At 43.8% G+C, this 288,358-nt stretch overlaps 2 protein-coding genes across 8 annotated transcripts; one reads left to right on the forward strand and one right to left on the reverse strand.

The window, feature by feature from the left end:
- Window positions 1–104,045: 104,045 nt before the first annotated feature.
- LOC147439220 (copper-transporting ATPase RAN1-like) lies at window positions 104,046–240,010 on the forward strand. Of its 5 annotated transcripts, none has more exons than XM_086485087.1 (9): window positions 104,046–104,531; window positions 133,422–134,042; window positions 134,135–134,564; window positions 181,399–181,724; window positions 181,967–182,025; window positions 182,120–182,462; window positions 190,043–190,228; window positions 190,439–190,696; window positions 239,724–240,010. In XM_086485087.1, exons 1-9 carry the CDS (start codon window positions 104,061–104,063, stop codon window positions 239,736–239,738), a joined length of 2,709 nt encoding a protein of 902 aa, XP_086341213.1. In that variant the 5' UTR covers window positions 104,046–104,060; the 3' UTR covers window positions 239,739–240,010. The 5 variants fall into 5 exon arrangements, with proteins under 5 accessions (XP_086341213.1, XP_086341210.1, XP_086341212.1 ...); XM_086485084.1 differs by lacking the exon at window positions 239,724–240,010 and adding an exon at window positions 206,630–207,180 and having other exon boundaries at window positions 182,120–182,408; XM_086485086.1 differs by lacking the exon at window positions 239,724–240,010 and adding an exon at window positions 206,619–206,790.
- Window positions 240,011–243,880: 3,870 nt separating this feature from the next.
- On the reverse strand, window positions 243,881–254,018 carry LOC147439221 (zinc finger (Ran-binding) family protein). 3 transcript variants are annotated; one of them, XM_086485089.1, is made up of 7 exons: window positions 253,741–254,018; window positions 252,097–252,254; window positions 251,887–252,010; window positions 251,596–251,684; window positions 251,342–251,502; window positions 244,420–244,500; window positions 243,881–244,330 (listed from the first exon to the last, which is right to left on the reverse strand). In XM_086485089.1, the coding sequence occupies exons 1-7, from the start codon at window positions 253,916–253,918 to the stop codon at window positions 244,279–244,281; spliced, it is 843 nt and encodes a 280-aa protein (XP_086341215.1). In that variant the 5' UTR covers window positions 253,919–254,018; the 3' UTR covers window positions 243,881–244,278. The 3 variants fall into 3 exon arrangements, with proteins under 3 accessions (XP_086341215.1, XP_086341214.1, XP_086341216.1); XM_086485088.1 differs by having other exon boundaries at window positions 252,097–252,398; window positions 253,741–254,015; XM_086485090.1 differs by having other exon boundaries at window positions 252,097–252,370; window positions 253,741–253,878.
- Between the last annotated feature and the right edge of the window lie 34,340 nt (window positions 254,019–288,358).

The raw sequence follows: 288,358 nt of genomic DNA on the forward strand, positions 1-288,358 counted from the left end.
AAACTTTGACACCCGAGATGTAAACAAATATAGGGGTAGAATCTCAGTTGTAGGAACCAAGAATTGGTTCATAGGACCCTTTCGTATTTATGTATCTCCCTAGAAACACTATGTTTCTCTATATGGTCTTCTACGGTTATAAAAAATTGATTTTGATATAACACATATTATTTTGAGGATATAATATTTGACTTTGAATCTTGGTTTTATCATTCTAACTAACTTGAGTGATGGGGTGTGTGTGTAGATGACTGACATCTTACCTCGAGGGATATGGACGGATGTACTCTTTCATCTTATGGTGGAGGAACATTTCCAAACTGGAGTGGAAGTACCAAGATTTGTCACTACCACGCATAACGTGGAAGAGAAGAAAAGGTTGATGTCTACGGATTTTATTGTAGCAAGTACCTTCCGAGCTTGGTATCATTATGCTGCAGGGAACCCCGAGTTTAGACCACGTGAGTATAAACCCTCGCCTGTGGATACAATCCAAGTTGGGAACGGAGATTGTAGTCACTAATCAAATATTGTACATAAATGCCTATGAACTTACCCTAAGACCGACAAAAGGAAACATGGATGGCCACAAACATACTTCCTTTAGTAATGGCTACAGGATGCTTTGACATTGTTATGTTCAATGTATGGGGCCGGCAATGCGAAAACAACGACCGACATTCTTTTAGCTCGGTACCTTGGAAGTTATTATTTGACTTTTTTGGGAAGTCACTAATCTACAATCCTTGCAAAGTAAAAATTTTATACAATGCCTAAAACAGACCTCAGTGCCTTGCAAATTGTGCAAATATTTATAGCTCAGTGAGATGGGACACACTGGATGTGTTTCCAAAAGAATCTGCTTTCTTCGATGACTAATTCGGGTACAGGAAGGCGATTGTTCACACCGAAATGGGGGTACCTGTGACAAAAAAATCCCTTATTTAAGAATGGTATAACTCACACGCCAACGAAGAGATGTTCTAGCCAAAGATCATAAAGGATTATTGGAATCAACCATCAGACATACTCAAGGAATGGGACAACTATGCTCCATTAGTGGAAGGATGTCACAATGGATATTATCGAGTGCATTATGTTAGAGTCATTAGGATTTATTATAAGCTTTTGAGACACTTATAGACTTTTCAAAAGCCCAAAGTTTTGTGATATAGAAATTGGGTTAATTTATTCATTATTCCTTCTCCTATTTTCCTCTCATCTAATCTCTAAATATCTATTTTATTTGATTTAAGGACTTCAAGCGAAATAGAATATTTTACTAAGTGTGACCTTGGTTGATATGGTGCAGTAAGTTACGATGCCTCCTAGAGGAAAGGCGGTTGTTGCTAACGCAAATGTGCCTTTTGTTCCTCAACACACCATCATTGATAGAGACATCGATGCTATGCTTCGCAAGTCTCAACCTGGAAATTTTAGTGGGGAAGGCAAAGATGTAGGCAAAGTTCTTGAAGATTGGATTGAGCGCATGGATGACTACTTTGATTTGGCTCACTCGTCAATAGTAAACAAAGCTATCATTGTTAAGTTCAAACTAGAGAAAACAGCTAAGCATTGGTGGAGAGACCATTGCACATAAAATAATGTTGATCCTAATGTTGCAACTTGGGATTACCTTAAAACCCAGCTCAAGAAGAACTATCAGAACAAAGTCTATCATTCAGACCGTTTGAATGAGTTTCTTGATTGTACTCAAGGAACCAGAGATATGGAATCATACTATCAACATTTCTTAACCCTTGTCAAGTATGCTCCAACAGGGATGACTCAAGAGGTCAAGGTAGCTTGATTCGTGTCAGGGTTACATAATCCTATGAAGACTAGACTCTAGAGTCTTCATCTTACCAATTTTGTAGATGTCCTTGATGCAGGTAAACCTATTCAAATAGAGTTATCTACTACCAGAAAGAGGAAACCAGAATCTGTTCATGTTTGTGAAATCAAAAAGCCTCGTCCCAGGAGGAGCAAAGATCTGGAAATCCACAGCAAAGAAGAGAGAACTTATTACGTATGAAAGCCAGACAGGATCATTTGTGCTACACTTGTCTTGATCATGGTCATCAATCCAAGAATTGTCCATTTAACAATTCAAGATTCACATAGATTGGTGGACAATTATGAACATAGAAACTTCAATCCGAATCGGAATTCTGGAAATTTTAGACCCGGACCATCGGCAGTTCAGAGGAACTTCAATCATTAAAATTTTAACCAAAACCAAGGGAATTTAGACCAGGCAATCCACCTCACTACAACAAAAAAGGGGGTTATTGACGTATATAGCGACACTTACCGTCGCTATACACGTCGATATATGCGTCCCTATGAATCTATCGCAAAGAGCGTCGATATACGCGTGGAAAGGCTTTATTAGCGACACCTATAGCGACGTGTATATCGTCGCGTATATAGACGGGTATAGCGACGCGTATATCGACGACCATAACAGTAAAAAAAAATTCTTGGGCAGAGGGCAGGTAGCCTAGCCTGTGCCCAATGAAAAGATGGACAAAGGCACCACAGCCAGACTTCCTGCCATCTGCCCAAGAAAGCGAGCAGCACCAAAATCAACCGTGCTCCCGCAGAAATTTCGGCAGAGTTCCCTTCGTTTTTACATAAACTTTTCAAAAAAAAAAAATCATGTATACACCTCCTACATGCTATCCATGTAGGATCTCACATGAGATTTAAGGCCAATGACCATAACGAGCCATAACCATAACTTAAAAGCATAACCATAACCATAACTAGGCGTCACAACCTGCACATAGGACAACTCACAAAATTAGTATTCACATATACTTACTTAATTAAATCAACTCACACATATTAACGTCTCACCTCAAGCGATCAACGAGACTGTAAGGCCGCCCAGTCTACAGGCTCTCCTGAAGCATCAAGATCATTCAATACTTCATAGATACCTTTGCGATATTCATCTGACTCCTCCTGACGTGTCGGGGCTCGATGCATCGCAAGATTCTGCGTTTATACAAAAATCAAAGTAATAAGAATACATGATTCATCGAGTTTTAAAAAACGCCATAATTAAGATTGGATTAGAAACTCACAAACTCATAGCGAAAGGTGTCGAAGCCTCCGCTGCCAAGATGAGATGTCCCCCTGGTCATCTGTCGTATCTGCGCAGCCTCATGCTGCTGTCTGAACCGCGTGGCCGCTGTCCGTTGTCCGCTCATCCTCCCTGATTTGAAGCCACGTCTCGTGTGGGATGCCCGAAGGCTTCGGCGAGCCGATCCTGAAAGCCTTCCGAGCTGCATCTCGTCGATGTTTCACAGTGTCCCGTGCAACACCCTTGATCTAGCTCCTCGGAACAACGTCAAAACCCGGAGCAGGCTGGTACTCTCTCAGGATGGTCTCCACTATGTAATTGACTTTGTCCTTTTCTTGTTGATCCCAAGACGTCAGAAGGATGGTCGAAAACTGTAGCTCCGCGAGCTGGCGAATTCGCTGTCTCATCTCAGTCCCGACTCTATCCATGTCAACATAACCATCTGGCCATACAGTATAGAGCTTGGAGGCACTAGGATCGTGTGCCCCCCAAGGTGTCCGAGGTGTGCCATGTCATAATAATCGATATCTAATTCTCCTAAATGATTTTCTCATATTAAACTGATCATTTAATGTGGGGAAGTGCCAGGAGAGAAAAGGCTAGAATATTGGTTAAGCTAGCAGACCGGCAACGGTAGGGATCCAAAGGAGGGAAAATAGGGATCCAAAGGGGGGGCCATCTGCAAAAGAGCCATGTGCAAAAATGGGCTAAAAAGACCCTAAGGTTCAACCCATTAAGACTTCCAAAATGCTAAGGTTCCAAAATTCAAAGGTTGTGTCCAAAGGGTTAAAGCTTAGGGGGAATTGGATGCTTTGTGTGCTCTCCAAAGTCAACACATATCCCTATATGGGATGGGGCCAGCCCTTCTTCTAGGGTATGAGAGAGAAAGTCACACACACACACACACACACAGGCTCCCTTTACACAAAGGGAATGAGGGACACATGTCAGCTCCCTAGGCCAGATGCCCACAAGGTGTGCCCAGTTTCTATTGGATGACCCTTGAAGTGGACCAATAATAATTAAGCTAGAGTAAATCTAGTTTAATTAATTTAAAAACATTTAATAAAAGAAACCAATGAGAATTAAGTCTCCTAGAAGACTATTGGGCAGTCTCACAAGGGGTCCAATGAGCATTCATGAGCCCAATGGCTTTCCTGATTCCTATTGGCCAGGAGGCAAAGGGGTCCAATGAGAGTTTAGTTTAATTATTTAATTACCTAAAGCTCTCACAAAAGGGGAAAGGGGGACACATGTCAGAAGGCTATCACTTATGCTGCTTAATAGTCATTGGCTTGACTTGGGGAGAGCCAGTGAGGGCTCAACAAGAGCAAATAGCAAGAGGGCTCGCCCAAGAGAGAGAGGGGGTTGATTTTTGCAAGGCATTATCCCACACACACTCACACAATCTCATGTGTGAAGAAAGAGAAGACTATCTCTTCCCAAGCTTTAATGGAGAACTCATCACCTACTCCAAGCTTGTGAGATAGAAGCCTACATCAACACTCTCTTGGCATGTGGATGCAAATCCAACCAAGATCCAAGCTTCAATGCATGCTCATCTCCTCTACCAAGATAATTACTAAGCTAAGCTATGCTCATATGAGTGATTATGTGAGGAGATGTACATCTTTCTCGTAAGATACTCCTTCTTCCTCTCAATCTACTCTCATACCCTGCTAGCTCTCACCATCTTCGAAGGTGTGTGAGGTCTTGGGTCTGAGAACGGAGATAATTAAAGTGGTGTTTGTTAAGTGTTTTGCTTAGTGCATGAAGCGTTCATCTTCATTGCACTAGCTAGTCTTGAAGGAACATAAAGAATTGTATTGTACAATGTCTCTCTTGATGGGAGAAACCATAATACAAAGCCTTTTGGAGGGGGGACCGGCTCCATGCAAATCCGGTCCTCAACTGTTGTCAATAGCTTAATTTCTCTCTCTTTTGAAAGTATTGTTGATGCTATCTAACTAGGTGTTCTGCTTTTTGTTGCTCTCTCCACCCAAGCACTCTTGTAATTCTCATTAGGAATCTATTCTAATGAATTGCCCACTATGTTCATGCTAATTTCCACTACACACAAGTTATTAGGCCATTAAATGTTACATTGGTATCAGAGCACAAGGTTTCTCTTTTCTTGCTCAAGAAGGGAGTTCCTCAAGCTAGCTATAAATGGTTGGTATTATTAACTGCATGTGAGTAAGTAGAATAGGGATTTTTCAGCCTTGCAGTGCGCCTGCCTTCATGCAGTTAACGGGGCATCACCGTCGAGAGCTATGGTCTTAATAGTGGAGTCCTACGGGGCTTGCCTATGGCTTAACCACTATTGAGCTATTAGAATCTTGACAGGAGCCAATGCTGTTTTGGTGTCGAAAGACCCTCTCTTCTATTCCTTGCAATTAATGGTATTCGAGTCGCGGGTACAGTAGCTTGAGTTCTTTTTCTAAAGGGGTAAAGAGGAGTAGCAACTAGGGCTTGAAGTGCCAAAGTAAACCTAAAAAGTTTACACCTAAAAGTTGTTAGAATGGCTGACAATAGTAAAGAGAGTGAAATTAATGTTGATAACTTAGATTTTGCTCATTAGCAAGCTACTAATGATGCTTCAATGCTTGTTAACTATCTTGTTTCTAGGCTTCAACAAGCCATGGGCAATCCATCTCTCCAAAGCGAAGTGCAACGGCAGCTCCGTGCTCACGGGATTCTCCAAGCTCATCACTATGACGAGAGAACACCTAGGAAGCCTCCTTGTGAGACTACCAAAAGAGGTCTCTCTCCGATTCGGGAAGAAGAAGAGAATCCATACGAAGGGCTCAAGAATTTACTTCTTGATGATGCATCTCCTTCCCAAAGGAGAACTCAAGAGCCTCCATCGAAGGAACAAGAAAGAAGCGAGTCTCCCGCCACCTCGGCGGAGATGGCTCCACGAAGACGGCGGGCTAAATGCTCTCCATCACCACCAAAGCGGAGAAGACCATCGTATTCTTCTCCTCACCACAATTCAAACAGGGATGATAAAAAGCAAGAGAAGAAAAAGGCGAGAAAGAGGACACCCTCTTCTCCATCTTCTTCATCCTCTTCCTCTTATGAAAGTGATGGTGAAGACGACAAAGATCAAGACAAGAAAAAGGCGAGAAAGAGGTCACCCTCTTCTCCACCTTCTTCAAATTCTTCACCTTCTGAAGAAAGTGATGGTGCAACCTTTGAACCATAAAAAAGAAGAGGCCATAGGAAATCCTATGCTGCATGGAAGAGGTCGTCCAACCTGAAGAAATTCAAAGAGGAAGGAAAGAGCATCTCTTTCCTTACTTATGATGGCACCTTTGGTGCTACGGACAAAGTCTTGACCTTTATCCAACAATTCGATGCGGCGTTTGGAGATGGGGGCTTCATGGAGTCCTCTAAGCTATGCCATGTAGCTATGCACTTTAAAAAGTCCGCCAGACAATGGTGGTCTAGCCTACGAACCAACGGTGAAGCTCCACAAACATGGAAAGCTTTAAGAGCTTCCATTATGAAGCAGTTTTTGGCCACCGATGCCAAAGACAAAGTACTCACTGAATGGCGAAGCTTAAAGCTCTCTCCCAATGAATCCATCCACAAATATGTAGACAAGTTTTGGTACCTACAACTCAAAGCCACTGTCTTCAAAAAGTTGGATTTTGGAGAGCAAAAGCAACAATTTTGTGCGGGCTTAACCGAAGAAATGGCGGAGTATGTCAACTCCCAAAGGCCACGTACCATATTGGCGGTAATACACCATACTATGGTGGCCTCTCGAATCAATTTCCAAACGGGGGCTAAAAGAAACAATAAGCCCCCGCAAAACAAGGGTTCCAATGAGCCTAAGGAGAAGGACAATGTCCAAAAGTCTCCTAAGGGCAACTCCAACAAAGCTAAAGAGAAGGGAGTTTACAAAGGTAAGAACAAACTCTCTCCTGAAGAGCTTGAGTGTTATCGCAAAGATAACAGGTGTTTCAAGTGTGGTGAACAAGGGCATGCGTACCGCGCTTGTCCCCAAAAGAACAACCGCCAAGATCCTCCTAGAGCTTCCTTGGTTGAAATCCAAGAGGAGGAGACTCACCAAACTCATCACAAAGGATCTCCTCTATGCCATGCTTGGGGAAAGGTAAGAGAACATGAGGCTTTTATTCTCTTTGACCCTGGTTCTACTCACAATTTTATATCTATAGAGTTGGCCACCAAGCTAGGCATACAATCCTACGAGATGGGAGATGTCCTACCCGCAGACAGTGCCTTCAAGGGGCAAGAAGCTTCAGTCACACCCTTAATCGGGAAATTGAGGCTTCATGTCCACGGCTATGTGGACAAAGAGGACTTCTTTATCTCTCCTCTCAAGCATGAGGATGTGATCCTAGGGGCACCATGGTTTGACCGCTTGGCTGCCGATGTTAAATTTCCTGAAAGGAGAATCTCCTTTAAGTTCAGGGAAAAAGACATGTATATAGATGCTAAGGAAATGGGTAACACTATTCCCATTGTACATACACCAGCTTTCAACAAGTCAATAAAGAGCTCTATTTCCGTGTACATGATTTTTGTTAAAGATTCTCAAAATGAACCTAATGCTTTAGCAAAAGAAAATAAAAGCAACCAAAAGGAATTAGAGTTATCCAATTTTCTCAAGGGGTTTCAAGATGTTTTTATTGACGACATCCCTTGTGAGCTACCTCCTAAACGAGGTAATGATGACCATGCAATTGAGCTTCTTCCAGGAAGTTCACCTCCTAACAAACCTCCTTATAGAGTTTTTCAAGCTCAACTAGAGGAGATTATGCAGCAAGTGCATGAGTTAGTTGAGAAGGGCATGGTTAGGCCTAGCTCATCTCCATTTTGCTCACCGGTGCTATTAGTGCAAAAGAAAGACGGCACATATCGTATGTGTGTCGACTATAGAACACTAAATAGGATCACTATCAAAAATAGGTTCCCCAGTCCACGGGTAGAAGACCTATTTGATAAGCTACAAGGATCGACCTACTTCAGTAGGATTGACCTAAAAAGTGGCTATCATCAAATAAGGATAGTTGATCGAGACATTGTAAAGATCGCATTTCGCACCACATTTGGTCTTTACGAATACATTGTCATGCCTTTTGGCTTGACCAATGCACCAGCCACATTCAACCGCTTGATGGAGAAGCTGTTCATGCCTCATCGAACCTTCACTGGAGTGTTCTTTGATGATATTATCATCTACTCTAATTCATTGGAGGAACACAAGCAACACCTCCAGGTAATATTTCAAGTTTTAAGAGAGAATAAACTTTATGTTAATCGAAAGAAAAGTGAATTCTTCTTGCAAGAGATTCAATATTTAGGTCATATTATCTCTCAAAATGGCATCCAAATGGATCCATCCAAGTTAGAGGTAATAAAAGGATGGCCTAAACCAAGGAATCTTCATGAACTAAGAAGCTTTATAGGTATGTGTGCATACTATAGACACTTCATAGAAAAGTCTCACAAATTGCGGGACCGTTACATGACCTAACAAAGAAAAGCGTTAGGTATACATGGTCTGCTAAGGAGAACAATGCTTTCAAAAAGCTTAATGAAAAGCTTATCTCTCAACCTGTGCTTACACTACCGGATCTCTCAAAACCATTTGAGGTACAATGTGATGCTTGTGGTGATTGCCTTGGAGTTGTTTTGCTCCAAGAAGGGCACGCCATAGGCTATGAGAGTCGAAGGCTCGACCTTGTTGAGCAAGCTCTAGGCATATATGAAAAGGAACACCTTGCAGTTCTACATGCCTTAGACTCATGGAAGCACTATTTATTGGGGACTCCTTTCATTCTGCGAACGGATCACCAAAGTCTTAAGTACTTCATGACGTAGACCAAGCTCTCCGACAAACAAATGAGGTGGGCAAATTTCATTTTCATATTGCACACATTGCTGGCAAGCATAATGAAGTAGCGGATGCACTCTCAAGATGGCCGAGAGTGAATGCGGTTTCCATAGCAACTCACAATGATCTATCTTCAATGATAGATGAGTATGCTATTGATCCCGATTTTAGAGATGTGATTTCAGCCCTTGCATTAGGAAAGAAAGAAGAACCATTTACCTTACAAGATGGTTATCTTCTCTATGTCAATAGACTATGCGTTACTAACTCACTACGTGAGAAAGTAATGTATGAATCTCATGCTCCACCTTATGCGGGGCATAGAGGGATTCAGTCTACCTTAAGGGAATTGAAACATATTTCTATTGGCCTACCATGAAAGTGAACATACAAGAGTATGTCTCTAAATGTGTGGTATGCCAAAAGACAAAATTTGATAGAGGGAAGCAACTTGGATTGCTTCAACCCTTGCCAATCCCTAATTCACCATGGGAGAGCATATCCATGGATTTTATCTTTGGATTGCCTAAGTCTATCCATGGGAATACGGGAATATGGACGATAGTAGACAGGTTCAGTAAACAAGCTCATTTTATACCTGTCAAAAAGATTATCAAAGCCCATCAAATGGCAACCCTCTTCATTTCACAAATTTTCAAGTACCATGGCTTGCCAATGTCCATAGTGTCGGATAGAGATCCTAGAATGACCAGTAATTTCTGGAAGGGTCTCTTTGAGAATTTAGGGACAAGGCTAAACTTCTCTTCGGCCTATCATCCACAAACGGATGGCCAAAGTGAAATAGCTAACCTAACCATTCTCGATCTACTAAAAGCCTATGTAACGGAAGTAGATCAAAGATCCCAATGGGAGAAGTACTTACCCTTAGTGGAGTATGCTTACAATAACACTGTACATACTTCCACGGGAAAAGCACCTTTCGAGGTAATTGAGGGAAGATCAAAAAGTCCCTTGCTACTTAAGGTACATGGGAAGATCTTCGTTGCAGATGAGTATAGCCGAGACCTACAAGAATCTTTTCAAAAGATTAAGGATGCTATCTCTATCTCACAACAAAGGCAAAAGGCTGCTGCTGACAAGCACAGAAGAGCCCAAGCCTTTAAAGAAAACGATTGGGTCTGTTAAAGTTTCCCAAGGCTCGATTAAGGCACACGACGGGCAAGAATCCTACGGGCCACCAAAAGTACTATGCTAAACTAGCAAAAAAGGTACTATGGTCCCTTCCAGATTCTTAGGCCAATCAATGAGATGGCCTATCAACTCAAGTTGCCCAATCATTGTCTCATACACAATGCTTTCCATGTGAGCCTATTAAAGCCTTACAAAGGAGAGCCACCTCAAGAACCAACTATTGAAGACCTGCCGGAGATCGAGAACCAAGAGGAGGTGCTGCAGCCCGAGTCCATTCTCCGACATGAAGACAAGGTACTAAGAGGCGGTAAGACTATCCGACGATATCTTATTAAGTTTAAGAATTATCCTTTTGAAGATGATAGATGGATGCAAGGCATACAATTAAAGGATAACCTAAACCTTGTCAATGCTTACAATGCTTCCCAATGAGTAAGCAAATGTACAAAATGTTAAAAATGAACAAATTTTTTGTCTTATAAGACTTTCTTTTTCTTTATTGTGCACAAAAATGAAGTAGTATGCATGCTTAGATCAAGTTTGCGGAGACGACATCTCCCAAACACCAAGTAGAGCTTGTCACTCTATTATGGAAGACTGATAGGACTAATGTGCAGACATGCTTGCGGCAGCCTAAGGCTCTCAAGCGCCAAATGGACTAGTCATCCATTGTGGAATGATGTCGTGGGGTAACATAGGGATCCTCTACCCGCTAAGAAAAGGACTCATAAATATGCTTTATCTTCTCTACACCATAGTCGAGGACGACTATGATTTCAAGAGAGAGGTGATGTCATAATAATCAATATCTAATTCTCCTAAATGATTTTCTCATATTAAACTGATCATTTAATGTGGAGAAGTGCCAGGGGAGAAAAGGCTAGAATATTGGTTAAGCTAGCAGACCGGCCACAGTAGGGATCCAAAGGAGGGAAAATAGGGATCCAAAGGGGGGGCCATCTGCAAAAGAGCCATGTGCAACAATGGGCTAAAAAGACCCTAAGGTTCAGCCCATTAAGACTTCCAAAATGCTAAGGTTCCAAAATTCAAAGGTTGTGTCCAAAGGGTTAAAGCTTAGGTGGAATTGGATGCTTTGTGTGCTCTCCAAAGTCAACACATATCCCTACATGGGAGGGGGCGAGCCCTTCTTCTAGGGGATGAGAGAGAAAGTCACACACACACACAGCCTTCCTTTACACAAAGGGCTGTCAATATCGGGGAGCAACTACCATGTGGAAGAGATGAGGCAAGGTTGCGAAGCGAGGAAGGGCATACTATGAACGCTATGCAGGCAGGAGTAGACTTGCAGAGTACAATCGTAGGAAATTTGGGGTTTTCAATTTTAGTCACATTTGTTTATACATATCATACGCGTGTGAAAGTATGGGTCTGCAAACGTATGTTTCAGCAAACATACGCGTATGATAAAAACTATGTTTCCATTTATATTCTCCTTCACATCCAATATTTATTTACTCTTAATCTAGGACCAAATACAGATTCCCCATATTTCCATTTATAACTTCCTTCTTATCCGATTTCATATCTACTCTTATCAACCCAATTATAGTGAATATAGGTCATGAATGCAAATATTAGAAAACAAAAATGGATATAGTGAAGCAAGTTATTACCTGAGATTGTTCAAGAAGATGCACAGGATGTTTGACATATGAATTTCTTCCAATACGCTTTCTGCACACATCCTTCTTATTGGGTGAAACACGAGTGTTAGACATCCAAAAAGAGAAGATCAACTCTTTCTCATCAGGTGTTATGAAACCACGATCCATGGGCTATCGAGCACACAAAGAGATTGGCAAATTGCCATCACCTACTGCCCTCAACCGATTCTTTGCAGCTATGAAGTTCCTCTTGTGCAAATTTAGCAATTTAGATGCAGCTGAAACATTCACTTTTGAGGTAGATGTACACTTAACATTCATAAGCATTGTGGTGATGAACCTTTTCAAAAAGAGCTCCTGTCCGCTCTTGGGTAATTTGATTGCATCTATTGTGTTGCGTATGGCTTCAACAAAGGTTGTTTGTGCCTTGGGAATTTCAAGGTCTCCAAGAGAAGGATGGTTGACAAACTTGCACAAAATATATGAGCATGATGCAACATCGAGGGTCTTTGTACGCCGATTGAAGAGCATAACAAGGTCATTGCAAAGTCTTTGACGCTTTGCATCATCAGCACCATTTTGATCATTATCTTCCTCACGTCTACCTGCTCAAGCTTGTTCTTAGCACGCTGCTGCCTCTTTCTCCTAGCATGATATTCCTTGACCGCATCAACATCATACCTAGCACACAGCTCACAGTGAGACTGAGAGTAGTCACATATAGTGTGAGATTCTTGCTCCATGCTAGAGAGGGAGAGATTGAGCAAGGTGATAGGCCTACAGAGAGCAAGAGGAGTATATGACAGCAATAGATGTGTGATAGGCCTACAAAGTAAAATAACAATCTGTGCTCCTACATAGAGAGTTAGAGAGAGACACGAAAACGAGAGAGCGGGAAGACAAAGAGCTGGCTGACGTGCATAGTTAAGAGCTACAGAGCCGTCTTCTATATTTGAAAGAGAGATATGGAAATAGTAATGGTGTAAAGAGCTGGTTGACGTGCATAGTTAAGAGGTACAGAGCCGTCTTCTATATTTAACAAAAAGCTGTGGAAATTCTATATTTAATTAAAAATCTGTTTAAAAGAATATATCGAATTGAACTAATATAGATGGTTTTATGTACCGGTTATAAAACCTCTATCGGGACGAGGTTTTTGGTCCACCTATTCATGCATCCACCCTTCTACTCATAGCTAATTCTACTGTAAGGTCTGTATCAGGGTGTTCAGACAAAATGAGGTCCTAGGAGATATGAAAGAATGTGTACTCCCTGAATCAATTAATAAGGTAAAATGGTTACCTTGATACTCTACTGGGGTTTGAATAACTGAAAATTGTTCATTCACTCCCTGATGTTCAATTGCAGCATGAACATGCGCATTTGCCTGATTTCCTTCACCTCTAGCCCCTTAAGCTCTGTTAACTTGAGGTCTTTGATTTCCTCCTCCTCCTGTACAAGGTTGACGGTTGACATTCCCGTTATTGATATTGTTGATAGGCGGTCCATTCCAAACAAAAGGCACTACAACATAACCCAAAGTTATCAACGCTTTATATATCGACGCCCGTGCCTTTCCACGTTCATATCGACGTACTTACCGTCCGTCGATATACGCGTCGATATGGGCGTCGATATGCCCGTGGATATACGCGTCGAAAGCTCATTTATATCGACACGTATATCGATGCAGGTATCGACAGAAGTAATTTGGGGGGGAAAAGCCGAACCCACGTGAAGGGGCCATTTTCACCCTCAACGCGCGCGTTCTCAGATCTTGGCCAAAACCTGTTGCGAGGTATTATGGCACTCTTTCCCCCCTAACCCCCCCCCCCCCCCCCCCCCCCCCCCCCCTCTCTCTCTCTCTCTCTCTCTCTCTCTCTCTCTCTCTCTCTCTCTCTCTCTCTCTCTCTCCCCACATCGTGTGTGTGTGTGTAGGAAAGAGATAGAGAGAGAGAGAGAGCGGTGTGTGTGCGTGTATATGTAGGAAAGAGAGAGAGAGAGAGAGAGAGAGCGGTGTGTGTGTGTGTGTATATGTAGAGAGAGAGAGAGAGAGAGAGAGAGAGAGAGAGAGAGAGAGAGAGAGAGAGAGAGAGAGAGAGAGAGAGAGAGGTGTGTGTGTGTGTAGGAAAGAGAAAGAGAGAGAGAGCGGTGTGTGTGTGTATGTAGGAAAGAGAGAGAGAGAGAGAGAGAGAGAGAGAGAGAGCGGGGTGTGTGTGTGTGTTTGTGTAGGAAAAAGAGAGAGAGAGAGAGAGAGAGAGAGAGAGAGAGAGAGAGAGAGAGAGAGCGGTGTGTGTGTGTGTAGGAAAGAGAGAGAGAGAGAGAGAGAGAGAGAGAGAGAGAGAGAGAGGTGTGTGTGTAGGAAAGAGAAAGAGAGAGAGAGAGAGCGGTGTGTGTGTGTGTAGGAAAGAGAGAGAGAGAGAGAGAGAGAGAGAGAGAGAGAAGTGTGTGTGTGTGTGTGTGTGTGTAGGAAAAAGAGAGAAAGAGAGAAGTGTGTGTGCGTGTAGGAAATTAAAGAGAGAGAAAAATGTGCGTAGGAAATTAAAACTAGAGAGAGAGAGAGAGAGTTATGGTTTGCGTAAAAAATTAAAATTAAAGAAAGAAATGAAATGAAATGTCATGTTAACTCTTCAAAAGGCCAAAGTGACCTATGAGACCAGAAAGTTACAATGTGGTAGACTGATACTAGGTTAGAATAACAAAATGACAAAATAACATATTATGGAATCCTAAACTGCTGGGTGTGGACTAAAACAGCTAGCTGAAACCATCCGTAGTTCATTAGGTAGTCTTAAAGCAATGTCAATAGCGCGTATGGCAAGCCGTAGGTCAATGGGTTTGAATTAACGTCAAACACACAAGCCGTAGGTAAAATCCGGTTGCGTTTTTCTACAAAAAAAAGGAAAACGGACTTCGGAAATGGCTTCTATGCCTTTTGAAACCATCCGTAGACAATTAGGTAGTCTTTAGGCAATGTCAAGAGTGTGTATGGCAAGCCGTAGGTCAAACGGATAGAAGAAACGCCAAATACACAAGCCGTAGGTCAAATCCGGTTGCGTTTTTCTACAGAAAAACGCAAACAGACTTCGAAAATGGCTTCTATGCCTTCTGAAACCATCCGTAGACGATTAGGTAGTCTTTAGGCAATTTCAATAGCGCTTATGGTAAGCCGTAGGTCAATGGGTTTGAATTAACGTCAAATACACAAGCCGTAGGTCAAATCCGGTTGCGTTTTTCTACGGAAAAACGCAAACGGACTTCGAAAATGACTTCTATGCCTTCTGAAACCATCCGTAGACGATTAGGTAGTCTTTAGGCAATTTCAATAGCGTGTATGGCAAGCCGTAGGTCAATGGGTTTGAATTAACGTCAAATACACAAGCCGTAGGTCAAATCCGGTTACATTTTTCTACGGAAAAACGCAAACGAACTTCGAAAATGGCTTCTATGCCTTTTGAAACCATCCGTAGATAATTAGGTAGTCTTTAGGTAATGTCAAGAGCGCGTATGGCAAGCCGTAGGTCAAACGGATCAAAGAAACGCCAAAAAAACAAGCCGTAGGTCAAATCCGGTTGCGTTTTTCTACGGAAAAACGCAAACGGACTTCGGAAATGGCTTCTATGCCTTTTGAAACCATCCGTAGACGATTAGGTAGTCTTTAGGCAATGTCAAGAGCGCATATAGCAAGCCGTAGGTCTAACGGATAGAAGAAACGCCAAAGACACAAGCCATAGGTCAAATCTGTTTGCGTTTTTCTACGAAAAAACGTAAACGGACTTCGAAAATGGCTTCTATGCCTTTTGAAACCATCCGTAGACGATTAGGTAGTCTTTAGGCAATGTCAAGAGTGCGTATGGCAAGTCTTGGGTCAAACGTATAGAAGAAACGCCAAATACACAAGCCGTAGGTCAAATCTGGTTGCGTTTTTCTACGAAAAAACGCAAACGGACTTCGGAAATGGCTTCTATGCCTTCTGAAACCATCCGTAGACGATTAGGTAGTCTTAAGGCAATGTCAAGAGCGCGTATGGAAAGCCGTAGGTCAAACGGATAGAAGAAACGCCAAATACACAATCCGTAGGTCAAATCCGGTTGCGTTTTTCTACGAAAAAACGCAAAACGGACTTCGGAAATGACTTCTATGCCTTCTGAAACCATCCGTAGACGATTAGGTAGTCTTTAGGCAATGTCAAGAGCGCTTATGGCAAGCCGTAGGTCTAACGGATAGAAGAAACGCCAAATACACAAGCCGTAGGTCAAATCCGGTTGCGTTTTTCTACGGAAAAACGCAAACGGACTTCTGAAATGGCTTCTATGTCTTCTGAAACCATCCGTAGACGATTAGTTAGTCTTTAGGAAATTTCAAGAGCGTGTATGGCAAGCCGTAGGTCTAACGGATCAAAGAAACGCCAAATACACAACCCGTAGGTCAAATCCGGTTGCGTTTTTCTACGGAAAAACACAAACGGACTTTAGAAATGGCTTCTACGCTAGTTAGATAGCATCAACAATACTTTCAAAAGAGAGAGAAATTAAGCTATTGACAACAGTTGAGGACCGGATTTTCATGGAGCCGGTCCCCCCTCCAAAAGGCTTTGTATTATGGTTTCTCCCATCAAGAGAGACATTGTACAATACAATTCTTTGTGTTCCTTCAAGACTAGCTAGTGCAATGAAGATGAAAGCTTCATGCACTAAGCAAAACACTTAACAAACACAACTTTAATTATCCCCGTTCTCAGACCCAAGACCTCACACACCTTCGAAGATGGTGAAAGCTAGCAGGGTATGAGAGTAGATTGAGAGGAAGAAGGAGTATCTTACGAGAAAGATGTACATCTTCTCACATAATCACTCATATTAGCATAGCTTAGCTTAGTAATTATCTTGGTAGAGGAGATGAGCATGCATTGAAGCTTGGCTCTTGGTTGGATTTGCATCCACATGCCAAGAGAGTGTTGATGTAGGCTTCTATCTCACAAGCTTGGAGTAGGTGATGAGTTCTCCATTAAAGCTTGGGAAGACATAGTCTTCTCTTTCTTCACACATGAGATTGTGTGAGTGTGTGTGGGATAATGCCTTGCAAAAATCAACCCCCTCTCTCTCTTGGGCGAGCCCTCTTGCTATTTGTTCTTGTTGAGCCCTCATTGGCTCTCCCCAAGTCAAGCCAATGACTATTAAGCAGCATAAGTGATAGCCTTCTGACATGTGTCCCCCTTTCCCCTTTTGTGAGAGCTTTAGGTAATTAAATAATTAAACTAAACTCTCATTGGACCCCTTTGCCTCCTAGCCAATAGGAATCAGGCAAGCCATTGGGCTCCTGAATGCTCATTGGACCCCTTGTGAGACTACCCAATAGTCTTCTAGGAGACTTAATTCTCATTGGTTTCTTTTATTAAATGTTTTTAAATTAATTAAACTAGATTTACTCTAGCTTAATTCTTATTGGTCCACTTCAAGGGTCATCCAATAGAAACTGGGCACACCTTGTGGGCATCTGGCCTAGGGAGCTGACATGTGCACTAGTAGCGAATTCAGTTTGTAGGTTCGTGCTAGGTTCTCTGTACGCAACTGGCTGAACGAATACAGTTTGCAGGTTTGCTCTAGGTTCTCTGTATGCAATGGGTCATGAACATCTGCAGTGTGGAAATGGATGCAACAGATCGGAAGGGCTGAGCGAATGCAGTTTGCATTTACTAATACACAAGTGGCTGAGGTCAAGTATGAAAGTATGGTTGAAGTTTTACCATACTTGAACCATACTTTCATACTTGTATGCGTATGCAGTATGGTTGCCGCATGGAAAAACTATGAATGGAAATATTGAATATGTATTTGGTCCTAGTTAAAAGTAGATAAAGATTGGATATGGGTTTCCATGACCAGTATAAGCATCTTAAACAACTCTTGATATGTTATGTGAAAGATGTACTGGTTAACCTAATCAATTATGTAATAACTAATATCGATTTTAAATGAAAAAACTGGTTTACATAACTAGTAGATTAATTTTAGCTGGTTAACACTTTTTTCCCACTAGTACAGAACTTGGTCAAGTATATATATGTAGTATGTGAAAGATGTACTAGTTAACCTGACCAATTATGCACTTACTAATACCGGTTTGAAATGAAAAGACCGGTTATATAACGAGTAAATTAATTTCAAATGGTTAACACATTTTTACAATAGTTTACAGCTCGGTCAAGTGTATATGCGGTATGTAGTAGACATACTACTTAACATAACCAGTTATATAAAAACTAATAGCGGTTTGATATTACATACCGGTTTACATAACCAGTAAATAGATTTAAAACCGTTTGCATATTTTATGCTAGTAAACATCTTGGTCGAGTGTTCACATGTACTGTTTGTCATACCAGTTAGGTAAAAAACTGGTTTACATAACAAGTGAAAAACTTTTAACACTTATTTCTCACTGGTATACATCCTGGTTAAGTGTTCACATGTATTGGTCGAGTGTTCACATGTACTGTTTGTCATGTCAGATAGGTAAAAAACATATCGGTTTGAAAGGAAAATACTGTTTTATATATCCAGTAAAAAAAATTTAACACTTATTTCTCAATGGTATACATCGTGGTTAAGTGCTCACATGTACTGGTTAGGTAAATAACATACCGGTTTTAAATGAAAAGACTGGTTTACATCAGCAGTAAGAACACTTGAGCTGGTTGACACTTATATACCATTGGTACGTACCAAGGACATGTGTTCATATGTACTGGTTTGCCTAACCAATTAAGTGAAAAAATATACTGGTTTGAAATAAAAATACTGGTTTATAGTAATGTAACAGTTTTCTTCAAAGATAATAAAACCTGCAGTTTTCTTCAATGTTCTTTAACCATATATGTTTTTCATTGTAGGTGGAGCTCTTTCTCAACTTCAAAGAACAATACCCTGAAATTGTAATAAGGCAGCGTGCGTTTGAGTACATGAAGCCATATTTTGTGTGGAAATTGAGAGACCGATATACTTGCTGCTGCATTTCACATGTTCAAATGTCCTTCCTAAAGGATGCCATAAATCACATGCGAAGTTCTATATTTGGTCTGCGTGGAAAAGCTTGCCAATGTCAATGAGACATATGCAAAGACAATGGTGGATGCAAGGCACCAAAAAACCCTATTAAGAGTGTAACAGCCTTATTGGACTCTATATTGTGTCCAAAATCAGATACGTCCACTTTCCATGCCCTTGCCTGCTTGAGTGGTCAATGTAAAAGGTGTGGCCCGGCTAAGTTAGATTTTTGTGCTGCAGATCCTCCATTTATTGCTAAAAAGATTGTGGGTGAAGATTTTTTAGGACCTAGAAGTAGGAACTGCGCGTGACGGTAAGAAGAAGAAAAGGAAAGTCTTGTCGCATAAGGAAATATCATGCCAGGATCTCTCAGCCATGTTCAAAGACCATCTAAGAAATACATAATGCATAATTTTTTGTATAGATGGCAAGCATAACAATATAAGGAATGTATACAAATCTTTCCAGAAGATGTTGTTGTGTCAGTTGTTGACTTTGCGGAAAATTATAGTTTCAAAGAACAAAATGAGATTCAGTCTATGCACTGGTATTCAAGTCAAGTAGCTATTTTTGTGCACATAACATATTTTCGAATTGCAGGTAACAACATCACCGTAGATCAGTATTATTTCTTTTGTCTTAAGCCTTCAATAATTTATGATTTTTAGATTATGCAGGTGACATCCACAAGACAATTCACTTGTTCATTTCAGATGACAAGCAACATGACACACATTTTGTTCAACACTGTTTTCTGAAACATGCAGAATGGCTAAAGCAATTTGGTCTAAACATAAGGCGTCATTGGGTATGGTATGATGGAGCAGCTTCACAATTCAAATCAAGAAGACCATTCTATTTCCTTGCCATGTATACCATGTTCTAACAAACATTATCTGAAGGTGGTTTTAATATAGAGACCTATAATATTGGCATTAAAGTTGTAATAAAATGCTTGTCTAACATCAGTAATATTGTAATACGTGTTTTTTTTTTGTAATTTTATCGTGCCAAGAGCATATTAATCTTCTTCTATCCATTGAATAAAATGCAGATTCAGTGCTTTTACGGGATGGAAAATGTCTTGGATTTTTCTTGGATCCGGCCATGGTAAGGGAGAACACGACGGTGTGGGAGCAGTGATAAAAAGGTCTTTAACTCAATACCAATTGCAGCCAAACTGCCCAAAGATAGACTGTGTTGCAGATGTTGTGGCATTATTGAGACGGACCTTGTCAGATGGTGCTACAGCCACCTATGCATCCCAAACCCGTTATGTAAGCAGAATTTTTTGGGTGATTAAATTTGGGGATGTCGAAAGGGGAAAAAATTGGGATGTGAAGGCTGTTAAAAATACCCGCTCAATGCACTCTATTTCTGCATATTCAGAGCATGATACAATTGCTTTGAGAACACGTTCACTGTCTTGTTTCTGTAGTGCATGTAAACAAGAAACGTGGAGGAGATGTGTGAGCAAGTCACACGCTCCTTTCTGGACCGTTACCTTATTTTGGAGCCTACAGAAGAAGGGGAAGACGATGACGACAAAATAAATGAGGATGCAGCGTATGAAGGACACTATGACACCCTCAGTCAAGCTCTTATTGTTGGTGATAATTTTGTTGTTCCCGCACCAAATGACAATGAAGAAAAAGTGGATTTATATATTGTGAAATGCACTGCAGCTATTGAGGAGTTTCATTCAGACGTTGAAGATGACTGGGGCAATATCATTGGGCGAGGATCCTATGCTATCAAGGGTTTTACTATTGTATGATAAATGAGAAGACCTACGAGCTTTTGGACAAAAAGCCAGAGGTGTTCATATATTCACATCTTGTTCGGGCAATCAAAATCCCCATGATACCCCATCCCAGCAACTCAAAACTATATACAATATCACTTTATGTCAATGAGTCTATCTACAATAGTATGCCTTTTGAGCTGTAGCAATCAGTTTGTTTAAATTTTTTGTGCAAACTTCCTTTTTAAAATAAAAAAATGTCTTTGTTTATCCCTTTGAATCACTACATGTCCTTATGTTTTAAATAAATTGGTTCTATAAAGGCAGCAATTTAATGGTTTTGTACTGGTATCATACAAGTTGGAGATTACAGCATAAGTACAATAATAGTACAAACATGATGGCAGAATCCCTTTCTCTAACTCTGCCTTTAACTGTAAACTGAACTGTGTTTGAAACCAGTCACTTCTCAGTATCATACCGGTATCATACAAGTCCCTAGTTGACTCTTCTCCTTTTTTCACACGACCAGGTCGCCCACCACCAAAAGGACTGGACAGAGCAAAATCAATGTGCTTCTGTGAGTCCACTCTAACCAGGAAAGATGCAACATTGACAACTTGCTTGCCAACCCTCCTCCTGCCTGCTTCTCCTGCTCCTTTGCCATAAGATGCACTCTCTGAAAAACCCTAATCAGCCTCTCTCTCTCTCTCTCTCTCTCTCTCTCTCTCTCTCTCTCTCTCTCTCTCTCTCTCTCTCTCTCTCTCTCTCTCTCTCTCTCTCTCTCTCTTTGTCCCCTCTCCCTCTCTCCTTTTATTTGCAAGATACTTCAAATATAGAATACAACGTATTTCCGTGCAACTTGCTTGTAAATGTATTATACATAAATTCTGTTACATTGATTGAAAAAAAGGTTGAGTAATTCTCCATTTACATCCATCGACAAAAAAATACATCGACAAAAGTCGCCCACTTCACAAACTTTATGAAGCTTTTGTTTTACAAAAAAAATATGTTCCTTTGTTCTGGAAAAATTCAATCCGCCATTTCCAATAAATGTGACGCACATAGGCATCGTCAGGTTGTCTTCACAAATTACAGCCCTCTTTGTATACTCAATTCTGTCCTTAGAGATCAACCAGTGTGCCAGCCAGTTTATGACAGTGGTTGACAGAAAACAGGCGCGCACTTCTTTAGACTTCTTTTCTAGCTTGGGAAAAACAAGAAATGACCCCAATGAATTAAACATTAGCTTATATCCATAATCATCAAAGATAAGTGTGTCAGGTGGTAGGTCAGGAACACTGGTTTATCTGTCGCGCCCATTTTAAAAGGGGCCCTTGTACACTGCGCCTGACTTACCACTCTATTGAATCTTTTGTGGTTGTCTGGGAACACTGTCGCTAGCGTGCGTTTGAGCTTCTCAAACTCGTAGCAGCTCCATATCCACACTTTGAACCATCTGAAACAAAAATTTAGAAACACTTCTGCATCGGGCCTTACCCAAAACTGTGTATCCCCTTCAACAACATGGCGCATTTCCGACCAGTAGGGAAATTCTTCACCATATTTTACATCAAATTTCTTGAGCAGTAAGCCATTAAGTTCCAAAAGAGAACCCTACACTGGACGCTCAACGGAGGTGGTGGCCTTGGCCATATCAGTGGGATTCTTTTACACATTCTATACCATAGAGGAAACACGAGCACTGGAGGAAACAACACCCAATTCCATATTGCACGAATGCCAGCCCTGCCATTCTGCTTGTTAGCCCTGAACCTATCTGCAAGGCGCCATTCTTCAGCTGAAAACATATCTGCAGATGCAAAATTACACAAGACTCAAATTTAAATATGCAATTAGGACATATTTACAGATTGAAATCATACAATAAAAATACACAATGTTCAAAAATTAGGCACAAGATGAAAGAGACGTCGAATGGGAAAGAAAGTTATATTAATTTCAGAAGTGGTTACATAAAAAGAAACATAGGGGGGGGAAACTATAATCTTTTGCAGGCTTTGGGTTTAGGGTTAGAACTTGTGCCAGTATTTTGCATCTCCTTAGTGTCTTCAATGTCCATCTCCTCTTCTGGCTACCCCTGGGTCTCTTCCTCTTCCTTGCTTTTTTGCTCCATTTCAGGCTTCTCATCTGCAGTCTTCTCGATTTTATTTTATTTTTTGCCTTTCTCATATGCTAAGCAAGGGTCTCCTCGGGACTTCCCTCCAGCCTGACATCTACACGACCATCAGCTTTAGAAAGCTGTGCAGCAAAAGATCACTTATTAGAGCCTTAATAAATTAAAAAACTTACTCTTGCCACATTGGCCTCGTTTTCTCGGGGTCTTTGATCTTGTCACCCGCACGCCAGTGTCTAGCAACACATCATCTTCCTCATTCTGGGTTTTCCCTTCAGCACCAGTCGTACTCTGCTCCTTTACCTCAAAGTTTTTTCCTTCTTCTGTTGTTTTCAAAACAGGTTTCTCAGCATTACCAAGGACACTTTCATCAAGCAAAACCTCCACATGTGTCTTGTATGCAGGCGTCATTGCATCATTCCCTGTGTCTTTACCGACAGTAGTTTTGAAGCAGCTTGACTCTGAAAAAACATCATAGAAGACAAAAATCAACCACCTGATTAAAACAATGGTGTGTTTCTTACCCGTTGAAACAATTTTCTCTCTTGTTATTGGGCATGGTTCAAGTGGCTTCTTCTTTAGAAGGGATTGGTCTTCTGCAGAAATAACTCTGGGGCAATCCTTAAGCAGTCACTTTCCTTTCTCAGCCAAGTGAGCATAGCAGAATGCATGGTATGCATGTGAACAAGGCAATAGAACAACATGGCTTGAGCGATTGTGATCATGAATTTTTACACCACAAGCATTGCACACATCAATGCTTGTTCGAAAATAAGACGTAGCTAAATAGAATTTTGAGTAGATTACTTAATGGAGAGAGATAGATTTCACACACAAGAGATTATAGAGTAGAGAGAGAGAGAGAGTACACACGATATACGTGGTTCACCCAATGTGGGCTACGTCCACGGGAAAGCAGCCACTCAATGGCTTTAGCACTTCAAAAGAAGAAGTAGTTTACAAAGGGATTAAACCCTTGATAGAGCTCCCGCCTTGCTTCACTCTCACCACCTCACACTCACCTTGTTGCGTCAACTTCACACTATGAAATGTGTGTAGAAATGGCCTCCTTTTATAGGCCAAAAGGGCTGCCCTCTCTTATGAGAGACAGCCATGTGTAGCCGCCCTTGTGCGAATAAGTCCAAATCGGACCCTCCAATCCGCCCATGTGTGGCTGCCCTTGAGAAGACAAGTCCGCTTTTGAATTCGGCCACCAGCAATTGACTTCCGACCACCGGCCACCGGCCATTGACTTCCGACCACCGGCCATTGGCCATTGACTATCGGACACCGGCCAACCGACCAGTTGTTTTTCGACCACTTTTCGACCGCCGTCCGGTCATAATATTTCGGCGAAAAGGAATATTCCGGTGAAAAAAAGTCTCGGGGGCGGAGTCCGCCCCCAGGGCCTCTAAGGTTGCCCCTGATTCTTGTCCGTGAAAATTCTGGTTTCGGGTGAGCGATTTTCCTTCACGCACGATGGCTTCTCCTCATAATGGGGGCCTTACAAATGTGCGCTTTTACCACAAAAAATTACAAGGGTAAATCAGGCTCCATACTTAACAATCTCCCACTTGGAGACTGATCTCCAAACCAAACCTGGGACTGCTTTCCATTTTGGCTTCTTATCCTTGAATGCCGATTGAAGATGAGCAAAAGCTCAACTTCTCCTTGTTGACCACCTTTGTAAACATGTCTGCAGGATTTTCACTTGTATGCACCTTTCCTAGCTTTAGCTGTCCCTCTTCCAAAAGAGTGCGTATGAAGTGATATCTCACCTCAATGTGCTTTGTCCTTGAATGAAAGGATGAGTTCTTCGCAAGATGGATAGCGCTTTGGCTATCATTGTACAAGACACAATTGTCTTGTTTGAATCCAAGCTCTTCTAAGAATCTATGAAGCCACATAATTTCTTTGCTTGCCTCCGTCATTGCTACATACTCTGCTTCCGTGGTAGAAAGTGAAACCACTTTCTGCAGCTTTGAAGCCCAGCTTACTGTTGTGCCTCCAACCGTGAACACATAGCCAGTAGTGCTCCTTCGAGTATCTTTGTCACCTGCCATATCTGCATCAGCATACCCTTCTAGAAAAATATCAGTTCCTCCAAAATACAAAGCATTTGTTGTTGTCCCTTTTAGATACCTAAGTATCCACTTCACAGCTTGCCAATGCTCTTTACCTGGGTTGTCCATGAACCTACTCAAAACTCCCACTGCATGTGCAATGTCTAGCCTTGTCCAAACCATAGCATACATTAGAGAACCTACCGCTGCAGCATATGGAACTTTAGACATATAGACTATCTTCTCTTGTGTCTTTGGACACATATCCTTCGTTAGTTTAAAATGACCAGCCAAAGGTGTAGAAACTGGTTTTGCATTTTGCATTGCAAACCTTTCTAGTACCTTCTTGATGTAATCTTCTTGAGATAGCTTTATTGTCTTCTTCATCCTGTCCCTTGATATTTTCATACCAAGTATCCTCTTTGCAGCACCTAAATCTTTCATTGAAAAATATTTAGACAGCTCCTCTTTTAGGTCTTTGATGTCCTGCATGTTAGCACTTGCAATCAGCATGTCATCAACATACAACATTAGGATGATGAACTTCCCATCTCCCAAATTCTTCGTATAGACGCAGTGATCTGAGTTGCATCTTGTGAATCCATGATCCAACATCCATCGATCAAACTTCAAGTACCATTGTCTTGATGCTTGCTTTAAACCATACAAGCTCTTCTTTAATCTGCAAACTATTTTCTCCTTACCTTTTACTTCATACCCCTTTGGTTGAAGCATGTAGATTTCCTCCTCTAAGTCACCGTGAGGGAATGACGTATTTACATCCATTCGCTCAAGATTTAGATCATGAGCAGCCACAAGGCTTAAGACAAGCCTAATTGAGTTTATTTTTACAACAGGAGAAAATATTTCATTGAATTCAATACCTTTCTTTTGAGAAAAACCTTTTACCACAAGCCTAGACTTGTACCTTTTCTTCCCACCTTCTTCTTCCTTCAGCTTGTACACACATTTGTTTTGAAGTGCCTGCTTACCTTTAGGCAACTCAACCAACTCCCATGTTTGGTTGCGATGTAGTGAGTCCATCTCCACTTGCATGCTCTTCGTCCATTCTCCTTTGGATTCATGCTGCATAGCTGCTTCGTATAATTCCGGCTCTCCAGAATTTGAGATCAAGAGATGGTTGAAGGAAGGAACAAACCTTTCTGGAGGTCTACTTGCTCTTGTAGATCTTCGGGGAATAGGTTGAGGCTCCTCATTTGGTTGACGTTGTTGCACATTGTCACCGTTTGCAGTCCTTGAGTCTTCACCGTCCTCAAGCTCCATGTACTCATCACCTGTTTCTTTTGTTTGTTTTCTTTCCAAGTAATCTTTGTACATATTTTGTTCGTTAAAAATTACATCCCTACTTCTTAAGATTTTACCATCTTCAAGATTCCATAGGAGATACCCAAAGTCACCTTCTCCATAGCCAATGAAAAAACACTTTTTGGACTTTGCATCTAGCTTTGATCTTAGGCTTCTATCTATGTGCATGAAAGCCTCACACCCAAACACTTTGAGAAATGCATAATTCACCGGTTTACCTGTCCATGCCTCTTCTGGAACTCCCCCATCCAATGCCATTGAGGATGACCGGTTGATTAAGTACACAGACGTACTTACAGCTTCCGCCCAAAGCTCAAGCAGTAGGCCTGCATGTAGCCGCATGCTTCGTGCTCGCTCCATGATTGTCATGTTCATCCTTTCCGAAATACCATTTTGTTGAGGTGTCCTTGGGATTGTCCTTTGCCTCCGAATGCCATTGCTAGCACAAAAGCTTTCAAAAGCTTGGCTGCAATATTCACCTCCATTGTCGGATCTGAGGCATTTAACCTTGGTACCTGTTTCATTCTCCACAAAGGCTTTCCACCTTTGAAATATGGAAAATACATTAGATTTATTCTTCATGACATAAACCCATGTTTTTCTAGTCGCATCGTCTATGAATGTTACATAGTACAATGAGCCACCAAGTGATGGTGTACTTGCAGGACCCCAAACATCAGAATGAACCAACTCAAGTTTTTTATTTTTTCTTTCATTTCCTGATTTTTGAAATTTTACCCTATTTTTTTTACCATAAACACAATCTTCACAGAACTCTAAGTCCACTTCTTTCAAACCTGGTAGAAGCTTCTTTGTTTGAAGGATTTGCATTCCTTTGGCACTCATATGCCCAAGTCGATAGTGCCACACCGCACTGTCAACTTCTGTAGTTGCTGCACAAGCTAAAGGTTGCGTGCTAACAGTACACAAGTAAAGTGTACCGACTTTTTCTCCCTTGGCAACCACCAAAGATCCCTTTGAGATCTTCCACCGTTTGTTTCCGAATGCAATGTTGTGACCGTCATCGTCCAATTGTCCTGTAGAGATCAAATTTTTGCGAAGAGAAGGAACATGCCTAACATCTTTAAGCTTCCATTCATTTCCGTTAGCAGTTTTGACAGAAACTGTACCTTTGCCGACAATCTCACAAGCTTCATCATCTCCCAAGTATACATACCCAAAATTACCTTTGGTGTAGTCTTGGAAATGTTGCTTGTGTGGTGTCGCATGGAATGAAGCCCCGGAATCTACTATCCAGGAATTAGAAACATTGTCTAATGAGAGAATTAGAGCATCTTGCTCTACTTTACCTGCCACATTGGCCTCCGATGTTGGCTTGTTGTCTTGAGACTCTGTCTCCTTCTTCTTCTTGGACCAGCAATCCTTCTTGACGTGGCCCTTCTTGCCGTAGTTCCAACATTCAAGAACTGACTTTGTGCGTGACTTTCTCCGCCTTGAGCGATCACGACCCTTTTGGTTTTTGAACCTCTCCTTAGGCCTTCCTCTTGTTTCCACTGATAGTGCAGCACTTGATGATTCTCCTGTGCTTCTCCTTCGCATTTCCTCGCTTAGGAGAATACCCACAACATCATCAAACTTAAGAGTATTTGTGCCAGAGATAGAATTACTTACAGCCATCACAAGGCTGTCCCAACTATCCAGTAGAGATGATAGTATAAGGAGAGCTCACACTTCGTCATCGAAATTGATTTTCACTGATCGAAGTTGAATTATGTTTGTGTTAAAGTCATTTAGGTGTTCTGCAACTGAACCATTCTCTGCCATCTTTAGATTGAACAAACGCTTCATAAGAAATACCTTATTGGATGCCGATGGTTTCTCGTAGAAGTCGTCAAGTGACTTCATCAAGTCCTCCGTGGTCTTCATCTCCAAAACATTGAAGGCCACCGTTGATGCCAAGCTTAACCGGATTGTTCCCAGTGCCTTTCGATCAAGGACAATCCATGCTCATCTGCCATTGTTGCGGGCTTCTTCGCAAGACCGCCTAGTGGCAAATAGAGGTCCTTCTGGTAGAGATAGTCTTCAATCTGCATCTTCCAATGTTGGTAGTTTTTGCCGTTGAACTTCTCAATCTTGAGCTTCCCTTCCTCCGCCATAACTCCCACTCAATTCAAGGAATCCTTTCCTTGAGATAATTTAGCTACGAGCAAACCTTGCTCTGATACCAGTTGTTCAAAAATAAGACGTAGCTAGAATAGATTTTTGAGTAGATTACTTAATGGAGAGAGATAGATTTCACACACAAGAGATTATAGAGTAGAGAGAGAGAGAGAGTACACACGATATACGTGGTTCACCCAGTGTGGGTACGTCCACGGGAAAGCAGCCACTCAATGGCTTTAGCACTTCAAAAGAAGAAGTAGTTTACAAAGGGATTAAACCCTTGATAGAGCTCCCGCCTTGCTTCACTCTCACCACCTCACACTCACCTTGTTGCATCAACTTCACACTATGAAATGTGTGTAGAAATGGACTCCTTTTATAGGCCAAAAGGGCTGCCCTCTCATATGAGAGACAGCCATGTGTAGCCGCCCTTGTGCGAATAAGTCCAAATCGGACCCTCCAATCCGCCCATGTGTGGCCGCCCTTGAGAAGACAAGTCCACTTTTGAATTCGTCCACTGGCCATTGACTTCCGACCACCGGCCACCGGCCATTGACTTCCGACCACCGGCCATCGGCCATTGACTATCGGACACCGGCCAACCGACCTGTTGTTTTCCGACCACTTTTCGGCCGCCGGCCGGCCATAATATTCCGGTGAAAAGGAATATTCCGGCGGAAATAAACTCTCGGGGGCGGAGTCCGCCCCCGAGGCCTCTAAAGTTGCCCCTGATTCTTGTCCGTGAAAATTTTGGTTTTCGGTGAGTGATTTTCCTTCACGCACGATGGCTTCTCCTCATAATGGGGGCCTTACAAATGTGCGCTTTTACCACAGAAAATTACAAAGGTAAATCGGGCTCCATACTTAACAATGAGAACAACACTATCTCTAAGAGTTGAAACTCGTGCAGGCAAGACTATGGTTTCAGGTAGCATTGGTTGACTAATCATGTCTGTCACAAACGTGACACAGAGACCAAAGGTTTCCTCACGTTCCAAGCATTTGGATAATTCTTCCTGTAGGCAAGAGACCTCTGTTATCAAACAATGTCAAACAGGTATAAAATTGGTATGAATGCTTGAAGATCGGTATAATAATGTTATCATACCGGTATGATTACATCATGCCGGTATGATGTTACCCCACCGGTATGATGTTATTATATTGGATAGTATAACATCATACCGGTAGGATAACATCCGGTAACATCATACCGGTAGGATAACATTATACCGGAAGGATAACATCAAACCGGTTGGATTTTATCATACCGTTAGGGTGTAATCGTACCGGTCGGATCTAACCATACCGGTTGGATGTAACCATACCGGTAAGATGTAATCATACCGGTAGGATGTAATCCTACCGGTATGATAACATCTTACCGGTACTGTCATCTACCCTTACCGAATTGATGTTATTGTCATACTATTATGTTTTCTTATTATTCGGTTTCGTGGTACCACATTCTACCCATCCCGGTATGATAGAGCCATAATACCGGTATGGTAAAACTTATAATACCATTTTCACTATTAGAGTTTCAGTACAATATGGTTATTATAATCATACCTTTACTTTAGTGTTAAACTACTGTTTCGTTTTGTTACTATATCAGTATTATTTTGTTGTTATACCTGTATTATGTTGCTTTCATACCGTTATTGTGATCATTGATAGAACTTATAGTAACATGTTCACCAATAGAATACCAATACCGGTATTGCAATCGTTACTTTGTAGGTATGTTACCATTATTTATAATAATCAATCTACTTTATAGGTATTATTGTGTAATCATTATAGACTATAGTATATTGTACATCCAAACCAGTACTTTGTAGGTATTATACTACAATCAGATCGAGTTAAAAGCATACATGTGCCTGCTGTAGGGTGGATTTTGCCTGGTCAAATTTTTCTTGGAGGTTGTCAAGCAAGCCTGTTGATACATTGGCATCGTCAGGGAAGTGAATTTGGATGGTGTCAAGGGCACCCTCGCAATGGTGCACATCAGCAACAGATTTGACCACAGAATCCTTAGCCTTCTGACACTCGGATGATACATTGTCATGAGATTTTCTAACCTCAACAAGTAGTTCTTGCAAGAAAGTGGATACTTCAACACTAAACACAAACTGAGTAGTCACAAAAATCCCACTTTTGGCTGGTGTACTCCGGATGGGGTATTTACTAACAAGATGGCAGAACCACTTGGGGTTCTTGTGGATACTTGGGAATTCTCTAACTTCCATTGTTCTCTTTTCCTATCTAAGTAACCTTCATTGGTCACATTCTTCACCACCTTAGATGCAAACTCAGCCCACTTTACCGGACCTGTGCATACAAAATAAACATATCCGCATGCAAACTTGACTCCCAACAGATAGTTTTGTGGTTTGGATTGCTACACCTGCTTGTAGAGCTGGTAGAGTGCCTTGTAGTGATCCGGCCTTGCTGTTTTTATTGGCACTTTTTTCTCCTTCACTGGAAGACATGTGAAAACTTTCATCCAGTCGGATATGGGCACATCTGCATCTGTTAACTTCCTAACATCTTTCCCCTCAAGACTTAACCCATATTCCCTGTGAAAATCCTCCTTTGTCGTGTAGAATGCCTTTAATGGCACCTCCACATCCTTGGGGTGAACAAAGCGGCTGATTTTGGGAGGGGGCTGTAACTTCTGTCTCTGAAAAGAATAAATCCATATTCATTACTCAATATATCCACACCTCAATACTCTACTACACATACAGGTCCGTTGTACACAACACAGAGAGAGACAAAGAAAGGTGACATACCTTCATGGGAGAATGTCGGGTCTTTGTGGGTGAGACCTGCCGGGCTGCATTCCTTGGGCTCTTTCTTAGGTTGCTATCCATAGCGAAGGATAAGAAGTGTGCACAGGGGGCTATAGAGTGAGCTGAGAAAGGCGCAGAAGGAGAAAGGCACAGAGATATGGAAAAGTATAGTCATGCAAACATTCGACTGAACGTTCGTCTGATGTGGGCTCCACATGGGTTTTTGAATCCTCCACACGATTCAAACGATTTTGTATCCTTCACACAATTATTTAATTCAAGTAATTCTTGCCCATAATACGAGTTTCATACCCCCTAAATTTTAAGCCTCCAAAAGAAACTTTCAACCGGTTAAAACCGGGCCACCTATTCATGCATCCACCCTGAAAGGTTGAATTTTATTTTGGATGGTCATAATACTTCTGCAAACTTCAGAGTCTTAACCATAGGAATCTACGATGGAATTCTAGGAATGGATTGGCTTAAAGCCATTGATGCTCACATACATAGACGCTTCATTGACTTTCGAAAATGATCAAAACTCTAGAGTTACAGTTGCTGGGAAACGGGGGAAGCTTAATCTTAGACTAGTGAGCTTTACCAAACTTATGAAGAGTCATAGGAAGAATGAAAGGATTTATGCAGTAAAGCTTAACCCTAAGGATAAGAATATAGATTCACCTAAACCCGAATGGATAACAGAATCTGATGATGTATTTCTCGTAGAACTTTCACAGTTACCACCCAAGCGTGATGTTGATCATGCAATAGAGCTTACTCCAAGAGCTCAACCAGTTGCTCGTAGACCTTACAGAATGCCAGTACATGAATCTGCGGAACTCAAGGAACAATTAACTCAACTCCTTGAACAAGGCTTCATTTGACCCAGCATTTCTCCATGGAGTACTCTTGTTCTCTTTAATCGGAAGAAGGATGGTACTCTACGTCTTTGTATTGATTATTGTGGATTGAACCAAGTAACAGTCAAGAATAAGTATGCAATACCAAGGATTGATGAACGACTTGATCGATTACATGGAGCTTCTATCTTCACAGAGATTGATCTTAAGTCAGGGTATTACCAAATCCAAATCAAGGAGGAGGACATACCAAAGACATGATTTAATACTCGTTTGGACATTATGAATTTACAATTATCTCTTTTGGACTTACTAATTCTCCTGCAACTTTTAATCATCTCATGATCGACGTATTTTGAGAGCATCTTGATGATTTTGTTATTGTATTTTTTTACGATATCCTGGTTTACTCAAGAAACAGAGAAGAACATGAACAACATGTGTGACGAGTACTTGAACTTCTCCGCCAAAATCAACTTTACGCCAAACGTAGCAAATGCACCTTCTTCACTGACAAGGTGGAATATTTGGGATTTATTGTATCCAAGGATGGTGTTTCTACTGATCCAAGTAAGATCGAAGCTGTTATAGCTTGGCCTACACCAAAATCAATACGAGAAGTACGCGCCTTTCTTGGTTTGACAGGATGGTATCGTACATTTATTGAAGGATACGCTAAGATTGCATCTCCATTGGCTAATACGCTTAAGAAGGCTAAAGTGTTCCCTTGGAATGAACGTGCTCAAGCTATTTTTGAGAAACTCAAAGAAGCTTTGGTGAATGCTCCAATACTACAGGTTCCAGACTTCTCAAAGACATTGACTATGCTCACTAATGCAAGTGGACAAGCAATCGGTGGCGTTCTGTCTCAAGAAGGAAAACCGGTAGCTTATGAGTCTCATAAGTTACGTATACATGAGTTAAATTATCCTACACATGACTTGGAATTATTGGTCGTTGTGCATGCTCTTAAAGTATGGTGACATTATCTTCTTGGAAGGAGATTTGAACTACATACCGATTATAAAAGCCTGAAGTGGATCTACACCCAACCTGACCTTAATATGTGGAAATGAAGATGGATGGAGTTGTTAAACATGGGAAGGAAAATCTTGTGGCCGATGCTTTAAGCAGGAAGAGTATTGTAGCGGCTGTCACAACATCTACTACTTCTTTAATTAACCTTATTCGAGAAGGTATGACTAATGACCTGTATTACATAAAAATCCAGTACTTGATGAACTTAAATAATCGCACAGAGAAGCAAGAAAGGCAAATCAAAGGCTTTCATGTTGAAGGTGATAACCTTTACTTTGGTAACGATCTTTGTATTCCAAATCAAGGTGGAATCAAACTTCAGATATTATAGGAAGCTCATGATATACCTATAGCACGACATCCATGATATATTAAGACTTATATTGTAAGAAAGAGTTTCTTTTGGCCAGGACTAAAGCGTGATGTGTTGAACTATGTTACAAAATGCTTAACATGTCAACATATTAAAGTTGAATGAATTCGATACCTCGATAAGCTTCAACCTATTGATGCTCCACAAATGAAATGGGAATGCATATCCATGGATTTTATTATAGGACTTACTCCATCTCTGGGATATGACTCTATTTTTGTGGTTGTTGAAATGACCCATTTATTTCCAGTCAAGACAATATTTACGGCTAAGGATATAGCTCAAGTTTTCATGAAAGGTGTTTTCATGTATCACGGTTTACCTCGACGAATGATCTTTTATTGTGATACGAAGTTTACCTCTAATTTTTGGAAAGCCTTATTCTCTACAGGAACCCAGTTAGCTCTTAGTACTGCTTATCATCCTCAAACTGATGGTCAGACAGAAAGAACAAATCAAATCATTGAAGACATGTCGAGAGCTTATTGTATGCATGAGTAGAGTAAATGGATTAGATATTTGTATGCTCATTCCAACGCTCAATTGGAATGTCACCTTCTCAAGCATTGTATGGACAAGAGTGTCTTACTCCACTTAAATGGACAGACCCTCTCGTACGAGTTCAAGCATCCAAAGAAATGTTGGATGAAATGCAACTATAAACTGATCTTATACGACAGGATATTAAGAGTGCTCAAGATAGACAGAAGAGTTATGCTGACCCAAGATGATCTGTCAGACTTTTTGAAGAGGTGATATGGTATTTTTGAGGGTGAAACCCAAACGTAGTTCCTCATCAATGGGTAAGTGTAAGAAGCTACGTGCCAGATATTATGGACCTTTTGTAATCACAGAGCAGATTAATGATCAAGCTTACAAACTCTTGTTACCACCACATATAAAGGTACATGATGTTTTTCATGTCAGCTTACGTAAGAAGTATGTACCTGATCCGCAACATATTCTTGATGATTCTCTATTATCTACATCTACTGACGGAACTTTTGAAGTATATCCCGAAGTGATACTTCAGAGCAGAACGAAGCCTCTGCATAATCGGACCATCATTGAACACCTTGTTAAATGGTCAACGTATCCTCAAGAAGATGCCACTTGCGAACATGATGATGTAATGAGACTAAATTATCCAGATTTCATGTCGAGGTAAGAACACCTCGAATTTTTCAAGTATGGGAGAATGTAAGATCCCCAATTCTTGGGTCTCTTCTAGAAATAAGAAAAATAGCTTTTAATAACTATTTTGTCAAATTTTGACTTAAGATGCTGATTGATTTTTTTTTAAGGTTCTAAAGTAAAAAGCAAGGACGTTTCCATGTTCCAGTAGGTTAGACAGACGTTTGGTTCAATTCTGAAAAAATCCGCTATTTTTGGCTTTTTTATGCTTTTACATGCTTTTTTGTAAAAAACAAGGTCGGATCCTTAATCTACGTGTTCCAAGGAAGATATGGTTCAATTTTTTAAAAATCTTCTTTTTGAGTGCTTTTCACACTATTTTTAGCTTTTCATGATTTTTAGTGTTTTTTAGTGAAAAGCGAATCCGCTTTCTTATTCCAGTGGACGAGGGGAACACATGGTTCAATTTTAGAAAAAATTACTTTTTTTCTTTTTACGCTATTGATAGCCGTTTTTCGGCTCTCCGTAATTGTCATTGTGAGTTACCTCACTCTACCAAAATCACCTAAATACTATGGCTATTCTTACCTTTTCATTGTACATAGGCGTGTGTGAGTTAGGGGACCTTTCCCATATCTTCTTAAAACCCTCAGCTAGTTAGTCACTGGGCTAGTTGAGCCAAAAAAAATATATAAAATCAAAAAAATAAAATATATTATGGCCCATGTGTGTGTAACTATTTCATTGTACATAGTGCCTAAATATAGAAAATTTTTATAATTATTTTGATATTTATTTAAATATTTCTACTTAGGTGTGCATTATTTTCTTATGTATGCTATGTACATTGACTCACCATTACCATAATTTTTCTTACCTATGTATTCTATAAAAAATCATTTCATGCAAGCTTCTCTTGTTTTTGGGCGAGAATCCACTCCAAGAGAAAACTTCAAAAATACGTTTCACCATCAGTAATTTCCTTTCACTAAATTCCTATTTCCTAGAGGTATTTTTTCTTATCTCTTGTAAATAAATATACTTTGATAAAAACAAATGAGGGTACCCTTATTTGATTCCTTATTTTATATATATCTTTTTTCCATTTTATATTTATATATAGCTGACACTATTCTAGATTCCATAAATTGTTTATATATACTAGCCTGTTTTTTTCCATCATATCCATGTACTATATTTATGCATAATCCATAACCATGCACATTTTCAAACCCCTAAGAATCAATTAGGTCGTGCTCTACTGCAAGGAGGGGCTCACCTTTGGAGCCATATGCAAATTCAACAAAAGGGGGGCCACTAAAGACTTTTTTGTGAAGAAAAACATGTATTTTGGTGGGATTTTTTATATCCATCTTCACTCCGAATTTGACGCGGTGGTCAAAAGAGAAAATGTGGACCAAGAGCTGAATAATCACCTCAAAACTTTTGGTGATTTTTGGAGCAACCACCGGTGAGCTAGGATTTTTTGAGTGGAACCCATGCTGCCCACTTTTCTCACAAGTAGCCCATAGTCTTCTCTCACTTCTTTCCACACTTCTACACACACACACACACACACTCATTTCTCTCAATCCCTCACTCAAACTTGCACCTTTCATGGTTTTCCTCACCTTCTTTACCATTAATCTCCCCTCTTACTTCCATAGCTCTCATATGAGCTCCACATGTACATACACCATCTCTACGCCTCTCTCTATTACTTCCAAAGTACAATTCCATCTTACCCCTTCTCTATATACATAAAATTCAGCATGTAAACCATGCTTAACCTCTGCAAATTAAGAGATCTCATCAACCGAATTTCCATTTTCATCGTGATAATCAACCTTGGCGACGGTGGTGTAAAGAAGAGAAGACGAAGAAGATGATCGATAGTCCTTTTGGGAACCAACACAAGTAAGTACTTCTTCAAGCTTCACCATCACAAGGATTTCCTCACTTCATTCAACCATCTTACTTCAACCATCCACCCCATTCTACCCATTGTAAGTATATCATTAACTTTCTAGTGATTACTAACACTAACCATTAACATACTAACACAAAATAGCCATTGACCTAACCGTAAAAGACACCCCATCTCAAGACATGTACATAGTAACTCTCTCTCTCTCTCTCTCTCTCTCTATATATATATATATATATATATATATACTTAAAACTCTACTTTCACTTTATCTACCATCAATAATGCTCTCTTTTGAGCCCACATACATGACTCAAGTAGCCAAAGAAGGCCCGCAATGTTTTGATATTCAGAAAAAATCATAATCCTGATTTATTAGCTTGTAGATTATGCAAGTGAGAGAGCATGAGTTCAAAAATCCCAAAACCACTATTGTATATGCTCCTCCATCATCAATAAATTGAGGTTTGGTGCATCAAAGGCGTGATTCGACGTTCAAATCTTCGTCCTTCCATTTGTGCAATACGGTTTGGTGAATTCAAGGTGACTTGTGTATTTTGAGTTTTTATCCGTTGATCTTGTTTTAGAAAGTGTTTTAGTGTGTTTTCATTGCCAATTTTGTGTCCATTGTAAGAGGGTATTGTGGTGAGAGGTCTCCCACACCCTAAGACAGTGTGTGTGTGTGTGTGTTGGCAACGTTTATCATTCACTAAGCATTGAGTGAGTTTTTGTACAAGCTCTACGATAGCATCATAACGAAGCATCTATAAGGTATTATGCAAGATCCATTCCTCTCTCCCTTCCCTTTTCTCTAGCTCTCTCTGTTCCATTTTGTGTGTGTCTTGGCGTGAGGTTGCTTGTGTGTGTTTTGTGGCGCATCTTCCTGGTTGTACAAAATGTCTCTTGCATCCTAGTTCGCATACCATAACTAGTGGTGCCCCTATCTTGTTTGGGTTTTGCTGTGGGTTTGTTGTTGTGTTTGTGCTTGTGGTTGCCGCAGCCCCAATTGAGCACCACGGGAGCCTTGAGGGGTGTTTAGAGGTCGGCTCTCTTGTTGCCCGCCCCGGACCGTCTCAATTTTGGTGCCCCCACTGAGGACGGCTTGTGTATCTTTTTGTGTAGGTTCAAACTTTAGCATAGTCAAGTAGTTTGCATGAATCACGAGATTTTGTATGATCCTTTCAATCCCATTGCAAGGCAAAAGTTACACATAATTGTTAGTACCTAAGTTGCAATTTCAACGTGTAATTCATAGAATTTTAGGTCCTCTTAGGTTGGCCGAGATAAACGCTTCAGTAAATCCTTTTATTTTGCCTCTCATTAGGTACGACCTTGTCTATATTTTTGTTTTGTTTTAAGCATTAGGTTATGCATAGACAATGAATAATGGCCCAGGAATAGAGGTTCTTCCCTTCCATTTCACTCCACACATTAGAATAAACATTGCAATTAGTAGAAAAATCCATTTTCAACAACGTATGGTGTTCATGTTTGGTGCCCAAAGAGTAGGAGAAATTCTCGCATCACCTAACCCTGTCATCTTGCCTCTTATTGATTATCATAGGTCATTTGATGTGAATATTTTTATTTTGTTATAGAATAGATTGCAATTTAGAAAATACTATTGTGTAATCTTTTAAAGAAAGAAAAAACAAAAATGTGGTTTCACTTTGAAACTGACTCAATGGAGGCCCAACGCCAAATGTCCGGATATACTCTTTTCTTTGGAGAGCCAGGAGAGGATGCAGAATTATTTTTAGCAAATTTCAAGATGTCTTGCCGTATCAAGAGGATAGTAACTGATCAAGAACGTGTAGAAATGTTTGAGGTGGTCCTTAGGAAAGATGCTAGCACTTGGTTTGACTCTTTGCTTGAGGAAGTTAAAGGGAATTACACGGAAGTTGTGAATCATTTCAAGAGATACTTCTTTGATCCACAAAACACTCAAAAGTAATGGCAAGACATTGTTTCTCAAAAACAAAAGGACTTAGATGACTACTTCATGTATGAACAAGAGTTTCTACGTCTTTGGACTGTATGGGTGAGAAATGTTGCTAACCCTGGTGATGGTGCAGAGTTCCTAAAGAGGGAGAGGTTCATAGCCGGTCTATTTTCCACACTCAAGATAAAAGTTGAGGTGGGCGCACCAGCTACCTTTGACGCAGCTGAAACTAGGACTGTTGAGAAGTATGGAAACTCAAGTGTCTAAGGGGATAGTTTCCAATAGAGGGTCCTAGACCTAAGGGAAAATTGCAAGCATCAACATCTAGAGAGATTCTTGAGGTAACAGCGGAGGTAATTGAAAAGTTAAATGAATCCTTAAGTAACTTGTCAATTCACCTTGCACAAACTGTAGGTCCCAAGGGACAAGCAAAGAAGTCAGAAGAGAGAGATCCACCACGGCCTAGGAGAGTCTTGCAATGTTGGAATTGCGGAGAGTCTGGACATGGGATGTATAATTGTCATTGGCCCCGTGGGGAGCCAGGGAGACCTAACTTGAACTACCCAGTGATGAATGCAAGTGAAGGAACTAGTCAACAACCACGGCTTCTACAAAGGCCAAATGGAGCAAGACCACCTCCACAAGGAGTGGAAGGAGTTCCACCTTCGCCAGACCCAAATGTGCATGTGGTAGAGGTAACAAATTCCAATAAGGTGGACATGGAAGCAAATGGCATTAAGTGTGGCCGTGGAAAAGGTAAGGAGAAAGAAGGAGTCACGTCACAAAGTGATCATGGACGAGAAAAGAAAGCAAAGAAGACCAAAGAAACCAAGAGGACTTGACGTCGTATTAACCTCCAAGACTTCCCTCTTGGACATGGTATGGCTCCATACAACTTGTTGGAAGACATGAGAGGTTAGGGTCCTGATATCTCATGGCCTCAATTTCTTGCATTATGTCCACAAGTTAGGAGGGATTTAACAAGGGCAGTGAAGCAGTCCGGGGCGGGCAACAAGAAGAGCAACCTCTAGACACCCTTCAAGGCTCCCGTGCTGCTCAATGGGGCTGGGGCACAACACAACACAAACCAAAACAACAAACCCCCAGCCAAATCCCAACTACACAAGGGGCACCACCTAGTTTAAGAGCGAACTAGGACGCAAACGAGGAGAATCGTTAGAGCAACCCACAAACAAGCAAGGAATTTACACTAACCCTAACACCAATGGAACACTCTCACACACTAAAACACGAGAGAGAGAGAGGGAGAGAGAGAGATGGTGCTCGGGCTGCTTTGAAGTGTATCGTTAATGATCAAGCAAACATAAATATATATATGTAAGAAAGAGAGAGAAGGGGGAAGGGGGTGCTTGTTGCACTAATGCCTTCTTATAAATCTGTCATGACCAATCAAAGTGAGATTAGTATTTGTTCAACATAGCCTGAGTAAATTACACCACAACACATCACAAGAAAAAAGCCACCCCAATCACTGTCTTAAGGCCAGGGGAGTCCTCTCCACCCTGTTGCCCTCTTACAGCATGTGGGATTTATGGCTAAATTGATAACAATACCCGGAGACAAGCTATCAAGAACTTACATAAAACACCAAGACACTTACACATCATTATTGTCCATGACTTCACGTTGGAAGGGAGACAAGGTATCCATGCTTAGTCCAAATTCACCCTCCTTGATTCAGCAAATGTTGGGCTTACTCTAGTAGGAGAAATGATAGATTTCCTACTCTCAATTTAATGATCACTCTCTCTTACAATGGCATAGAGTTCCCTTGCTAATCACCCCTAATACAACACATACATATGCGTAATGCCAATGAGATTCCACTCAAGAGCTCCTTCTCAAGAGGTTGAGCTTGCCTTCTCAAGCTATAGCATAGTGCTCTTTCTTCTCCCCCCCCTTTTTGTGCTAGCTACACCCTCCTTTTATAGCAATTTTGAAGGCTAGGGTTACTCCTCTAACCATGGTTGGGTTAGATTTTCAGCAATTTATCTAATTTCTTTTGCTTGGAATTATCAAGAAGTTGGTGGGGAAAGAGAGAGGAGAGAAATGGAGGTGATAGGACTTTTCATAGTGGGTTAGTGTTAGTAGAGTTAGTATTAATTTACAAATGGAATTGAATATTTACAATGGGAGTATCCATGTAGGATACAAATAAGGAAGAAAAACTCTTAAGAGGTAAGAAAAGGTGGATTTCTTACAAGGTTGATGCTCCAAGTGTCTTGAGTAGGGCCAATTTTGACGCTTGTTGACGGTCCACTAGCTTTGACGGTACATTTTTCTCCACTCTTGACCTTCCTTGAGAGACAAGGTAATTGAAGCTGAGTAATCAACCACCATGATGCTGTCTTTTAAGAGAAGAGGCTGAATTTTATGGTTTTTTTGATAGATATGGGTAATTTGGAGGAGGAAAAATGAGACTAGGTGGTCAATATTGGAATGGAATTGTGTGTGGGAGGTATGAGTTCACCATGGTTTCTCTTATTCTTCAAGGTTGAGGAGAAGGTGAGTAGGGTGCAGAGAGGAGTGGTGAGAGAGGTGGGGATGATGAGTGGAGAAGTGTGTGTGAAAGAGGAAAATGATAAAGTGGAAGAGAGAGTGTGGCTGCATAGCATGGGAAAATTGGGGTCCACTAATAAAATCATAGCTCACAGCTCGTAGCTCAAAAAACTATGAAAAAATTTGAGGTAAAAGTTCAGCCCACGAGCTACAACTTTTGTTTGTATCACCTTTTCAAATTCGGAGAGCAAGTGAACTTTAAAAATTCAGCAAAAACGATCGTTTTTTTCCACTGCACAAAGTCCTTGTGGGGTCCTTCTTTGGATGATTCTTTTGAATACCTCCAAGAGTGAGCCCTCCATAGTGCATGTATGCATGCCACCTACCCTTGACCTTATTTGGTAGGTCTATAATTGAAGATATTGTTGAGATCATGATATAAGTGAATAGTACAACTAAGAAAATCAAATATTGAGGGGTCTAAAAAATATGTACATGTCAAATATAAATAATATAAGTGGAAAAAATATAAAGGGGTCAAAAGAAATCTCTCTCATTATGAGGCTACCATAAAAAGATAAATATTTTTGGTGTTCTAATTTTTTAGAAAAAAAACAAAATAGATGTAGGAAGGAAAAAATCACAATAGTGAAAAAATATACACATAAATAAAACTAGTTTTTTTGGATTTTTGTTGGGGTGGAGTTACACCAAATATAAGAGAAGCTTACATGAAAATATTTCTATATGGAAATAAGAGTATGAAAAATGGTAAAAAAATTGTGGTTATGGTGAGGCAATGTACAGAGCATAAATAACACACACCTAGGTAGAAATATTTAAATAAATACCAAAATAATTATGAAAAAATCTTTTATTTAGGCCCTATATACAAAGAAATATTTACATACGCATGGGCCATAATATACTTATATTTTTTATATTTTATATTTTTTTTGGCTCAACTAGCCCAATGACTAGCTAATTGAGGGTTTTTTATTTCAGTAAGGAGATATGGGAAAAGTCCCCTAACTCACACGCACCTATATACAGTGAAAGGGTGAGGGTAACCACATTGTTTGAGTGATTTGATAGGGTGAGCTAACTCACTATGGCAATTAGAGAGAGCTGAAAAACGGCTATCAGCAGTTAGCACTAGGAGAAAGGTAAAAGAGAGTGTGCTTGTTGTAAAAATTGCACAAGCTGAAATGAATGAGGATATTACACCTGTGCTAAATTGTTACATCAAAGGAAGATTGGTTAGGAAAGGTCTAGTAGATAGGGGTGCACAAATTTGCATCATGATAGAGGGACTCATGCAAAGACTAGGTATGCACATCCATGAGACACTTGAAATAAAAGTCAAGATGGCAAACAATAGCAAGGCTAGGTGTGTAGGCAATCGTAAAAATGTCTTTGTAGAGGCCTTTGGCATTAAGAAGACGGTGGATTTTTATGTTATGTCGACCAAGGGAAGTGGTTATCCATTTATCCTAGGGAAGACCATGGCTAATGAAAATGCAAGCTTTTTGCAGGATTGGGAGAGTGGAAAATTAATTTGCAGGAATGACAATCATAAGAAGGTTGTCTTTGACATGAAGGAGCAACACCATGAGGGAGCTCCATGAAGAATCATCTCAAAGTGAGACGGAAGAAGATTGGACCGATAACACTTCACAAGAAGAAAGTAGCGGCAACATTACTGAAGAGGAGTCTTCCATCGAAGTCATGGGGATAAGGTTTAAGCCAACCAACCAAGAGACCTCTTGTCCAGGTTTGGAGGAGGTAGGTTCCCAAGAGAACCAAAATGTGGAAGATGAAGGAATGCTAGAAGGTATGTTGTCTACAACACTTACAAAGGATGAAAGAGAGGAGTTCAAAGGTGTGTTAAGAAAATTTCCTAAGCTTTTTGCTAAAGAATACACCGATGTGTGTGGAGTAGATGATGTTCAACACAAGATCGAGCTAAAGTCAGAGGCCAAACCTAAAGCTCAAAAGCTACGAAGGTTAGGAGTCATCAAGGAGCAGGCTCTACTCAAGGAGGTAAGAAAGCTTCTAGCAGCATGTTTCATTTATCTAGTGGAGAATTCAGAGTGGGTCTCTCCCGTTGTTGTCACTCCCAAGAAAAACGGGAAGTGGAAAGTGTGTGTGGATTATCGTCTGCTCAATGAGGCAACAAAAAGAGATCACTTTCCCCTCCCATTTCAGGATGAGATACTAAATGAGGTAGCTGGTCATGAGAAGTACACTATGTATGATGGCTACTCAGGTTACTTTCAAATAAGGATTGCATTGTAGGACCAATTGAAAACAACCTTCATCACTCCTTGGGGTTGTTATGCTTTTAGAGTCATGCCATGTGGCTTGACAAATTCTCCTGCAACTTTCCAACGTTTCATGAGCATGGTATTTCAAGCATTCTTTGGAAAGTCAATTAGGGTATTCATTGATGACTTCTGCATTTATAGCTCAAAATCATTGCATCTACAAAGGGTAGAAGAAGGATTGAAGAAGCTTTATGACATGGGAGGTCCATTGAACCCGAAAAAATGCCACATAAGTGAGGATGAAGTGATTTTGCTCGGTCACAAAGTTTCCTATAAAGGCATTGAGGTGGATCCTTCAAAGGCAAAGGCTCTTATTGAGCTCCCATCACCCAAGAATCTCAATGAGGTCATATCATTCATTCAAAAGGTGAAGTATATGTCACGCTTCATTCACTTAGCCTCAGAGTTACTTCACCCCTTGCAAAAATTGAAACAACAAGTCGAGTTTGTTTGGTCTGATGAGATTGAATAATATTTTTGTAACATCAAAATCATTATGTCAGAACTACCAACACTTATGCCTCCTTGTTGGGAGTACATATTCTTTGTTAACTCTAGTGTTGGGAAAGAAACAATTGGTGTTGTTTTTCTACAACAAGATCCCCTTAGTACCAGGATGCGACCCATCTACTTTGCTAGTAGGGTCATGAATGCTTTGAAGAGAGGCTACACGGAGGCAGAACTCATGATGCTTTCTCTCATGTTTGAGGTGAGAAAGTTTAGATCCTACTTGCTACCAAAACCTTTTGTAATTCTCACTGCAGAAAATTTGTTCCCTTGGGTGTCATCTCAGGTGAATCTTAGTACTAGGATCTCAAAGTGGATTATGGATTTACAAGATTTTCAATACTCTTTCAAGGTAGAAGATAGTGTGCGTGCACGATTGGAAGGGATTCTCACTTATAGGGTACATGAGAAGGAAATTAAGGTGCCTAAAGTAAAGACCCTACCATTGCCACCACCTAAAAGTATTCCTAATGCTTTTACCTTGTTCTTTGATGGAGCTTTTCGGCGAGCCACAGGAAAAGCAGGGGGAGGGCTAGTGTTGTTCAACCCAAGTGGAGAGGTGGTCATGAAAGAGAAGGTCAATCTACCAGGTTCAACTAGCAACAATGAAGCAGAATACGACACACTACTTCATGGTTTAAAGATGTGCATTGGCCAAGGTATACAACGTCTCATGGTAACAAGGGATGCACTTCTCATTGTGAAGCAGATTTTAGGTATTTGGGCATGCAAGAATGAAAGCCTAAGAACAAAGGTTCATGCCATCCGTAGGTTGTTTAATCAGTTTGAAGAAGTGCAACTATATCATATTCCTAGAAAACAAAATGAGGATGCCGATTTACTTGCACAACAATCAGTTACATGTGTTGAGAAATAAGTGCAAGTCATCATGGCGGCAGCAGTTGTCAAGCAACCAAGATACCAAGGGTTGGAGTCATTGGCTCCAATTATTGGCTACATTTTGGAGGATGAGTTTCCACAAGACTTCACAAAAGCTCAGAAGAGGAGACTCATGAAGAATGCAAGCGCGTATCTCTTCCTAGAAGGATCCCTCTATCAAAGAGGGAAGGATCAAGTGTGCAGAAGAGTACCAACTATCAAGGAAATTCTAGCCATTCTAAAAGGTTTGCATGAAGAGGCATGTGGTGGTCATTTTTCCCAAGAGTTAACTGTGAAGAAATTTGCGCTTGCACGGTATGTATGGCCAAATCTGCATGTTGATGTCCAACATTGGTGTAAAAGTTGTCACAATTGTAAAGTAAATGGGAATAGAAAATTGGTTTATGGTCCAAGGCAAATCATGCTTGCTAATGGACCCTTTGAAAAGTGGGGCATTGATGCTATGGGTCCTTTGCCTAGGACAAAAAATGGTAAACTCTACATTCTAGTGGTTGTAGACTATATGACTAGGTGGGTGGAAGCACAAAATGTGGCAAGGGTAAATGGGTTACAGTGAGCAGGTTTGTCTACACTAATATTTGTTGTAGGTTTGGAACACCTCTAGAGATTTTTTTTGATAATGGTCCAGGGTTCAAGAAGGGTTTACTCATAGGGTTTGGTGGAGAAGACTAATGGTGTCATTGCAGACATCATTAGAAAGATGATGCAAAACAAAACAAAGTTATGGGATGACTTCTTGGATGGTGCCATGTGGGCATATTGAACCACATATAGGGAGGCAACGGAGTTCACACCATTTCACTTGGTGTATGGTCAAGAGGCTTTGCAGCCTATCGAGCTCAATATTCCAACAATGCGGCTTCATGGCAAAGGTGCACAAGATGATCAAGAGGTATGGATGGATCGACTTCTTACGTTAGTGGAGCTTGAGTGGAAAAGAGAAGCAGCTTATGAGTGCTACAAGAGGAAATCCACACAAGCAAAAGAAAAGCTCGACAAGAAACTGAAGGACAAAGGCATCAAGGAAGCAGAGCTTGTGCTAAGGTATGACAATCGACTTGACAATCGTTTTGATGCCAAATTTGGACCTAGATGGCAAGGGCCATACATAGTCAAGAAGGATTTCAATTCAAGTTATTATCAGCTTATAGACTTGAATAGTAAAGAGCACTCCAGGAAGGTAAACGGGTATCGCTTGAAGCCCTATTTGAGTCGCCTTCTACCAAAGGATCTACCGAAGGACTGTGAAAAAGCGACTATCTCATGTAAGTTTTGCTGCATGAAGCATGAGTGTGACAAGAAGCCACACAATGAAAATCCTGTCAAGGGACCAGATATCATAGAGGACTCAAGAGCACTCTCTTTGCAAAAGATACTTTATGATGGTCATGAATATACCATCATCCTGGGGAACGGCTAATGATAGCCATTTTTCGGCTCTCCGTATTGCCATAGTGAGTTATCTCACCCTACAAAAATTACCTAAACACTGTGGCTATTCTTACATTTTCATTGTACATAGGCGTGTGTGAGTTAGGGGACCTTTCCCATATCTTCTTAAAACCCTCAGCTAGCTAGTCACCGGACTAGTTGAGCCAAAAAAATAAATAAAATCAGAAAAAATAAAACTTATTATGCCTCATTTGTGTGTAAATATTTCATTGTACATAGGACCTAAATATAGGAAATTTTATAATTATTTTGGTATGCGTTATTTTCCTATGTATGCTATGTACATTGATTCACCATTACCATAATTTTTCTTACCTATGTATTCTATAAAAAATCATTTCATGCAAGCTTTCTCTTGTTTTTGGGCGAGAATCCACTCCAAGGGAAAACTTCAAAAATACCTTTTCCCATCAATCATTACCTTTCACTAAATTCATATTTCTTAGAGGTATTTTTTCTTATCTCTCGTAAATAAATATACTTCAATAAAAACAAATGAGGGTCCCCTCATTTGATTCCTTATATTTGCATATATATCTTTTTTCCATTTTACATTTATATATAGCTGACACTATTCTAGATTCCATAAATTGTTTATATACTAGCCTGTTTTTTTTTCATCATATCCATGTATTATATTTATGCATAATCCACAACCATGCACATTTTCAAACCCCTAAGAATCAATTAGGTCATGTTCTAATGCAAGGAGTGGCTCACCTTTGGAGCCATATGCAAATTCAACAAAAGGGGGGCCACTAAAGACTTTTTTCTGAAGAAAAACATGTATTTTGGTGGGATTCTTTATATCCATCTCGACTCCGAATTTGAAGCGGTGGTCAAAAGAGAAAATGTGGATCAAGAGCTGAATAATCACCTCAAAACTTTTGGTGATTTTTGGAGCAACCAACGGTGAGCTAGGATTTTTTGAGTGGACCCCAGTCTGTCCACTTTTCTCACAAGTAGCCCATAGTCTTCTCTCACTTCTTTCCACACTTCTACACACACACACACACACACACTCATTCCTCTCAATCCCTCACTCAAACCTGCACCTTTTATGGTTTCCCTCACCTTCTTCACCATTAACCTCCCCTCTTACTTCCATAGCTCTCATATGAGCTCTACATGTACATACACCATCTCTATGCCTCTCTCTATTACTTCCAAAGTACAATTCCATCTTACCCCTTCTCTATATACATAAAATTCAGCATGTAAATCATACTTAACCTCTGCAAATTAAGAGATCTCATCAACCGAATTTCTATTTTCATCGTGATAATCAACCTTGGCGGTGGTGGCGTAAAGAAGAGAAGACGAAGAAGATGATCGATAGTCATTTTGGGAACCAACACAGGTAAGTACTTCTTCAAGCTTCACCATCACAAGGATTTCCTCACTTCATTCAACCATCTTACTTCAACCATCCACCCCATTCTACCCATTGTAAATATATCATTAACTTTCTAGTGATTACTAATACTAACCGCTAACATACTAACACAAAATAGCCATTGACCTAACCCTAGAAGACACCGAGGAATCTCAAAGAGCGAGATAGGGCAAGGCACATATACAAAACAAAAGCAAAACATGATTTCTTAGGTGACTTCAAGCACAACAACAAAAAATTAATTCAAGATTGCACCTATTTTTAATGGTAAATCAACCACAATTTTTTGACCGACAAAACCTTTTTAGAGAAATTTAGTGGAAAAACCTTCTCTTAAATTTTCCATGTTTATATGGGCATTGCTCAAAGTTTGTGGACTGCTTGGGATTCCTAGTCTACTGACTTGTACATCATGCCTCAACCCAGATTACCAACCCAATGTGTGATGCCCTTATGCTGAAAGGATTTTTTGGCAACTTCTAACTCTAACTATAACAATGGAGAGAGGGATCTCTCGAAATTGCCACATGGCAATTAACAGGAAGTGGGTTCGTAACTATGATTGTCTCTATTTTCTTCACGATTGTTTAGAGATACCAAACGTCAAATTTGAACTGAGCTGCCCTCGATGACATTGGCACCCTCCTCCTTAGTCCGCCCCATGGACCTCCATATCTGTGCTACACAAGAATGGATAGGCATCATTCTCTCTCTCTCCCTCCCTCCTTCCTTTTAATGGGGTTTAGTCATTGCCATTCAGCATGGAAGAAAATAGCAACAAAGAGGAAAGTGAAGGAAGAATCTTTGGCAGGGAAAGGATAGCCTCTCTCTCTCTCTCTCTCTCTCTCTCTCTCTCTCTCTCTCTCTCTCTCTCTCTCTCTCTCTCTCTCTCTCTCTCTCGGGTGTAGTCATTGCCATTTGGCATGGAAGGAAATAGCAACGAAGAGGAAAGTGAAGGAAGAATCTTTGGCAGGGAAAGGATAGTACATGAAGCACCAGTTCCCAGCCCTCTCTACCCAAAAACATTTTTGCAGGTTTGGTCATCGGAATAGAATTCAGTACATGCACCGGTAGGGGCCTCAAAACAGGCGTTGGTATATTTAAAAAAATATCGGCACATGTAACAGTGTGTGTTCCGGTGTATGTGACAGCGTGTTTTTTGACGGTGTATATACCGGTGCATATACCGACGACACCATACCAGCGTGTATTTCGATACTTATTCTAGTGCATTTTACTTTTAAAAGAAGCTTTGTCTCGTCGATACCTGCACCAATTTTTGTGCGACGTGTTGTAGTCTCTCTCTCTCTCTCTCTCTCTCTCTCTCTCTCTCTCTCTCTCTCTCTCTCTCTCTCTCTCTCTCTCTCTCTCTCTCCCCGTTGAAAATTGCCTTCTGCTTACTGTCTCGTCATGCCCAGTAAAGAAGACCTCCGACATCTGCCTCTTAAGCTGTCACAAGAGGGTGACTCATCTATGATAGGCTTAGACAAGACACACATTGGCAATCGATATATTACTTTTTTTCCCTTTTTTTTTGACAGAGCAAGACGCACATTGACGACCACTATACCATTTCCTTTTTACATTTTTTATGATGAAGCAAGCAACAACAACAACTAGCACATTAAATAAGTAGCTAGGTTTTTTAAAGCTTGCTTATAGGAGGCACATTTCTGGTGATAGATTTCACTTGGTGTCTCTTAAGGATAGTGACGGTTAGCACACCAGCTTTAATTACAGCTTTCACATAATCCAATTTGACAGTATCAAGCAGTTGAAATTGTCGAACAAAATGGCCAAGCGATCTCTCTACGGCATACCATGTCACGGGTCCTTTCTCTTCCACATTCTTGAACTCCCCAGTGATTTCCAAGGTACCGTCTCCATGCACATGCACTTGCTCATCCAATTTGAAGATGTGGGTGCTCGAAGTCCTCCTCTTTCAAATCGTAGGGATGTGCTTGCAATAAAATGCATTAGTTTGACAGATTCTTAGTACATTCAGAGAGCCCTCCAAGCCCACGATAGCGCTCTCATCTGCTTCTTCGTGCGCGTATGGTTGAACCTTCCCCAAACCCCAACTCTCTCTCTCTCTCTCTCTCTCTCTCTCTCTCTCTCTCTCTCTCTCTCTCTCTCTCTCTCTCTCTCTCTCTCTCTCTCTCTCTCTCTCTCTCTCTCTCTCTCTCTCTCTCTCTCTCTCTCTCTCTCTCTCTGACGCCCGCCTTCCTCCTCCCCTAACTAGAAATCTCATCGCATGCCAACATCTCGCAGGCTTTCCAGACTTTCACGAGAGGGCCAAAGATGAACCGGGAGAGGGAGCTTTCATGGATGCGATATCAACCAAAAGAAGGAAGAAGAAAGCGAGAAAACTTTCATCCCCAAAGCATACTAAAATGCTTGCAATGCCATGTAATCAGCCTATGCTTTATCGGCCATGACCACTAAAAGATGCCATTGCTATTGCATACTCTTTCATCCCCAAAGCATACTAAAATGCTTGCAATGCCATGCAATCGGCCTATGCTTTATCGGCCATGACCACTAAGAGATGCCATTGCTATTGCACACTCTTTCTCATAGCTTTGATATTTAATTGCTCAGAATCGTCGTAGATTCCACTGAGGCGACGACTTCCCTTGCAATTCAGGCCTCAAAATTGAAGGACGGGATGGGGTTTTGAGCTGTGACAGCCGCTAGATCTACCTTGCCAATAGCTGTGCTAGACCACTCATGTGAAGGCACATTCTGCGCCAGTGACTTCAATCATTTTTCTCTTAAAAAAATGTGCACGACCATGCGCTATCCCTGCCCCATCGACTTGTGTCACTCTTGTCGGCGAGCTTTGCACGAGACCCGTCGAGCTTTGTGCGAGCCCCGTCCTCTTGCGGTGCTTCTTGACCCTTGCTGCCTGCGCCTTCTTTTTTCGCCTCAGGAGTCTGCACCTTCCCTTTTTCCTTTCATGCCAAACAGCATCTCCTGAAGATTCTAACCAACAAGGATTTTATGAAATGTGTATGACATACTCTTTCAGTTTTAAAAAATAACTCTCTGAAAGAGCGCGCGCCGGCGCGCCCTCTTTCAGAGAGTTTTTTTTTAAAAAAACTCTCTCTCTCTCTCTCTCTCTCTCTCTCTCTCTCTCTCTCTCTCTCTCTCTCTCTCTCTCTCTCTCTCTCTCTCTCGCTTCTATAGCTCACGTTGTTGCCTTCTATTTTTGCTGTCATTGCTCCTAACAGCTTCTGAGCGCGCTGCCCCTGATCCCCTCTATGTTTTGCGCTGCTGATGGGGTCTCTGAGCAGTAGCAGCAGCCCGACGTTGGAGCTGGACTCGCAGGGCAACGAGCCGCTTCCATCGGGGTGGGAGAAGTGCCTCGATCTACAGGTAGCGTCTGCGCCTCTCTCTCTCTCTCTCTCTCTCTCTCTTCTCTCTCTCTCTCTCTCTCTCTCTCTCTCTCTCTCTCTCTCTCTCTCTCTCTCTCTCATTATTACGTTTCTCTTGCAGACCGGGAGCATGTACTACCTCAACCGTAGCACCGGCTTCAACACATTTAGCGACCCCAGATGAAGTTGCCCTCCGCGGCCACATCGACATTGAAAGCCACTCCTACTGCTCAACATCACCAGCCTCGTCATCACCATCTCATGAACTCATGGGTGCCCACATCCCCCTCCTCCTCCTCTGATCTCACCTTCGGCAGGGAGAGGAGATGGTGCAACCTACTTGGTGCGTTCTCTAGGGCGACTCAATGACGGTATATACTTATTGCCAAGAGCGTGCATACGTGTGTGCATCGACCATTGGAGTCGAGAGGTGCATGTGGTTCCCTTCGCATGGTGCAATTTCCAAGGCAAACCCAACACACAAGATCCCCTCCCCGTGATGGTGATGGTGTCAATCCCTCCTACTACACTCTACCCAATGCTTGGTTCCACATAAGTTGCCCCCCCCCCGATAGTGACCTCTCAGTGCCAATTTATAGGTGTTGGCTGCTTGGATTATGGTAATCCCAGTGTGGTTAGGGTAATCTTAATCGGGGAGACAAAGCAAGTGGTGGGCCCGGTGTGGTTGACCCTTGCTTTGTTTTGGGGAAGGTTATTAAAAGATGGGAATCTCTAGGTGGGCCTTTGTCACCATCACCTAGAGAGAGGATATTTACAAAATGGAAATTTACAATGGCTCGGGTGAAAACTTAAGATAATGGTAAAATAACCTAATACATGCACAAAGGGTGAATTACTTACTTATACTCTTACCGTGCCAGTGTTGATGAGTCGGCACATCCACAAGAGGTCGTCACCTTTCATGGGTTCTACCCTTCCTTCGCTGCTTAGCACGTACGGGGTGATGGCGACGCGTCTGACCACTCCCAGTCTCTTGGCTAACAGCAATTGTAGGTAATTTCCGTAATCGGCGTGTTGCATGAATTCTACTCCATTCAGCTGCAGCTCATCTCCAGCCCACTGGGTCTCTCCCGTGGTAGAGAGCTTCTTCAGGATAAGTTGTACAGGGAGGGGAGGAAGGTCCTCCACTCGCTTCCCAAAACAGCGAGAGCAGTAGCCGAACCACTCTTCTCTAGGACATGGGAATCTTCTCACCACTTCTTCTTCTGGATTGTTGAAGTGGATTGGTAGCACTCGCATGCGTCGTGCAAATCTGTAGGCGACCTTCCGCCGCTTAGCTTCGGATGACTTCTTCTTTGACAAAGTGGGTACAACCCGGCTCTCTGAGCTTGAAGCACTTGCTTGGCCAGATGCTTCTCCCTTCGGGGTCATGTGTTTTCAGGCTAGCCTATCTTCTCCTTGCCCTTGGCTCGAGCAGCCCCTTTAGGCCACTTTGGGGTTTTATCTTTGACTGCATTTTCTTTAGGGAAAAGAGGCCTCACCGTCTGCTTTCCTTCCTTGACGTGAATGACCTCCTTGCGATGAATGTCAATGTAGAAGACTTCAGCCCTTCCGTTGCCTTCGTTGTTGGCACTCATCGACCGTGTGCCTTGGTTGACAACAGTGATGGCAACTCACCAATCTCCCACTTGATGCTTTCGATTTATAGTTAGAACGAGCGACACGAGGTGGAGAATTTACCTCTTGAATGTTGATGACACTGCAGCCTGGTAGTAGCACCTCAATGAAGGCGGCTAGGGCCTCCTTTGTCTCTTCTTCTTCCGTCCTCCAGTTAGAAAATTCCTTTAGCCACTCGTCCATGATTGATAGTGGGCGTCACTTTCAGCATTGTAAACTGAAGGGTCTTAGAAAAGCCCTCCTCCGTCGGGACACCAAATGACGGACGCAAAGCGGACCCCGAACCCCGACGGCCTCTAAAACGCCGGGGTCCGAATGGCTCGCCTCGAGCTTGCCACGGTAAAGCGAACAGGGGGCACCACCTAGCTTTGAGCGGCTAGGATGCAAAGCCCACGGTGATATGAACACCGCAAGCCTACACACCAAGAGAGAGAAAAGGAGAGAGAGAGAGAGAGAGAGAGAGAGAGAGAGAGAGAGAGAGAGAGAATACTTGCAATTGATGAAAACAACCTCGGGGGTGTGAGGGTGAGTTATTTCTGCAATATTTACAAGGTGTCATGCCGTGATGGTAGAGAGGTAGGAAGAGGAGATGGTGCAACCTACTTGGTGCGTTCTCTAGGGCGACTCAATGACGGTGAATACTCATTGCGAAGAGTGTGCATACGTGTGTGCATCGACCATTGGAGTCGAGAGGTGGATGTGGTTCCCTTCGCATGGTGCAATTTCCAAGGCAAACCCCAACACACAAGACCCCCTCCCCGTGATGGTGATGGTGTCAATCCCTCCTACTACACTCTACCCAATGCTTGGTTCCACATAAGTTGCCCCCCCCGATAGTGACCTCTCAGTGCCAATTTATAGGTGTTGGCTGCTTGGATTATGGTAATCCCAGTGTGGTTAGGGTAATCTTAATCGGGGAGACAAAGCAAGTGGTGGGCCCGGTGTGGTTGACCCTTGCTTTGTTTTGGGGAAGGTTATTAAAAGATGGGAATCTCTAGGTGGGCCTTTGTCACCATCACCTAGAGAGAGGATATTTACAAAATGGAAATTTACAATGGCTCGGGTGAAAACTGAAGATAATGGTAAAATAACCTAAAAATTACTAGGATGGCGTCGTGGTTGCGTGTTGTCGGCGAATGGCGTGCTGCCGGTGCGTCAGTGTCGAGCGTACTTCTTTTCGGAGTCGGCCGGGGCATGCCTTCAGTGCATTTCTGTTTTTTGTTGTTGGCAGCGCGTGCTTTGGATCCTTCTTCTTTTTGTTTGTTGATGTCGTAGCCTTTTCCTTCGTACTGCGGTGCGGTGCGTATATACGTGTGTGTATGTATTTGTCCATGAGGCGAGTGTGTGTGTGTGTTTTGTATAGGTATGTGTGTGTGAAAGCGTGCGTGGGAAGGGGGGTATCTCTAGGTGGGAATCTCTAGGTGGGCCTTTGTCACCATCACCTAGAGAGAGGATATTTACAAAATGGAAATTACAATGGCTCGGGTGAAAACTGAAGATAATGTTAAAATAACCTAAAAATTACTAGGATGGCGTCGTGGTTGCGTGTTGTCGGCGAATGGCGTGCTGTCGGTGCGTCAGTGTCGAGCGTACTTCTTTTCGGAGTCGGCCGGGGCATGCCTTCGGTGCATTTCTGTTTTTTGTTGTTGGCGGCGCGTGCTTTGGATCCTTCTTCTTTTTGTTTGTTGATGTCGTAGCCTTTTCCTTCGTACTGCGGTGCGGTGCGTATATACGTGTGTGTATGTATTTGTGCATGAGGCGGGTGTGTGTGTGTGTTTTGTATAGGTATGTGTGTGTGAAAGCGTGCATGGGAAGGGGGGTATTTATATATAATGTATATATATAATTTTTTATTTTTATTTTTTTTCTTCTGCGGATGGCCGGCGGCTTACTCTTCTGTGCAAGGCGGAGAGGAAGGGGGGGGGGGGGGGGGGGGGGTAGGATAGGGGGTGTGAGTGTGTGTGGGTGGGTGAGTGTGTGTGTGTGTGTGTGTGTGTGTGTGTGTGTGTGTGTGTGTGTGTGTGTGTGTGTGTGTGTGTGTGTTGTGTTGGCGTATTTGTTGCTGCCCGCATGGCATTTGTGTGTGTGTGTGTTTCGAATGCAGAGCGCAGCGCACGGCGCATGGGGAGAGAGAGGAGGGGGGGGGGGGTGTTGTGGGGTGTGTGTGTGAGTGAGAGGGAGTGTGTGTGTGTGTGTTGGACTGCAGCGCTGCGCGAGAGAGAGAGAGAGAGAGAGAGAGAGAGAGAGAGAGAGAGAGAGAGAGAGAGAGAGAGAGAGATAGATAGATAGTTCTATTATCGTCGTGGGAGGTCAAATATGACCTATGGGACCAAATGAACATGTCACGTGGTGTGAGTGGAGTTCATAAGTGACTCTCGATGCTCAAAAATGGCTGAAATGAGCGTCACAATAGAGAGTCCACATCGTGGTTGGAAGAGAAAGGTATGTAGGGAGAGATCATGGTTGAATATATGGGGAAAAGAGGACCTAATGTGGTCAAAAGCTGAGCACTCAAGTAGTGTGTGGTACTCACTCTCTCGCACTTGACGAGGGCATAAGGTGCAAAGTCGATGACACTCCTCGCCAGTGCCCCAACGTCCTGTCTCGCAGCGTAGAGAATGGGAGCTAAGACGAATGGAGGCAATGGTGCGGATCGCACTCAATGGGATGCGCTCAAGGATGTAGAAATGGGTTCGGTTACCTCGTTCCGAGAAGAAGAGAGATTTGTAGTTTGGGGCAACGTGTGTGGTGTAATGGTTGAAGCGAGAACCTCCGGATTTCTTCCAAGCCGTGATACATTGGTGTTGTAAGAAGGCCTCATTAACTTGGGAGTCGATCGACGCATCCTTGACCAAGTGACATGCATCCCATCTTCCAAACCATTTCTTGATATCAAGCATCCACCCCGAACTTAGTATTTTGCTCTTGCATGTCTTTTGAACCATTTGACTTGCTTCATATGCGATTCTAGGAAGTCGATGCAAAGGGCTACGTTGTGTCTTACGCATGTACTCCACAACCCTTTGCATGCCCAAGACCTCAATGGGAAGCAATCCGGACTCAAGAAGTAAGAGCATGTAGGGTGTTTGTTTCTTGACTTGGAGAAAGTTGGTGAGAAAACGCTTTTGGACATTCTCAAACTCTTTCCAAGTAGACTTCCCGATGTTTCCACCCCACACTTCCACTCCATAAAGAAGCACCGGTGTCACCAATGTGTCAAAGAGGTACTTTTTGAGAGCCCAACACTTGATCTCTCCTGCATTGCACATGTTCTCAAATGCATAATAGGCCCTCTTTCCGGCTTCCGAGCGACGCATTGCACAATCCTTCCATTTATGATTGGATGGAACCTCAAGGCCAAGGTACTTGAAGTGATCTACCACTTCAAGTTTCTCATTGTTATATACAATGCATGAATTTTCATCATTGAGGGTCTTTACAAGCATGACCTTGGTTTTGGATCCATTCACGATCAGCCCGCTATGTAGGCAAAAGCGTTCCAAGACACTCATAAGCTTTTGTGCATCTTCTAAGGTATGTGCCAAGAGCACTACATCATCGGCATAAAGCAAAAGCATGATCACCGCATTTCCAATCTTAACCTCTTCTATGACTTCTTGCTGCATAAAGTCAAGAACCATGCATTCCAATTCATCAATGAGTAGCCCCAAGAGGGTTGGGGAAAGTGGGCATCCTTGTTTGACACCAATAGTGCTTGCAAAAAAATCTGAAATTCCATCTCCCATACGTAATCGACATATCACTTTTTGGTAGATGCGAAAGACTGCATGCATAAATTCTCTCGGCACTTGAAGGCTTTGCATACGTCTCCAAAGATTTCCTCGCGGTACCATGTCAAAAGCTTTCTTGATATCCACAAAGCAACAATACAACTTTTTTCCTTTCAATCGAGACGCTTCCATAAGAACTCGAAGAGTGACAAGGTGATCAATAGTGCTATGATGCTTTCGAAAACCTGCTTGGCCAAGTGCACGTTTGCCATTCTTTTTGGCCCATTCACTTATCTTCATCTCCATGATACATCCAAATAACTTTGCCATTAAAGAACCAACCATTATAGTGCGATAGTTGTTCACATTGTTTACATCTCCTCCTTTGTGCAAAGGTTTGATCCAATTTGCACTCCAATCATGAGGCATGCCATACTGAAGTGCAAGGTTAAACATATCGCATATCCAATATTGTGTTTTCTTGCTTGTCCATTTAATCATTTCAGCCTTGACACCTTGAAGGTCACCTGCCTTACGAGTAGCAAGTTTCTCAAGTGCGCGGCATACATCTTCAATGGTAAAGAAGGGAGACATAAACGGAAGGAAGCTACAACACTCCATCTTATCAACATTGGGTTGCTCATAGAGATTCTTACAATGCATATACATATCCTCAAGAGTCAAGTCACCAAAGCTCTCAACGCGCTTGCCTTTTAGATTTTGCCAAAACTTGCCACATGCATGTGCTTTCTCTTGTGCTAAAAGAAGTTGTTTTTCGACTTCCCACCTTCTCCTCTTCTTTTGAACAAGTGCTTTGTATGTGTGTGAACATTCCAAGTAAACTTCCTTGTCTTTGATTGCATCCAATCTTAGCAAGTGTTTTCGGGCTTGACTACATTCCATGTCAAACCATTTATTCTTGGTGCTACCCTTCTTAGACCTTTTGCAAGACATGTGTTTCACCAAAAATCATTCCTTCGCACAAGAGAAAATTACTTCTTTGAAAACTTTCCACTTGCATTCTAATGTTGCGCTCTCTTGATGCTCTATCATGCTTAACATTTGGTCCACCATATCAGCATATATAAGTGCTCGTTTGAAGTCTAGACGTAGGTACAAATGATTCACATCATGATTGGAGGCTACATACTCGGGCCGTTTACCACACTTGAGGTCAATACATAACATCCTATGATCCGATTCCGGATTCCATTCACCAAGTGTAAAGCTTTGTATGCATTCTAGAATGGCTTCCGAGAACAACATATAGTCAATCACGCTAGCACCGTTGTGCTTTCTACATGTAAAGTCATTGGTGCCTTGCCATAGAGATACACCATTTGCAATGAGCATTCCGGTACTATTGCACATATGTAGAAGTGACTTTCCATAGTGATCCACTTCTTTTGCGTCATTAGAACTTCGATTATACATGTATGAGTCATCCATTCTTCTTGAGATATGCGGCATGTCTACTTGTTGTGTGTCGTGTTGTAGCATATTTGTGCGAGCATTCATGTCTCCAAAAACAATGACTTCACCTTGATCCTTGTAATGAGCAATGTCTTCCTCTACTTCAACAAAGGGCTGATCTCTATCCATATTCAAGCAAGCATAAAAGTTGGATTCATAGTGAGGAATGTAGCAACCGGCCACAAACATGACTTGACCATTTGGTGGGCTGATTTTCAGTCATAAGTAGCGTTTATACTTATCTTCTTTGACAATGGAAACATCTTTCAAACCCTTTTTGGTCATACATGCTACGCCTCCTTGTCCTCTTCGTTGCTTTGCATTTTTGGCCCACATCAAAGAATGCACATCGTATTTGTCAAATCCAAGAATTCGTTGTGTATCATGCTCCCATGTTTCGACAAGAAATATCACATCGGAGTCATTGGTAAGCTCATCAATGCCAATTCCCGCATTCCATGGATACCCGTTACAATTCCAAAAGTTTATTCGCAAGCGTGAGTTGGTCTCATAGATCATGTGTCCCTATTTGTTGGGTGGACTTGCATCCTCCTTAAGTGGCTTTTCTTCTTGAGGTGATACCTTAAGCTTCTTGCTTCTTTCCTCATATGCTTTGCGACGTACATTTTGTTGCATAATAGTGCGATCCTCATATACATTACAACCCGTTCCTTTGAGGTAGATCCAACCATTGTGAAGGATGATCTTTCTCTTTACCTCATCAGCCATGGTACATACAATAGGTCTTTCTCCCGAGCGAGGGACTCCTTGTTTTCCAACTCGATGTGCACCATAAGCCATGATTCCTGACATGCCAAAGTGTGTAGCAAAAAACTCTTCAATAGCAACTGCAAGAGATTGGGGTGTTTCCATGCTTTCCTCCTTGATTCCACGAATGACGATGTTCTTTGAGCGTTTTTGTCGTTCGTGCAATTCTTGAGTGTCCACATTCTCTACATTCTTTGCTTGGACAACGGCTTGCGTGATAGGAGATGTAGAAACCACATTATCCTTACATATATCAGCCCATGATTTGGATGCATTTCTCATCTCACATACATCATGTCGTATTGTATCTATTGTTTCCTCTTTCAATACATGATCACTCTCAACTTTGCTCAAGCGCTCTTTCAATACATTCATGTCAACGAGAGAGAGAGAGAGAGAGAGAGAGAGAGAGAGAGAGAGAGAGAGAGAGAGAGAGAGCTTGGCGTGGCCGTGAGAGGGAGAATGAGGGAGAGGGGGAGGGGATAGGGATGAGGGGATAAGAGATAGAGGGAGTGTGTGAGGGAGAGTGAGGGGAGAGGGGGAATGGCGGGGTATGGGAGATGTGTGGGTGAGAGGGAGAGGGGGGGGTGGTGTTGTCTTGCATGGGGCTTGAGGACGAAGGGGAAATAAGTCAATGGGGGGGGTGTAAGGGAATATATCTGCGGGCCAAAGAGGGGGGTGTGAATGAGCCAAGGGAGGGTGAGGCGAGCGGTGAGGGGAAGAGGGAGGAGGGGTCGAGGGAGGGAATATTGGCGGGCCAAAGAGAGGGGGTGGAAAAATGAGGGTAGAGGGTAATGGGAGAGGGGATAGGGTGAGTGTAAGAGTGAGGGGGGGGGGGGGGGGGGGGGGGGGGGGGGGGGGGGGTTCTCACGCGGCTCACACCGAGGGAGCACAAGAGAGAGGTTGGGGGTTCCTTCTCTGAGTTTCTGCCTGGCCGGGGAGGGTGAATCGGGAGGAGAGAGATATTAGGAAAGGGGGTATGTAGGGAAAATGGGGGGAGTGTAAGTGCGAGGGTTTTATCCGATGCCCGTAGGGCGGGAGGGAAAAAAAAATAAGTTACGGTGGGGGGGTACTGAGAGTGGGGGGGGGTGAAATGAGTTTTTTTCTCTTTTTTTCTTTGATTTCCGAAAGTCGGCTATCATTAGCCCTCTCTCTTTTGGCTAGAGTCATTCATGCTTCTAGCCCTTCTTCAGTTTCTTCAGCTGTAGAGTTAGTGGGTTCTCCCTCTTCTGGAATGTCTAGCACAAATTCTGGGTCAAACCTAAGGAAATACCTCTTCAGTCTCCATCCATTGACTCTAGTCTTGTAAATTCTCCCATCTGTTTCCATCAGCTTATAGCTGTCGTTGTCGTAGCGCTTCTTGATGATGAATGGCCCTTCCCATCTGGGTTGAAATTTCTTATCCTTCCTGGTATCAAATCTGTTGTCGTACCGTAGCACTAGCATGCCTTTTTCCAATCCTTTCTCTTTAAGCCCTTGATTGAAAGTGAGTCGGCATCGTTCTGCCTGTGCTGCATAGTGATTGATTGCTTCTTCCCTATCCAGTTGGAGTCTCTCTAGATCCAAGATGTGGTTTGGAAGGTTTACGATTGGACGGTGGGTCTAGCTGGCCAAGACTCGTAAGCTGGCTATTTGTACCTCAATGGGTAGAATTGCCTCCTTCCCATAAACTAGATGGAAAGGAGTGAAACCTAGTGATGTTTGGAACGTTGTTCTGTAGGCCCAAAGAGCTGCCATGAGATGTTTATCCCAATCTCCTGTATGGTTGTTCACCTGTTTTGTGATGATCTTGCAAATCATTCCATTTACCTTCTCTACCAGACCATTGCATTGTGGATAGTATGGTGTGGAATGCCGACGTGTGATGCCTAACTTCTTCATCAATTCTCCTACCACATCACCTCTAAATCCTGGTCCTCTATCTGATATTATCTCAAGAGGAGTGCCAAAACGGCAAACGATATGCTCAAAAATGAACTTTGCCACCTCTTGGGCTGTAATGCGGGTGGTGGCCGTTGCTTCTGCCCATCGCGTCATGTAGTCTACACCCACTATGATGTACAGTTTACCTGATTGGGCCCTTGGTAAGGGACCAATTGCATCTATTCCCCATTTCTCAAACGGACCATATGAAATGATAGGGGTTTGTGGCTCGTAGGTTAGCATACGATCACTGGCCACTTGACAAGCCCTACATGTTTTACACCAATGGTGTACATCTCTGTTCAAACTAGGCCAAAAGTATCCTGCTTGTAGAATCTTCCTACTAGTGATATCTAGAGCAAAATGACCACCACAAACGCCGTCATGGCAGCTTGAAATTACCTCTGTGATTTCACTGGAGGTTGGCACCCGCCTGAGAATTTGATCCTTGCCCTTACAATACAAGTGGTCGTCTATAAGGCGGTACCTAGTAGCCTTCCTTACCAGCCATTGTTTTTGGCCTTTAGTGTGTCCTGTTGGACATTCCCCTGTATTCAGAAAGCTAATGATATCAAGCATAGCGTCACTGCCTTGGAAGAGGGGTAGTTTTAATTTGATTGCTCCTATGGTAACATCTTGTATTCTTTCTTTAGCTAGTGCATCTGCCTCCTGATTTTCTGCTCTGGGAATATGGAAGAGTTTTACTGCTTCAAACTTCTTCAGAAGGTCCTTAACTTGGCGGACTTGACCGAGTAAAACTTGATTTTTGCACTCTCAGGTGCCATTTATCTACCTAATCAAAAGCAAAGCGTCGCCGAACACATTCAAGCGCTGAATTTTTTGTGAAATACATTGTTCCAGCCCAAGGATTAGGGCTGCATATTCTGCCTCATTGTTAGAGTGGGAGTGTAATAACTGCCCCATGGAGAATACTCTTTCCTGCTGTTCATTGAAAATGACCATGCCTGCTGCAGACTGATCCATTGTTCTCTTGTATGCTCCGTCAAAGAAAAGAGAGTGAGCTCTCCCTAGCTTAGGGCTCTCTTTATCTGGTATTCCTTCCTTTGCTTCCGTGTTGACCTTCAGCTTCTTCTCGTAGTGGCGATGAGTGAGAATTCCTGCTAGACTAGCCCTGGTGGAGTTTTCTACTTGTATGGTGTAATCAAACTCTTGTAGTCTAATTAACCACTTTGAGATCCTAGATGAAACATCCATGTGTCGCATTACATATGGGAAAACCTCTTCCATTGTCAGGATTACAAATGGTCTAGACAAGAGATAGAAGCGGAATTTCGTGGTAGCAAACATTAGTTCCAGAACCATGTGTTCTACTTCGGTGAATCCCTTTTTTGATGGGGTCATGACTCGACTAGAGAAGTAAATAGGGCGCATGAAAGAAGTTTTGGGATCCTTTTGCATTAGCACTGCTCCCAGAGTATCATTTCCCACACTAGGGTTCACATAGAATGGCTCGTCCCACTTAGGAGGTGAAATAGTGGGAAGCTTAGATAGGACTTGCTTTACCTCAGTAAACTGCTGCTCATTCTCTTCACTCCATGAGAAAACATCCCTTTTGGTGAGTTGTTGTAGGGGAAGGACCACTTGAGATAGCAGATGAATGAACCTGCTTAAATATCTTACCATCTGAAGGAAAGAAACCAACTGCTTGGCAGTGGTGGGAGATGATAAAGATACCAGAGCTTGAATTTTGCTAGGGTTAGCCTCGATTCCTTTTGCTGAAATTACATGACCAAGGAGAGTGACCTTGCTCTCACCAATGTGACACTTGTCCACGTTGAGTTGGCCACCCAGGGTTTGTAGCCTGGTTAAGCCGCCATAGACTTTGCTTAGATGAAGGGCTCGTGAGCTATAGATGCAAAAATCATCTATGAAAACCCGTATTGATGTTCCAAAGTAGGGTTGGAAAACAAATGTCACATAGCGTTGAAATGTGGCTGGGGCGTTGGTGAGGCCAAATGGCATCACTCTGTAAGCAAAACATCCCCAAGGTGTGATGAAGGTTGTCTTCTTCTAATCCTCCTCCGCAATGCTAATCTGGAAGTATCTTGAGTAGCCATCTCATACTGTGTAGCGTTCGTAACCTACCACTTCATTGAGTATTTCATCCTGGAATGGGAGGGGAAAATGGTCCCTCTTCGTGGCTGCATTGAGAGGTTTATAATCCACACAGACTCTCCATTTACCTTTTTTTTTTTTGTTACTACTACTGGGGAGACCCATTCTGAGTCTTCGACAAGGTAGATGAAACCTGCTTGTAGCAAACTCCTTACTTCTTTAAGCAATGCCTCTTGTTGGATTACTCCAAGTCTTCTGAGCTTCTGTACTATGGGTTTACTGCCTTCCTTGAGCTTTATGTGGTGTTGCACTACTGTAATTCCTGTGATCTTATCATAGCCATCAATGAACAAAGTAGTGAAGTTGCCTAACATGGAGACATACTCCTTCATTTCTTCATTGGTTAACTCATTTGAGAGCATTTTTTGTAGCTTACCTGCATCCTCCAATGACTGCTTACCTGATGGTCCCTCTTGGTTTGCTGAGGTTGCTTCAGATTATGTTAATCTGTTTGGGTCTTTAAGAATGACTCCCATTACTTCGATGCTACTGTCACTCTCGTCGGTGGTGGTTGTGTCTTCTCCTGAGGTAGACGAGGAGTCGCTAGTGGACTCGTCTTCTGAAGCCTCCAAGATCATATTGCGCTACTTTCCAGTCCTCATGTCGTAGAATATGGACTTCCCTTTAGCATCCTTCATCTGGATCATCCCGGTGCTCCAGTCTTGTTTGGCTTCCATGGCCATAAGCCAAGGCCTTCCAAGAATGATGGAGTAGCCCTCCCCTTTGTGTGGCATGACGAAGATGTCTACTTCCACTTCCGTATTGAATGCTTTTACTTTGACCGCATTTACAATGCCTACGCATTTCACTCTTACATTGTTTGCCATCTTGGCTCGGCAGGGTGCCGGCCTACTTACCTCTAGACCTAGGTGGTGCATCATCTTCTCACTCATGACGCATATTTGCACGCCACCATCTATCTAGACGTTTGAAATCCGCTGTCTTTTGATGTGAGCGTCCATGGTTGGCAAGATGTCATCGAGATCCCTCCCAGAGATAGCCCCAGCTATCCGTGGTTTTGATTTCCTGGTACTTACCATTTTCGTCCATTGCCTCCTCATTCTAGGTACAAGGTGGAGTAATTGGGGCCAAGTTATCTTCGGGCCCTGCATTAACACATCTTGAACTAAATCATAGGGTTGTGCTTCCTCACCTAGTGAGAAGTCTACGATGTCTATCTTCCGCCGCAGTTTAGCTGCTTGCTTGCTAGACTCGGCTTTCCCTTTCATCTTCTCTTCTTTTTGAGATGCCTCCTCGTGCCTCGCACGCTTCACTCCCATAGCATCCACTTCTTCTACCTTCGCTTTTCCTTTGTGCTTCTCTCGAGCTAACTCTTCTACCTTCGCCTTCCCTTTAGCCTCTAAGCTAATGACACTCTCCACTTGGTTCACCGCAGGTGGTGGGGGTAGTGGCGGAATGAGAGGTTGGGGTGGTGGTTGCTGTTGTATAGGTGGTCGTAGGATTTGGATTGCTGGGATTGGTCCTGGCTGCCTTGGTGGTGGTCTTACTCTTGGCAAAGAGATTTGATTCTGTCTCCCCTCTCTATTGAAATTCTGCCTTCTTGGGTGTGGGCAGTAGTACATGCCATGGCCGTCTTCCCCGCAGTTGTAACAGTGGTATTCTGGGTTCTGCCTTCGTTGTCCTCTTCCTTGTTCTGGATTTCTGCCAGATGCATGCCCTTGCTGCACCAGATGCACAGATAAACTCTCTAGTTGGGTGGTGATGCGACTCAGCAGGTCTTGTTGTTCCTCTGCTGTCTCCTGTGGTTGGACTCTATGATTGGTTGTTGCAGCCACTGCGGTTGGTCGGGCCGAGCTTGTCGGGCCGAGCTTGTTTCCTCTGACATGTTTACTCTTGCTTGCATGCGCAGCTTCTTGTCTTTAAGGCGGGCTACTTCAACTGCCAACTCATATATTGCAGGAAACCTTCCCTTCACCTTCTCTCTAAGCAGCGACCATAGACCAGCAATGAAACGGTCCTTCTTCAGGAAATTAGGCGCTCCTTCTCCTTCCTCCAGTGTGGCAACCCACCTCTCCCATAAGTCCACAAACTTTCACTCGTAGGTGGCGTACTCCAGCAGGCCTGCCTGCTTTAATTCTGTCAATAGCTGCCATAGCTTCTCCGAGGTTGTGCCTCCACCAAACCTCTTTACAAAAGCAGCCCTTAACACATCCATGCATTCTTGGTATCCTGGAGCAATGCATTATAACAGGACTTGGCCTCTACTTTCATCAGTAGAGGAAAAATTATAAGTTGTGAAGCGTCGTCATCTTTGTTGGAGACGACACAAGCAATTTCAAAATCGTCCAAAAAATCACTGGTGAGATCCTCACCCTTCTTTCCACTGAACGTGGGGAAAGAAACACTTGCCATGGTGGTGACTCGGGAAATTACAAACCTTCTTTTTTTTTTTTTTTACCCATCAACACCAACGGCTCATAACGGCTTTACAGGGGCGAACGGATAGGCTAAAACGGGATAAAAATAGAGACATTAAAGGAATGATGGTAATCTAGTATGGGGAGAATGATAGGGTTCGAGGAATTGAGGATTTCTCCTAGTACTGCCTCACCGAATAGGTAAACGATCTTCTGTTGGTAGAAGACTTTCCTATCTACATAGATATTCACACGCATATGCTGCAAGAATCTGAACGGGAATGCCGTCGGCCCGTTTTCCATCATGCGCAAAGGGTGAAATACTTACTTATACTCTTACCGTGCCAATGTTGATGAGTCGGCACATCCACAAGAGGTCGTCACCTTTCATGGGCTCTACCCTTCCTTCGCTGCTTAGCATGTACGGGGTGATGACGACGCGTCTGACCACTCCCAGTCTCTTGGCTAACAGCAATTGTAGGTAATTTCCGTAATCGGCGTGTTGCATGAATTCTACTCCATTCAACTGCAGCTCATCTCCAGCCCATTGGGTCTCTCCCGTGGTAGAGAGATTCTTCAGGATAAGTTGTACAGGGAGGGGAGGAAGGTCCTCCACTCGCTTCCCAAAACAGCGACAGCAGTAGCCGAACCACTCTTCTCTAGGACATGGGAATCTTCTCACCACTTCTTCTTCTGGATTGTCGAAGTGGATTGGTAGCACTCGCATGCGTCGTGCAAATCTGTAGGCAACCTTCCGCCGCTTAGCTTCGGATGACTTCTTCTTTGACAAAGTGGGTACAACCCGGCTCTCTGAGCTTGAAGCACCTGCTTGGCCAGATGCTTCTCCCTTCAGGGTCATGTGTTTCCAGGCTAGCCTATCTTCTCCTTGCCCTTGGCTCGAGCAGCCCCTTTAGGCCACTTTGGGGTTTTATCTTTGACTGCATTTTCTTTAGGGAAAAGAGGCCTCACCGTCTGCTTTCCTTCCTTGACGTGAATGACCTCCTTGCCATGAATGTCAATGTAGAAGACTTCAGCCCTTCCGCTGTCTTTGTTGCTGGCACTCATCGACCGTGTGCCTTGGTTGACAACAGTGATGGCACCTCACCAATCTCCCACCTGATGCTTTCGATTTATAGTTACAAAGAGCGACACGAGGTGGAGAATTTACCTCTTGAATGTTGATGACACTGCAGCCTGGTAGTAGCACCTCAATGAAGGCGGCTAGGGCCTCTTTCGTCTCTTCTTCTTCCGTCCTCCAGTTAGAAAATTCCTTCAGCCACTCGTCCATGATTGATAGTGGGCGTCACTTTCAGCATTGTAAACTGAAGGGTCTTAGAAAAGCCCTCCTCCGTGGGGGCACCAAATGACGGACGCAAAGCGGACCCCGAACCCCGACGGCCTCTAAAACGCCGGGGTCCGAATGGCTCGCCTCGAGCTTGCCACGGTAAAGCGAACAGGGGGCACCACTTAGCTTTGAGCGGCTAGGATGCAAAGCCCACGGTGATATGAACACCGCAAGCCTACACACCGAGAGAGAGAAAAGGAGAGAGAGAGAGAGAGAGAGAATACTTGCAATTGATGAAAACAACCTCGGGGGTGTGAGGGTGAGTTATTTCTGCAATATTTACAAGGTGTCATGCCGTGATGGTAGAGAGGTAGGAAGAGGAGATGGTGCAACCTACTTGGTGCGTTCTCTAGGGCGACTCAATGACGGTGAATACTCATTGCTAAGAGTGTGCATACGTGTGTGCATCGACCATTGGAGTCGAGAGGTGGATGTGGTTCCCTTCGCATGGTGCAATTTCCAAGGCAAACCCCAACACACAAGACCCCCTCCCCGTGATGGTGATGGTGTCAATCCCTCCTACTACACTCTACCCAATGCTTGGTTCCACATAAGTTGCCCCCCCCGATAGTGACCTCTCAGTGCCAATTTATAGGTGTTGGCTGCTTGGATTATGGTAATCCCAGTGTGGTTAGGGTAATCTTAATCGGGGAGACAAAGCAAGTGGTGGGCCCGGTGTGGTTGACCCTTGCTTTGTTTTGGGGAAGGTTATTAAAAGATGGGAATCTCTAGGTGGGCCTTTGTCACCATCACCTAGAGAGAGGATATTTACAAAATGGAAATTTACAATGGCTCGGGTGAAAACTGAAGATAATGGTAAAATAACCTAAAAATTACTAGGATGGCGTCGTGGTTGCGTGTTGTCGGCGAATGGCGTGTTGCCGGTGCGTCAGTGTCGAGCGTACTTCTTTTCGGAGTCGGCCGGGGCATGCCTTCAGTGCATTTCTGTTTTTTGTTGTTGGCGGCGCGTGCTTTGGATCCTTCTTCTTTTTGTTTGTTGATGTCGTAGCCTTTTCCTTCGTACTGCGGTGCGGTGCGTATATACGTGTGTGTATGTATTTGTGCATGAGGTGAGTGTGTGTGTGTGTTTTGTATAGGTATGTGTGTGTGAAAGCGTGCGTGGGAAGGGGGGTATCTCTAGGTGGGAATCTCTAGGTGGGCCTTTGTCACCATCACCTAGAGAGAGGATATTTACAAAATGGAAATTACAATGGCTCGGGTGAAAACTGAAGATAATGTTAAAATAACCTAAAAATTAATGGGATGGTGTCGTGGTTGCTTGTTGTTGGCGAATGGCGTGCTGTTGGTGCGTCGGTGTCGAGCGTACTTCTTTTCGAAGTCGGCCGGGGCATGCCTTCGGTGCATTTCTGTTTTTTGTTGTTGGCGGCGCCTGCTTTGGATCCTTCTTCTTTTTGTTTGTTGATGTCGTAGCCTTTTCCTTTTTACTGCAGTGCGGTGCGTATATACGTGTGTGTATGTATTTGTGCATGAGGCGGGTGTGTGTGTGTTTTGTATAGGTATGTGTGTGCGAAAGCATGCGTGGGAAGGGGGGCTATATATATATATATAATGTATATATATAATTTTTATTTTTACTTTTTTTCTTCTGTGGATGGCCAGCGGCTTACTCTTCTGCACAAGGCGGAAAGGGAGGGGGGGGGGGGTAGGATAGGGGGTGTGAGTGTGTGTGGGTGGGTGAGTGTGTGTGTGTGTGTGTGTGTGTGTTGTGTTGGCGTATTTGCTGCTGCCTGCGTGGCGTGTGTGTGTTTCGAATGCAGAGCGCGGCGCACAGCGCATGGGGAGAGAGAGGAGAAGGGGAGGGGGGGGGGGGGGTGTTGTGGGGTGTGTGTGTGAGTGAGAGGGAGTGTGTGTGTGTGTGTGTGTGTGTGTGTTGGACTGCAGCGCTGCCCGCGAGAGAGAGAGAGAGAGAGAGAGAGAGAGAGAGAGAGAGAGAGAGAGAGAGAGAGAGAGAGAGAGAGAGAGCTTTGGCGTGGCCTGCCGGTATCCGGATGAGAGAGAGAGAGAGAGAGAGACAGAGAGAGAGAGAAAGAGCTTGGCGTGGCCGTGAGAGGGAGAATGAGGGAGAGGGGGAGGGGATAGGGGTGAGGGGATAAGAGATAGAGGGAGTGTGTGAGGGAGAGTGAGGGGAGAGGGGGAATGGCGGGGTATGGGAGATGTGTGGGTGAGAGGGAGAGGGGGGGGTGGTGTTGTCTTGCATGGGGCTTGAGGACGAAGGGAAAATAAGTCAATGGGGGGGGTGTAAGGGAATATATGTGCGGGCCAAAGAGGGGGGTGTGAATGAGCCGAGGGAGGGTGAGGGGAGCGGTGAGGGGAAGAGGGAGGAGGGGTCGGTGGAGGGAATATTGGCGGGCCAAAGAGAGGGGGGGGGGGGGGGATGAGGGTAGAGGGTAATGGGAGAGGGGATAGGGTGAGTGTAAGAGTGAGGGGGGGGTTCTCACGCGGCTCACACCGAGGGAGCACGAGAGAGGGGTTGGGGGTTCCTTCTCTAAGTTTCTGCCTGGCCGGGGAGGGTGAATCGGGAGGAGAGAGATATTAGGAAAGGGGGTATCTAGGGAAAATGGGGGGAGTGTAAGTGCGAGGGTTTTATCCGATGCCCGTAGGGCGGAAGGGGAAAAAAAATAAGTTACGGTGGGGGGCTACTGAGAGTGGGGGGGAGGGTGAAATGAGTTTTTTTCTCTTTTTTTTCTTTTGATTTCCGAAGGTCGGCAATCACCAGCAGTGTCGACGGTGTGTGTGAGAGAGAGGGGAAAGGCGAGGGAAGAGAGGGGCAGTTGAGGCCTGCAAGAAGATATTACTGGTGTGTATTTAGGGCGTATCTTCTTGACGTAGGACTCCTTCTATATCCTACGCACGGCCTGACGCACCGTATCCACCATGTTGACGCCTCGGCTCACAATCTGTATCCCCCTCGCCTGACGTTTGAGGCCTCCACTGGCTTCAATTTCATTTTGCGTAGCATCGTCGCCTCTGCTCGCATCATCTGAGATTCTAAATTTTTTTCGAATACTTTTGAGCTGGTACCCTTACTCGGTTCAATTGTTTAGGAAAAACCATTTTTTTTAACATACAAATTCCTTTCCTTGAATTTGCCAGGAGAAAGTTTAAGAAAATTAAGCTTATTTTTTGGGCTTACACTATTTTTCTCTATATTGGGACATAATTTTTCCTTTTCCGCTTACCCTCAACTAACCTACTACTCGGTTCAACATACTGATAGGTTCATTATTATATTTGTTGCAATCTTGCGGTGATCCCAACAGGTGTAGCATTAGCCCTTTGCAAGTTGTCCAGCCCAAAACTTAGCAAACTTGACTCGAACTCTCGCTGTTCAACGCGCGCATCTTCAAGTCAACTGCGCTAACAATGTAGGAGGCTGCATATGCTGCACGGCATAGTGCAGCGCATTAATAAAAAATATAACCAAGCCCCCTCAAAACCTGCCTGGCCACGATGTCGTCAATGATTGTGTGTCATTGACCCCACACTATTGCTCATGCGAGCATGCTATAGTAGATGATTCCACGCCCTTCCTTTGTCAGTCCCATCCTTTGTTTTTGCAACACGCATCTCTTGGGATTCGTGTCGTACTTTTTTTTCTCAAAAAATTGTTGGGACATACTGGCATTTTTGAAATTGAAAAGGGCGCAATATTAAGCTGAGACACATTTTTTCCCAACACCTACGGAAAAAAGGAGAGCATTGAAAATCACCACATAAAATTTAGGATTTTTTGAGGGTTTAACACTTTAATCTGCCAAATCTAGCCGGTGTCTTTTGTATGAAGATTACAACCTTATAATATAGATAGGGCAAGACAACATGGAAAAGACGATTGGTGTATAAATGAACTAATGAGGTGCAATAAATTGCTACCAAATTGATGACTCTAAGATGAGAAGGATGCACATGCTCTTAATTATAAATGACAATCAAGAACCAAAGTACTAGACACATGAGCACTACAAATGACCTTACAAAAAGAAACTTACGATTCGAGGATTTGAGCATTAAGTACAGAGCTAGAGCTCTTATTAGTCTATTAATCTTACTTTATGCTCAAAACATATGAAGCCCATGTGAGAATAAGAGAAAAGATAATAATTTCAAATATTGTGTTTACTTTTTTAAAAGTAAACTTTGATCTTTTGGAATTCAGGAGGTAGTCTATCCATTGATAACCCTTTTTGTTGTGGTGCATGAATATATAACAAACGATAAATATTCTGTTGAGGATAAAATTTACTATATGGTGTACAAACACTTGCTCGGGTTTGTCCTTGCTCGGAAAAAATCACTCGGTGCATGGTAACACTCAAAGACACCCCACCTCAAGACATGTGCATAGTAACTCTCTCTCTCTCTCTCTCTCTCTCTCTCTCTCTCTCTCTCTCTCTCTCTCTACTTAAAACTCTACTTTCACTTTATCTACCATCAATGATGCTCTCTTTTGAGCCCATATCCATGACTCAAGCAGACAAAGAAGGCCCGCAATGTTTTGATATTCAGAAAAAATCACAGTCCTGATTTGTTAGCTTGTAAATTAGGATTTCTAAATAATATTAATGAGAGTTTCCAACCTATAAATAGGCCCCTCTCCTTCTTGTAAAACAACCTCCAATGTCTTACATAGCACCCCAACACTCTGTGCGTGAGGAGAGACTTAGATGTACCAACCACTTTGTGAGCTTCACTTTTGGTGTTTGAGAAGCTTTCAAGCTACACATTGCAAGTGAGAGAGCGTGAGTTCAAAAATCTCAAAACCACTATTGTATATGCTCCTCCATCATCAATAAATTGAGGTTTGGTGCATCAAAGGCGTGATTCAACGTTCAAATCTTCGTCCTTCGATTTGTGCAATACGGTTTGGTGAATTCAAGGTGACTTGTGTATTTTGAGTTTTTATCCGTTGATCTTGTTTTAGAAAGTGTTTTAGTGTGTTTTCATTGCCAATTTTGTGTCCATTGTAAGAGGGTATTGTGGTGAGAGGTCTCCCACACCCTAAGACAGTGTGTGTGTGTTGGCAACGTTTATCATTCACTAAGCATTGAGTGAGTTTTTGTACAAGCTCTACGATAGCATCATAACGAAGCATCTCCATTTTCAAGTCACAAATAAGGTATTATGCAAGATCCATTTATCTCTCTCTTCCCTTTGCTCTAGCTCTCTCTGTTCCATTTTGTGTGTGTCTTGGCGTGAGGTTGCTTGTGTGTGTTTTGTGGCACATCTTCTTGGTTGTGACAAAATCTCTCTTGCGTCCTAGTTTGTATACCATAACTAGGTGGTGCCCCCTATCTTGTTTGGATTTGGATGTGGGTTTGTTGTTGTGTTTGTGCTTGTGGTTGCCCCAGCCCCAATTGAGCAGCACGGGAACCTTGAGAGGTGTTTAGAGGCCGCCTCTCTTGTTGCCCGCCCCGAACCGCCTCACTATTTTTAGCTTTTCATGCATTTTTGCGTTTTTGAAAAGCAATGTGCTTTTTAAGATTACTTAAACATAGAAATATTAATTTTAGTCTCCGTCGGATTTAAAAATTATGATCACCCGGAGCAAAAACGGGACCAAACGGGATTTTTATGAGAATTAGTTTTATTAAAAGCGGTATCGTAAATACGCCAGGACAGTACGGAAAAGTCATAATTATGTCGGGACATTATGGTGCGGCATAGTCTAGCTACTATTTCCATTAGTTGTCTAGATACTATTCAGATGCCCAATTTTGCTGTAAAAATTGAATGGTAAGTGGGAGAATTGACCACCAAAAGCTGTGCCATGTTTTTAGTTGGCTAGATACTATTCAGATGCCCAATTTTGCTGTAAAAATTGAATGGTAAGTGGGAGAATTGACTACCAAAAGTTGTGCCATGTTTTTAGAACAGACTGGAGTCTTTTCCCAAAAGCAGGAGGCTAATCGAGGTTGAGAACTAGCACTACCTGTAGCTTGGGGCGCGTTCCGGGAAGCTGCAGAACCTATAAATTGGCATAGAGTGCTCAGTTTTCAGTGTCGTTTGTTGCGTCTACTACCGCAAGGCTATACGTACCTATAAGACGGAGTGGTGCAAGCTCTTCATCACCATCTCCAAAATCTCTTCTCTCTTGGGAAGAAGAAGAAGAAGAAGAAGGATATTCTCTCTCTACTTGCTTATTATCTTCTCTCTCGTTTCACAGTGTACGTACTCTCCGAAAGCTTTTGTGGCGGATACCTCTACGTAGCTCTCATCACCGCTCTCTTGCGGCAAAGCAAGAAGCCTTTTGACAACCCCTAATCAATTATAAAGCACGGTCAGAAGCTCTAAACTCCATAGCCATCATCTCTCTCTCTCTCTCTCTCTCTCTCTCTCTCTCTCTCTCTCTCTCTCTCTCTCTCTCTCTCTCGTTTTTCTGAGTAGTCGCCTCTCGGTGATTATTTTTTCGCATACGAGTGCATATATGGATTAACCGAGTATGTATGAAGTTGCCCCATGATTATTTCATCATGTTTAACACACTGATTTATGCACATGACGTGTTTATGATCACGTGCGTGCATAAAAAGCGCTTTTCGTTTCACATCATAAAGGCGGTAGAAACACTGTTTTGGTCATAGATCACAAACCGTTATGAATCAGCCTGAACCCTTCATACTAGAGATAAACACATCATTTAGAACATTTTCTCTCTTTGGTGTCATGTGAAAAATAAGCACGAGCTAAGAGATATGGTCAAAAAACAGCTTGTTGTCTACTACACAACCAAAATTTGACTCCAGGCTCCTTGGAGAACCACTATATAAATTCATCGGATGGGCAAACCCACTTAACCAATTGAAAAGCTTGATGAAACTTGATGATAAATGAATTTAGGTCTCCGTTATCACCTCGAAAATGCGAGTTATTGATCGTTCCGTAACTGGTTTTACCTACACCTGTAGGGGTGCTACCTGGGGGGTACCATATGACGTCGTGAGTTAACCGAGCTATTTTTATATGTTTTATGGTTTGTTTTGGTGAGTTGATTTCAAATATTAGATGGCCATAAACTTATGTGAGAGTATATGGTTAAACAACCCGAACCGCATAGGCAGATATAATTAAAGTGGCTTTCTTTTGGGATTATCGTTTGTTGTGTGAGTATCATATCAGTGAAGTGATGTGATAGAGTGATAGTCTATATTATGGAGCTGAGCTTGATGCATTGGTTTGAGGTCAAATACTTTCATTTGCATATTTTGCATACTCTCGAAAATGCCAAAATTTTGTTTTTTCATAGGAAGTTATGGTTTATGGTTGACCTAAAGGTCGGAGCTGTTTTGCATCATGCTTATGGTGATGGAGTGTTATCATATGATGTATGGGAACTCATGGATTGATGTGGATGCCTCATATGCATGGTTCTGATTGCTTTCCACCTTTCTAAGTCAAAACTAGCTCTATGTGCTAAGGAGGTGAAGTGCAGATGTGATGCACCAACTTTACATGGTTGGATGTTGTCAAAATTGGATTTTTATATCATGATTATTTTCTGGTCGCACTCTTTTTATTCTTGAAAGAATCATATCTTAAGAGTCACATGTGTGTGGACTCCGATTGATTGCAAGGGACGTGTCGAACTCCAAGTGTGGGAGTTGGTTCAGTGAGGTTATGATTTATGGTTAAGAGCTGAGATTCTCTCATAGATTATGGTTGTGATTTTTTGGTGGAAGCTGGTGTGGCTCATGCTTTTTTTTTCCAAGATATGGTTATGCTGCCGAAATTTTTACAGCCATGTTCTATTCTAAAGTGGTTATGCAGGATTGGTCGTGCCTCCAAGTTGGGTGGAGTGCTCGCCCGTGTGAGGTGATTGGATTATGGTTTATGGTTTTGGGAATGGATCATGAAGTGATCTAGATGGTTTATGGTAGACATGTAAGGGTAGAGACCCTGTACAGTCTAGCTGCTTGCAAAAGATTGTTTGTGCATATGGAAAGTGCTACTGTGATTGGACTCACATGTTATGTTTCTCATGGCAGCGTCGCTACAAGACTAGGATCACCTACATCGCTTAGCCTTAGACTAAAGGATCGTTGAACTGGAGCTTTGTTGGATCGGGGGTGTTGCTTAAGTCTTCTTCTCTTTGTTAGGCTCATCTACACGGTTAGTGCATCGGGGGTTGAATGACCTACACAGCTAACGCGTCGAGGATTTTGCCTTGGTTTTGCCTAAACACCCGGTGTTGGGCATCGAAGAGGCATGGCGCCTAAACTGGTATGGTTGGTGTTGATACCCTACCACATACTAGTACGTGGGATTCTTTTAGAGCTCGGGTTCATGGAGGGAGGCGAAGCGGCCTCAGCCTATGTCTGCTCCTGACGAAGTGAAATTCTCTATGTTCGTAGTAGAGCAGAATTGGATGGGTGGACCGGTCGATCCCTACACAGGGTCCGGTGCTCTGCTAGTTATTTTTCCATAAACTTTTTGATGTTATGGTATACCCAGTTCCTCTAGTCAAATGAGGTGTAAATCTATTTCACGGAGAGTGTAGTTGTCAAGCTATTTGTTCCTCTAGCCGAATGAGGTGTTAAGCTATTTTTCAAAAGCTAAAATAGTGTAACTTGTTTTTTATCTAGCTGAATGAGTTATCGTGTCTAGGACCCTCTAGCGGGAAATTGAAAAACGTGTGAAAGTTCCATACCAAACTTCTGAATAATATCTTCAATAAACTTTGATTTCCAAGTAATAAAATACATTTGGTGTGATTCTTTTGAATCTAGATACCAAGAGTGAGTGAAGCTCCCAAGATCCAACATATCAAATGCTAAAGCCAACAACTCTTGAATTGTTAATACCGAATCATTAGAAACAAGGATTGTATTATCCAAGATCATAGAACTACCGTTCTGGCGTTTTATATATAAATTGGGGTCTAAAGAGCAAGAGATAAATCCATGGGAGGTAAGAAAAAGATCAAATGTACACCAGGTCCATGAAGCTTGTTTGAGACAGTATAATGCCTAATGAAGTCAAGCAACAAGGTCTTCCTTACCTAGAATAACAAACCCTTCTAACTGGTCCATATAAATTTATTCATTCAAATCACCATTTAAAAAATAAGTTTGCACATCTATTTGGTGAGTCTCTAAATAAAACTAAATAGCAATTAGGAAAACTAGGAAATTGTTTTTGCAACTAAATATATGATTCTTATGTCTTCATCTATAATTGCAATCAATGGACGAAAATGTCGGCACAGATAGTACACAGTCAAGAAAAAATAAAGTCCTCAACAAAGAGTGGGAGTTTGCAAACAACATATGCGATCAATATATAGAGTGGAAATGTAAACTATGTATAGTCACAATATCAAGTGAGGAACCATGCATTAGGGAGAATTTATTGGGTGGCCTCAAAAAGAGATGGCGCACATGCACACATCCTTAAGCACCCGCAGTTGCAAAGAGTTTAAGAGAAGAGTTCAAGAAGAAGTCTGGTAAGAGACACTAGGTAGAGAAGTTTGTTATGAATGCATACCAAGAGTGGACACAGTTAAACTCTCATCGTGTCAATCATGTGGTACTGCCAATGAGCGCTATAGAATAACATGCGCAAGGAGGCACAACACCTAGCAGTGTTTCTTCTATGTGTGATAGTGAGGTTAGGCTTGGATAAATGTGACAAAGATCTTTGCACCAAATCTTTCGAACGCAAACATTAGAAGAGTCACAATTTGTGCTTGAAATGCAATTTTCTTCACTGGAAGTGCATTAGTCATAATGGTTGAGAGCCATTATTGAAAACATGCATGGAAGAAAATCGATGAGTATGGTCGAGGATTTTTATCCCCTTCATATCACACGATATGGAATGATCTTTTAGACAAATGTTAGGCCGAAGTAAAAGAGTGTGTTTTCAAAATCATTCTTGGCAATATATTGCTTTCAGGATGTATAATTGCCAGTGATGGTTGGTTTAATATTCAAAGAAGACCACTGATCAATGTTATGTTAGTGTGTCCATGTGAGACCTAGGGGTGGACAGGCATATTGATCTCCTCCCAACCTCCCTACTTATAGCCCTTGGCTCTTGCAAGTAGGACCCCTTAACCATATGCCCTTGCCCTTGGCTCCTAGCTATACGCAGCCATTCATACCCCTTTGGCCCTTGGCCTGGCATTACTCCCCCCTAGGAGAAACGTTTTTGTCCTCGAAAACAAAAGTAGTGTTATCTTAGCTTCAAAAGAAAACTAATGTTTTTAGTGGCATTATCCATGGATCCAACTGTCCATTTGATCGAAATACGGTTCAATAAGAGGTTCAATGAAATCAGATGAGCATCTTGATTTTCCACATTGTTGTCCCTTTGTTACCATCTTGTATATCTGGTCAGCCTAGCATATAAAATCCATTTAGAACTCACTTGAGTATGCTAAACAAGTTATTACAACTAAGATATATCTAAAAGAATATATCTTCTCACTTTTCATGAAAGTAATTGGCTGACATAGCTCATCAACAAAGGATAAGTCCTTGACTTGTTATCATTCTTCATCAGTAGACATTCCCAATTTACAATGAATGGTTGTTTACACATGCGATGTGTATAAACAACCATCTATTATAGTTTTTTAAAAATACTTGTAATCTTAACAATTCCTTCTAGGTATCCGATAATTTTTGGCCACTGAAATTGTTCCTGATACAATGTGTTGAAAACGGTCTAATGAATGTATTTGACCAGCACTGGTTTGATGGTAGTTTCTTGGTGGGACTTCTTATTTCTTTCATGTAAAAATTCACCAAGTCACATTTGGAGCAGGCTCTTTGGACTTTGCAGTATTTAAAAGCAACCAAGTCATTAGGCATTCACTATGCAGCTAGAGGTACAGACTCCCAGATCATTCTACAAGGATGGAGTGATTTGGATTGGGGTAGAGATTTAGATGGATGACGGTTGACTACAGGCTACACCTTTTCTTTTGGATCAAGAGCAGTTTCATGGGGCATCAAGAAATAGCCTACAATTGCCTTATTTTCCATAGAGGTGGAGTACCAAGATATTTCCAGTGCTACAATGTGAGTTGGTGTGGATTTGGAGGCTACCTTTGAAGATGGGATTTCCCAAGAAAATGACCATTATCTACTTTGACAACAAGAGTTGTATAACCATTGCAAGGAACTAGTGTTCCCTACCTAGAACAAGAATATAGAGATACAATACCATTTTATTCGTGAGAAGACTAAGGATGGATCTATCCGACTAGAGTACATCACAACTTCAGATAACCCTACCGACATCTTCACCAGACCTCTTCCATAGGCGACATTATCCTCCCTTGCCAGTTATCTTGGATTTGTTTCTTGTCCAGGAGCTGAGAGGGGGTGTTAGAGTTTAGTTTTTTGTATAGTAGTGGCTCCATTATCTCCCAGGAGTAGATTAGGGAGTGAGGGTTTTTTTGTGGCTGTTCTTGATTGTATTCACACTTATTCACAGTGGTGCACTTCATGGTGTTTCTCACTTGGTAGGCTGGCATGAGGCGGGACCCCCGTTCCTAGGGTTTCCCGGGGCCAAAGTCTCTAGTTCTCTGCAGCTCTGCTACTAAACATGTAGAGTAGATCACTTTTAGTGAGTTTACATATTTATTAGCATTTTTCCAATTTATAGGGGTGGGGATTTTTTCCAAGATGGTAGGGAAATTTACCAATTGCCCTCTATAACCCCCCCCCCCCCCCCCCCCCCCCCCCCCCCCCCCCCCCCCCCCCCCCCCCCTCTTGTACTTTTGGAATATGACTTGAGTACTGCAGTTAGCCAAAATTTAGGGCATCACACTCTCTCTCTAGCATTTTCAGTTTGAAGCGTTGCGTTGCGCGTTGTCGGGGGATATGTGTTTACTACGTGAGTGGGGTAGGTGTCGGGCCCCTGGCTGTGAGAGGTGCGGGAAAAGAGGTGCAACAGGCAAAATTAACGGCAACAATGCTCAAAACAAATAGTTCTCTTAATTCCAGTTAATCAATCGTAATCATCATTAATCAGTCATTAATGGAGGCTTAATGCTCCTTACAAGATGAAACCTGGCTTAATCCAGGTGCTAATCAAGAAAATTATCAAAGACCTAATGTGTCCCACCTTCTGCTTCTTTCCGTTAAGGCACAGGAGTTTTCCTTTCAATGGCCGTCCGCTTTGGCTTCTGCTTCCCGATTCAAATGGTTAATGGTGGCTTCAAAGCTTTGGCCTGGCTTAGGAAATTGGTTTAGAAACGGGATTAGAGATCAAGCTTAGCTTATGAGAGCAAGGGCTTTGGCTTCAAGAGATTAGGCTTGAGTTCGAGAGCTTGACTCATGGCTTAGGATCAGAGGCTCGAGAGTTAGAGAGCTTATGAACTGCTGATGAGAGATTAGAGAAATCAAGAGGATCTTGAATACCTTTGATTAGGCTTGGATGGCATATCTCCTTAAGAGTCGGTTAGTGGGAGCTTAAGGGATTGAGCTTGAGGTTCATGAGATTAAGGATTGCTTAAGGGATTAGGAGCTTTAGTGAGTGCTTAGAAGATAATCCGAGCGGTTTATGAGGGGAATTAGCTTAAGGGCTTCCTTGCTTATTGGGTGGATTAGATTAAGGGCTTGAAGGTATGAGGAGAAGGAGAGCTCCCCCGATGATGAGCCTTGGCTTCCTCTCCCAACTCTCCTCGCCTTCGAGCTTCTTTGTTATGCCATGGAGTCCTTCCTCGCTTTGCTTCGCTTCCTCGTTCAAGCTTCTTACCTCTCTTATCATCTCTACTTCTTATGCCCTAAAAACCCATCTTTTAATAGCTTCTCTCAGTAGCGGCCGGCGTCACTGACGTGGCATGAACCGGCTCCATGACGTGGCAAGTCGAATTCCGGAGCAGCGTGAAAGTTGATGAGAGTAGCGTCGAAAGGCATCGCCTCGGCCTGTTCTACCACTTTTGTTTCTGTGGCGGCATCATTTGTGGCCCGTGCTGGCGAGCACGATCTTCTTTCTTCCCCTCACGTTGCCTGCGCACTCTGTTGCACGCCATGCTTTATTTCTTTTCCTTGGTTCCCACTTAACCCTTAGTGGGTGGCCCTTAATTGGGTGCATTGGCCGGCCTTTACCCAATTGGGTGGGCGGCTCCTTGTTGCCTTGGGCGGCCGACCATGGGCAAGCTCTGGAGGCTTCTCAATCTTCTGGTAGTCTAAATCATTGCCCATTTTGTTGAAGCAGGTAGAACAAAGGTCATAATTGAAAATCTTGGTGGATTTCAATGTGCTCAGAAAAGGGCACTCAGATTTCCAGCCATCCAATCCAGAAGCAGAGGGACTCGTCCACTTCGCTGGCACTCCATTGGCTTTCCCATTTGCTGGAGATGAATGAAAGAAACCATTGCAAGGCAAGCTCGTAGACTTCTCAAACTGCATAGAACGCATACTAACCCTGATGAGGAGGACAAAATTCCCAGATGGCACCCCGACCGAGCTGACCGGCGGACTGGTACGGGGCCCCCAGTGAATCTTTACCGGCCAATATCTTGGCAACCGTAAACCCGATCACCGATTTGAAAAGACTGACGAGCTCCAAAAATTGAGCACTTCAGGCCTGTGCATTCATTTCAATTATGTCACCTCAACTGTAGTTGCCCAATCCGGTACGGATCTACGATCAACTTAAACTTCAAAGTGCCATAACTTTTTCATCGTAGCTCCAATCGACGAGCCGTAAAGACAGGCCGGTAGAGCACTTCAAGCACTGCAGTTTTAGATCATAATCTTCCATCTGTTCTCACATCAAGCATAACCATTTTTGGAATCATTAAGGCATCTGTTGGCCCTTTTAAGCTACATCTGGCATACATTAATAATTAAACTTGGCATGTTAACAAGCCCTCATCACTGACCATTAATCAAGTAGGCTTCAAAGAAGCTTAGCTTGCATTTCTCTGCTCTTTTTCTTATCATGGAAGCGGAGCTGCACGACAGTGTGTGTGTGTGTGTGTGTGTGTGCACGTGCGCGCTTGTGTGTTTTGTCTCTCTAGCATATTCTAGCACCATTGATCTCTCTTCTCTCTATTAGCATTGATCCCCTACATGTGTGGTTACATGCATGCTTGGCCACCCATGTCCGTTTGGTGTGCGGTACGTACTAGGAGCTTGACAACAAGAAGATCCATAGTGATACATATGAGATCTATTGGCTGCTCAGCATAGAGGGGAGGTTTGCTCGTCTCAGTTGCAGACAAGTTCATCACCCAATTCACCCTTTTTTGTTGCACCTTTGACAGTAGGAAGATGCAAACTTGGCATCCCAGTTCAACCATACTCACCATCTCTTAAACTGGGGCATGGTGCATCTCCAACTCCTTGATAGCATCAACATGGAGATCTATCTCATCATGCAGTCAATCATATACACATAAGGATTTCAAAAATACATCCATGTATATAGTCAATGTTTGGAAATTACTTACAGTCGGCCTCCTAGAGATATTTTTTGGCTCGGTTGCTCACCCTCCTCCAAGAGATGACAACATTGATTCTTGTACTTTGAGCTATGCAACAAGGATGATTCTTGTGACAAAATCTTCCTCTGTTAAACTTTACAGCTTTAACTTTGTTATAATAATCTACTCATGCTATAGTGCAAGAGCTTTAGTAAATTTCTCATCACTCAATTTTTGTACTATTATAACCTCCAATTTGTTCTAGTTCCTTGCAATTTCATCTTTGGCCACCCTCACTTTGGCCTCTGCATCTTCAATGATAGCTTTTAGCTTCCACATTGTGGGCATGTAATCTACATGCTATCCTGGTAAGTCGTGTCTTGTTGGATTCACTCTTGAGATAGATGTCGCTTCATCAATCTACTGTTCTACTCCAAATTAGCCTTCCCCACACCATTGTTTAGCTTCCAGCACATGTAGTGGTTATTGAAGTGGCCAGATTTACGCAGATCATTGTTGTATTCTTCAGCCACAACACCCCAAGAAAACACTACTATCCTGCAAGCTTTGAGAATGTGTGGACTAAATTGAAATACGCATGCTCTCACAAACGACACGTTTATCTCCATATTCATAGGTCACTTTTGGTAGACCTTATTGTAAAATACCAAGAGGTCCTCAAATTGCTATGGGCAAGTACTTTTACATTCAACCCTGGAACAACCTCTTGCACATGTGAAGATTGATTGCTAATCTACCTCTAAAACATCAGAGTACTTCAACACCTTGGGTCCTGGCCTTCTATGTCAAGGTCATACAGCATGTGAAAATCTTCCATTCTACGAAAAAATAGTGATTACAGGGTGATAATGCACCTTAGGAGACCTCCATCTAGCTACAAAATATTAAAAAATGATCATTGACTAAAAATACATAGCAAGTGGCGAGAGAGAGATACACACTTGACACATTCTTCTCCCTCTTTTGCATCTATATTGAGTCTGTGTTGTTGTCAATGTGGAGTGTCACAATTGCCCGGCTTTGCTTATCTCGCTTAGGCTAGTCCGGTGGAGGGTAGAGGATTTCTCCTCTCGGCAAAGGGACTTATGTATTGGTGGGGAGAAGCCCCAACCTTGGACTCATTCCTGCAAAATTCCTTGTATCTGTGGGGAGTTCTATCTCTCATGCACTCATTGCTATAGGGTTCAATGCACATGTTGGGAGCCTATCGTTTTGTGCAAACTGCTCCAAGGCATGAGCTTTTCCTACTCTCCCTCATTCTTTTATAGTATACTCAAGAGATAAGGGTGGTGCTCACACACTGGTAGAGACGCTTCTTCAAAGACGTGGAGCAATCATGCCATGCATGCAGACTCTAGTCTGCCTTCATCATTGAACTTACTGTTTGAAAATAGGATATGATTTTTGTTTTCATTTCCCAATTCTCTATGTCACATAAATTTTATTTAAGATATGCAATCAAAAGTACCCCTTTGAATATGCTAAATAACATACTATGTTAATGTGCTTCCACCCAAACATAAATTCAATGATTATATAGTCCATAATAAAATTTTGTATATAATAATAGTTGGGACTCTAAAATGAGTTACATGAGATCTGATAACTGCGTCCATGTCTTGATGTCTTGAGGAAGTGCTCGGGGGGTTCACCATTCAGTACCTCCCTATATAACGTGCATTCGTGGGGTATTAAAAAAAACCCTCTTATAACATGTCTAAATGAATAAAATGACCCCTTATTTTAGGATTTTTTTTCAAATTTGAATATAAAAATCCCTTATTTTAATGTATCTCTGTTAAATTGCCTAAAAGTTTTGTGTTTCAAAACCCCTCCTTTTGAACTCACGTTATACATTAACATGATTACATAGTGCACCCCCCAAGAGGAAGTGTGAGTTGCTAGGCACACACATACAAGGCAAACTTCTACTTCTTCTTCTCCTTCTTCACTAACTCAAGATAAAATTTATACAAAGCATAAAAGGGAAAATACAACACAAGGGAAAACTAGTACAATGGTGTAGTGTGAATCGTTAGTGAGTGAGCTAGATGGATAAGTGTGCCATTGCTCTGGTAGGTAGACCACGTCAGTGTAGTCCAGTTGTAGTGTCACTGGTAAAGATATGCACTTCCACCAAGGTGCACCAGTGATGATGTCTTTGGTGGTAGCCATCCAAGAGTAGTACATGTTGAGCTTGACATCTCAACACTACCCCTCAAGCTCAACACCATTTCTCATATGCCAAACATCACTCAAACTCACCACAACCTTGTGCTCCAAGGGCCTTCATGAAAATATATGCAACCTGCTCATCCGTTGTCACGTACTCAGGGTTGATGTCACCTCCTAAGACCCTCTCTCTGATGAAGTGGTAATGCCCCTCAATATGCTTCATCCTTGCATGAAACATTGAGTTTCAAACCAATTATAGGCTATTGAGGTGAGACTGAGGTTTTCATAGTAAATAACAACCGACCTCTATACATGTACTCCAAAAGCGTGAAGTAGCAATCCCAACCATGCTACTTCAGATGTCGCCATTGTAGCACCCTTGTAATCTGCCTCTATACTCAATCAAGAAACTCTTGGTTTCTTCTTGACACTCCATGGGATAGCAGCACTCCCAAGCCAAGCATCAACTTGTTCTTCAAGGCCTCGGGAGAGCCACCATGTAGTCTCTACATAGGTTGCTACTTGCACAAATTTACCTTTAAAGCAATTGATTCCACACCTTCTTTTGCAAAATGGCCCAAAATTTGAGTTTTACTAAATGTGTCATTGCTTATAAAGACCATATTCCCACAACCTTTTCTTGTCAGTGGCTTCTAGAGCCATACATAAACCAAAAACCCTTAGCTCAAATCTATGTAGTACAATAGAGCATGCAATTTCCAAATTCCAAAAATTATTGCAAATAATTTTGACTTTCGACTTAAAAGTTGAGCATCAAGAAAATTATTGACACTGTAAAACATACTACTTATTGGTTTTACAATTGATCAAATTCCCATGCATATGTTGATTATTTGTAACCAATCAAAAAATAAAAACTGTACTTTACTTGTCTTTTCACGTGCCAATTTTTGAATCTACCAATTATTGTTTTTTTGTCGATACAAGTATCATTGTTTTTTGTACCACTTTGCTTGCCTTCTCTTGCGCGCATTTTGAACACTGTGTTTTTTGTAAATGTGTGCATATGGACATGATGCCCGATTTCAAAAGTGTGTGTGGGCGTTCTTTTGGTGGTCTTTTTAGCTTTACTTAGCAAAAACATGCAGGGCACATTGTTAGTGTAGCGCCAGCTATCGGATTGCAGTAATTGCCCGCTAGTGAATTTTTTAAAGTGACTTGTATATAACCAAAACTCATGTAAAAAATTAAAAAAGTTCATCCAAAGTTCAAAAATTTGCAATTTTTGGATCGTTGTGTCGATGATGCTTTTGGATGCAATTTTTACCCTTGTCTTGCCTTCTCTACATGCAGTCGTATCAGGACAGCTCTCTATTTGCGTCAATTTTGCACATAGCGACATGTAGAATCAATTTTGGTCATCTTCAGATTTCTCGCCAATCATTTTTTAAGATTTTTTACAAGCTTTAAAATTCCCCAATTGGAGTTATGCTCTTCAGGTTACGACTAGTTCTTTGTAGGGTTATGGCTATGGCAGCATAGTGGCAAATTGCATGCAGCTAGATTGGGAGGGCATGTATCCATGAATTATGGAATTGATGTTGAATTTGTGGGTTTGTGATATTTAATTTTGAAAGGGAAGGCCCTTATCTTCATATGCATTGGTCGCCGTGTGCTGTAAATCCATGCTTTGACAGGGTTTTGCTCCTATGTGTTATGGTCCTTTGGGTGGGCGTGTGCTTGTAAATTCCCAAGGGAGCATAGGCCTTTTGGTTGGGGTTTACTAAGAGTGATTTTGGTATAATTTTTGGTGCTGAGGTTGAAGTTTTAATGCTCTTGGGCTAAAAAGCTATAGAGGTGTCCCACTTTTTCTTTTGCCCAATAGTGTTTTGGTGCCCGCCATCGAGGAGTTGCTTCAAGTTATCTTCAGTCTTAGTGGTTCATACATAGAAGTTCAGTCATGGTCAATCTCAATGATACCTTATTGAGGATGAATGATATGATAAATAAGTTGAAGCTAAGCAGCATAGCAGAGTTAGACATTCACTACATGAGGTTTTTCTCTCTAAAGCAGGAGATAGAGGTTCTTGGGGATATGGTTCTGGATGCAAAGCAAGAGAGGTTCTTGTTCATTAGTACTCTTCCTCTTGGGTGTGAGGAGAATTTTTGATTTCTTGAAGCAAGGTAGATGGCTAGAAAAGGTCAAAAAGTCTTCTACTTTGTCATGGGTTTCACACAAGAGCTCCTCTGTCACTAGTGATGATTGTAGCAATGATGATGAGATTGAGTCAGATGTAGAAGATGAGGTTTTCTCCCTTGATGATGTAGATTTTAATGAGGAGTTATGTGCAAGAAATATTGTGAAAGAAAGAACCTTGTATGACAAAGAGATCCATGACAAAGATGAAGTAGAGAATTCTTGTGAAGATGAGTTCTTTCATACTTCTATGTATTTGGATCACATGCTTATCAATTCTCTTACTTGTGATACAAATTGCCTGCATGTTGAGATTATGGGTGACATTTACTCTCCTCATTCTCATGAGTTGGCATGGTATCCTGATGACTTGTGGGAATGTGGGCCCATTTGGGATGCTGAGATTGATATTGGTGATGTCGATGATGTTATTGGTGGCACTGAGTTTCTTTCTAGTTATGATCTTCATTGTTGTGAGCAAGAGGTGGTTTGAGTGATGTGGATTGTGATGGTAGTCTTGATTGGGGATTTGATGATCCGCAAGTTGAGATGGATGAGAAGATGCAAGTCAATGTGTGCCATGCATTGTCAAGGGTAAAAAAGCTTAGGGAAACCTCTATGTATGTGTGGATGTTGAAGAGTATTGTACCTTGGAAAGTTGGGCCAGCCATGAAGACATGGATACAATGGATGTTTTTTCTTGGCCTAATGTGAGAGATACATCTCCTGGTGGTGAGAATGTTGAAGGATTCCATTATGTGTGCACGATCGATGCAAGGGATAATACTTTTCCATTTGATCATGGTAAGGGTATATGGTGTTGATTCCTTTGTACATGATATATCTTTGTACATAATACCTTCCATGGTTTCTCTCACCCTCTTCACCATTACCCTCCCATCTCACCTCTATAGCTCTCATACGGACTTCTACATGTACATTCACCATTTCTATGCTTCTCTCTGTCACTTCTAAGTTACAATTCCTTCTTATCTCTTATCTGTATACATAAAATTGAGCATAAAAACCATTCCTAAACTCTGTAAATTGGGGGATTTCATCAACCAGAATTTCCATTTTCATTGTGGTGATCAACCTTGGTAGCGACAGTGTAAAGAAGAGAAGAAGAAGGAGAGGATTGGCAGTCATTTTTTACGATCTACTCAAAGGTGAGTCCAACTTCTTCAAAGCTTCACCATCACAAGAATTCCCTCACTTCATTCACCCATCTTCCTTCAATTATTCAATTCATTCTATCCATTAAATGTATCATTAACTAAATTAGTGATTACTAATACTAACTAGTAACCTACTAACACAAATATCCATTGAACTAACCTAAAAGGCACCTTACCTCAAGGTATGTACAGAGTAAAATCTCTCTCTCTCTCTCTCTCTCTCTCTCTCTCCCCCTTAAAACTCTAATTTCACCTTATCTACTTTCAATAATTCTCTCTCTTGAGCCAACATCCATGATTCAAGCAAACAAAAAAGATCTGTAATGTTTTGATATTTCAAAAAATCATAATCTTGATTAGACTAGCTTGTAAAATAAGACTACCAATAACCATAATGAGGGGTCTCCAACCTAGAAATAGGCCTCTCTCCTTCTTGCTCATATATCCCACATAGCACCCCAATACTATATGCGCGAGAAGAGACTTAGGTGTAGTGACTACTTTGTGATCTTCACACTTGGTGTGAGGGAAGCTTGACACTACACATTGCAAGTGAGAGAGTGTAAATGCCATTTCCCGAATCGCTATTTTACATGCTCTTCCATTATCAACAATTTGAGGTTTTGGTGCTTCATAGGCATGTTTTGGCTTCAAATCTTCATCTTTTCATTTGTGCAATGCGGTTCGGTAAATGCAAGGTGACTCGTATCCTTTAAGTTCTGTCATTGGATCTTGTTTGAGAAAGTGGTTGGTGTGTTTTCATTGCCTGATTTTTATCCATTGTAAAAGGGTATGGTGGTGAGAGGTGTCCCACAGCCCTAAGATAATGTGTGTGTGATGGCAATGGTTAGCATTCACTAAGCATTGGTTTAGTTGTGTACAAGCTCCTTGAAAGCATCTAAACAAACAATATCATCTTGCAAGTTTGCAAACCAGGTATTACACAAACTCTATTCCTCTCTCTCTTCCCTTGCTCTACATCATTCTTGCTCCACTTGGTGCGTGTCTTTGTGAGGGATTTTTTGTGTGTGTTTTGTTGTGCCTCTTTTGGTCATGACAAAACCCGGTTGCGTCCTAGTTCGCATCCCATATAGCTAGGTGGTGCCCCTTTTCTTGTTTGGGTTTGGATATGGGTTTGTTGTTGTGCTTTGTGCTTGTGGTTGGCCTACCCCCAATTGAGCAGCAGAAGAGCCTTGAGGAGTGTTTAGAGGTCGTTTCTCTTGTTGCCCGCCCCAGACCGCCTCCCCATGTTTTGACAACATGATGGAAAGGTCATACAAAATTGTGCTCCTTGAGCAAATCAATGAAGCATTGAAGTGGAAAATATTAGAAATGATCTTGTCTTGCTTGCTTTGCAAACATCAAAGCCCCCTTCTAGTGCTCTAACTTTTGAAGGAAAACAAGATCTAAACAACTCGTAGCAAGTCTTGGATAAAGCCTCTCCAAAAAGACTATAAATCCATCTTTTCTTTTGATCCAATCATAGATACTTGAATTGTGGTTGAATTTTGGAAATTTTTGCAAAAATTTAAAATTTTGGGTTGAACCTACTTGCCATCTTTGGTTGCCATTTAACACCCTTGCGGTACTATCTCTCATGGTTTCCAAGCTTCAGGAGAGTTTTGAAAATGAGAAAATACCTTGTTGTGTGGGAAATCCTCTTTTGGGGGGCATGGTCAAAGGGTTTTTGGAATTAACTCCTAAAGGGCGTGCCCTTAATGTGGAATAGCTTGGGAAAAAAAAAGGCTATGGCATTTAGGAAAGGTTATGGGGCAGCACAACCATGAGAAGAGCTACATGGGCTTGTGTGTTGCTTGGTTGCACATATCGTAGAAGGGAAAACTCCTCAGCACGTCAGGGTGCTCCATTTTGGAGCTCGTCGTGTGCAATTTTGTACAGGTTGTTTCATGCCCGCCATGACAAGTTGAGAGAGAGAGAGAGAGAGAGAGAGAGAGAGAGAGAGAGAGAGAGAGAGATTTAATTATCATCCATGGAGGTCAGATATGACCCATGGGACCAAAACAAAAATATTACATTTGTTCTTTCGTGGTGGAAGTGTTAGATACCTATCAGTTAGGGACTGAGGGTCCATCAAGGGCAAAGAAAAAAGGAACGGATAAGAACAAAAACAAAACCTAAGGGGGGTCATGTGGGAGGGGAGATGGCTTGGGAGTTTGAAACTCCTGAATGATGGATTTACTGCCATGGTAGACTGCCCATTTATCTTGTTTACGAGATTCATGCATCTTTTTGAGCTCTCTTGCTTTACGCTTGAGTTGCAATCAATTCCTTGGTGATCCAAAGCTTTGTCCCCTTGAGGTGATAGGATTGACATAGCAACCTCGTCCGTTCTTCTTTGTTCTTGAAAGTGAGGATGCATTGGCCAAGAGGCACACGCCTATGTGCGTCATTGATCCAAGAGACAGTGTCGAGCTCGATGTTGATTGGTTGAAGAAAGTCATTGAGCTTGATGATGAATTCTTCAAGGGTATCCTCCTCAATGCACCATGAAAGGAGGAGAGTCCTCCAGTCCTAATTTTGAGGGCAAGGAATTCTTGTATCCAACATTCTTGTAAGGCTGCTTGTATTTCATTGTCAATCTTCTTATGTGTTGCCTCATTAGCTTCTTTCTGAGCTGTCTTGACATTCTCAACGAGCGAAGCTTCAACTTCGAGTTTCTTTGCGAGTAAAGTTTCACTCTCCTTAGCCTTTGTATCCTCAAGCTTACTGAAGCATTTTTTCAGTTCAGCATTCTCCAAAACAAGTTCTTGGATACGAGCCTCTAGGGTCGTGATCCTTGCATCTTGGCGAGCAGCGGGATCCTTCCTGGGCACGGCTGCACAACAAGAAAACTCTTGTGTGTGTGCCGGAAATCGGTGTGTTGAAGGAAGTCATGACTAAAGAACCTTCAATCTGATGTGCAAAAACCTTTGGGTCTATGGCTAAGCTCTTTGTGGAAAAACTGATGTGAGACCCTACTCTTGTGGCCTTTCAAAGTAACCTTAATGCTAGCCCAATTTGAGCTCTGCTCAATGAAGTCAAGAGGGACGGTTCTGCAAACTGGACGAAAGGGGCACCTTTTGCTGACCACGGGCATGGCCCTGCTAACCAAGAGCACAGTACCGAGACAAACAACGTTGTTTGAGGTTGAAATCTATTGTCCAAGGTTGAGGGCACCGCCTGTGCAGTATCAAAACGGCAGCGCTATTGAGGTCGATCTGTTGTTCAATGTCGAAAGGGCACCGCCTGTGCATTACTACCAAAATGGCGCTGTCAATCATGCCCTGGAGATGAGACAGAGCTGGGCCTTAACGCCCCGCCACAGGGCCGTCCCTCGCCCTGGGGGGAGACTCCTGAAGATGGAAAGCAAGGGCAGAGGCGAGAGAGAGAGAGAGAGAGAGAGAGAGAGAGAGAGAGAGAGAGAGAGAGAGAGAGAGAGAGAGAGAGAGAGAGAGAGAGAGAGAGAGAGAGAGAGAGAGAGAGAGAGAGAGAGAGAGAGAGAGAGAGAGAGAGAGAGAGAGGTATTCATGTTGGTGATATGCTTCAAAATGGCAGAGTCGAATGACCAAACAATGCTAAATACTTTAGCAGTAGTTGCAACGCCTATGGTATGCTCATGGATTTGTTGCTCATATGCTCTTGGTCATTGCCCTTGAGGGGAGGGGGGGGGGGGGGGGGGGGGGGGGGGGGGGGGGGGGGGGAACATACATAAGGTCATCACAAAAGGTTACACATTCCACCATATACACTCTCCCTTTGTGATGGTAGCACAAAAAAAACTTATTAGGCCAATAGATTACTATTTTAATGCTTGATAGCCCAAAAAGTTAATGTAGTTTTAACTAGATTTCCACCACATACACTCTCCCTTTGTCATGGGAGGTAGCACAAAAAGAACTTTTTAGGACAATAAATTGCTAGTTAATGCTTGATAGGCCAAAAAGTTAATGCAACCCTAGTGGTTAGGGTCATGCCCTTTGACATGCCAAAAATGTTGGGTCATGATGAGTTTAGTAATCATAGCACATAAATCGACCATTTTTAATTCAGCATGAAGATTTTCACATACATTAAAATACCACAAAATATCTTCTTTATATTTAGTTAGAAAAAGAACATATATCACTATAGCCTTGCCCTTGGGGCATGCCAAAAAGACGTTCACAAACTTCAAAGATGTCAATCGTCGCTAACCATATAGAGATTCTCATGGTTATTCGAAATTGCCTCCGTGCATATGATGATCAAACCCCTTGGTGGCACCCATTTTGTAGTAAGCAAATGCATTTGGGCTTAAAACGTTGCACCCTAGTGCATTCAATATTGATGGCCCCCCGCTAAGAGCCGAGCCATCTCGTTGAAGATCCATGATATTTGCAGGTTTAACTATATTTTTGTGCAAGGGAGAATACCAGTTATCACTAAGGCTCATAGTGGGGATGCAGGTGGCCACTTTTCCACAGACATTACTTTCAAGAAAATCCTACAGGCAGTCTCTGGTGACAAACCATGATGGTAGATGTAATGGCATTTTGAAATACCTGTGATACTCAGTGGATGGGAAGATTGACAACAACTGGCATGACACTTGTGACTCTAGTACAGCCACTGCGAGTGCTCATGAAGTGGGGATTGGACTTGATGGGTCCATTTAAGAAGATCACTCCTAGGAAACACTAGGTATACTGTCATAATAATCAATATCTAATTCTCCTAAATGATCTTCTCATGTTAAACTGATCATTTAATATGGGGAAGTGCCAGGGGAGAAAAAGCTAGAATATTGGTTAAGCTAGTAGACCGACCATAGTAGGGATCCAAAGGAGGGCAAATAGGGATCCAAAGAGGGGGTCATCTGTAAAAGAGCCATGTGCAACAATGGGATTAAAAGACCCTAAGGTTCAGCCCATCAAGACTTCCAAAATGCTAAGGTTCCAAAATTCAAAGGTTGTGTCCAAAGGTCAAACATTGGGGGAATTGGATGCTTTGTGTGTGTCCCAAAAGTCTTTGGCAATCCCTACATAGGAGGGGAGCCTTGCAAGTAGGGGATGAGAGAGAAACTCACACACACACACACACACACACACAAGCTCCCTTTACACAAAGGGAATGAGGGACACATGTCAGCTCCCTAGCCTAGATGCCCACAAGGTGTATCCAATTCCTATTGGATGGCCTTTGTAACATTTAATGGCCTAATAACTTGTGTGTAGTGGAAATGAGCATGAACATAGTGGGCATTTCATTAGAATAGATTCCTAATGAGAATTACAAGAGTGCTTGGGTGGAGAGAGCAACAAAAAGCATAACACCTAGTTAGATAGCATCAACAATACTTTCAAAAGAGAGAGAAATTAAGCTATTGACAACAGTTGAGGACCGGATTTGCATGGAGCCGGCGGTCCCCCTCCAAAAGGCTTTGTATTATGGTTTCTCCCATCAAGAGAGACATTGTACAATACAATTCTTTGTGTTCCTTCAAAGATAGCTAGTGCAATGAAGATGAAAGCTTCATGCACCAAGAAAAACACTTAGCAAACACAACTTGAATTATCCCCATTCTCAGACCCAAGACCTCACACACCTTCAAAGATGGTGAGAGCTAGCAGGGTATGAGAGTAGATTGAGAGGAAGAAGGAGTATCTTACGAGAAAGATGTACATCTCCTCACATAATCACTCATATTAGCATAGCTTAGCTTAGTAATTAGCTTGGTAGAGGAGATGAGCATGCATTGAAGCTTGGCTCTTGGTTGGATTTGCATCCACAAGCCAAGAGTATGTCGATGTAGGCTTCTGTCTCACAAGCTTGGAGTAGGTGATGAGTTCTCCATTAAAGCTTGGGAAGAGATAGTCTTCTCTTTCTTCACACATGAGATTGTGTGAGTGTGTGTGTGATAATGCCTTGCAAAAATCAGCCCCCTCTCTCTCTTGGGCGAACCCTCTTGCCATTTGCTCTTGCTGAGCCCTCATTGGCTCTCCCCAAGTTAAGCCAATGACTATTAAGCAGCATAAGTGATAGCCTTCTGACATGTGTCCCCCTTTCCCCTTTTGTGAGAGCTTTAGGTAAACTCTCACAAAAGGGGAAAGGGGGACACATGGGATAGAGTTTAACTTGAAGATAATTAAACTAAACTCTCATTGTACCCCTTTGCCTCCTGGCCAATAGGAATCAGGCAAGCCATTGGGCTCCTGAATGCTTATTGGACCCCTTGGGAGACTGCCCAATAGTCTTCTAGGAGACTTAATTCTCATTGGTTTCTTTTATTAAATGTTTTTAAATTAATTAAACTAGATTTACTCTAGCTTAATTCTCATTGGTCCACTTCAAGGGTCATCCAATAGAAACTGGGCACACCTTGTGGGCATCTGGCCTAGGGAGCTGACATGTGTCCCTCATTCCCTTTGTGTAAAGGGAGCCTGTGTGTGTGTGTGTGTGTGTGTGTGTGTGTGTGTGTGTGTGTGTGTGTGTGTGTGTGTGTGTGTGTGTGTGTGTGTGTGTGTGTGTGTGTGTGTGTGTGTGACTCTCTCTCGCATCCCCTAGAAGAAGGGCTCGCCCCCTCCCATGTAGGGATATGCATTGACTTTGGAGAGCACACAAAGCATCCAATTCCCCCTAAGCTTTGACCCTTTGGACACAACCTTTGAATTTTGGAACCTTAGCATTTTGGAAGTCTTAATGGGCTGAACCTTAGGGTCTTTTTAGCCCATTGTTGCACATGGCTCTTTTGCAGATGGCCCCCCCTTTGGATCCCTATTTTCCCTCCTTTGGATCCCTCCTGTGGCTGGTCTGCTAGCTTAACCAATATTCTAGCCTTTTCTCCCCTGGCACTTCCCCACATTAAATGATCAGTTTAATATGAGAAAATCATTTAGGAGAATTAGATATTGATTATTATGACAGCCTTGGAGGTGGAACAATGAGAATTAGGCTAGAGTAACTCTAGTTTAATTAATTAAAAAACACTTAATAAAGAACCAGCAAGAATTAGGCTCTCTAGAAGACTATTGGACAGTCTCCCAAGGGGACCAATGAGCATTCAGCAGCTCAATGGCTTGCCTGATTCCTATTGGCCAGGAGGCAAAGGGGTCCAATGAGAGTTTAGTTGAATTAAATAATTACCTAAAGCTCTCACAAAAGGGGAAAGGGGGACACATGTCAGAAGGCTATCACTTATACTGCTTAATTACCAGTGGCTAAGCCTGGGGAGGTCCAATAGGATGCTAGCAACAGCAAAAAGAAAGAGGGATCGACCGAGAGAGAGAGAGGGGGCTGATTTTTGCAAGGCATTATCACACGCACACTCACAGTAGCTCATGTGTGAAGAAAAGAAGACTCTCTCTCCTTCTCAAGCTTTAATGGAAAGCTTATCACCTACTCCAAGCTTGTAAGAAGGAAGGCCTACACCTACAGCTCTTGGCCTTGTGATGCAAATTCAACTAAGAGCCAAGCTTCAATGCATGCTCATCTCCTCTACCATGCTAATTACTAAGCTAAGCTATGCTAATATGAGTGATTATGTGAGGAGATGTACATCTTTCTCGTAAGAATACTCCTTCTTCCTCTCAATCTACTCTCATACCCCGCTAGCTCTCACCATCTTCGAAGGTGTGTGAGGTCTTGGGTCTGAGACCGTGAGGGAATTGATGTTGTGTTTAATAAGTGTTTTGCGTAGTGCATGAAGTTTCCATCTTCATTGCACTAGCTAGTATTGAAGGAACATAAGAAATTGTATTGTAAAATGTCTCTCTTGATGGGAGAAACCATAATACAAAGCCTTTTGGAGGGGGGACCGGCTCCATGCAAATCCGGTCCTCAACTGTTGTCAATTGCTTAATTTCTCTCTCTTTTGAAGTATTGTTCATGATATCTAACTAGGTGTTATGCTTTTAGTTGCTTTCTCCACCCAAGCACTCTTGTTAATCTCATTAGGAATCTATTCTAATGAAATGCTCACTATGTTCATGCTATTTTCCGCTACACACAAGTTACTAGGCCATTAAATGTTACATTGGTATAAGAGCACAAGGTTTCTCTTTTCTTGCTCAATAAGGGAGGTCCTCAAGCTAGCTATAAATGGTTGGTACTATTAATTGCATGTGAGTAAGTAGAATAACAATTTTTCAGCCTTGCAGTGCGCCTGCCTTTGTGCAGTTAACGGGGCATCACCGTCGAGAGCTATGGTCTTAATAGTGGAGTCCTACGGGGCTTGCCTACGGCTAACCACTATTGAACTATTAGAAGCTTGATAGGAGCCAGTGTTGTTTTGGTGTTGAATGACCCTCTCTTCTATTCCTTCCAATTAATGGTATTCGAGCCACGGGTACAGTAGCTTGAGTGCTTTTCTAAAGGGGTAAAGAGGAGTAGCAACTAGGGCTTGAAGTGCCAAAGTACACCTAAAACTTCAGGGAATGGCTGACGATAGTAAAGAGAGTGAAATTAATGTTGATAACTTTCATTTTATTAATGAGCAAGCTACTAATGATGCCTGATGCTTGTTAACTATCTTGTTTCTAGGCTTCAACAAGCCTTGGGCAATCCATCCCTCCAAAGTAAAGTGCAACGGCAACTTCGTGCTCATGGGATTCTCCAAGCTCCCCACCATGACGAGAGAACACCTAGGAAGCCTCCTTGTGAGACTTCCAAAAGAGGTCTATCTCCGATTCGGAAAGAAGAAGAGGATCCCTACAAAGGGCTCGGAAATTTGCTCCTTGATGACACATCTCCTTCTCAAAGGAGAATTCAAGAGCCTCCACCGAAGGAACGAGAAAGAAGTGAGTCTCCCACCACCTCGGCGGAGATGGCTCCACGAAGACGGAGGGCTAAACGCTCTCCATCACCTCCAAAACGGAGAAGACCATCGCATACTTCTCCACACCATACTTCAAAGAGGGATGACAAAAAGCAAGAGAAGAAAAAGGCGAGAAAGAGGACACCCTCTTCTCCATCTTCTTCATCCTCTTCCTCTTATGAAAGTGATGGTCAAGACAACGAAGATCAAGGCAAGAAAAAGGCGAGAAAGAGGTCACCCTTTTCTCCATCTTCCTCAAATTCTTCATCTTCTGAAGAAAGTGATGGTGCATCTTTTGAAACATCAAAAAGAAGAGGCCATAGGAAATCCTATGCCGCATGGAAGAGGTCATCCAAGGTCAAGAAGTTCAAAGAGGGAGGGAAGAGCATCTCTTTCCTTACCTATGATGGCACTTTTGGTGCTACGAACAAAGTCTTGGCCTTTATCCAACAATTTGATGTGACGTTCAGAGATGAGGGCTTCACGGAGTCCTTTAAGCTACGCCATGTAGCTATGCACTTTCAAAAGTCCGCCAGGCAATGGTGACCTAGCCTACGGGCCAACGGTGAAGCTCCACGAACATGGAAAGCTTTAAGAGCTTCCATTATGAAGCAGTTTTTGGCCACCGATGCCAAAGAAAAATTACTCACCGAATGGCGAAGCTTAAAGCTCTCTCCTTATGAATCCATCCACAAATATGTAGACAAGTTTTGGGACCTACAACTCAAAGCCACTGTCTTCAAAAAGTTGGATTTTGGAGAGCAAAAGCAGCAATTTTGCATGGGCTTAACCGAAGAAATGGCAAAGTATGTCAACTCCCAAAGGCCACACACCCTATCGTCGGTAATACATCATACTATGGTGGCCTCTCGAATCAATTTCCAAATAGGGGCTAAGAGGAATTCTAAGCCCCCTGAAAACAAGGGTTCCAATGAGCCTAAGGGGAAGGACAATCTCCAAAAGTCTCCTAAGGGCAACTCCAACAAAGCTAAAGAGAAGGGAGTTTATAAAGGCAAAAATAAACTCTCTCCTGAAGAGCTTGAGCGTTATTGCAAGGATAACTGATGTTTCAAGTGCGGCGAACAAGAGCATGCGTACCGCGCTTGTCCCCAAAAGAACAACCGCCATGATCCTCCTAGAGCTACCTTGGTCGAAATCCAAGAGGAGGAAACTCACCACAAAGGATCTCCTCTATGCCATGCTTGGGGAAAGGTAAGAGAACATGATGCCTTTATTATCTTTGACCCCGTTTCTACTCATAATTTTATATCTATAGAGTTGTCCACCAAGCTAGGCATACAAACCTATGAGATGGGAGATGTCCTACCCGCAGACGGTGCTTTCAAGGGGCAAGAAGCTTCAGTCACTCCCTTAATCGATAAATTGAGGCTCCATGTCCAAAGCTATGTGGACAAAGAGGACTTTTTTATCTCTCCTCTCAAGCATGAGGATGTCGTCCTAGGGGAACCATGGTTTGATTGCATGGCTGCCAATGTTAAATTCCCTGAAAAGGAGAATCTCCTTTAAGTTCATGGAAAAAGATATGTATATAGGTGCTAAGGAAATGGGTAACACTATACCCATTGTACATACACAAGCTTTCAACAAGCCAATAAAGAGCTCTATTTCCATGTACATGATTTTTGTTAAAGATTCTCAAAATGAACCTAATGTTTTAGCAAAAGAAAATATACACAATCAAAAGGAATTAGAGTTATCCAATTTTCTCAAGGGGTTTCAAGATGTCTTTATTGACGACATCACTTGTGAGCTACCTCCTAAACGAGGCAATGATGACCATGCAATTGAACTTCTTCCAGGAAGTTCACCGCCTAACAAACCTCCTTATAGAGTTTCTCAAGCTCAACAAGAGGAGATTATGCAGCAAGTGCATGAGTTAGTTGAGAAGGGCATGGTTAGGCCTAGCTCATCTCCATTTTGTTCTCCTGTGCTACTAGTGCAAAAGAAAGACGGCACATATCGTACGTGTGTCGAATATACAACACTAAATAGGATCACTATCAAAAGGATTCCCGTTCCATGGGTAGAAGAATTATTTGATAAGCTACAAGGCACCACCTACTTCAGTAGAATTGACCTAAAAGGTGGCTATCATCAAATAAGGATAGTTGATCAAGACATTGTAAAGACTGCATTTCGCACTACGTTTGGTCTTTATGAATACATTGTCATGCCTTTGGCTTGACCAATGCACCAGCCACATTCAACCACTTGATGGAGAAGCTATCCAAGCCTCACCAAACCTTTACTGAAGTGTTCTTTGATGATATCATCATCTACTCTAATTCATTAGACGAACACAAGCGACACCTCCATGTAATATTTCAAGTTCTAAGAGAGAATAAGCTTTATGTTAATCGAAAGAAAAGTGATTTTTTCTTACAAGAGATTCAATATTTAGGTCACATTATCTCTCAAGATGGCATCCAAATGGATCCATCAAAGTTAGAGGTAATAAAAGGATGGCCTAAACCAAAGAATCTTCATGAGTTAAGAAGCTTTATAGGTATGTGCGCATACTTTAGACGCTTCATAGAAAAGTTCTCACTAATAGCAGGACCATTACATGACCTAACAAAGAAAAACGTTAGGTAGACATGGTCTGCCAAGGAGAACAATGCTTTTGAAAAGCTTAAAGAAAAGTTTATCTCTCAACCTGTGCTTACACTATCGGATCTCTCAAAGCCATTTGAGGTCCAATGCGATGCTTGTCGTGATTGCCTTGGAGTTGTTTTGCTTCAAGAAGGGCACGCCATAGGCTATGAAAGTCGAAGGCTCGACCCTGTTGAGCAAGCTCTAGGCATATATGAAAAGGAACTCCTTGCAGTTCTACATGCCTTAGACTCATGGAAGCACTATTTATTGGGGACTCCTTTCATTCTGCAAACGGATCACCAAAGTCTTAAGTACTTCATGACGCATACCAAGCTCTCCGACAAACAAATGAGGTGGGAAAATTTTCTTTCGCAATTTCATTTTCATATTGCTCACATTGCTGGCAAGCATAATCAAGTAGCCGATGCACTCTCAAGACGGCCGAGAGTGAATGCGGTTTCCATAGCAACTCACAATGATCTATCTTCTATGATAGAGGAGTATGCTATTGATCCCCATTTTAGAGATTTGATTTCAGCCCTTGCACTAGGGAAGAAAGAGGAACCATTTACTTTACAACATGGTTATCTTCTCTATGGCAATAGACTATGCGTTACTAGCTCACTACGTGAGAAAGTAATGTATGAATCTCATGCTCCTCCTTATGCAGGGCATAGAGGGATTCAGTCTACCCTAAAGGGGATTGAAACATATTTCTATTGGCCTACCATGAAAGCAAACATACAAGAGTATGTTTCTAAATGTGTGGTATGCCAAAAGACGAAGTTTGATAGAGGGAAGCAACTTGGATTGCTTCAACCGTTGCCAATCCCTAATTCACCATGGGAGAGCATATCCATGGATTTTATCTTTGGATTGCCTAAGTCTATCCATGGGAATACGGGAATATTGACGACAGTAGACAGGTTTAGTAAACAAGCTCATTTTATACCTGTCAAAAAGACTATCAAAGCCCATCAAATGGCAACCCTCTTCATTTCACAAATCTTCAAGTACCATGGCTTGCCAATGTCCATAGTGTCAGATAGAGATCCTAGAATGACCAGTAATTTCTGGAAGGGTCTCTTTGAGAATTTAGGAACAAGGCTAAACTTCTCTTCGGCCTATGACCCGCAAACGGATGGCCAAAGTGAAATAGCTAGCCTAACACTTCGCAATCTACTAAAAGCCTATGTAGCGGAAGTAGATCAAAGATCCCAATGGGAGAAGTACTTACCCTTAGTGGAGTATGCCTACAATAACACTGTACATACTTCCACGGGAAAAGCACCTTTTGAGGTAATAGAGGGAAGATCAAAAAGTCCCTTGCTACTTAAGGTACATGGGAAGATCTTCGTCGCAGATGAGTATAGCCGAGACCTACAAGAATCTTTCCAAAAGATTAAGGATGCTATCTCTATCTCATAGCAAAGGCAAAAGGCTGCTGCTCACAAGCACAGAAGATCCCAAGCCTTTAAAGAAAATGATTGGATCTTACTCAAATTTCCCAAGGCTCGATTAAGGCACACGACGGGCAAGAATCCTACGGGACACCAAAATATTATGCTAAGTTAGCAAAAAGGTACTATGGTCCCTTCCAGATTCTTAGGCCAATCAATGACATGGCCTATCAACTCAAGTTGCCCAACCATTAGCTCATACACAATGCTTTCCATGTGAGCCTACTAAAGCCTTACAAAGGAGAGCCACCTCAAGAACCAACCATGAAGACCCACCAGAGATCGAGGACCAAGAAGAGGTGTTGCAGCCCGAGTTCATTCTCTGACATGAAGACAAGGTACTAAGAGGCGGTAAGACTATCCGATGATATCTTATTAAGTTTAAGAATTATCCTTTTGAAGATGCTATATGGATGCAAGGCATACAATCAAAGAATAACCTAAACCTTGTCATGCTTACAATGCTTCCCTAGAGTAAGCAAATGTACAAATGTTAAAAATGAACAAAGTTTTTGTCTTATAAGACTCTCTTTTTCTTGATTGTGCACAAAAATGTAGTATGCATACTGAGATCAAGTTCTCCCAAACACCAAGTAGATCTTGTCACTCTACTATGGAAGATGATAGGACTAATGTGTAGACATGCTTGCGGCAGCCTCAAGCTCTCAAGCGCCAAATGGACTAGTCATCCATTGTGGAATGATGTCGTAGGGTAACATAGGGATCCTCTACCCGCTAAGAAAAGGACTAATGAATATGATTTATCTTCTCTATCCCATAGTTGAGGACGACTATGATTTCAAGAGAGAGGTAATGTCATAATAATCAATATCTAATCCTCCTATACGATTTTCTCATGTTAAATTGATCATTTAATGTGGGGAAGTGCCAGGGGAGAAAAAGCTAGAATATTGGTTAAGCTGGCAGACTGGCCACAGTAATAAAGGAGGGAAAATAGGGATCCAAAGAGGGGGCCATTTGTAAAAGATCCATGTGCAACAATGGGCTTAAAAGACCCTAAGGTTCAACCCATTAAGACTTCCAAAATGCTAAGGTTCCAAAATTCAAAGGTTGTGTCCAAAGGTCAAACATTGGGGGAATTGGATGCTTTGTGTGTGTCCCAAAAGTCTTTGGCAATCCCTGCATAGGAGGGGGCGAGCCTTGCAAGTAGGGGATGAAAGAGAAACTTATACACACACACACACACACACACACACACACACACACACACACACACACACACACACACACACACACACACACACACACACAAGCTCCCTTTACACAAAGGGAATGAGGGACACATGTCAGCTCCCTAGCCCAGATGCCCACAAGGTGTACCCAATTCCTATTGGATGGCCTTGGAGGTGGACCAATGAGAATTAGGTTAGAGTAACTCTAGTTTAATTAATTAAAAAACACTTAATAAAGAACCAGCAAGAATTAAGCTCTCTAGAAGACTATTGGACAGTCTCCCAAGGGGACCAATGAGCATTCAGCAACCCAATGGCTTGCCTGATTCCTATTGGCCAGGAGGCAAAGGGGTCCAATGAGATTTTAGTTGAATTAAATAATTACCTAAAGCTCTCACAAAAGGGGGAAGGGGGACACATGTTAGAAGGCTATCACTTATACTGCTTAATTACCATTGTCTAAGCCTGGGGAGGTCCAATAGGATGCTAGCAAGAGCAAAAATAAAGAGGGGTCGACCAAGAGAGAGAGGGGGCTGATTTTTGCAAGGCATTATCACACACACACACACTCACACTAGCTCATGTGTGAAGAAAAGAAGACTCTCTCTCCTTATCAAGCTTTAATTGAAAGCTTATCACCTACTCCAAGCTTGTGAGAAGGAAGGCCTACACCAACAACTCTTGGCTTTGTGATGCAAATCCAACCAAGAGCCAAGCTTCAATGCATGCTCATCTCCTCTACCATGCTAATTACTAAGCTAAGCTATGCTAATATGAGTGATTATGTGAGGAGATGTACATCTTTCTCGTAAGAATACTCCTTCTTCCTCTCAATCTACTCTCATACCCCGCTAGCTCTCACCATCTTCGAAGGTGTGTGAGGTCTTGGGTCTGAGACTGTGAGGGATTGATGTTGAGTTTAATAAGTATTTTGCGTAGTGCATGAAGTTTCCATCTTCATTGATCTAGCTAGTATTGAAGGAACACAAGAAATTGTATTGTAAAATGTCTCTCTTGATGGGAGAAACCATAATACAAAGCCTTTTGGAGGGGGGACCGGCTCCATGCAAATCCGGTCCTCAACTGTTGTCAATTGCTTAATTTCTCTCTCTTTTGAAGTATTGTTCATTGCTATGTAACTAGGTGTTATGCTTTTAGTTGCTTTCTCCACCCAAGCACTCTTGTTAATCTCATTAGGAATCTATTCTAATGAAATGCTCACTATGCTCATGCTATTTTCCGCTACACACAAGTTACTAGGCCATTAAATGCTACATATATCATAATGGCTACTCGATATGTTAGCAAGTGGGTTGAGCCAAATCTTTGCCAGATCACACAGCAAAATTAACAATAGTATTTATGTATGAGAATATCATTTGCAGATATGGATGTCCCATCAAGATAGTCCCAAATCAAGGTACACACTTCATGAATGAAACAATTCAGATATTGACTGAGCTATTTTCAGTTAAGCACTGCAAATTCACGCCATACTATCCTAGGTGCAATGGCTGTGCAGAAAGTAGTAACAAAACCATAAAGACAATTTTGACAAAGATAGTCCAGAAAGAGCCACATCAATGGGATGCAAAGCTTCAAGCAGCAGTATGGGCTAATAGAACTGGCACCTTCAGACTAGTTTATGGCACAAAGGTAGTGGTTCGGATGGTGTTTGCAATCCCAAGTCTCATACTAGTGGTGGAACATGGTATGGACTTTAACACGAATCTCAAGAAATGCTTAGATGAACTATTACACATGGATGAGATTAGTTAGTGTGCTATTCTAGAACAAGAAGTAGTTCAACAATGCAGGAAGCACTAGCATGAAAGCAAAATCAAGGTCAGGGAGTTCAGACAAGGGAACTTATTGTTATTGTACCAATTTAAGCTAGGCCCAAAGAAACCTAATCTAAAAAGTGCTTGGTTAGGACCTTATGAGGTTGATTTGGTCTTCTTAAATGGCATAGTACGACTAAAGGATCTATTAGGGTACTATTGACAGGGATCTACAATGGCGCTAAGATCAAACTGTATTATCCTAGGACAGAGGCAGTCCCAACAACACCACTCCTAGAGATCAATGTAGAGTCTGATGAAGATCCTCTAAATTTGTTTCAAATTGTCAAATATCAACCATGAAAATTTTGGAAATATTCCAAAATTCAAGGAAAGGAGGGAAGGAAATATAGACAGCAGGAATAGTCCCTAGACTGGAGTTTTGAATAGCGACTAAACTACTAATTATCGAGTCACATGGGCCTATGTGCTTCTTGGTTGCACACACTATAGAAGGAAAAACTACTCAGCACGTCAGGGTGCTCCATTTTGGAGCTAGTTGCATGTGATTTCGTGCAGGCGACCTTGACTCCTAGCTTGTGTGTACGCATTGTTTCATGCTCACCATGACAAACTGAGAGAGAGAGAGAGAGAGAGAGAGAGAGAGAGAGAGAGAGAGAGAGAGAGAGAGCATGGACATGCAAACTCATGAAAAAAAATCTCCATGACCCTCCCCCCCAAAATTGTGAGTTCTCTAATATCAATGAGAGGAGTACATGGGACCAAGCATGCTTTTCTCCACCTAAACGCTTTCCCTTATAGGCCTCCGCTATCATTTCTAGGAACTCCTAAACCATGCGTAGCTTGGCTCCCCCCCTTTGGTCCTACCCTTGTCCTTACAATTTTTTTAGAATAAACATTTAAGTTAACACTCTTAACCATACAACTTTGTATTTGTACTTAACTATAGCATGGAATTTTTTTCTTAGGCAATTTCAAATTAACGTTTTGCTCCTTAAAGGTCACTATTGTCCTCCGTTCCTTAATGCCAAGGGAGCTAGAACAAGACATTTCCCACACTATTGCTCAAATATTCTTGTAGTGTAAATTTCTTGGTAGAAAATTATTTTCTGTGTAGTTATATCAGTTATCAAATTTGATAAACATCATATATTTCCTGTCATTGCATCAAACCAAAAGAAAGTGTGGTGCTACATGTCACAAGCTAAGCTTTTAGATGTTGATATTTTTTTAGTCAATATTAACAATTGAATTTGATATGCGGTTGCAACATATCGCAATCAGGTATATTCTCTCTTGCCCAATTATTGACGACCTTTCTTTGGAGAGAGAGAGAGAGAGAGAGAGAGAGAGAGAGAGAGAGAGAGAGAGAGAGGTTTTCATGGTGGTGATATGCATCAAAATGGTGGAATAGGACGAGCAAACATTGCCAGATACTTTAGCAATAGCTGCAACTTCTATGGCATATGGTAGTGCTCATGGATCTATTGCTCATTGTTCTCTTAGTCATTTCCCTCGAGGGAATAAATAAAAAACATACATAAGGTCATCACAAAGGTTCTTTGCTTTACACGAGCATTACACTCTCCCTTTGTGACGAAAGGTAGCACAAACAAAACTTTTTAGGACAATAAATTGCTAGTTTAATGCTTGATAGCCCAAAAAGTTAATGCAACCAAGTGGTTAGGGTAATGCCCTTTGACATGCCAAAAATATTGGGTCATGATGGGTTTAGTTATCATAGCACATAAATTGACCATTTTTAAACCTGCATGAATATTTTCACATACATTAAAATATCAACAAATATCTTCTTTATATTTAGTTAGCAAAAGAACATACATCACTATAGCCTTGCCCTTGGGGCATGCCAAAAGACGTTCACAAACTTCAAAGATGTCGATCGTCGCTGACTATATAGAGATTTTCATGGCTATTTGAAATTGCCTCGGTGCATATGATGATCGAACCCCTTGGTGGCACCCATTCCATAGTAAGCAAATGCACTCGAGCTCAAAACGTTGCACCCTAGTGCATTCAACATTGCCAGCCCCCTCGCCAAGAGCCTGAGCCAAGTCATCTCGTTGCAGCGTGATATTTGGAGTTTTAACTAGATTTCAGTGATTAGGTTTTAGTGGGATGAAGGAAACAACACTCCATGACTTTACAAGTGATGCAAATGCAAGTTTTTTCTTCCATTTTACATGTATTACGGGTGAGGCTTTTCCTCCCATTGGGCGCTTATCTTCCTCGGCATCGTCGTTCACTTCTGAAAATAAAGCCTTCGTCTTGCAGCTCACCAAACATGCAAGAGCACTGGGAGTGTGTGGGACTGTATTTTATGAATGCAAATCTTCTAGGATTCAAAGAATCCGGGGAGGATGCTTTTCTCAATCGGACGGTCAAAGTTGTCTCTCACACGGGGATCAATTTGACGGCCTATATCACTTCTGTTGTTTGAGAGTCGAGGCTGTCATAGATGAAGGTGGCGAGTGTGCAGTCCACGCGACGTTTGCTTCCTACTACCACGAATTTGACAAACCAACAACCACCCAGCTGCGCTGCTGCGTACCTTTCTTTTCTTCGAACAGAAAATGGTACCATGCTGTCGTACGGCTCTTCCTCCTTTTCATTCAAACTCTCTTTCTGTGCTCACATTAGGGTCTCGAAGAGAATTTTCGGCCGTTTCCGGCAGAATCTGCACAAGTGGGCAATGCAATGTCCTTTCCACATTGCCAATCTCTCATCTTGAGGAGAAATTGAAGGCGCAGATTTGTGGGCGCGCCTCATATCATACACATCTGGTTCTCATTGCAGACATTTTCAAATGTAAACGTCGCTTCTGCTCACTCAATCTTCCCACAGATCAACCTTGCACTCTCTTTCTACATGCACATCCTCCATTCAATACAGAAACCCTTATATTTGAAGACATCGCTTGGCATTCTCCCATTAACGACCTTAGCTTCAGGAAAGTCTAACAATCCCTTCACGTCTGCGAAAGCAGTGCAAATTTTGCGCTATAAGCCTCAGACTCATACCTATAAAACTTCCAAACCCATGGAGCCTGATGTGGAGGCAGGGGTGGCTGATTTGGACTCAGAGGTGGAACCTTTGATTTGTCCTAGTAGCTTCGCTGGCGACAATGATGAAGAGTGCAGCGAAGGGGATGCCATGGATGTGAGCAGGACCAAAGTGGAGCTCAAAGTCTCAGGGATGACATGTGCTGCTTGTTCTAACTCTGTTGAGAAAGCCTTGCTAAGATTGGGTGGGGTTCTTTCTGCCAGCGTTTCCCTCCTCCAAAATAGGGCAATAATTGAATATGACTCAGGACAGGTCAAGGTATGAGTCTCTGACCTAGGATAGATAGAATTAATCTGTTTAGATGAAGAAAATGCTGTCCTTGGCACGTAGTTGAAGCAGTAACAATCCCTGTTTGTCTTCTTCGGCATGAAAAGGTTACTGCTCAAGCTTGGAGCGACTCTGAGCCTCTGGTTATTTCAATTTTCCTGCCAATCTGTTTTGGTCTGTGAGCCTCTGGTTATTTCATGCGCAAACTGCTTTGGGCTCTTGTTTTCGTGAACATGGTCGACTCTCAGATAAGGTGCCCCTTTTTTTTTTACCATAAAGGGGGGCGCTTGTGAATTAAATCAGAGGGGTGAAATTACATGATAGGCAAAATTACAAGATAGGCTCGGATACAAACCAGTGCATGCCCATATACATCAAAACTGGATGCCATGCTAACTTCAAATACAGACCACCTAGTTAGAGAGATAGCTTCATATACATCATATTGTTTAGTGTCTAGGGAGATCATTTAGAACTTTTTGGATGTGTTGGAGCAGCCTGATCCCATTGTTGTACTGCCTGTAGAGCTTTTCTCCTTCATTCCTGTATTCGTCAATCATCCTTTGGAGGTGAGTATACGACCCATCTAGCAGCACCTCTTGTTGCTTGTTTATATTTGAGCTGTTGTAGAATCCCATGCAGCCGGTTAGCACCTTGTAGTTAGCTTGGTAGAGGCGGCACTAGTCCAGCTTCAGTTGGTTAATCTGCAAGTTGACATTAGCAAACATAGTTCTCAGACATTTAGTCTGGTAAGAGTCGTCAAATAACCTGTTGTTCCTCTCCTTCCAAATGACCCATAAAAATTCACCCCTAATTCTGGTCCATACAATTGAAAAGATGGAGACTGAGTCTCCCAGCAGCAACTGCTTCCAATTTGGGCAAAAGCCCAGTGCAGAATAGAGCGGAGCCAGTATTTTTTGAATTTTAATACAATTCATAAACAGGTGGGGGATATCCTCCACTACCCTTTGGCAATTGACACACACGCCCGGCCCTATCCCTGCTTTCTGGATGCGACTACCTGTCCACACAGCTTTATGCAGGATTAACCAAATCAAAACTGAATGTTTAGCAGGTATTCCTCTTTTCCACACAGCTTTGAACTTAAAGTGCCATTGCTTCCTGTCGAAAGAAACATTCCAGCGAGCATTAAGTAGAGCATGCACAGGAGTAGGCAAAATGGGGGCAGGGACGGTGGGTGGGAGAACATACTCCCCTGCTGCCAGTAGATAGCCTTGGTTGAGGGAGTGTTACTGAGGGCCAACATCCATTCAGATGTTTTGGGGAAGCTAGACCTTCTTGTTTTGACTAGATTCAGTTCCCATGGTTGGAGGCGAGCCTTGTGGATAAGCTCTGTATCATTGAGCCACCTGCATTCGGTTTTGTGCCAGAGGTCTTGCCACTTAACAAGGCCTTTGCGGTGAACTCTCCTTGCAATTCTGAGTTGCTGTAGGTTGAGAGGGGGAATAGGGGGGAGAGACCACCATAAAGAATCCTGTCATCTGATAGGGAACTGTGCTTGGAGTCCCAGTTGATTTTGATGTGGCTTCTATACCGGTTCCATGCGTTCCACAGTGACTTGAGGAGATCCGATCCACTAGCACTCACTTCATTTGCCCCAAAGAAAATGGTGATCTTGAACTTGTGGAGGTTTCTGAACAGAAGCACCGCCCACTTTTCTTCCCATTGCTCAAGAGCTCTAATGACTAATTTGACAGCAAGCTTGTCAGCCCAGGCCGTGATGTTCGTAAGGCCTAGTCCTTCTTCCTTTTTCGGGAGGCAACATATGTTCCACTGAACCTTGGCCATTCCTTTCTTTAGGGGATCTCCTGACCATAGAAAATTTCGGTAGACGTTGATGATGCTCTTCAAGTGGGAGTCGGGGGGACGCTAGCAAGAAAGGAAGAAGACCACATAACTACACAGAAAATGCTTGATGACTAAAGAACGACCTGCTATGTTTGTTTGAAACCCCAGCCATTTGTTGAGCTTGGTTGAGAATCTCTCGAGGACCCATTGCCATCTCTGTCCAAGCGAAACTCTGAATCCAAACGGGATGCCTAGCAGTCTAAATATCACTCCATCTTGAAAAATCTTGCACCCTAGGTCGACAATCCATTTCGGGAGAGGAGAGAGAGAAGATCGAATACTTGTCTTGTTGTGATTGATACGAGAACCTGAGGCCTTGCAGAAGATGTCCAAGCATTCCCAGAATGAAGCTAGGGAATGGTCGTCGTTCTGGAGAAGACCATTGGCGTCGTCAGTGAATTGTGAGAGACATTGTTGATGGCCATTGGGTAATAAAATACCTTTGAGATTGCCACTGGCCATTTTGGCTTTGACTAACCAGTTAAGGGCATCTGCAGAGATAGCAAACAGGAGAGGGGCAAGGGGGCAACCCTGTCTTACTGAGCGGTGTAGAGGGAAGGGGTCGGAAAGTGAGTTGTTGAGGGCAACTCTGGCATGTGCATTCCCAAGGAGGGTGAGGACAAACCTTACCAATATGGGGCCAAATCCCATCATAACCAGACTCTGGATGATAAACGACCATTCCAGCCTGTCATAGGCTTTATCGAAGTCAACTTTGACGAATATGAAATCCTGTCCAGAAGCTTCAGCGTGTTCAATTCCCTCCCACATGGAGATAACTACTTCCATGATCCTTCTTCCTTTGAAAAACCCTTTCTGCTCAGCACTCAGTCACTCTGTCAAGGCCAGGGTAATTCTGCTAGCAATGGCTTTCGCAAACACTTTATAAGCGGTCGTTAACATAGTGAGGGACCTCCAATTGGCCAGTTGTTCCTTGGGGCCTTTTTTATGAAGGAACTTGATAATACCAGTGTTAATGCTAATTGGGAGAGCTAAGAATTTGACTACCTCCTCCCAGACCAACTTCAAGGTGCTATCATGTCTTTGAAGGCTTGGTAGAATTCTGTCGGCAGCCCATCTATCCTTGGAGTTTTCTTTATCTTAAGAGCATCGATAGCCCTCTTGATCTCCCGTGAGGTGAGATCAGAATCCAGTTGTTTGGCTATGTGGGGAGGGATAACCTGCTTCCTACTCTTTTGAATCACCTCTCTTGCTCCAATTTTGGCCTGGTTGGAGCTCTCTACCGGACTAAAAAGATTAGAGAAATGGGTGTGGACTAGTAGGATGTTCTCCTCCTAGGTGGAGGCCCGACCTGTTTCAGTAGATAGTAACAGAATCATGTCTCTTTGGTGTTTCTTTCTGAGGGCTTTGAACATGGCTTTGGTGGGCTTGTCTACCTGGCCTGCCCACCATTCCCTAAAGAAAGCCACTGTGCGAAGAAGGGTGAGGTCCTCCTCCATTTTTAAATGGTGCCGAAGAGTGCTGATTTTGTCTTGAACCTCAGGCTGCTCGTTGGAGGAGGCTTCTAAGACTATGAGTTCACTGTATACCTGGTCTTTCCTACGTTGCCTTATTTCAGTGACCCTCTTTCTGAATGAGGTTAGTATTTTTTGAGTGCTGGCTACAGCCTTGGACCAAGACTTAGCAAGCGAGTCTCCTTTTGAGAAAGCTTGAACCCATATGGCCTTGATATTGTCTTGAACTTCTTCTAGCTGAAAGAGGGAAGAGTGTGAAACCAATGATTTTTGATTTTGGAGTGCTCGTCATATAGAGTTATGACTAATGGGTAGTGGTCAGAGGCACAAGAGGTGAGCCTAGGCTTAGCCTTGACTCTATTATATACTTTGGCTACTCCCATACTTATATAACACCTGTCCAGCCTAGCTTTCCTTGCATTGTCTCCTTTGGAGTAATTCTGCCAGGAGAACTCTCCTGTGATGCCTATGTCCACCAGGTCTAGATGCGTTTGGAGGTCCTCCCAGTTCTTATGCTCAGCCCTTGAGATAGTGTTGCCCTTTTGAAGATATCGGTCCTCTTTGCTTTCCACCATGTTGAAGTCTCCAAAGAGGATGACCAGTCCTGTGAGGGATAGAAGTTGGTGCCAAAGGTCAGTTTTGTTTTTTTACAGAGCCTCCAGCATATACCGAGACCAGAGTGTAGTTGATGGGGGCATCAACTTTGACAGCCACCCCGAATTCTCCAGCACCTCCACGAGGTGTTCCAGTGATTGGGTGTTCCAAGAGCTGTTCCTCCAGAACCTCGAGCATGACCAAAAACGTGCCACCGGTGGTCCTTAGACACTGCTAGGAGTCTCTGAGAGAGTTCATCTCCGTTGGTCTTGATTTCTTGCAGAGAAATGACGTCTACTTCTACTAGGTAGTTGAGCACCCATGCTTTAATCTTCCTAGCTTGATGGGGTCCGAGAGCCCCTTTATATTACAAGAAAGTATCTTCATCTATTACTATGACGGTCTTTGCCTTTCTTAATCTGAGTCCGTGGAGAGGTCTGCGCCCCAGAGTTATGGGCACGTTTATTGTCCTTGTGAACCTCCATAGGGCTGGGGCCAATGTCCTTGCTTTTTGTCTGAGTTGGAGCGACGTTTTCCTTGTTGCCTTCAGCTGATGACGAAGCCTTGTTGAGGTCGATTAGCTTTTCTTGGTTGGCTTTGTTGACCTGCGACTCAAGACGGGACATAGTGTCGTCTTCCTCCTCTAAATCGGGACTAGTCGATTCTGCCACCTCGGAGTCCTCCCATTGAGGCAATGAGGCTAACAAAGAAAATCGGTTGGGGGTTCTAGCCCTGTTCTTATCCATGGCGTTTCTTTCCTAAGTAGTCTTGTCTGTTCTTGAGAAATGGGGAACTGAGCTAGTGGGAGGGCCTTGGGTTTAGGGGTCTGGGGGGACCTTTTGTTCTCTCTCTGGTTCTGATTTAGGGTTTTTAATAGGACAGTCTCTAACGAAATGCCCTTTAGCCCCACAGTTGAAACAGGCGTTAGGGAGATACTTGTAGACGAGGGGTTGCTCAAAAGTTAAGGTGCCCCTTTTTGGAACCTTGTAGTATTGGCTTCTATTAATGTGACGTGGCAGCCCAAATTAATTCGGTGTTTCCCTACGTTTCCAGGCGGCATACAATATTGGGAAGGCTCTGAAGCGCAGAAACGCAGTTTCTGTGCCTCAGATAGCCACTTCTTGCAACGTAGGTCAATAGAGTTCAAGAGAAGAATAGAGGTGGTCCCACAAAAATGCATGCACCAATGCTAGAATACTGCTCGGTTTCCCAAAATGTATGAGAATCCCCAGGTAACAACTTGCTGCATCTACGATTGTACATAACTTGTGCTCCTACAACAAGATGTATATCCACAGCTTGATCTACATGAGAGCGCAAATCTCTATGAAGCAAATTCTGCATAACTCTTCACTCTGGCATCGTGGCGCATTTGAGGCGCCTCGTACGTAATTTTTTGGGGGAGGTGGCCTAGATGGCTCTACTGACACTTGACCACGAGTCCATTGGGACACAATCATTTTGCCTAGAGAAGAGGGAGGATTGGGGATTATTGATCCGGAGATGCAGAACAAGGTATTGCTTGCCAAGCTTATAGTATGCGGATTGTTTCCAGTGGCGGAGCCTTGGAAACAGTTTCTACACCATGTTGTCACATACCTCTCCTTGTTTTGGATCTCCAGATATTGCTGGTGTTCGGCACCTGACCATCAGATTTATCTTCATAGATGCACCCTTTGGATATGTCCCATGTAACGAGATGGTAGTACGTACCAACAGAAAAGAATAGACTGGACAGACTTTAGGCACTTCAAACAATTGAACTAAAAAAGAGCAATTGAACTAAAAAAGAGAGAGAGAGAGAGAGAGAGAGAGAGAGAGAGAGAGAGAGAGAGAGAGAGAGAAATGAAATGAAATGATATATTAACGTCTTCAAAAGGCCAAAATGACCTATGAGACCATCAAATACAAAATGGTGAATCTAATACAATGTCTGAAGTACAAGTACAAAAGTACTGAATGTAGAAAATGAAAACTGAAAATGAAGTGTGAAATGTGAAATGTGAAATGTGAAAATGTAGAATAGGCCCTCAATGACAATCTGGGTGTCGTGCTAGAATGCCTCTGATCCTCTGCTGGAGTCTCCGTCGATGGAGTGTGCTCCTGTGTCTCGGTTGTGGTCGTCTTGATCTCCCGAGCTTAGTCGCCTTGTCAATGAGGGTGCCTTTGGTATGAATGCGGGTACAACCCTGTGCTGGTGGTTGGTCTCCTGGCTCCCTCGATCCAAAGAAGTCCGTGATCTATCTCTGTGACTGTCGTACTCCATGTCTCCTGAGCAGACTATCTCTATGTCGGTGTAGCTCAAGTAGATATAAGCCAAGGCATCTCTGATCCTGATACCTCATGACTCTATCTAGGGGTCCAAAACCCTCCCTGATTAAGCAATGAAAGCGCCCTCGTATCTCATAATACACAGTGCAGTGGCAGATGTAGTGTAGCTCTGTCTCAGGCTCTCTATCGCATAGTTGGCATATCCTAGACTCCTGTGGTATCCCTCTGAATCTACCCGTCTCAATCTCCAGCTGGTGTGAGGATGTGCGAATCTAACCAATAGCACATCGCAGACCATGAGACAAATGAGTGTCCATGTAGCTCGGACGAGTCACAAACCCATCTCCCGAAAGTTGGAGAAGATGCTCTTTGTAGAAAGCCATCTTTGTGCCCAACTCCTGCATCGGCTCTACCCATGTCCTCCTGGTGTCCAACTGTATAAGATCCTGACGAATGAGTCTAGTGATCTCCGTCCGTGTGACTGGTAGGGAGGGTGCATCCAAGGAATACTGTAAAGGAGGCAATCTATCCATGCTGAGACCATGCCTCTGAAACCATGAGGTCATCTGCGCATACCAACATGATGCGTCTCCCTGCATCGCTAACTGTCCAGAGGACTCAAGAGCCAATCTAGTATATCTGCCTCTATGTGTATCCCGTAGACTGTGCATAAAGGACACTGATCTGGTAAGAGCCTCAATCTCTATAGGAGGGGCGGCTACCTCCGCTCGAATAATCGCATGTGGTGCGGAGGCCTTGGCTCTAATCATCCGGGATATCATAAATACCGAGAGAGAGAGAGAGAGAGAGAGAGAGAGAGAGAGAGAGAGAGAGAGAGAGAGAGAGAGAGAGAGAGAGAGAGAGAGAGTGTGTTCACACGAGACACGGAGTGGCATAGTTCCACCTCCAGAGAGCACTGGCCCCAAACAATGGTGCCCCTTTCGGTATTTCTTTATATTGCTTTAACAATGTACAACTCCAGTGGCTTTGCTCTGCATATCTTGAGGGTAGAATGTTAGAGTGGGAGCCCACAAGTCTTATTTAAAGGCCCTTGGCCTACCAAAGGCAATTATATAAAAAGCATCATGTTCTAAAAGCATATGGTCCAAAAGGTATCGCCCAGAGCTGTCCTTACAGCGCTACCACGTCGCCATTAACCAACGCAAATCGCGAACCGTCTGTACAGCTGCCACATCATCATTCTTTTACGCAAATTTAGCTTGAGTGTGTATGTGTGTGTCTGATTGCGCTTTTAGTAACTTAGGCCCCTTAGGATGGGGTGTTGTAAGTTGGTTGGGGGTCAGGATTGAAAATCCTAACCCATTTCGTATTTGGGCCACTCGATAAGAACCTGTAAGTTGGCAAATCTTTCTTCTGCTGCTTCTGCTAGGGTTGGACGAGATCTACAGGTTTGCCTGCCTCTTGAAGCTTGCCATGTCAGCAACATACCCCCCACTTGAAAGAAAAGTAACCGTCCATGATTATATTTGCAAAACAACTCAAGTTAGAAAAAAAAAATTGCGAGGGTCATTGAGTTTTCTCATTCCATATTGGAGCCCTTGATATTCAGAGTTGTGGAATTTTCATCACATACCCAAGCAATCTCATTAGGAATTTTATGGTATTCCTAGTGGCTTCAAAAAAAATAAAAATCCCTACCTATATAGTGCAAAGACACTCTAAAGACAAGAAAACGTTAAAGGAAAAATCAGCAAAGAAAAACACAAATGTATAAATGTGCACTTCACCATCTCTTTATATGGACACAAAAAGTCTTTTGACTTTCCACTTTGATGGGTCTTTTCATTTTCTAAACTCACCCTTCATACACTTCAGATATTTTGAAAAGCTTTTATTTTTCGGAGACCTAATCATCCAATTAGGAATATATTTAGTGGTTGACACATCACAATGCAACACAGATGCTTACAGATGCATGTTACAGGACATAAAAACATGCAGTCGTTGGTGAACACTCCCCCCATAAATAATGGTTGACACATCACAATGCAACACAGATGCTTACAGATGCATGTTATAGGACATAAAAACATACAGTCGTCGGTGAACACTCCCCCCATAAATAACCAAGAAGGCCTTGGCTATGAGCTATTCAACGACTCCCTCATCACTCCTCCCGTAAATAACCTAAAAAGGTTTGAGCCATGAGATATAGAGGCCTTTTACAACCAAACGCTCCCAAGACCGCAGCCTGCATCACTTGGAGGTTCCAAGAGTACAAGTAAACGTTCCTGAGACCATAACCTGTAACATTTAAAGGACCCACCACTAAGATGAACACTCCTCTCAGGGAAGCATGAGCCAAAGATATTGAGACATTATTAAGCACCAATTTTCTCTTCAATATTCCTCTCGGGAAAGCCCAAGCCATGAATAAAGCTCAACTTTTCAATCACAATTTCCTCTTGAATACTTCTCCCAAGAAAGCCCGAGCCATGAGTATCCAAAAGTTTTTAAAAATATCGAAATGAGGATCAAAACCAGAATCAAGCAATGTCAGTCGGCACCAAGACAAGTTCAAAATAGAAAAATCCATTCCAAACAATATTCTCAAACAAAGTTCAAAGAGTATCTAAATACAAAGCAATTGTAAAATTCATTCAGGGTTTGTCTCGTACAATCAAACTTTAGGGATGATTGGCTTGTCTTTGTGCATCAAGGTGATGGTACTATTCCAGATTTAGATGGACGCATCATTCTTGTCGTGCCAAGGCATGCCCAAAAGAGCATAAAACTTTGAGTTTTCCATGTGGCTAACTCAGCTTCAAGTTCTCAAGAAAATTGGTCATACTCAACATCCATGCTTGAGGATGTCTGGATGGATAAAATTCTCGGTGGCTCTCGGGTCGAAGAAGATGAGTGCATTTATCTTTTGCGAGAAAAAGATCCTTCCATTAGTTTATAAAACTGCCCATAGAGCTACAAGCCACCTCTACAAAAGAGGGCTACATCAGAAACATGGGGAGACTCTCCCAGTGAGAAAACAAAGTATGCGCAATGAGGGCTAAATCACAAGATGGGAGGAGGAAATAGCCACATTGGTGGCCAGTAATGCCATCTAGGCACAACCTGGACCATGATGAAGAAAGGCCTTGGGCGCCAGAGTCGCAAGAAAGCCTCTTTGCGCTCCTGCGTGCGGCCAGAGCTGCCGTGAAGTCTCTCAAACTGACCTCTGAGTGTATGAACCAGCTCCAACCAAAAGTCAAGAACAGTCTCTGCCGATGGATTAGGGCGAGCCTCAAAGATGCGGAAGCAGCAGGTCCGCCAGATGAACCAGAGTGTCAGACCGCAGACGAGCTCCCAACCTATCACTGCACCACTCTAGGGGGGTAAGCTCTGTGGAAAGCTGGAGCGTAGGTGGACCCTCGTGGATCACTATCATTTTGCAGGTGGAAGCCAACTCGAGATGGAGCGCAGGGCCCGTGAGAGTGGACCAGGTTGCAGTCCCAAGTGTACTTTTGGGCTGTGGAAAGGGCTAGCATCAGCTGAAGAACTTGAAGCCAAACCTGTTGTGCCATGGGGTAGTCCCACAAACAATGACGCTGACTCCCCAAAGGATGGCCACAAGCTACACATGCTGTCAAGAAGCCGATGTGTACTAACCAACTCCCAACTGCTGTAGCTCTGTGTGCAACTAGCCACTGAAACATAGTAACTCTCCTCGGCTGTCTGCAGTCCACAACCGCTTCCAAAAACCTGACAAGAACTCGGTTGTGAGACCCTCCTTCTGCGAGTGAAGTGCTGCAGCTATACGAGCCTCTCTCCGTGCTGCTAGTATGTGACACCCCAAAAGCTGTGTACTGGAAAAAGGGAGTCCCTGGGTGATCTGTTGAAGAGAAAGGATTCCGCCAAAACCACTCTCTCGGGTCCCACTGGCCTCGTGCCAGAGGGCAGCTCTCCCAAGCCCAAAGCCGCCAGTGTCCTGTCTCAAGATCTGCTGGGCCAGGGTCTATGACACAAGTCCTCCCATAGATGCCCACAACTTAGATCCTCTGAAAACACCACTCTGCAACTTGTGGAGCCTCTATTGAGACTCTGTGAAGGCGACCCTCTACCTGAACCTCAAAGAACATGTGGGGTTGATTGCACAACCCGCACACATTGTATGTAAAACATTTGAGAGGAGAATGCATATGTACAGTATTTACATGAGAATTACAAGAAGAGACCATCAAGAAGCAGTGCCCATTGGCACATTTGCATCCATGCCAACAGTCAACAACGAAGAATCCACATGCATTCCTTGCGAAGAAGGGAGGTGCATATGCAATGGCCCAGATGTGGGACTAATCAAAGCATCTTTGTACGAGCAAACCACGTTATCCCAGGCTTCTTCTACCATAATGAGAAAAACTCTCTCACACAAGCACACCACCTCACCCTCGCACTCACATAGAACAACGAGGATATATACACCCGCAGAGAAGCTCACAAAGCTTAGAGCCACACACACAAAACTGTACAAAATCTGTTGAAGGCTGACTGCGCAGGGAGAGAAAATTATCATACACACACACACACACACACAAGACCAAAACGATACACTATACTGAGGAAAGTAGAAAAACCACCAGGCTGAACTAGGGGTCTCTGGCACTCACGCACACTCACACAGTCACTCCCACACACACACGCACCTCACAGCAAGACACCAGCCTAGGACGAGAAGAAAAGGTTCAATGCTGAAAGTCTGTGCAGGCTGTTGAAGGTGCTCGACAAGAAGACTGCTCCGAAGAGAGAGCAGAGGGCACAAAGGGCGCTCAACATGCAAAGCGGGCAGATCACTCAGAGCAGAGGGGCACGCTAGATGCCCAGTTCACATAACACGCAGGTCCTCCCTCACACACACACACACACACACTTTTTTTTATTATAGTAATGTCAGATTGAATTACCAATGGGAAACCCCGAAACGAGGAAAACCCATAGAAAGTATTACAAACAGTAAATCAGAAACAGTCAAAGTAAAGGTTGAAATGACTAACGGGGAGCTCGTCCAAGTCATAGGCAACTTGAAGAGACTGTCTAAGAGATATCTTGAAGAAGGAAACATATTCTGCTTGAATCTGTTGAAACATAAGGGAATTCGTGCTCTCCACACTGTTCAAAGCACCCAGAATCTAACCCAACCGAAAAAGTATGCATACGGCCGTAACAATGGTAGAAGCACTTCAAAAATAAATAAAAATTTACCAAAATGTATTCTAGGGAAATGCGAGTGAAGAGCTGTAGAGATGCAATCCACAAACTGTTGTGTTTGAGAACATGACCACAGTAAATGTGGAATATTCTCAATGCCTCCACCACAACGAACGCAATCACAAAGAGGCCAATCTTCTAGAACGCAGAAATTTTCCAGTCAGGAGAACCCCTACGATACATTTCCACATAAAGAATCACTCCTTGAGAGGTAGTTTAGCATGCCACACTTTCATAACTTTACTCCACCACCAAGTAACACTCTTACTCATATTCCATACCTTGTTACAGTGTTCTTGGATCCAAGAAGATGACTGCAAGTGATAGTACACTCACACACACACACACACACACACACACACACACACACACACACGTACATGTGTATATATACGATTTTGATCTTTTCTAAAAGTTTGAAATGTTTGGAGTTTGAAACACATTTCAAACTCGACCATAATTGGGTTTAAAAAGGCCAGTATTCTTTCGCAATGGTCATTGATTTAAGATTCATTCCAACGTTGTATGTATCAATGATATGAAAATGCTTGTAAGTGCTTCAACTTATCAATGGTCAATTCAAAGTTAAATGGTACAAAATGAAAAACTAGTGCCACATTTGATCCGGCCTAGGAGTTCAAATCAATCTCATTTTGTACCTTCAAAATTGTCTCTGTCTGCTGATGTTTGAGTGGCATTTTAAAAATGTGTATATGTATGTGAATGTGCACACACACATACACACACTTTTTCTATAGTAATGTTAGATTGAATTACTAATGAGAAAACCTCGAAACGAGGAAAACCCATAGAATTCATTACATGTGGGAAATCAGAAACAGTCAAAGTAGAGCTCATCCAAGTCATGGGCAAAATTAAGGGATTGATGAAGAGAGGTTTTGAAGAGGAGCACATAATCCATGTGTACCTACTGAAACATGGGTAGAGTACGAGCTCTTGAAGCTTTTCAGAGCATCCATAAACGAACCCAAGTGAAAAAAGTACGCATACAGACGAAGCACTGACACCACAGCAAATGTGGGATAGTCTCAATCCTTGCAGTGCAACGAATGCACCTTGAAGAAGAAACTCTTCGGGTATGAAGAAAATTGCCAGTCGGGAGAACTCCAACGAGATATCTCCACATGAACAATCGCTCTTTCAGGGGAATTTTAGCATGCCAAACGGTCATGACCTTATTGTGTCACCAAGGAGTACCTTTATTCATATTCCATACCATATTGAAGTGATTTGCTATCCAAGAGGATGATTGCAAATGGAAATTATGCATACCAAGACCAAAAGTAGTAGTCGCCTGCCGAAATAAAAGCACACTTCCATTAGCGTCACCCACATCGGATATCGAAGTAACGTCTTTCTAGGAGAGAAATTGTGCCTACGTGGGCAACCGTTGAACTAAGGTCCGATAAAAAACCATGCTCCAATGTATACTTTCTAGACTGAGCGAATTGCCACTATCCCCATCCCAACCAGGCCAGGATAAATGCTAAGTGACTTGCTTCCAATCGGCTAAGACTGGATGCAATGGGGCAACTCAGAATTCAAGTTTTCCAAAAACCACATCCCAGTATGAAGGTTGCCGATGACTAAAAGCGGGTGTATAACAACCGCATGAGAGCATAAATAAGCAAACATTAGCGTCCAGGGTTGCTTTTGCTCCACTGAAACTAACAACGTGACCTTCCCAGCAAGAACATAAGAGCCTAAATGTAAAATATTCAAGCCACCACAAGGTTTTGGAGTACTTATTTTGTGTAACGGGAAGGGCACCACATGCCAATGGAAAAGAACAAACTGAACAACTTTAAATAACAACTGAATTGAAAGAGATGCACGACACACGAGACGAGGAGTGGCGGAGTTCCACCCTGAGAGAGCACTGGCCCCAAACCATGGTGCCCCTTTCGATATTTCTTCATATATATATTTTTTTTTGGCAAGAAAAGAGATCCTTCCATTGGCTAATGATAACTGGCCGAAGGCTACAAACCATCTCTATGAGAGAGGGCTACAACAGAAAAATGGGGAGACTCTCCGAGTGAGAAAAAAATATGTACAGTGAGGGTCAGACCACGACATGGGAGGAGAAAAAAGCCACACTGGTGGCCGGTAGTTCCATCTAGGCGCACCCTGAACCATTGTGAAGAAAGGCCCTGGGCGACAGTTGCAAGAAAGCCTCTCGGTGCTCTTGCATGAGGTTGGAGCTGCCTTGAAGTCTCTCAAACTGACTCCTGAGTGTGTGTATCAGCTGCAGCCAAACGTCCTGAACAGTCTCTGCCGGTGGAACTGGCCAAGCCTCGAAGATGCAAAAGCAGCGGACCCGCCAAATGAACCAGATGTGTCAGGTCGCAGATGAGCTCCCAACACCACTCTCTGTCACTGCACTACTCTTTGGGGATGATCTCTGTGGCAAGCTGTAGTGTAGGTCGACCCTCCTGGATCACTATCATTCTGCTGGTGTAAGCTAGCTCAAAGTGGATTGTTGAGCCAGTGAGAGTGGACCAAGATGCAGCACCCCAGGTGTACTGTCGGGATGCAGAGAGGGTTGGCATCAGCTGGAGAACCCGAAGCCAAACGTGTTGTGCCATGGGGCAGTCCCACAACAATGTCGTTGACTCTCCAAAGGATGACCACAGGCTGCGCATGCCGTCGAGAAGTTGCTGTGTACCAACCAACTCCCAATTGCTGTAGCCATGTGCGCTACCAACGACTAAAATGTAGTAACTCTCCTCGGCTGCCCAAACGAGCTGTGTACTCGAAAAAGGGGGTCCCTGGATGATGGGCTGAAGAGAAAGGATCCGGCCAGAACCACTCTCCTGGGTCCCACTGCACTCATACCAGAGGGAGGCTCTTCCAAGCCCAAAGCCGCCAGTGTTTGGACTCAAGATCTGCAGGGTCAGGATCGATGACACAAGCCCTCCCACAAATGCCCACAACTCTAATCCTCTGAAAACAACGCATGGCGCCTCTACTGAGACTCTGTGAAGCCGGCCCTCCCCCTGATTCTCGAAAAACATGGGGGGCATTGGCTCCGAGCAAGCCCTTACGACAATGAGGACCTCCAAGCGCGCAAGGGCCCCCATTTATCTGGAGCTGCGGCCTCTAAAGGGGTGTGCCACTCAGCTGGGATAGCCTCTATAATATCCTGACACAAGCTCTACACCCCCCTCATGGCTCGTCGCTGGATGCTCTGAACCTCCTCAGGAAGGTCTAAATAGTAAAAACTGTAGCCAGTCACCGAAAGTGCAGGCTGGACCCTCTGCCATGGGACCCCAAGAAACATGAGGCCTGTTGCCCACCAAGTGGCCTCTCTGTGTGCTAACCATGGGGTTCCAAACAAGAGGATTTCTCAAGCGCTCCTCCATGCAAGTGGGTTAGTGCTGCTCTAGGCCACTCCTTAGCTGCTTCCAGGACCTAAGAAGACTCGTGGCAAAGCGTTCCTTCCAACTTCTGCTCAAGCCGACCCGGCGCATCTCTATAAAAATCCACCTAATGGATGGGCTCTAAGGGCCGCCCGTATGAGGAACTCAGGCACGAACCCGATGTAGCAACAACTCCTTCTAGGGATCCTTTCCTGGAAGAGGTCGTCGCCGGTCGGACCACCAGCTTCCCAAGAGGGCTCTGTTCTGCCGTGCTGGGTCGATGATCCCTAGCCCTCTCTGAGAACATGGTAAGGTGATGACCTGCCAAGACACTTTGGCCCTGGCTGACTGATGTCGTGCCTTGACCACAAAAAATTCCTGATCAGCCTCTCCAGCTGGCTGATACAGAATTTGAGAAGATCCAACGGGACGTGATATACCACATAGTAGCCAACAGCACCCGAGTCGCGACTACCACTATACCAGCCAAAGAGAGCCGTGCAAAACTCCAATGTAGCAGCTTCCTCCTAATGGATAGGAGGGGGGAGGCAGTCTATTGCTCTGGAGACAAATCCAGGCCAACCTGACAGCCCAGATATTTTACAGAAGTTCCTGGAGGGAACCACCTGAAGCCCTCGCCTGGCAACCAATCAGGCGTAGGAGCACTGCCAACCCAGAAAGCCACAGTCTTTCTCCGGTTGATCAATGCCCTTGATGCATAGCAAAACACCTCAAGAGCCTGCTCACACGTGTGCAGATTGGCCTCATGGCCCTCCAAGCACATGCTTGAGTCGTCAGCAGACTCAACGTCAAGCAGCTTGTCTCCCCTAATAGGGAGCTCTAGACCAAGCAAACCAACCTCCTGTGAAGGTAAAAATCTGCTCGCCTCCTTAGCATAGAAGAGAAAGAGGAAAGGGAGCAACCCTGTCTAACCGAACACGTGAGCATGAAACGTTCCCCTCTTCCCCTAGAGCCGACACCCCTATGATCCAAGCGTTTGAAAAGCCCATCCTGCGTAGAGTGCCCTCCAAGAAATCCGAGTCAACTCTGTCGTAAGCCTTCTCAAAGTCGAGAAGGAGTATCACAAGATCCTCTCCTCGGAGACGTGCGAGGGTCGACGCCTCCCATAAGGTAAAGAATGTTGTCAAGAATACAGCGCTCCTTGACAAAACTTATCTGAGTCTCATGTATAATGCTCTCAAGTAGTGGATGAATTCTCAAACTCAGAGCTTTTGCTAAGATTTTGTAGGCTGAGTTGCAAATAGTGATGGGTTGCCACCGTTGAATCTCATCCAAGGAACCCCCCTCCTTGGGAATAAGGTAAATCAGATGCTCAATTAAGCTTCCAACATCTCTCCAGTGTGCAAAATGTGCCGGTGGCGCTACATGGATTTGAACCAATCAGCTCCCAGTACTCCAAGAAAAAGCTGGGTGTCAAACAATCCTCCCCTAGGCAGCTACCTTGGGGAAGTTCCCTGAGGGCCTCATGAAGCTCCTCTAGCTGGAGAGGCATCTCTAGTCTCTAACGCATTCAATAATAACTAGGCAAGGCATATGTGCCCAAACCTGCTCTCTACATGCTCCCTGACGCTCCGACTTAGGCTCAGCTGTTGAAAGAAACTCATGGTAAGTGTTAGTAGCAATCACACGCATATCCTCGGGCTCATGAAGCAACTGACCCATCAAGTCTCCTCAACTGGCTAACACTGGTGAGCGCATGGCGGGGCCCCAGAGTCTCAAAGAACTCACCGATAACTCTGTTGCCCACTTGGGTCCACTGAGATGCCTGTCGGTGAAAGGCAAACTAGTGGTGCCACTCCTCATTGGTAATCAGCTCCCGTTGAGCCTGCTACATCTACCTCTCTAACCAAGGACTTTCAGGGTGGCGCTCCTGCATCCGCTGTAGGGAATCAATGCCTCTTTTGAGCTGCTTCTCCTCCTCCTTGGCTGCAGCCAAGCAAGCTGCAGACTCCTCAAGGAAGAAGCGGCTCAGCTGAGGTAGTGGGACCTCGTCATGCGCACACCAGTGTCAGCCACTTGAGGAGACCTGATGGGTCAATTGATTCAAAGCTAGAGGATATGCGTGCAGTTGCTACTGACTTTTACCACGACTTGCTGTCAGCAAAGCCTCAGTCAGAGCGTCAGGATGCATGCAGAGAGCAGGTTCGGGCACAGATGCCTTGTCTTGTGACTGAGGAGATGCGCCAGAGGCTTGAGCTGCCTCTCCAGCTAGAGGAGCTCCATGCGGCCCTCAGAGCACTTCCGTGTGGTAGTTGTCCCGGTGAGGATGGTTTGACTCCGAGTTTTTTCCTGGAGTACTGGGACTTGCTGAGCTCAGACCTTTGCAGTGCTTTTAAGTACATCTTGCTTGCACACAGGAGAGATGCCCAATAGCATGAGTGAGGGCTTAATCTACCTCATTCCCAAGGAGGGTGGCTCCTTGGATGAGATTCGGCAATGGCGGCCATCACCATCCTCAACTCAGCCTACAAAATTCTAGCCAAGGCTCTGAGTTTGAGGATTCAGCCACTTCTAGAGAGCATTATTCATGGAATCCAGACAGGTTTTGTCAAGGAGCGCAGTATCCTTGACAACATCTTCACTTTTTGGGAGGCGTCTGCCCTCTCACGCCTCCGAGGTGAGGATCTGGTGATACTTCTTCTCGATGTTGAGAAGGCCTACAACAGAGTTGATTGGGACTTCTTGGAGGGTACTCTACGTAGGATGGGCTTCTCAGATGCTTGGATCAGAGGTGTGTCAGCTCTCTACAGACGTGCAAACAGTCAAGTGCTTTTGGCAGGAGGTAGAGGAGACCGTTCATGCTTATACGCTCGGTCAGACAAGGTTGCTCTCTATCCCCCTTCCTCTTTTGTAGATTCTTGGTTTCATAGCAGGTTGGTCTACGTGGCTTAGCTCCCTATTAGGGGCGATGAGCTACGGGATGTTGAGTTTGCAGACGACTCGGCTTTGTACTTGGAGGGCCAGGAGGCCAACTTGCACAGGTGTGAGCAGACTCTTGAGACTTTTTGTTGTGCATCAGGCGCACTGATCTACTGGAGGAAGACAATGGCTTTCTGGGTTGGCAGTGCTCCTACGCCTGATTGGGTGCCAGGTGAGGGTTTTAGATGGATTCTCCCAAGGACTGCAGTTCGCTACTTGGGTTGTCAGGTTGGCTTGGACTTGTCTCTTGAGCAGCAGATCGCTTCGTAGTCCTAACTGAGGGAAACTTCTTGACGCCAAGTCTTGGCACTTTCACCTCTCTGTGGTGTGGGAGAAAGCAAGGTTCCTACAGGTGATGTAGTGCAGTCCCGTCGCGTTTGCGTCTTGTTTTCGAGTGTGTGGAGGAGTGAATGAGAGCTTTCTCTCTTCAGTTTTGCACTTGGGAGAGTCTATGGAGGTTATGAGGTTTCCATGGATGTGTGTGTGCGAGGAACTGAGGGAAGAAGGTGCGGCTTTCTGCAAGACTATGTGACCCTGTATCGGTGCCATTAGCGTTGGCGCTACTCCAAAGAGTCCAACAGAGTGGAGTTTGGTGAAGGCTTTGCAATGGTTTGAGAGAGGCCTTCTGTGGCTGGAGTTTTTGAGTTTTTGATGGTTTTTCTTGTATATTTTGGTCACCATCAAGTGTGATTTCAAGTGTTGATCAACTCGACTCACCATGTAGTGTCTGCGGGCAGGCAAGGGCTTGTAGGTCGAGGCGTTGGAGTTTGAATTGAGCTTGTGGATAGTATTTTTATTGAGGTCTTGAGTGGTGGGGTGTGTGGGTTGGAATTTAAGTAAATTCCTTGTGTGGTGTTGAGTTGTCTGGGTGTGCGCACGGCGTCTTTTGCTCCATGAACGTGTGACCACTCATCAGTGGGGCCTACTCAAATGCACTATTCAGGCTATCTTTCAAAGAGGAAAACAATTTTCAAATGCAAAAATAAGCGTTATTACAAAAAGGATACAAGATCTTTGTTTACTGAGTTGTGACACTCGCAAACTTGTATGCAACTCTGCCTCCGTGATCACAACTATCTTCCAAATCTGGTGGTTGCTGTACAATAATATTGAAGCAACATGCGATAAAAAAAGATTACGTACTTGTCCAACTTCTTGTGGTGGGGCGTTGAAGATCTTCCCAAAGTGAGCAACTAGAGCCTCTGCTAACTATTGTAGGGAATTTGTCCACTCGTTGGAGGGAAGTTTGACTCGTTTTATGAAATGAGATCAACGAGGATGATGCAAATGTTTGAAAAACCGTTTGGAGGCACAACCTTTATCAACATCCACCATCTCTGGATCATTGAAAGCAAGAGTTGGCCATAGTTCACACCGAACAAGCAATAGCACTCTTGAATAACTAGCGTTGCCTACATAAGCTATCCAATATCCTGCAAAGTAAGATGTCTGACTGGTGAAATGATGCTAATTATGCTCTTGAAGCACTACCACATCTGCCTTACATGTATGTATATAGTTCCAGGTTAGCCTCCACTTGTCATGATTGCATAATCCACGCACGCTATAAGAAATGCATCTCAAAGAACTATGCTTACTATGAGGTATGAACAAAAAACAAAGGAGCAAGAGAATTAAGTGTTGGTGCCCATCGGCACATCCTCATCTTATGAAGAAGCAACTGTAGGTACGTCATGACAAGTAGCGTGAAGGGCAGCCGACAAGGAAACCGGTTCACTTGTAACCGCTTCCTCGTATGAATGCACCACCTTGTCCCATGCCTCCGCCGAAGACGTATTGTCATTATAGGGAAGCTTCGTTTGGGATGTTGTCTTCAGCGGGGGCACATAATTACGAGAAGAAGCTGGAGTTCGAACCTTAACCATATTTTTGGGTACTTCCAAGCATCCTTAGCTGTGTCCTTGTCTTTGCCTTTGCCCATTTCTTTTTCTTTTTCTTGTGCACATCAGGAATTGGTTTTTGAAAATGCTCTTCCCAAAGCCTCGACATCATTGATACCGACAAGGAAGTTGGTCGACCTCGCGCTCGCTGCTATTGCCCCCCTCGCCCCCCCCCCCCCCCCCCCCCCCCCCCCCCCCCCCCCAAGTGCTGCTCGCTGTCCACCCTCCCGCTGCCTCCTACCCGCCCTGTCCGCCCGCCCGCACTGACTGCCCGCCCTGTCGCCCCCGCCATTCCCACGCGCTGTTGCCACGCCATCGCTTTAGCCCCCCCCGCCCATTGCCCGCTATGTTTTTTTCTTCGCCCAGTGAGCTTCTTGCAATTTGGCCCTCCAGCACTGCGTCAGTCATTGGGGCAGTGTTTTGTGCGCCTCATTGCAGCATCTTCCCGTCGCCTTCTTCTTACGCCATAGCAGTAGACACAGATGGAGGCTCCAGCTTCGCCATAGAGGGACTCGTCAGAAGCCCCCTCGCCCGACCCCGTTGAGCCCACCATTCGACTTGCTCTCTTGCCGACAGAGCAAGCGAGCCTTGCCGCAGAGGTAGAGCGATTGCAGGCGACTTCGGTCATCTGCAAGATTCTCGGCACCCGACCTAGCAGAGGAAAGCTGCGAGACCTTCTCTAGGCCCGCCTTCTCGCAGAGGTGGGCAAGATCTTGGATGTCCAGATTCTCGGACGGGGTTACTATCAGATCGAGTTTGAGACCTCTGAGATGGCGTCCAAGGTCATAGCTATGAGTCCACTGGCGATCCGAGCATCACGTGCCCACTTTCTACAGTGGAGACATGGTTTTGACCCGGCTTCGGATGTTCTAGTAGAGGAGGCAGACATCCCCATCTCAGTCTGCTTTCTGGGTTTATGGAGGGAGTACTTACCACTTCTTTCCAGGATTGGCTCTGCCATTGGGACTGTCCTGGAGACACCTCGTACGACAGCATCAATAGCTGCCAAGGCGGCAGGCATCCCCTCAGTTCGAGTTTTGGTCAGAGATACCCACACGCTCCCGAAGGTTATCCTTCTGCCTCGGGTGAGTGGGGGTTGGTTTAGACAGAGCGTGGAGTACTCGGGCCTCCCGAACCAGTGCTTCATTTGCCGACAGATGGGCCATCTAGCGAAGGCCATTCCACGAAGGAGGCCGCGACCTGCACCACAGCCTCAACCCCAGCCTGCCAGGGCTGGCCCGCAGCCACAGCCAGCGGCACAGCGCACAGATGCAAAGCCACCCTCCGAGCTTGGGGCTCCAGCGGAGAAGGGGTGGCAGCAGGCCCGTGGCCGACGACGCCAGAGGCCACAGCGTCAGCCTGGCACTCAGAGTGGCCCTCAGGTGCCTACTCAGCAGCAGTGGGTTCCCACCGAGAACCGCTTTGGTCCTCTTGAGCAGGAGGAGATCCCTGCGCCAGCCCCCACCTCCGCTTCACCCTCGACAACTGCTCCCCCCACAGAGTTCCCCCCCTCTTCCTCATCCTCCCCGCCTTCTGCTCCCGTCGCCTCTCCACCTCGCCCCTCTACCTCTGTCGCCCCATCCCGCCCCTCTTCTCCTCCGCTTCCCCCAGCTCCTTCTCCCCCCCCCCCCCCCCCCCCCCCCCCCCCCCCCTCCTACTCCAGTTTCACAGTCGGCTCAGGAGACTGGTCCCTCTCCGGCGGCTAGGAGATCTCTTGGCAGCGCCTTTGCCACGAATCGCCTAGCGCGAGAGGGTCGGCCCTTCTTGCGGCCCCCTTTGCAGATTCAGACATCCTCCCTTGCAGCTATCCCTCGTGGGCTGACGAGCATTGACATCCGACGCCGCTGGGACTTCTTCGACTACGGGTTCACTCGTTTTCTCGGCGATTCCGTAGTAGACCATGAGGCAGCCTGCTTCAGGGTCCATGTTTTGTTCCTCCCCGCTAGGGGGACAGAGTCCTTGGACTCAGCAGTTGGTTTCTCCTTCCCCCTCTGTGGTAGGGCCGAGACAGAGTGGTCCCTCGACTCAGTGGTGGGATGGTTGCATACACAGGTCTTAGAGTTCTCTCACCACATGGGAGAACTTGGAGTTACAGATATGCTGTAGACTTAGTGGCCATTGGCCAAGTTTGCGGTGACACCCCCAGACTCAGCAGGATGTAGGCACATTGTGGTGTACTTCTTTGCTGATACGTAGTGTTTTCCTTGCTTTGTGTACATTCATGAGGACTCCTGGACAGAGGAGATTGCTTTACGCACGGCTCGCTATGCTTGGGCTTGGGCTAGGCACTCATTGCAGTCACGCCTATCTAGAGGACGCTCGGATGCGGATTACTCCCCATTTAAGCCTGCCTCGAAGATAGCCCGTCTTGCTGCTGTGGCAGCATCTGTTCTCTCTCGCTCCCCATGAGGATCGTCTCATGGAACGTGCAGGGACTAGGTGGGCCCCAGTTTCAACGACAGCGGGGCCGATTGCGTCATGAGCTTCAACGTTGCCTTGTGGGAGAAGAGATTGATCTCTTTATGCTTTAGGAGCACCATCTGTGTGAGAGCCGCATTCAGCGATGTGTCAGATTTTGCGTGGACGATATGATACCTTTTGGTCAGCTGCTTTTGGACCTGGAGGCATCCAGGGTGGGGTATGTATGACTATTGCAGACTCATTGCAGCAGGCCATTGTGGGCAGAGGGATTATTGTGCCAGGTAGGGCTCAGTGGATTACTATGCAAGTTCAAGGTGGCCTTGTGGGCTTCCTGAACATCTATGCGCCGAATGTGGCGAGTGCTCGTGCAGAGTTTTGGTCACAGATTGTTGAGTCTTTGCTGCAAGCTGATCATTGGTGTATCGGAGGGGACTTCAACATGTTGGAGGACCCTTCTGATAGGATTGGTGGCAGCCATGCTACTGTGCATGGAGTCGAGTTGGCAGCTTGGGAGAGGTTGTGTATGACTTTGAGGGTCTCGGATACATGGTAGCACTCTGGTTTTGTGAGGCCCGCAGACAGTCTTGCCTTCTCTAGATCGGACCGCAGAGTGGGAGGAGTGAATCTATCACGAATAGATCGCTTCTACACTAGTGACCACTTCAGTGACTTGGGGGGATCAGTGGGCATCCTGGCAAGGATATCCTTCTCGGACCATGCACCAGTGATCCTCACGGTGGCAGACAGGCAAAGGAGTGGGAGCACGATGCTTCGCATCCCAGAGAGGGTCTTGTTGGACTCAACACTCAGAGAGAGGGTAGAAGCTCTCTGGACAGAGGGCATGGACAGCTCACTTGCAGACAGAGTGGCCTCAGGCCTAGCTCAGCTTAGCCACTTTTTTCTTCAGGAGTCGCTGGCTAGCCGGGCTGCAGCGAGAGGGGCGGAGCAGCGTCTCAGACGAGGCATTGCTTCACTACAGAGGATGCAGAAGCAGCATCCCGACAGTCCATGGTTGGAGGAGCAGTTACAACAGGCTCAACAGGAGCTTGCTAGCACTGAGGAGAGGTGTCATGAGTTTGCCTTTCACCGACAGGCATCTCAGTGGACCTAGGTGGGTGACAGAGTGACTGGTGCTTTTTTTGAGACAGTGGGACCTCGGCACTCGCATGCCAAGGTCACTCAGTTGAGGAGGCCCGATGGGTCAGTTGCTTGTGAGCGCGAGGATATGCGTGCAGTTGCTACTGACTTTTACCGTGAGTTACTGTCGGCTGAGCCTCAGTCAGAGCGGCAGGATGCATGCAGGGAGCAGGTTTGGGCACAGATGCCATGTCTTGTGACAAAGGAGATGCGCCAGAGGCTAGAGATGCCACTTCAGCTTGAGGAGATGCACACGGCTCTTAGGACCCTCCCTCGTGGTAGCTGTCCAGGTGAGGATGGGTTGACTCCCAGCTTTTTCTTGGAGTACTGGGACCTGCTTGGCCCAGATCTTTGTAGTGCTTTTCAGTACATTTTTCACACAGGAGTGATGCCTGACAGCATGAGTGAGGGCGTGATCTACCTCATTCCCAAGGAGGGTGGCTCCTTGGATGAGATTCGACAGTGGCGCCCCATCACCATCCTCAACTCAGTCTACAAAATTCTTGCCAAGGCTCTGAGTTTGAGGATTCAGCCACCTATAGAGAGCCTTATACATGAGACTCAGACAGGTTTTGTCAAGGAACGTAGTATCCTTGACAACATCTTTACTTTCTGGGAGGCTTCTGCCCTGGCACGGCTCCGTGGTGAGGACCTTGTGATTCTTCTTCTTGATTTTGAGAAGGCATACGACCGAGTTGACTGGGACTTTCTAGAGAGCACTCTCCGCAAGATGGGCTTCTCAGATGCTTGGATCAGAGGGGTGTCAGCTTTGTACAGACAGGCTCACAGTCAGGTGCTTCTAGCAGGAGGGAGAGGTGAGCGCTTCATGCTCACACACTCGGTCAGACAGGGTTGTCCTCTAGCCCCCTTTCTCTTTCTGTTCTATGTGGAGGCGATGAGCAGATTTTGGTGTCACAGCAGGTTGGTCTTCGGGGCTTAGCACTCCCTATTCGGGGAGATGAGCTACTGGACGCTGAGTTTGCCGACGACTCAGCCTTGTACTTAGATGGCCAGGAGGCCAATCTTCACAAATGTGAGCAGGCTTTGGAGACCTTCTGTTGTGCATCAGGCGCACTGATCAACTAGAGAAAGACAGTGGCTTTCTCGGTTAGCAGTGCTCTTGTGCCAGATTGGATGCCAGGAGAGGGTTTCAGGTGGATTCCCCCAGGGACTGCAGTTCGGTACTTGGGTTGTGAGGTTGGTTTGGACTTGTCTCCCGAGCAGCATATTGCTCCTCTTCTCCTGTCTATCAGGAGAAAGCTGTTACATTGGAGCTCAGCACGACTCTTCGCTGGCTGGTAGAGTAGTAGTTGCCAACCAGGTGCTGTTGGCGACTATGTGGTACATCACTTCCTGCTGGATCTTCTCGAGTTCTTGTATCAGTCAGGTAGAGAGGCTGATCAGGAACTTCCTTTGGTCAGGACGTGACACTCAGGTGGCCCGAGCCAAGGTGGCTTGGTCGGTCATCACGCTTCCTTGTTCTCAAGTAGGGCTTGGGATCATTGATCCAGCACAGCACAGCAGAGCAGAGCCCTTCTTGGGAAGTTCATAGTCAGAGAACTTCTTCCAAGTGAGGAGCCCTGGAAGGAGTTCTTGTTGCAGAGGCTTCGTGCCAAGGTGCCTCAGTCAGGAGACCCTTGGCAACCTTCGACCAGATGGATCTTTACAGAGATGCGCCGAGTTGGTTTGAGCAGGAGACTGGAGGACCGCTTCGCTGTGAGTTTGCTTCGTTCTTGGGAGCTCTTACGGCGTGGCCTGGAGCAGCGATAGCTGATGTGCACGGAGGAGCGCCTACGACAGCCCCTCGTCTAGAACCCCATGGTTAGCACTCAGAGAGGCCACTTGGTTGGTAGTCGGCCTCATGTTTCCTGGGGTCCCATAGCAGGTCCAGCGCGCTCTCTAGGTGACTGGCTAGAGTTCATAGGTTTGTCAAAAGAGGTGCAGGGTTTCCAGCTGCAGGGCATGAGAGAGGTGCAGAGCATGTGTCAAGACATCTCAGAGTCAGTTCCAGCTGAGTGGCTCACGCCTCTCGAGCCAGTAGCACCCCGGTGGATGGAAGCCTTCACTCGACTGGAGTTTCTCATTTCAGTCAGGGCCTGCTCAGAGACTGTCCCAGCCCTGTTCTTCGAGCTTCAGGGTGGGGGACAATTACAGCGAGTTGCAGTAGAGGCCCCGCAGGTAGCAGAGTGCTGTTTCCAGCGGATCCGAGTTGTGGGCATCTGTGGGAGGACTTGCGTCATAGACCCTGACCCAGCAGCTCTTGAGATTGGACACTGGAGGCTATGGGCTTGGGAGTGTTGTCCGCTGGCACGAGTACAGTGGGATCCTGGTGAGTGGCTATGGAGGGACCCCTTCTCTTCTGCAGACCACCCAGGAGTCCCCTTCTTTCAGTACACTGTTCGGCTTGGACGTCATATACTTGCAGCACAGAGAGAGGCCCGCCCCGCTGCAGCACGTCATTGGCAGGAGGAGGGCCTCACAGTCAAGTTCTTGGCAGCCTTTTGGCAAAGGCTGTGGGACTCCAGACACCCGAGGTGCGTCACTTTGTTTCAGTGGCTGGTTGCACACAGAGCTACAGCAGTAGGGAGCTGGCTTGTGCATAGTGGTCTCTCAGCCGCATGTGCAGCCTGTGACCAGTTGGTGGAGAGTCAGCGTCATTGTCTTTGGGACTGTCCCTCGGCCCAGCAGGTGTGGCTACGAGTTCTTCGGCTGATGTCTACTCTCTCCACAGCTAGACAATACACTTGGGGGGCAGCGGCTTGGTCCACTCTCACGGGCCCGGCACTTCAGTTTGAGCTATCTTCCACCAGCAGGATGGTAGTGATACAGGGGGGGCGACCTACACTCCAGCCTGCTACAGAGCTTACTCCACAAGAGTGGTGCAGTGAGAGAGAGGAGTGTTGGGAGCTCATCAGTGGCTTGACACTTTGGTTCATTTGGCGGGTCCGCTGTTTCCGCATTTTTGAGGCCCGCTGTGCCGCCAGCAGAGACTGTTCGTGACTTTTGGCTAGAGCTGATCCATACTCTCAGAGGACAGCTTGAGGGACTACAGAGCAGCTCCGACCGCATGCGGGAGCGCCGCGAGGCTTTCCTTCGACTCTGGCGCCCTGGGCCTTTTTACACCATTGTCCAGGGTGTGCTCAGATGGCACTACCGACCACCTGTGTGGCTCTTCCCTCCTCCCATCTCTTGATTTAGCCTCATTGTATATATGTTGTTCTTTCATTGGGAGAGTTTCCCCATCATGTTTGTTGTAGCCCTCTCTTGCAGAGGTGGTTGTAGCCTTACGGGCAGCTTTCATTAACTAATAGAAGGATCTTTTTCTCGGAAAAAAAAAAGGATGTGTGCACATCAAAGTCTGCTTCCCTTTCCCTTTATCCACAAAGAAAGACGCTACAGAAGTCGAAGCACCATTACACCTACGATCTGGGGGGGACTCTAGGGAAGAGGAAGGTTGCGGGGGTGGTAAATCTGAAGGAGGAGGCTGGAGGTGCGGCTCCGGACATTTTAATTGCATATGACAGAATTTACCACAACGAAAACATGAGTTGGTAAATTTGCCCCATTTCAACTAAAAGGGTCGTTCCCTACCAAGAGTCACTTGAGTTGATCGTTATACCTGTTGGCATAGGGATATCTATATCCCACAAGATGAAGAATCTATTGGTATTTGCATCCAACCTGGGAGGGCAAACCACTTTTCTCAAGTGGGCAGCCAGTAGAAGCAGAAGAAAGTGACGCCACGTGCAGGCAAAATCCACTACCTCCCATACCGGGAATTTATGTCGAATGAGACTTCGATAATCCTTGGTAAGAGCCCATGCCAATACATGTGTCATTTGTGTGTTAAAGAACAACGGTTACATTTCAAGTAGGGCCTCTCTGATCTCACTATCAGCCAATAAGACCTCATAGAATCCTCAGGCCCCAAAATAAACCCCTCGAACCACTTGACACTTAAGAAAAAAATCCACCCATTCTCCCACATTTTGTGGACGCTATGCATCCACCGACGGAAGGGTCCATTTCTTTGCGTCACTTGTAAAGCTTGTAAATGCAGGGGCTATTCATCATGTAACTGTAGAACCCTATGCAAAAGTGCTCACTCCAATGCACAGGCATCCACACTATGCCTCACACACACACACACACTTTTTTTGGTTGTAAATCTATTGGATTAATTTACATGTGGGAAGCCTCAACATGAGGAAAACCCACCATAAAGATCTATACAACGGAAAATGAGGAAGTCACTCCATATAGGAGCAAACTTCCAAACTAGAAACAGTCGTAGAAAAGTGTCAAAGTCGTGATGTCTATGTCTTTTCGTCTACAGCAATCAAACAAGGATTGCCGTAGAGAGCCTCTAAAGTGAGCGCAGAGCTGAAACTGTCGAGATTCAAAAAGCATCCGAAAGATCAGATACAAAGGGAGGAACAAAGAAGTGTTCTGTGATGTGAAAGCGCTAAAAGCATACATAGAAGAGCTGCAACACACACACACACACACACACACACACTTTTTTTTTAGTAATGTCACACACACACGTAAACATAAATCTGTATTTAGTCTTTCTCTTTAAATGAGAGAGACATTTTTGTTCTATGTAAGTTTTGTTCTCATAGGCCGCATTGGCCTCTTGAGATGTCAATATAGTGTCTTTTTCTTTTTGACCCTTTTTATAATCCATTCAAAATAGAAGCTTCTTTATTTTTGGTTATGCGTGTTTCTCTTGATTGTGGGTTTGTGCAGCCATTTTAGTCTCTTTGAGACCCTTTTTATGGTACACAAGTTCAGATGTTCTGACCTTATGAATGAGTGTTCACTGCAGGCAAACCTGTGTTATTTTCAAGGAGCATCTTTTATTAACTTAGTTTGGGATCAGGAGTGTAGGTTTTAATGTGATCAAGATAATGCTATAGTCTACTTTTCATGCAGGTGAAACATATCAAAGAAGCTGTAGAAGATGCTGGATTTGATGCAGAGATTTTGGGCGGAGATGTTGCATCATCTGTTCCAGGTATAAACAAGTCTAGAGCAACTGGTTGCGTCAGAATCACAGGTCTTAGCTGTGCGGCATGTGTTGGTTCTGTGGAGAGGCTATTATTCTCGCTCAATGGTGTAAGTGCAGCATCCGTGAGCCTAGCTGCAGGCATCGGTGAAGTGACCTATGATCGTCATATTGTTGACAAACCTCAGATTATACATGCTATCAGTGAGGCAGGGTTTGAGGCTGAATTTATTGAAAATGGAAGAAAAAATAAGGTGTGTTTAGCAATTGCAGGGATGACTTCTGATGAGGATGGCAAAGCTGTGCAAACCATGCTGCATCAACTGAAAGGAGTGAGAGAATTTGTTCTTGAGCCAATGTTGGAGAGGGCAGAGTTGACATTTGATCCAAAATATGTAAGGCTAAGAACGATTGTTGATGCTTTAGAGAGTATAGGTGGAGGAAGATTCAAAGTTTTAATATCAGATGTGCATAATTCACACTTGTCGGATGGCAAGGGTGAAGCTAACCGTCTCTTACGGTTGTTAAGATTGAGTTTAATCTTGAGTGTAAGCTTCCTAACGATTTATACCACTTTTTTTGTCATCCTCTTTTCATGTCCCCAGATCCATATCAGGTTTATATCTTATTTTGATTGCAGGTTCCAATTTTATTCCTGGGTTTTATTTGCCCTCGATTCTCTTTCTTCCATGATCTACTTACGCTACGTTGTGGGCCTTTCCTTGTAGTGGACTGGGCAAAGTGGGCTCTCGTGACTCCTGTGCAATTTATCATTGGAAGGCGCTTTTACGTGGGAGCGTATCGGTCTATCAAGAACATGTCAGCCAATATGGATGTACTGGTAGCTCTTGGAACAACATCCGCGTACATTTACTCTTTCTTCGCTTTGATCTATGCAGCAGTTACTGGACACTGGTTAGTGACGTACTTTGAGACTACTGTCATGTTGTTTAATTTCATCCTTCTTGGGAAGTATTTGGAGGGCGTTGCAAAGGGTAAAACTTCTGAAGCTATCGGGAAGCTCTTGAAACTTGCTCCATCAGCTGCTATTCTGCTCACTTTGGATCTTGGTAAGCCCTTTGGGCTTATTGTCTACTGGTGATTACATTAGGACAACATGAAATCTTCTCAATCATCCCTCTTTTTGGTGCATGTTCCATTAATTCAGCATACCTACATTGTGTTTATGCTTTCTGCTACCAGCATTTGATACTGAACTTTTTATATAGCTAGTGCACATATTTAATAATCATAGGGTTGCTGTTTTATTGTGTGGTGTGCTACTCAAGTTAATTTTATTCTTATAGGAGACTCACTTTCATCCTGCAATATCCATATCTTTTCGTTCTTGTTTGAGGGCAAACTGAAAAGAGAAATGAAATGAAATGAAGTGTTTAGTTACATCTATGAAAGGCCTAAAAGACCTATGAGACCAAAAAATTACATCATGAACAATGTCTAGTGCAGAGAATACAAAAGATTAAGGTAAGAAATGCTAAAATCTAAGCAAAAATGTGACCCTAAGAGTCAGCTGGTAGCATACCTCCCACTGTTAGTACCAACACATAAGCTTTCTCATGGGCCGCTGCATTGTGGCATCTTCCTCTATAAAGAACCTCGTAGGAGCTGCTCTATGCCTCTCGTTGATGGCCTTGATGCGGCCATGTGATGTGCGAGAGGGACCAGGGCGTCGAGGTCTACTAATCTTTGTAGCTCTATCTAGAAGAGTCCTATGAGCTGAAAAACGACGTGTCCTGGTGTCCTGGTGAGCACTGAGAACTACAGCTTTGGAAGAAATCTATCACCTGCCTTTGAAGAGGTCCTCTGCTAGGGTGTGTCAAGTTGTGTAATGAAGCATGTCTATACCTATGTAACTTCAACACGAATAGCCCAGGGAACCTTGATCAGTGTAATCCATCATCCTTGATAGAAGCCAGAGGCCCTCTTTGAAGAGACAATGTCCCCGTATCTCATAGTATACTGAGCATTGACATATGTAATGTCCATCTCTAAGCTACAAAGCTCGCATACCTGCTCCTCTAGAGGTTCCGAATTGTATCTACTTGTCTCTGTCTGTCGTGGTGACATCTTCTTCATATTCTTCTTATATCCAAGTTGAAGTGAAAATTTTCTTGAATTTTACCCACTTCATAGGTGCTTCTTTGCGTAACATAACAATATACCACCTACTCTATGCAAAGGCCGCCTTTGGCACTTTGGAGCATTCCGAGAACCGACCTCTCAAGAAGGCGACGCCAAACTACTGTATAAACTCAAGGGCTTGATGGGTGTCTTTGCAGCCTGAAAACGTGTTAAACCTGACTGCTTGACTCCCATCCTTGAACTCCTTGGTCTTCTCGTCCATTTGTTCACTGTCAGAAGAGGACGAGCTCTCCTCCTCTAAACTGCTAGATGGCCTCACATGCCTGCTAGACTTGTTCATAAATCTGCTTTTCTCTCTCTCTCTCTCTCTCTCTCTCTCTCTCTCTCTCTCTCTCTCTCCTTCTTCCGCCCTTTCTCATGCAGCTAGAGGACGATTAATTGTCAGAACTCTCTGAAGATGAAGAAAAATCTGAGTCATCCTCGAAACGAACACGCTTCTTGGATCTGCTTACCGCCTCAAAATTCAATTTCTAGCCCAAATAATCGGGGAAATTCACCGATTTTCTCTTCCGAGAGTGCTTTCACCCTTTCTCATATTCTCTTTGGAGCAAGAGGACGATTAATTGTCGGAACTCTCTGAAGATGAAGGAAAAAACGAGCACGCTTCTTGGATCTGCTTACCGCCTCAAAATTCGACTTCCGACCCAAATAACAGAGGAAATCCACCGATTTTCTCTTCCGAGAGTGTTTTAAGCCTTTTCATAACTGGTTCAGTCAAACTCTTTCTGCGAGTACAATTTCTTCTTTTCTGCACTCGACTTTTCTTTCAGCTTCCTTCCCGCTTTAAGAAGAGAACCGATGGCCTCTCGTCATCTCAAATGAATCTCATCAATCAGGTAATTCTTCGGATGCTTCACATATTTTGGGTTTTGGGAGTACTCGATCGATCTTTTTACATTTGTCAACCTCGGAGTTATATTTTGCAAGCATAATAATAAAGAAATACCGGAAGGGGTGCCAGTCTTTGGGGCCAACGCGTGTTGGCTCGGAACTTCGACGTGCCGTCTCTCTCTCTCTCTCTCTCTCTCTCTCTCTCTCTCTCTCTCTCTCTCTCTCATTTCATTTCATTTCATTTCTCTCTCTTGTCAAGTTCAGCGACTTTGCAGTTTCTCTTCAAGTTGCCATTGATTTCTCGCTTGGAGTGTCCAAGCCTGTAACAGTGGTATCAAAGATCAGAACGATTCTTATTGTACGGAGGATCCGATCCTTTTTGCAGCACGCATGGGTTCTCACGGAGAATCTGATAGAAACAACACCTCTCTGTGGGGAGATAAAGAGAAGATCAGTCCGGATTGGGAACTAAAGAAACCAATGGAGATTTAGGCAAATTTTTGGTGGGGAATTTTGCTAGAGCGGAGTACAAACATCAACTGCAGGTTGACAAATGTAAAAAGATCGATCAAGTACTCCCAATATGTGAAGCATCCGAAGAATTACTTGATTGATGAGATTCATTTGAGATGACGAGAGGCCATCGACTCTTGTCTTAAAGCGGGAAGGAAGCTGAAAGAAAAGTCGAGTGCAGAAAAGAAGAAATTGTACTCGTAGAAAGAGTTTGACTGAACCAGTTATGAAAAGGCTTAAAGCACTCTCGGAAGAGAAAATCGGTGGATTTCCTCCGTTATTTGGGTCGGAAGTCAAATTTTGAGGCGGTAAGCAGATCCAAGAAGCGTGCTCGTTTTTTCCTTCATCTTCAGAGAGTTCCGACAATTAATCGTCCAAAAATTTGCCTAAATCTCCATTGGTTTCTTTAGTTCCCAATCCGGACTGATCTTCTCTTTATCTCCCCACAGAGAGGTGTTGTTTCTATCAGATTCTCCGTGAGAACCCATGCGTGCTGCAAAAAGGATCGGATCCTCCGTACAATAAAGAATCGTTCTGATCTTTGATACCATTGTTACAGGCTTGGACACTCCAAGCGAGAAATCAATGGCAACTTGAAGAGAAACTGCAAAGTCGCTGAACTTGACAAGAGAGAGAAATGAAATGAAATGAAATGAGAGAGAGAGAGAGAGAGAGAGAGAGAGAGAGAGAGAGAGACGGCACGTCGAAGTTCCGAGCCAACACGCGCTGGCCCCAAAGACTGGCACCCCTTCCGGTATTTCTTTATTATTATGCTTGCAAAATATAACTCCGAGGGTCCAACTCTCTCCGAAACTCTATGTCCATATGCTCTCTAGAGAAGTGACCCCAAGGCCAAAATCCGTACAGTTGTGCCACATTAGTAGGTCAGCGCAAAAGGAGGGATTTCCGCATAGCTTGCCACGTTAGCATTTTGTACAGTCTGTGAAGTCATCAATCAGTGTGTGTTACGAAAATCTGCCCAGACGTCAAGCTTTTGTGTTATTTAAGGGTTAGTCCCCTCGGCTAGTGCTATTTAAGTTGTAGGGGATTAGGTTTCTTAAACCTTAATCCCTTAGGCCCCATCGGCCATCTTCTAGGTTCAGTTTCTTTTGTCCTCTCGGCCATGCCTTCCGAGCTGGGCACGCCACATCATCACTTCGTGACACATAAGAGAGCTATATGAAGAGATGAACTCAATGTCAGGTCAACAAGGTAGAGCGCCTTAAGAAAGCTGTGTTACCATATACATGTGGTAGTGATGTGTGTGAACACACTTAGGACCGTCGGGGCATTTTTCCCCTTGCTAGGAGGTTTTTTACCCCGTGCATTGTATATATGCCCATCACTCTAGGGCTATCTTATCTTTCCATCGCACACTAAGTAATACACTCTCTGTTGTGTGCCTTGAGCTTCCTTTGTCTTCTCCAAGTTGTGTGTGTTTTCCTGTAACCGTAATTCCAACAATTGGTATCATAGCAGGTTGCGTTCTCCCGGGCTTAGTTGCTAGTAGCTCCAACACACGCCTGCTCACTTTCTCCGATTTTTGTGAGCTTTGGCGAGTTTCTCAAGTCGACAAAGATTTTTTATTCAGGCTCATTTCGGCCTTCGTTTCCACTACAGGCAGTACTGCGCAGGCTATTTCGTCATTTTGTGCAAAAATTCTGTCAATGTCGTATTTTGCATAACAAGTCCCTTACAATATTCTACGGTTTGTGCTATATAGCACGTGTTGTTCCCGCTTTCTTTCTCCCTTTTCGGACAGTTTTCACATTAGGTGCAGCATTTACCATGGCTGACAACAACACAAATGTGTTCAAGATGTTTGCTGCTGAGGACAGAGACTGGATGGGGACAATTACCCTATGTGGGCTTATATGATGCAACATGTTCTTGTGTTGAAGGGCGTTTGGAACATTGTGGAGGGCATTGATGTACGTCCCGGTTCTGAGGATATAGGCGATGTTGAGGATGTTGCAGGTCTTGCTCCAAGGATTGTTGCTGTTAGAGTTGTTTTGCCTACGGCTGAGCAAGCTCATTGGGATGTAAAAGATGCGCGGGCTCATGAATTGATTGCATTGTCTATGAAGCGTCCTATTACTCTCCACATTCGTTCAGCGAAATCTGCAAAACAGGCTTGGGATATTCTGGCTAGTCTTTATGCAAGTCCCAATGAAGCAAAAATTGCATTGCTGCGTAAAGAGCTGGAGTCGAAGATTATGCATGAGGAAGATGACATGGACACTCTCCTTGCTGGTGTCAAGGATATCAATGAGCAACTTATTTCTGTAGGTGAAGTCATTTCGGACAGTTCCCTTGTGCAGACTGTTTTTGATGTCTTGCCAGATTCTCACCAGACTTTTGCTAGTACTTGGAGATCTATGACCAAGGAAATCCTGAAGTTGTCAAGTTTGATGCATTATGCACATTGCTTGCAAGAGTCACTTTCCAGAAAAAACAAGGCTAGACAGCGTGCAGTTAAACAAGCCTTTATTGTTGTTGAAAGAAACGGTGGTAATAGCAATGTAGCCACTTCTCATGGTTCTTCTACGAGTGGTAAATCGCATGGTCCTAATGCTTCTACTAGCAGCAATTCGTCTGGGAATTCTGGTGATAAGGGTAAAAAGAAGATGAGTTGCCATTATTGTAAAGCTAATGAAGGCCAAGGTACTTAAAGCTCTTAACAACTTCAAGTGTCTCATTGCTGTACACAATGCATGGCTTCTCCTTATGGTTCGTTTTCACAAGCATAACCTTTGTTTTGGATTCATTCACAATCAGCCCACTATGCAAGCAAAAGTTCTCAAGGACAACCATAAGCTTTTGTGCATCCTCTAAAGTGTGTGCTAAAAGCACTACATCATTGGCATACAACAAAAGCATGATTACCGCATTGCAAATAGTGACCTCTTCAAGCCTTCTACTTACACCAAAACTTCTAATAAAGACTAGCAAATCAACAATAGACCATTGCAAATGCCAAAAACTAGGTCCACAACTCTAACCGAACAATGAAAACACAAAGCTGAGCTTAGCTAACCAAATAGTGTCAGATGTATGCTGTCATTGTCACATAAAACTAAGAGCATCAAATAAATTCATAATGAATCATGATAATCCTCAGAAGTCCTGACTCTAATAAGTAGTAACTACTACAAACAGCACACTGCAAAGTTGGCACCTGCAAGAGAGTCGCACACATTGCATTGTACCTGTATCTCTGCTAAAACCAGTCGCTCTTGGCTGCATTAAGGCGTTTTTCGAAAAGAGAGGCCTAATCGGATGAAATAGAGCAGCCCACCCACACACAACACATACACACAAACGGTACGGAACCTATCCGTACGTACTGAACTGTACGGTACGGTTGTACTGTACCGTACCGTACGGATAGAATCTGTACGTACGTACGGATGCAACCTTGCAATTGACATATTATCTTCTCTTAGATTCGAGAAACCACAAGCATAAACTCACTTGGCACTTTGGATTTTTTTCATCCTTCTCCAAAAATTGTTACATGGAATCATATCAAAGGCTTTCTTAAAGTCCACAAAGCAACAATACAATCGCTTGCTTTCAACCTTCTTTCCTCCGTGAGAACACGAAGAGTAACAAGATGATCAATTGTGCTATGGCATCGATGAAAACCTACTTGTTCTTTTACACGCTTGCCATTCTCTGGAGGACCCCTCTGACAGCATTGGAGGTAGCCATGCTACTGTGCACGAGGCTGAGTTGGCAGCTTGGGAGAGGCTATGTATGACTGAGGGTTTCAGATGTTTGGCAGTACTCCGGCTTTGTGAGGCCTCCAGACACCTTGGCCTTCTCTCGCTCGGACCGCAGAGTGGGAGGAGTGAATCTATCTCGGATAGATCACTTTGGGAGGAGTGGCCACATCTGTGACTTGGGTGGATCAGTTTGCATTTTGGCTGGGACATCTTTTTCGAACCATGCACCAATGATCCTCACTATGACAGAAGATGGAGGAGGGGGAGCACGATGCTACGCATCCTTGAGAGGATCTTGTTGGACTCAGAGCTCAGAGAGCGAGTGGTGGCTCTTTGGACAGAGGGTTTGGACACGCAAGATTCCCCTACTGACAGAGTGGCCTCTGGACTTGCTCAGCTTAGTCGCTTCTTTCTCCAGGAGTCTACGGCTCGCCTAGCTGCAGCGAGGGAGGAGGAGGAGCATCTCCGACGGGGCGCCTTGCAAGGATGCAGGAGCAACACCCAAACAATCCTTGGTTGGAGGAGCAGTTGCAGCAGGCTCTTCAGGAGCTTTCCAGCATAGAGGAGAGGTGCCATGAGTTTGCTTTCCATCGACAGGCGTCCAGCCAGTTGCGGAGACCTGACGGGTCAGTTGCTTTAGAGCCAGAGGATATACGTGCAGTTGCTACTGAATTTTAACGTGACCTGCTGTCAACAGAGCCTCAGTCAGAGCGCCAGGATACATGCAGAGAGCAGGTTTGGGCATAGATGCCTTGTCTTGTGACTAAGGAGATGCGCCAGAGGCTTGAGCTGCCTCTTCAACTAGAGGAGCTCCATGGGCCCTCAGAGCACTTCCTAGAGGTAGTTGTCACGGTGATGAATGTTTGACTCCCAGTTTTTTTCTTGGAGTACTGGGACTTGCTTGGCTCAGACCTTTGCAGCGCTTTTCAGTACATCTTGCACACAGGAGAGATGCCTGACAGCATGAGTGAGGGCTTGATCTACCTCATTCCCAAGGAGGGTGGCTCCTTGGATGAGATTCGGTAGTGACAGCCCATGAACTTTCGAACGAACCGCCGATAGTAAGAACACAAACCCTGAAAGCTACGAACATCATGAACATTCTTCAAATCTAACCAATCTTTGATGGTCTCAACCTTGGCCGGTTCCATTTTCACAGAGACGACGTGTCCCAAAAAGTGAATTTCAAGTAAGAAAAACTCACTCTTCTTTTCATTCACCACCAATCGATGCTACCTTGAAAAACGTGTAGCAGGTGATGTCAATGCTCTGCCTTATTCTTGGAGAATACGATGATATCGTCAAAAAAGATGCCCACAAATGACCTGTACTCTCGAAAAATGCTATGTATCATCCTGTTAAACGTTGTAGGAGTATTTGTGAGACCAAAAGGCATCACCAAATACTCCTGAAGTTCAAAGGACGTCCTGAATGCAGTCTTGTATACATCCCCAGGAGCAATCTTGATCTGATGATAGCCACTTTTCAGGTCGATTCTACTGAAACAAGTAGAACCCTTTAACCTGTCTAGTATATCATCGATCCTTGGTATTGGAAACATGTTCTTGATGGTGATTTTATTGAGAGCCCTGTAGTCAATGCACATTCTCCAAGATCTATCTTTCTTTAGAACTAATAGCACTGGCAAACAAAATGGTGATGTACTGGGTTGAATCAATTCTTTTTCCAACAATTCTTTCGCTTGGTTCATAATCTCTTCATTTTGGGCTCTGCTTACTTTGTAAGGTGGCCGGCTCAGTGGCGTACTTCCCGGAATCAAATCAATCTTGTGACCTTCAAGACGTTGAGGAATTAACTCCTGGTAAACCTTGTGAGAAAGAGTAAGTCTGAGCTGTTGGAATTAGGGTTGCAGAGAAACACACACAGCTTGGAGAAGACAAAGGAAGCTCAAGGCACACAATAGAGAGTGTATTACTTAGTGTGCAATGGAAAGATAGCTAGCCCTAGAGTGATGGGCGTATATACAATGCACGGGAGAAAAAACCTCCTAAAGAGGGAAAAAATGCCCCGGCGGTCCTAGTGTGTTCACACACATCACTACCACATGTATATGGTAACAAATCCCCCCTAGAGTGATGCGGTGAACGAGAGCTGGCACATGAGTAAAGGGAAGTGCCATGCCCTAAGGACATGATCAATCCACAAAGGGGAGTAAGCTCAAAGCTTTGCGGAAAGCTTCAAGCTTCTCACGAGACAATGCCTTTGTGAAAAGATCTGCAAGGTTGTCCTGTGTTGGCACATAAGCCAAGTTGATCTCTCCTGCTGAGAGCCTCTCCCTGACATAGTGGTAATGCACCTCAATGTGCTTTGTGCGAGCATGAAAAACTGGATTCCTTGCAACTGCCAATGCGCTCTGACTGTCAGTGTATATAGTGTTGGCAGCGTCCTGTCCAACACCCAAATCAGCCATAAGGCGTCTGAGCCATACACACTCAACCGTAGCTGTGAAGACTGCCTTGTACTCAGCCTCACAACTCGAAGTGGCCACAGTAGGTTGCTTCTTGCTCAACCATGATATACATGGACTGCCAAGCATGAAACAAAAACCACTTGTGGACACTCTCGTGTCAAAACAACCAGCCCAATCTGACTCCGAAAAAGCATGTAAGTCTGGCGGCAATGATCCCCCCTTGGGATAAAACAAGCCAAGATGTAAAGTGCCACTAAGGTAGCAGCCTCTTGACAGCCTGCCAATGCTTAGACCCTGGGCTATGCATAAATCTGTTGACCTGTGAGACTGCAAACTGAATATCCGGCCTCGTGTTGCATACATAAATGAGGCAGCCAACAGCAGTTTGGAAAAGAGTGACATCAGCAGGATCGCCAGCATCATCGCCAGCATCATCGCCAGCATCATGTAGACTCAACTTCAAACCTATTTCCATGGGAGTGGCAATAGGTTTGCAATCCTCAAGTCCAAACTTACATAGCAATGTCTCTATGTAACTTTTCTGACACAAGGCAATACCACCATCATACTGCTTAAACTGTATACCCAAGTAATGATGCAACAACCCCAAATCTTTGATCTTGAAAGTAGCATTCAAACCAGCCTTAAATTCAGCAATATGTCTGTCTCTCATTTGGTCCAGTGATCAGCAAATCATCAACATAAAGAACCACAATGAGAAGTACATCACCCTCACGCTTTACATACAATGTGCTTTCTGTTGGACTGTTACGAAAGCCTTGTTTGACCAAATGAGTGTCAGCTTTCTCATACCAAGCACGAGGAGATTGCTTCAACCCATACAAAGCCTTCTTACATCTGCACACTTTGTCCTCTTGTCCTTTTATGACAAAACCGCGAGGCTACGTTACATAAACTTCCTCAAATATGTCACCATTCAAGAAAGCAGTAACAATGTCTGATTGACGTACATCCCAACCAAAATGAGCTGCCAATGCACATAGAAAACGTACAGTAATCATACGACAAGTGGGAGCAAAAGTCTCTTCATAATCTATGCCTTTTCGCTGTGCATAACCTTTTGCAACAAGTCGAGCCTTATGGCGATCCATCTCACCATCCGGCTTGCGTTTCAACTTGTAAACCCACTTCGTACCAATGGTCTTTTTGCTAGGAGGCAAATCACATAAAGTCCATGTGTCATTTTCTATAAGTGCATCATATTCTGATTGCATGGCAGCCATCCAATTTTCTGAATTCTCTGCTTCATCAAAAGACAGAGGCTCCTCAACATCATGTAAGCTAGATACAGCCAAAGCATAACATTCTGATGCATAAGATGCATGGCGAGAGCCTGAACGAGTATGACTAGACAAAGGTGCATCCAATTTACTGTCACGCAAAGTGTGCACCAGCCATTTTGGCATACCTCTAGCCTGCTCATTTTCAGCCCTTTCCTCATCAAGTACATCATGTACATCTACACTAGTAATAGGCTGATCTAAAACATTTTCAGAAACCCCCATAGGCTGTACATTTGCCTCATTGGAACTTACATTCGTATTTCCACCACTGAAAAGAGGCAACAAAGTGTTATAAATGTCCTGTGAGCTTACATTACTGTCTCTAGTACATGACAGCAAGGGCTGAACAGAATCTTCCACAAACACTACATCCCTTGAAACCAGAATACGTTTTGTTTGCGGATGATACAACCTGTAACCTTTGCTTTCAGCACTATAACCAACAAAAATACATTTGACAGCCTTATCATCCAATTTTCTGCGCTGCACTTGTGGCACCAAAGTATATGCCAAACAACCAAAAACACGCATGTGCTCAATAGAAGGCTTTCTATCATGCCATGCTTCATATGGAGTAATAGACTGCAAAGCTTTCGTAGGACACGTGTTAAGTACATAAGTGGCACACATGATGGCCTCAAGCCAAAAAGAATGCGGCAAAGCTTAACTTTTGACCATACATCGTGCCATTTCCGTCAGTGACCTGTTTTTTCTCTCAGCAACACCATTTTGTTGAGGTGTATAAGGCACTGTACATTGGTGTTTTATCCCACGACTAGCCAGAAATGCATTAAATTCATGAGACATATACTCCCCCCCTAGATCAGAATGGAGGGTGCCCATAGTACATTTCGAGACATTTTCAGCCATAGCAAGAAATTGTCTGAAGCACATAAAAACTTCGGACTTCGCTTTAAGCGGAAATACCCATGCATGCCTGGAGTAATCATCAATGAAAGTCACGAAGTACAGGTAATTGCCCAAGGACGGAGTTTGCATGGGCCCACAAACATCACTATGCACAAGTTGCAACCTGCATGTGGCCCGAATTGAACCATCCTTTGGAAATTTAGAACGCTGCATCTTACCCAAAATACAGCCTTCACAAACATGTTTGATAGGTGCTTCAAGAGGCGGCAAAGAAGCAACCATATCAGATTTCTGTAAACGCAGCAAACTGACAAAATTCAGATGACCAAAACGTGCATGCCAAAGTTTTGCATCTGAAATAGCCCTTGAATCTGCAACAGCATTTGCAAAATTTTGTCCACACTTGTCATACAAAGTGAGCTTATACAGCCCACGGCACAAAAGCCCAGATGCAACAATTTCATCACCAAAACTGAGATCATGAACTGTACATCTGTCATCCACAAATTTGACTGCAAGTCCAAGTCTAGCAAGTGCGGATACAGACAAGAGATTCTTCTTGATCCGAGGTACATAAAGTGCATCAACAAGTGTGAAGGAACTGCCATTAGCAGCAGTGAGCATAATCTTTCCAACTCCCTGAACTGAATAAGAGGCGTTGTTGGCACAAGTGACTGAATTCCCATGAGGGACAGACTCGAGAGAGGTAAACAATTCACGATGTGAGGTAATGTGCTTTGTAGCACCACTGTCAAAATACCACACATGTGAATCTACAGCAAGTGACAAGCATGCATCATGGACAACAGGATTGTAAGTGCATCCTGCGCTAGAAGCCCATTCTGCATCAACATCAGCATCACAGTCTCCTTTCACAGAAGACTCAACAATGGCTGTATTTGTAGTGGAACGAGCATTTGCAGTGGAACCACCCTCTTTCTTCTTAGCCTCTTTGGCCTTCAACTTAGGACACGACTTGATCAAGTGATCATTAGCTTTACAATAATGGCAACACATCTTCTTTTTGCCCTTATCACCAGAATTGCCAGACGAAGTGCTGCCAGCAGAAGCATTAGGAACAAAATTTTTGCCACTCGCAGCAGAACCATAAGAAGTGGTTGCATTACTGCTACCACCCTTTCTTTGAGAAGCAATAAAAGCTTGTTCAACTGCACGCTGCCTAGTCCTGTTTTTTCTAGAAAGTGACTCTTGCAACAGCAATGTACATAATGCATCAAACTTGACAACTTCAGGATTTCCTTGGGTCATCAGTCTCCAAGTACTAGCAAAAGTCTGGTAAGAATCTGGTAAGGCATCAAGAACAGTCTGCACAAGGGAACTGTCTGAAATAACTTCACCTGCAAAAATAAGTTGCTCATTGATATCCTTGACACTAGCAAGGAAAGTGTCCATATCATCTTCCTCATGCATAATCTTCGACTCCAGCTCTTTACGTAGCAAAGCAATTTTAGCCTCATTGCGGCTTGCATAAAGACCTGCTAGAATATCCCAAACCTATTTTGTAGATTTTGCTGAACGGATGTGAGGAACAATGGTGCGCTTCACAGACAACGCAATCAATGCATGAGCTTGCGCATCCTTAACATCCCAACGAGCTTGTTCTGCCGTAGGCAAAACAACTCTAACAGCAGTGTTACAGGAACAGAATAATAGAGATAGACAGCAAAGACAGAGAAAGAGATCTTTGTATTGATAGTGTTTGATACAACAGAGGAGTAATAAAATATATGGGCTCACTCCGTTGTACGGAGCTCGAACCTCTCGACCACCCCCGAGCTTTAGTTCGCTTGCATGCAGCGTCTCACTCGCACTCGCACTCGTAGAAGAGAGATCGGTGAATGATCCCCAAAACGCACCACCCGTCTTTCTTTTCTGGTTTTTCCTCCAAAAGCATGCGACCTCCCAAAATAGCCGCTTTTCTATTTTTGGCGTTCGGTCGACTCGACTTGCGCGCCAAGTATACCTGCGAGAATAAGGTAAAAACGTGATCGCGAAGCGATCCGTAAAGGTTAGATAACTCCCAAACAGAGCCAAAACAGCTCAAGTCTGTCTCACACAATCTTGTTGCCCTCGCTGCGCTCTTCGACAACTATGTGATGGAAAATTTCCATAGCCTGCTCTGATTTGCTGAAAATCAACCTGCAAAACAGCATTTTCTACAAAAACGATGCAAAAACAGCAAATCCCACTTTTTTCTTAATCTTTGGCCCTCAACGAGCATCAAAACATCAAAATCTCTAAAGACTCAGAGAACCAAAGTTGTTCCTTATAACACAGGCTTCAATCGCTTCATACATCACTTTTTCAAAATCCCACGTTAACACCTTCAAAAATGCCCCAGAAAGTGCCTTCCGGATCAAAAAATTTTATTGGACGGAAACAATCCACACTTCCTTCTACACAGTGGACTAACTTTAAAACGACCAAAACTTCCTAGAAAAACAAAATTTATTGCTAAACACCTCAAAATCAAGTCTTGTTACAAGCAGCAAGACCTGCAACATCCTCAACATCGCCTACATCTTCAGAACCGGGACGTACATCAATGCCCTGCACAATGTTCCAGACGCCTTTTGACACAAGAACATGTTGCATCATATAAGCCCACATAGGGTAGTTGTCCCCATCCAACCTGTCCTCAGCAGCAAACATCTTGAACACATCTGTGTTGTTGTTGTCAGCCATGGTAAATGCTGCACCTGATGTGAAAACTGCCCGAAAATAGGAGAAATGGAGCAGAAACAACACGTGCTATATAGCACAAACCGTAGAAGACTATAAGGCACCTGTTATGCAGAAAACGGCACTGACAGAAATTGTGCACAAAATGACGAAATAGCCTGTGCAGTACTGCCTGTAGTGGAAACGGAGGCCGAAATGAGCCCAAATCAAAATTCTGAGCAGACCGAGCTCTTCGAGTGCCCCCAAAATATTTGTTGACCTGCGAACGCTTGCCAAAGCTCACTGAAATCGGAGAAACTGAGCAGGCGTGAGCTGGAGCAGGCGATTAAGCCCGAGAGGACGTGACGTGCTCTGATACCAATTGTTGGAATTAGGGTTGCAGAGAAACACACACAGCTTGGAGAAGACGAAGGAAGCTCAAGGCACACAATAGAGAGTGTATTACTTAGTGTGCAATGGAAAGATAGCTAGCCCTAGAGTGATGGGCATATATACAATGCACGGGGGAAAAAACCTCCTAAAGAGGGAAAAAATGCCCCGGCGGTCCTAGTGTGTTCACACAAATCACTACCACATGTATATGGTAACATGAGCTTACTTTGTAAGGTGGCCGGCTCAGTGGCGTACTTCCCGGAATCAAATCAATCTTGTGACCTTCAAGACGTTGAGGAATTAACTCTCCTAGTAAACCTTGTGAGAAAGAGTCAGTCTAAGCTTGCAAAAATTCCTGTCGTTTCAAGTTTGACATTTTCTTGTCATCTATCTCGTTTAAAAAGATGGAGTAAACAAAGAGACTGGATTTCATTAATTTGGAAACGGCCGAAGCCATTGTGAAGTGGGACTGACTCACGCTTCAATTTTACATCAAGTACTATCTCTCTACCCTTTTCATTCTTCAAAATTTCCTTTCTTGCCTTGTAGTCGACCACCACATTATTCTTGTGGAACCAAGAAAGGATATCACACCTCTCCAAAGGCATGATATACAAATACCCCTGACAGTGCAACCAAAGTTTGCCTACGACAAGTGCAATGGCAACATCCCGTCGGGTGCCGATAGAACTGCCTCAGTTGGTGGTCCCATTTCATTTGGCATAATTCAAGTGGAGCCGCCGATTCAGTCGAAATGAAGTTGTCCTTGGCTCCGTCGAAGAAGAAGAGGGCTTCTTGATCTCGTACTTTGCAGCATTCTCTGCAGAGCTCCGTACTTTCATCCATTTGATCAGGGTCGGTCCCCACGAAATCTGCTACCATAGTACCAGGGGACCAAAATTTGCTACCAATCCATCTTTTGTCTTTCTCTTCTTTGCTCGCTCCTCCGCTACTCTAGAACTCTCAAGCTTGTCCTCTGGCTGCTCTTTTGGCTCCTTGTTAGGGCACTTGGCTAAAACATGCCCATGTTCACCACAATCGTAACATTTATCCTCCTTGAAGTATTCGGCTCGTTGCTTTGCCGATAGTTGAGGGTGAAGGTTCTTCTGTTGCTTTCCCTTCCTTTTGTTACAGTTGTTCGTAACTTGTCCGGTCCGAGCTGTGATCAATCAATCTTTGGGGTACGTAAGAGTGCCCCTATGCATTGCAAACCCTTGCTTTGCATGTCCCATCAGTTGTTGCATGGACTTAGACTTCTGCAGTAGACAATAATCTCGTATTTCTTCAGGTAGACCACAACAAATTCATTCTATCTACTGCTTGAGTGTAATTTTCTTGAAAGAAGAGGCAGGTAAGAAAGTGTCCCAAAATCTCTAACAGTAAGTATCTAGGGTGTCTTCCTTGGTCATCCTCAAATGATTCCAAGCTGTAATCACATCTCGTTCGTATTCTTGAGTGAGCCATGAGGAAGTAAATACTCTTTTGAAATGAAGCCGCTTTGTTGGTGCCTCCCTCTGTAGAAGCAGGGTAGACCACCAAGTTTGGGCGTTCCCTTTGAGGTAAGATGCCACCCTCCGGAATATGCAATATCAAACTATTGAATGAAAGTTAGGGCCTTATGAGTATCCTTAAAGCCAGAAAAAGTGTCAAACTTTATTGCTTGCCCGCCCTCCATAAACTCTTTTGGTTTCTTCCCGGTTGGCTCTATAAGAATGCTTCCTCTTTGGAAACATTGCCCCATCAGACTTTGAATTGTCCTAGAAAGAGGAATCCTCGTATGAACTGTCAAAGTACTTCCCAGATCTTCTATGGGATCGACCCTTCTTCTTGCCTTCGCTGTGTCTCTGGATCTTTCTTCTCTTCTTGCCCTTTCTTCCCTCGTCACTGGACTCGGAGGTTGAAGAATTGTCAGAGCTATCAGAAGAAGGCGAGGACGAACTAGAAACATCCTCAACTCTAACGCGTTTCTTTGCCTTCTTGGCATTTTCAAAAGTAGATCTCCGACCAAATAGCCTAGATAGTCTACTACTCGACTCTGCCTTCCAGGCAACTTCTTGGTCTTCATTAGTCTATTGACTTGTCGTTCTACTGCTTCTTCAAACTCATCCTCTGAATAACCTTCTGGGCAGGAGACCTAGGTGTAGTTAACTTCTTTGATATTGACTTCAGAGGTGATCTGATGATGGAATTGCCATCTGGAATGCAGCTCGTCAAGCAGGTACTTGGCCAAAAATTTCGCATACTGCGGATCCTTGGAGTACCGAAGCATGTGTTGGGCACAAGCGTCAACATGCTGTTGCCAGTGGATCTCCATGTTTTTGTACTTAGTAGGTGGAGATAGCCGTACTGCTTCGAAGCTTCAGAAGATAGACGATGTCCATTGGAATCTTCATTGTTTCGGCCCGGGCCTGAATGGTCAGATGCCACAATTTCCTCCTGGCGGAATCCGTCGACTGAATCCATGTGTGTTGTGAATAAAGAGATCAGATCCTTCATAGAAGAAGAATTGACTGAGCTTTGATACCACTGATACAAACCTGGACACTCCAAGTCGGGAATCTACTACAACACACATGAACAAAACTGAGAGAGAGAGACGACACGGCACGACGAAGTTCCGTGCCCAGAGAGATTGGCCCCAAAGACTGACACCCCTTTCGGTATTTCTTTATTATTAATGCTTCACAAAGTACTATGTCCTGGTCTCAATAGTGCTCCCAAGCGTATCTGCTTGAAAATGAGGCCTTGGCACTTAATTTATAGGCCCTGGGCCTTCCAGAAGCATTGTACATGAAAAGCTTCAAGTCTAAAAGCATCTAGGTCACAAAAGCTAGCGCTCCAGCAGCCAGCGCAAATCACGGAATCCGTACAGGTGTCACGTTAGCAGCCATCGAATTTGCGGGGCGTCAGTGCAGCGCTGCCACGTCAGCATCTCCACGCGATTTGGGGGTCCTGCTTTATTTTAATCCTCTAGTGCCCCTTTGGACAGGACCTGTAAATTGGTACAACTTATAAAAGTGAAAGTCCTTCCATTTTTGGCCTCTCGGCTTGGTTTTGCAAGTTGGTACCACTTCTTGTGTATCTTTCAGCGGGGCTCTGACCTCTTTCTATTCGGAGTCTGTCCTCTAGGTCATGCCACGTCATCACTTTGTGACAATAACGATTGTAGAAGTCTCCACGGACCAAATCCCAAGTAAATAGTGATTTCCCAAACCTGGCAAGAAACTACAGCACGTTGAATTCTCTGTCTTTGGCCTCTAATTTGCACCACAACACCTGTTTGGTGATTCCCTAGCTTCCGCAAAGCCTCTGGGACTTGTAGGCATCAATACTGGCCAAAACCCTGAACCTGCAAAAAATTATGGCAAGCTGTAATTCTCTGTTTTGCGCTCCGATTCGCGTGCCGATCACCCCTATGGGTAGCCCTCAAGCTCCTGCACGTGCAACGTTACTTGCCCTTTGATTTAGATGAGATTCCTCGTGAGAATCTCTCTAAATTGTCGTGTATAAGCACCTGAGGCTTTCCCGAGGCTCCCTTGGTGTTACCTTGCAGTTTAGGTGCGAAACTCTAAACCTACAAATAAACACAGCAGGCTGTATTTCCCTGTTTTGCATCATTCTGAGCCAAGCAAACACATCTATGCGTGTCTCAAAAGCTCCCACACGCAATGGGATAGTTCCCCTTTGAATTGGACGAGTTTTCACACGAGAAACTTCTCCGTTTTTGCAAATCTTTGTGATGGAACTATGCGTACCTATGGGGGATCAGCAATTAGCTAATCTGGTTCCTGTACATAAGGCTTTTTCCTTGGCAAATGTGCATAAAACCCCCAGAATTGTACATGGTCATCTGAGAAGCCCAACTAGTGGGGCGTTACCATATGTGCAAAGGGGAGAGAGATGCACGAGATCAAATCATCGCGCTACATGAGATAAGGGAGAAGGCAAGCTTTCCATTAAAGTTGTGATCATGTGCACCCACTAATCACACACAATGTAGATCATATCAAAGATCTAGCTGAGCCTTGGATACAACAGAGTGTATCGGCTAGAGACGAGAAGCCACCTTGCTAATTGAGAAGTATCATGCATATTTACGGGGATCCACCCATACAAAATCAAACCAAAGACTTAATACAATCAATAGGCCTTGCCCTCACATGTCTACCATGCATTAGGAAATCCAGCACTAGAAGCCAATCAAGAGAGCCACCAAGAGCTACCATCTGGAGAACTTCATCCATCTATCACAAAGCACCACCCATGTGATCTCAACCATCAAGCCCTGACATAGACTCGAGCACCCACCACATGGCACAAATAGACCTAAACACAAGGAAAATGAGGGTGCCACCATGGGTCCCCTAGACCACATACATCTATCTCCATAGACCACCAAAGCGTGAACTAGAGCAATAAGACAAACTAAAAGAAGACCCATGTAGTCAAAGAAATCCCATCACTTGCGAATGTCGAAACTGGTTAGACGCGCAGGACTGTCGCAAAAGGAGAGGCCTACACCACAAGTGGCATCCTCAGGAAGGGCAGTCCCTCTTGGGCCACCTCGCTTGTAGCAAAAGCGTTGCCAAGAGATCTCCGAGTTGTTGAAGAGTGTCTAGTCTACTGAGCCGGAGGTGGAGGAGGAAGGAGGGGAGAAACAACGCATGGGTGGAAGCACAGCAGGCAGCGAGCTGAGGATAAATCAACTTAGCAAGGCAAGGAAAATTCCATAGGGGATCAGTTTAGGCAATTAATAGGCCAATAGTGTAACATTCCCTCTCCAAATTTGACCTGTGACACTTTACCGTAGTGGTTTATGTGTATGGTTCTGTTTCGAAGGTGTTGGGATCACGCCTGATCCTGTACTGACTCCATTATATTCCAATCTTGTTTTGCATCGCATCTCTCTGCGTGCTTCGTCCTGCAAACTTAGAACTTGGCAATTTTTTTATTAAGAGAAAGTTTTGTCATCGCAAAGAGGAAGCTTGAGATGAAACTTAATTTACACCTCATTTGACAAGAAGCACCAAGCTTCAAGCATTGGCCCCTTCACACTACAATTAGCATCACACATACCCCACCATCCATCATGAGTAGGCAGATCACCAATACCCTGCATCATCTTGCACCAAGAGGGGGGAATAGGATCATCAACCTCTGCAATCCAAGTTTGTTTCCCTTTGGGCATACCAAACTCCAGCGATGAAGTGTGCATCCCAACAACAATGATGTGACGATTGAGCAAGGGATGATGTAGGCTATTTATCGAGCCAGCCCAATCAATGATTCCACATCCCCAACTGGCTCACCTCAAAATCCCGAATAGAGCGGTTTAAAACCAATGGTTGACGCTTGAAATCCTCCAAGGTCTTGTAAGAGTGTGCAATGGAAGTGAAACACAAACACGGGAACATGAGAGAGAGAGAGAGAGAGAGAGAGAGAGAGAGAGAGAGAAATGAAATGAAATGAAATGCTATATTAAACGTCTTCAAAAGGCCAAACTGATATATGAGACCAAACGATGCAATCCTTGTGGATCTAATCCAATGTATGGGTACAAAAATAAAATGAAGTAAAGTCAAAGACTAAAAACAGAAAGACTAAAATCGTCAACGTGAAAATCATCATCATCATCCTTGCCCGAGGATGCTCAGCATCGGGCGTTGTCCAAGAAAGTATTGCATCAGTCGTTGTAGAGATTCGTCAATGTCCGCCTCTATAAATAGTCATATTGGGCGTCTCCCATGTCGTGCTAGAATAGTCAGAAGCTTTTCTTAAAAAGCGGAATGTTTTGACGTGTTTTCCCGTGAGGAATCTATGTCTGCATTGCATTTGTGCATGTGGTTGCATCCAAGGACGCTTAGGAAGTGCTGTGAAAGAAATTTTTTTAACTTATAAGGTTTTATTGTGTTTTTGGACAGATTCAGACCAATCTTAAAATATGTCGGCCGCCCACTTAATAAGTGGACAGCCACCTGGAAAATAAAGCAACAAAACCAGCCCGTGTTTTCTCTCTCCCTTTTTTGGCAAAAGAGCAAAGGAAAAAAAAAACCGTCGCGATCTCTACGCGGGCAGCCAGCGCTCAGCTATTCCTACTGTGGTCAGGGAGCTATAAAAGCATCACACGCCCTCACTCAGAGGAGGGGTTGGCAGCGCCAGCAAGAGGAGACTTTGCCGCCAAAAGACGCAAAAGATCGCGAGACTACGAAGCACGGAGGTCACTTTTCCCGCGCAAGAGCGACAGGTATCTATTGTGGATTTGCCATACGAGTTGTTGTCCCGTGTTTGTGTGTATTTGCAGGTACTTCATCGCGAAGGAGAAAGCGGGAAAACTTTGGCCTACGCTTGGGAATTCCGGGAACAGAATTCGGAAATTGTCTGCGGAGTCTCAACTCCGAGTACAGACGGAAAAAGGATTGAGAGTTCGTCTCTCGGATTTCCCTCACTGGAAGGAACGACCAATGAGTCTAAGAATTAGAATGGAGGGGTTTTCTCCGGTTCTTGTGCTTGTAAAAAGATTCTCCCTAATAAAGGATTCTCTTTAAGGGGGGGGGACCAACCCATCTTCTGGTCCCAAATACTGTGTCGAACTTCTCCCTCAACTCTGTTTAGTTGAACGATTATTTATTTTTCATCTTGTTGACTATTTGTGTGCGCTCCCATTTGTGACAGTGGTATAAGAGCTCAGATTCCTCTCTTTCTTTGCATAGGGGGACGATTCTAGGAAGGAACGGGAAGAACCATGACAAGCCACGTAAGAACCGTTGAAGACGAACTTCAGCAAGTGCGAGTGTAGCGCAGATAGTGTGTCATGCTCTCTACAGTGGGTGCTCCTAAGTGCAATGTGCGTGACAATATCACTCAAAACAGACTAAAAAACAGGAACAATAGACAACAACTGAGCTCACAGAGACACACCAGCAACAGTAGACCACAACAAATGACTCGACTATCTCAAAGAACTGATACAGACTCTGGCGTGGCAGCACACTCAGCTCCAACCCTGGACTCTCAAGTACAATGGGGTGTCGAGGCTCAAATGTGCAGAGATAGTGAAGACGTGTTGTGTGTCTAGACTCTATACCCCCGACGACGACGCTGGACCAAATGTAAAAAGAAGATGATCCTGACCCAACAGCTACTACTCACATGTACCACCATAAAGAGCCACCCAGGGCTCATAAATGTCAGCCATGTGGTGACCTGGCCACGATGTCCACTAGACCAGTCTGTATCTCTGCTACCACGTGTCACTGCCCAGCTTAGAGAGTCCGTCTAGTGTGAACCAGCCTAGACCAACTGTACTAATTGTGTGTCCTGTGAAAGTGACACTGTAGCCTGCTACAGGTTGCCCGCCACAAGACCGCTCACTGTCCCGGTGAGAGGAATACTGAAAAAACTGTGAAAAAAAACCACTAGGTACTGCATCCGTATATCTTTCGTGAAGTAGGTGCTAGTCCCAACCATGACCTTACATGCCTCAAAAAGTGGAGTTAAAAACATTGCACTGCTTGCAAACGCCTTAAGCCTTTGAATAGGCAGGAACCAAGTATGATTGCATAGTCGAAGAATCCCAATTAGCAAAACAGAATGAGGCTCCACTGCAAAGAGATATGCTCAGTTTGGATCCAGCACATCTTTATCGTCCCTAACCATAGTGAGAGGAAAATGACATGGTCCATACTTGCAAATGAACCTTGCACTCGTCCCGAAAAGAGGGATGATCATAAGCTCGAGTACTCCGCAAATAAGGTGAAGCTCCATCGTGATGACAGAACGAAAAGCATTTACAACAACACGACAAATAAGGTGAAGCTCCATCATGATGACAGAACGAAAAGCATTAACAGCAACGGGATGGCAACCAAGTGAATGCTTGAAAGCCACAAGGAAACAACCAAAAGGCTCTGCTGTGATCGGATTACAAAAAAATTGCTCTCCCCCTTTGTTTGTTGACCATCTCCAGCTTGACCCAATTTAAATAGTTCCTGCAGACAAGTTGGGGTGAGGGGGCGAATTTGCACTAGATAGGGGCGAGAGGGGAAAGGGTAGGGGGGAGGGGTGGAAGGGGGTGGGTAGGGGCGAGGGGAAGGGAGGGGGTGGGTAGGGGCGAGAGAGTGTGAGGGGGCGGGTAGGGGGTGGGTAGGGGCGAGAGAGTGTGAGGGGGTGAGTAGGGACGAGTTGGGAGAGAGGGGGGACGAGTTGGGAGGGGTGGAGCGAGAAGGTGTGAGGGGGTGGGGACGAGTTGGGTGGGGGGGGGGGGGGGGGGGGGGGGGGGGGGGGGGGGGGAACGAATTTGGGAGGGGGAAAGGAGGTGAGTTGGGAAGGGGGGAGGGAGGGACGAATTGGGGAGAGAAGGGTGGGGGGGAGGAACGAATTTGGGAGGGGGAAAGGGGGCGAATTGGGGAGAGAGGGTAGACAAGGGTGAGAGGGGGTGGCATTGTATATGAATTCCATGGTCCACTGGCTGAAAGAGGAGATGCTACAAAGCGCAGCAGTTGATGGAGAGCATGAGGAGGTACCATGAGCAAGACAACAATCATGAGCAAGGAATCCATCAAGCAGGACGGGCTCTCTGAAGGGAGATCGCTAGACACAGAGGAGAGCTTTGTTCTGTTTGGAGAAGCAGACACTAATGGGCCTGATGTTTGAGGAGGTGTGAACTCCTGCAGATCTTCTCCATTGGCTGCTGGCTTCGGCAACTCGTTGGGCTCTTCCTTATCTCAAAATGAAAATGTGGAGGAGTTTGTATTCTCGGGCAATGGCAAAGGTTGAATAGAGACTCCATAACAAGGCGTAGACTTTGTAGCTTCCAACCACTCTAGCAGATCTTCGTCTAACCCTTCAGGTGTAGTAGGTTGTTCTTGTTCAGGGTTGGTTTCCATTGACAAAGAAACTTGCTGCACCACGGGATCCATACCTCCTTCTAAGAGAATGGGTTGCATCGGGGAGCCAGAAGTATGTATCCATATGGCATCATTTCCCCAATCATGAAGTGCTTTAGTGTGTCGAAGCCATGGTCTTCCAATGAGCAAGGGAAATCCGCCCTCAACCTGGGGAAGACGAACCACAACAAAATCCAAGTTAAAAGTAAAGTCTTGTACCTGCAGAGGCACAGTGTCCACTATACCCATTGGGTAGACTGTCCTCTGGTCGGCCAATGTAACTGTGAAGGGAGCAAGGCGAGTAGGCTGTAGACCTAGAGCTAACATATTGAACTCGGGCATCAGGTTGATGGCAGATCCACCATCCACTATCACTCCTGAGAATTGCCGACCCAAAGCGGACACTGTCAGGCGAGGGCTTCTATAATCAGTGAGTGGAGCAGCGGGATTGGATATCATATAGGATTCTGATGGTCGCATTGAGAGGTGCCCGCCAGTAGGACCTGCTCCAGGGTAAAGTGACTGAATAACAGCAAGGGTGTAACTTCTAAAACTCGCATCTAGTCGCAACATGTCATAGAGGGATACTTGTTGGAAGGTGTTCTTCAAAGATTGTCTCTGTTGTAAGCTTCTCTTTTTCTACCTGTTGTTCCTCTGGTACCTTGATCTTCTGTAGATCGGAAACTACTTCCAAGAAAGCTTCATCAAGGTCGGAGAGCAAAGATTTGGATTCTTGCTTGCCACTGGGTGATTGCTTGTCATTGGCTGAAGGCAAGGTATCCACTCGTGAGAGAATGTGTGGAGGAGTTGAACATGTTGGAATACTAAGACCGAGGGCAGCTCTCTGGGCCCGAGTGAGGACACCCGATGGCTCCTCTACCAACTACAACTTATTTGAGGGGTAACCACGTGGGTAGAAGGGGGCGGTTGAGGAACGGTGCTAATTGTATCAGATTGAGCTTGGGAAAGGTAAACTCATTCTGGCTTTGACTTGGGTTCGAAGACGTGGATGCATGAAGGTTAGGGCAATCGTTATTGTAGTGATCCTTCGTTTCAGGGCAATGACAGCAAGGAGGGGACCCTTCTTGCAGGGGGCATTTGCTTTAGTAATGCCCATATTCCCCGCATCTGTAGCACAAAATGGGCCGATTCAAAGGGCGAGTTGAAGGGCGAGGTGGTCCTTGCTCCTGGTACATTGAGTTGGAGGTGGAGCATAGAAGCTTCGAGGTGATGAGGGAGCATGGGTATAATAAAAGCTTTGAGAGGAAAAAGTACTCTGCATACCTTGCATAGGAGGGGCTGTCAGCAAAGGTGGCACATAGTGTGGATGGCCACAGGGAGAAACCATGTTAGATGCAAGTGATGGCCCTTGTTGAAGAGAAGGACCAATACTTTTTGCTGGATTTGTCGCAATCCCTTGAGGTAGTAGCAGTCCTCATTCTCATGCCCCGACTTTTCGCAGAAGTCGCAATAAGCCCAAAGGGGACAGTCCTGTGGAGGGTGTCCTGGAGAGCGACACGAGCTGCACCATACCATAGCCTTAGTCTCTTGCTGAGACCGAAGCTCTTCTAGCTCCCTCTTGATTTGATCCAAAGCCTCAAGATGTGGTGGTTTCTGCTGGCAAGGAGAGATTGATTTCTCCTCTTGCAGATCGCGTTGTAGTTTTAGGGCTTCAAGTTCTCTACGTAAAGAAGTCAATGGATTAGCAGGACTTTCCGTAAACACAGAGGGGGTCTCTATGTGAGGGGAGTTGTTGAACAGCTTCCTAGCCCCCTCTATCCTAGTAGCAGCTGCGATGAACTCCTCCAGAGTGGCGTCGGGTTAGAGACTCTCTTGGAGTTTTTGCTGAGAAGTTTTAGGAAGCGCCTTCTCCACCCACTTCTTAACCATGAATTCACCAGGTTGCTGGGGAAGCTTGGCAACCAGAGACTTGGTTTTAGTCATAAGCTCTGCAAAAGTCTCCTCTGGCTGGAGCACCATGTTGGCCAACTCATCCAACACCTTCTCCTGGTAGTCACCTGGCCTGAATGCTGCACAGAACTATTGTCTTAAGGCTGCCCAAGTTGCAAAATGGTTCTTTGCAAACTGGTTGTACCATTTATCTGCTAAGCCATCCAAGGTAGATGGAAAGAGTACCAAATAAGCATCTTCCCTGTTAAGACCTCGACCCCTACAGAGAGATAGAAACCTCCTTGCATGGTCGTCAGCACCTTCTGAAGAGAGTCCTTTGAAGGTAGGGAACTTGATGTTTACCTTGGCCAAAACACTAGCCAACGCCTCCATGGCCCCTTGCTGAGCCTGTTGCTCAATAGCCTGCTGTAGCAGAATAGGAGAGAGCTTTACTGGAGAAGGTGATCTGGAAGATGTGGAACCGGATGGAGGAATGGGTGATGTCGTATGTGGAGGTATGGGTGATGAGGCTGATGGACTTCTACTAGGTACCAAGGGTCGTCTTCTATTGTAGTACTTCAGAGGGCTCAGTAGTGCGCTTTAACGCTCGACTGACCGCCTTGTATGTGTCATGCAGTGACCACCAATCCAACCAAGCTTTGGGCAAGAAAACCTGTAATTGGTTGAAGACAGGTCTAGACTCTACTAGACCCAGGCTAGACCGGGGACGAGGACTGATTAGACCAGGCTAGAGAGACCAGACCAATTGGACCAGGGCGAGAGAGGACCAGACCAACAAGCTACACAATGCAAGGCAAAGTAGGTAAAGCTAGATAAACCCAACTAACTTCAAGATTTGTACCTCACAGAGAGAGACTTTAGTTGAGGTCCCACCGTGATCGCCAAAATGAGAGCACCTGTAGCGCAGATAGTGTGTCGTGCTCTCTACAGTGAGTGCTCCTCAGTGCAATGTGCGTGAGAATCTCACTCAAAACAGACTGAAAAACAGGAACAATAGACAACAGCTGAGCTCACAGAGACACACCAACAACAAAAGACCACAACAAATGACTCGACTATCTCAAAGAACTGATACAGACTTTAGCGTGGCAACACACTCAGCTCCAGCCCAGGACTCTCAGGTACAATGGGGTGTCGAGGCTCAAATGTGTAGGGATAGTGAAGACGTGCTGTGTCTAAACTCTATACCCCCGACGACGACGCTGGACCATATGGAAAAAGAAGATGATCCTGACCCAATAGCTACTACTCACATGTAACCATAAAAAGCCACCCACGGCTCATAAATGTCAGCCATGTAGTGACCTGGCCATGATGTCCACTAGACCAGTCCGTATCTCTGCTGCCACGTGTCACTATCCAGCCCAGAGAGTCCGTCCAGTGTGAGCCAGCCTAGACCAACTGTACTAACTGTGTGTCCTGTGAAAGTGACACTATAGCCTGCTACAGCGAGCCCAACCCGCGGAATTGCAACAACTTATTTCGTTGCCGGTGTTAGCGTGCAAACGAGAAGGAAAATGAATGCCTCTATAGCTTTGCACGAGCCACACCAACGGAAGGAAGAACTTTGCACGGCCAAAAACACCTGTAGAGATTTATAAAAAACCCTTCAAGCATGGAACACACTCGAAATTAGGAGAAACAAGGGACATCATGACAAAAAACAGATGAAGGATGAAAGAGTCCACCGTCCCTTTTCCTCTCCTCATGTGGGATAATCTTCCCACCACATGGCATCCTCCTCATTTCTCCCAAGCCCAAAACATTCCAGCTTTCTCCCAAAGCATAAGAGCTTCTCAGAAAACTTTCCCCGAGGCATAACTTGATGCTCCTCCGTCACTGAATGACGCACCGTAATACGCGGCTCGAAGCCCATCACCTCGGCTATCTCCAAAAATGTAAAACTTCAGCATTTCTAATCTTAGACCCCCAAGTTGGCCCAGTTGCCCTTGTCGCATGCACCCGCAATCACCTTCTTAAGTTGAGACCGCCCGCTTCGGATGCTCATAACTCATGATGTACAAGTCCGATTCACGAGCTATAAAGCATGGTTGAAAACACCTATTAAAAACCATGTTTTGGGGGCTCGAACAACCCGAAACATCAGCATTCAAGCTTGGCAAAATCATACTTTTGTACATGGATTTTTAGAGGGTCACTTCCAAGACTTGCAGGGCTATGTACACATATATACATGAGGCTGATGGGCAAGCTTTTTGGCAGGACTTAGTGACTTTATGCTCATTCAAAAAATGCCTGACATAGCTTGCCAACCGCCCCTATCCTGCTTGATCATTCATGACAAGCAGAGGTTTCTAGGGTGAACAATTGTTGCAGCTCATTCCCAGAAACCTCATTTACATTCCCGAATGTCTCCACATTGTCTTCCTCTATCGATAGCATCTCATTTGTCACAATTGTCATTAAACGTGCCAAGTATTTCTTCAATCTATAACCATTAACACAATATTTATGTTGCGCACCACTCAAATCAGCCAACTGATATGTGCCATTATCAAATTTGTTCACAACAGTAAAAGGACCTTCCCACTTGATTTGAAACTTTTTCTAAAAGGTATTGTCCAACTTACTGTTGTATTGCAACACCTGATCACCCTTTTCAAATCCCTTCTCCTGTACGCATTCATTAGCCTTTAGTGGAGCTTTCTTTGTCACTTCTTCATAGTAGCTCCAAGCTAAAACTCTGTCCAATTGCAAATATTGTAAATCCAACAACCTTTTTTGCCAAGCATTTGTTTGCTCTTCATCTCCCAATGACAATAACTTCGAGTGCTGGAATCTCCACTTCAATTGGCAATAAAGCTTCCTTGTTATAAACTAAAGTAGTAAGGAGAAAATCCTATGCTCGTTTTGATAGCAGTTCTGTAGGCCCATAATGCATAAGGCAACTCTGAATCCCTGGTCTTCCCATGTGTTTGGGTCATCTTTGTTAAGATCTTCACTAACTCTCCATTGAATCTCTCATTGAGACCATTGCATTGTGGATAATAAGGAGAACTGTATCTATGTTGTATATCGAGCTTCTCACATAAGAAATCAAACAGGTCTCCTCTAAATCATGGTACTCCATCAGAAAGTAGCTCTAGGGACACACCAAACTTGCAGCATATATGCTCATAAACAAACTTCTCCATTTTCTTACTGGTAATCTGTTTGACAGCTTTAGCTTCTACCCATCGTGACAAGTAATCCACTGCTGTCAAAATGTAAGCATTTCTTTTGCTAGTCATAGGTAAGGGTCCAATAGCGTCAAGACCCCATGGGGTGGGGGCAAGTGGCCGGGGACCAAAAAAAGTGTCCAGGCGCCTGTCCAGACAGTGTGAATAGGAAAAATACGCCATCTCCCTCTCCATGAGCCCACGAATCTCCATAGCCAAGCTTTGAGAGAGCTCTTCTCACCTTTGATACCCCATAGTGGGCATCCAATGTGCCCTATATACCCCCCACCTTCCCTTTTCCTCTCTTCATGTGGGATAATCTCCCCACCACATGGTCCTCCTCATTTCTCCCAAGCCCAAAACATTCCAGCTTTCTCCCAAAGCATAAGAGCTTCTGGGACAACTTTCCCCGAGGCATAACTTGCTGCTCCGGTCACCGAATGACACACCGTAACACACAGCTCGAAGCCCATCACCTCGGCTATCTCCAGAAATGTAAAACTTCAGCATTTCTAATCTTAGACCCCCAAGTTGGCCCAGTTGCCCTTGTTGCATGTACCCGCAATCACCTTCTAAGTTGAGACCGCCCGCTTCGGATGCTCTTAATTCATGATGTACAAGTCCGATTCACGAGCTATAAAACACGGTTGAAAACACTTATTAACAACCATGTTTTGGGGACTCGAACAACCTGAAACATCAGAATTCAAGCTTGGCAAAATCATACCTTTGTATATATATTTTTACAGGGTCACTTCCAAGACTTGTAGGGCTATGTACACATATACATGAGGCTGGTGGGCAAGTTTTTTGGCATGACTTAGTAACTTTATGCTCATCCAAAAAAATGCCTGACATCGGCTGTCCAAAAGGCTTTGGACGGAATCAAGAAGCCGCAAGGAACGGATGCCGATGGACGTCAGGAAAATCCTGTTAATGGAAGTAACTCGCAGGGGGATGGTGCGGAAAGAGGTGCCAAAACGCACAAGGGATCTCCGGATCAGGACAAATGGCCTTCTTAGAGCAAGATCCAAGAAAAAGAACTTTCTCTACTTAACGAAAGCAAGGATGTCTCTATCTCTTCTCCATCGTACTCTCCTGACTATACTAGTACATCTATTTCTCGTACAGTATCTAAATCTTCTCCCAAGAAGAAAACTCCTACTACTAGCCTACATACTACTAAAGAGAAGCCCTTGTTCAAGAGTAATAACCGCAGACATCACTGCAACATGCGGATTTTCAAATCCGGTGACAAGGATTTGAAGTTTGACAACTACACAGGACGGAGAGAAATCTCCAAGGCACCGTCTTTCATCAGGCAGTTTGAAGTTGCTTTTGCCAACGGAAACTTCACTGATTAATCCAAGTTGCATCATGTTGAGATGCATCTCAAGGAGGCTGCAAGCAACTGGTGGCTAGCCAAAATTCTGGAAGGTACTCAAGCCAGAACCTAAGCTCAATTCAAAGTTGAATTCTATAAACAATTTCTTCCACCTGATTTCGAGAAGGACATTCGTAAGGAATGGGACTGGCTTGCCCAGAAGGAACAAGAGAAAGTCACGGCTTATGTTGACAAGTTTTAGTCGGTTCTTCTGAAAGTTACGCATGTTGTGAAGATTTCCGACGAGGAAAAGATGTGAAAGTTTGAAGCAGGCCTTAAACCACCGCTTCGGAAGAGCATGAAGGTGTACCCACACGACACCCTTCAGCGGATGATGGAGTCGGCAATCATTGCCGAGAATTTACATTCCACTGGTACCCCAAGACGGATGGAACATAGCACATACCGTGCAAGGCAAAGAGCGGTTTATGATGACCATGGCAACCAAGGCAAAAAGCGTCCCCCAGAGGACCCGGATCAGCCTAAGAAGCCAGAGGGTACCGGAAAACGGCTTAAGTATCTCACACCAAGAAGGTGCTTCTACTGTGGTGAGAAAGAACATATGAAGCCCGACTGCCCCGTTCGGCAGCAACGGCAAGAACAAGCATCTTCGAAGAAGGAACCCGCTCCACCGAGCTTGAATTCCATTCCTGATGTGCAAGGGAACATAGAAACCCAAAAAGGAAAGCGTTAGCTTCTTAAAGGCTGGGGATCTGTGAATAACCAGCAGGTGTTGATCCTCTACGACCCTGAATCGACGGACAACGTCATCTCACTGGATACTGCAGAACGCTTGGGCCTTACACCGGCTCAGCTTGGAACTCCGGTCACTTCCGGATCGGCATTCGAGGGGTTGACCACCAATGCAACTTCCGTGCAAGGACAACTCAATCTTCGGATTGATGAATACAAGGACCGCGAATTCTTTTTTATGGCACCCATCGAGGGATGTGATATCATCTTGGATATGCCATGGCATTACCATATGCAACCGGTCCCGGATTATGTAGAAAAGATCCTCATTTTTTAGCATGAGGGCAAGAACATTAAATTCTTTGTTGATGCGGGGGATTGGCTACTCTCTATTGTAAGCCATATCTCCATTAAGAAGGAAATAAAGAAGTGCGTTTCTGCTTACTTGATTTTCACACGTGAAAGAGATAAAACTAATGAGGGTTCGCTCTTTAGTTTGGAAATTAAACGTTTTCAATTTCTTGAAAAGTGTAAAGATTGTTTCACGGATACTCTACAAGACAAGCTACCTCCGGAACGTCCGGAAGATCATTGTATTGATCTCGTACCGGGTAGCTCTCCCCTATACCAACCCCCTTACCGGGTTAGCCTTGCTTAGCAAGAGAAAATTTTGAAGCAAGTCAACGAGCTTCTGGAAAAAGGTCTAGTACGACCAAGTACTTCGCCTTACTGCTCTCTAGTTCTACTAGTGCAGAAGAAAGAGACGTTTTGAATATGCATAGATTACCGGTCTCTAAACAAGATCACTATCAAGAATCACTTTCCGATACCCCGGATTGATGATATTCTCGATAAGTTGCAGGTACAAGCATCTTTAGCCGCATTGACTTAAAGAGCGGGTATCATCAGATATGCATAGCCCCTGAGGATGTCTGTAAGACAGTCGCCTTTCGTACAACCTTTGGACTTTATGAATTTTTGGTAATGCCGTTTGGCTTGACCAATGCTCTTGCCACATTCAATTGAATGATGGATCGAATTTTCAGCCCACACCGAGCTTTCACGGGAGTGTTCTTTGATGATATACTGGTCTTTTCAAAGACTAAGGAAGAACATCGGAAGCACTTGGACATAGTGTTTCAAGAATTGCGAAAGCATGAGTTGTATGTGAATGCAAAGAAGAGTGAGTTCTTCCTCACTGAGATACACCATCTCGGCCATATAGTCTCACACAACCAAGTGAAAATGGATTCCGCAAAGATCCAAGTAGTGCAAGATTGGCCAACTCCCACGACGGTTTATGATGTACGAAGTTTTTTGGGATTGTGTTCCTACTATCGGAGGTTTATCCAAGGCTTTGCTCAAGTAGCAGGACCACTTCATGACCTAATAAGGAAAATGATCCCTTTCAAGTGGGGATCGAGACAACATGGTGCCTTTGATAGGCTAAAGTACCTTTTAAGCCATGGACCTATTTTGATAGTGCCACACTTAAGGAAACCATTCAAGGTTCACTGCGATGCTTCAGGTGATTGCATGAATGCAGTGCTTAACCAAGAAGCCCATGCAGTGGCTTATGAAAGTAGACGACTTAAGGATGCAAAATTAAATGCCTCGATCTACGAGAAGGAACTTATGGCTATGATCAACTCCTTGTCTACCTAGAAGCATTATCTTCTAGGAGCGGATTTTGTGATCAATTTACCAGAGTTTGCGGTATTTTCTTACGCAACGGAAATTATTTGAGAAGCAAATGAGATGGGCCAACTTTTTGTCCATGTTTCACTTCTAGATCCTCCATACGGCTGGGATTAAGAATGTGGCTGTAGACGCATTGCCTAGACAACCTAGGGTGAATGCAGTTACCTTTGTGTATTACCAAGAATTGGAATCACTTCCAGAATTGTATCCGAATGACCTAGACTTCTCCTCCATCTGGAATAAGTTACAGAACGGAGCGGATGAATATCCCTATTCTATTCGAGATGGTTACCTCTATCACCACCAAGCAATTTGCATGGCAGAACCATTGAGAAAGAAAATCATGGAAGAAGCACATGCTTCGCCCTATGCGGGTCATCGCGGAATTCTCCCTACGACTCTAGTATTGGAAAGGAATTTCTTTTGGCCAAGCCTTAAAGCAGACATTGATCAATATGTCAGGGAATGCTTAGTTTGCCAAAAAGTAAAGTATGATCGACATAAGACGCCTGGGTTACTCCAACCTTTACCTGTGCCTGATCAACCCTGGGAGAGTATTTCCATGGATTTTATTATGGATCTCCCAAAGACTCAAACCGGAAATGATGCGATTTGGACCATCGTGGGCAGATTTAGCAAGCAATCTCACTTTATTTCAATCAAGAAAAAATCAACGCAGATCATATGGCTAGAATTTTTTTAGCACAGATCTTTAAGCATCATGGGCTACCCAAGTCTATTGTGAGTGATCGAGATCCTCACATGATAGGCAACTTTTGGCGTGCCTTGTTTGATAACCTTGGCACGAGCTTGAATTTTTCTTCTCCATATCATCCTCAAACGGATGGGCAGAGTGAGATCGCTGATTCCACATTATTGGATATGCTGAAATCTTATGTGTTAGAAAGATAGTCTGACTGGGAGAAGTATTTTCCCCTCTTGTCGAGTACGCATATAACAATACCATACATTCGTCTATGGGGAAAGCACTTTTTGAGATTCTCTATGGTAAGCCTCTGCTTCCCCCGATCCTTGTCACTAAGGATAAGATTTTCGCAACAGATGAGTTTGTCCGAGATTTGGACACGGCCTACGGGCAAGTTAAGAGAGCAATTTTGCATTCTCAGGAAAAACATAAGAAAGCTGCAGACAAGCACAGAAGGAATCTGGACTTAACAGTCAGTCAATTAGTCTTACTCAAGTTTGAGAAGGCAAGACTAGAGAATCAAGCGAGTCATAAAGGGAAAGTGGTAAAACTTTCCGATCACTATTATGGGCCGTTTAAAATAATTGATCAAGTGAACGATGTGACGTTCCGATTAGATCATCTAATTGGAAGATCCACAATGCTTTCCATGTTAGTTTACTCCCCTCATATATGGGATCGCCTCCAAGTAAGCCTACTGTTGAGGAACCTCCCAAGGTTGAGGAAACGGAAGAAATTCTACCGGAGAAAATCATTCATCATCAAAGAGCGGCTACTTAAGTCCGAGAAGATTACACGAAAGTATTTGGTAAAGTTTAAGAATTATTCTACTCTAGATGCTCAGTGGATGACCGAGCAGGAATTAGCATCTTATCCCGAGATTCTGGAAGGATATGTACAAGCACTACAGTTGAGGAGAACTGTTTAGAAGCAAGAGGGATATTGCTAAATGGACGATTTTCTTTTTTTTTTGAGTAATTTCTTTCTATTGAAATTAGAATATTTAAATATGTGCACTTGAACCATAAGGTTAGGAACTATAGATCTACTAGAATCATTAAAAGCCACCAGAAACGGAAAACTCTGATGCGTCATATGATGGGTGACGCTAAGCATCGTGAAGGGGTTGTACCGTTAGTTCCGTAGGAGAGACCGGGAAACGAATATTTCTGATGCGTCACTTGAAGGGGTGACGGGAGCATTGGAAAGGGAATATTTCGTTGGTCTGGCAGGAAACCCAAACTGGAAAGAGGAATGTGTTGATGGAGCAAAAAGACGTCATGCGTACACTCACACACCTAAACAACTCAACACCACACAAGGAATTTACTTAAATTCTAACCCACACACACCACCACTCAAGAGCTCAATAAAAATACTACCCACAAGCTCAATTCAAACTCCAAACACCTCGACCTACAAGCCCTTGCCTGCCCGCAGACACTACAAGGTGAGTCGAGTTGATCAACACTTGAAATCGCACTTGATGGTGAACCAAATATACAAGAAAAACCATCAAAAACTCAGAAACTCCAGCCACAAAAGGCCTCTCTCAAACCATTGCAAAGCCTTCACCAAACTCCACTCTGTTGGACTCTTTGGAGTAGCGCCAACCCTAATGGCACCAATACAGAGTCACATAGTCTTGCAGAAACCCGCACCTTCTTCCCTCAATTCCTCGCACACACACATCCATGGAAACCTCAGAACTTCCCTAGACTCTCCCAAGTGCAAAATTAAAGAGATTCACTCCTCCACACACTCGAAAATAGGACGCAAACGCGACGGGACTGCACTAGACCACGTGTAGGAACCCTGCTTTCTCTCACACACAGAGGGGTGAAAGTGCTGATATTCAACTCCAAAAGTCCTCACTCAGTCTCGGTCAATTTGAAGCCTTTTCACACCATTTTTTGACCTTTCTATACCTAGTTTTGGACAATGTTAACCCCCGGTGGGCATTTTTTGTTGGAAAAACCCCAAACAGACTCCAAAATTCACCAAATTTTGTACGCTTGATCCTTGATACCCAAATATCATTTCCACATCCCCACATTCCATTTTTGACCACTTCTAGGGTGGTGCATATATCTACCGCAGATCAGGCACCGCAAATAGACAGTTACCGCATGTGCCAAACTTCTCGGGCGGGTCGAGGGTGCCCACACCTCTCACTTGCATTATTTACATTCTAGAAAGCTTAAACACATTCCCTAGAACAAAAAGAAGCCACCTGGAACCATATCCAAGGCTTTGATACCTTTTCCAGACACGTGCCCAACTGTCGGCACACAAGCATGAATATTTACAATGTGCACATGTTGCACCACTTTTGAAACTCAAAACCACTTTGCAAATCTTCCAAATGCACATACTTACATCATTTTGTACATATGACCATGCACATATGCACTACTTTGTACAGATCAAAAGTGGTTTATCATCATTGTCCATCCCCAAGTTGAGCATTTATGCTCAATACTTGCATCAAACTATGACAAACACGTTGGAGAGGGGGAAAGGGGAACACACCCAGCACACAACACAATGCCTCGCTATAGCCCAGGGTATACACAGCGCCCCAATCCACTAGAGTTCACCTTCAAAACTCGACACTACCCGCAAGCAAACCACCGCTTGCACACAACCATACGGACACATTCCTTGCAATGCACCAGACAGACTCAGTCACTCCGCACTGCTTAATTCACAGCCTTCCACACTCACACAACCTCTCTCTATCTCTCTTTGCACGACCAACTTCAGGGGGGCACACATGCCTACACACCCGGAAACGCACGCACACAAGCAGAGAAGAGAAGGGGGAAGGGGGAATGACGCCCAGAGACAATAGAGAATAGCCTTCTCGCATATGCAACACCATATACAACCAACACACTGCCGGCACAAACCTCGGCAAAAAGACAATGGCTCAAAGGCCTACACAGGCAAAAAACCTCCAATGACCAAAAGACCCCCAAAAATGAACGTGTACCTCCTTTTATAGGGGTGTGTCTAAGAGATCTAAAAAAGAAAAAAATAGGTGAGCTCCCATCTCGTGCACTTCACTTGCATCTTCATTTGAAATTTCCTTGCATTGTCACCACTTGGCACACTTGATTTTTTTTTGTAACTACATGGTACCTCTCTATTACATGCTCCATTGCTTGCTTGCCTCGGGCGGGATAGGCTCCTTGAACCACCTTTGGAACTTCTCTCTCTTTCTCTAGCCTCTGCCGCGGGACAGCCTCCTTGGCTCAACTTGGACTGACCTTTGACCGGCCTTGGGCACTACTCCCTCTCTGGCTCACTTTACTGCTGCGGGATAAGCCCCTTGTATTGCCCTTGACCGGCCTCGGGCTGTTTCACTTCATCGCAGGACCCCTCCCCTTGACTAGCAATAGCGACATCGCTATTGGGGGGGGGGGGGTACTACCCCTTTAAGCTTCAAAAGAACGCCTCATGGGCGCGGGCACTAGCCCTTAAGGGCACGCCACGTCATCACTGTCAACAACGGCTGCCACCGCCAGACCAGTGGGCACGCTCATTGCGCCGCCCCTTCTCCTCCAAAACCTGCGCCCAGCGCCGCCCAGAACACCACTACGCAAAGCCCCTACGGACCGCCATCGTTGAGCTCAAGAGGGAGCTCCCTCTCACGCCTCACATGCTACAAAAGACCTCCTCGTTTGGGTTAGAGACCCCGCCAGTCCGGCTCCACATTGCGCATATGGGGCAAACCGAGTGCCACGTGGCAATCGCCTGTCAAATGGCCTCCATGGCTTTAACAAAAATGCAAAAAAACTTTATAAAACCCCAACTTCTTCAAAAAAAACCATCTTTGCTTCCCCAACTTGAACTACCTGCCAATTGCCACCCGTCGATCCATTTACCGAGCCGTAAAACCCGGTCACAGCTTCATATGATTGGCTCCGAACTTTTCAGCTTTACCGCACTTTCCAATTCCCCGAGCCCCCGAACCGAGGACGCAAAAACAGAGAAAACCATCTGTGGCCAATTCTGAGCAAATGCCTTCAACCTTCCGACTTTTGTAACTTCTTTGTTCCGGGCTCCGTTTGACGTACAGTCAACTCCTACTAGCTCCATATATTGCACATCACCTTCTCGCACTCTGTCGCGGTCCAAAAAACAGCATATGGCACGACTCCCCATGGGGTCAGCAGGTCGGCACCAACCTAGCCCCCGGTAAAACTTCAATTGGCCATAAAATGCAATCCGTAGCTCCTATCTGCAATCTGAAAAGACGGCTAGGCTCCATAAATCTAGCACTACACGTCTATACTTTGACATCCACTTGGGCCACCTGTCCCCAGCTGCCCTGTCTGGCAAGAATCTACAACATACTAAACCTTCAAACTCCAATAACTTGGGCTCTGTAGCTTGATTTGATGAGCCGTCTGGACCTGCTCCTTCAGCACTTCAATCTCTACATTCTTGGACCCAAAAGCTGCATCTTGCATCTCCTTCACCTGCTCCCCACATTAGCCCCTTTTGGAGCCTTCCTTGGCCTATAAACTGCATTAGTCATACATCTCCGTTGCTCCTTGTCAGCTCACTATCTTCCTAGCTTCTCTAGCCTTTTGCCATGCTTCTGCTAGTCTGCATATATCTGCCCTTGCCGCCTTCTATGGTCGACACACTTTGGTTGTACCATCATTGCCCACCCCCTAGTTGAGCATTTATGCTCAACCACATAAGAGCCTTATTCCACTACAAACTGCAAAATTTGACACACACTATGAGAAAACCAAAACCATATGTACACAGTTTTATTGCACCCTATTGCCAAACCTTCAAGTGGGTTTCCCCACCCCCTGCATCACATAGCTTCCACCTGGATCGAACACTTGCCTTTGATATCTTCCACCCATCTGTAACTGCTCACCATAGTGCCGTACCCCAGCACATAATACACCATGTGTGTAGGCTGCCCCTAGCCTACCTTCAGCACTCCAAGTATCTCTCAGCAAACTGGCATCCACTCCATACCAAGCAGCATCAAGCATATTACCATAAAAAAGACATGTACCTGGCACCGAGCTCCAACATATGTCTGCCTCTTTCTCCCAACCAAATAAAGTGGAGGCCTCAAGCATAGACCCCTGCATCTGTTGAACCAACCGTCGCATAGTTGTATCTACCACCATATTCATCAACCATAGCTTACATACCTTCAATGGAAGCAAAGCCACTGCTTGGGATTCTCCTTTCTCCACTGCTGGACGTGTCAACTGCATTGGAATCTCCACCGTCTTTGGCATCACAACCTCCTCTTTGGCCACACACTCAATTCCAGCATCATCAGGCCATTCCTCGTCAACCGGCCCTTCAAGGTCGCTCAGCACCATCTGCTCTTCAGCTTCAATCACCTGCTCTTCAAGCACTTCTTCTACTGCTGCATGAAGCTCCACCAAGGAAGGGAGAAACTCTCTCTCTTTTGCATCCACCTTGACTTCCTTCCTAGACACGGCTGCTCCATCCCTCTTGGCAAAATTTTGCACCTGTTGCACCACCATGGCACATTCCATCGCTACTTTCATCAGCACAGCCATTAGCATGGCCCCACAGATCACCTTTACCTGCATATCATCAACTGTAGGCCTAGATTGCTCCACTTGGTCTTCATCATGCACATCAGCTTGCTCTGTTCCCTACTCTTCTTGCACATGGGCTACTACCATATCATCAAACACGTAAGAGGGCAACTTTACCTTACCAGCTCAGACTCATCAGACTCCGCCTCCCCGTCATAGGATGTGGACTCATCCGCACTATTCTCCTCTCTTGTCCCCCAGCTAATCGAGCTTGTATATTCATCATCACTGACATCATATACCGACTCTGTAATTGCATCTTCGTCCGTTTGTTGCTCCACAAAAGCTTGACCATCACCATGACTTTGCTCTCTTTCTTCATCAGCTTTTGAACCCTGGGTATCTGCATCTCGATTGCATTCTGCTACCTTTTCATGCAAACTTTCCACAAGAACAGGCTTTACCTCTTCAATCCGCATTGGAACCTCAACATCTGCTACTGCTCTTGCCTTCTGGTTCACTTCAATATGGAGCTTCTCCTCGTTGACAAACTCGTCCACCCTCGATACATGGATTCACAAACCGGAAATCCCCAAGGAACATAGCCAATAGTAGGCCTTATCTCAATAGGCTCCGCACTTCGAACACTTGGAATCACCTTTGGTCAGACCAAAGAACACTTTGCTACCTCCGCAACAGGTACGTAATCTGCTGGCTTCAACACGCCCAGCTCCAGTTTTCGCTTCACCTTTCTGCTCTTCATCTTTGCCAGATAGACTATGTCTTCGTATGTATCCGCATTGTCTTCCACCTTTTCTCTAATCCTTGGATGCAAGCACTCTAGCAGCTTTGACAGCTTCAAGTATTGATTGCTTTTTACCCCAGTAGCAACCTCTAACTGCCTCCAGCAGGCTTCAAAATGCTCAATGAAAATAAAGAAATTTTTACTCACATCTTGGCGTACCGCCTTCAGCCTTGCACCAGCTTCCTCTGGCGTAATCACCTTTCGAAACCGCTCCAAAAACTGACTTTGCAATCTTTGCCATGATTCTCGATCATTGCTCTTTAAACCATCGAACCACACCTTGGCACACCTTGGCTCACCCTCGCATCAACAGCAGCACCGTCAGCAGCTTTTCCGCACCCATCAACGTACGCATCGACAGCAGCCATAACTCAAAATCTGCTAACCAATCCTCGGGATCTTCAACGCCCGTAAATATGGGGCCAAATCTTGGCTCCACCATCTCTGCTAGCTTCAAATTCGACCATCGAACACCTCGACCATCAGCCAACCGCTTTGTTGGCTAAAAAACACCGCTTTAAACTTCCTTGTGAGGCCAACTGTCGAGAAGAGGCTAGGCGAGCATATCTATCTTTGGGGAGATCCGAGATACTTTGAATAAAAGAGACGGATATGATAACTGCCTCTATGACCTGCGGGGGAGCAGCAAGCTACTTTGAATAAAAGAGACGGATATGATAACTGCCTCTATGACCTGCGGGGGAGCAGCAAGCTCTACAAATCTCCATCCATCAGTACTGTCTACTCGGCTATTATGTTCTACTGATGGTCCCCGTATCTACACCCGATAAAGCATAGCTGAGGTAACCAGAGTGTCAAAAGGCCAAAGCTTTGTTCGAGGTTCCTGAAACTGGATCTACAAACACATCCTCTCCATGCTCCCCAAAGCTGTGTATGGGCTCGTCAGTCTAGTCTCTGCTTCTCTTCTGAAGGAGAACTTTGGACAACTGACGACCATTCCCAGGTAAGTGTATGCATCTGTATACTCAACCGTCCGCTGACCATATGCGAAGGTCAGTGCACATCTCCTGACCCACTATGCTGTGGTATTGAACACCATAACTTTGGTCTTGCCAAGGTTCACCGCAAGCCGCTATCATTAGCAAAAGTGTGCAATGCATCTAAGTGTCGCTGCATCCCCTCTGGCAAATCTGAGATCAGCACAATATCATCTGCATACAATAGCAATGAGATCCAGGTCCCTGCTGGCTGTGCTCCTCTGTCACCTCCTCTCTCAATGTAATCTGAAACCTCATCTACATACAAACCAAACAATGTAGGGGAGAGTGGGCATCCTTGTTTCACTCTAACAGTGGAGTGAATATGCGCAGATAACCCCTCGGGAGTACGAACCTGCCCCACAACTGTCCTATATAAAGCCATGACTTTCCATAACGGCTCTACGGGTACTCCCATCTCCTGGAGTCTTTGCATTAGTCGAGCTTTGGGAATTGTATCAAATGCTTTGTGAAAATCCATAAAGGTAGAATAAATCCTCCTACCACGTGATCTACTTTCCTCAAGAACAGCTCAGAGTGTCAATATATGATCAAGAGTAGAAAAACCCCTCCTGAAACGTGCCTAGCCTGAGGCCCAAGTACCTATTCTCTCCCCCCCATCTACTCAGCCCGCTGCTCAAGAATGAATGCATACAACCTAGCTAGTGTGTGCCCAATCATGATAGTACAGTAATTCCCCGGTATCATGGGGTCTCCTACCTTGAAGATAGGCACAATAGTAGACGTGCTCTAAGTATTTGGAAAACCCTCCTACATGGCTCGGTTGAACATTCTGCAAGAAGCTCTGCAAGCATATGTCTCTAGCATGTATAAAGTGTTCCGCCATCAATCCATCATGATCGTATGCTCTCTTGGTCCTCATCCTGTCAATGGATTTCTTTACCATCTCAGTGGTAAAGAAAGTTCATGTTTGTGGGCATGGCTCTGGAGGGTCAGGTAGAGACGGCTGCCATGGAACTGTGTAAAGAGATGCTACATATGCGCCCCAAATCTCGGTGGATGTGATAGCCAGTGGGGGGGAAAGCTCATGAAAAAATCTCCATGCCTCGCCTAAGTCTTGGTTCAAGAATAGCTGGTACAACTCCTCCTCTAACCGAGCAAGATAAGTCGTCTTCTTCGGTCGCACTAGGGGCCAAAAGGCTATCTATGACTGTCTATGAGTAATGGCTCCCAAAAGCATCTCTCTATGAAGTGTGGCTCTCGTCTCTCTACACGCCTCATCGTACCAACTGTTTTGGGGAAAACTCCGGGAACGTCGTCTATGCCCAGGTTGGGTGTGCGGGTATGCCTTTACCACTACATCATGTAAAGTCTCTGTCAATATCTGGGTAAGCTCCTCTAATGGGCATCCCGGCTCCTCTGTGGCCAAGCGTTTATAAATACTATCCATGTAGACAGAGTCAGTCTCCGATGTTAAAGTGTATTGAGTATGCGTAGATGCCTGGGCCAATGGAGATGTACTAAACCGGAATGAAATTGTAAATGTGAGGAGGGCGTGATATCTATTGCTACCCCAACAAGCCTGGGTCTGACTGTAAAATCTTGAATAGATGGTATAAAACTGGGTTGAGCCGTAACATAGTCCACCATGCTACTCCCATGTTTGTGAAGAAAACAAGTGAACCCATTGGCTGTTGGAAATCTCTATAGGCTATTCAGGATGGCCAGTCCATGTGTAGTCCCCATTCTGTCAAATATCTCGCATACTCATTACGCACCACATCTTGTGAGCACCTAGCCAATCCCAAATCACTCACATCTAACTCTCTTAACATCTCCTCTAAGGTATCATAGAAGGCTGTTTGGGAGTGGCCCGTTGTGGCATTGAAGGCCCTAGGAGGATGACATCCACATCCCTAGAGAACTCCCATATGTCCTCATCTAAAATAATGTATGGTGACTATCCCTTGGGCGATGCATAGAGAGATGTGCTCGAGGGAAAATAGCATATTGCGATATATAGTTGCCTCCCTGTCTTTGCTCTCACTCTGACACACATACATCTAGCATGCTCATCTCTTCGAACAATAGAAATGAGAGGGTGCAACTCTTCCTTGAATAAAACTGCCACACCTCCTAACCCACATCGTCTATGCTCTAATCTCACCTCATGTATACACCAGTGATATCCCGTCACTCTAGAAAGCGTGTCACCAAGAGTTTGATGTGTCTCAACGTAGAAAACAATGTCTCTTTCCTTGAAGCTATCCTCAAATGCACCAAGTCTAGCTTCATTAATGTATTAAAGTTCCATCCTGTCATTTTAAGGCTGGTCCAGTAGGTCTTGCACCGTTATGTAGTGCATCTTTCCAAGACCACCACTCTCCCCCTCTATAGAAAGCTATTTTTTCCTTCTCCCTTGCAGCCTTGATTGCTAGCATCAGCTCTTGCATGTGTGCAATTTGCGCAAGTGAAGTCATCGCAAAAATATATCCCAGTTTGTTTAAGAGTTGGTTTCTTCTTCAAGAACTCTCTCCTAGTTTCCATAGTAGGGAAACGTAAGATGAGTGCTCTTTCCTTAGAACTTCCTTCCCCATAGTTTCGTTTCTTTCCCACTCTCCATGTACCTCTGTGTGTGGCTTCAGAAATTCCCATGCATTTCTTTCACTTCTTCTTCCACAATTTCAATGTCCTTAAGGCTTGTGACACACACGTGAAGGGCTCTAGTCTTCCTCTTTTTCTCTTCCTAGATGGTCATATTGATAATGGTGGTTGTTGGTGTAGCTTCAGCCACCTTGGCTTTTCCCTTCTTTGCAACCTCAATCCACTCTTCAGCTTCAGCAACCTTCCTTTGTGTTTGGTGAGGACATCCTCCCATGAAGTGGTTGTTCTCGACTTCTGCTCTTCCTCTTCCCGGAGAGTTTTGACGTGTTCTTTGATCTTATCAAGAGGGTTGAATTTCTCCCTCCTCTCCAGGAATCCTTTAATCTTACAGACTTCCAATTCTCTCTTAAGCTCTTCAATCAATGTATCTTTTGCACTTACGGGTTTTTCCGTGTCTAATTTCCCCAACTCACTAGCAGCAATAGCACCTTTTTTGCATCATAGCTTCCATTACCTGCAGCTTTGCCCTTACAATAGCTTGCATCTCCCCTTTCAGTGCCATATACATATCATCATGCTTACTGAGCATCTCTTTCTCTAAGTCTTTCCTCATATATGCATACATAGCATTTCTATAATTCTCCACAGTTGCATACATCTCTTTCTCAATGTCTCCCCTCATAAGGTTCAACTCCGTCTTAATCATCACTTGTATCTTATCAAATATTAGGTCATCCTTGACCCTGGATAGTTCCCCTGCTCTGAGAGAACCCGGCAGCAATGTGCTGTCCCAACTTTTCCGCCTAAATGTAACCTTTTCATTTTGCGGGGTTTGATATGCATCTAGATCTTCGGTAATGTCTGGTTGGTCCATCAGAGGAGAGTCCCCGGTGCCTTTGCCTAAGGAGCCCCTTTGCTTACGCACCCCCTTTGCTTAAGCTACCCCTCAGCTTCAAAACTCGAAAGAGAGAGAGAGAGAGAGAGAGAGAGAGAGAGAGAGAGAGAGAGAGGAAGAAGAAGAGAGTTTTAACGTCGCAGGAAACTATCCCAAGAGACCTTAAAGATCAATCCGACGAGGAGAGTTGAACTCAAGACTTGTTATTCAAGAACCTTAGCATGCCGAGTTTCCCTGTGCGTATTGCAGTTGGCTTGGGAGTGCTACCTTTGCCTCGCATGAAGTGCCCCCCTGCCTCGTATGATCTAGTTGCTACCTCGCATCAATTCCCTTGCTCGCGGAATCTCCATGCCTACTGCCTACAGGGATCCACAGCTAGCAGTAAACGCCAAGGCCAGCTTTGCACGTGTGCCTGCTGGGTTTAGCGTTGGTGCTACTTGAACAGCTCGTTTGATGTTGGTGCTGCTTGAGAGAGAGAGAGAGAGAGAGAGAGAGAGAGAGAGAGAGAGAGAGAGAGAGAGAGAGAGAAATGAAAATGAAATGAAATGTTATATTAACGTCTTCAAAAGGTCAAAGTGACCTATGAGACCAGAAAGTTACAATGCGGTGTATCTGATACAAAGTCAGATTAACAAAATAAATTAAACTAGGATAACAAAATATAAATACTGCGGGATCCTAAACTAAGCAGTACAATGAAAAACGAGCTGTTCAAGTAGCAGCAGCGAGAGAGAGAGAAATGAAAATGAAATGAAATGTTATATTAACGTCTTCAAAAGGCCAAAGTGACCTATGAGACCAGAAAGTTACAATGCAGTGTATCTGATACAAAGTCAGATTAACAAAATAAATTAAACTAGGATAACAAAATATAAATACTACGGGATCCTAAACTAAGCAGAGAGAGAGAGAGAGAGAGAGAGAGAGAGAGAGAGAGAGAGAGAGAAGAAGAAGAGAATTTTAACGTCGTAGGAAACTATCAAAGATCTATCCGACAAGGAGAGTTGCTTGAAATGAAATGAAATGATATATTAACGTCTTCAAAAGGCCAAAATGACCTATGAGACCAAGCCGTTACAACATAGTGAATCTGATACCATGTCCGTAATAAAAAAGAACTAAACAAAATACAATGTGTAGTACAATGAAAGAAGGGAGGAAGATATGGTGGAGATCCATCCTCATCTGCACTCTGGACATCGAGAGAGTATGGCTCGAATCCTCTGCTGTAGTCTCCGTCGATGTTGTGTAGCTCCTCTCCTCCATCGCGGGTGTCTAGATCTCTCTAGCTCCAATGCTCGGTCTATGAGAATGCTCGGTCTATGTGAGAGAGAGAGAGAGAAATGAAAATGAAATGTTATATTAACGTCTTCAAAAGGCCAAAATGACCTATGAGACCAGAGCGTTACAATGTGGTGGATCTGATACAAAGTCAGAATAACGAAATGAAATCACAGAATGATGAAATATAAATACTATGAAAAACTATGAAATCCTAAGCTGGTAGGTGTAAACTAAGCAGCTAGTCGAGATAGCTAAACCACAAGTCACAAGAGATCCAGCATTGGTGGATGGCGGATCTCATCAATCTCCTAAATGGTCAACAGTCTGATTGGGCGTCGTGCATGTTGGGCCAAAGTGATCCAGATCCTCTAATGTAGCCTCCTTCGATGTCGTGTAGTCTTCCGCAGTCATGGGCGTCTGGATCTCCCCAATTCAGCCGCTCGGTCGATCAGTGTGCCTCTGGTGTGAGGCGACAGGGTCTGTTGTGGTAGTAGCTCCTCCGGGTGTCCAGTGTCTGCTCTAAAGAAGTCTGTGATGTGTCTCTGAGACTGGCTGGCCTCTCCTCTCAGCAGGCTCTCTCTGTGTCTGCGCAATTCAAGCAGAAACAAACCCAGGCATCTCTGATCCTCGTACCTCATGACTTTGGAGAGTGGTCCAAAGCCCTCTCTGAACAATCAGTGGAAGCGGCCTCGTATCCCGTAGTAGATGGGGCAGTGGCATGTGTAGTGTAACTCTGTCTCAGGCTCTATGTCACACAGGGGGCATGTCCTGGCCTCTACTGGTACTCCGCTGTATCTCCCAGTCTCGATCCGCAGCTGGTGTGAAGATGTGTGTATCTGGCCAATAGCACACCGTATCCCATGAGACAAGTGGGTGTCCATGTGAGAGAGAGGATGTGATGGCTAGGCCGACGGATGAGGGACGGGTGTAGCAGAGCTGAGAAGGTCAGCGTGAAGGCGCAAGCAAGTTGATTCTCAGTAATTGATCCAAGTCTCCATCCAGCCGAGCCTTATGCATCCTAGCTGAGAGCCCCTTCTCTCTCACTCACATGCACCCTTATCTAGACCACCACCACTCTCACACACGCATGCACACAGCCTCATGTTGCAGCACAACCAGCCCTACAACCAGAGAGAGAGAGGGGGGGGGGGGGGGGGGGGGGGGGGGGGGGTTTGGGGTGGCAACTCAATAAAGAGGCAAATGATACAAGATGACTAGGAAGTGGACCCTAGCAGCACTGATATAGTGTGCCAGGTCTGGGTTGAGCAAAATACCCAACACAAAAAATCCACAAAACTGGGAATAAATAAAAATATGAATAAAATGTATGGTGCAAACCCTACATGTGCCTGGAGTCCTCCCTAGAAGGGTGAAAGGGTGGCCAACCCACAACCAAGGGCCTGTGTGCACATTTGAATATCCGTAAGGAGTAAAAGCATCAAGAAGGTGAATGTAAAGCTCTAACACCCCCCTTGACAACGTTGTCTCCTCTCAGGCACCTCCTAGTGCATCCAGCTGTCATATGACCTCCTATACCATGTACAAATAGTGTCCTAGTAAGCCAATGAAAAATACACTTTGCTGTATATTACCTCCATGAACAGTGGGGAGAGAGATGAATCAAGGAGGATTCTTCGCAAGAGGAGTGAAGAATCAATCTGAGAGTGGGGGTGTATACACCATCACATGGTCACCCTACCCCAACACAACACCAAGCCTGTGGAATTTCAGCTATGGAATTCCTATTTGTAAATCATAGTAATAAGAGGCACTTTGATTGCTGCTCTCGTTTGCATCTTCTTCTCTTTGCTTCTCTTTTTCTAACTCTCTCACCAATAAACCCTTTGACAAATTTCTGTGAAAGCGCTCTTAAAACATTTTCTATGCTCCAAAAACACCCTTGTTTGTGCTTTAGCCCATGCAACAGGGAGAGGGGATGGGGATAAAGGAAACACCCTGGAGGAACAGAGCACAGCAAAATGGGTGTGCAGGCACTGTGAAGAAAGTACTGAACGTTTAATTTTCATCATTACTTTTGTGTTCACAAACCTTTCTTTGTGAAGATTACCTTTGGATTCACAAAATAGGCATTCTCACTTACTGGCATGCTGCATGCATTAACATCCTTGCACTTACACACCGCTTCTGGTGCACTCTTTATAGATGTTTACACTTCTCTAATCAGTAATCCAATTATGTTTTCAATGCTCATTTGTATAAGGCGCACAAACATGCAACATGTCCAATACTTTTTATCTGACACAAATCACATTGTAGGTTTTTCCACACTGAAAAAACTCTCTTGCTTTTTTTTTGAAAACTTGTTGTCTCATTACTTCAATTGTCACAGTGTGTACTGGCTTCATGTGCATGGTAAACCGTGTTTAATTCCCTCAAATTTTGTCATAGCTGTTTGTCACATTTCATGTAGATGGCAATACTTTAACAGAGAAAGAGATCTTGGCTGAACTCATTGAGCTAGGAGATATTTTGAAAGTCTATCCCGGATCAAGAGTACCAGCAGATGGTGTTGTTATCTGGGGTTCAAGTCATGTCGATGAGAGCATGATCACAGGCGAGGCTGTGCCAGTTGTGAAGGGTGTTGGTGATAATGTTATTGGGGGCACCCTAAATAGACATGGATTCCTCCATGTTAGAGTATCTCGTGTTGGATCAGACGCTTCCCTAGCTCAGATCGTACGTCTCGTGGAAAATGCTCAAATGGTGAAAGCGCCAGTTCAAAAATTTGCAGACTTTGTAAGGTTTCTTCTTCTGCTTTCAACTTTTGACAAAAGAGTAACCTTTACAAAGTTTAATGCCTAGTGAGATGTGCACTCAATTTTTCAGTGCTTGCGAACCTGGCTTCACAATGGAACATAGTTTTTGTAACATGAGTGCGTTTCTCTAAATTGAGATTCATTGTGTACATATCAGATAGAAAAACTAGCAAGTATAGTGGTATGCAATGCTGTATTTAACATTCTGGCTGCACATTGCAGATTGCTAGCATATTTGTTCCAGTAGTTGTTTCACTAGCATCTTTCACATGGCTAAGCTGGTGAGTTTCCTTGCCAATATCTCTTATTATGGACACCTATTCATATTAACATGTTTTAAGCGGCTTAATTTCGTAATATTTGTTTCTTGTGCAGGTATCTTGCTGGAAGATTTAACTTGTATCCTCCTTCGTGGCTGCCTCTTGGCACAAATTATTTCGTGTTTGCACTCATGTTTTCTATCTCAGTCGTGGTCATTGCCTGCCCATGTGCTTTGGGGCTAGCTACACCAACAGCAGTCATGGTTGCGACTGGAGTTGGAGCAGCAAATGGTGTTCTGATTAAAGGAGGTGACGCTTTAGAACGTGCTAAGAGTATTCAAAGCATTGTCTTTGATAAGACAGGTACTCTTACAAAAGGGAAGCCCTGTGTTACCAGTGTCAAGGTATTCTCAGATAGGAAGTTGATTGATTTTCTGGAACTCGCTGCATCTGCAGAAGTGAGTATGATATGATCACAGTTTTCAGATGCATTTAAACCCAAAATTTAGCGCCGTTACTTGATGTGCATTTTCTTCTGAAAACTGTCTGTGTGCATGCCTTGTGTGTGAATGTGTGCATCCGCGTCTGCCTCTGTGGCTGTGTCCGTGTCTCAGCAGAATGTATGTCGTCTCATCAACGCTCTTAAACTGCAAATAAATGATGAATGATTGTGCATGGTTTGAGTTTGCAACGCATATGCAACATGCTATAAGAGCGATGGCAAATTTACTTGGGGCTGAATCTTCAGCATGTTCGAGCAAGCTGAATCTGTACTGGACCAGCTTTCACAATCAGCAGCTGATAGACCATCACATTGCTGATCTGGAAAATATAGCTGCAAGCACATTGTTTGCTGGCTGCAAAAGCTTAGGAAATGGAAGCTTTGGGCATGCCCAGTCCAATGCAGGCTAAGGGTTGCTTCTCAAAAGTTTTCTTCCAAGGGGTTGCCTCACTCTAGGAATCAAGATTGTATTAGAGGAGCAGCACAAGCTGATGGTAGCTGGATTGTCTCTAAACATGATTTGGAGCAGCTTTGTTTCTATCGTTTTGCTGCTCTTCCTGAGTTCTCTTGCTACGCCAGGTCCAATTTTATCCTGTTGATAAATATTTTTTGGAAAATTGTTCAACATAAGAAGAACTAAGAAAAGTTCAATGATTGCCTTTCCTCCTCTGTGCACTGTCCACTTGCCATTCTTCGATGCTTCTTTCACTTCAGTCAACTCTGCTAGCCTATTCTTAAGTTGCTGTGGTGTAAGTTCATCAGCTATCCATATTTTGTCCCATGGAGTGATTTCGTCTGTTTCATTTTTTCTAGAAAGATTTGGGCATTTTGTCTCGCTAAGAAGTCTGGTGCCTTTTCTAACTTTCAAGGTTGGATAAGTCAAGTTGAAAAACAATTCAACTCTGAAGTCTCTATCTTGAGAAATGAAAAGGGGGTGAATTTATACCCTTTAATTCATGTCTCTCTTCGAAGGCAAACCTCTCTCCCTTACACCCCTCTGCAAAATGGTGTTGTGGAGAGGAAGAACAGAACAGTGAAGGAGATGGTACACACTCTCTTGCATCATGCCTCTCTACCTCTCTCATTTTGGGGTGAACTTGTAGCTACATCAGTTTATCTTCTCACCTGCTCTCTCATAAAAGTGGTAGATGGCATCCCTCCAGAGGAGGTATTTAAAGGTTGTAAACCTACCGTCTCACATCGCCATGTCTTGGGTTGTGCTTCTCATGTTCATGTGCCATCAAAGAAGAGAAATTTGGATTGTAGTTATGCCCTCACTCCAAAAGATATCAGTTTTGGGGTATATTGTTTTGATGATGCTTGGTTTGATGAGACTAGACCAGCAAAGGCTGTACACTTACTGTCTCATTCTATATGCAGCATTGCATCTCTGACTAATCAGTACATCTAAGACATCCCGTTGGATTTGATGAGTCAGACTTGATATGATGACTAGTTAGTAGAATTAATGCATCCGATACATCCAGTTGAGTTTGATGAGCTAGACTTGGATATGATGGCTAATTAATGGATGGCGATTCCTTCCGTGGTATCTGTATTATCTATAGGAAAGGTTTGTCCAAGATGTGAGGGGTAACGATGTGGCTGCATGCATATTGTATGCGGTTTGTATACGAAATGTGTACTAGCTTGCATTGCGAGGTTCACGCCAATAGTTATAAAGATGTGTATATGATTTAGTTGCTGGCTAATCTACCTTGATGAGCTTGTTTTCACAGTTGTAATCAAGGGCAATTACTCTTCTTCTAAGTGGGGGTTATGTTATATGGCAAAGTGATGAGGAAGGCTAACATAGATCTCATTTGCTGATATATTGAATTTCAAGCCTCATACACTGATATGATGAATTTCAGACCAAAAGGCACTAGAGGTTGTGTGAGCTCAATCTTAGACCAATACAATCGGTATATTGAAATTTAGACCATTGGAGTTGATATGTGGAAACTTAGACCAATAGAACTGACTTGTTGCAAAACCATTGAGTGGTCTAAATGGCCTGAACTGGTGTTGAAGCGGCCAAAAATTCAACACAAGGCTTTTAAGAGACGACGACACACTATATTTAGAAGTGACCCCACATGGATCGGTTTGTAAAAATCTTTCTAAACTTAAGATTAAGTGACTTTAGAAGTTGTTTTATGTAGCATTTAGGAAGCAAAAGAAAGTGACCATGCCTAGTTTTATACACAAAACTAGGAGGCAAATTTGGGAAAACAGAGACCCTTCTATTAACCTGATTATTGATTGTATACACTAAAGAAATACTGCCTGAGGGGCCTCTTTAGTGGCCTACTTTTCTCGGAGGGGAACTCCACCCCACTTGTCTATTTGGTGCAGGTGTTGTGAGGCGTTTGCAAATTCAAGTTCTCTCCATATACTATGTTTGAAGTTTGTTATCGAGTTTCACTGCCTGCTCTAGAAGATACAGGTGATTACAATTCTCTTGTATTGCTGCCTATTTTTCACTCTTTAGATATCCAGCTGCAAAATATCTTATCGTGTCACAACAGACAAAGCCATGATCTAGTAAATCCAACAAAGAATATCCTTTTGTGTGATTTCTTCCATTGTTTGCTCAAGGATTCATGTGAGGTTCCCAACCCGCCTATACCAAGATTGGGACGGAATCCTCGACAAGTCTTTAGGTCTGATAAAAATCAAAGTCTCTAAAAAGAAAAATCCAAGGAATAGACCTTTACCATTAACAATGGCTTGGGTCTATAGCGTGTTAGAAGAAGACCTAGTCCTGTCTCACAGGGGAAACGGGACAACGTATTAAAAGTCCAAAAAACTATTTCGGTCACAAATTGGGATAAGGTATCCTCATCCAACGCTTTTTTCCCCCTAACAGATATGAGGGCACAGCTGCTGGTGGACTCCTCTTCGAAGTGAAGAACTTTTCTAAACGTTTTTAGTGCGCAGGGATGGATAGTTACCTGACTAATCAGGTCCATCCGTCCATGATTGACAACTTTAGTCAATCCCCACTTACCACCCCGCACTCACACATGATTCAGTTGTTATTTAATCACTACCACATTTTTATCACAATTAAAAATAATGATTCCTTTTATCCTCCATAACCAGATTTCATTAAAACAGCCCTTGAAAACAGTATTGAAAACATTCTTTTTGCAAACAAACATCTTTAAACTTAAAACAGGATACTGTCAATCAAAACAGGACATAATAACCATGACCAGTACTCTTCTTGTCTCAAGACCACGTAAGGGTGAAAAAACGGCATCCATTTCTTATTCATAATCCGGAGTGGATAAACCTCCATCCAAGGTTCCGGGTGCCCATACACCAAACCAGTTGCCCATACAACCGAGCGGCTCCCCTAGGGTAAAAAACGGTATCGTAACTTATGTAGAAACATCAAAACATGACACGGAGTAGAAACTCAACGTTCATGGGGGTAACCGACTTATCCATGGCTGGAAAGTCATCATTATTCATCAAAATATACCAAGGAGTCGGAGGTGTCTTGAGACAAGCTGTCTTAAGGATAAACAATCATATATTTCCTAATTCAACCAGTTTCAACCCAAACAATTCTTTCCTACATTATAAACAAATGTACGTTGGAATTTACCTTCCGTTTTTTATCAATTATTCCTTTTCTCATTCTTACTCACTCCTTACGTTATGCAATGCTAACTTATAAAAGAACTTAAACTATTTAAAGACTTAATTGAATAATGGAAAACCCACCTTGGACTGATCGGCTAGCTGCTGCTGCACTGGCGGCTGAAGACTCTCTTCCATACGCCTACTGCTAGACCCAGCTTCATCGTCGTGCGACGCTTTAGTTCTTTTTAGAGCTCTGCCCTCATCATCAAATGTAGGATTGGTTCGGGTCCTTTTAAGTGCCATAACTTCTTATTCCTTATAAAAAGGACGTCTAATCATTAGGTAAATGATCTGAAAGCTAAACTTAACTTTTGTATCCGATTTTACCCAAATCTAGGTTAAATTTATAGTTTTAATTGGTAAATTCTTGACCTAGTAATTTCTTATTTGTCTATATAGACATAATAACTTTTTCCACAGCTTTCCTAAGGGTTTTCTAAACTCTTCTAATTTTCTATATCTTTTTCCTTATTTCCCCATCGAATTTTAAGCTTGGAATCTGCTTATTTTGAGTTTAATATTTATTATATTTATTTTCTCTTAAAGATTTCATTTTCGCGACTTTATATCATAGGTTTACACTTACTATAATTTTGCTAAAAACTTTTGATCACAAAGTCTATTTATTTTAATTAATCTTTTGCTAAAAATAGGACTTTTGGTCAATTCTAATTTTCTAAACTCACTAATTAACTATAGTATAATTATCACAAGTAGATAAGGATGTTTGTAACCTCTGGTAATTATCTTATATTTTTTCAACTCAATTATTTAATTTCCATCTTTAATTTTCAGCTAAAATTAGCATAAGTTGACTTAGATAAATATCTATACTACTTTTCTAACCTTGACATAATTATCACGGCCTTTTTATCATGTAATATAGCTGAGATAAATAGCATGTAATCATATTACATGATTTACTAATATCCCCCTTTAGTTTTCAGCTAGAATTAGTATAATTTGATTTGGATAAATATCTATACTATTTTTATAACCTTGACATAATTATCACGGTCTTTTTATCATGTAGTCTAACTCTGATAAATAGTATGTCATCATATCACATGATCTACTAATTTCTCCCTTTACTTTAATCTAAAAAATAGTGTTTTTCTATTAAGATAATTAGCTAAACTAATTATCTGTAGTTAAGATAATTATCACGGGTTTGTTAAGATGTGATTTACCTCTGATAATTATATCAAAGTTTTTGAGTTTAATTTTCTTTTTTTTTTTCATTAATTTTTTTTTAAAAAACTGTGTTTTCTTACTTAGATAATTAGTTAAACTAATTCTCTGAAATTAAGATAATCATCACGGGTATCTTAAGATGTGTTTTTCCTCTAATAATTATCTCAAAGCATTTTGGATTAGTTTTCTTTTTTCCTCCTTTTATTTTTCCTTAAAAACAGTGTAATTTTGTTGAGGTAATTAGTTAAATTAATTATCTGAGATTAAAATAATTATCACGGGTTTCAAACATGTGATTTACCTCTGAGAATTATCTCAAAGTATTTTGGATTAGTTTGCTATTTTTTCCTTTGTATTTTTTTCTAAAAGCAGTGTAATTCTGTTGAGGTAATTAGTTAAATTAATTATTGAGGTTAAGATAATTATCACGGGTTTTAAAAGATGTATTTTTGCTCTGATAATTATCTCAAAGCATTTTGGATTAGTTTACTATTTTCTCTCTTTTATTTTCTTTTAAAAACAGTGTAATTATGCTGAGATAATTAAGTAAACTAATTATTTGAGGTTAAGATAATTATCACGGGTTCCATAACACGTGATTTATCCCTAATAATTATCTCAAAGCATTTTGAAAGTTTGCTATTTTTTTTCTTTTTATTTTTTCTTAAAATTAGTGTAATTTTATTAAGATAATTAATTAAAATAATTATTTGAAGTTAAGATAATTATCACGGGTTCCATAAGATGTGATTTACCTCTGATAATTATTTCAAAGTATTTTGGATTAATTTGATCATTTTTCTCTTAAAAACAGTGTAATTCTGCTTAAATAATTATACAAATTACTCAAAAAGTTACAAGATAATTTTCCTAGCATAATGACAATTTAACACAGCTCTGATAATTATCTCATTTTAATCTAAATTTAATTAGTATAATTATCATTAATTTATGGTTAAAATGAGTAATTTCAGTCCTAGCATAATATAATAATTAATTAGCTTGTATCCCTAAGCTTAATCACAATAATCAGCAAAGAATATTTAATTAAGAGAGAATTTTTAAGTATACATAGGTTTAATCTTCAATTAATTAAGAAATTTGTAAATAGGTTAACATAGTTTTAGTAATTAAAAAAGGTTAGTGCTAATTACCGTTGATTAACCAACTAGAGCATTGCTCTCTAATGATTTTTGCGTAGAGGTCTCTGTAGATGAGAGAGAATGTACCAAGGCTCCGAGTCTGTGTGAAATTGTGAAGCAAGGGGTCATATTTATAGGTTTTTGGGCACTCACAGGCTGGAAATGGCAGTAACTTGCATCCCAAGCAGCCCTACAACTCCAAAAACGCCCCCTGCTGCTAAATCTAGTCTGGAAAAGTTCATCATTACCCCACATAGTCCCTCTAGATACACAGAAACGATTTTGTGCTAGTTTGTTGATTTTTGATGATTAATTTTGGAAATATCTGCAATTTTTAGAACCTTAGGATAAAAAATCTTTAGCAATAATAATTACTAAAACCATTCAATTTTTCTTAACTAATTAAATTCATAGTGTAACCTTTCAGAGCCCGTAACTTTTCCAGATTTTGTCGAAATTCTGTTCTGAAAAATTCTAACTGTAGTAAAGCTCTGGTTACAATTTCAAAAATACAAATATTTGCCATAGTTTGATCATTCTACAGTGTTTTCTTAACAGCCAAGTTAATTTGATTAGGCTTTGTACAATTTCTAAGGTTTCAAAAACTGGAAACCTTACAATTCAACACCAGAGGGTCATGCTAATGGTGATAATGTGGTTGTCAGTGGATGGTGTTGACTATCACCTTAAGCATGTCCAAGGCTCGTACCAATCTCTCCTACATGTGGCACATAGACTAGAAAAACTTAAAATTGTCAGCGTGAGACTTCTCCGAGGCTAGATAACCCCAATCTCATAATCACCAGGCATTTGCGTAGACATGCCTCCCTAGAGATTGTCTTTTGGTGACATAATCTGCAAAGCCAGCTCTGTTAGTATGCTTGCTACTCTCCGAACCAAAATCTCGAATCCATGTGATGATACCCTTACAGTTTACTTCAAATACGTTATTCCTAACATGAGGGAGTGATGTGCAAGGAAAGTTAAGATCATGTTGAAATGGTTGGCGTCTATCCAGGTCAAAGACAAACTACCTCACAATTGTAGCATACCAATTGTGCCTCCTTCCCTATGTAGCCAACGTCTGCAATACCCTGGTTTTGAGCTTGAAGGATAGAATCATGTCAACTCATGCTCAAAATAAGCAGTATTAGTTTCCAGCCAGCCATAGCTCATGCAGCAGCAAAATCCTATAGTTCTGATTGGGCAATAATTTTAGGACATTTGGGATGGAGTTTTAAGACATCAACTATGCACATGAAAGATCATGTGGGATGTCATGCTGGACATCAGCAGTCTATGAGCTTTTATCTAGCCTTAGGATGTGTTTTTTATTTCCACACATGAGAACATGTTTGAACTGTACTTTTACTTTTGTGGATGTAAATGCCTGATTGAATAAATAAATGCTACATGAACTCCCAAGTTTAAGGATGCCATATCTGAATTACAAATGCCAACTTACATTGTAAATGGTCATTCTAATGAGATGAGGTATTCAAGAGACTGACAAATCATCTTCTGCACTTTATAAATTATGCAGGCTGGTAGTGAACATCCATTAGCTAAGGCTATTCTGCAGTATGTGAATGGTGAGTCTCCGTCGGATGATGAATTTAGTGACCAGAGAATAAAGGCCAAGAATGTCAATTGGTTGAGGAAGATATCTGATTTTGACTCTGTGCCTGGAAAGGGAGTACAATGCAATGTGGATGGCAAGCGGCTCTTGGTAGCTCATTGTTGATGCTCTATTGATTTTGAGTTTTATTGCCACTTTCTTTAATCAGACATATGTTCTGTCTAATTCTTTTGCTTTTTTCCTGAGATGCTGTATTATCTCTTTTATATTTTTCCAATATGAAATTGAGGTCTTTTACACTTACATACATAGATATTGTCTCTCTAAAATAGATTGAACTGGGGTAAATTTTTTGTGCAGGTGGGCAATAGGAGATTGTTGCAAGATGCCAGTGTGGACATTCCATCTGAAGCTCAGGAACACTTGCTGAAAATTGAACACAAAGCAGAATCAGAAATTCTAGTCGCTGTGGATGGGAAGTTAGAAGGTGTTTTTGGAGTCTCTGATCCCTTGAAATTGGATGCTGCTGCTGTGCTGCAGAGCCTTGAAAGAATGGGCCTTGTTAGCTTCTTGGTAACTGGAGATAACTGGAGAACAGCCAGAGCAGTGGCAATGGAGGTATGTGCTTTTTTTTTTGTAAATCTTCATTGAATTTACAAGTGGGAAACCTCAAGCAGAGGAAAACCCACAATAAAGAAGAGGTACAAAAGTCGAAGCATCATAAGGCTTCGAAAACTAGAAACAATTAAAGTAAATCCTATAAGCTTCAAGAGAGATGTTTCCCACGTCATGAGCAAAGTGAAGTGCCTGTCCAAGTGAAAATTTGAAGGGAAAGGGTCAATTTCCATGGCATGAAACATCCGAGAGTGACGTTGGTGCCATATGGTCCACATAACTCAAAATCTGACCCAACTGAAGAAGACCTCAAACAGAGACTATGGCGGCAAGAGGACTCCAAAAATCCAAAATCGTATGTGAAATATTCCGGAGGGGAAACGAAGGCGCAGAGTAAAGGGCACTTACCTAATGAAAGACTGGGAGCAGCGGCAATCCCAAAGCAAATGCGTCACAGTCTCATCAGCCCCATTACATTGGGCACAAACGAGAGGAGGTGATGCGTCGCACATGCAAAAAAGTATCGATTGGTAAAGCACCACCATACATCACCATAAGAAACAACGCTCTTTGAAAGGTAGATGATTCTTCCAAATGCGAGACAGTGCTCTTTGCCACCACAATTGAGACTTGGAGAGCGATCACAACTGGTTTCCATGGGACACAATCCATGCATCAGACTACAGCAAAGCATAAACTGACCCTGCCAATATATAGTCCAACCTAGCATGGGCAAGATTTCAATCCAAACCTAGGAGTCTGCAAGCAATGGAGCCACTGGAGAAACAAGAGCAAGCAACTGTTGAATTTGCTACCAGAAATGTCGATAATGAGGTCACAGCTCATAGCGAAGGGCGGCAGTAGAAAAAGAGAGGACATGCCTTGTGTTATATGGGTCAGATATTGGGCTTATTGAACCCTGTGGCGCCAATGTAATGGCCATATGCTCCACCACTCTGATGCAGATCCTTTTCAGTTTTTCAAGGTTTCCCTTGGGCAATCTTTACGTTTTGCCTGTGATATCACCTCAGGGATAGATCAGTTCTCCTATGAATGCTTATAGTCCTCTTTTTCAGCCAGACACTTCTATGTTCTTTCTTTTGTATATGATCTTTTATGTGGGTTTTCCTTGCCTCAAGGTTTCCCACTTGTTAATTAATCCCAAAGATTTACACAAAAAAAGGGGGGGGTGTGTGTGTGAGAGAGCAATTTCTTCTCGTAATTACGTTCCTTCTGTTAATGCCAACAAGAATGCATCGTTTAAGCAACTTCCATGTAATGACAATCGCACGTTGATTGATGCATGGGACAAAGCGATGCACTCTTACAAAGATGTACTCCTTGGTGAGACTTCCACATCGTCTGTGAACACTGTGGACACGTTTCCTTCCCTGACACAGAGGTTGGGTCCTCGTACGGATGTAGTGGATGGAGACGTGTCTATGGGCACCTCCACTTGATTATTATATTTGTTGCTTTTTGTACATATGTTTCCAATGCAAAGTCATATTAAATGCATCTCATACAATGTGCGTGGGTTATGCAACCTTGACAAATGGCGTCTGACCTGGCACTATGTACATACATGTAGGGCAGACATAGTTGTATTGCAAGAGAATAATCAGCACGAGTTTGCTGGTCAATGTTCCTATTTTGCCGGATATTGGATTGCATACGCTGGCTCGCAAGATTTCTCAGGTTTATTGATGTTGGTTCGACATGAGCTTCAGCTTGTTCTGCTATACAATGATCCGCATGGTCGGTGGATGGTTGTATAGTGTTTGTTGAATGGTCGAGTTCATGAATTTGGAGGTACTTATGCATATACGGACTCTGGGCAAAGAGCTGCTTTATGACGCGAAATCTCGTCTCACCCATGGACCTCGAATGCATTTCTTTGTGGAGATTTCAATAATACCCCTGATTTGCTTGACAGCACCACAGGAAATTCGCATATGTTGCTTGCGGAGAAACACAAATGGGATCTTCTTGTTGCCTCCGCTCAAATGATTGATATATGGCGTTGTTTGCATCCTGATGCCTCTGGTTTTACCTTTCAGCATGCTTCTCATTCATCTTATAGAGCACGATTGGATCGTTGGTATTTTCTTAATGGGCAACAGTATGAAGAATTTATATGTGACATGAGGATAGATTATGCTCTGCAGCTATCGGATCATTATCCTCTTTTGCTGTCTTTGTATTTTGGGCAGTCTCTTTGTGATCGGCCTCTTCACAAGAAACGTCTGTTGTATGTTAATAATGCCTATCTTACTCATGAAGTTTTTCGTCACATGATTGCTGATATTATTCCCCCGCTGCTGGCTCAAATGCATATTGATTTGGACGCTGCCTGGTATCGTTTTGTCAGGAGAGTACAAAGTGTGATTTTCGACTATGGATATGCAGTTTATTCGGGGGAATGTCGTTGATGCGAAACAGGTTAGGCAACGATTACAACAGTTGGCTGATTTACGCCCCCTGTCTGACTTTGAAATGACGGAGTTATGTGAAGCTAAAGTGTGTATTCAGAAAAATGATAAGAGGAAGATTGCTAAATGGCAGACGTGTGCACGTCAACAGGCTTTTATGGATAAAGGTTGTGCTTCGAAGAAATTTTTTAAGCATCTACATCATTCAAGAGTCTCACAGTCAATTAAGCGGGTTATGCTTTCCTCGGGTGCTTGGACTTCTTCGAAGCGGGAACTTGCTGAGGTTATGGTTTCACATTATCGTAAGGTGTTTGCTGCTCCATCTCAGCCTTCTTCGGCAGCTTGTGGAGCGCGTGAATTGTTGCTTTCTTATGTTTGTCCGATCCTGTCTTCGCAGGAGGCACAATGCCTTGAGGATCCTTTCTCTGTTTCCGAATTGCATGGTATCTTGCTTGCATTGGGCTGGTAGAGATCTCCCGGTTGGGACGGACTTACTGTGGAATTTTTCCTCTCCTTTTGGGATGCTCTTAAACAACCCCTGATTTTCATGTTAAATGTGGCATGGGAAAAATAGGATCTACCAATTTCATGGAAAGAGGGCTTACTTAAGTTGTTGCCCAAGCAAGCGCTTTGCGAGCAGTTCTCTCATTGGCGGCCCATAACTTTGATCCCGGTGGTATACAAGATTTTGGCTAAAATGTTGATCCACCACATGAAGGACTATTTATTTACAGGACTTCATCAGGTTCAGTATGGTTTCATTCCTCGTCGTCAAATCATGGACAATTTGGCCAATATTATGATTGGCATGGAGTATGCTAAGTATACACAACAAGATGTGTTGGTCATGCAAGTTGATATTGAAAAGGCCTTTGACACTGTGCAATGGGACTTCATTGCTGCCACAATGAGATGTCTAGGATTTGGTCCTAAGTTGGACAATGTGGTTTATTTCTTGTATGATTGTAGTACGTCTTCGTGAATCCTGGACGGGGAATTGACAGAATCGTGGCCACTTGGTTGTTCAGTTAGGCAAGGTTGCCCTATTAGTGCTTTGCTGTATGCAATTGCCTCTCATCCTTTGTTGATGTATCTTGATTACTTGACCTCTACGCAGCGTCTTCATGGTTTGCAGCTACCATCAGGTAATACCTTTAATGGGCAGGCTTATGCAGATGACTCGTTGTTTATGCCCCACAATCAACAAAGCGATGTTCAAGTGATTATGGACGCTTCGGAATTGTCTGCGATTGCGGTTGGTCTTAAAGTCAATTTCCGTAAATCAAAGCTTTTGCCGCTTCGCTCTTGTGGTTGGCATGCTCTGTTGTGGCCAAGAGAGATTGTTCTTCCGAATGTAATCATCAAACATTTGGGTTATCCAATTGGATGGAATGTTACTCACACGCAGAAAGTGGTTTGGTTATGAATTGCTTGAATGTTAAATTGCACTACTAGAAGCTTTCTACTTGGCCACTGCATGCTCGCCTGCAAATTGTTCAAAGTATCCTCATGGCATATGTTCAGTTCTTTTTGCCATTGTTGCATTGGCCCCGCCATTGTCTTGACTCTCTCATGTCGGCCATTTTGTCTCATTTGTGGCGAACGCATGCTCACAAAAAAGTTTGCGTTTGATGTCAATGGCAAAACTTTGTACACCAAAGCGCTTTGGTGGTTTGAATATTTTGGACCTACGTAGGCATGTCCTTGCTAGGAAGGCTATGCTTTTGCCTACACTTATGCAACGAACTCAGCCTTGGACTCTTATGTTTGCACAATTGAGTCAGCATGTGGTTACATCATCATTTGGTCACTGGCAATCATCCATGTGGGAGGCAGTATTTGGTAAGATGGATGGTCATATTCCTGGATGCCCACTTTCTTCCACCTTGCTTTCTGCATGGAAACAGGTTACGATTCATCTATCGTGGAATGCTCGGAGGGAAGGAAATTCACTTCACGCGGAGAGCCTTCATTGGAGCGGGGCTATTTCTCTTACTTTGGTCGACCGCTCGCCTCGCCAGGCGTATTTCCTCTCCTGCCGTGGCATTCGAGTGGTTGAGGATGTGGTGGATGCAACTGGTTTCACTTTCGAGTTCCCATTTGCCGCTCGCCGCTTTGGATTGGGCATGCACTATCGCCAGTTTTGGAGAGAGTTACAGCAAATGTTGATAGGTTTCTTGCCCGTTTCACCTTTGGCTGATGGTGATCGCATGTCTGACTGGAAGCTTGGGGAAATGCCTTTTCAAGATATTTCTGCCGGCTGGGCATATACTCTTCTGCCTCATCGATGGATTGCTGATCATTGCAACACTATTTGGCACATGCATAAATCAGATATTTGGTGGCGAAGGATTATATCTGCAATATGGGAAAGCCATTTGCCGTTGAAGAAGCGTTTGTTTCTTTGGCGGTGTTTACTTGGTGTGCTCCCAGTGGGTACCTTTCTTAGGATGCGCCGTATCCGCCCTTCATCATGTGTCCGTTGCTTATCTGCCGAGGAGGATGTTTGTCACCTCTTGTGGGATTGCTGTGTTACTCGAGACTTCCTTCGTCAGGTATCTATGTGTATGCGGCTACGTTTTCCCACGACGGTATTCCATAAGCGGTTTTGGGGTTTTGGTATCTTCTCGCAGGCGTTGCAATGCTTTGCAGCCTACTTCATGTGGGTCAGGTTTTGGGCGTACTGGAGCTTGTGGCGACAGCGTAATGGCTATATGTTCCATCGCATTCATACAGATCCCCTACCTTTCTTCAAGATTTCCCTTCTGCAGTCTTTGTGGTTTGCCTTGGAAGTTGGTGATATCATAGCAGAGATACATCAGCTTTCTTATGAATGCTTTTAGCTATTTTGTACAGCCGAACACTATTGTGTTCCTTTCCTTGTACATCTTTTTGGTGGGTTTTCCTTTCTTTGAGGTTTCCCACAGATAGATAAATCAAATAAACAAAAAGTGTGTGTGAGAGAGAGATTTCTGCTTTTGCTGATGCGGGTATGGAAGATAATGTAGTCGAGCGACTGTCTCTTGATATTGATGTGCCTATGGGCACGTCTGCTTAGTTCCCCTTTCCTTTGCCTTTGTACATATCTCTTTAATGCATAGTTGTGTTAAATGCATTTAATATAATGTGCGCGGGTTATGTAACACTGATAAGATTAACCTGGCATTATGTACATACATGTAAGGCAGACATTGCTATTTTGCAAGAGCACAATCAGCATGAATTTGCTGGGCAATGTTCGTATTTTGCGGGATACTGGATAGCCTATGCTGGATTGACGGACTATTTGGGTGTTTTGATGTTGGTTAAACATGAGTTGCAGCCAGTTCTTGCATATAATGATAGGGCAAGTCGCTGGATGGTGATTCAATGTATAGTCAATGGTCAGACTTATGACTTTGGGGGTGTTTATGCGCACATAGCCTCGCGGCAACGTTCAGCTTTATGGCGTGCAATGTCTTCTTATCCTTGGCTCTCCAATGCTTTTCTTTGTGGTGATTTTAACAATGCGCCTGCTTCATTCGATAACACCACAATGTGGAAGAGCAGGCTCGGACAGATCTTGTTGCTTGCACACGGAAGATGGATTTGTGGAGCCTTTTGCATCCTAATGTTTGTGGGTATACTTTTCAGCATAATGCTCACTCGTCGTATCGTGCATGGCTAGATCGATGGTATGTCCTTAATATGCAATAATATGATGAGTATGTATGCGAGATGAGCATTGACCACACCTTGTTACTGTCTAATCATGCCCCGGTTTTGATGGCCTTGCACTTTGGGCGAATGTATGATGATAAGTCTCTCTCTAGGAAACGTTTACTACACATCAACAATGCCTATCTTTCGCATGAGGTATTTCGTGGCATGATTCATGATGTCATTCCCCCATTGGTCGCCCAAATGAATTTGGATCTTGATGTTGCTTGGTATTGTTTCGTCATGCGTGTGCAAAGTGTGATTCAGGATTATGGCAAGTACTATATGCTTCAGTTATACGAAGTGTTGATGATGCAAAAAATGTTCATCGAGAGCTCCAAATTTTGGCTAATACGCGTCTGTTGAGAACTGTGAGTTGACAGCACTTTGTCATGCTCGAGTATGTCTGCAACATAATGACAAACGCAAACTAGATAAATGGAAAACTCGTGCTCGACATCGAGCGTTTGTAGATAAGGGATGTGCTTCGAAACGGTTTTTTAAGCACCTACACTATTCAAGGGCCTCTCAAGCCATCAAGAGGGTGAAGCTCCCATCGGGCTCCTGGACAACTTCGAAAAGTGAGCTTGTTAATGCCATGACGTCGCATTTTGGGAATGCATTTTTTTTTCCTCCTCTGGTTTCTACCGAAACTTGTCGTTCCCGCCGACTTATGTTACCTAAAGTGAATGCAATTCTCTCGCCTTGTGATGCGCAAGGGATGGAGGTGGATTTTACTGAAAATGAATTGCACTCCCCATTGATTGCTCTTGGCAGATGGCGTTCCCCTGGTTGGGACGGACTCATTCTGGAATTTTTCATCTCCTTCTGGGAGCTTTTGAAAGAGCCTTTGCTCTATATGACGAATGTTGCTTGGAATAAGCATCATTTTTCATTGTCTTGGAAAGAAGGCTTGCTGAAATTATTGCCCAAGCAGGTGCTTTGTGAGCATTTTTCTCATTGGCGGCCGATTACCCTCATGCCAGTCGTATACAAAAATTTTGCTAAGATGATTGTGCATCGCATCAAGAAGTCACTTCTTGCAAGTATCCATCCGGCTCAATATGGCTTCATCCCTCGTCGCCAGATCATGGATAATTTGGCAAATGTCTTGATTGGAATCGAATATGCCAAATATACCCAGCAGGATGTACTCGTGATGCAAGTGGACATTGAAAAGGCCTTTGATACGGTATAGTGGGATTTCGTTGCTGATACAATGCGAGCCCTTGGATTTGGTCCTATAATAGCCAACGTTGTACATTTCTTGTGTGCTCATAGTTTGTCATTTGGCCTTCTTGATGGTGACCTGATTGATCCTTGGCCACTTGGATGCTCTGTCAGGCAAGGTTGTTAGGTAAGGTTGTCCCCTCTATTGTATGCCATTGCCACCCACCCCTTGTTGTTGCATTTGGATCACTTGACTTCCGTATCTATCTTTCTGATGGGTTTTCTCGCTCTGAGGTTTCCCATTTGTAAATAAATCAAATCAGATTTACAAATAAAAAGTGTGTGTGTGTGTGTGTGTGTGTGTGTGTGTGTGTGTGAGAGAGAGAGAGAGAGAGAGAGAGAGAGAGAGACCCTAAAAAACAGCAATAGACACAAACAAACCCCTAAAAATCAGCAAAAATGGGACACAAAACTCGAAAAAAAACACAGAGACAACCGTAAAAGATAGTTTTAAAACCTGAGAGAGAGAGAGAGAGAGAGAGAGAGAGAGAGAGAGAGAGAGAGAGAGAGAGAGAGAGAGAGAGAGAAATGAAATGAAATGAAATGTTATATTAACGTCTTCAAAAGGCCAGAGTGACCTATGAGACCAAACTGATACAAAAGTGGTGAGTCTGTTACAATGTCTGAAAAGTGTGAAAGTGTGAAAATAAATGCGAAAAACTCAATACAAAGTATTAGATAAACTTCTTAGGAGCATTGTGGGTGTCTGGCTAGAATGCTTCTAATCCTTTGTTGTAGTCTCCTCCGGTGAAGTGTGCTTCTGCATCTCAGTCGTGGTCGTCTCGATTTCCTAAACTCAATCGCCCTGTCAATGAGGGTCCCTTTGGTATGAATGTGGGTACTCCTTTGTGCTCGCTTCTGGCCTCTCGCTTCTCCTTCCATTCCTGCTTCTCTCGATCCGAAGAAATCTGTGATCAGCCTCTGAGGCTGTAGTGCTCTTTGTTTTCTCATTAGATTATCCCTGTGCCGATGTAGTTCCAGTAGGTACAGGCCTAAGCACCTTTGATCTTGGTATTGCATGAGTCTATCTAGAGGTCCAAAGCCTTCTTTAAATAGGCAATGGAAACGCCCACGTATCTCATAGTATACAGTGCAGTGGCATATGTAGTGTAATTCTGTCTCCGGCTCCATTCCGCATAACTTGCAAATTCTGCTCTCAGGTGGGATTCCCCTAAATCTGCCAAATTCAATTTCCAACTGGTGTGAGGATGTACGAATCTGACCAATAGCACATCTCAAACCATGAGACAGGTGGGTATCCATGTAGCTCGGGCGAATCACAAAGCCATCTTCAGATAGCTGTAGGAAGTTTTCTTTGTAGTCGGCCATCTTCGTGCCCAATTCTTGTGTAGGGTCTACCCATGTCCTCTTAGTGTCCAACTGTATAAGATCCTGGCGGATGATTTTATTAATCTCCGTTCGTGTGATTGCAAGTGATGGAGCCTCAAGAGAGTATTGGAAGGGGGGTAATCTTTCCATACTGAACCCGTGTCTCTGAAACCACGAGGACAGTTGCGCATACCAGCATGATGTATCTCCTTTCATTGCTAACTGTCGAGAGGATTCGAGGGCCAATCTAGTATATCGGCAATTATTTGTATCCCATAAACCATGTATAAAGGACATTGATCTGGTAAGAGCTTCAATTTCTATTGGAGGGGCAGCTAGTTCTGCTCGGGTAATCGCGTGTGGTACGGAGGCCTTGGCTCTAATCATTCGGGAAATCATAGATACCAAAGGTCTCTCCATTGACTTCTAATTATCCTGATCCACAGATGGTCCCCAAATCTAGACCCCATAAAGCATAGCCGAAGCCACCACAGTATCAAAGAGCCAAAGTTTTGTTCGTGGTTCCTGAAACTGCACTTGTGAACACATCCTCTCCAACCCTCCCAAGGCCGCAGAGGCTTTGGACAATCTAGCATCCGCTGCTTTCTTACGAGTAAACTTCGGTCCTGTAAATACCACACCAAGGTATGTGTATGCATCTGTGTACTCTACAGTATCCTGGCCATATGCAAATGTAGGTGCCGATCTCCTAACCCACTGCGGTGTGGTGTTAAACACCATAACTTTGGTTTTACCCAAATTTACCGACAGTCCGTTGTCCTCCGCGAATTTATGTAATGCATCTAACTGCCTCTGCATTCCATCTGGTGATTCTACTATCAATACAATATCATCTGTATACAACAACAAAGGGATCCGTGACCCTGCAAGTTGAGCACCTCTGTCACCCTCTCTATCAATGTAATCTGATACCTCATCTATATACATACCAAATAAAGTAGGGGACAGTGGGCATCCCTGCTTTACTCCAACAGTGGAATGAACAATGTCGGAATCCCCTTCTGGAGTACGTACATAACCAGTTACTGACCTGTATAAGGCCATGATCCCCCAGATAATCTCTTTGGGGACCCCTAACTCTTGCATTCTGCGCAGCAATCTGGCCCTTGGTACTGTATCAAAAGCTTTCCGAAAATCCACAAAGCAACAATACATCCTTCTCCCGCTTGCTCTTCCTTCCTCAATAATGGCTCTGAGCGTAAGAATGTGATGTAAAGTGGAATAACCCCTCCTGAATCCAGCTTGTCCTGTTGCCCTTATGCCCTCATTCTCTGCCCATCTACTCAATTTTTGTTCCAGAATGGATGCGTACAGTCGGGTCAATGTGTGACCCACCATAATGGTACGGTAGTTCCCGGGTATCATAGGATCCCCTGACTTGAAAATAGGTACGATAGTAGATAATTTCCAAGATTCAGGTAATCCTTCACACATGACCCGATTAAACAGACGAGCAAGGACTTTTGAAAGTAGATCCCTTGCATGGATGAGATGTTCTGCTACTAAACCCTCATGATCATATGCTCTTCTTGTCTTCATCTTATCAATGGCTTTTTCCACCATTTCGGCAGTAAAGAAAGTACTAGTAGCAGGGCATGGCTCTAGCGGATACGGTAATGGAGGTTGTCCAGATATCGTATATAATGATGTTACATATTGACCCCAAATCTCAGGAGAAGTAATTGTCGGAGGTGATGAGTGCTCGTGAAATAAACACCAGGCCTCATGTGAGTCCTGACTCGAGAAGAGCTGATATAAATCCTTCTCCAGTTTGGCTAAAAATGCCCTTTTCTTGCGACGTACTATACGCCAAAGAGCAATCCGAGACTGCTTATATGTGATGATCCCAAGTGTAAGCTCTTTCTGGACCTGGGTTCTCGTCTCTCTGCATTCCTCGTCGTGCCAACTGTTTTGAGGCATGTTCCCAGATCCTCTCTTCTGATCAGGCTAAGTATGTGGGTATGCCTCTTGTGCTGCTCCATGTAGTATCTCTGTTAGCTGAGAAGTAATCTCCTCTACAGTATATACTGGCTCGGCTGCCCACATCCTATTATAGATCTATTCCACATAGACTGAATCAGTCTCTGGCGTGAAAGTATATCTTGTGTGTGTCTTCTTCCTTTGTACTTGAGAGGCATTGTATTGGAAGGAGATTGATAAGGTCAAGAGAGCATGATCCACTGCAATCCCAACCGGTCTGGGTCCCACCTTAAAGTCGTCGATACTAGAAATAAAGCTTGGTGAAGTCATGACATAATCCACTGTACTGGCCCCATGCCTGTGCGGGAAGCATGTGAATCCCCCAGATAAAGGGAAATTCTCTAGACCATTAAGTATGGCCAAACCATGTGTAGTTGCCATCTCCATGAGATGTCTCCCATATTCAGTGTGTTCTTTATCCTGTGAATTTCTAGTAAGCCCCTCCTGTGATAAATCCACTTCTCTGAGCATTTCCTCAGAAGTATCATAGAATACTGCTTGAGAGTTGGCCGTTCTGGCATTAAAGTCTCCTAAGAGAACGATGTCTCCATCTCTAGAGAACTCCCATATGTCATTATTCAATATGGAGAAAGGGGACTGTCCTTTAGGTGAGGAGTAGACTGATGTACTTGGAGGGAAGTAGCATATAGCGATATATAGAAATCTACCTGTCTCGCCTCTCATTCTCACCCACATATACCTTGCTTGTTCATCTTTCCTGATAATCTGTAGTAGTGGTCTCAGCTCCTCTTTAAAGAAGACTGCTACTCCTCCTGAACCCCGGCTACCTCGTAGAGATCTCTTGTCTGGTCGACCAGCTGTTTCCCATAAATACCCCTTCACATGTGGCATAAGCTGTCCCGGTATCTGGTGTGTCTCTGAGTAGAAAACTATGTCTCTGTCCCTAAAGCTGTCTTCAAAGGCACCTACATCTAGCCTATATGATCCATTACAATTCCACACCGCTATCCGGAGCATCGCCTCACACCGTCATGATGAGCGCTTTTCCAGAACCACTACTTTCCCTCCTCTATAAAAGGCGATTTTCCCCTTTTCTCTTGCTGCCCTGATCTCTCGCATCAACTCTTGCATGTGTGCCACTTGTGCCAATGTAAGGTCATCTCCCAGGAAAATATTGGTTTTCTTAAGAGTTGGCCTCTTCTTTAGACATTCTTTCCTTGTTTCTATATTAGGGAAGCGGAGAATAAGTGCCCTATCCTTTACGTTTCCCTTCTCGTCGATTCCTTTCTTGCCCACTCTCCGTGCACTTGTGTGAGTAGGCTCTGTGATGCCCATGCGTTGTAGCAGTTCCCTCGCTTCTTCATCTACATTCTCTTTATCTTTGACTCCTGTGACCCGCACATGCAGAGCCCGATTCTTCCTTTTCTACTCTTCCTCAATGGTCATATTAATAATGGTGGAGGTAGGTGTGGTCTCAGGCATATGGGCCTTCCCTTTCTTCGCATCCTCAATCCATTTCTCTGCTTCATCAACCTTTTCTTGTGTCTTAACAAGACGTTCTGCCCATGAAGATGCCGTTTTCGATTTCTGTTCATCTCCTTCCCGTAGAGCTTTCATCTGATCCTTCATGTTCTCGAGCTCCTTTAGCACCGAAGGTTGGTCGTCTCCCTTCTCCTTAGTTGCAAATTTGCAAGCCGCAAGTTCTCCTTTTAGCTCCTCGATTATTGCATCTTTTTCCCCCATGTGCTTTTCCATATTTGTTTTCCATGCTTCAAAACTTGCTACTGCCTCATCGAGTTTCTTTTGCATAACGCATTCTGTTACATTTACTTCGGCCTTGATTAGGTTTCGTAATTCCGTTTTCACGATCTGAATTTCCTCATTCTGTATCCCCCCGGATCTCTCTCCTTAGTTCTCTCATCATGTCTCCATACATGGAGTTCCTGTAGCTCTCAGCGTTCGCGTGCATTTCCTTCCTGATGTCATCCCTCATATAGTTTAGCTCTGATTTGAGCATCACTTGGACCTTCTCCATCAGTAGCTCATCATGTATCCTGGAGGTTTTCCTGACTCATAAGGATCGTGGTGATAGTACAGTATCTCTGTTTCTCCGTTTGAAAGTAGCCGTCGGTTTTTTTGGGGTGGTGTAGCTATCTACACCCGGGCCTTCCCCTTCGGTAGGCGGATCCATCGAACCCGAGCCACAAATGTGGGGTAGGGCACTAGGGAAAGCTTAAAAACCTTTAAACTTTAAAAGTTTATTTCAAAGCTTAAAGGCCTTTAAACTTTAAGGCTTAAAATCTCTTTTAACTTAAAATTTCATTAAGGCTTAAAATGAAGAGATATTGACTTCCTATGCGTAGAACAACTGGGGCGTGCGTAGGTCTGCCGGACGTGCTACACGTAGAACAGCGTGGGACTCTCTCGCGTAGGCCTCAGCAGGAGTACGCAGGGCAGTGCGTGCAGGTCTCAGGGCAGCGCTGAGAGAGGCCCTGTCGTGCTCTGCTCTGCAGCCTCCGCCTCGTCGCGAATGCCCTCAGCCCTGCAATCGTTCCTCTGCGCGCTACTGGTTTTCAGTAGTGAGCAGCCCTGCGCATTCTCATGCAGTGCCCGCGGTGCTCCAGTGTATGCTTCCTTTCGCCCTCAAATGTCTCTGCTGCCTCCTGCGTACCCTGTTTCCAGCCTCCGACCAGCCGGGTGTGCTGTCCTGAGAGAGAGAGAGAGAGAGAGAGAGAGAGAGAGAGAGAGAGAGAGAGAGAGAGAGAGAGAGAGAGAGAGAAGGGCAGCAGCGTAAGGTAGCCCTCTCACGCTGTTGCCCCCTCGTACTGCTCCTTCGGCCGAGAAATGAAATGAAATGAAATGTTATATTAACGTCTTCAAAAGGCCAAAATGACCTATGAGACCAATCAGTTACAAAATAGTGAATCTAATACCATGTCTGGGTACAAAAGAACTAGAAAAGAACTAGAAGTGGAACAAAATACTACTACTACTACTACTACAATCTAAAACTACGTGGGTGTAGCAGCTGATACAATAGGTACCCGGTAAACTGGATGTAACAGTATGTGAAACAAAGATGGAAGAAATGGTGAGGATCCATCCTCATCTGCACTCTGGATGTCGAGAGAGTATGGCTCGAATCTTCTGTTGTAGTCTCCGTCGATGCTGTGTAGCTCCTCTCCTCAGTCGCGGTCGTCTGTATCTCTGTAGCTCCAATGCTCGGTCGATGAGAGTGCCAGTAGTGGTCGAATGAGTGTGGGACGAGCTCTGCAGTGGTGGCTGCTCCTCTGGCTGTCCCATATCTAGTGAAAAGAAATCTGTAATGTGTCTCTGGGACTGCGTCTCTCTAGCTCTCCCCAGTAAAGTGTCTCTATACCTGTGTAACTCAAGTAGATATAGTCCAAGACATCTCTGATCCTCATAACTCATGACCCTAGATAGAGGACCAAAACCCTCTCTGAATAAGCAGTGGAAACGCCCCCGTATCTCATAGAACACTGTGCAATGACATATGTAGTGCAACTCTGTCTCTGGCTCTCTCTGGCATAATCGGCATATCCTGCTGTCTGCTGGTATCCCTCTGAATCTACCAGTCTCAATCTCGAGCTGATGTGAGGATGTGCGTATCTGACCAATGGCACAACGCAAACCATGAGACATATGTGTGTCCATGTAGCTGGGTCGAATCACAAACCCATCTCCTGTGAGGTGGAGAAGATGCTCTCTATAGAAAGCCATCTTCGTGCTCAACTCCTGAGGCGGCTCTATCCATGTCCTCCTGGTGTCGAGCTGGATCAGGTCCTGACGAATGAGTCTAGTGATCTCCACCCGTGTAAGAGACAGCGAGGGTGCCTGAAGAGAATACTGGAAAGGGGGCAACCTGTCCATGGTGAAGCCATGCGTCTGAAACCATGAAGTCATTTGTGCATACCAGCATGAAGTGTCCCCCTGTAGAGCTAACTGTCTAGAAGACTCAAGGGCCAGTCTAGCATATCTGTCTCTAGTAGTATCCCATAGGCTGTGCACAAAGGACACTGATCTGGTAAGCGCCTCAATCTCCATGGGGGGGGCAGCTAGCTCTGCTCGAATGATCGCGTGAGGTACGGAGGCCTTGGCTCTAATCAATCGGGAGATCATAGATACCAAGGGCCTCTCCATACGTCTCCAACCATCCTGGCCTACAGAAGGTCCCCATACCTGTACCCCATACATCATAGCTGAGGCTACTAAAGTATCAAAGAGCCATAACTTTGTCCGAGGTTCTTGGAACTGAACCTGCGAACACATCCTCTCCAAGCCTCCCAAGGCCGCATAAGCTCTGGTCAGTCTAGTCTCTGCTGCTCTCCCCAAAGAAAACCTCGGCCCAGTGAAGACTATCCCAAGGTAAGTGTATGCATCTGTATACTCCACAATCTCTTGACCATACGTGAAGGTCGGTGCCGATCTCCTGATCCACTGCGGTGTGGTGTTAAACACCATGACCTTGGTTTTACCAAGGTTTACAGACAATCCACTATCCTCTGCAAAACTGTGTAATGCATCCAACTGTCGCTGCATACCCTCTGGTGAGTCAAAGATCAAGACAATATCATCAGCATATAACAACAATGGGATCCACGTCCCTGCCAGCTGGGCACCTCTATCACCCTCTCTGTCAATGTAATCAGACACCTCATCAACATACATACCAAATAGAGTAGGAGACAATGGGCAACCCTGTTTCACCCCGATAGTGGAGTGAACTAAGTCAGATATCCCCTCTGGGGTGCGTACATGTCCCATCACTGATCTGTATAAAGCCATAATCCCCCAAATCAACACTGTGGGCACCCCCATCTCCTGCAGTTTGCGCATCAGTCGAGCTCTCGGTACCATGTCACTACCCCACCTCCCCTCCATGTTCGCATGCAGGAGTGGGCCACCCCCCCTTGGTACCACCCTCTCCCTCTCCTCCATTATCTCCCACCCTCTCTCTCTCCTCCATTATTGACACCCCCCTCCCTCTCTTTCATGTGCAAGTGGCCAAAGACTCCCTCTCTCTCCTTCTCGTTCGTCAACCACGGGGCGGCAATGAGTAGTTCTCTCTCTCTCTCTCTCTCTCTCTCTCTCTCTCTCTCTCTCTCTCTCTCTCTCTCTCTCAGAGAGAGAGAGAGAGAGAGAGAGAGAGAGAGAGAGACTTGTAGTATGAGAAGAAATGGGCCTAGAGCATTTCCTATAGATGTGGGTTTTCATCCTAGTTTAATGGCTTGTTGATTTTGATTGGTAGAAAGGTCCTGTGCAGGCTGGAATTCATTCTGATCGTGTAATTGCTGAGGTGCTACCTTGGGAAAAAGTGGAGATTATAAAGAAATTGCAGAAGGATAATGGTTTGGTGGCAATGGTGGGAGATGGAGTCAATGACTCGCCTGCATTAGCGGCAGCTGATGTTGGCATTGCACTTGGGTCAGGAACCGATATTGCTATTGAAGCTGCTGATATTGTGTTGATAAGGAGCAGTCTTGAAGGGGTCCTCACAGCTATTGATCTCTCCAAAAAAACCTTTTCTCGGATCTGCCTCAATTATTTGTTTGCGGTAGGTTATAATCTTCTGGCTGTCCCCATTGCTGCTGGGGCTTTGTACCCAGCTTTGAAGCTGAGTTTACCTCCATGGGCTGCTGGAGCTGCCATGGCATTCTCTTCTGTGAGTGTTGTATGCTCATCATTGCTTTTGAAAAATTATAGAAAACCTCAACTCTTCAATCCTGTGGACTTTGAAGTCCAATGATTGTAGAGGTGTTGCAATTCAATACATGTACATTTTCTCATAATTAAAAGGTTGAATTTTTCATTCAAGCAGCAATGTCTAATTACAGCTAGTTTAGCATCTGCCTGGATATGAAGGGTCTTTTGTAACTCTTTGCAATTGTTAAATTCATAATTGCTGTCCTAGCAATCATAATTGTCTCTTTGCATTGGCAAAGATTTTGCTTTGTATGCAGTCAACCTGTGTTACATTAATTTTGAGGTTTCCATTGTATTTAGAACCACACAGATATTGCTTTTGGTCTTTATGGTAACAAATGGAAGCATACCATTGGACTAAGAAGGCATACCCGTGCAGCATGGTCAGGCATGCAAATGTCCACCATGCATATAATTTGTATGCAAAAATGTCAACATATAGTCTTTAATACACAGTTTGATGATATCTTTATTGTTTCAGAATGCCTACATGACATAGTTACCCACATCTAAAATATGGAATGGGGATTTGGAATGGGAATGGGGAACGGAAGCCTGACATGATTCCACTTATAAAAGACTTTCCCATCATGAAATGCTCAAAAGAAGCCTAATCTGAAGCTAAGCATGTTTTTACCATGGCATAATTAAATGAGAATGCTCAAAAACACTCTTCTCTTTGGGTAGTCTAACCGTCATTGGTAACATAAAAATATCCTGTTTAGGCTATCTGCAAATGCATACAAAGCTGCACAGCTGAAGTAGCCTTTGGCTCAATTAGAACCTTGGGAATGCAGAAATCTCAGGTTCGCCTCAAAGGCAGCTTGATTGCACTCTATCATGGGTTCATTATTAGTGAACAAAGAGCACATGAAGAATGCATACCTCATGAACACTGGCTATGTCTTCTTCTCTCGAGAAAGTCCCTTCAAGCAACCCAAAAACATGGTATTGTGTTAACATCCCCTTAACAGCTCACATCCCTTCGAAACTTGATTTTCTGAAGAAAAAATGCCCAGTTACTTGCGAGTTACCAGAAAACATGGAGAAAGGTGCTAGTGTTTTGTGTTATACACATTGTTGACTCTCGGTGGAGCCATGCAAGAAGATTTAAACAGTCATAGAATACTTCAAGCTACAAACTTTGTTTCACCAAAAAGTAAGAGTGTGTGTGTGTGTGTTGGGGTGTGTGTGTGTGTGTGAGAGGGGTGTGTGTGTGTGTGAGAGAAAAGACTGTCGCGAGCTTCTCCTGTGACCTGCTGCGTTCACTGTGCCTGCACCAGCAGGGCTGTGCGCGCACGTGTGTGCGTGAGTGAAATCATCGCCGAGCTGTGGGCGTCTTCCAGCCTGCGCGCCCCCCTTTCTGTCAGAGGTGGACTGCCTGCACGCTGGGGTCTTCTCCTCTGCCTGCGCGACTTGGACCTGCAGATTTTCGCGACCTGACCTGCCTGCGTGAAATATCCTGCCTGTGCTAACTGAGCGCACTGGCTTGGAATTTGCACATCTTCCTGGTAGCAGTCAGTCTTCAGCGCTGTGGTTCTGCCCTGCGCAGCCACTTTCAATTCCTGTGCAGGTCTTCCGAGGCTGCGTTCATGTGGCAGGGGATGCTTTCAGGTTGATCAGAGGTTTGGTATGGTGTCACGCTGTGTATAGGGCAGTGCTGAGTTGATGTACCTCTGTTGTGGTTTTTGGATGCATTACTGTGCGAAGTCTGTACAGAGCGTTGGTTCCTCGGTTATTTGCGGAGTTTTCTAGACATTTGCTTTTGTTTGGCGAGGCTTTGTTAATTTATGTTCGACTCTCTGTGTGTCTTTAAGCGTTGGAAAGCAATGGAACCCACGTCGGAGGCCGCTTCGGAGATCAAAGCATGCTTGTATGAGGACTTTGAGGAGGCTCGACAGGCATGGAATGGTCAGGCGCTTGCTCTTGAGGTGCACATTCCGGTACAAGACCTCATGGACCCAATTGCGCAGTACGCTATGAATGCAGTTATCCTGTTTTTCCCAAGGAAAATGCCTACTGCGCAAGATGTCGGGCAATGGGTAGATTTTCTCCTCAAGCGACAAGTTGTCTGTGGGGTTTACTTTGGGGCGCGTGGATTTTATGAAGTTCTGCTAGCAGATATGGAAGCACGAAACCTTTTGCTTGAGATGTCTCCCCTCTTTTTTAATACGCAGATGACTCATGTTCTCCCGTGGGCACTCACTAAAGGCTACCAGAGTCTTATTCGTCACAAATGCCCGGTGTGGGTGGAAATTGTTGATTTCCCCCGCACGTGGAGACATTTCCTGCCGTTGTTGGCTGCGCAGCTTGTAAAGGTTATTTGTCCCCCAAAATTGGACGCAAATACCAACAGGTTTTGCATTCTGTGGGACACTGACAAGGTTACCCCTGATGGTATTATGGTAGACTCAGTAGATCCATCGGTGGGGAAGCGCCCCTTTAAACTTAAATGGGGAAAATTTGCGAATTCATGTTTTCGATGTGGTAAATTTGGTCACATGCAATCCGAATGTCCAGAGCCGGTCTTGCAACCCCCTCCCTCTGCTGTTCCTTCATCCACCTCTATCCCTACTGGAAAACCCACAAGTGAAGTCAAACAGAGTGGAGTCTCTACTACTAAGGTGGCTTCAACTGTGGAAAAAGGGAAAGGCAAGGTACAACAATCCAATGATACTGGGAATGGGACTGTTGCTAAAAGCAAAAATATTGGACCTGTTGATGTCAATACATGGGTGGTGCCAAAAAAAGCTTTGAAGATTCGCACACCAATTTCTTCTCGTAATTACGTTCCTTCTGTTAATGCCAACAAGAATGCATCGTTTAAGCAACTTCCGTGTAATGACAATCGCACGTTGATTGATGCATGGGACAAAGCGATGCACTCTTATAAAGATGTACTCCTTGGTGAGACTTCCACATCGCCTGTGAACACTGTGGACACGTTTCCTGCTTTGACTCAGAGGTTTGGTCCTCGTATGGATGTGGTGGATGGAGACGTGTCTATGGGCACCTCCACTTGATTATGATGTTTGTTGCTTTTTGTACATATGTTTCCAATGCAAAGTCCTATTAAATGCATCTCATACAATGTGCGTGGGTTATGCAACCTTGACAAATGGCGTCTGACCGGCACTATGTACATACATGTAGGGCAAACATAGTTGTATTGCAAGAGCAAAATCAGCACGAGTTTGCTAGTCAATGTTCCTATTTTGCCGGATATTGGATTGCGTACGTTGGCTTGCAAGATTTCTCGGGTTTATTGATGTTGGTTCGCCATGAGCTTCAGCTTGTTCTGCTATACAATGATCCGCATGGCCGATGGATGGTTGTACAGTGTTTGCTGAATGGTCGAGTACATGAAATTGGAGGTACTTATGCATATACGGACTCTGGGCAAAGAGCTGCTTTATGGCGCGAAATCTCGTCTCACCCATGGACCTCGAATGCATTTCTTTGTGGAGATTTCAATAATACTCCTGATTTGCTTGATAGCACCACGGGAAACTCGCATATGTTGCTTGCGAAGAAACACAAATGGGATCTTCTTGTTGCCTCTGCGCAAATGATTGATATATGGTGTTGTTTTCATCTTGATGCCTCTGGTTTTACCTTTCAGCATGCTGCTCATTCTTCTTATAGAGCACGATTGGATCGTTGGTATTTGCTTAATGGGCAACAGTATGAAGAATTTGTATGTGACATGAGGATAGATTATGCTCTACAGCTATCGGATCATTATCCTGTTTTGCTGTCTTTGTACTTTGGACAGTCTCTTTGTGATCGGCCTCTCCACAGGAAGCGTTTGTTGCATGTTAATAATGTCTATCTTACTCATGAAGTTTTTCATCACATGATTGTTGATATTATTCCCCCGTTGCTAGCCCAAATGCATATTGATTTGGACGCTGCCTCGTATCGCTTTGTCATGAGAGTACAAAGTGTGATTTCTGACTATGGTATGCAGCATATGCAGTTTATTCGGGGGAATGTCGTTGATGCGAAACGGGTTAGTTAACGATTATAGCAATTGGCCGATTTCCGACCCCTGTCTGACTCTGAAATGTTGGAGTTATGTGAAGCTAAAGTGTGTATTCAGCAAAATGATAAGAGGAAAATTGCTAAATGGCAGACGTGTGCACGTCAATAGGCTTTTATGGATAAAGGTTGTGCTTCGAAGAAATTTTTTAAGCATCTGCATCATTCAAGGGTCTCACAGTCAATTAAGCGGGTTATGCTTCCCTCGGGTGCTTGGACTTCTTCGAAGCGGGAACTTGCTGAGGTTATAGTTTCACATTATCATAAGGTGTTTGCTGCTCTATCTCAGCCTTCTTCGGCAGCTTGTCGAGCGCGTGAATTGTTGCTTTCTCATGTTTGTCCGATCATGTCTTCGCAGGACGCACATTGCCTTGAGGATCCTTTCTCTGTTTCTGAATTGCATGGTGCGTTGCTTGCATTGGGCCGGTGGAGATCTCCCGGTTGGGACGGACTTACTGTGGAATTTTTCCTCACCTTTTGGGAGGATCGTAAACCGCCCCTGCTGTTCATGTTACATGTGGCATGGGAGAAACAGGATCTCCTAGTTTCATGGAAAGAGGGTTTACTTAAATTGTTGCCCAAGCAAGCGCTTTGCGAGCAGTTCTCTCATTGGCGGCCCATAACTCTGATGGAGGTGGTTTACAAGATTTTGGCTAAAATGTTGGTCCACCGCATCAAGGACCGTTTGTTTACAGGACTTCATCAGGCCCAGTATGGTTTCATTCCTCGTCGTCAAATCATAGACAATTTGGCCAATGTTATGATTGGCATGGAGTATGCTAATTATACGCAACAAGATGTGATGGTCATGCAAGTTGATATTGAAAAGGCCTTTGACACTGTGCAATGGGACTTCATTGCTGCCACTATGAGATGTCTAGGATTTGGTCCTAAGTTGGCCAATGTCGTTTATTTCTTGTATGATGGTAGTACGTCTTCGGGGATCCTGGAAGGGGAATTGACTGAATCATGGCCGCTTGGTTGCTCGGTTAGGCAAGGTTGCCCCATTAGTGCTTTGTTGTATGCAATTGCCTCTCATCCTTTGTTGATGTATCTTGATCACTTGACCTCTGCACAGTATCTTCATGGTTTGGAGCTACCATCGGGTCATACCTTTATTGGGCAGGCTTATGCGGATGACTCGTTGTTTATGCCCCGCAATCAGCAGAGCGATGTTCAAGTGATTATGGAGGCTTTAGAATTGTTTGCGAGTGCGGTTGGTCTTAAAGTCGATTTTCGTAAATCAAAGCTTTTGCCGCTTCGTTCTTGTGATTGGCATGCTTTATTGTGGCCAGGAGAGATTGTTCTTCCGAATGTAATCACCAAGCATTTGGGTTATCCAATTGGATGGAATGTTACTCACGCGCAGAAAGTGGATTGGGTTATGAATCGTTGTAGTAGGCTATAGTGTCACTTTCACAGGACACAGTTAGTACAGTGGTCTAGGCTGTTTCACACTGGACAGACACTGGACGGACCCTCTGGGCTGGGAGTGACACGTGGCAGTGGCAGGGTACCGACAGTGGTCTAGTGGACATCGTGGCCAGGTCACCACATGGCTAACATTTATGAGCCGTTGGTGGCCCTTTATGGTGTTACATATGAGTAGTAGCGGTGGGTCAGGGAGACATCTTCTTCACCTTTGGTCCAGCATCGTGGTTCGAGGAGAGCGAGTCTTACACAGAGCACTGCTTCACCATCCCTGCACATCAAAGCCTCGACACCCCATTTGTACCTGTGAGTCCTGGGCTGGAGCTGAGTGTGCTGCCACGCCAGAGTTTATACATGGTTCTTTGAGCTAGTCGAGTCCACATGTTCTGGTCCACTGTTGTGTCTCTGTTGTTATCCATTGTTCCTGTGTTTCATTCTGTTTGAGAGAGTTTCCATTTGTTTGAGTGAGATTGTCACGCACATTGCACTGAGGGACACCCACACTGTTGAGAGCACGACACATTATCCGCGCTACAGGTGCTCTCATTTTGGCGATCACGGTGGGACCTCAACTGAAGTCTCACTCTGTTGAGTAGCTGGGTTCTTCGCTTCGCCTGTGCAGCCTGTTGGTCTGGTCCAGTTTCACCCTTGACAGCTTAATCTACCTGGTCTAGTCTCTCGCCTTGTTGGTCTGGTCCTCTCTCGCCCTGGTCCACCCAGTGCTCTTCCTGGTCTAGTCCTTCTCGTCCCTGGTCTAGTCCTTTGGTCCAAGCCAGGTGGTCTAGTCACTCGCCCTGGTCTAGTAGAGTCTAGACCAATGTTCAGCCAAGTAAAGGTTGTCTTGCCCAAGTGAAAGTCTTCTTGCCCGAAGCTTGGTGGGGTTGGCGGTTACTGCATGACACATACAAGGAGGTCTTTGGAGCGTCAAAGTGCACTATTGAGTCCTCTAAAGTACTACCACAAACGGCGTCAACCCTTGGTGCCCAGTAGAAGCATGTTAACCCCATCACCCATACCTACTCATACGGCTACCTCCATTACTTCGACCGGTTCTACATCCTCCAGGTCACCTTCTCCGGTAAGGCTCTCCCCCATTTTGTTAAAGCAAGCTAGTGAGCAACAGACTCAGGAGCAAGAGGCCATGGAGGAGCTCACAAGTGTTCTGGCAAAGGTGAACATCAAGTTCCCTACCTTTAAAGGTCTCTCCGCAGAAGATGCAGACGACCATGCTCGGAGGTTTGTCTCTCTTTGCAGAGGTCGTGCCCTCAACAGAGAAGACGCATACCTGGTGCTCTTTCCGTCCACCTTGGATGGTCTTGCAGATAAATGGTACAGTCAGTTTGCTGAAAACCACTTTACTACTTGGACCATGTTAAGACAGCAGTTCTGTGAAGCTTTCCGACCAGGGGATTATCAAGAGAAGATTCTAGATGAGTTGGCCAACCTGTTGCTCCAGCCCAAGGAGACATTTGCAGAGCTCATGACCAGAACAAAGTCCCTTGTCGCCAAGCTGCCTCAGCAGCCAGGGGAATTCATGGTGAAGAAGTGGGTAGAGAAGGCTTTGCCTAAGACTTCTCAACAAAAGCTCAGAGAAAGTCTCCGTCCTGAAGCCAGTCTGGAGGACTTTGTTGCTACTGCTACTAGAATAGAGGGAGCAAGAAGGCAATTCACTGACTCTCCTCAGTTAGATACTGCCCCTGTACTCGTGGACAGTCCTGCTAATCCTTTAACTTCTTTACACAGGGAACTGGAAGCCCTAAAGTTAGAGCGAGCTCTTCAAGAGGAGAGGTCCTTCTCTCTTAAACAAGAGAATCCTCCACATCACGAGGCATTGGAACAGATGAAGCGCGAGCTAGAAGATCTCAAGTGTCAGCAAGAGACTAAGGCTACGGTTTGGTGTAGCTCATGCCGCTCTCCAGGGCACCCTCCACAGGAATGCCCCCTTCGGGTTTACTGCCACTTCTGTGAAAAATCTGGACATGAGGACAAGGATTGTTACTACCTCAAGGGATTGCGACAAATACAACAAAGTCTTGGTCCTTCTCTTTAGCAAGGGCCAGCACCTGCATCTAACATGGTTTCTCCCTGTGGCCATCCACACCATATGCCACCTTTGCTGACAGCCCCTCCTATGCAAGGTATGCAAAGTACTTTTCCGTCTCAGAGCTTTTATCATACCCATGCTCCCTCATCACCTCAAAGCTTCTATGCGTCCACCTCCAACTCAATGCACCAGGAGCAAGGACCACCTCGCCCTTTGAATCGGCTCATTTTATGCTACAGATGCGGAGAGTATGGGCATTACCAAAGCAAATGCCTTCTGCCCAAGGGGTCCCCTCCATGCCGTCATTGCCCTGATATGAAAGATCACTACAGTAAGGATTGCCCTAAAATTCATGCATCCATGGCTTCGAACCCAAGTCAAAGCCAGACCAAGTTTGCCTTTCCCAAGCTCAATTTGATAGCAGTTGGCACTGTTTCTCAGCCGCCCCCTTCTACCCACGTAGTTACCCCTCAAAATAAGCCGCCGCAGTTGGCAGAGGAGCCATCGGGCGTCCTCACCCGGGCCCAGAGAGCCGGTCTTAGCATTCCATCAAGTTCAACTCCCCCACACATTCTCACACCAGTGAATACCCTGCCTGCAGCTATTAACAAGCAATCCCACAGTGCTATGAAAGAATCCAAATCTTTACTCTCAGATATTGATGATGCTTTCTTGGAAGCAGTTTCCGATCTACAGAAGATCAAAGTACCAGAGGAACAACAACAGGTAGACAAAGCAAAGCATACAGCAGAGACAGTCTTGAAGAACACTTTCCAACAAGTGTCCCTCTATGACATGCTGCGGCTAGATGCGAGTTTCAGAAGTGACACCCTTGCAGTTATTCAGTCACTTTACCTTGGAGCAGGTCCTAGTGGCGGGCACCTCCCAGTGCGACAGTCAGAGTCCTATATGATATCCAATCCTGCTGATCCACTCACTGATTATAGAAGCCCTCGCCTGACAGTGTCCGTTTTAGGTCGGCAATTCTCAGGAGTGATAGCGGATGGTGGATCTGGCATCAACCTGATGCCCGAGTTCACTATGTTAGCTCTAGGTCTACACCCTACTCGCCCTGCTCCCTTCACAGTTACATTGGCCGATCAACGAACAGTATACCCAGTGGGCATCGTGGACAATGTGCCTCTGCAGGTTTTAACTTGGATTTTGTGGTGGTTCGTCTTCCCCAGGTTGAGGGCGGATTTCCCTTGCTTATTGGAAGACCATGGCTGCGACACACTAAAGCACTCCACGATTGGGGAAACGATGCAATGTGGATACATACTTCTGGCTCCCCGATGCAACCGATTCTCTTAGAAGGAGGTATGGATCCCGTGGTGCAGCAAGTTTCTTTGTCAATGGAAACCAATCCTGAACATGAACAGCCTACTCCACCTGACGGGTCGAATGAGGATCTGTTGGAATGGTTGGATGCTACCAAGTCTATGCCTTGTTATGGAGTCTCTATGTACTGTTTGCCTGAAGGTACACCCTTTTCAAATGTTTCCATAGTTACGAAACTTAATGAGCCACCTGAGCCTTTGAAGAAGCAGCAAAACAGGAAGAAATCTCCTCTAGAGGAGTTCACTCCCCCTCAAACATCAACCCCTTTGGTGTCTCTTTCTTCTTCGACCAGAAGAAAGCTCTCCTCTGTGTCTAGCAAACTCCATTCGAAGAGCCCGTCCTACGAGATGAATTCCAAGATCTTGATAGCTGTCTTGCTCATGGTAGCGGTCTGCTCCTTACTTGTACCTAGCTACCCTTACCCCCTCGAACTTACCCACAATCAGAATGCCCACATCCTCCAGGTTCACAGTTGTGGCAAAGAGATCATCAAGCTCCGAACATTGTTGTTCCCATCATCTACATGAGAGTCACCAAAACAATAGAGAGCAGGCAATAATTTTCTCCCCTGCTAATGCTACTGTAGGCTCTTGGCGGCAGGCCCTCCATTGGTGCTGGCTCCTACAGAATCCTCCCTTGGTGCAGGTTACTGCATTCTGTTGTTCAGCAGATGGAATTGTCGACCGCTTGTCTACCCCTAGCCCTCTCCCTACCAACCCCTCGCCCTCGCCCTCCCCCTCCCCCTCCCACCTACCTACCCCCTCGCCCCTTCCCACCCATCCCCCTTCCCCTTGTCCTCGCCCTAGTCCCCCCTCCCCCTCGCCCTAAGCCCTCACCCCTACCCTCCCCCTCACTTCCTCTCGCCCCTACCCACCCTTGCCCACCCTCTCGCCCCTATCCTCCCCCTTTCCCCTCGCCCCACCCTTGCCCACCCCCTAACTCCCCCTCGCCCCTACCCACCCAACCCCCTCTCGCCCCTACCCTCCCCCTTCCCCTCGCCCCTACCCACCCCCAACTCCTCTCGCCCCAGCCCACCCCCTCTCGCCCCTATCCATTGGTCTCGCCCCAGCCCACCCCCCCTTGCCCCAGCCCAATTTGGCTCGCCCCTATCCAATCGCCCCTACCCACCCCCTCACTTCCCCTCGCCCCTCCTCCTCTCCTCCCCCTCTCTCTCTTCCAATTTTCATCCGCGCCACCTTGGTTTTTTTCAAACTCCCGCCCGCCGCTTTTCACAAATGACCCGATCAGCCTCTGCTTCCGATGTGGCCGAGCAGACCATCTACGATTTCACAGATAAGGATATTGATGGGAAGGATGTGAGCTTAAGCACCTTCAAAGGCAAGGTCCTGTTGATCATCAATGTAGCTTCTCGCTGCGGTCTTACAACTCAGAATTACAATGAACTGGCAGAGTGATATAGCAAGCTGAAAGATCAAGGTTTTGAAATTTTGGCATTTCCTTGTAATCAGTTTGGAGGGCGAAAGCCTGGAACGAATCAGCCAATCAAAGAATCATCTGCGGCCATCCTGTTGTTGCTTCTGCAATCATTATGGAACTTAACCTTAATTGCGGCCTTACTCGGGCTTATGGTCATCTCTCTTTTGGAGGAGAGTGTTATTGCAATAAGATGAAAGGTTCATCTGTAAGCATGGACCAGGTCATTTTTTTTATCAGTATGGTTATGGAGGATAAATATGCGCTTGATCCAAACCAAGCATATCTCTTTGCTGTGGGGCTTGATTCTGTTTTGCCAAATGGGATTCTTGGATTATGCAATCTATCGACTCCCATCTATTCCAAGTCCTGCCTATTCAAAGGCTTAAGGCGTTTGCAAGCAGTGCAGTGTGTTTAAACTCCACTTTTGGGCATAGAAACTGCTTCAAGAAAGATGTACAGATGCAATACCTAATGGATTTCTTTCACAGTTTTTTCAGTATTTCCTCTCACCGAGACGGTGAGCGGTCTTGTGGCGGGCAACCTGTAGCAGGCTACAGTGTCACTTTCACAGGACACAGTTAGTACAGTGGTCTAGGCTGTTTCACACTGGACGGACCCTCTGGGCTAGGAGTGACACGTGGCAGTGGCAGGGTACCGACGGTGGTCTAGTGGACATCGTGGCCAGGTCACCACATGGCTGACATTTATGAGCCGTTGGTGGCCCTTTATGGTGTTACATATGAGTAGTAGCGGTGGGTCAGGGAGACATCTTCTTCACCTTTGGTCCAGCATCGTGGTTCGAGGAGAGCGAGTCTTACACAGAGCACTGCTTCACCATCCCTGCACATCTAAGCCTCGACACCCCATTTGTACCTGTGAGTCCTAGGCTGGAGCTGAGTGTGCTGCCACGCCAGAGTCTGTACATGGTTCTTTGAGCTAGTCGAGTCCACATGTTTTGGTCCACTGTTGTGTCTCTGTTGTTATCCATTGTTCCTGTGTTTCATTCTGTTTGAGAGAGTTTCCATTTGTTTCAGTGAGATTGTCACGCACATCGCACTGAGGGGCACCCACACTGTTGAGAGCACGACACATTATCCGCGCTACAATCGCTTGAATGTTAAATTGCATTACTGGAAGCTTTCTACTCGGCCACTACATGTTCGCCTACGGATTGTTCAAAGTATCCTCATGGCATATGCTCAGTTCTTTTTGCCATTGTTGCATTGGCCGAGCCATTGTCTTGATTCCCTCATGTCTGCCATTTTGTCTCATTTGTGGCGAACGCATGCTCACAAAAAAGGTCTGCGTCTGATGTCAATGGCAAAACTTTGTACACCAAAGCGCTTTGGTGGCTTGAATATTTTGGACCTGCATAGGCATGTCCTTGCTAGGAAGGCTATGCTTTTGCTTACACTTACACAACAATCGCAGCCTTGGACTCTTATGTTTGCACACTTGAGTCAGCATGTGGTTACATCCTCATTTGGTCACTGGCAATCATCCATTTGGGAAGCAGTATTTGGTAAGATGGATGGTCATATTCCTGGCTGCCCACTTTCCTCCACCTTGCTTTCTGCATGGAAACAGGTTACGATTCATCTTCGTGGAATGCTCGGAGGGAAGGAAATTCACTTCACGCGGAGAGCCTTCATTGGAGCCGGGCATTTTCTCTTACTTTGGTCAACCGCTCGCCTCGCAAGGCATATTTTCTCTCCTACCGTGGCATTCGAGTGGTTGAGGATGTGGTGGATGCAGCTGGTTTCACTTTCGAGTTTCCATTTGCCACTCGCCGATTTGGATTGGGCATGCATTATCGCCAGTTTCGGAGAGATTTACAGCAAATGTTAATTGGTTTTTTGCCCGTTTCGCCTTTGGCTGATGGTAATCGCATGTCTGACTGGAATCTTGGGGAAATGCCTTTTCAAGATATTTCTGCCAGCCGGGTATATGCTCTTCTTCTGCCTCATCCGTGGCTTGCTGATCATTGCAACGCTATTTGGCACATGCATAAATCAGATATTTGGTGGCAAAGGCTTATATCTGCATTATGGAAAAGTCATTTGCCGTTGAAGGAGCGTTTGTTTCTTTGGCGGTGTTTACTTGGTGTGCTCCCTATGGGTACCTTTCTTCGGATGCGTCGTATCCGCCCTTCATCCTGTGTCGTTGCCTATCTGCCGAGGAGGGTGTTTGTCACCTCTTGTGGGATTGCTGTGTTACTCAGATTTCCTTCGTCGGGTATCTGCGTGTATGCGGCTACGTTTTCCCACGACGGTCTTCCATAAGCAGTTTTGGGTTTTTGGGATCTTCTCACCGGCGTTGCAGTGCTTTGCAGTCTTCTTCATGTGGGTCAGGTTTTGGGCGTACTGGAGCCTGTGGCGACAGCGTAATGGCAATATGTTCCATCGCTTTCATACAGATCCCCTGCCTTTCTTCAAGCTTTCCCTTAGGCAGTCTTTGAGGTCTGCCTTGGAAGTTGGTGATATACAGCAGAGATACATTAGCTTTCTTATGAATGCTTTTAGCCACTTTGTACAGCCGAACACTCTTGTGTTCCTTTTCTTGTACTTCTTTTTTGGTGGGTTTTTCTCTCTTTGAGGTTTCCCACAGATAGATAAATCAAATTGATTTACCAAAAAAAAAAGTGTGTGTGTGTTGGGAGATCTGCTTACCAGGCGCTGCATGCCAGTGTAGTTTTCACCTGCGAACAAGCCACACCGCTGATAAAGGCAGGACCCATACAAGCTCTATGAGTGTGTGTGTGTGTGTGTGTGTGTTCGTTCCTTGCTGCGTGTTGTGCCTGCGCGAGCAGATTGCTGCGAGCTCCCTCCCTTTGCTGCCGCGAAGGCTGCTGCCTCCCTCTGTCAGCACGTGTGCCCTGTTCCTACAGTCGCCCTCATCAGTATCGACAACTCACGGTAGCCTTTGTCAGCCCAGCCCTCAGGTGTGTGTCTGTGCATGTGCTGTAGTGCTGCGAGATCGTTGGTCTGCCCTGCACCCTCTGCTGCAAGCAGCCTTCCTCCTGCACCAGACAGTTTTCAGTGCCCCTGGCCTTTTTCGATTTCTGTGCAAGCTGACGTTCAGGCCTGCCTCGACAGTCAGCCTCCTGCACAGACTCAGTAAATTTGTCGGGTGATGCTATCAAGGTGTGGGATAGTGTTCAGTTGATGTACTGCTATTGTGGCTTGGGATGTATTTTACTGTGAATTCTGTACAGAGTTTGGTTTTTTAGACAGCCGGTTGAGGAATTTTGATTTATGTTCGACTCTTTGTGCGTCTTCAAGCGTCGAAAAGCAATGGAACCCACGTCGGAGGCCGCTTCCGAGATCAAAGCATGCCTATATGAGGACTTTGAGGAGGCTCGACGGGCATGGAATGGTCAGGCGCCCGCTCTTAAGGTCCGCATTCCGGTGCAAGACCTCATGGACCCAGTTGCTCAGTACGCTATGAATGCAGTTATTCTCTTTTTCCCAGGGAAAATGCCTACTACGCAGGATGTCGGGCAATGGGTTGATTTTCTCCTTAAAAGACAAGCAGTTCGTGGTGTCTATTTCGGGGCGCGTGGATTTTATGAAGTTTTGCTCGCAGATATGGAAGCTAGGAATCTTTTGCTTGAGATGTCTCCCCTCTTCTTTAATATGCAAATGACGCATGTTCTCCCGTGGGCACTCACTAAAGACTACCAGAGTCTTATTCGTCACAAATGCCCGGTGTGGGTTGAAATTATTGATTTCCCTCGCACGTGGAGACATTTTCTGCCTTTGTTGGCCGCACAGCTTGGTAAAGTCATTTGTCCCCCAAAATTGGATACGAATACAAACAGGTTTTGCATTCTCTGGGAAAATTAGTGAAGATTCGTACACCACTTTCTTCTCGTAATTACGTTCCTTCTGTCAATGCCAACAAGAATGCATCATTTAAGCAACTTCCATGTAATGACAATCGCACACTGATTGATGCATGGGACAAAGCGATGCACTCTTACAAAGATGTACTTCTCGGTGAGACTTCCTCCTCACCTGTGAACCCTATGGACACGTTTCCTGCTTTGTCTCCGAGGCCAGGTCCTCGTATGGATGTAGTGGATGGAGATGTGCCAATGGGCACCTCCACTTGATCACCATGTTTCTTGCCTCTTGTACATAGGTTTTTGAATGCAAAGTCAAATTAAATGCATCTCATACAATGTGCGGGGTTTATGTAACGTGGACAAATGGCGTCTGACCTTGCACTATGTACATACATCTAGAGCAAACTTGGTTGTATTGCAAGAGCATAATCAGCACGAGTTCGCTGGTCAATGTTCCTATTTTGCCGGTTATTGGATTGCCTATGTAGGTTTGCATGATTTCTCGGGTTTATTGCTGGTTCGCAATGAGCTTCAGCCTGTTCTGCTATACAATGATCCCCATGGCAGGTGGATGGTTGTACAATGTTTGTTGAATGGTCGAGTTCATGAATTTGCAGGTACTTATGCATACACGGCCTCTAGGCAAAGAGCTGCTTTATGGCGAGACATTTCATCTCACCCTTAAACTTCTAATGCATTTCTTTGTGGAGAAGCGTGAATGGGATCTTCTTTTTGCCTGTGCACAAATGATTGATATATGGCGCTGTTTGCATCCTGATGCTTCTGGTTTCACCTTCCAGCATGCCGCTCATTCATCTTATAGAGCACGATTGGATCGCTGGTACTTGCTTGATGGACAACAGTATGAAGAATTTGTATGTGCTATGAGGATAGATTTTGCCCTGCCGCTATCAGACCATTATCCTCTTCTGCTGTCTTTGTCTTTTGGACAGTATCTTTGTGATCGGCCTCTTTATAGGAAACGCTTGTTGCATGTTAACAATGCCTACCTTACTCATGAAGCTTTCCGACACATGATTGCCGATATAATTCCCCCGCTGTTGGCCCATATGCATATTGACTTGGATGCTGCCTTGTATCGTTTTATAATGAGAGTATAAAGTATCGTTTGTGACTATGGTACGCAGTATATGCAGCTCATTTGGAGGAATGTCCTTGATGCAAAACGGGTTAGTCAACGCCTACAATAGTTAGCTGATTCCCGGCCCTTGTCTGACTCTGAAATGATGGAGCTATGTGAAGCTAATCTATGTATTCAGCAAAATGATAAGCGGAAAATTGTTGAATGGCAGACGCGTGCACGTCAACAGGCCTTTATGAACAAAGGCTATGCTTCAAAGAAATTTTTTAAGCATCTTCATCATTCAAGGGTCTCGCAATCAATTAAGCGGGTTATACTTCCCTCGGGGGCTTGGACCTCTTCGAAGCGGGAACTTGCAGAGGTTATGGTTTCACACTATCGTCAAGTGTTTGCAACCCCACCTCAGCCATCTTCGGCAGCTTGTCGAGCGCGTCAATTGTTGCTTTCTTATGTTCGTCTGATCATGTCTTCGCGGGAGGCACAATGCCTTGAGGATCCTTGCTCTGCTTCGGAATTGCATGGTGCCCTGCTTGCATTGGGCCATTGGAGATCTCCCGGTTGGGATGGACTTATTGTGGAATTTTTCCTCTCCTTTTGGGATGCTCTTAAACAGCCCCTACTTTTCATGGTAATGCGGCATAGGAAAAACAGGATTTGCCAGTATCATGGAAAGAGGGTTTACTTAAATTATTGCCCAAGGAAGCACTCTGCGAGAAATTCTCTCATTGGCGGCCCATAACTTTGATACCGGTGGTTTACAAGTTATTGGTTAAAATGCTGGTCCATCGCATTAAGGACTACTTGTTTACAGGACTTCATCAGGCTCAGTATGGTTTTATTCCTCGTCGTCAAATCGTTGACAATTTGGCAAATGTTTTGATTGGTACGGAGTATGCTAAGTACACGCAACAGGATGTGCTGGTCATGCAAGTTGACATTGAAAAGGCCTTTGACACTGTGCAATGGGATTTTATTGTTGCCACAATGAGGTGTCTCGAGTTTGGTCCTAAATTGGCCGATGTGGTTTATTTCTTGTATGCTTGCAACACGTCTTCAAGGATCGTGGAAGGGGAATTGACCGATTCGTGGCCGCTTGGTTGTTCGGTTAGGCAAGGTTGCCCTCTTAGCGCTTTGTTGTATGCTATTGCCACTCATCCTATATTGATGTACCTTGATCACTTGACATGTCGATGGAGAAGCTTTGTACTCCTAAACGTCTTAGTGGCCTTAATATCTTGGATTTGCACAGACATGTTCTTGCTAGGAAAGCTATGTTGTTGCCTACACTTGCGCAACAAATTCAGCCTTGGACTCTAATGTTTGCCTATCTTGGTCAGCAGGTTGTTACTTCCTCTTTTGGCCATTGGCAACCATCTATCTGGGAGGTGGTTTTTGGCAAGATGGAAGGGTATACTCCTGGTTGTCCTCTTGCTTCCATCTTGATATTTGCCTGGAAAGAGGTTACGATTCATCTTTCATGGAATCCTCGACAGGAAGGTGATTCGATTCGTTTGGAGAGTCTCCACTGGAGCCGGGCATTCTCTCTTACTTTGGTAGACCGCTCCCCTCGCCAGGCTTATTTTCTCTCTGGTCGTGGCATTCGTGTGGCTGAGGATGTAGTTGATGAGGCTGGATATACTTTTGAGTTTCCCTTCGCCGCTCGCCATTTTGGATTGGGCATCCATTACCGTCAGTTTTGGAGAGAACTTCAAAGCATTTTGCTTGAGTTTCTGCTTGTCTCACCTTTACTTGATGGTGATCGCATGTCTGATTGCGTTCTCCGGGAAACGCCTTTTTGGGATATTTCTGCCATTCGAATTTATGCTCTTCTTCTATTTGGTCGTGGCTTGTTAATCATTGTAATGCCCTTTGGCACATGCACAAATTTGATCTCTGGTGGAGGAAGCTTCTCTCTACCTTGTGGAAAATCCATTTGCCTTTGAAGGAGCGTCTGTTTCTCTGGCGATGTTTGCTTGGCATGCTTCCAGTCGGCACTTTTCTTAGGGCGCATTGGATTTTCCCCTCTTATTGCGTCCGTTGCTCCTCTACAGAAGAGGATATTTGCCACTTCTTGTGGGATTGCTACATTACTAGGGATTTCATTCGCCATGTATCGGCTTGTATGCGGCTCCGTTTTCCTGGGGTTGTCTTTCACAAAAGGTTATGGGCATTTGGCATTTTCTCACCGACACTACAGCACTTTGCGGTCTTCTTCATGTGGGTCAGACACTAGTTTATTCGACCCTGTGGCGTCAGCGTAATGCTTACATGTTCCATCATACTCATGCAAAGCCGTTCCTATACTTCAAGCTTTCTCTTAGGCAATCGTTACGGCTTGCCTTGGAAGCTGGTGATATCACTGCAGAGATACATCGGCTTTCCTATAAATGTTTCTAGATACTTTGTACAGCTGAGTAGGTCAGTGTTTTTCCCCTTGTATATTACCCTTTTGGTGGGTTTTCCTCGCTTTGAGGTTTCCCACCGTTAAATTAATTGAATCGATTTACAAAAAAAAACTATGTGTGTGTGTGTGTGTGTGTGTGTGTGTGTGTGGGGAGAGGGTGTGGCGCGAACTGCATCCTTGTGCGTATTGATCAACCCTGCGCGCGTAGCCTGCGACTCTTCGTGAATTGTCAATTTTGCGCGTGCACAGCCTGCGCGAACTGTATCCCTGCGCATACTCAGTCTGCGCGAACTTAGCATGTGGGAACCTGTGTCTCTGTGCGACTCTGCATATATGTGCGCAAACAGCCTACGTAGTTAGTAGCCTTGTGCGAAGACAGTCTGCACGAAGAACAGCCCTGCGCGCAGTCAGCCTGTGTGATCCATTGCAGTGGGGTGCGCAATCTTTGTCTGTGTGTCTGATGTCTTCTCTCGCCAGCAGGTGTTCCCCGTTGAGCCTGTTCGTTGTTGTTCGTCCTCGGTACGACCTACTGCGTCAACAACATCAGGCAATCTACAGCTGTTGAGACAGATTACAGTTTTCCAGGCATACTTATATTGCAGATGTATGTGTTTTGTGGAGATGTAAATATCTCTGAGGACTCTGTAAATAGTTAATTCACAAAAATACAAAAAAGTCTTCTACTTTTAGTTTTCGATTGTGGTCTGGTTGATGCATGTCAAAGTTCCCGTGTGTCTTCAAATGCCGTAAAGCCATGGACAATGTTTCGAAAAGTGCTTCAGAAATCAAAAGTTGTCTGTATGAAGACTTCGAAGAGGCTCGTAAAGCTTGGAATGGTCAGACACCTGCCCTTGAGGTGCGAATTCCCGTTTGCGGATCTTAGGGATCCGGTAGCGCAATATGCCATGAATGCGGTCATCTTGTTTTTCCTTGGCGAAATGCCTATTACGCAGAATGTTGGACCGTGGGTCGATTTCCTTCTCAAACGCCAGGCTGTCCAAGGAGTTTATTTTGGTGCTTGGGGTTTCTATGAGGTACTATTGGCAGATACTAAGGCTAGAAACCTTCTGCTGGAGATGTCTCCCCTCTTTTTTGGCACGCAGATGACTCATGTTTTTCCTTGGGCACTTACGAAGGACTATCAAAGTCTTATTCGTCACAAATGTCGTGTGTGGGTGGAAATTGTTGATTTTCCTCGCACGTGGAAGCATTTTCTTCCTTTGTTGGCTGCTCAACTTGGCAAGTTGATTTGCCCTCCGAAATTGGATGCGAACACCAAGGTTTTTCATTTTGTGGGATACGGATAAGCATACCCCGGATGGAATTATGGTGGATTCAGGGGATCCTTGGGTGGTCAAGCACCCTTTTAAACAAAAATGGGGCAAATTTGCTAACTCCTGTTTTCGATGCGGTAAATTCGGTCACATGCAATCTGAATGTCCTGAACCGGTTTTGCAGCCTCCTCTTTCGGTTGTGCCTTCCTCTACCCCTATCCTGTAGGCAAATCTGTTGGTGAAGCTAAATCGAACGGAGTCCCTGCTATCAAGGTGACTTCCAATGCAGATAAAGGGAAAAACAAAAATACGCCGTCTATGGATGTTGGAAATGTAAATGCAGGGAAAGGAAAAAATGTTGCGTCAATTGATGTTGACTCGTGGGTGGTACCTAAAAAGACAGTGAAAATTCGTACTCCACTTTCCTCCCATAATTATGTTCCTCTGGTTAACGCCAACAAGAATGTATCATTTAAGCAGCTTCCCTGCAATGACAATCGCACGTTGATTGATGGTTGGGAAAAAGCGATGCACTCTTATAAGGATGTACTTTTGGGTGAGGCTTCCGCTTCTCAGGCAGTTTCTATGGACAAGTTTCCTGCTTTGACTCAGCGGATGGGTTCTGGCATGGATGTGGTGGATGGAGATGTCCATATGGGCATCTCGATTTGATCCCTGTGTTTCTTGCCGTTGTAAATATGGTTTTCAATGCATAGTCACATCAAATGCATTTCATATAATGTGCGTGGGTTATGTAACCTTGAAAAATGGCGATTAACCTCGCACTATGTACATACATGTAAGGCAAATATTGTGGTTTTGCAGCAACACAATCAGCATGAGTTTGCTGGTCAGTTTTCTTATTTTGCAGGTTACTGGATTGCATACTCTGGTTTGCAAGATTACTCAGGTTTATTGATGCTGGTTCGGCATGAGCTTCAGCGAGTTCTCTTGTATAATGATCCGCACGGCCACTAGATGGTGATTCAATGCTTGTTGAACATTCAGGTGTATGAATTTGGAGGCATTTATGCGTATACATCATCTGGACAAAGGGCTACTCTATGGCGAGACATCTCTTCTCTCTCATGGACCTCGAATACATTCCTTTGCGGTGATTTTAATAATACCCCTGAGATGGATGATAGTACCACTGGCAATTCACATATGTTGTTTGCGGAAAAGCAAGAATGGGATAATCTCTTTGCTTCTATTCAAATGATTGATATATGGCGGCATTGGCATCCAAATGCCTCTGGTTTTACTTTTCAGCATGTTGCGCGCTCTTCTTATCGAGCACGGTTGGATAGATGGTATTTGCTTAATTTGCAACAATATGAGGAATTTGTATGTGAGGTCAACATCGATTACACCTTGCAATTTTTTGGATCATTACCCTGTTTTGCTGGATGTGAGTTTTGGGCAGACTCGTCGTGATCAGGCCCTTCCTAGGAAACACCTGCTACTTGTTAACAATGCTTATCTCACACATGAGGTTTTTCGTGACATGATTTCTGAGGTTATTCCCCTTCTGCTTGCTCATATGCATCTTGATCTTGATGCCGCTTGGTATCGCTTTGTTATGAGGGTGCAAAGTGTTATTTGTGACTATGGTACGCATTACATGCAATGCACTCGAGGGGATGTCAAAGATGTGAAGCATGCTTGTCAACGACTGCAAGTGTTGGCTGATTTGCGGCCTCTGTCTAATTCTGAGATGTCAGAGTTATGCAAAGCTTCTGTGTGTATTCAGCATAATGACAGGCGGAAGCTTGCTAAATGGCAGACGTGTGCCCATCAATAGGCTTTCATGGATAAAGGTTGTGCTTCGAAGCAATTCTTTAAGCTTGTGCATCATTCAAGACTCTCACAGGCAATCATGTGGGTTATGCTTTCCTCAAGTGTTTAGACTTCTTCAAAGCAAGAACTTGCGGATGTCATGGTTTTGCATTATCGACAGGTGTTTGCTGCTCCTTCTCAGGCATCTTCGGCTGCTTGCCATGCGCATCAATTGATGCTTTCTTTTGTTACTCCGATCATATCCCCGCAAGATGCATGTGGCCTTGAGGACCCCTTCACTGCTTCAGAATTTCATAGTGCGTTGCTTGCTTTGGGCCGTTGGCGGTCTCCCGACTGGGATGGGCTTATTGTGGAATTTTTCCTCTCCTTCTGGGAGGCTCTTGAGCATCCACTGCTTTTCACGATAAATGCGGCATGGGAGAAACCGGATTTACCACTTTCTTGGAAAGAAGGTTTACTTAAATTGCTGCCTAAGCAAGCGCTTTGTGAGCGATTCTCTCATTGGCGCCCGATTACTTTGATGCCGGTGATTTATAAGATATTGGCTAAGATGCTGGTACACCGCATTAAGGACCATCTTTTTGCACGACTCCATCAGGCTCAATATGGTTTCATTCCACGTCGCCATGGATAATCTTGCTAATGTTATGATTGGCATGGAGTATGCTAAGTACACTCAACAGGATGTGTTGGTTATGCAAGTTGACATTGGAAAGGCCTTTGACGCTGTACAGTGGGACTTCATTGCCGCCACGATGAGGTGCTTAGGGTTTGGTCCTAAATTCGTCAATGTGGTTTATTTTTTGTATGCATGTAGCACGTCTTCAGGGATCTTGGAAGGTGAATTAACTGAATCTTGACCTCTTGGTTGTTCGGTCAGGGAGGGTTGCCCCCTTAGTGCTTTGTTGTATGCTATTGCTACTCACCCGTTGTTGACTTATCTTGATCACTTGACCTCTGCTGAGCATCTTCATGGTCTGCGGTTACCTTCGGGTAGTACATTCGTTGGCCAAGCTTATGCTGATGATTCATTATTTATGCCCCGTACTCAGGAGGCGGATGTCAAAGTGATTATGGAAGTCTTTGAAATTTTTGGCATTGCGACTGGGCTTAGAGTCAACTTTTGCAAATCAAAGCTTCTGTCTCTCCGTTCGTGTGATTGGCATAGTCTGTTATGGCCAGGTGAGATTGTGTCTTCAAATGTGATCACTAGGCATTTGGGTTATCCTATTGGATGGAATGTTACTTACTCTCAGAAAGTCAATTGGGTTATGCAATGTTTGAATGTCAAATTGCATTACTGGAAGTTATCTACTTGGCCCTTGCATGTTCGTTTGCGAATTGTTCAGAGTATCTTGTTGGCATATGTTCAGTTCTTTTTGCCACTGATGCATTGGCCTCACCGATGCCTTGATTCTCTTATGTCGGACATTATGTCCCATTTGTGGCGGACTCATGCTCTGAAAAAAGGCTTACGCTTGATGTCGATGGAGAAGCTTTGCACTCCTAAACGTCTTGGTGGACTTAATATCTTGGATTTGAGCAGGCATGTTCTTGCGAGGAGAGCTATGTTGTTGCCTACTCTTATGCAACAAATTCAACCTTGGACTCTGATGTTTGCATTCCTCAGTCAGCATGTTGTTACTTCTGCTTTTGGCCATTGGCAACCCTCTATCTGGGAGGTGGTTTTTGGCAAGATGGAAGGGCACATTCATGGATGTCCTCTTGCTTCCACTTTAGTATCTACCTGGAAAGAGGTTACGATGCATTTATCGTGGAATCCTCGGCAGGAAGGTGATTCGATTCGTTTGGAAAGTCTCCACTGGAGTCGGGCATTCTCTCTTACTTTGGTCGACCGCTCCCCTTGTCAGGCTTACTTTCTCTTTGGATGTGGCATTCGTGTGGTTGAGGATGTGGTCGATGAGGCCGGATATACTTTTGAGTTTCCCTTTGTTGCTCGCCGTTTTGGATTGGGCATGCATTACCGTCAGTTTTGGAGAGAGCTTCAAAGCATGCTGCTTGACTTTTTGCCTGTTTCACTTTGCCTGATGGTGACCGCATGTTTGATTGGGCCCTTCGGGAAACGCCTTTTCGAGATATTTCTGCAGGTCGAATTTACGCTCTTCTTCTACCACGACCATGGCGTGATGGTCATTGTAATGCCCTTTGGCGCATGCACAAATCTGACCTCTGCTGGAGGAGGCTCCTCTCTACCTTGTGGAAAAGCCATTTGCCTTTGAAAGACGCCTGTTTCTTTGGCGTTGTTTGCTTGGAGTGCTTCCCGTCGGCACTTTTCTTCGGGCGCGTCATATTCATCCTTCTTCTTGTGTTCGTTGCTCGACTGCAGAAGAGGACATTTGTCACTTGCTGTGGGATTGCTGCGTTACTAGAGACTTCTTTCACCATGTATCGGCCTGTATGCGGCTCCATTTTCTTGGGGTTGTCTTTCACAAAAGGTTCTGGGCATTTGGCATTTTCTCACCGACACTGCAGTGTTTTGCGGTCTTCTTTATGTGGGTCAGATACTGGGCTTATTGGACCTTGTGGAGTCAGTGTAATGCTTACATGTTCCATCGTACTCATGTAGACCCATTCCCTCTCTTCAAGCTTTCTCTTAGGAAATCGTTATGGTTTGCTTTGGAAGTTGGTGATATCACCTCAGAGATGCATCAGTTTTCATATAAATGTTTTTAGCTACTCTCTACAGTTTGAGTAGTTTTGTGCTCTTCCCCTTGTATATGACCCTTTCAGTTGGTTTTCCTCGCTTTGAGGTTTCCCACTAGTAAATTAATCAAATCGATTTACACAAAAAAAAAAGTAAGTGTGTGTGTGTGTGTGTGTGTGTGTGTGTGTGTGTGTGTGTTTGGGTAGAAGGTGATTCGATTTGTTTGGAAAGTCTCCATTGGAACCGGGCATTCTCTCTTACTTTGGTCAACCGCTCCCCTCGTCAGGCTTACTTTCTCTCTGGGCGTGGCATTCGTGTGGTTGAGGATGTGGTCGATGAGGCCGGATATACTTTTGAGCTACCCGCCGTTTTGGATTGGGCATGCATTACCGTCAGTTTTGGAGAGAGCTTCAAAGCATGTTGCTCGACTTTTTGCATGTTTCACCTTTGCCTTATGGTGATCGCATGTTTGATTGGGCCCTTCGGGAAACGCCTTTTCAAGATATTTATGCAGGTTGAATTTATGCTCTTCTTCTACCTCAACCATGGCTTGATGGTCATTGTAATGCCCTTTGGCGCATGCACAAATCTGACCTCTAGTGGAGGAGGCTCCTCTCTGCCTTGTGGAAAAGTCATTTGCCTTTGAAAAAGCGCATGTTTCTTTGGTGTTGTTTGCTTGGAGTGCTTCCCATCGCCACTTTTCTTCAGGCGCGTCATATTCGTCCTTCTTGCATTCGTTGCTTGTCTGCAGAAGAGGATATTTGTCACTTGTTGTGGGATTGCTGTGTTACTAGAGACTTCCTTCGCCGTGTATCGGCTTGTATGCGATTCCGTTTTCCTAGGGTTGTCTTTCACAAAAGGTTCTGGGCATTTGGCATTTTCTCACCAATACTGTAGTGTTTTGCTGTCTTCTTTATGTGGGTCAGATACTGGGCTTATTGGACCTTGTGGAGTGAGCGCAATGCTTACATGTTCCATCGTACTCATGCAAACCCATTCCCACTCTTCAAGCTTTCTCTTAGGCAATCGTTATTACGGTTTGCTTTGGAAGTTGGTGATATTACTTTAGAGATGCATCAGCTTTCATATGAATGCTTTTAGCTACTCTCTACAGCGGAGTAGTTTTGTTCTCTTGTATATGACCCTTTCAGTGGGTTTTCCTCGCCTTGAGGTTTCCCACTAGTAAATTAAACAAATCGATTTACAAAAAAGTGTGTTGGGGTAGGGTTTGGTGTGTGTGTGTGTGTGTGTGTGTGTGTGTGTGTGTGTGTGTGAGAGAGAGAGAGAGAGAGAGGTAAAGTGTGTGCGCGCTCTATGAGCCTTCTCCCGCTGCGCGTCCTCTGTCTCTGTGTGCCCTCATCACTACGCGACCGGTCAGCTGCCTGCTCTATGGGCCCTACGCATTCGTTTTGCTACAGTGAGCTCCCAGCCTAGCAGGCTGCCTTTGCACAGTCGACCAGCAGAACCCTGTTAGGGTTGCGCTCTGATTTGGCGTGTGTGTGTGATTTAGGTGTGTCAACGTCCGTGTTTCCCTCTATGTATACAGACTTCTTAGTGTTTGCCTCTTAGGTTGGGTTTTCCTGTTTTCACCCCCTCAGTTGTCTACAAGTGTGTGAGTGTGAGAGTGTGTGGGAGAAACCTCTTCATTGCAAGGTGCCTTTATTTTTAATCATCTGGATCTAGGTCTTGACCCACCTCCTAAGGTACCTACAGCTGGAGAGGATGTGTTGATAGGCACTGTTACTTGAGTTTTCTCCCCTTTTTCCTGTTTCCTCGCCCACTATATATACCATATAGAATGCATTGTTTTTTTGAATTGCATCTCCTATAATGTGTATGGGTTATGCAATCACGACAAGTGGCGGCTTACCTGGCACTATGTACATATATGTAAAGCGGACATTGTGGTTCTTCAAGAGCATAACCAGCATCAATTTGCAGGATAGACTTCTTACTTTGCGGGCTACTGGATAGCTTATGCAGGATCAGCTGGCTATTCTGGAGTGCTTATACTTGTTCGACATGAACTCTTCCCGACCTTGGTTTTCCACGATCCGGCTGGGAGATGGATGGTCATCCAATGTATTGTTAATGGGGAAGTTTTCGAATTTGGAGGATTATATGCATACACAACTTTTGCAGAAAGGGTACGGTTGTGGAGTACTATCTCCTCTTATTGTTGGCGTTCCAATGCCTTTCTCTGCGGGGATTTTAATAATGCTCCAAACCTTGCAGATAATACTACAATACATTCTCACATGCTTCATATAGAACGGAAATCATGGGACCAATTTATGTCGACATGTAATGGGCTTGATTTGTGGTCCTTTTTGCATGCGACTGATCCAGGATTCACTTTTCAGCATAATGCTCAATCTATGTATCTCGCTCGGCTGGATCGCTGGTATCTTTTTCACATGCAACGATACGATGACTTTGTATGCGAGATGAGGATTGATGCTATGTGTCTCTCAAATCATTTTCCCGTAGGCTTGAAACTTAGTTTTGACTTTTTTGATGGCAATGACCGCTTACCCAAGAAGAGACTTTTGCATATCCATAATGCTTACCTCAAGCATGAACCTTTTTGCACTACGATTGTGGATGTCATTCCGCCTTTGATCTCCCAGATGTATGTTGATATGGACATAGCCTGGTTCCGCTTTGTTATGCATGTTCAATGTGTTATCCAGGATTATGATAGGGATTATTTGTCACGATTAAGGGAACAAGTTAATCAGGCAAAGGATGCTTGTAGCAGATTAATACACTTTCTTCTCTTACTACCACTCAAATGACTGAGTTTCTTTCTGCTCACGTTATGCTACGGCACAATCATGAGAGGAAATTGGCCAAATGGCAGACTCGAGCTCGTCAACAGGCTTTTGCAGATAAAGGATGTGCTTTTAAACAATTCTTCCAGCATTTGCATCACTCCAGGCAGTCTAAAGCTATATGGAGAGTTAAATTACCGTCAGGGGAGTGGACCTCCACTTTTCGAGAGCTAGCACTAGCCCTACACTATCATTATGGCAAGATTTTTGAGGCCCCTTCTTCTCCCACGAGTGAAGCTCGCCAAGCGCGTCACATGTTTCTATCGCATATTGCTCCCATTCTTTCAATGCGACAGGCTCAATACTTGGAAGTTGTTTTCACTGAGTTGGAATTATATGCTGGCTTGCTTGATTTGGGTCGATGGAGAGCTCCTGGTTGGGATGGTCTCTCTATGGAATTTTTCTTGTCTTTCTGGGATTATTTGAAGCTACCTCTGTTGTTCATGATGAATACAGCTTGGGAACAGTAGGAATTGTCTTCCTCTTGGAAAGAAGGGTTGCTCAAGCTGATACCTAAGCATGCATTGTGTGAAGAATTCTCTCATTGGCGCCCTATTACACTCATGCATGTGGTATATAAATTAATGGCAAAAATGCTTGCTAACCGACTCAAGTGCTTTTTGCATGAAGGCTTGCATCAATCTCAATATGGCTTCATTCCACGATGTCAAATTACTGATAACCTCTCGAATGTCATTATTGGAATGGAATATGCAAAATATACGCGACAAGATGTCTCGGTCATGCAGGTCAGCACTGAAAAGGCATTTGACATTGTTCTTTGGGATTATATTGTGGATACCATGTAACACTTGGGCTTTGGGCATAGGCTATCCCGTGTCGTTCTTTTCTTGTATGCACACAGCAATCCGGGTCGTGCTTTTCTTGTATGCACACAGCACTTCTGCAGACTTGCTGGATGGATCTCTCACAGAATCTTGGCCTTTGGGACAGTCGGTAAGCCAGGGCTTCCCTCTAAGTGCTTTGCTTTATGCGATTGCTACTCATCCCTTGTTTATGTATTTGGATTCCTTGACTTCCATTGGTAGACTACATGGCTTGACTTTACCTTCTGGACGATAGTTTGCTGGTCAGGCTTATGCGGATGACTCTTTGTTCATGCCTCACAATAACTATGATGATGTACAACAGATTATGAATACTCTTCACTTGTTTGGATTGGTAGCAGGTCTCAAAGTTAACTTTTGCAAATCCAAGCTACTGCCTCTGAAAGAATGTGACTCGCATAAGATATTGTGGCCTGGGGGGATTGTTCCTTCACATGTTCTGGTTCGCCATTTGGGTTATCCGCTGGGTTGGAATGTATCGGCTATGCAAAAACTAGATTGGGTGCTCCAACGTCTACATTTCAAGTTGAATTACTGGAAATTGTCCACGTGGCCACTTCATGTGCGTCTCCAAATTGTCCAATGCATCCTTGTGGCTTATGTGCAGTTTTACTTGCCTTTGTTATCTTGGCCTCGGTTGCATTTGCAGTCTCTCATGTCCAATATTTTAGAGCATTTTTGGCGGACCTCCTCTAGCAAGAAGGGTCTTCGGCTTCTATCTATGGACAAGATGTGTTCTCCCAAGCAGATTGGAGGGTTAAATATTTTGGACTTGCGATGTCATCTTCTAGATCGAAAAGCAATGTTGTTGCCAGTTTTGGTAGAGCGGCAGATCAACCCTAGGCTCTCATGGTTACACATTTGTGTACGCACATTGTCACCCCATCTTTTGGTCATTGGGAACCGAGTTATTGGGACGTGGTTTTAGGGAAGCTTAAAGGACACATTCTTGGATGTCCCTTTACTTCTTCTCTAATTGTTGATTGGAAGGTTGTCACTTCGCATTTGGCTTGGAATGGATGACAATCCTCTATGGTTAACTCTCTTCGCTTAGAGAGTCTGCATTGGAGTAGAGCTTTTGCTTCGACTTTGGTTCAACAATCTCCTTGCCAAGCGTATTTCGTTCCCAAAAAGGAATCTGTCGAGTGCATCAGGTGGTTGATGACTCGGGTTATGTTCTTTTGTTCGTTGATGCAGTGTCCCGCTTTCGGTTGAGTCTTCACGATTCTCCTCTCTGGAGGGAGATTCAAAGGATGCTTGCTGCTCATTCGCCCATTCCTCCTTTGGATGTGGACTCTCGCTTCTTTGACTGAAATTTGGCTACTACTTGCATCTGAGCTAGCAGTGCCATTGTTAAACTTAACAAACATGGGGGCATCATTATTGGCACCTTCATGTGCAAAATCATTGATAATGCTACTCCTCTTAGCCTTTGAAAATAGGCAATGGATTGTGCATCAGTGTAATCAGCTGTGGTGGTCGCTTTCCGAGTCATCCTTGTGGTGGCTACACACATTGTCTCGCATTTGGTAGAGTCATCTGCCTTTGAAGGAACGTGTTTTCTTGTGGCGCTGCTTGGTGGGAGCTCTACCTATTGGCAGTGTGTTACATGCTCGGCATATTGCGTCTTCCCGCTGTCCCAGATGCTTTGAAGCTGAGGAGACCGTTGGTGCAGCCAAAGTTGGTCGACCATGGAAGATGGCATGGGCAGGTATGTACAAGCTAGAAAAAGCATGGCAAAGGGCTAGAGCAGCTATGAAGATCATGGGCAGACAGGTGGCAACGGATATGTATGGCTGATGCAGTAAGAAAGACTCCAAGAGGGGCTAATTTGGTAGCAGATGAAGGATGTTCAAGGTGCATTCTTTGGGCCTAGAAGTGTAGAGCTTGAGGTGCTAAAGGAGCAAGTCCAGACGGCTCATCAAATAGAGCTACGGAGCCCAAGATATTGGAGTTTAAAGGTGCAGTGCGTTGCAGATTCTTGTCGGGCAGGGAAGTTGGGGACAGAAGGCCCAAGTGGATGTCAGGGTATAGACGTGTAGTGTTCGATTTATGGAGCATTCCCGTCTTTTCAGATCACAGATCAGAGCTACGGATTGTAGGATATGGCCAGTTGCGGGGGCTAGGTTGGTGCCCACCTGACCGCATGGGAAGTCATGCCATTTGGCATTTTTTGGGCCTCGACGAAGTTCGAGAAGGTGCTATGTAGTGCAGTTGGAAGTCGAGGTGCATTTGTTCGTGATTGATTGCAGATGAAATCTAGCATTTTTGCGGCCTCGATTCGGGGTCTCGAAGAATCTTGGAGTGCAACAAGAGCCGGGGGGTTTCAAGTAGACATAGTGAGTTTGCGGTCGGGCTTTGCGGGTCGAGAGCCGGATTTCGGAGCCACAAATGGCAAAGCTTTGAAATTGAAGGGCACCCAAGGGGGTTTTTCCTCATTAATGAAGTTTTTTAAGAAGGTTTGAGGGGTGGCCACCCAGGAGGGCGCCACGTGGCGGTCGCTAAAATCCCACATGGGATTTCATATAGCAGGAAACCGGGCTATTTGAGGCAGGCCACGAGCATTAGTTGGGGTAGATGAGGTGAGGGGAGCTCCCCTTGGCGTGTGGCTATGGAGGATGGCCGTGGCAGCACCTACGATTCTATGCGGTGGCGCTGGGCACTATCCCAGGCGTTTTTGGTGGCGAGGGACGCGCGCCACTGCGTGTGGGAAGTCAATGGTCAAGGTGATGACGTAGCTGGGTCTAGTTGGACCAATTCACACGCCTGCTGAGAGGCAAAACTTTTTTTGAGGGGAAGGGGTACCCCCCACTAGTGATATCGCTATTGCATAGGGGAGGGTCCCGCGGCAGTCAGCACAGAGAGAGAGAGAGAGAGAGAGAGAGAGAGAGAGAGAGAGTAAGTGGGTGAAAGCCCATCGAAGGGGCAGGTTCCAAGGTCGAGGCAATGAAAGAGAGAGAGAGAGAGTTCAAAGGTATGCCAAAGGGCAAATTCAAAGAGCAAGCCAGGTGGACAAAGAGATGTGCCCCCCATGCAATAGTTGCCAAAAATGAAGTGAACAAATGCTAGCAATGCAAGGAAATTTCTAAAAAGATCTCAAGTTGAAGTGCACGAACTAGAGAGCTCACTTTTTTTCTTTTCTTGGATTTAGCTCCCTCTATAAAAGGATGTAAACGTGAATTTTGAAGGGCTTTTGGCTATTTGAGCTTTTGGCCAATGTAGGCTTTTTTCATTACGTTTTTTTGGGGAGCCATTGGGGCTTTCTACCTGTTGAAGTTTTTGCCGAGGGTTGTGCCGGCAAGGAATTGGTCGTACATGGTGTTGTATATGCAAGAAGGCTATTCATTGTTGTCTCTTGGTGTCATTCCTCCTTCTCTTCTCTGCTTGTGTGCGTGTGTTTCTGGGAGTGTCAGCGTGTGCCCCCCCAAGGTTTGTTGTGCAAAGAGAGATAGAGAGAGGCTGTGTGCATGTGGAAAGCTATGATTTGAGCAGAGCGGAATGATTGGATCTATTTGGTGCATTGCACAGCATGTGTGCATACGGTCGTGTGCAGGCGGTGGTTTGGTTGCGGATAGAGTCGAGTTTTGAAGGTGAACTCTAGCGGATTGGGGCGTTGTGTATACCCTGGGCTATAGTGAGGCATTGTGTAGTGTGCTAGGTGTGTTCCCCTTTTCCCCTCTCCATCGTGCCACACTTACTGTGGCGTTGTCGTCACTCCAGAACCTTCATTCGCCAAGTGTCGATTTCTCTTCAACTTCGTTTTCCTTCTGTCTCTTTTCACAGACGCTTTTGGATTTTTGGAGTGCTCCAATCACCGCAATCTCAGTTTGCAGTGTTCTTTAGTTGGGTCAGATTTTGGACTATGTGGGCCATTTGACACCATAGGAACTCCTTAATGTTCCAAGGCACTTCTATTGATCCCTTTCCCTATTTCAAATTATCTCTTGGTCAAGCGTTGCATTTTGCCTATGACGTTGGAGACATCACTCTTGATGCCTATAGGATTTACTTTGACTGTTTTTAGCCTTCGGAGCCTCATAGTTCTCCGCTTCTTGTATCCCTTTCTTTTTGTGGGTTTTCCTCGCTTTGAGGTTTCCCACTTGTAATTAATCAAAGCAGATTTACAAAAAAAAAAGTGTTGGGTTAGGGGGGGGAGAAAAGAACATGATCCCAAACAAAAATGTGGCAACAAAAGACAAACAGATATGATTGAAAACAGCAGCAATAGGTTCACATTCCTCTAGATTTGATGGCGGACAGCAACCAAATCCCATCGTGGTGATCTCCTAGATCTGCAATTTACACACAAAGGGAGAGTCACCTAGGGCAAGAGATTATACAGAAAGAGAGCAACCGGCAAAAATTGCAAAGGTAGAGAGGAGAGGGATGGGAATTTGGCAAAAACGATAGGGTAAAGGGGCCAACTTAGGGCCACCTAAGCCGCAAAGGAAATTGCCAGCGGCTAAATGCTTTGTTTGCAGGCTGAATGGGCGCGATCGGAAAAGCGAAGCAACGCCTGCCTGTTGTAAAAATTGTGCCATGATTGGAGCTCCGAGGGCAACGCACGACAACGGAAAATTTTTTGTGTGTATCAAAATTGGGTGTGAATGGGAAGCCACACCAGGGGTACAATATGAGACAAAGCAGCCATCAAAACTTGAACCCATATCCAACGGCTATGATTTCATTTCATGCTCAACTAACCAACCCACCATGGGGGAACTTGTGTCCTACTTCTGGGTCTTAAAAGACATAAAGTAGGGGGGGCAAGGGTCCCTTCACAGGGACCCGGTTTTTTATTGGCCCCTTTACCCTAGAGAGAGGTTGTAAAACAAAAGTAAGAGAAAACTCTCGAGGAAAAGAGAGAGACCCAAAATACTAGCACCACTCATGATAAGGGTAGATACAATGTGGATGAAGTAGAAGGGGTGGGGTCATATTTTGTTCTTCTCTCATGGCAACAAATAAATAACCCCACACCTCTAAAATAGGGAAAACAAGGAAAAAGCCAAAAAACAGCCTGTAGGTGGAATCCAGAGGTACCCAAGTATCAAGGGAAGGTACCCTAAGTCAGTGGTGCCAGGTATCAGGGAAAAAGTACCCTAAGTGTGGAGAAACCAAGAGGCACATTAGAGGACAATTGACGAGATTACATAGTGGGCAAAAGAATAGGCCAATAATGAGCAAACTACCTCAAATGGGTCAAGCACAACTAGAAAACAAACCTCATTCCCTATGATAAGCCCCTAGGAGAAACTAGGGCGCTAGTAGCTCCACCAAGACTAGTCAAAGAGGTGACAAACTCTAACACATAGGGGGCAATTAATAATCCTTGATTAGAAAAAAAACTTCTTATATATCAATAAGCATGTATGTAAGCAAAGTAAAGAGTTTGTATGTCCAAAGCATAAGGTAAGCTTTGTGTGTGTGTATGTGAGTGTGGATCGGTGGCTGGCTTTGTGTACATGCAAAGAGAAGAAGAAGAAGAGAATTTTAATGTCGTAGGAATCTAGAGAGAGAGAGAGAGAGAGAGAGAGAGAGAGAGATGGCGTACCATCGCTCATGGAAAGTTGCTCAACTATGCAGGTTGGGTCCACATGATGAAAAGCAATATGAATGCATGGTTTAGAAAGATCGGCACTTGACATGCGTACAAAAAACAAAGGTAAACTTGTGATCACAAAAAATCCCCATAGCTATGGACCTATGAAGGCACACCCATGTAACATGGACAAGTGTGCAAATATCCACCATGCATTTCATTTTGTATGCAAAATTGGCAACACACACTGCTTGATACATTGTTTGATTAAATCTCTATTGTTTTGATGCATTTAAGTTTAGAAGTAATTACAAACAATTACTGCAAGCCTCACATTTTAGAACTAGAATTGAATTCATGTATTCACAACATGATGTTCCAAGGATTTTCCTCCTTCAAAAATGGCTCACCTTTGTAGAAAGGGCTAAATGGATCAAAAGCCAACACCATAAAATCATTTTCCCGCGCCCCGAGAATAAGCTAAAGCTGTACATGTGTCTATAATGGATAGGTACTTGAGAATGCTCAAAATTCCTTCTCATTGGGTAGTTTAACCATCTTTGTTAACATAAAATATCCTTGTAGGCAATCTACAAATGCATACAAAGTAGTGGCCTTTGGCTTAATCACCTTTGTTTCACTGAAACTCATTTGCCTCAAAACAAACTTGATTGCACTCCTTGTGAAGACTTATTTTTTGATTCATTGTCGGTGAACAAAGAGCACATGTCTAATGCATAGCTCGTCTTGTTATCGCAAGAAAGGCCTCCAAGAAACCTAAAAGTTTCTTGGTAGATTTGAGAAGCTTTCAAAAAATTGAATCTATTATCGTTGATGGCATCATGACTTACATGAGTACTTTATTCAATACCACTTATGGCATCATTATCAATTACTTATGTAAGCATTTGCCATATGATGCTTCCTTGTAATGAGATGTGTCCCCACCTTAGGCTTCCTAGCTCCAATATCGATGAGGGCCTTTTGTCAGAAGGCCCTCAACGTGCAACGTAAGCACTTTTCTAGCTTCTTATGACTCGGATCAAATGTTGGCTTGCAAACACATCCCACAATCTTGTCTTGCAATTCCCTTGTATATTTTAGAGAGTTATTGTGTATATTTATGAGGGCTGATATTTGTACTTGCCAACTTTCTATCCCACTCGTAACCTACGATAGGATTTGACGTCTATCTCAAGATTTTCGTAAATTTATCAATGAAGGGCTTGTCAAGAAATTTCCCGTCTATTGGGAGGGGGGGGAAATAGAAAAAACCTGTCAATGAAAGGGGAGTACATTAAGATGCCGGAGTACATTAAGATGCCCATCTAAATTGAAAGATACGAACATGCTAAAACATTGGAAACCGGCTAACATATGAAAATTAGATTCTCTTAGTGTCGATGTGCTCATGGAGAATGTTTGAACTTCACTAAGGGTTGTGAATAAATTTTAAATCATATGTAGCTCACTATACACAATGCCTTTTCATATTTCTCACCAAACATGTCACCAAGTTACGAAATACGCCTTTTCATATTTCTCACCAAACATGTCGCTAAGTTACAAAATATGCCCTTTCATAAAGAAGGATACTACTTACAGGTGCCCGTCTTTTGAAAGAATAGTGACATCCTAACTCTATCATAACTGGGTCAACGTTTTTTAAAATTTGAAGTGATGATAAGTCTAGAGAGCCACTACACTAAAGTGAAGATTCCATTATCCTCAATCCACTCTGCTTTGCTTTTTGTGTAGGGAAGATTTTTGTTTAGCTAATAAAGGTGACTTCTACGAAATGCACACAAAATCACTAGGTTAATGCATGTACAAACATAGCAATCAATGAAAGAGTAGGCATTAATATGATCACTACATGACTAGTAGAAGTGCACATATGTACCGTGCACTATCTAAGAAAGTCCACATTGTCATGAATAGGAATGACAAATGTGATATTTGGAGACTAGCCTTGCAAATTTATTTATTAAAGGCTAAAAGTGACATTTCTCTAGTTTTAACCTTCCTTGTTTTGGCACCTAGCTAAACTCGTTCAATAAGGCTTTCCCTCCATATGGGATTTGCCCCTAGCAATCTACCGTTACCTAAGAAACAGCTTGTTTAGGCAGTCAAAACATTTGGGACTATTCAGTATTTTGCTGGCTTGTCATTATGGTGGAAGCCTCCTTTAGCAACAAAACTAAATGGCATGCACACCTATTGCACAAATACAATGTATATGACGAGGCCTCCACAGATAGCATGCACATTACAATGCCTTACAAAACTTCTTTACCACATTTTCACCCAAAACTTGGGGGAAGATGATTCATAATATTTGGGTTTTTTTCATCTTTCTTCCCCACATGGATATACTTCCCAAGCGAAAAACTTTATCCTTAACTTTGAGGACAAACAACGGCTCAATCACAGTCTTGTAAAATTCAAAAACTCAATTTAATGTATTAAAGAAAAGAGAAAATTACCAAAATACCCCTCTAATTTTTGAAAATTCCCAAACTACCCCTCAAGATTTAAAAAATTCCCAAAATATCCCCAAAATTGTCATAAATTCCCAAAATGCCATTCAAATTTTCCACAAATCCCCAAAATACCCCTGGTCGTGAGAATAAATTTCTCCAAAGATAATTTTTTTTGTAGCTTTTCATAAAAAGACCGATCATCTATCAATACACGATGCTCAAGCTAGAATTTGAGTTGGTCATGTAGGCTTTGGAGATGAATCGCTTCATTATTTTCAGACATAATCGACTTTTTTTGCAAGGTAATTTGTGACAACAAATTACATGGTAAGCACTCGAGAACAAATCTAAGTCGTCAAAATGGAATAAAGATCAAGAAATCTTGAACAATCCGAGCTAAATAGATACAAGGGTATTTTGGGAACTTTTGAAATTTGAGGGGTATTTTGGAAATTTCCACAAATTAGAGGGGTACTTTGGTAATTTTCCCTTCAAAAAACTCAGGCTCTTGCACAAACGTTACTAATACTTCCACCACTCCAAAAGCAATTGCTATTACCCACTCATTGGCTGGCATCCACGGTCTATTCCCCACTTTTGGAATGGTTCAAGTGCATCCTATCCAAAGCAACAGGCCTTCATGTTTAGAATGCAAAAACATTCTTAGACAAGCTCAACTAGCGATGCCAATCGCCTTGGCAATGGAATAGGTTCTGCTCCTAGTAGTGAAGAAAGAGGGACTGCAAACAGGAGGACAGTGACACCGTCATCACTCTAGCATGAGAAACATCAACACCAGATTCCTCAAGAGGTTCATACATTGCGTTGGGGCTAACATATCTCATGTTAGGGTAAAATATTCAATCCTCGACAAATAAACACAAACAACGTATTTTATCTTCCTACTTGCTTTTGGGTGCAACTCATGCACAAAAGTAGAAATAAGAACAAGGTCTGGAGTGGCTTGCACCATACTTGGATTGTTTTCGCAATTCACTTAATTGCTATTCCTTAAAAATTTAAATTTCTAGACTGTAATTACACATTCAGAAAATGAGAGCTTCACAGGTAACAATGCATAAATGTGGTTCACAAGCACATTTACAAGAGAATTTGTAATCCTTGGGAAGACTAGTTGTTACATAAGGGAAAGCATGTCTGCACCTAAAATGTTAAAACTAATCCACACCTACCCGAGCTAGGAGTGCAGTTTCATCTTCAATGAGGGCATCAGTGCCACTACCTGCAACATAAGTTTCGCTTCACCATACAAGGATTAGACAGGATACTCATAAATGCACGGTTATCAAACCTTGATTATGTCACCTCAAGGACAAGTTCCAACCAAACGGAAGTCACATTGTAGCATTGGGACGTAAAAATCCCACACATCTTTTTAACAAGGTGAACAGACACGATTGCCTACATAAGAAAGAGTGAGTGGAACTCACTACTCAACGCCCTCTTCATTGAAATATTTTAAAACAAATGTCAACTCTTCCTAATGCCTTTCTAACAGGAAATAGGAACCAAAAAAGGTATGCCATCATGACCTTGCCCCTTGGCATTAATCAACAAACTTTTTCCAGCGATCCACAATTGCTCCCAAGAGTTCAATGCTTTACCAAAGCCTTAATTGTTCTATACATATACTACCAATTCTTTGCAGGTCAAGCCAAACTATCCACCTACTTCTCAATTACTACGTACAACAAATCTTAGTGGCAGAACCAGAGACACCTACACAGTGTGTAAATCAAGGCTTAACAATGTAACCAGGTCACAAACAAGTGCCTTCTCTCACAGAGACTACATCAATATTAATGCACTAAAAAGTCGTGTGTTCACAGAGAAGCATCAGAAAGCTAAAATTAACAGCAAAAGCCCCACACAATCAGACATGCATGCGTAGTGTGAGGGCGTGTGCATGTTCGTGGGTGTGGGTGTGTGTTGTGTGTGAGAGAGAGAGAGAGAGAGAGAGAGAGAGAGAGAGAGAGAGAGAACGCCTTCTCTCAAAACCCCTAGAAACATTTGCCTTTTCTCCTGTTATAGCTGTTGTCAGAGAAACTACCCAAAGTCCTTCAGCTCACTATATAGCAAAGAAACATTTGCCGCTTCAAGCAACGGATAAGACTTGGGACGTTGAAGACTCCCTTTTCCCACCACACCTTCAATGAAAACAAGAAAGAAAGCATTGAACTCAATTCACTCAACAGCGCTCAAAAAAGAGCAGACCGTGTCAAAAAGAAGTCATTACCGATTGCAAGTGGCACGCGATGCGAAATTGTGATTACTGCATCCAGAACACATCCAATCTCCAGATCTCCACTGCTTAGCCCTGTACATTGAAGCATAAGAAAATCACTATCAAAATAAAACTCGTTCAAAGCAATTTCCTACCCTCAGTTATAGGTTAGAAAACTCAGAAACCCAGAAGATTACTCCAAAGTATGGAACTCTATGTCAAACTTCAAAAAAATCAGGCACAGTATAATGACGGTGTTTATGCAGCAAACTGTTAATACTAGGTTAGCTGAAATAGATAAGAAAGAGCACAACTTGAAAGTCTCCTCAAGTACATTGTCACCAAGATGATCATGAATTACTGGTGACTCCCTAATGTAACATGGAGAGCTCCACTTACAAGCTCCAAAGCTTGTTATCAATAAAAGTAAAAGAAGATAAGGTGAGATTCTTTTAAAAAGGACACCAAAACATGAGGGAAATAAACACGAACGGTGTACATTAAATTATTAATCATATTTTTTATTCATCAAAAACAAAAACGAGCAATAGGCAAAGTGCAAAAGCGAGAAAAATGGAACGTAGACACATAAAAACATTCTTGACGGCAATATAAAAGACAATCAAAATAAACATATAAGATATATAGTAATTATAGTTTGACTTTTAAAAACACAAATGAGTAATGAGCAAGAAACAAGCAGATTGCAACGAGGAGAAATCTCATGATGGCTTGCTTAACATATGAGCTTTGCTGGCGGTGGTCGCTGCAAAACTGGTCGCAGGCAGAGATGGCACGCAACAGATGTCACGTGCACGTTTGACCCTATGTACATGTGGACAAACTAACTCCTCCTATGGTTTAGGACAGCCTAGGTTATGGCACCCTTGTGAGCCTGTACGCAAGACATGCATATGTCCAGGCACTTAAATTAGTAACAAAAATTTCATACCATTTGATTGCACATGAGCACAGCCAGTGTCTACTAGGTGTAGGCAATGAGAAGTGTTCCCATACACTTGCATTAGTACCGAGCCTAGGTATTTACCTGCATGGGAACTCTCCCACTCCCTTTGATGCAATTGAGAAGAGTCCCATCAACTATGGACATTATACTCACTGTAAGTTCAAGAGTCCCAGTATCACACACTACTAGAGTGCTCAACTTTTGTTCACATCCAAACTTGTATCCCTCACATTTTCAGCCATGACTTAGACCTACATACTTTCCTCTTTGAGCCACAATGTGGGCTCTCCATTGTGATTTTGATCACCACAATCCTTGAGCATTAAGAATCACTTCTCAGTCCCACACATAGTACATCACATGTATCTTAGGTTCCATAGGTCTTATTTGACCTCCAACGATAATTATAAAAGCTACTTATCTATCTCTTTCTCTTATTTTTGCAAAGAAAGAGGCTGATTTCTACTACTTGAAAAATGTGAGGATACATCACTGTTTACAAAGCAGGCTAAGGGCGACAATCTGGAATCTGTAAAAACTGGATACAACTAGCCACATGGCAAACTGTAGAAAACATAAAGTTAGGGTAAAAGAGGTCTCTTAAAGAGAGTAAAACGTACCCTGGCAAGCCAACTGGAGAGAGGATGACAAGAGCCTTTGAAAGATACACTTCCACCAAAAGCAGACTCTACTATTGTATATGAACTCCCAAAAGCTGCAAGTGATGAGAAGGACAAGGAACATTTGCCTTCTCAAGGAGCATTTGCAATGGCATGAGCTCTACCGTTGGGCATTGCAAGCCAACTAGTATGATTTGATAGCTAAAGGCAACAGATAAACAAAAGGGAGAGAGTAGTCGATGACACAGATGAGGGAGAAGAGGCAACCGACATCACCAAGTGATTACAAGAGGATGCCACAAGATAAGCAACAAAGCAATGCACTGGAGCTGGCAAGGAGTTATCAGCTAGGATAGAAACTAGTTCACTTTTTAAAGGTGGCTCATGAGGACCAAAGCTAGAGAGGGAACGTGAAGATGACAGTGATTAACAATTTTTGGAAACCTGGTGTAGAAACGTGGTAGAGCGAATAGAGATTAGAGCAGCAAGCCAACAATAGAAATCCCATAAACCCAATGCGGAAAACACAAGAAATCGAGGAAGACAAGGAACACAAAGGAGAAAAACAAGAAAATAAACAAAGCAATGAAATAAAATGAAAACATGCTCTAAAAATAGACTTCACCCACACTCACTCACCCGGAAACAAGATTGAAGAGTCCCTTCAAGTCGTTTCCTCTACTCTGCACAAAGGAGACCATCGATGCAACCTTATACTCGGAGGTTCAAGCGCCAAACAAGGTTGCAAGAGTATGTGGTGGAGAGGAATCGCACCAAAGCATGCATTGTGGGGCAGAGGCCACCCAAACAAGGCTGAAAACACTGGGTGGCTGTAGGCAAAAATATGATCAGAGTGGGAACCGAGGGCAAGCAGGCAGTGAGGATTGCCAAGCAAGGAGAAAGCGATAGCAAGCAACGGCGAGGGCAAAAAATGGGGCCTTAGCAAGTGCAGCATGCCTGTGAAAAACTATAGCAAGGCTGCCACCAAACAGCGACAGGCATCCATAGTAGGGTGCAGGTGAAACCTATGCGTTGTACGAAACCTTCAAACGCTAACCCTAATCGATCCTGCCATCTGCGATTGTGTCTGTTCACCCTATCTTGCTATATCCTGCCGCTACTGCCTCCCTGCCTCTCATCACCAGCCTCGTGTATGCTATCTCTGTCTGCGACCATGTTTGCTGCGACCTTATTTGTTGTGCACTGTCTGCTTGCGATTAAATTTGCATTGCGACCAGATTTGTTGTAACATGCAGCAGAAGTGATGATGAATCCTCAGGATGAGTGCGCAGTGCGTACTTAAGGTTCCTCTTACTAAATGAGAGAGATGTGCAAAGACTAGAGAGAAAAGAGAGATATTGTGAGAAGGTTTTGTGAGTAAAAGAGTGAGAGAAAGGAGACTTAACACCATATGTGATCCTCCAAGGGGCCCCCTCTCCATCGCTAGAGAGGTATTTGCCTTAGATTGCACAAACGTTGATACAATGGTCCTAGATAATAAGATTTTGATGGGATCTTGCGGTGGATGCACGGATCTGCTAGGCCAAGGGCTGAAACTGAAAACGTTGGGGCTGATCTGGCTTGGAACTGCGATCGGATGATGAGGCTAGGGCGGAAATCTGAATCTGCTGGGCTGATTCTGCTGCTAAAGCTGGCCATAGGCTGATCTACTGTCGCCGATAACTGAAAGCTGAAATACGTTGGCTGATGTGAGAGCTAGATCTGAAAACGTTGGTGCTATGACTGAAATCTGCAACTTCTGGAATTGCTAGGGCTGAAATCTGTTGACGATGGGGATTCGCTACTAATGGCTGAGAACGCTGATGGCTTGTTGGTCGTGGTTGAAGGGTGATGCAAAAACGCTAGGGATCTCATAAGGGTTTTGCTAGCAAAAATGCTAAAGCCTGCTTAAGGATATTGTAGGTAGTTGGTGCTGGTACTAAGGGTTCTAACTTATGCTTGAGAAGTGACCCCTAGGGTCACTTACATATGGAATGAAAGCTGGGTCGGGCAATGCCAATATTTAATTGGGTGGCTAAAGTCACTTATTAGTAAGATAATGAACTCACTTGTAAGTGGTGCTTTATGGGTGAGTACGATTTCCTCTTTTGGCAAAGGACGTGGTTTTGTAGTTGGAGGCAATATGGGTGGTGTAATATATTAAGCATGACCCACCAAAGTTGTAATACATTGGCGTTGTAGAAAAGCTTCATTCACTTGGAAGTCTATTGAGGCATCATGAAGCAAGTGCAATGCATCCCATGTCCCAAACCACTTCTTTATGTATTGCATGCATCCCTGTGCTCGAAATCTTGCTTTTATGCGTCTTTTGAACTCTTTTGCTTGCTTCCCATGCAATTATAGGAAGTCGATATGATGGGTTTGGACACATCTTTATCATGTACTCTCCATGGCTACAACCTCAATTGACAGAGATCCCCACTCAAGTAGTAGGAGCAATTATGGTGTTTGTGTTTTAACTTGGAGAAAGTTTGTAAGAAAGCGCTTTTGGTTATTCTCAAACTCCTTCCAAGTAGACTTTAAGATGCTCCACCCTATAATTAGCATTGACCAGCAAATACAAAGCTTCAATTGACCCTAAGCTATATACATACAACTACGAACTCCAGAAACTTTAGATTGCACAATGGATGTCATACAAGATTCCATACAATCATTTTGAAACTACAAAAAAGAGTGAACACTAGTATCAATCATGAATAGTGAAAAGACCTAGTCTAAACTGTGGAACCCCACTTTCAAGAAAAAATAGATGGGTGAGGACAAAGAAATTCAAAAAAATGGTCGATCATCGCCCTCAAAGGTTGCCACGGAGCGACTTTTGGCAGTTTGACCCGATGGGGACAACCTTTCTTAATCACAACTGAAGGTTCCATACACAAGGAAGAGAGTTTCAATGAATGTAACATGAAATCTTTGTATAGCATTTATTATCCGCTACATCTAATAAGAAAATTGTTGAGTCACCTTGTTAAATCCCCATTAAAGGCAATGGATGCACATGCTCACATCACATGATCCACAATATCAAATAAAGTGAGGCCACACGTGAATGCTAGTAGTTCGCTCCCTCTTAAACAAAACTGCTTTGCCAACTCGCTGTGACTCATCCAATGCTTCATGCACACAAGGTTATGCTTGCTCAGATCCTAACTACTATAGTGGGTCTGACTTGGCATGCAAGTCTAGCAAACAAGATTTATTTTTTAGTCGTATAGCAGACATGCAAACTTCACCTTGTGAAGTTTTTTTTTGAATTACGACCAGTTGATATTGTGCTAATTCTTTCTATCTTTTGTGGTACGTATGTCTTATTAACTACCTCATTTTTGTGCTAATTTTTCCGATTTGATGACCTCATTTTTGTGCTAATTTTTCCGATTTGATGCTTCTTTTAGTGCTAGGCTTCATTATGGCTGAGTCTGTCCTTGATTTTTGGAGTCATGACAAAAACTCAGTCCGCTGAACTTTGTGTTTATGTATGCTCATGTGTGTGCATGTGTGATGTGTGTTGTGCTTGGGAGCATATGTTAGTACCTAGTTCTACACCTGCTATTGGGCAATAACGAAGTTAGTGGGGATGTCGCGGTATTTAGTCAACACTATGCATGATGGAACTGATGGTTATATTGTCTTGTGGGTGACTACCATGGGTCTATACCTTGCACTTTCCTTTTAAGGGTGAATCTGGGCTTATCTTGGATCCATCTAGGTATATTTCTTACTCTTTACACTTCAATTTTTGTTTTTAGTTTGGTTGTGGTGTGCAGTAGCAAATGAGACAAACTCGAACATTGTAAGTCGATAATGCAAATTAAAAAATGAGAGAGTGAGATGACGACTAAGCATGAGATTGTATTGATAATTTGGCAAAGATGATTACAAAGTGAGAGCCATGGTGCATGTTTAAGGCTTTGAACTTGTCTGTCTTACTTAATCAATAAAACCCTAAATAACTAGTTCAATTAAGTAGTTACAGAATTTTAATACTAGGACAAGCACCACGTGCCAACAGAAAAGAACAGACTAAACAACTTTAAACACTTCAAATAACAATTGAACGGAAAGAAAGAGAGAGAGAGAGAGAGAGAGAGAGAGAGCACAACACAAGACGGGGAGTGGCAGAGTTCCACCCCGAGAGAGCACTGGCCCCAAACCTTGGCGTCCCTTTCAATATTTCTTTATATTGCTTGAACTCAATACAATGTCGGTACTCGCAATCTGCACCTTCACCCGGAAGAGTGCAAGAGACTGAGTCCTCTGCACATATTTAAAGGCCCTTGGCCTATGAAAAGCAGTTACATGAGAAGAATCAAACTCAAAAGCATCTAGCCTTAAAAGCTGGAGCTGAAAACTGCCTACGTAAATCATGGAAATCCGTACGAGCTGCCACGTCAACACAATCAACGTGAAACGTGAAATTCCGTGCAGGTTGCCACGTCAACAAGCCAACGCAAATGCGGGCGTCCCCACAATTGCCACGTCATCGCTTTGTGTGTGTGTGTATAGAGGTCCCGCTTTATTTGATCACTTTAGGTCACTTGGGCCCCATCAGACGAAGTCCCAAAGTTGACAGGAACTCCTCTTTAGAAACAAACCACTCGGCAAGACTTTGCAAGTTTGTAAACCTTCTTCTGCTACTTCTTCTAGGGTTTAGGCTCCTCGGCCGGGATTTGCAGGTTGGTTCCGTTCTTCAGTGGCTTGACACGTCAGCAGTTTGTGTCAAATACTCTCTTCGGACCATCCTCAACATCGTTTGGTTAATGTCACATGAACAATGGCTCAATGTGCCATGTGGACATGCTACTACGACTTAGAGCTATCTAGTAGCCTAGGAAAGCATAGGTGTTGGTATCCTTGGTAAGAGTGGCACACATGCATGGGGCTAGTCTTCCACTCATCCATTGAGTGCTAAATCAAATGGTAGCATCATTAGCTCTTGCGGGAGCAACCGCACCTATGAACAATGGCACGCAGCATGGTGATAGTACCACGTTGGGAGTCATACACCTGAAGGACATGCACATATTCCTAGTTGAATCTATAACTCTGCGGTTTGTTGGTAAGAAACAAGATGCACCATAAAGAAAATGGGGAAAGGTGCACAATCAATAGCACTCTAAATTGAAAGCAAAAGAAAGCAGATGTGCCATGAATATTAATTAGATAATCTGTGTACAATTGAGCACAGTGCTGCAATAAATAAAAAGGAAGAAGCTACTGCTTGTTTGCTGCTAAATGTATTGGACAATAAACATGAATCCAGTTTACAATCTTTCCTTTACCTAATTTATGTTTCATTAAAGAAAACGGACTAAAAACTCACCCTTTGCCAACAATTGCAGGCACAAGCGATAAACCTGGCGCATGAACTGGAGTCTGCGATTGCCAACTAGGAGGAGGCAATGTGTTCAGGCTAGCAACATCGGGAAGCCCCAGTGAAGATCCAAGAAGGCCAGACAAAGCACTCAAACTTGAAGGCTGACTCTGTGAAGTCGAGAAGGCTCTTATGTGAACATTATAACTTAGCAATTCGTATCATGTCAGATCAATGCATCTCAATTATTTATTTGACCTCACCGGAAATTGTGGTAGATATTCTCCAACTGTATGTAGACGTTTGAAATCATTCCCCAACTCATCCGGTGCTGGTCTTTTCAGACCTGTACCTAGAACATAATAACACAGAGATCACAACCATGCTTCTTTAAGAATCCCACCCAGCTTATCAGCCCAGATAGGTAAAATTGTAACTCCTGATAGCAAAAAAATGTTGCAGCCATAGTGCATGAACGCCTTCCTACATGCATACCTTTCTAGTTGCGACTCCTCTTTCTCAAAGGACATGAAATGTCAGAACTTAAAAGTTACCTTGAGGTAAAGCAGAAGCCTGCAGTAAAGGAATTGCACTTGCAGGAAAGGAGACTCCAGGGGGCAAAGCTGGTGGGGTGGAGACTGAACTGGTCATTGGCATTGGAGCTGAGCACTTTTTGCACTGTTATGACAAGACATCACACTCTTCAACTAAGATAAAAAAATATCAGCTGGTGTATGAGAAGACAAAACAATGATAACTGGTACCGTCGAGCGGGAAGAATAGTTGTGAAAGCCACAATTGCATAGCCAATCCCCTGGTCGCCAACTGTTTGCCAAACTATTTGCTAAAGAAGTGCCGCTGAGTGACCAAGTAGGTTGTAAGTGATGTAAAAGTCCTGCATGCATCCCTACCCCTAACCCTCCTGTATGTGTCAGCGCATGTGGAGTAAATGCTGGTGCTGCCATAGCTGCCCCAGGTAATGCCATTGCTGGCAATGCTGAAACCTCTTTTAATGTGCCACATTTGTTACATTTGTCTCTGGAAGCATAATTGTTGTTGCTGCAGCCTTTTTGATTCCATCAAAACGCACCCGAGAACGCAAATCCACGCACCCGTACGCCACACACCCGAGTGCCAATAACCATATCCACACCCAAACCCACACACACATCACACACACAACCCAGGAATAGTAGCAATACATAGCAAACAAAAAGACTGAAACTTCAACATGATTGCTTGAACATAACCAAGTAAAATCTAATTGAAAACATTCTGAGATTTTACAATTGAATAGAACATTTCAGGAGAAAGAAGTACAATGATCTACATGTCTAAAATGAAAAAACTAGCACCTTTTGAAAGGAGGTAGAAATACTAGGGCCATGACATGACTAAGTAAGATGAGTTTTCTGCCTATTTGTTGACACATCACTATAATCAGAACTTATCTGATCACCAAATGCTGTACAAAACAGGGGGAGAGCTCAACATGAGGAAACCATCAAACCTGATATTGTTTGAGACAGGAGGCAGTCGACAAGGTCTTGTGCGCGATTTGCGCACAAGAAAGAGTGTTGCACTTCATTTTGGCCATGAAATGTTGCATCAATCTTCATTATGATGCATGGAGTTTGTCAATACTTAGCACATTCTTTCCTCACAAAGAACACCCTCTCAATCTCTCTGTCTCAGAAACAAATATGCGCACGAGAAAACAGTTGCCTCATTTTAATTATTCCAAGGGATAGACCATCTTCATTACGGTGGACATATCGGCAAACAAAGAAATCTCTCTCTCTCTCTCTCTCTCTCTCTCTCTCTCTCTCTCTCTCTCTCTCTCTCGTTTGGTACAAAATGGAGCTAACTAGCCCTTTGCATATCATGGTTGTCTCTCCTATGCGTATAGTTCCACATCCACTAGAGTTAAAGCTCCATCACCCTAGCTTCTCATACATGTAAACACACCTCATGTCAGTCTATTTGGCTGTGTAGCAGACTTAATTTCAGCACTTTTGTCCTTTTTGCTGACGCACATGTACGCTGATTTGAGCTCGGTCTCTATTAATAAAGCTCTCTCTCTCTCTCTCTCTCTCTCTCTCTCTCTCTCTCTCGTTTCGAACTCCAGAACCGGCTTCCCTCTCACCTGCCCCTTCTAAGGTTATTCTTTTTGTCCTTTTTGTTGGACCCTTAGTCCTTAACTGAGATGTATACACCCCCAATTTGCAGACTCATTGTACAATTTTGTTTCTGGTCCCATAGGTCATATTTGACCTCCCTGGACGATAATGCATTCTCTCTCTCTCTCTCTCTCTCTCTCTCTCTCTCTCACATATATACAAGTACTAACATAACCATCTCCTCAGTGGACGAACTCAAACAAGAGAAAAGAGGGGAAAGGGAAGAACCAGCGCAAATCCAATCGCCAATGCGGGGCAGCCACTTGGAGTCGGAAGGGGTTCTGGAGTCGACGAGGAGTCTCGGCTGCTTACAGCGGTTGCAAAACGACCTAAAAGCGTAGTTCTTGTTGCCGCACCCGTCACACCGCCAGTCGCCCTCTCTGCTCCCTGGTGCAGACGAAGCCATGTCTGCTTCAACGAACTATTTTTTTACTGAAGCAAGAATGTAGACGTCACTGAAGTCTTTGCCCTCGGCTTGTCTGCGTCTTTCAAACTCTCAACATTGTCCGGACATTTCACTCGTTTATCATACACACAATTCTTTTTGCCTTTCTAAAAGAAACCTTTCGTGTTGTGCTGAGTTAGGGAGACTTTCATAGCTTTTGGTGCACGATGGAGACTTCTATACTTATATGATATGATGCAGCTTAAAAATTTTGAGCAAGAAGAAAGTATCCAGGTGTCTCTCATTGGAGACTTCTATACTTATATGATATGATGCAGCTTAAAAATTTTGAGCAAGAAGAAAGTATCCAGGTGTCTCTCATTGGGAGACTTTGGTTAGAGTATATAAAAAAATCATCACTTCACTTCACTTTTTTAGGAAAAGAAAAACCTCTTCAATGCACTCTTGCCACTTATTGGAGCCTTCCTTTCACTTCAACTTGACTTGGAATCTTGGAAAACAAAAAAGGAAGGCCTCAATCCCAATGACTTGCATTGGGGAGGATTCTCGGAGGAAATCGAATAGCATTGCATGGGAGTTGGTAAGGCTATGCGAGTGAGAGAGAGACTCGATAGCACGGTTGGCTATTGGTGCCCTTTGCATGTGTGTGTGTGTGTGTGTGAGAGAGAGAGAGAGAGAGACAAAAACCTGCTCGCTTCTAAGGACTTCGACTCAATGATGATGAGCGATTGTGTGCGAGACAAAGAGAAACAACACTTGAGTTGCAACTATTGAAGTTGGAAAGTGTGTGTGTGTGTGTGTGTGTGTGTGTGTGTGTGTGTGTGTGCATGCATGCGTGCGTGAGAGAGAGAGAGAGAGAGAGAGAGAGAGCAAGTATTTGATATGGGGTTGCAGGTGTGTGTGTGTGTGTGTGTGAGAGAGAGAGAGAGAGCTACAATTTGAAACTGTCTTGCATCCGACCGCTCACAGTAATCGAAGGTGTGTGTGTGTGTGTGTGTGTGAGAGAGAGAGAGAGAGAGAGAGGCTTTATGCGACATGTCCTCACTATCTCACACGGGCATGAGTTGGAGGGGATCAATGGCCCATGCCCATGCGGTTTGTGTAGATTCGAGAAAATAGGTAAATTCGCATGGAGCAAAATTTGTAAATTCGGGTGCCCCCCTCCCTCCCTTGCTCTCCGTCCCCGGAATCGAACCCAGAACATTGCCTTTGCAAGCCTATCATCTTAACCACCTCACCTGTGCGTGTTTGTTGAAAGCATTGGGAGAAGGGGTTCCCTTATGATGAACCCGCCACTGTGTAGACTTGGGTCAATTTAGTAAATTCGGGCAAATTGGTACATTCGGACACGTTGCAACATCAGACGGCCCACGATGCACACGCTCCCAAAAATAGGCGTGGGCCATTGATCCTCTCCTGCCCATGCCCGTGTGAGATAGTGTTGAGGTGGCACTTGGCCCTGCAACTTACTTCGCTCACAATAATTGATGGAGCTTCGTGCAACTCGCACTGCGCAGTTATCAAAGGTGGGTGGGTGTGTGTGTGTGTGTGTGTGTGTGTGTGTGTGTGTGTGTGTGTGTGTGTGTGTGTGTGTGTGTGTGAGAGAGAGAGAGAGAGAGAGAGAGAGAGACACAGAGAAGCTTTATGACACATCGTTATTTTCGGCCATTTCTACCTCCAAAAAAATCATCGTTATTTTTTGTCATTTCTACCTCTGGAAAAATCATTGTTCCAAAACATACATAATTCTTTTCCTTCAAGTCACTATTTTTTTCCTATTTTGGGCAGAATTTCTCCCTTTTTTTTTGGACGTCTCTACTTAGGGAAAAATCATTGTTCCAAACATACAAAATTCCTTTCATTGAGTTTGCCAAGAGGAGATTTTTTAAAATTACGGGTGTTTTACAAGTTTTTACACTATTTTTTTTCTATTTTGGGGCAAAATTTCTCCTTTTCCAGTTGCCCTCAACCGGCATTTTTGAAATTCGGGTTTTTGCACTACTCTTTTCTATTTTGGGATGGAATTTCTCCTTTTCCCCTTGCCCTCAATCGGCCTTTTTGAAATTGGAAACGGCACGTGATTAAGCTAAGACACATTTTTTCCGAACACTGTTTACCTTTGAATCATGTCAACATTTTTGAAATTGGAAACGCCCGCTATTAAGCCCAAGCACATTTCTCCAAAACAATGTTTACCTTTGAATCATGTGTAAATCAACCGTCGATGTGAGAGTATTTTTTCAAATTTTTATACTATTTTTTCTATTTTGGGGTGGAATTTCTCCTTTGCCCCTTGCTCTCAACCGGCATTTTTGACAGATGGGTTTTTGAACTATTTTTTTCTATTTTGGGGTGGAATTTCTCCTTTTCCCCTTACCCTCAATTGGCATTTTTGAAATTGGAAACGACACGCTATTAAGCTAAGACGCATTTTTTTCAAACGATGTCTACCTTTGAATCATGTGTATATCAACCATGTGTGCCTATGTGCCTGTGTGCGTGTACGTGCGTGTGCATGTGCATCATGGGCCATCAAAGGCAAGTGAAACCAAGACAGATGACGAACGGCCCCAATGCGGTGTAGGCAGACCCGAAATGGCACAAGCAAATCCGAGGTGGCGAAGGCGAGAGATGGACAAAAAACTTGACGATGTTTAAAGGTTCTTTTGCACTAAATTTCTCTATTATTTGTGCTAAACTTGGGTTTTTTTCTCACCTTAAGCTGCATTGAATAGCTAATTCTCAAAATTTAGCGGTGCGATTACACTAAAAGTAGGTTTAATTCCATCTCACGTTCAAGTTACAATGAATAAATAAATCTCAAAATTTATTGGTAGGATTACACTAAACCTAAGCTTGCTTCCAGTTTAAAAACCGACATATGAAAAAAAAATCAACTTTATTGTGTTTCAAGGTTCTTTCCCTAAAATTTGTAGGTTTTCTCATCTTTGAATCAAAATCAAAATCGGGAAAGAAATTTAACCGTGAATTTTAAAATTGAGGATGTGGAAATACACAAAACCTACGTTTTTTCAAGCAATCAGATACCACTTAGATACATAATGCTTGCTTGCAGTGGAATGACCAAATCCGAGGTGGCAAAGGCCCGAGATGGACAAAAAATCTTGACACTATTTGAAGGTCTTTACAATAAATTTCTCTAGGATTTGGTTGCCTTAAACTTACAATGAATAGCTTTCGATGAGATTACACTAAACCTAGGTTTACTTCTATCTCACCTTCAAGTAATTACAATGAATAGATAAATGTCAAAATTTATCACTAGGATTGCACTAACCCTAAGCTTTCAGTTTAAAAATCGACATATGAAAAAATTTAAAATTTACGGCAACTTCATTGTGTTTTAATGTTTTTCCCCTAAACTTTGTAGGTTTCTCATCTTTAAATCGATCCGAAATTGAAATCGAACATAGAATTTAGAGGTAGATTTCAAAATTGAATATATGGGAATACACAAAACCTACATTTTTTTCAAGCAATTGGATACCCACTCAGATACACAATGCTTCTTCTTGGACACTTGAAAAATGTGCATACGAGAAATTTTAGATGCAACCTACTTTTACTTTACAACAATAGAGACAACACCCAATCAGATCATGTGTATGTGTGTGTGTGTGTGTGTGTGTGTGTGTGTGTGTGTGTGTGTGTGTGTGTGTGTGTGTGTGTGTGTGTGTGTCTTCATCCTCTCCTCATGGGCAATTCCGAAGTGCGAGCGAGATTTTTCGAGCAAATACAAAATCGAGCAAACTAATCTGTGTAAAGCTCAAGGAGCTTATGTAGCCCTATCACCTCTAATAGCATTTTAGACTTGATTAAACATCAGAGTCTCTCAGAGAAATCCTAAGAACACCCATATATAAGCTATCTAAAATGAAGTTTGAGTAAGAAGGAATGCACAAATCAACATGTTGGCACAACCAATATAGAAATCTCACTCAATTCTACAAACATGGTCCACACTATGTAGTATTCTTTTTTATCAACTCTCCATATTCTAGATGATGCCTCTCGTGAGCTTAAGTGCTAGTGCATTATGGTTAGGAACGCAAGCACAACTAGAAGAAACATGTAAGTTGCCAACAAAGGGAGCAAAAGAATGCTATCTTGGCACTAGGATGACACCTTCATCTCTCTCTCTCTCTCTCTCTCTCTCTCTCTCTCTCTCTCTCTCTCTCTCTCTCTCTCTCTCTCTCTCTCTCTCTGTCTCTCTGTGTGTGTGTGTGTGTGTGTGTGTGTGTGTGTGTGAATAAAACCAGGCAACAATGAATAAATTTTATATCTGAAGTGTACAAACAATTAAACCATTGCAATTCAACCATCTTTGGTATATATGATGGTGGATTATAACAACCACAAGAATGGTGCCACTCCAAAGCAACATTGGGGTTTGAATTTAGCACCGTTTAACTTTTAAACCTGTCAAAAGCGCTACTTTGAGAGAATCATCCTCATACTTGCTGTAGTTTACATGTCCATCACCATCAACATATGCCTCTCAAATCATTTTGTCAACCTATTCTTTTGTTAGCTTCTCTCGCAGATTCGTCATGACATGGCAAAGCTCTACAACAAAAATAAACCCATTCTAGTCCTTATCAAAAATCTTGAATGCTTCTTTCAACTCCTTCTCAGAGTCAGCAGTATCCTTCATCTTGGAAGCCAAATTCAAAAACTTGAGAAGCCATTTGCATCCACTTCATTAATCATATCCTTTATCTCTGCTTCATGGAGTTTCTTTAAAGCAATATATGCCTATACATTTCTAGGTGTTGAAAATTTCTTTAGGCAAACACTGCCTAGGAAATGAACAAGGATTATTCCTCCATTCTTAGGCGTCAAGGAGGTTAGGATATGAACGAGTTAATGATGACAATAATTTCACTGAAAGACATTGGAACCTTGAAAATCCAAGGAAACATTTGATAGCACATGTTATGTAGAGAGAAGTTTACACACTCGTACACTTTTCATATCTCAATCTTTTATTTTTTCTAGAATACTCACAATTGTGAGTGGGGGCCCCATATCTCAATCTACTGAATAAATAAGCCCAGCTCTATGTTTATTGAATTGAAGAAATGAGGGAAAGGTGGACTCGTCAAGGAAGCAGAGAACCACCTTGAAACCGCTTGAAGATTTAAGGCCCATCTTTCCTTCTTATGGTGATGGTGATGAACCCTTCGTACTACATATCAATATAAGGATACTTTTGTCTTTGGAATGGTTTGTAGAGACAGGACACTAAAAAAGGCCATTTAGGTGCCATAATCTACTTAGGGGAAAGGTGACAAGGAAAGGCAAACAGCCTATGAGGTAGAAAGGGAACTTACAATTATGTCTACCCTCCTATGATACAGGGTTAGAAGAATACATTTTTTCTATACCGTGAAAATAACAAAAATTTTGAAATTCTCTCTGATTTCATGTCAAAATCTGAAGCTTTTGTTAGTAATAACACTAAAACTTGTGTAGATCTCCCAGTTATTTTAAAGGCAAACTCAAAATCTAACCGAGATTTTACAACTTTAGTTAGCTAAAGTACAATGGACCCCGGTTTTTTTCTAACAGTAATGTCATTGATAGAGGCTGTGTATCCTAGAGTAAAGGTATCCGTTAAAAGACGGGCCCCTCTTTAAGGACCCATTGATCCCCAGGAGATTATGGTAATATACACAAAATTAGGACCAACACGACATGAGTACTTCCTTGGTTAGAGGATTTGTAATGGATTCTTAAGCCTTGTTGAAAGTGATGAGTCTAAATTCCCCCTTGGTGGGTCTAGTAATTTTGGTGCCCCATTTTGTTACACAGAAACGCGAATTTGGTGCTAACTCGCAAAACCGAGTATGAAACCACCTCAGCTGACGAGGCATGGCTACATTTGGTACAGGAGAAACTTCCCCGCGTTTAAGGGGCTTAACATGCTCGCGCACACTCATGTACTCATTGAGTAGGCTTTTTGGTACGTGGCGAATCTTGAACAGATTCTAATGACCAAGCTGAAATTAAAAAAAAGGGCGACGATACTGAGGGGTGATGATGGCCTTCATAATTGAAGGGGACGTCAACGCAAGGACCTGAGAATCAAGGCGGCATCAGCACCCTATCTCTATCTCGATGAAGGGATTGTGTCTCCCTCCGTGCTTATGGTTGGGGTCCTTGACCTGACTCTCTCTCTCTCTCTCTCTCTCTCTCTCTCTCTCTCTCTCTCTCTCTCTCTCTCTCTCTCTCTCTCTCTCTCTCTCTCTCTCTCTCTCTCTCTCTCTCTCTCTCTCTCGTTCGAAACAGGTCCAAAAACTCCCAAAAACAATCCGCGGCGCAGCGGACTGTTGTGGGGAGTTTTCAAATGATTTTAAATCATGGCAAGCAGCGAAAGATGCACAATCAACAAAACTCCTGCGATTCCAAACGGAGGGGCCAGGGTGAAAGAGTTAGGGTTGCTTTGCAGCATGAGGGTCTGGCTGATGACCTGTACGGAGGCTCGAATGAGCTGAGAAGCCATGGAAGTGGTAAGGCCGCCAACTGCATTTGTAGATATGACCGTGGCAGTTTTAGAAAGCCCAAGGTGATGACGAGCAGTGCGCATGGCCATGCAGGTTCTTGTCACCTCAATAGTGCTGAAGTAGAGTTCCCTGGCAAGGATGTTCCCTTGCAGACATATTGTGCCCAGTCCTTTGAAAGAGAGCGTACATCCTCCTTGAGTAGCCTAAGTGTAGGCTTGAGATCTTAATGTCGACTGCCCTCATGACCTATTGCCTGGTCTTGTGGACGACCAAGGGGTGAATCTTGGCGGACATGGTAGAGAAAAGAGTCGTGCCTAGCATGAATAACTCGAGCATCGGCTAGCAGTCCACAGCTCCATATTTTATTGCATGAGGGAGCATATTGGGCTAGCCAGCGACGCTCTAATTAATTCTCCTGCTCCCTCAAGCGCATTGTGACTTCGAATGCACCACCATGCAATGACAAAAGTGTGGTAGCCCATCTTGACTGGCCGATTCCCATATCGGGCCTCTCTCTCTCTCTCTCTCTCTCTCTCTCTCTCTCTCTCTCTCTCTCTCTCTCTCTCTCTCTCTCTCTCTCTCTCTCTCTCTCTCTCTCTCTCTCTCTCTCTCTCACTCTCTCACACACACACACACACACACACATGCACGCGCGCACACACGGTGTGCATCTTTAAAAGAGGTTTAAAAGCTCCCTAAAACAGCCCGCGGCGCCGTGGATTGTTTTGAGGAGTTTTCAAATGATTGGCAAAAACACTATACTCCTCAAAAATCAATGCAGGTCGCTGCTTGGAAAAACGTGGCCATAGGTCACTGTCTGCAATGTGTCGCCTTCAATGCACATGCATGGTGAATGTCCCCTTTCATCCGCAAACTACATCACTTTAAACAAAGCGAGTCGCGACTCGCAAGTTGGGAGTCATGAGTGGCATGCACGGTGCACTGCACACGAAGCTTCCTTTAATATAGAAACTATGCATCATTTGGAGTTTTGTTTCACAAATGCTTTGAATTTCCTAGATCGAGTACCCTCTTTACTCATGATTGGTTTTCTTACGTAGTGCTGCCGAGGCAGAGGCCTATTTTGAAAAAAACACATGCATTCACAGTGGGAGACATACCTCTGTTTGTGTGTGTGTGTGTGTGTGTGAGAGAGAGAGAGAGAGAGAGAGAGAGAGAGAGAGAGAGAGAGAGAGAGAGAGAGAGAGAGAGAGAGAGAGAGAGAGAGAGAGAGAGCTCATCGATTAAGATTCTTGATAAATGAATAAGCCTTGCACCAACTGAAATTAGATACCTATTTTCAAAAAAGCACATGCATTCACAGTGAGAGAGGATCATTATGACCTCTATTGTGAGAGAGAGAGAGAGAGAGAGAGAGAGAGAGAGAGAGAGAGAGAGAGAGAGAGAGAGAGAGAGAGAGAGAGAGAGAGAGAGAGAGAGAGAGAGAGAGAATCGATCAAGATTCTTGCTAAATGAAAGGCTGTGCAACAATGATTACTGAAAGGTATTAGGTTTTCTCACAACAATGTTCTAAGAGTAATCATCTTTCCCTTTCACAAATTTGTCTTCATGTGTACCTTCACAATATTGTCTCTGTGAAGATGGATTCAAAGGTAGTGAAGAAGCTAAATAGTAAATGGGGTCTTCAGTGGCAAGCCAAACAATGGGAGTACAGGTTCAAGTGTATTTGGGCATCAAACATAGCTGCCTTATTTTGTTGATCCAAATAAGAACAGGAGCCCAATCAAAGAAGTTAGAGATTTCAGATGGGATCTTCCCCAGGTGCAAATGTCATGAAGAGTCCAGTATCCAATGTAATCTTCCTTTTAGAACTGAACTGCAAAAAGATCAACACTCAATTGGAAATGCCTTCTCCTAGGGGACCATGGATGTTCCACTTTGGACTTCCCTGAGAGGTTCATTTCTATGGCAGATTTGGACCAAGAGAAATAAAGCAACTCATGGGGTAAATCACTCTTCATCTTTCATTCCCTTGGCCATCAATTTCAGAGGTATCATGGAGAATTGTCTTGGTATGGTAAAAGAAGCTTCAAGCATTGAAGTAAAAGAAATGAAGAAGATCATAAGGTGGAAAAGATGGAGGCAACATATCTTTTCCCTGTATGTATCCTCAAGGATTGCTTTCTTTTCCTATGACGTATTTCACTTCGCTCCTTTGTGGTCTAATTTCTTACAGACGGGATAACCCCTTTCCCTCCTAACAAGGCAGTTGCATTTTCCTCACTTTCCTTTTAATTCAGCTCTTTTCTACAAAAAAAACAACAACAATAGATACTCCTATTTTTTCTACTAAAAATTTGGATATTCCTTCTCTACTAAAAATCTTTATTACTGTTGAGATTCCTTTCTAAGGAAATTGCTAGGCTAACATCCAAAATTTGGAATTTCACAAGATTCCTTCAAAGAAATCTTAGTGGACTTCATTCTTGTGACCAACAATTCATGAACTTATGTGAAGGCTGTGTGTGTGTGTGTGTGTGTGTGTGTGTGTGTGTGTGTGTGTGTGAGAGAGAGAGAGAGAGAGAGAGAGAGAGAGAGAGAGAGAGAGAGAGAGAGAGAGAGAGAGAGAGAGGACAGATAGGGAATGTGTCAGTAATAACACTAAAGATTTTGTTAGGCAGTTGAGCCTTGGAGGACAGATAGGGAATGTGTGTGATGTTTTCCACTATTCTAATCATCGTGGCTCCACAAAAAATCAAGAAGAGGGATGGCTTGCTAGTTCAATTGCTTTGAGTGTTCAAACTTTGTGGTGGATTTCGCTCGGTTTTACCATTTGCTCGATAAAGTTTGCTCGGTGTATGGTAAGACTCCTCCTCATGAACCTCCTCTCCCTTCACAAGGAGCGCAATAATTGAGAGAGAGAGAGAGAGAGAGAGAGAGAGAGAGAGAGAGAGAGAGAGAGAGAGAGAGAGAGAGAGACTCTTAGCAGTGGTGTTTGACTCATTATGGGGGAATTTTGAAATATTATCGCTTTCATATACATAAACGAGTAGATTTGTGCAGCTCTTTATGCATATCTGTGAGTGAGGAGAGCTAAGATATTGTTACAAATTTAAGAGTTGCAGTGGTATTGATATTGTGCTCTTTTGGTTTGCACCAACATATGGGTCACATACTATAGTTGTTATGTTGATTCAACTTTGATTTTCATGAAAAGCTGATGTTATGATGTTTCTTGGATGAGGTTGAAATGTTCTATTTATAGATGCCACATCAAAGAAGGCATTGGACACTATCTACATTTAGCTGGATGCTTCATCATCCACCATTTCATATCTATGGTAACATCTAAGTATTTCCTTTGTAAAATTTTCAGCTTGGTGTTCAAACTGACAATTTTCTCATGTAGATCCACCTGGTTGGAGAGGCCCACTCACTACGCACGATGTAGTACACATTATTGAAAGCTTGGAAGTTGTTAGGTAAGGAAGATCAATGAAGCACGATGATTTTTTATATTTTGTTTGGTTATTGAACTTATTGTACTTAACCCGTTGGCTTGCAGGAATCATTGTTATCGTGATAACATTATAATCAAAGTGCATGAGTTTTTGGAGGACTCCAATGATACTTTCACATCAGTGTGGCTATGAATCATAATGCAGGTTCAGCTCGCATAAGGGTTCACGAGCTCGAAGATCACTAGTTGACCAATGCATAATGCTCTTATAGGGATAGGTATGAGAATTTGAGGATTGTATTGTACACCTTGCATGAGGGGGCATCGTCGTTTTGGTAGGAGCATTCGTTGTGTGGGTGTTGGAATTAGGGTTGTAGAGAAACACACACAGCTTGGAGAAGACGAAGGAAGCTCAAGGCACACAATAGAGAGGGTGTTACTTAGTGTGCAATGGAAAGATAGATAGCCCCTAGAGTGATGGGCGTATATACAATGCACGGGAGAAAAAACCTCCTAAAAAGGGAAAAAATACCCCGACGGTCCTAGTGTGTTCACACACATCACTACCACATGTATATGGTAACAAATTCCCCCTAGAGTGATGCGGTGAACGAGAGCTGGCACATGAGTAAAGGGAAGTGCCATGCCCTAACGACATGATCAATCCACAAAGAGGAGTAAGCCCAAAGCTTTGCGGAAAGCTTCAAGCTTCTCACGAGACAATGCCTTTGTGAAAAGATCTGCAAGTTTGTCCTGTGTTGGCACATAAGCCAAGCTGATCTCTCCTGCTGAGAGCCTCTCCCTAACATAGTGGTAATGCACCTCAATGTGCTTTGTGCGAGCATGAAAAACTGGGTTCCTCACAACTGCCAATGCGCTATGACTGTCAGTGTAGATAGGGTTGGCAGTGTCCTGTCCAACACCCAAATCAGCCATAAGGCGTCTGAGCCATACACACTCAACCGTAGCTCTGAAGACTGCCCTGTACTCAGCCTCACAACTCGAAGTGGCCACAGTAGGTTGCTTCTTGCTCAACCATGATATACATGAACTGCCAAGCATGAAACAAAAACCACTCGTGGACACTCACGTGTCAAAACAACCAACCCAATCTGAGTTCGAAAAAGCATGTAAGTCTAGCAGCAATGATCCCCCCTTGGGATAAAACAATCCAAGATGTAAAGTGCCACTAAGGTAGCGGAAAATCCTCTTGACAGCATGCTAATGCTTAGACCCTGGGCTACGCATAAATCTGCTGACCTGTGAGACTGCAAACTCAATATCCGGCCTCGTGTTGCATACATAAATGAGGCAGCCAATAGCAGTTTGGGAAAGAGTGACATCAACAGGATCGCCAGCATCATGTAGACTCAACTTCAAACCTGTTTCCATGGGAGTGGCAATAGGTTTGCAATCCTCAAGTCCAAACTTACATAACAATGTCTCTATGTAACTTTTTTGACACAAGGTAATACCACCATCACACTGCTTAAACTGTATACCCAAGTAATGATGCATCAGCCCCAAATCTTTCATCTTGAAAGTAGCATTCAAATCAGCCTTAAATTCAGCAATGTGTCTCTCATTTGGTCCAGTGATCAACAAATCATCAACATAAAGAACCACAATGAGAAGTACATCACCCTCACGCTTTACATACAATGTGCTTTGTGTTGGACTGTTACGAAAGCCTTGTTTGACCAAATGAGTGTCAGCTTTCTCATACCAAGCACGAGGAGATTGCTTCAACCCATACAAAGCCTTGTTACATTTGCACACTTTGTCGTCTTGTCCTTTTATGACAAAACCGCGAGGTTGCGTTACAGAAACTTCCTCAAATATGTCACCATTCAAGAAAGCAGTAACAATGTCTGATTGATGTACATCCCAACCAGAATGAGCTGCCAATGCACATAGAAAACGCACAGTAGTCATACGACAAGTGGGAGCAAAAGTCTCTTCATAATCTATGCCTTTTTGCTGTGCATAACCCTTTGAAACAAGTCGAGCCTTATGGCGATCAATCTCACCATCCGGCTTGCGTTTCAACTTGTAAACCCACTTCGTACCGATGGCCTTTTTGCCAGGAGGCAAATCACATAAAGTCCATGTGTCATTTTCTATAAGTGCATCATATTCTGATTGCATGGCACCATCCAATTTTCTGAATTCTGTGCTTCATCAAAAGACAAAGGCTCCTCGATCAACATCATGTAAGCTAGACACAGCCAAAGCATAACAATCTGATGCATAAGATGCATGGCGAGAGCATGAACGAGTACGACTAGACAAACGTGCATCCAATTTATTGTCACGCAAAGTGTGCACCAGCCATTTTGGCATACCTCTAGCCTGCTCATTTTCAGCCGTTTCCTCATCAAGTACATCATGTACATCTGCATCAATAATAGGCTGATCTAGAACATTTTCAGAAACCCCCATAGGCTGTACATTTGCCTCATTGGAACTTTCATTCGTATTTCCACCACTGAAAAGAGGCAACAAAGTGTCATAAATGTCATGTGAGCTTACGTTACTGTCTCTAGTACGTGACAGCAAGGGTTGAACAGAATCTTCCACAAACACTACATCCGGAGAAACCAAAATACGTTTTGTTTGTGGATGATACAACCCGTAACCTTTACTTTCAACACTATAACCAACAACAATACATTTGACAGCCTTATCATCCAATTTTCTGCGCTTCACTTGTGGCACCAAAGCATATGCCAAACAGCCAAAAACACGCATGTGCTCAATAGAAGGCTTCCTATCATGCCATGCTTCGTATGGAGTAATAGACTGCAAAGATTTCGTAGGACACCTGTTAAGTACATGAGTGGCACACATGATAGCCTCAAGCCAAAAAGAATGCTGCAAAGCTTGACTTTTGACCATACATCGTGCCATTTCCATCAGTGACATGTTTTTCCTCTCAGTAACACCATTTTGCTGAGGTGTATAAGGCACTGTACATTGGTGTTTTATCCCACGACTAGCTAGAAATGCATTAAATTCATGAGACATATACTCCCCCCCTCGATCGCAATGGAGGGTGCCCATAGTACATTTCGAGACATTTACAGCCATAGCTAGAAATTGTTTGAAGCACATAAAAACTTCGGACTTCGCTTTAAGCGGAAATACCCATGAATGCCTAGAGTAATCATCAATGAAAGTCACGAAGTACAGGTAATTGCCCAAGGACGGAGTTTGCATGGGCCCACAAACATCACTATGCACAAGCTGCAACCTGCATGTGGCCCGAACTGAACCATCCTTTGGAAATTTAGAACGCTGCATCTTACCCAAAATACAGCCTTCACAAACATGTTTGACAGGTGCTTCAAGAGGCGGCAAAGAAGCAACCATATCAGATTTATGCAAACGCAGCAAATTGGCAAAATTCAGATGACCAAAACATGCATGCCAAAGTTTTGTATCTGAAATAGCCCTTGAATCTGCAAAAGCATTTGCAAAATTTTGTCCACACTTGTCATACAAAGTGAGCTTATACAGCCCATAGCACAAAAGGCCAGATGCAACAATTTCATCACCAAAACTGAGATCATGAACTGTACATCTGTCATCCACAAATTTGACTACAAGTCCAATTCTAGCAAGTGCGGATACAGACAAGAGATTCTTCTTGATCCCAGGTACATAAAAGTGCATCAACAAGTGTGAAAGAACTGCCATTAGCAGCAGTGAGCACAATCTTTCCAACTCCCTGAATTGGATAAGAGGCATTGTTGGCACAAGTGACTGAATTCCCATGAGGGACAGACTCAAGAGAGGTAAACAATGCACGATGTGAGGTAATGTGCTTTGTAGCACCACTGTCGAAATACCACACATGTGAATCTGTAGCAACTGACAAGCATGCATCATGGACAGGAGGATTGTAAGTGCACTCTGCGCTAAAAGCCCATTCTACATCAACATCAGCATTACAGTCTCCTTTCACAGAAGACTCAACAATGGCTGCATTTGTAGTGGAACCAGCATTTGCAGTGGAACCACCCTCTTTCTTCTTAGCCTCTTTGGCCTTCAACTTAGGACACGACTTGATCAAGTGATCATTAGCTTTACAATAATGGCAACGCATCTTCTTTTTGCCCTTATCACCAGAATTGCCAGACGAAGTGATGCCAGCAGAAGCATTAGAAATAGAATTTTTGCCAGTCGCAACAGAACCATAAGAAGTGGCTGCATTGCCGTTACCACCTTTCTTTGAGAAGCAATAAAAGCCTGTTCAACTGCACGCTGCCTAGTCCTGTTTTTTCTGGAAAGTGACTCTTGCAACAACAATGTGCATAATGCATCAAACTTGAAAACTTCTGGATTTCCTTGGGTCATAAGTCTCCAAGTACTAGCAAAAGTCTGGTAAGAATCTGGTAAGGCATCAAGAACAGTCTGCACAAGGGAACTATCTGAAATGACTTCACCTGCAGAAATAAGTTGCTCATTGATATCCTTGACACTAGCAAGGAAAGTGTCCATATCATCTTCCTCATGCATAATCTTCGACTCCAGCTCTTTACGCAACAAAGCAATTTTAGCCTCATTGCGACTTGCATAAAGACCTGCTAGAATATCCCAAGCCTGTTTTGCAGATTTTGCTGAACAATGTGAGGAACAATGGTGCGCTTCACAGATAACGCAATCAATGCATGAGCCTGCGCATTCTTAACATCCCAATGAGCTTGTTCTGCCGTAGGCAAAACAACTCTAACAACAGCAATCCTTGTAGCAAGACCTGCAACATCCTCAACATCGCCTACATCCTCATAACCAAGACGTACATCAATGCCCTGCACAATGTTCCAAACATCATTTGACACAAGAACATGTTGCATCATATAAGCCCACATAGGGTAGTTGTCCCCTTCCAACCTATCCTCAGCAGCAAACATCTTGAACACATCTGTGTTGTTGTTGTCAGCCATGGTAAATGTTGCACCTGATGTGAAAACTGCCCGAAAATAGGAGAAATGGAGCGGGAACAACACGTGCTATATAGCACAAACCGTAGAAGACTATAAGGCACCATTTATGCAGAAACGGCACTGACAGAAATTCTGCACAAAATGACGAAATAGCCTGTGCAGTACTGCCTGTAGTGGAAACGGAGGCCGAAATGAGCTTGCCAAAGCTCACTAAGATCGGAGAAAATGAGCAGGCGTGTGCTGGAGCAGCTGCCGACTAAGCCCGGGAGGACGCAACCTGCTTAGATACCAATTTGTTGGAATTAGGGTTGCAGAGAGACACACACAGCTTGGAGAAGACGAAGGAAGCTCAAGGCACACAATAGAGAGTGTATAACTTAGTGTGCAATGGAAAAATAGATAGCCCTAGAGTGATGGGCGTATATACAATGCTCAGGGGAAAAAACCTCCTAAAGAGGGGAAAAATGCCCCGGCAGTCCTAGTGTGTTCACACACATCACTACCACATGTATATGGTAACACTTCTTTCCAGGGTACACGTCGCAATATCAAATCACTTCCTTTCATGTAAAGCACATCATCAAGCATTTTGTACTTTTTGACTCTTCTCATAAAAGCATACTTTTTGGATGATGGCAAATCTTCAGGTAAAACACCTGTAAGCAGAAAATCCGCTTCCTTTGATAGCACTTCTCTTCCATGATATAAAGGGGCATCAGCCTTCAACACAAACACACAAGTGATCATTTCTTGGGCAGCATCATGAGCTTCTTCATTCTGAGACCTCTCAATATGCTGTAAACTCCATGCCTCAAACTTTTTAAGCAAAGATTTCACTTTGAAACACAATTTTTTCAACTTAGGGTTCTTATTTTTCCACACCCCCAATACTTGCTTCACAACCAACAAGGCATCTCCTTTGACTTGCAGGCGTTTAATTCCCAACTGTAAGCAAATGTGCAGACCGCCCTCAAGGGCCATGTACTCTGCTTCATTATTTCTTTTCGCATCAAGCTTTAACCCTTGTTTCCTCACAAGATTTCCTTGCGCATCATAGACAACAATCCCTCCAAAAGCAACTTCATGACTTCTTCGATAAGAGCCATCAAAATATAACAGTGAAGCATTGGATATAACAAGAGTTTCGACCTTCTTCCTTTGCACCACCTCTTCCTTAACCGAAACAGGAGTCTCTTTGTAAGTGAGTAAATCTGCCAGGGTAGCCCGAGTACTCTCTTCCACCAAAGTCTTAAGTACTTCGTGACACAGACCAAGCTCTCCGACAAACAAATGAGGTGGGCAAATTTCCTTTCGCAATTTCATTTTCATATTGCTCACATTGCTGGCAAGCATAATCAAGTAGCTGATGCACTCTCAAGACGGCCGAGAGTGAATGCGGTTTCCATAGCAACTCACATTGATCTATCTTCAATGATAGATGAATACGCCATTGATCTCGATTTTAGAGATGTGATTTCAGCCCTTGCATTAGGAAAGAAAGAAGAACCATTTACTTTACAAGATGGTTATCTTCTCTATGGCAATAGACTATGTGTTACTAACTCACTACGTGAGAAAGTAATGTATGAATCTCATGCTCCACCTTATGTGGGGAATAGAGGGATTCAGTCTACCTTAAAGGGAATTGAAACATATTTCTATTGGCCTACCATGAAAGTGAACATACAAGAGTATGTTTCTAAATGCGTGGTATGCCAAAAGACAAAATTTGATAGAGGGAAGCAACTTGGATTGCTTCAACCCTTGCCAATCCCTAATTCACCATGGGAGAGCATATCCATGGATTTTATCTTTGGATTGCCTAAGTCTATCCATGGGAATACGGGAATATGGACGATAGTAGACAGGTTGAGTAAACAAGCTCATTTTATACCTGTCAAAAAGACTATCAAAGCCCATCAAATGGCAACCCTCTTCATTTCACAAATTTTCAAGTACCATGGCTTGCCAATGTCCATAGTGTCGGATAGAGATCCTAGAATGACCAGTAATTTCTGGAAGGGTCTCTTTGAAAATTTAGGGACAAGGCTAAACTTCTCTTCGGCCTATCATCCACAAACGGATGGCCAAAGTGAAATAGCTAACCTAACAATCCTCGATCTACTAAAAGCCTATGTAACGGAAGTAGATCAAAGATCCCAATGGGAGAAGTACTTACCCTTAGTGGAGTATGCTTACAATAACACTGTACATATTTCCACGGGAAATTCACCTTTTGAGGTAATTGAGGGAAGATCAAAAAGTCCCTTTCTACTTAAGGTACATGGGAAGATCTTCGCTGCAGATGAGTATAGCCGAGACCTACAAGAATCTTTTCAAAAGATTAAGGATGCTATCTCTATCTCACAGCAAAGGCAAAAGGCTGCTGCTGACAAGCACAGGAGAGCCCAAACCTTTAAAGAAAATGATTGGATCTTATTAAAGTTTCCCAAGGCTCGATTAAGGCACACGACGGGCAAGAATCCTACTAGACACCAAAAGTACTATGCTAAACTAGCAAAAAGGTACTATGGTCCCTTCCAGATTCTTAGGCCAATCAATGAGACGGCCTATCAACTCAAGTTGCCCAATCATTGGCTCATACACAATGCTTTCCATGTGAGCCTATTAAAGCCTTACAAAGGAGAGCCACCTCAAGAACCAACTATTGAAGACCCACCGGAGATCGAGGACCAATAGGAGGTGCTGCAGCCCGAGTCCATTCTCCGACATGAAGACAAGGTACTAAGAGGCGGTAAGACTATCCGACGATATCTTATTAGGTTTAAGAATTATCCTTTTGAAGATGCTAGATGGATGCAAGGCATACAATTAAAGGATAACCTAAACCTTGTCAATGCTTACAATGCTTCCCAAGAGTAAGCAAATGTACAAAATGTTAAAAATGAACAAAGTTTTTGTCTTATAAGACTCTCTTTTTCTTTATTGTGCACAAAAATGAAGTAGTATGCATGCTTAGATCAAGTTTGCGACGACGACGTCTCCCAAACACCAAGTAGAGCTTGTCACTCTACTATGGAAGACTGATAGGACTAATGTGCAGACATGCTTGCGGCAGCCTCAAGCTCTCAAGCGCCAAATGGACTAGTCATCCATTGTGGAATGATGTCGTAGGGTAACATAGGGATCCTCTACCCGCTAAGAAAAGGACTCATGAATATGGTTTATCTTCTCTACACCATAGTCGAGGACGACTATGATTTCAAGAGAGAGGTAATGTCATAATAATCAATATCTAATTCTCATGTTTAACTGATCATTTAATATGGGGAAGTGCCAGGGGAGAAAAAGCTAGAATATTGGTTAAGCTAGCAGACCGGCCACAGTAGGGATCCAAAGGAGGGAAAATAGGGATCCAAAGGAGGGGCCATCTGCAAAAGAGCCATGTGCAACAATGGGCTAAAAAGACCCTAAGGTTCAGCCCATTAAGACTTCCAAAATGCTAAGGTTCCAAAATTCAAAGGTTGTGTCCAAAGGTCAACCATAGGGGAATTGGATGCTTTGTGTGTGTCCAAAAAAGTCTTTGCAAACCCTACTTAGGAGCGGGCGAGCCTTGCATGTAGGGGATGAGAGAGAAAGCCACACACACACACACACACACACACAAGCTCCCTTTACACAAAGGGAATGAGGGACACATGTCAGCTCCCTAGCGCAGATGCCCACAAGGTGTACCCAATTCCTATTGGATGGCCTTGGAGGTGGACCAATGAGAATTAGGCTAGAGTAAATCTAGTTTAATTAATTTAAAAACACTTAATAAAAGAACCAATGAGAATTAAGTCCTCTAGAAGACTATTGGACAGTCTCCCAAGGGGTCCAATGAGCATTCAGCAGCCCAATGGCTTGCCTGATTCCTATTGGCCAGGAGGCAAAGGGGTCCAATGAGAGTTTAGTTGAATTATTAAATTACTTAAAGCTCTCACAAAAGGGGAAAGGGGGACACATGTCAGAAGGCTATCACTTATACTGCTTAATTACCATTGGCTAGGCCTGGGGAGGTCTAATGAGGGTAGAGCAAGAGAAAATAGCAAGAGGGGTCGCCCAAAGGAGAGGGGGGGCTGATTTTTGCAAGGCATTATCACACACACACTCACACAATCTCATGTGTGAAGTAAAGAAGACTCTCTCTCCTTCTCAAGCTTTAATGGAAAGCTTACCACCTACTCCAAGCTTGTGAGAAGAGAGGCCTACACCAACAACTCTTGGCTTTGTGATGCAAATCCAACCAAGAGCCAAGCTTCAATGCATGCTCATCTCCTCTACCATGCTAATTACTAAGCTAAGCTATGCTAATATGAGTGATTATGTGAGAAGATGTACATCTTTCTCGTAAGATACTCCTTCCTCTCAATCTACTCTCATACCCTGCTAGCTCTCACCATCTTTGAAGGTGGGTCTTGGGTCTGAGACCGGGGATAATTGATGTTGTGTTTGCTAAGTGTTTTGCTTAGTGCATGAAGCTTTCATCTTCATTGCACTAGCCAGTCTTGAAGGAACAGAAAGAATTGTATTGTACAATGTCTCTCTTGATGGGAGAAACCATAATACAAAGCCTTTTGGAGGGGGGACCGGCTCCATGCAAATCCGGTCCTCAACTGTTGTCAATAGCTTAATTTCTCTCTCTTTTGAAAGTATTGTTCATGCTATCTAACTAGGTGTTATGCTTTTTGTTGCTCTCTCCACCCAAGCACTCTTGTAATTCTCATTAGGAATCTATTCTAATGAAATGCCCACTATGTTCATGCTAATTTCCACTACACACAAGTTTTTAGGCCATTAAATGTTACATGTCCACTCCAATGGATCATTTTTAACCACTTGCTACAGTGGATACATTAGCTGTGATGCCAAAGGTATGATCGAGACAAATATTTAACCTTCTGAATGAAAGTAGCCAATTGTCTTGTATGCTTTGGGGATGACAACAATAATAAGGCTTCCACTTTCTCTGGATCTGCCTAAATCCCATTTTCTGAAATCACATGTCCAAGAAGCTTCACCCTTGGCTGCGCCAAATGACATTTTTTGGGGTTTAACTGACCCTCGCATTCATCATACCTTGCAAACGTCATTTCAAGCTTCTGAACATGCTCTTTCCTTGAACTATATACACAGGAATCATCTGTGAACCCTTTGACAAACTTCCCACGAAATGGGGCAAGGACCAAGTCTACTTTTCTTTCAAAGGCTCGTGGCCCATTTGTCAACCCAAAAGGAAGGCAACAAAAGCAGAAACAACCCCATGGCGTGATAAAAGTAGTCTTTTTCCTATCTTCAGAAGCAAGGATAAGCTGAAAATATCCTGAATACCCATCACAGACATTGTATCTCTCAAAACCAGCCACTGCATCTAGCAATTGATCAATAAAAGGCAAAGGGTAAGGATCTTTCTTGGTCACCGCATTTAGTGGCTTGTAATCAACACATAATCTCTAACGCCCATCTTTCTTTGGGGTGACTACTACAGGGCTTACCCATTCAGCATTATCCACTGGCACAATGAATCCTGCATCCAAAAGCTTATCCACTTCTTCCTTTAAGGCATTCATCTGCTCCTTGCCCATCCTCCTTAACTTCTGTCTGATTGGTTTTGCCCAACTAGCTCGATCTTCACAGGATCCCCAACAAAACCCCTTATTTCCTGATATGAGGTAATGAAAAGATTTGGAAACATGTCCAACATTGCTAAGTACTCCCTTCTTTCTCCTTGTGTCGAATCAACACTCAACATATTTTAAATCAACCCTTTCTTCACTGGCAGTTCCTATTTAGGTTGCATCAACTCTTCAAGTTGCTCTAAACGGCTTGAAGCATTTATATTCCCTGATAATTGTAGCACTTGACTAACTTCTCTCTGTTACTCATCCAACAACAAGAATGACACTTCACCCTCATTACTGTAACTTGAAGTAGTGCTACTTTCTGAGTCTTCAGAACTATCATCACTAGTAGTTTTGGCCTCATCATTCTCACTCACATCTTCAAGTTCCATAGGTTGTTTGGTAGTCATATCAAACACCCTCTTTTCACCCTTCTTGCCATGCACACTGATTGTGCCCTTGTCCCAATCTTGCAAGGCACCAACAACACCCAACCAAGGTCGTCCCAAAATGAGGAAAGGCTCCCAGACCAGCTGGCATAACATGAAAGTTCACCATAACTTTCACGTTAAAGACTTCAACTTCCAAATTCTTGATCATCCCCAAACATTTCACCTTGGCATGGTTTGCTAGTCGAATCCGAAACCCAGAGCTTCCGCATGTGATGAGACCCAGTCTCTCGACACATGACTATGTGATCACACAAACTTGAGCACCTCCATCAATGTAGGCTTCTCCCATGCCCACACCTTTGTGCCAAGCGTTCACCATAGGACAGATGTTGGGTAACTATCCCACAAACAACACTCTGACTTGTCCATGCTTCGGCTCTTTTTCTATATTCACTAATGACTTCCACTGCCTTTTAAGTTTGGGCACCATATTCATCAACTGTCCAAAAGTACAATCTACTTTCCTCCCAATCAGGTCTTCCTTTAAACTGTAAGCTGTTTGGCCTTCTCCCAAAGGCAAATCTGCCACTTCAAATCGTCTACGAGGCTTTCTTTTTCTCTGGATTTCGCATCTTCACCCTCCTTCTTCTTCCCTTTCTTTCGACTAGGCCCTGGTGCTGCATAGCCTTCCCTTTCTCTTTTGCCTACTAGCAACACATCTGCGTCTTTCATTTCTACCCGCACAATACCCACATGACCACCAGAGGTTGAGGCTTGATTTTCCTATCCAGTACCTTGATCTCCCATATATCCAATGCATAATCATTAGCTCTATTAGGGATCTGTTGAGGAAGTGGAAACATATCACCTCCCATCCTTATTGGTCCTGGACAATGAGTGCTGATATGACCAAGTTCCCCACAATTATAACAAGTTGGAATGAACCTTCCTCATGGCTCAAAGCCACCCTGTCCACCACCTGCTTTAGCATTAGGTTGAGTTTCATATGGCTGGGCCATTCCTCTACCACGGCCCCGACTGTGACCACGACCACCTCCAAGGACATTGAGCTGTAATTCCTGCATCATGTTCATCATGTCATGCATATTACGTTGTAATTGCTCAGATTCTACAGTCCTTTGAGTGGATGGGACTCCAGTCTCTGCCTGATTTCCTTCACCTTGGCCACCATTAGCTTGCACAGGAGCCGCCTTGCCGTACTCATTGAGTCGTTGAGTCTTCCATTCTTTCTCCCTGGCAATCCCGACTGACTCTTCGAAAGCAACGGGCCTTTTCAGCTCAACTTTTAACTTCAGACCTTCCTTGAGATTGGCTACAAAATGATCCTTCTTTAACATGGCCGGCAAAATTTTATTTCCCAAAGCTCGGGCCCATTTATCCCATAAATGGGTAAACTGCATGACAAAATCATCCACGCTTTGATTAGCCTTCTGAGTGTACCCCAAAATTTCATGCCAAACTTCGTCAGGTGCTTCAATGCTCCTTTACTGTGCCAAAAAGGCCTGCTTCACACGGTTGTAGTCCAAAACCAACCCTAGAGTTTGTGCTTGCATCACCTCTTCATAGTTATGTAACCAGACCTTTGCCTCATCCTGTAAACTGTATTGCAGCAACCGCAACAATATAGCTTGGTCTAATATATTCCGCAGTAAGCAATTAACTTCCAATTTCTCAATGAAAGTCTGCGCATTCTCATTAGACAATCCATGAAACTGTGGAAACTCGTCTGCCATGTTTGATTGCCACTAAAAAACTTACATGTGACGTCGTAAGCTCAAGGGATGTCGATGGATCGCTCCAGTACCTAATCCACCTCACACTGGGTAACCCGGACCCTAGTGCTTGGCTTCACAAAACCTCACGACCCTCACAAAGGCTGCAATCCAAATTAAACGCCCACCTCAGATACTGTCCACAAATAGCACGTACATAGGCGGTTGGCCATAAGGACCCACATCCCCTTTACATTCTCTGCCTGCATAGTGGACAAATTTTGCAAAGATTGGAGCACATGAGGATTTCTCCTCAGTGGGGGCACCAAAACAATGTGGAGTGCAAACGACAATGAAAACGAATGTCCCTATAGCCTTGCACCGATCACACCGTCAGAAAGAACAACAGCTGCACCGTCGAATTCACCTGTGTTAAACACCCGTAAAGCTTGGAGAAGAACAGATCTAGCGAAAACCACACTTGGAATTAGAAGAATTAGAGAACATGAGTGTGTAGATTGGCTCGTGTAGATGTCCGTAGAACATCCATATGCTTATAAGGAATGAGCAAATAACAAGCATTTGAAGTTCGTGGGTTTTGAAAAAGCTCCAAAAAGAAGGTCTCTGGAAAGTGTTTGCAGGTGTGCAGAGAATGTGGCTATTAAAGAGGGATTTTTTTGGCTCTTATCCCAAGGGATTTTCTCTCCCCTCTTAGCCGACCTCATTTCCCCCTTTGGGCACCTTTTTATTGGTCCATTTTGAGCCTTTTTTGGGTAAAAAATGGGATGTCGGCCACTTTTTGACCAAGGCAAGTGGGGGGGGGGGGGACAGTGTTCGGGGACCCAAAAATAGGCAGCGCGCCTGTCCAGGTAGTGGAAACACAAATTGGGTGCCCCCTCCTCTTCCCAAATTCCACGAGCCCTCACAAGCAAGGCCAAGAAGCTCCATTAACTCCTTTGATACACCCTTAGAGGGTACCCACTCCCCCCTTATACCCTCCAATTTTCACTTGCTCCCCCCCATGTGGGGTTATTCCATTGCCACTTGGCACCATCCTCCCACCTCCCCAATTGAGCCAATAAGTTTCATGTTTTGCTCCCCACACCGAGCAATCTTGGCGGAGGTGTGGCGGGTAACTCCGAGCACCGAATGCAACGCTGTAAAGCCCGGCTCGGAGCTTATCACTTCGGCTATTTCCAAAAATTCTCGGCCACACTTTTTCTAATTAAATCCATCAAATCAGCCCACTTGCCTTTCCTCGCATGCATCCGCATCCACTTTCTAAGTAGGGTACCACCCACCTCCAATGCATGTAACTCATGATGTATGAGTCCGATTCACCGGCTATCAAGCACGACTGAAAGCACTTATTAAAAGCCACCTTTTACAAGTTCGACCAACCAGAAACTCTTGCAAATGACTAAGCAGAATCAAGCCTTTATACATAAATTCTACAAGAGCACTCCGAAAACTCAAAGCATTATGTACATCTATGTACTCGGGGCTAGTGAGCAAGCTTTTTAGCATGGATTAGCAACTTCATTTCCAGCCAAAAAATGCATGACAATGTGTGTCTAGATTGAAGGCGCTCCTGGTTCTTCTCAACATGCAGGCAAAGTTTGGATGAGTGACACTAGCGTCACAGTGCTTTTCAGGTGATCTATTACAATGTGTTTACTTCAATAAAAACCTCTAGATGTATAATGATTTGATAGATTACTTATACAAGTGTACATATTTTTTTTGCTGTGTGAATTGCTCAAGGAGCACATATTGCCAGCTGATAATGTGATGCCAGATTCCAGAGAGAAAGCAAGAAAGATCTTGCGAAACTTGGGGATGGATTACAATTCGATTCACGCTTGTCCTAACTACTGCATTCTTTTCGGAGGGGAATACATAGGCATGGAAAAGTGTCCGAAATGTGATTCCGAGAGATATCGAGTAGATCTCCACGGGCAAAAAAATCCACAAAAGGTTTTGCGATATTTTCCTCTGCTTCCTCGCATCAAGCATTCCTTCGAGTGTAAGTCCATGGCCGCCCTAGTATCATGGCACGAGGAGAATAGATCTTCGGATGGTGTGCTACGGATTCCTGCAGATTGCGCAGCCTGGAATTATATAGATGATACATGGCCGTATTTTGCCAGGGAAACTCAAAATTTGCGCATAGGGCTGGCTATGGATGGCGTAAATCCATTTGGTTAGATTCAACATCTTACACTGTATGGCCAGTTGTCATCGTCAACTACAACATTCCCCTGTGGTTGACTACCAAGAAGGGGCACCTGTTTCTAAACTCGATTGTGCCGGGGTGGGATAAAGTGAAGAATATGGATGTGTATCTTCGTCCACTATTGGAAGAGCTACAACAATTGTGAATTGGCATAGAACTAGTGGATATGAGCCGACACACAGGTCGACGAAATGCTTTGATCAAAGGCATTTTAATGTGGACCATGCATGACCATCCTGGACTAACAGAATGCTCTGGTGATTTACACTCAAACTCAAACACTATAAATCTTGGTTTTTCTCAAGCTTATTTATTGTCATGTGTATACATGAAGGGCTTTAAACAACCGGATACAGAGCATGTGTCACATGTGGACCTAGACTTAATGCACGTCGGGCGCCCTCACTGAAGAAGCAAAATCTACGAAGGTCATCAAGTGTATCTTCCAGGGAATCATGAGTTACACGACGGTTTTTTGGGAAGAGAGCCACCGAGGATGTCTGCACAAGCATGGTTAGAGCAGAAGGAGCTTTGTGATAACGATTTGTCCCCAAGGATGAAGAGACTCTCTCTATGGTACGAGTTACCATATCGGCCAGACTCATGATCAATCACTTGCTCGATCCAATGCACATATTCAAGAATGTGGGTAATCTACAGTGGGACCATCTGACCGGCAAGAAAGTACTTTGGGAGCCAGGGTTGACCTTAGAAATGTGGATCGTATGGAACAATATTGGTCGCAGACAGCACCCGATGGATCGATAAAACTCCCTAAAGCGCCATGGATTTTGACAGGAGCCCAAGAACGCAAAGTAAAAGAGACCATTCGATCTGTGTGGACCCCCACTGGCGTAATGCACTCGCTCCGAACGTGTTTCACTAAAGAAGGGAAGCTTACCGGTTTGAAGTCACACAACTGGCATAAAATGTGTAAGGTATGTTTGAAGTGGAATATATCATAGTGGGAATTGTGTAACAAATTCGTGTGCGAACTTTAATATCATTTCTAGACGTGTTTTGCAGTTTATTTTATCAGTGGCCATTGAGGGATGTTTGTCTCGTGACGTCCGTAACACAATCTACAAACTTGCAAAGTTGGTGCAATGGATCTCAGAAAAGGAGATCAATGTAGATTCCATACCATTCGCCAAACTAAACACTGCGAAGGTTGTGTGCATGTTTGAGAAACACTTTCCTACTACCATGCTAACCATTCAGATGCATCTTCTTGTTCACATAGTTGATGAGGTGGAAATAGCTGGCACAGTACGTTCCAGATGGATGTTCGAGGTGGAAATAGCTGGCACAATACATTCCAGATGGATGTTCTTTTTAGTATGTTTCATGAAAATGCTCGAGGGATATGTGCGTCAGAAGGCACGTCTGGAGGGTAGCATGGCAGAAGGTTGGCTAGTATTAGAGTCCCTAGTTTACATTGGAGAGTGGCTAGATGGATTTGATAAAGCCCGAGACAAGCTATGACGAACCATAGATGATGAGCACATATTAGAGATTGTCATGTGCAATCTCGGTGTTGAGAAGAAGATGGCGGAAGATCTAGAGGCTAAAATCAACCAATTTTGCATGCTTCACAATCCAGTGATGCAAAAGTGGATTTCACAATACGAGGATGCAAAGCAAGAGCAACAAAGGGCAGGAATCAAGTGGAGACAAGGAAGATGACCGCTGATGCATTATCCGGCGGGTCTGGAGAGCCTACCAACATTTGTGAGCTTAAGATGGTTGCACAACCAATTGAAAAGCGCAGAACAGTGCGGTGAAGAAGTGACTGAGGAGGAGTGGAAGTACTCTTGGGGTTGCACGACCAAGGTAAGTTTGCAATGTACGACTAGCGACTTTCTAGATGTTTGAACGGCCACTCATAATCTTTGTTGGTTGTAGTATAAGTCATACACACCAGCATGGTGTAAAGGTTGACATTTTAGGGTGGAACGGATCGACAAAAAGCATTTTACACAAGATTGTGAATCATGGCAAAATTTGAACAGTCTAGTCAACGACGATCCTCTGATGCAGATCCTGTGGTGGTGGAACTCACTTACTTCGGCACGCTACAAGAGATTTTGAGGATCGATTATAGAGGATTTTTTTTCGACTTGTTTGACGTGCAATGGTTCAAGATAAACATGGAGGGTCGCAACGCTACTGTGTGCAGAGGAGAGCCTGGTTTCCTTGAGGTGGATTCAACTAAAAAGTGGACCAATCTAAGAGACACTTTCGTACTACCGGAGCACTGTCAACAAGTAAGTATGTAAATATTTAACATCCAATTTTAGAAGTTATGTGCTTGGAAGCTCTCATGTAAGTTATGTGGCTCTGGCAGGTGATATTTCATCCTACAAAGTCTGCATCAAATTGGTGGTAGTAGTGCACGGACGTATGAGGGCTACCATGTGCCATTCACAGCAGCATCAATGGAGGAGATCGAAGAAGATGCTCAATCAGAAGCCGCTGAGGTGGTTCCAGATGAGCATCAAGCTGCTATTCTCTATGGGGTGCATGCAGAGGATCTACAAAATGAAATGGAGGACATCTACCTAAACAAAGAGCTCTATATAGACACAGAGAGTTATGTTGAGCTATGCAAGGATGAGAGAGAGACCTCTTAAAGCCATAAACATTGTATTTGAACAATTTTGCTCCGTTTTATAATATATATTGTGTTCACGTGGCTTTTTGTCCATTCCTGTCTATATGCTATACTTGAGAAATTTAAATTGTGTTTAATCGTCATTGCTTCCACTCCAGGTATGCTCCTTCCCTCTCCTCCCTCTCATGTTTCCTTCCCCTCTTTCTCTTTCTCCCTCTCAATCTCACACACACACTCGGCTAGCTCCTACGGTTTCAACGGCTGCGTGTAAGGGTCCTGCGATAGTATTCTCTAGAGAGGGAGCTGGAAACTCCTGATGTAGCATAGCAATAACATCATTACTCTCTCTCTCTCTCTCTCATGATAGATAAAGATCTGTCGCAAGTAATCGAGAAAACTATGGCAAATAGAAAAAATAATAATTTATGACCAGAGTGTCTTATCACAGCTACATATAAAAGGCATGTTGTTCAAGACATAGCTTTTACAAGGCATGTTGTTCAAAACATATTTTCACACTCGTCTAGGCACTGATGCTCTATTGGTGGCAGTGGCGGTTGCTGTGAGGATGCTGCCGTTGATGCCTCGACACCGCCTCGTGTTTGAAGAGGCTCCTTACCTTCCCCTTCTTTGCCCGCCCACCATTAGGGCCAAAAACGACTCAAAAAGGGCTGTTTGTTAATCTAAGGATTAAGGAATAGTCCAATAGTTATTTGACACGTATACAAAAGTATGGCACTCTTGTCTCCTCTATTGTGGGTTTTGGTGGTCCTATTTTGACGGAGAACCGCTAAATGTCTTGATCATAAGGCTGAAATTGCTATATTTGGGTGCTTTCAGCGAGAGAGCTCATTAAATTTGCGGCTCAAAGTAATGAAGTCTCATCTTTTATTCTATTTTATATTTCACAAAAGCGTTGTCAAAAGATACGAAATCTATGTCAGAAGGCTCTCAAAACAAGGGCATTAATGACAAATCACCTACTTTTTTCAAACGTATACCTTTCTCGCTCTCTAGTTTGTGAGAGGTTTTAAGTCTTTCCGTGTATACTTTCTTTCTTCTTCTCTAATCTCTGAGTTTCCATGGCGTCTTTTGCACGTCGCCCTTCACATAACATAACTTCTTGTGACTTTCATAACGTTAGAGAGGATGGTCTTTGGAAGCCCATATCTTTTCAAAGGTGTACACAGAGTGAAGAGAACTAAACGCGATAAAGTAAAAAACCATTGGGAAGGTCGTGTTCTTGCTTTCAAAGTGACCGACAATGGCTGGCTAGCTAAGGTTCAACATGTGTACATGGCCAAGGATATGGTGTTAGACTGGGAAGAACATCCCACACTGCATTCTTACTGTAAGTACAAAAAGAACTATTTGATACAGTGATTTTTTTTCATTATCCCATTGTTTTTCTCATTTTTTGATTCCATTCCAGATATATTTCCTTTAAACCTAGGTTGTCCCCCTGTTTCCCCAAGTGTCTATGGTTGCTGCTAGGTGGACCCAATCCACATTGTCTGACTCAGTCATCTCAGATAGTACATCCATATAAGGAGAATCTTCCCCAACATCAGTGTCTGCTTTACACGTGTAACAATACTGCAATGGGGCCGAGTGAACTGTGGTGTCAGATCTATGATCAATTATAAACATGTTTCCTAGGGGATGTGCTTGACCAGTTACAAGATCCACTCGAATGACATAATCTTGGAACTGCAAGTAGACATGGTTTTTAGACCAGTCATGCACTATTTTTGATTCCCTCATGAAAGGACGTCCTAAGATCATCTCCGATGCCATAGTGTGCTTGGAGGAATCCATAACAATGAAGGTAACTCTTATTTTATGTCCAAAGACCTTGATCTTGAGATCTTCTAGCATCCCAATAGGTTTAACAATAGACCCATTGGCCATCTTCGCTACTATGGTTGTGGTCGCAAGGTGAGGTCTTCCCATAGTTTCCCAACAATTTTTAGTCACAATGCTAACCCCAACGCCACCATCAAGGATTCCCTTCACAGTTAATCCCTTAGTAGTGATTGGTATGGTCGCATTGAATTCATCACCCTCAAAGTATTGTCCCAACTTATTAACATGTATTTCTATAACAAGGTTCTCATCTAGGTTGGGTTGTGGATCTAAGTGTTCCTCCTCTATTGGCATCTCCCCAGCTCCATCCATCTGTGCAAATTGTGGTAGCCCACTTCAGTTCTCCATTGAGTAAGGCTCGAAGAGCTGAGACTAGCTCAGGGTCTTTATATAGTTTGGATGATGGTGGTTCTAGCTTCTGAAGACATGAAATCCATCAATTTGGCAATGTTTAACGGCACCTTTTGGGCTTCAGTCCCTTGACGTGGGGAAGATGGGATCTCCATTTCTTCGATAGGATCAGGTAGTCTGTCTGTAAACATTCTTTCCATCAAGAAGTGAGTACGCCCACTTTCCCATGACTTTAAGTCACTTTCTTCTTGGATGACACTAGGTATGGCTAAGGGTCTATGGACTTGGTGAGGTTGTTGTTGCGTAGGGAACACGGTGTCTGTAATCTGGATATGCCTAGGTGCTGGTTCTAGATCCCTTTGGGTATCTTCTACCAAACTCCTTAATTTCTTGACTTGCTCGATCTCCTATGTAGGGTCTGGATAAGTTCCTTTCTTCTTCTTGGATCCTGGCCATTGTGGCTCATGAAAATCTTCCTTATTGGTTTCTATCTTAGTGGTCGTTTTGGTCTCCATAGTTTCACCCGAATCAGAATCCTCTTCAACGTTGTTCATATATACGGGGTTGTCACCAGTCCCTATGTTGGTCTTCGAACTGGGGTCTGACTTCGCTACTTTTTGCGATCTCTTCCTTTGTGTTTTCTTATTTTTTTGAGTTTGGGCAATTGATGCCGTGTCTCTTTCCTCGAGAGTATAATTTTGTTTTGGAGCATCGATCGTGTGAGTACGTTTACTGGTACCACAAATGTACTTTGTAATGGCTCCTTAATAACTTCAATCAAGTTTAATGGCGTGATCTTTGGTGCATTTGGATTATTTGGACATTGGGCAATCAAATGATCTATGCCACATTGATTACACATGAATATCGGCATTGTAGACGTGCTCGCTTGATTGGTTTGCATTAATGTGGCGTTCTTTTGTAGCCTAATAGGACACTCGGCCACACGATGTGGACCTCCACACTCATAGCAATGAAGAGGTGGTCTCTTAGCAGTGTAATTGATATTTTGGCCTTCTGCCGCAAGAGCAACTACTTGATATACAGGTTTGACTTGTCCCCAATAGTCCTCCATGTAGTATTATGGACTTTCTTCAAGCACATACATCCGATAGGCAATAGTAGGATCTATATCTTCCTCACAGCCTTCCAAACAAGCAATAGATGACTCACAACCCACTTGATTCACAGAAGTGATTCTCGGAAGTGATCCATGGCGTGTTTGTTGGCATGCCCATCATTGGGGTAGGCATGGTAGCCGTGGTTTTATTAAGGGAAAGATGAGCTAGACTTGGAAAGGTAAAGCTATCACTTGTGGGCTCAGATTGCACCGAGACCCGTGGCAAAACAACATATGGGAGATCCATCGGACTTACCAAGGGAGTCTCCATTTACGATAAGGTCGGTTGTTTAGCCTTTCTTGTATCCAAGAATCTCATGAGACCCGTTGAAGGCATGTTGATCCCCTTGTTCTTCAATGACCCTATGGATGACCTCACAAACTCTTTGTTGTTGATCCTCCACACTAGTAGCACCCATTGTGGATTGTAGGACATCTAACCAACCCACATGATAGGTGTGACCTGTGTATAGTTTGGTTAGAGTTTCCGTTTGTAGTTCGTACTCCCAGTTCTCATTTAGGAACGCTCCATCTAAGCTTGAGGTGCTAGGGGTGTCCTTTGAACTAGATGTAATGTTGTTTTCTAGGGGTTGGCCCTTAGCGGTTGCTAAGTCAGGAGCACTCGATTGATCTCCTAGCAAGGATATTGATCTAGGGGATTTTGCTTTTAACTCTCTTCGTTGCTCCGCCTTGCGTAAGCTCTCGATTTCCTTTTCCCTTGCTGCAAGGATATACCGCTCAACCTCTTGCACTTTGGCAAGGCTTCTACCATCATGTAATATAACCTCAGAGGGGAATAGTTCTAAAGAGTCAGGGGGTGTAGTGAATGGAGTATTCACGTGCACATTCTCTAAGGGCATAGGATCTACGTTGTTCATGAATGGAGAATTTACTTTCCCACCCCCCTCATTTACATCATTAGCTCCATGTTCGGAGCGAGTGGCTCTACTAAAGGTTTCCTTCAAGCGGCTAAGCACTCTCGGCCCGGACCGCGGGCCCATGGCATGCATGTCTTGGCTTGAGCTATCGGGATTAGGCACTGGGAAACCCTCCATGTTGTCGTAGTTAGAGGAAGAGTCACTAGCCGCTATGTTTGGGTCTTGGTTTGTACTACCTTGGGTCCCCGTTGAGGGCCCGAAACCTAAGGTAGGTGGATATTGAGAACTCGCGTAAGTCGAAACTCTCTCTAGTTGCTCCGTCTCTAGCACACGACCAGAGCGCAAATGCATGTGTATTTGGCACCCTACAAGCGTCGGCGAATAACCTCGAAGGTTAACCGCTTACTTTTTCAGATGTCCTTTTTCACTCGTTTTTTTAATGTTTTTTAATGATCGGTTTTTTGATTAAAGTGTTTGATAGCTCAAAATAAGCGTATCACTCAGAGGGTCGTGGTGTGCTTTACAACACAACGTTCGGACACTTGAAGCTCCGTTGGTCCTCAAAAAAGTCGAGTTTTAGCTACTTGTGAAGCTAAAATACGTAATTTTAAAGGGCGACTGAGACCTGAGCCTGAGCGTGAAATTGGGCTTGCGTCTAGGAGATATTCTTGACCCCGATCCTACCTTTAATTTGTTTTTAAAAAAATTTTGATTTTTTTTTTCAGGATAAGGTCGCCGCGGCCTGCGCGCGAGCACACACACACTCTACCTTCCTACTTACAACTAATACTCTACTGTTACACACTAACACACTTCATTAGCTCTAACAGATCCACTTCCTACTTATTGTACTTTACATTACACAGAACTAACATTATGGATCTACAACCTTAATACTAACACCTTATCACAGAGAAAACACAGTACCTTTCAAAACCTCATTAACAAAGAAATACACAGCAACAAAACAAACTCCTTTTTCTCAACCCACACACCTTCCTTCCCTACCTTTCCTACAATTGCAATTGCACCACAAAGAAGCACAAAGTGCCATTCAAGCTTAGTGTATGGCATTCCCCGGCAGCGGCGCCAAAAATATGTGCGTCTGTCGTACGTGTCAATGCAAGGGACTTGCCGATACACTGTGTGCGAGCCACAAATGGCTATAAGCATGCAACTAGCATAAACTAGTAAGCTCAAAGATGGCGATGGTGTGTCACTCACTACTCTACGCTTGCTGTCATGGAGGATTCCTCGCCGCGAAGAAGGAGTCGTCGCTGCGCCGCGCTCAACCGCTTCGCCGCCGCCGTGCCGCCGTCGCAATGCTCGATCGCACTCTCTCTCTCTCACGTATACACACACACAAAGAGGTGAAGAAGAAGAATATGGAGATGGAGCAAGAGCACTCTTCAATTGCGCAAATGAAAGAATGAGTGAATTTTAGGTTTAGTTGACTTTTATATGAGCTCGCCCCATTCACACTTGGGCGCCCATGCTTAGCCAACTAATCCCTTGAATCCCTTTTCCTATTGGACCGACAAGCCCGGTACTTGATTCTACCAAATAAATAATACAACGCCCGTTATAGGTGATAGGAATGTGCGTGAGGGTTAACAAAAACTTTAGGAATGCATGACATTTCTAATCCAATTCTAACTTCAATTTTTATACTTCAACTAAATCAATTTTTAATATTATTCAAAATACTAATTAATCTAATTGACAATAAAATTGGTGAATAAGAATTTCATCATGCATAATAAGAGTGTGGTGAGTACTCGTATGTATTAACTTCCAATTAGCTATGCATAAGTTAATAGTGAAGATGTATTAACTAGAGAGAGTAGGTATACTTAGAGAGATTAGAGTAAAAGAAAACATACACACACATCTTTTCTAAAATGAATTGAATCTTAGTAATCCATTAGAAAGATTAGAGTAAAATAGAACACACACACACATCCTTTCTAAAACTAATTGAATCCGACTATCGCACTAGAGAAATGAGGATAAAAGAGAACACATACACATCCTTTTCTAAAGCTAATTGAATCTTACTAATCTATTCGAGAGATTAGAGTAAGAGATAAGACACACACATCATTCCTAAAGCTAATTGAATCTTACTAATCTATTAGAGAAATTAGAGTAAGAGATAACACATACACATCATTCCTAAAGCTAATTGAATCTTACTAATCTATTAGAGAGATTAGAGTAAGAGATAACACACACACATCTTAAAGCTAATTGAATCTTACTAATCTATTAGAGAGATTATAGTACGAGAGAACATACTCACATCATTTCTACAGCTAATTGAATGCTTAATTAATACGCACCTTACTAATCCACTAGAGTTTTTCCTCTCTTAGTGGTTTGTGGACGTCTTCTCTCTAAGAGAAGTGGCAGCACTTCATGAGCGCTATAGAGGCAATCTCTATGTCTAAAGTGTGAGTATGGATGCTCTATTTATAGCAAAAAAGAAAACGTCTAACGAATTTTTTTTAAAATTTTTAAATAATTTTTTTAATTTTATTTTTCTCTAGAATTCATACCCGCGTTTTTGGTCCCTTTGTGGTACCCATCAGCTTGACCAATTTGTCTTCATCATCAAGAGATAAGGCCACACAGCCCCCCCTCGTTAAGATTAGTCAAAACTAACTTCTCCTTTTCATGTGACTGTGTGTCCCACTTTGTCCCCTCCTATGTGAGTCCATGTGTCATCC

The sequence above is a fragment of the Adiantum capillus-veneris genome, chromosome 16 (assembly GCF_014529385.1).
Source record: "Adiantum capillus-veneris isolate H3 chromosome 16, ASM1452938v2, whole genome shotgun sequence".
NCBI lineage: Eukaryota > Viridiplantae > Streptophyta > Polypodiopsida > Polypodiales > Pteridaceae > Adiantum > Adiantum capillus-veneris.

Excerpts from the sequence above, each read along its gene's own strand:
- LOC147439221 (XM_086485088.1), bottom strand. The coding sequence starts at position 253,918 with ATGGCTTCGTCTGCACCAGGGAGCAGAGAGGGCGACTGGCGGTGTGAC. Across the intron at positions 252,399-253,740 it reads TGGCGATTGGATTTGCGCTG|GCTGCAGCAACAACAATTAT; the intron begins GTTCTTCCCTTT and ends GGAATCAAAAAG. Across the intron at positions 251,503-251,595 it reads AATATCTACCACAATTTCCG|AGTCAGCCTTCAAGTTTGAG; the intron begins GTGAGGTCAAAT and ends TCGACTTCACAG.
- LOC147439220 (XM_086485083.1), top strand. The coding sequence starts at position 104,811 with ATGCACATCCTCCATTCAATACAGAAACCCTTATATTTGAAGACATCG. Across the intron at positions 134,565-181,398 it reads TCTGCTCACTTTGGATCTTG|ATGGCAATACTTTAACAGAG; the intron begins GTAAGCCCTTTG and ends CATTTCATGTAG. Across the intron at positions 190,697-206,629 it reads CCAGAGCAGTGGCAATGGAG|GCTGGAATTCATTCTGATCG; the intron begins GTATGTGCTTTT and ends GGTCCTGTGCAG.